Below are 232,348 nucleotides of genomic sequence, written 5' to 3'. Positions count from 1 at the left end.
AGTAGGAGATGGATGGATGACATAAGATAATATGGTGGGGTCACATGGAAGAGAACAGCTCAGGACAGAGTTCATTGGAAAATTGGTGAAGAGGCCTTCCTTCTGCAGTGGAGCGAAATAGGCTAGATAATAAGTGGGTTTTGTCTACACTAAGTGATAACTTATTAGCAGCAAACCAGTCAGAAAATGTATTTAATTCAGTAGAGACAACATTCTATGTGCGTTTTCCAACTTGAAGAAAATAGAGGTATCATCGCCTGCGGCAAACAAAATAGTAGTAGCAATTTATGACAATTGGTAAATGTCATTGACATGTATAATTAATAACAGTGGTCCTAATATTGAGCCCTGCGGAACACCACAACTGGTGTCAGCGTGTTCGGATTTGGGGCTGATATATGATATATATTGTTAACTATTTGATACCGTATATAGCTGCTTAACCAGTCAAGAGTTGTTTCTCTTACGCCTATTTATTATTCTGTTATTTTCTGGAATAAATTCTGTTATATATTCTGTTATATATTCCGGAATATACTCTGTCATATTCTGTATATTCTGTAAAGAAGTATTTTGGTTAACATTTTAGAAGCAAATATTTTATGATTTAAGCCAAAAAATACTCTGTACCAAATTTCTCCAGTTGAACATTTCCACCAAAAGAATGGGTTTGCCTTTCTTGCAAAATTTTAGACAAAATTTGCAAAATGATTTTCCTATTCCATAATGCGTAGATGCTTCGCACTGTTTAATTTACCAAAATAAAACGTAATAACTCTGTTTAGTTTCTGAAAATGTTCCACTCTCAAAGCAGGCTGAGTGAGAGAATGAGTACAGGTCTGCATAAAATTGTGTTAATGCAGTCTTTGAGCCTGAGAAATTGTTAATTTGGCTTTTACGCATACTGTCAAGTTACAGCAAATATACGTAATTCATCATTTTGTCTGTGTTTTGTGCGAATATTGCCTATAAAATGTCGTTATTCCATGTACATTGTCAGATTTAAAAGCACAAATGTGCACTCTGTGCAAGTATTACACGTGCGTAATACGCTCTCATTGACAGTTATACAATGCCATTAATACGCATTCACACCAGTAGAATCACTGAGGCCGAGTGGCACGGACTTAGGTCTGCACTGAACAATAGATACATTACAGGTTAGTATAGAGTATACAGTTAATTTACGAGTGACGCACCTTTCAATATATGGGGGTCCTCAAGAGAGGAGGAGAGAGGGATATTGTGACTTCCGTGCATGTAGGGCACTAGGAAAGCGGAAGTTGAAATCGATGTCGCCCTTCCAAAATACATGGACAGTTATACAATGCCTTTAATACGCATTCACACCAGTAGAATCACTGTGGCCGAGTGGCCGGACTTAGGTCTGCAATTAACAATGGATACATAACAGGTTAGTATAGAGTGAATTATCGAGTGATGCACCTTTCAATATATATATATAGGTCCTCAAGTGAGAAGGAGGGGCAGTGGGACTTGTCAGGCGCATATTGGAGAGAGAGGGAGGCACTGAGTGGTAAACAGGCCTAATTTTCAACCCTACACATAAATAAAATTAGTTTTTATCACAGTATTGGGTGTAGATCTTTAATTATAGAACTAATTTCAAAGCCTGAATGATGACTCAGAAGGCTCTGTTTCAGGTCAAAAATTATGTGGGAGGAAACCCAAGTACAGAGGGAGGAAATCCAGACCATCCTACAAAAGAGTCGGGTCCAACGATCCAGAACCACACCTTTGGACCCGCGCCTGTATTGACGAACAGTGATGCAGAAAAACAAAAAAGTCTTGACAGAAGAATACCATATTTTGACTTCCGTACATTAAGAGCACTAGGAGCGCAGAACTTGAAAAAAACGATGGCGCCCTACCAAAATACAAAGTTGCCCCAAATGCAAAGCAAGTAAGCTGGTAGTAGTAACTAGCAATCAAATCGTAGTAGATGGGAGCGATTAAATACCATCGGACTTTCGACTTGCTAACAGCAATATATGTATGTATAAGAGTGTTACATTCAGCAACATGGGAGTGCTTAGACAAATACATGATATTTCACATTCTGACACGACATTATGGACGAAATAAATTGAATAATTTGCAGAGACGTTCACACTGACAAACCTTTCTGTATCTTCAAAGTTTAGTTAAAAGTAATTTGTTTTGTTCCTACAAAGTGAATGAAGGATACTTAGTCAATGGCGTACGCAAAGGGTGTGGCCTTGGTTTTAGGCTGCTTCTAGAGACATATAGTCTAGATATGCCTCCGAATGCACCAGTTGACCTCTTAATTTTAATTTCCGGGTGGGAAAGGGGAGGGGGGACATACTCTAACATAAAAATTCATGTCACTACCTAAATCAGTCGGGAGAATGTTCGAGTTGTTATTATTTATTAACACAATCTTGCGTTAAGAGCTACTTGTATCGACCTAAGTTTATACTTCAGAATGCACCACTTGATGTTTAAAACTTAATTTATTTCTTCGATCCTGACATATTTGATCATTTTTTAATCCACAATAACTAGGGATAGTTTGGAGCATGAAAGCCTTTGGGCAAAGCACTTTTTGGAATCTTCTAGTAATGTTTAATAATTCTAAATATAAGGTCGATACTCATAAAATTAAACTTCAAATTTACAAAGAAAATTCAAGTTATAGTTTCAAAAATGAGGAGACATAAGAGTAAGCTCCTGTCTTTCATTTTCTGGAAGATTCCTCTTTTGTTTCTTTTTTATGTATCTAGACTATATCGTACGATATTTAGTTCATGCATTTAAGGTATTTGTTTAATACATGAAAAAAATTCTTTATTAAATATTACCCTGCGATGCACAGTAAAACTTATACAGTCAAGGAGTAGACATGATTCATAATAAACCTTAATAACTCCTTTTACCAACCCAATAAGGAGTTCAGCTTAATTTGACAATGGTGTTTGTAGGACAGAAGTAAATATGTCCCTCATTCTTTACTACCAGTAAATTAAAGGGAATACTGCGGTTGAATTTCAACTGTTTTTTGTTGTGTTATGTATGTATTTTAGATCCTCTTGCAAGCAGGAACTCGCAAAGAAGCCTCATTGGCTTATCAAAGCCGCAAGCTGACCGAAGCCAGTCTCTTACATTCATATTTAACGTCCATGATTATGAATTGTCAACAACTCTGTAACTGGACGACTAACATTAGTCTTGGGTGGCTTGAACCGGGGACCTTATGATACGAAGACACCGGCGTTAACCACTGAACTAACACTCCCATTATGTTGGAGTATGGTTGGGGATGGGGTCGGGTTTTATAGGGTTGTATGGGAATGGGGTTGTATGGGTATGGGGTATGGGTTTGGGATATGATCGGGTAAGGGAGGGGACAGGGTAGGATGCGGCAGGGGTCGGGTTATTTCTTTCTAAATTACATTCTACTGTTAACAGGACTATTACAACATATTTTCTGCTCATTGTGCCTCCCGGGGGTCAAATTGGGATTATAACGTTGCCACATCAGCGACCTCTATTAAGATTGTTGACATTGTGTGGCCTTGATAAGACTTTTATGTTCATGAAATGAAAAAAGGTATCAATATCAATTTACAACGAGTATTTAGATGTCCCTGATCATATGTGCAGACTTGGCAATATACTCTATTTTTTGCTCATCAGTTTGGGGCCGTTGCCACCATTTTGTCCTCTCAAACATTAATGTGCAACTATGACGCATGGGAACAATATATTTGTGTAAGGATGTCGTGGAAGAAATACAAAGAAGCGGTGTTTTATATTTTACCACTCTTGTTTGGTGGCGCCATGCATTTCAACATGCAACTACATAGTTCAAGATCAAATCAAAGTAAAAGCATAATAAAGAGAGCAGTGGCTATGAATAGTCAGCGGACTTTATGCTCACCTGTAAATTAATGAAAATAAGCAATATTAAGAAAAATAAAATAACTATTAACTACCTGCACGTATCAGAGACAATGCTATCATCACCTAAAACCAATTAAAAGGAACATACAATGAGCACCATTATGACATTAACAATTCAACGACCAGTGGTGTTAATCCATTGTAGTACAATATTTACAGTACAAGTAGTTAAGACCATTACGTCATTGGCACGTGTACCAATTACAACAACTTAAAAATATATATATATTGACCACATACTACTTTGACTACCCAACATATGCAAGTTGTGATGTACAATATTGCTTCAAGTTGCAAGCTCTAAAAGAGTAATGCATCGCTGAAAAACACATGGGGCAATTACTGTACTCACTTGAACTTGGAGATGGTTAATAGTTTCAGCTATAAACATACTATCCCTTTAAGACGTAGTCATCAATCATAAAGTTAACATGTATCTCTTAACAACATATGAAACAAGACTGCTGCTAAAATGCATCCTATTAAGAAGCAAGAGAATATTAACTAAAAGTACACATGAGTGCGACTTCAAAACAATCTCCCAGAATGTTATTTTCCTCACGTGGAGACACGTTTCTACAGTGAAACTGCTACAAAATTATTTTTAAACCATTATACCCACTTAAGTCATGGTATACATCTGTACCTAAGGGAACCCCATAAATACTATGAAGATTAATCACCAATAAAAGAAAGTTATCTGTGTTGCATTTAACGCTAGCTTAAGTCAACTCCCACGCAACCCAAGAATAGTAAGATAGTAGAACCTCGTCTTACCCAACGGACCCGGAAAAAGTCCGCAATCATCACGAAGTTATGAAGTTACAAGGCTCAACTAAGAACATTCAAACTTTAAAAAAGTTGATAGTTAACTCTTATCCTCATATCATATCTTTTTTAGTTTACAACATCTGATCTTCAGATTTACAAAGTTCAACAAATATTCATACAATTTTGTTCTTGAACCATTGTTCTGTGTGGACAGTGTGGAAATGAGTCCTTGCTGCACTGTGTATGGAAAGCTGAGGCTCCTTCACATTTGTTAATTTGTATTATCAAACCAATTTACAGTTTCCATTCAGTCTCCATGATGTTGCAACGAATTCGACAACCTTTGAATCACTTTTTCCCATGGTCTAGACGTCTGTCATCAATTACTTAAAACTTTACGCTAATATCAATAGCAGAAATCTCTTTAATTACGGAGGGCGTTTGTCGTTTATAATTGGTTTCATTAATGAAAACGTGTGCCAGGAATACAATATGTTGCATCAATTGTACTTTGTTAAGCCAGTACAGCCTAGATTTGGCTTCTTTTTTATATTTGGCGGGATGTGACACACTACTTTAACAAAAAAAATATGGTTGGTTGACTTGTTTGGCTTTCACCTTTAATAAGGTGTATTTTTACGACCTTCCATATATTGATCACTATCACCAAGTGCGATGGACATCAAACATAAACCCAAGGAGAAGTAGGTACTTTTGATAATTTCACCTTTTATGACCATCAATAACCTTTGACCTACTGATGTTAATAACAATTTTACCCCATAGTACATGTTACCACTTCACCAAGTTGGAGAAAAAATCAGCAAAGTATCTGTGACGGAATCGTAACCTAGGAACCATTACTTACGAACCAGCAGTCAAACGCATTACCATGACAACAGCCCAACTAGTAAAAAAATTACCTGTACATCGGAGATGCAACTATATCTCCCTTTTTCGCAGCTGCAGAACATTTTAGAGTTACCACTCAGTCCCCCCGCCCCCTCCCCCTCCCACCTACACCACCCATGAAAAACAAAGTTGACGTGCTGCTGAGAAGAAAAATACATTGTTTGTGAGAAAAATAAAAGCCAATCATATTTACGCTGAAAATTTCGCCAAGGATTGTTCGGATTAAAAGAGAAGAAAGAATCAAAAGTAAAATTGTTTTTAATGATGATTAAAGCTTATCAAAATTTCTTATATGTTGATTTGCTTTTACATGTATGTAACTGATTTTGGTTCTGAAGTTTTATATTGTATGTTCGATCAATTTTGTACAGATGGATAAAATAACTTCCAATAAACTTATACAGTTACCAACAGAATACCGTTAGACTGTATGTTGACATGTTCCTTCAAAGGACTAATATACAGGAAATAGAAATGTATATGAAAACTAAAATTAGCCTAAGCATTTATCTCATATGTTTAAATTTGCTGGAAAATTGATAGCTGGTCATTACATTAGAACTAATATCTGTGAAATCTTCCATTGTAATATGTTATTTTAATAATCGGTGTATTATTATGTGCATATCAATTACTATATGGAACGGTTAATATTTGAGTATCAAGTACTACCGATAAGATGTACCTTAGGTACAGTCAGAGGTGGATATAACTACATAGAGGTGTTCTTTTCAATATATAGCTTAAAATAAGGTATGCGTGTATCAAGTATTATGTATAGTTTTAAGTATATATCAAAAATTATGTACCTGTATAGAAGAACAGGCTTAGTGACAGGTGCATGTACAGCGATACGATTTGACAATAATTAGTTTTAATTTGTTTTGGTGGTTGTATCAAGTACTGCGGATATGATATATCGGTTTAGGTACAGTCAACGTTTAATCGTTACTTCTGTTAAACATAAAACTCAACTCTATAAAAACAATTAAAAGCAAATGCATTTTCGCTGATCGCAAAGCTCATCCTTCCAATATAAAAAAATAACCTTAGAAATGTTATTAGACATGCAAACAAAATCTTTAAGCTACATCAACGCAAATGTACACAACTCTTTTATCTCTTGCAAAAGGTGTTCTCCTATCTGAACTTAAGATCGCAAAAATTACTCATGTTCTTAAATCTGGCAATGAGCAGCTGATTACACAAAATTCTTAGTTATACTTGATGGAGTGCGTATTAACGCATCTGATCATGCTAAATTTCTAGGATTGTATATTGATGCAAAATTCAACTGGCAAAACATATGTTTATCATCAGCAAAAATGTTGCATATGCAAATAGTACAATTAATAGCTTGAAACTATTCTTACCTAAAGTCACTTTACTCACAATTTATAATGCACCTGTACATTCATTTAAAGTACAACATCATCGTGTAGGGTAATGCTCACATGTCAACTCTTGGTAGCTTATACAAGATCCAGAAATTGACTGTTAGAAACATTTGTATCGCTTCATTTATCTAACATTCTGTGCGCTTTTCAAACACCTTGCTTACCTGCTTAGCCTAATTGAGCTCTATAATTATAAATTGGTAATTTTCTCCTCAGTTTTATTTCATTCATACAACACTCGAACTTAACATATGTTACAAACTCCTATGTCCAAAACTTAATTTGTATCATTCTGAGGCTAGATGTTCTGGTGTCGCCCTCTGGAATTCTCTAAGTGAAATTTTTAGTAATAGCTAATAAATTTCATCTGATGAAAGACAGGTGAAACATATTCTAGTCAACGAATAATTTTCGTATAGTTCTGTCTTATAGTGAGCATTGTACTAATATGTCCTTTCACAGTTCTGTCAAACCCCTATGTGTGTGCTTTTCTATTTGTTTCTCTTGATTTTTTCTTTTCTTGATATAAAATTTAATTTTCTAGTTTCACTTTGTAAGGGACCAGACTCGAAAAGTTATCTTACTTCTAGTCCCGCTCCCTCATTGCTATAACTATGTATTAACAAATGCACATCATCGTGATTTAACGGCAGAAACAAACTAAACGAAACGGTGTTTATGACAATACAAGGATGTCATGTTCAATAATTACGGCAGTTTATTTACCTTTTAGGTGGGTATCAAGTACTTTGGCTATGATGTACTGGTTAAGTCCAACAGGCGCAGTCATTATTTGTAAACTATCAAATCGTTTTCTGAAATAGTGGTATTCAGGAAAAATAGAAGTTTTAGAAGATAATGCAGGGATCGACCATATTCACATGGTTGCCAGAAAGAGTAGCCAACATATAAATGTTTCTTTATTGGAATCATAAATCGACTGACTGGAGTTGAAAGTGAACTCAATTCGGCACATTCTTCATTCATTACACATTGCTATATCTCGCTAAGTACACATTAGTCTATGCCATGGGCTACATTAAAGAGGGGCCCACCTCCACACATGGGCTATTCCCGAAAACAACTGAAGATCAATGACTCAGACCTGACTTGATTATCATAAATTTCAACCAGCTGCTGAACTATATATATTGACAAAGAATAATAAAATAAATTCAAACATTGCAATAAAACCTTATGAAGTAATATTTCTCTCTGAACAAATTTCTGCATTTGAATCTACTGCACCCTGAAGTTCTAAGGTTGCCTCAAATAATCACTTGAAATTATTTTCTATAGCTACGTCACTTCTAGGTCGAACGTGTGGAAAGATGCCACCGTTGTTGATACAAGAAGTTTTTCCATCCCGTTCTCTTCTATCGTTGACACACAGTCAGCGTTATGATCAAATTTTCTTTTTGTGAGTAACTTTCGACCATCCTGACTGTATTGTACAAGATTGCAGCCCGCCATTAACGCATGCATCATCAACACCACCGCCAAATGTGAAAGAACCATCGAATGATGTGGGTTGTCGTATTTCCATAGCATGTATATGAACTCATTATTGTCTGTGCAGACACTGATAGGTCTACAATGTAACCCATCAAGATCTGGTTTGGTGAATTCATACATCAGCTTACTCTGTGATTCCTCCATGGTGACTGCATATGATCTACCACGCGAGTTGTCACAGACCAGGAGACTACCTCTATGTACAGAGATATCATGCGGTGTATCAATTACATCTGGTAGGGTAAACATGTGACTGTAAATCAACTGATCAGTAAATACATACACATCTCTGCTGTCAGTACCAACAATAATATGATTCTTCACAGGATCAGTAGTTACACAACTCACGTACTGTTTAGATGGCCAATTTGTAATGACGTCACGAATATTCTTCCTGCTAAATGCACCATCACGTACATCGTAAATACCGATTTCATTTCGCTTACGAGACGCTGTTATAACTTTGAACTCAGATAACATACCGCAGATGATCACGTTCCTATCACTCTTGATCTGATCTTGTCGTTGTATTTCCGCTTTTCTGTTGAACACAGAGATGTGTAAATACCCTTCAGATTCCTTATAAATTATGACAATCTTGAGATCTCCTCTGCTGGTAAAGCCAGTGAAATATCTACCTTGAACTTTGATTCCTGCAACATCAACCACGGACTCTTCATGCTGAGCAATCGTGACAATGTCTCTAATAACCTTTGTGATATCACTGATAACGAAATCAGATAAAGAGTTCAACTCTGGAATTCCTGTTTTCATTTCTATCATCAGAGTATCACAGGCTGTTCTAATATCAGGAATACACTGAGCGTCTGTCCAATTGTCTTTAGAAGCAAGAATAGATGATGCCGTTGCTGTGAGGTTCTCGTATCGTTTAATAATCTGTTCGCAATATTCTCTCATTTGTTTTAGTTCATCTTTATTTTGATTTACACGCAGGTCTTTTGCTGTTGTCAAATTCTTGAAGTTAGCATCTAGGCTTCCAAGTTTTCTAAAGAGCTCGCCCTCAGTTTCATCACATTTGTTAACAAACTCTTCAGATTCGTTGTCATATTTTTGATTCGTTGTCTCCAAGAGTTTATCATATTTCTTTCTTACTTGGCTCAACTCCTCTTCCAAATTTAAAGTGACCTGACGGTGGTTTTCTATTCTTTTGCTTCCGATGTCCTCTAAACCTCTTTTTCGTTCCTTAGTACATTCCGCAAGTTTATCTTTAATCTTATTTGCTTGTTGCTTGTGCTGATATATCAATCTTTCTGTTTTTTTTCACGGCATTTTCATGCAGCTTCTGTGTAGTAGTTTGTATTTTTGTTGGGAGGCCATATAGTTTACCTTTGTATTTGGTTAATTCAGCAAGTTCTTGTTTCAGTAGTTGTCTTTCACGTTCTGCTATTTCAGTGACATCATGCAGGTCATGACCTTTGTGCTTATTATATGTACAAGCTATGCACACTGGTACATTTCCGCAAGAACTGCAGCATAACTGTGCTTCTTTTTTGTCATGGATATGGCATCTGGGATCTTCCGTTAGTGATGTTAATTTATCCATTGTCATATTCTTTGCTTCTATATTATCAAACCTCAGAATGTGGGTTTTGTGATATGTAAACATTTTACTGCTGACGTGAACCTTGTAACATTGCTCACACAAGTAATCTGTGCACTTAAAACAAAAAGCTGAAACTTCTGTATTCTTCAAGCAGCTTACACATTTCTTTAAATCTGTATTTTCATAAGACTTTTGCAATTGTATAAACTCAATAATGCTCTTCATATGGAAGTCAGTCTTGAAATCGTCAACCCCCTTTTCTGGTATCACGTATTCCTGTTTACACAATGGACACTTAATCTTTCCATCATAGCTTGCATGTATAACTGTCTTCAAGCAATTTCTACAATATCGATGCAGACACGGTAATTGTTTCGGTTCTTTATATTGATCCAAGCAAACAGAACACAGGAAGAAGTTCTCTGCCAGATCCATGAGAGGAGTTGCGGACGCCATTTGTCTTGATGACCAGATTTCTGCAATTTATAAAATGAAAATAAAACATAACAGTTAGCAAACTGCTAATTCACTAAAGAGCCTGTGTAAGAGAATGTGTAAACGTGAGTTGGTCTGACGTTTCGATCGATCCTAGCAGGATCTTCTTCAAAGGCTAAATTACAAGTAACAGTAACAGAAGGGACAAAACACACGCACATAATACAGACAGGTTAATAAGCATGGTGAACATAAAATATAGCTGTAAGGGGATTAGTAGACATGTAGGGATAGAGAGAAGAAAGAAAGAAACCAAGATGGGAAGCGGAGAGGTAGGAGATAAACTACAGGGGAACAAATAGAGGATTAACGGAAGAGGGTTGGGAATAAACTAGAGAAGGACAAATACAAAAAGGTGTCGAGAAGAAAAAGTGGAAGAGTGCTACGAGAAAAGGGGTGATAGGGGAAGGGGCAAGGGGTGAAGGAACAGAACAAAAGTATGTCGTGTCCTCCATGAATGTTGAGCCCATGAGGTTGAATGGTGCGAAGGCGTTGCATCCACAGTCTCTCTCTGCTGATTCGTACTAGCTCAGGGCGGTTACCTAAGGATTCAATCCCCTGTAGGGACATGTGGTATGAGTTGGAAGGTTAAAGTGGAACAGCATATATGTTAAAAATAGACAGAAATTTACACCTGTTGTGGTAATATTCATGTGATAGAAATTTCAATCACTTACAATAAAATGTTTCAATAGTTTGAGAAAGAGTAAACCAAGAAATGGAAATAGTATTTTTAATGTGCTGAACTTGTGGTGAAATGTGAAAATTTGCACAAATACCTTTTCTTGCCTGTATTGGATGCTACCCCTCACAGGCAATACCCTCTGATATTTAAGACTTGGCTCAAAGCGAATACACATCAACGACTAAGTGATGTTTATAAACAAAATTGGCTAGGCGAGGTCAACAATTACTCCCAATGCAATATTCTACAGAATGTACGAAGATGAACCTGAATTTGAAAATTATTTGACTAACTTATTTTTCCACCACGGAGAAAACTTACGTAAATTCCGCTGTGTGAAAAGTAAACTCCCTATCGTACATGGAAAGTTAACATACATTGATTTTCATGAAAGATTGTGTGAGTTATGTTTCATAGATGGCATCCAGTTACAGAATGTATGCGAAGCTTAACATAAATAAATGTGCACAGCCTTACTGGAAAGCCTTTTTAATCTGAATAATTTCGGAAGGCGAATGACCAACAATTGACGGAGAATGGAGCGAGGTCAGAATGTGTGGTCTAGAGTGGGGTATCTTCACCTGTTTTATGTGTTATTTCTTTGTGGAATATATATAGCTATAAAACCTGGTTTCAGATTCAGAAATCAGAAATCAGATTTTTGACATAAAAAAGGAAAGGCATTCTCAGAAAACAATAGTAGTGATACACTGCGTCAATATCTACTGTGTGCAATAATATCAATAGTTACATGATAAGGAGTCTGAGGGTCCATTAGCAACGGTTTTGGGAGGTGATAGGTGATGGTGGGGGTGCGGGGTGACATAGTAGGTTCTCATAGCATTATGTTTCCATTCAGAGTTCTGTATTCATAAATCGGCGAAATGATGGTTACTCTAGACGTATTGTAAATTATTGTATTTTTAGTTAAAAGGAGGGAGGGTCGATGTTTCATTTTTCTTGTATCCTTCTCGGAAACATCGATATCGTTATACTCATTCAATACTAACTACCTCCTTACAAAATCCACCACATATGGCTCTTCAATAAACTGCTCGTAGCCAGTGATCGCAATATTAAACGTTTCATACTATAAGGTCATCTTACCAGCTATCATGTATGCAAACATCTATATACATTACCTTGTTAATGTATATCATGCGTATGTGAACGGAAGTCATTACGTAACTGTCATTTCTGGTACAACCGACCATTTCAAATTTCTAGAATATACCATACCAGAAGATGATAGAAAAATGGGTTAATATTATTCATTGATAAGAATAAACAAAACCAGAAAAGAGAATGAAGGAATTCTGTTTCAATACAGCGAAGAATTATTGCATTTTCTTCGACTTCAGTTACAAGTGGATAATATTAAACAAATTGGTATGATCGTGTGTAAAGTACCCTTCTAGTCTCAGAACAATTACTCCAACAATACCCACATAATACAGTTATAGGCCTACATTAGTTTTACTGACGATAGAAAGGGGTGGTTCCTCTTTGCGTTATTAGAGTGTAACTTACTATTGGTTCGTTATGTTTATACTAACTGCTCTTCGGGTCACCTGAAGCTGCTGTCGTCTTACTAGTTGTAGTAATCGTCAGTATGCCAAGTATAATTTAAACTTTTATGGTATATATCCCCTCGAATACTAGCAGAAACAGATTCAATATGCATTTCACGTTGAAAGAAAAATGGCGTTCACCGTGGCAAATCTGTCACACGATCGATGGATTTATCAACTTAATATAGTTAGACTTTGACACTGTAAAGTACACGAAGTTACGCGTTGTGTAAATAAAATGTTTTCAAACGCAAGACAGTTGCACTTCAGTTACTTGGACTTAATCACGATGTTATTACTTTTACAGCTGTAATATCTGAAACACCATCATACTTTTCATCGCTCAGGTTGTTTGCATTAAACAACAACTAAACTTGCGGCACAATTTATCCGCGTAATAAATTAAAGGGGCGGTTCCTCTGTTCGTAATGAGTGTGTAACTTACTATTCGTTCTTTATGTTCATACAAACTGCTCTTCTGGTCACTTGAAGCTGATCTCGTCGTATTAATCATAGTAAACGTCAGAATATATCAAGTTACTACCAACTTTCTTGTTATGTTTACCCTATAATACTAGCAGAAACAGTTTTGATATGCATTCTACGTTGACAGGAAAATGGGGTGTACAGTGACAGACCTATAGCTCGTTGTCACGCGAAATATTTATCAATACATTTAGTTTGTCTTTGACCCTGTTAACTACACGAAGTTACACGTAGTATTAACAAACCAATTTTTCAAACACAAGTCAGCTGTAAGTTAAATCATCACGATGAGCGTGTTATTACTTTCCCCCTATGATATCTTAAATCTCATCATAATTTCCATCTGCCAAAGATTGTTTGCATTAAGCAAAAACTAAACTTGCCGCTATATTTATCAGCGTTAAAACTGAATTCCATTCAATCTTAAACATTTATAGTTCGAATTTCTATTATTTATATTTACACTTCTTTCCCCAATCCAACTTTGTGATTCTTTTCTTGATGTTAATCAAAAAAAAAATCCTACATCGAAATTCATAATGAAGAATAATGATTAGGCAAGGCAATTGTTTCTGTCATTATCCCACTACAGCGCCGTCACTTACAACTGCCATATCCAAGAAAGGCTTTCTGTGGATACTTCCTCAAAAGTGATACTATTATCCATATCAATGGATGCAATTAACTGCCTTTATCTGTCTAGATTTGCTTTAGAAAATGGCATAATAAAACCATATTTTGAAATTTCCCAAATGTGATAAGTAGTAATTTAAATGCGTTGAAAGTAAGCAGAAGATACAAAAAGATGATCATAACATATCCATCAGTTGGTACCGTTTCTCAAATTAATACATCTATTTATGTTCCCGTTTTTGTAGGAACCTCACATTAAACAAAAATGAATTATTGCGACATTATCAGTTATGATCAATCAAAGACATCCTTTCTCTGTGACACATTACTATATATGACAGACCTCCTTTTATCGTAGTGTGGGAGGCAATCGTGTTGAAAATACAAAGCAATGAAAGAAACTCGTAGGTCTTAACATCTCCACTCATCATATTAACAACAGCTATTCCATTTTCTTCGAACAAAGGATGTTAATGTGGAATCAACATGATCATGCATTCCGCTTTTTGGAGGAAGAAGAGATATTGTTCCATTCATTCTTCACCAACTCATTGAAGCCATTTTACCCTTATTTCAATAATACAATTGCACTGAAAAAAACTACTTCACTAACGTCATTATTGAACAATATAGACACTCATTTTACCTAGTTACCAAACACACCATAGCATATATTGGTTACATCATTAACGGCATACGCCAATTGATAGTTAAGGTTTCTATTGGGAAGCTAGATTAATCAGACTTTACCATAACAGCAATGAATAATTACTTGTATTAAACTGACGATGAACATTTAATGCGTCTATGCGTGTGTTCCTTAGTATTGTGGAATGCACCCATCCAGACAAACTCGATTATTTAACTCGAATACAGGTGCAATCATCTGACGCAAATCACGCATTCTGTTTAGTTTCAAAGACCGTTTCGATCAGGATCATATATTTGTTTCTATTTACTAAAATAAGTGAAAAACTAAGTATCCTCTGACAAAATATTAACTTAGATTAGCAAATTTTATTTATGGTTTGTTACAACCATTTACGATTGAAATTAAATAGGTTCATTTGCTATGTTACTGACATGAGATATAATATCTCAATCTGTATTAAAAAACATAGATATATATATATATTTATATCGTATATGTTTCTTCAGACAGATGTTACATTAAGGGTAATAAAGAAGATGACCGTGCATTAGAAGACTTACAACATTGACAAGTGCTTCACAAATACAGACACAAAGCAGAACGTGTCAATGAAGGCAGGAGTTTAAAGCTAAATATAATCAGATAAACTTACATCAGGTGTGGTGTCATTTTTAAATAAATGTCGAAATGACTTATTGAATTATGTGATAAAGATAAATATATCTTGTACTAAACTATCGTTTAAAGTAGATTAGGGTAACTTTACGAACAAAGGCAAAGACATAAGATATGACTCAGCTTATCCTTGATAAAAAGAAAACTGTATAAGAAAATATTTCTGAAACAACCACAACCAGAACCACAAAGTTAGAATATATATATGTTCTGACGTTCCAAATGTTGTTTATGATCAATTTGTACAGTTAGATAGAATAAAATTCAATAAAAAGGGAACAACGTATAAGAGTGCCTGTACATCGATGCTCTTTTTCAATATTGAGATTTTATTGGGTTTGATGTCCTTTGTATCCAGTACTGTTGCTACGATATATCGGTTTAGGTACAGTCAACGGTGTTTATGCTAATACAACGATGTCATTTTTAATACTTACGGTAGTTTTAATTAACTTTTACGAGGGTATCAAGTACTTTGGCTAAATTGTACCATTTTAGTCCAACAAGTACAGTCAGCGGTGATCGAAAATATCCACATGGATGCCAGAAAGAATTAATAGAATATAAATATTTCTTAATCGGAATTGATAAATTGACAGACTAGAATTTATAGGGAACTCAATTTGGTTCACTCATATCTCATTGTTTTAGTAGATTCCTGTTATTTATGTCTAAGTGAATTGCCTATTCTCGTTTAGCACCTATAGCCTCTACCAAGGGCTACATTCAAGGGGCCCCACCTTTTCACACGGAATATGTTCAGAAACAAGTTGGACATTAAAACCAGTGACTTTCACCTGTGAGCTATGATAATTCTTACCAGGAAGATATTACTTGGACATCACAACTCCCAACCATCTGTTGAAATACATTTACATAGTGCAATTCCTACTATGGTTATTTTTAGAGATCATCTGTCTGTCAGGAAATGAAAACAAACATAATAATACAAGGAAAGAAATCAAACATTGCGATAATCATAATACTAATCTGGCAGTTATTTTACGAAATGTTTGAGAAAAGGCCGCAAAGGCTTATGGATTACAACTTTCACGTCGGATGGCTTCCAAATCAACATTTTAACTCAAATTTGGAATATTTTTAAATTTAGAGAGTCATTTCAGATGGGAAAACCGTAGATTGCTCTTTGATGGAAAATCCACCTTACCATGACTTGGCCGTGGATGCAACCCCCAAACCTCTCAATTGCTAAGCCTCATTGCTTCAAATGCCACCTCCTTTGTCCACTCGGCTACATCACTTGTATTTGGAAAGAAAATTAAAGTCATATATCTCGATGAATACATTTCTGTCTATTTAGGTTGATTGAACCCTGAAGTTCTAAGGTAATTTCTTAATAATGTGTTGAAATAATTTTAAAAATCTACGTCACTTCTAGGTCGAACGTGTACAATTCTCCCAATCTCGTTGTTGATATTAGAAGTTTTTCCATCCCGTTCTCTTCTAATGTTGACACGCGGTTAACGTTAGCATATACTATTCTTGTTGTGAGTAATTGTCGGCCATCCTGACTGTATTGTACCAGAATACATCCCCACTGATATGAGGTGGCTATATTCCATAGCATGTATATGAACTCATTCTTGTCTGTGCAGACACTGATGGGTCTCCAGTCCAATCCCTCAAGATCTGGTTTGGTGAATTCATACATCAGCTCACTCTGTGATTCCTCCATGGTGACTGCAAATGATCTACCACGCGAGTTGTCACAGACCAGGAGACTCCCTCTATGTACAGTGACATCATACGATGTATCGATTACATCTGGTAGTGTCATTTTGTGACTGTAATTTAACTGATCAGTAAATACATACACATCTCTGCTGTCAGTACCAACAATAATATGATTCTTCACAGGATCCGTAGTCACACAATTTACGTACCGACCAAATGGCAACCTAGTAATGATGTCACAGCTATTCTTCCTGATATTTGCAACATCACGAACATCATTAATACTGATTCCATCAGGCCACCAAACTGTTATAAATTTGAACTCAGATAACAGACGACAGTAACGCCAATGTTGACTAGTCCTGACCTTATCAATCTGTAGTTGTATTTCACCTTTACTGTTGAACACAGTGATGTGTGAATACCCTGCCTGTTGAGTTATGACAATCTTGGAAACTCCTCTGCTTATAATATCAATGATACACCTATCTTTAAGTTTGACCACTGGATCTGTTTGCTTAGCAATCGTGACGTTGTCAATAACAACCTTTCTTACATCGCTGATAACAAAATCAGATAAAGATTCTAACTGTGGATATTCTTTTTTCATTTCTACCATTAGAGATCTACAGGCTGCTCTAATATCAGGAATACACTGAGCGTCTGTCCAATCGTCTTTAGAAGCAAAAATAAAGGTCGTCGTTGCTGTGAAGTTCTCGTACCGTTTAATAACCTGCTCGCAATATTCTCTCATTTGTTTTAGTTCATTTTCATTTTGATTTACAAGCTGGTCTTTTGCTGTTGTCAAATTCTTTAAGTTAGCATCTAGGCTTCCAAGTTTTCTAAAGAGCTCGCCCTCAGTTTCATCACATTTGTCTATAAACTCTTTAGATTCGTTGTCATATATTTGATTCGTTGTTTTCCTGATTTTATCATATTTCTTTCTCACTTGGCTTAACTCCTCTTCAAAATCAAGAGTTGTCCGACGGTCGTTTTCTGTTCTTCTGCATCCGATGTCATCTATACCCCTTTTTCGTTCTTTAGTACATTCCGCAAGTTTATCTTTTATCTTGTGTGCCTGCTGCTTGTGCTGATTTATCAATGTTTCTTTCTTTTTCATTGCATTTTCATTCAGCTTCTGTTTAGTAGTTTGTATTTTCGTTGGTAAGCCGTATAGTTGGCCTTTGTAATTGGTTAATACAGCAAGTTCTTGTTTCAGTAATGTTCTTTCACGATCTGCTACTTCAGTTACGTCATGAAGGTCATGACCTTTGTGCTTGTTATATGTACAACTACAAGCCAAACACACTGGTACATTTTTGCAAGAACTGCAGCATAATTGTGCTTCTTTTTTTGCATGGATATGACACCTGGGGTCTTCCGTAAGTGACGTCAATTTATCCAGTGTCATATTTTTTGATATTATATTATCCAAGCTCAGAATGTGGGTTTTGTGATCTGTAAACATTTTTTTGCTGACGTGATCCTTGTAACATTGCTCACACAAGTAATCTCTGCACTTAATACAATAAGCTGAAACTTCTGTATTCTTCCAACAGCTTACACATTTCTTTAAATCTTTACTTTCAAAAGAGTTTTGCAATTGTATGAACTCGAGCGCACCCTTTATGCTAAAGTCAGTCTTGAAATCGTCAACTCCATTTTCTGGTATGACGTATTCCTGATTACACAATGGACAATTAAGCGTCCCACCATAGCTTGCTTGAATGACTGTCTTCAAGCAATTTCTACAATATCGATGAAGACATGGTAACTGTTTCGGTTCTTTAAGTTGATCCAAGCAAACAGAACACAGGAAGAAGTTCTCTGCCAGATCCCTAAGAGGAGTTGACGACGCCATTTGTCTTGATGACGAGATTCTGCAATTTACAAAATAATATATCAATTTATAAATATTGCTGTAGTCGTCGCGAGCATGAGTAAGACTAAAACAATAATTAAATTAGATGTTAAGTGCAGTTCTCTAGGTATATCATTATGCAGTTATTCAATTACCGGGATGGGAGGCGGGGTGGGATTGAGTATTGTCAAGGGTAAACTTTTGTTCAAAGACATTTATTAGTATTAGTTTTACTGGATAGACGTCTATAATTCTTTGCAAAAAGTAATGCAAATACTGGGGGGGGGGAGGTCGGAAGTGGTGTTATAATTGCAAAGTGTAACACTTTTTTCCAAAGTGTTGTGGTGGACATGAAAAGCTGATCAATGTCGGAGTCAGCGGCAGTAGCATGAGTGATACTGACCACTCCCTTCCCTTTACAGAAAAATACCGAACGAAGTGAGGATTGTAAAGATATTGGCCAAGTACAAGTAGCTATGATATATTTAATACTTCGTAGACGACTTGTTCTATACCAGCATTTGATCTACGGTACTCATAACGTTTTCTTTTTAAACCATATTAGCAAAGAACAACATTTCTCTGAACATGTTAAATTCAAAAACTTGATTGTCGTCATTAATATAAATACAACATCTCATTTTGAGCCAACAAAATAAAGATATATGAGATACTTGAGTGCACTGACCCACATTTACTGCTATGCTTTGTGAATGCTCGATATCCTTATTTAATACAAGGCCATATCTTAGTTAATACTCACGTGTCTCTTCCCTCCCCTCGGTCAACCTTCTTTCGGAAATATTCTTCCAATTGCTTAAATGTTATAACACTCGCAAGAATTTAAGTTTAGATATCTCTATTTAATGCAAGTATTGTACATTTCAATACAGCCTGTATTGACGTATTATAATCCCTGTGGTCAGGAATCTAAGGAAGTTGCAACATGAAGGGGAATTCCTGAAAATGGTGGCAATAATCCATCGGGGTAGGCTCGATATCGTTCACTGTCGTTGCACATATTTAGTACTAAGGTTTGACCACATAATCTGATGTGTTTTCATATGTTAATTACAATTCTTGATGTTGGATGGTTCGGTAAGTGTTATCTGAAGAGTGAACAGCAGTTTAGACGGACTCATTGCCCTGCGTTGTTGGGACTTTTCCGACGCAGCGACTTTTTTCAGTAAAGAGCTAATCAAAATCCTTATTGTGCGTCATGTGATATGTCGGCTGATACAGAAACTGCTTGGCTCGGCGTGATGTACATGCAAATACCGTGTGTATGTTACGTTTGTACCTGTTTACAATTCGTCTGCATAACGTACTGCATAACAAGAGAACAATGGCTAACATGTGATAACACTGGCACGAATTTAAGTTTAGATATCTCTAATTAATTGTAGAGATCTTTAATTAAGTTCAGATATCTATAATTGGATTTAATTTCAAAATGGTTTTCCTTAAGAATGCTAATGTGGTATACACAAATGTAGTTACAATGTATGATAGCAACATTTTGCGTCGACACCCCTAACCGATATCGTTCTACAAACGCCACTGTGCTAAAGAGGAAGATCTTCATATATCAATGAAGCACCATCATTTGTTTCATAACAATAACCGCGTGTTAACAGTATGATCCATTCATTGTAAAGTATAAACTAGTCAACGCACAGTTTCTGTGTATAACAACTTATCAATTAAATCCGTATATAGCGCATAATACTAACAGCATATTTTCCGCTAACTGCAAACTGAGTTTACGCACCATAAAATCTTTATGCTACCGTTTTGTCCACAATATCCTCGTACTACAGTTACAACTAAGTCATCTATGTATTACAGAAAGATATCGTGTTTTTTTCTTATTATCTGGTAAACAAAGGCCATTTTTCTCTTTGTTAGAGACTATCACCTACCGATAGTTCTTTTTGTTCATAATAATTGCACACCCCCCCCCTTCCAAATGTAAAATCCCCTGACTGATTTACATGCATCAAATGATGTGTTGTGAGTCATATTTAGATTATAAAGAGGTCCATATTTAGCTGTAAACATAAAGTTTTGCTCAATCAAATACGGTTGAACACCCTAGCCATGCGCCTAGCTACGTAATTTGGAGTTTATGAATAACTTCGATTTCAGCATACATTATATGTATGTATGAGTAGTATGTATTTTAGATCCTCCTGCAAGCAGGAACTCGCGAAGAAGCCTCATTGGCTTGTCAAAGCCTCAAGCTGACCGAAGTCAGTCTCTTAGATTCGTATTTAACGTCTATGATTATGAATTGTCAATTGTCAACAACTCTGTAACCGGAAGACATACAATATTATACCCCTACTATAACTTACACCCCTATTTTATCTAGTTTCTACACGAAAGATGCTTGTAATAAAGAAAAATGTCATTCCCGTTTTTAGAAAATCTAAAGACACAATGTTTGCATTGCGTTAGTATTTTACCAATATTTACTCAAAGTGTATTAAATTGATCACACTTCTTGCTATTGATGCCGCTAAAAGAGACCGTTTTATTAACGATTAATAGGCTGAATGAACTCCATGTATTATTCAGCATTTAATACTCAAAGGTATATAATAATATTTTACACTTACTTTTATCTTTACAAAAGGATAATCTTTGTGTTGATGCAAATCTTGCTTCGATTTTGTTTATCACGTATACATTGTACACAAATCACACAGCAGACAGGCTATACCCGTCAAATGAAGGCTCACTGCCCCATGTAAGTACAGTATGACTGCAGTTTCGTTTCATTGTCAATTTAGTGACTGTTAATTGTGTTTTCCCTCGTAAAACATTTGATTATATTCAACCCTCAATATGTCTTTAACCATATAGATGTGATGTTGAATTACATCATGATTGAAAATATTTTTAGTATGGCAGCTGCAGGCAGTACAAACATAAACCCTAGTCTAGTCAATTCCTCAACGCGCTACAATATAGAATACGACCGTTACAATGGAACCCAATGTAGAGACTCCTAATGAAGAACTACCAATCCGATCATTGCATATATCGAACGATTTCTGTTTCATGGCAAATGACCAATGGCAGACATTAACAAATATATTGGGGTGAATGTTCACTTACCTAATTCTATCGTAAAAATCTCACACAAAGGTTGATGTCATAAATAATGTGCTTCAAAAAAGATAATAACAACTGCAACCAGGGGCGGGATTTGAGTTGTGAAAGTGGGGGGGCAAACCTGCCAGCAAGACTATCTAAGCGGAGCGCCACCATTGGTTGGCGCGGAGCGTACAAGAAATTTTTGGGCTTTACAAACCCTCCAGATGGCCGGAAATGGCACTTCCCGAGTGCTCTAAGCTGCATGTACCCATCCTTGAAATATGGATCTCATGTCTGCAATTGTATCTAGATAGTTAATTATCGTTTAAAAATTTGAAGAGGATTGATAGTAGAACATATGGTCAGATGGTGATGTACAACTTTTGTTATACGTCACTATCTAAGCGGAGCGCCATCATCAGTTGGCAAGGATCGTCGAAATTTTTGATGAAAGGAACCCTTAGATCGGTAAAATTAACACCCATATAGGCTTTAAATTGCATCTAAACAATTAATGAACGTGTGTAAAGTTAGGGAGGACAGATAGAAGAACTTATATGGTGATGCACAACTGAGGCTTATACGTCACTATTTAGACGGTGCACCACCATCAGTTGGCGCGGCGTGTCGAAATTTAAGCAAAAAGGAAATCCTAGATCAGCAAATATGACACCTCTGGTAACAATAAATCGCATCTCGACAGTTCTTTCCCCCTAAAATTATTAGTATATTGTGCATTGGACCGATCAAGAATATGTTCAGCACCCACTTCGAAATTCTCCCCGCGGTCCCCACTTCTTGGAGAACTTGGCAAATATTAGGGGCTGAACATACCTTTACCCCCACACTTTTTTTATGGGGGATAAGCCCCTCAAGTCTACCGGTTCCGTCGCCACTGAAGTCGAGGCGGGGTGACTGTTTGGATTTTACAATGTGACTAGGTGTATCATGGAGCAATATATTTACGGGTCATTTCATAGTACTGGCTGAGATTTGAAAATGAAATTATTACCTGGCAGTACCAGCATTATGTTTGAACTATTGCCATATTATCAGGCAACATAGAAATTCATAATAAATACTTGAATGTTACTTACTGTTCATGAAGGGCTAGACCACTGGGGGTGGGGTGGGGTGTGTCATGTGTCAGTGTATTGAACTTAATTATTGATATACCCAATATGCAATTCTGGCTTTTGTAAATCGTTTCTCTGGATTTAGTTATTCAACGCATTCAGTAGAGCAGCAACGTTGAAAATCAATTCCTGAAGCTAGCACTGTAGCACATGCCGCGGATTCATCACATGCAGAATTGAATCGCTAGTGTGTTAGCTCCAGGATTCGTGCAGGAACCTGTGCTGCGAACCATGTGCTAGCTCCAGCTCCAGTTATACATGCTACATGTTACGATGTTAAACACAAATTCGACTAAGATTCGAAACAAATAGGCCTATTTGATAGGGAATAATTTCGATTAGGGTTGTGCACATTTGTCTACAAAAACGACAAAAAAAGTAAATTAAGGTTTGGGAAAAAGTGGGGGGGCAAATGCCCCCTCTTGCCCCCCCGTAATCCCGCCCATGACTGCAACAAATCACAGTTTACAATAATTTTTCTTGTACGAATTACCGGTATACATTAACATGCGGCTATACTCAGTACTGTACTCTGTCCATATGCAAGTATAGTACAATTCAATACGGCCTGTATTGACGTATTAGAAATAGTAATCACTGAGGTCAGGGGTCTAAGGAATTTGCAACATAGAAGGGAATTCCTGAAAAAGGCGACAATAATCCATCGGGGTAGGCTCGATATCGTTCACTGTCGTTGCACATATTTAGTACTAAGGTTTGACCATATATTCTGATGTGTTTTCATACGCTAATTACAATTCTCGATGTTGGATTGTTCGGGAAGTGTTATTTTAAGAGTAAACAACAGTTTAAGACGGACTCATTTAGTCCGCTTTGCTGTGTTAGGACTTTTCCGACGCAGCGATTTTTTTCAGTAAAGAGCTAATCAAAATCCTCATTGTGTGTCATGTGATATGTCAGCTGATACAGAAAATGCTTGACTCGGCGTGATGTACATACAAAGACTGTGTGTATGTAACGTTTGTACCTGTTTAACATTCGCATGCATAACGTACTGCATAACAAGAGAACGATGGCTGAAAGTCTAACGAAATTTACAGACAACAGTTGGCAAGCCGACGTCAAATGTGCCGAGATATGGAGCAGTATTGAGGTTGGCAAATTTCAATCAATCGCCCGAGAAAATCAATCAATCTGGTCAACATCGCTGGAATTTGGTTATGATACTTGAAAGTTAACTTTTGGGATACCATCGTTCCTGTAACCAACATTCACCAACAGATCGACTATATGCCTAGAAGGTGCTTCCATGATTCAATACACGAACTGTGAAGGTAATTCTATGCCTGTTACTTATACTCATTTTAGAGCATTACTGTGATAAGAAAGTATACATAACTTCCTCAAGTGATACGAATTCCAACTATGGAAATTTAGGATAAGGCTCTTCAATACCATACTACTACTAGTTTGCCTAAGACTAGAAGTGATTTATGTAGCACCCATGAAGGATAGATCGACATCTACTTTATACTGGTATCTGTTATGTTATGATACCATTTATTTCATGTTTTATTTGTCATGAAACAAAGAAATGAAATCAACACCAGTGTAGGATCGATGGTCAGACTAACGTTAGGCCTATCAATATGCAATGTCGGCATAAAAGTCTAGGCCTATGATCTAGCCTCGAGTCTTGGATTAATATTTCTTTCAAACAGGGCCTAACTAAGCCCAGAGCATGTCTCTATGGCTGCTGGTAGAAATGGCACACACACAAACAAATAAAGCGTGTAATGTAACTTATACACAGGCCACTAAGTATATAGGCCTAGGCAATGCTACAGTATTTTGTATTTTGTACACCTAAAAAAGTGAGTTGGCATTTGTAGGTTTCCAGCTATTTAGCGTCAGTATGGCACTCGATTTAGTAGCACCTAGTCTCATTACAACTCTTTAAAAATTTGGAATCAAATATTTTATATCAAAGCATCTTGCTTGGTTTATTTTAATTTGATGAAAGTATGGTGAGGCCTTCTTTTAGTATGGAAAATCATGTCAAGTAGGGTTGCATGTGTTATGTGTGGGTTTGTAACTATATCATACTAAGCACATGGCCCCAGGCCTACACTGAAATAAATGGAATATCAGATGGCTTATTAGTCAGTTGAGTTCCAGTGTAGACAATTAATGTGAACCACAGTGTGATCGACAGGACAATTCAAAATACTGCATCAACCAAACACATTTGGTTTCGATTTGTTGCAGATGAAAGTGCAGGCCTATCGGCGCCAAAGAGTAGGATATTTGCGGTGCTTCCTATCGAGAGAATTCACTAGCACAACAAAAACTTGTGGAAATCAGGACTCAAGTGTTCGAAAGGAAGAAGATCTGGTAGCGGGCAGACAGAACAGCTGTCCCAATGTATGACACGTTATGCTGAAAAACGGCTCAAAGAAGCTGCTGAACAGAGATGTGATGAAAGGATGAAAATGCTATTACCCAAGACATTATGTTTACACATCATAGAGGAAGACTACTTCTTCCTAAGCAAGTGGTTTTTGGTGTTGGTCATGTTGACAGTGGCGAGGAAGTCATATAACTCAGAAAGGATTGTTTGTGTAACCAAAGCATAACCTGGTTATTTTTTTTTCTTGTTTATGTTTATCATTTTCTTAATCTTCTACCTTTTTTATTCATTTGATCTTTTCCTTTCCTTTTCTTATTTTGTTTTATTCATCTGACAATGAATAACTTACTTTGGTAGACTGAGGAGTTCCTACAGGGCAACAGTTTGTGGTCAAATGGCCCTGTGTGACCTTTGTCTTTTTTAAACAAATTAATTGTTTTGTGTGGTCCTTGTGTTCTAGGAATACATGTGCTGGCTCCAAGCCTCTATCATTTTTTTTAAAACTTTGGGGGAAATGTAAAGCTTAATAGCTATTTTGTTTTGGAAGGAATATTCTTGGTGATGGATGTGTATCTTCAAATTTGTTTAAGGACACTGATGAGACCCATTTATAAGTTTAGATTCGAGGTTAAGTAATGTGTCTGGTAATTATTTAGTAACGCAATTGACAGCTGATAGGTCAATGGACCCCAGATACCACGGAGTTAAGAGCAAGCTGGTCTAGAGCCGTCCAAAGAGCCAACCTACCCCAGAGACGTCCCCCAACAGAGTGAACCTGCCCTGGAAGTAACCCAAGGAAGCAATTATATTTCGCGACTTTTTATTTGGTTGACCCGCGCCGCGATTGTGTTCTTATTTCGTTAGGACTTTTAAGCATTTTATTTTCCAATTTCAGTGGATATCTTGTTAGACGCAGCAGCTCTGATAAGATTTGTAAGTTACCCATTTATATCATTTACATTTTTCTTTTAGTTTAAGTGACCCCACTGTTTTTAATACAATACTCATGTGCATGGTAATCCTACTATTTTTCCTTAATATGTTTATCTTTGTGTGAGCGTTACGCTTTTTCAAGTTGTCCTCACAATCTCAGAGTTATCCGACCCTACTCTCATGGGAAGGTGCTACTTGTTATTTTCCCTAGCCTAAAAAGATATATTTGATGCCTGGTCACTGCGTTTTTGACCAGCTACATTGCGTTAAAGGTGAGTCTCGAGGCAGACTTCCGGAGACGGACAGTGTTTAAATATGCATTTATTCAAATTATGTTTATTCACAACATAAATTTGTTGTTTTCTTCGTAAAATACGCTGCTTTAAGAATCCAGTTACTCTTAAAATATTCTTCGGACATTCCTCTATTACTTCAGCCAACATCCTGGTTCTTAATAAAGTGTTTAATTATGTTATCATCTTGCGCTGACAAAGAACTGCTCTGTTTTAATTGTCGTATAAGAGTGGCGTTACTTGTTTATTGTTTACTCGTACAATAACCTCTCTTAGCACCCAACAACTGATAAGATATTATTTTGATATCCATCTTTTACTTACAACCAACACATGGTGTTTCTACATAAGTGCAAAAACATTTAAATTATGTCGTTTCCATGTTGCTATTACAAGGAACTCCTGAGGTTTAATTGTCGTCAACCTATAACAGTGACTTGATATGTTCATTGTTTTCTCGTAAACTATTACCTCTTTTTACCGACATTTCTTCAAGTGTTCGTATAACATTTTTTTTACAACATCAAACCAACTAAATTTGGTTCTAAATAGGTTTAGTAACATTTAAAAACTATTATCATGTTGCTGTGAATAGTCATTGCTGATTTTCAATTTAGCCTACACTTCGTAGTGAGGTTGTTTGTTGTTTACAGGTAAGATAACATCTCTCCAAGCATCCAACAACTCCTAAGATAATCCCAGGACATCCCTCTATAACTGTCAAAAACATCTAGGTTATAATAAGTTTAAGAGCATGTAAATGCCATTTTCATGTTGCTGTGATAAGGAACTGCTTTGTTGTAATTGTTGTTCACCCTACAGGAATGCCTTCATTTGTTTGTTGTTTACTCGAAAAATAACACCTCTCCAATCCTCCAACATCGCGAAAAATGTTCCCAGGACATCCCTCTACAACTTCCCACCAACAAACCTTGGTACTAAATATGTGCAACGAAACTCATTTTTAAGCACTTTTTGAAGCCTGCCCCTATGGACTACAATTCGAAAATACAAAAGGGCGTGACGCGGATCAACAATTTCTGGTTTCGATGATGATTGTAACCTTTGCATTCATAATGGCGCATATGTAGGTGTGTGTGTGAGTGCGTTTGCGACGCCCAGCTTGTAAACACGATATCTCAAGAAGAGAAGATCAGACCAATTTCATAGTTGGTGTGTAAAAGTACCACTTTAAGTACAAGAAGCCTGTTGTTTTTGGTGGAGGTCAAAGGTCATTTGGGGTCATCAGAGGTCAAATCGTGAAACCCTTGGAAACATGTACATCCTCACTATACATTAGGTCAGATTTATGATGAAAACTGCTCACATGTTACATCATCGAAACCACAATGCATGTTTGCATTCTGCTTCATAGTTTGTGTATGTATTTGTATTTTCACGTAAATATTTGCAAGGTATAGGGAAGTCTGCTGAAAAGCCTATACTTGCTTAACAACACAGAATACTCCAAGAGAGAAGAGAGAAAAAAAGTGAAAATATTGATAATAATATGTATATGTTTCAGTTACCACTAATTCATAGTTAATAAGAAATCATAATTTCTTTGATAAGGCATTTTCTAAGTATGGAGCTTGGTTTCTTAGTTTTCAAAGCATTTGGTAGTGAGTTCCATGTTTAGATTGCACAGTTTATTATGCTAAGCATAATAGTGCGTGCATAATATTAGTTATAATGTGCGTTGCTAGCCGTTCTTGCATTATGATTATGGAACTCTCGGTTGCTATTTATAAAATTTCGGAAACCTTTTTGGTAATAAACCATTCCAAACCTTGTATGCAAATGTCGCAAAATTAACTTTTATGATATCATCTAATCTCAATAAATCGAGTTTCTTACAAAAAATGGGCTAGTAAGTAGTATGTTCACGCGATGCTGCGTGAGATATATGATGTATTGCACACTTTTGTAGTGGCTTAAAGGTGAACTATTTGTACCAGACCAAATAATCAGGCAGTATCATAAATGCAGTGCTATTTAAGTTCGATAAAGCATTCTGAGTATATTCTGGGGAGGAAATATTTTAGCTATGCTAAAATTCCAATACCTCTTACGACGCTGGAACAACCTTTTGTAATATGGTCACTCCATGAAAGTATATACTACCAATAGTAATCCCTAGAAATTTAGTAGTTGATGCTTCCTTAAGTTTTTACCGTCCATTAAGATGTCATTATTTCAATTATGTGTCCTTTCTTCCATTAAATAGTATATAGTTTGTTTTGTCTAAAGTAAATGATAACTTGTTAGCAGCAAACTAGTTAGAAAATGTATTCAATTCAGTAGAGACAGTATATCATGTATTCTATGTGCGTTTTTGAACTCGAAGAATATACAGGTATCATCGGCAATCAAAATAGTAGTAGCAATTTATGACACTTGGTAAATGTCATTGACATATATCATGAATAACAGTGGTCCTAATATTGAGCCCTGCGGAACACCACAACGGGTTTCAGTGTGTTCGGATTTGGGGTTGATATATTATGTATATTGATATCTATTGTTACGTTGGAATGCGAGAGGTCTCGATACTTAATTTTTAACGAGACACAAGCCTGGGTTCGTTTCCGTAAGGAACACAGACAAATTAACGAGTCTAGAGAATTCGAATGAGAACGTAAACTATATTGAACAATGGAGTCTGAACCAACAACAACAAACGGTAATTACAAATATATAGAAAATTACTCACAAACTTAACAAGATAGGATACACTTCAAAACACGCTGGTCTCTTCCAACGGCGATATCCCTCAGCGGCCACGACCTTGATGACGACGATTCTCGGTCCGTTGTACCGCGAAATTCACTGGTCCTCGACGAAGTTTCTCGCGATCCCAGAAACAGCAGTCACCTTCTTTCCGGCGATGCTCCAAATAGAAGACGGACTTCCAGCCACATTGAAGCACAAGTCGAACTCCCGGCGACTAAATATTACCCGAGTCAGTCCAAAATCAGCTTTATAGCCACCAGCTCCTGGCGTAACGAACTTCCTCAACGGAGACAGAAATTCTTCACCTTCTCCGAAATAAAGACTGGCACACTGTACTTTCACAGCAAAGTCCTCTTCAAACTTCTGAATGGAAGTGTAGAATCAATCTTGTTATCGATATCTCAATCCCTCAGAAACTACTGGTAGTTGAGCACTGACGATATATAGTGGAATGGTATAATATGTGTCGTCGCTTGTATTCGTTCAGAAACTGAGAAACTCTCCGATCTGGGCGGGTTTATATACGATTCGCCATGTCAAGAATCCTCCAGATCTTTCTCGATGCACTTGACCCAGTTTCTCTATTCTTGGAAGTCCTTTGCATATCTCGCGAACATTCCAGAGAATCCACGAAGATTGCACAGCTTACACGCGATTTCACGTAAACCGACGTTAACCCGAGACCAGCGAGTCATCATGAGGAATATACCAGAACAATCGTGTATTATAACATTCTGACACGGTAAACCGACCTAATTTCTCAAATACTGATTTATCACGTAGGCAATTTCAATACTTTCTATATTATAACATTAGGTTCCTCACTAGCAGTGACTAGCGTTAGGCTACAATGGGCCCTCGTAACACTATTGGGTATATAGCTGCTTAACCAATCAAGAGTTGTTTCTCTTACTCATATTTACCGATTGTCTGGAAATTTTCAAGTATCGTCTACGTGTTAAAGGTTCAGTTCAGTTTGAAAAGGTTATATTCTGTTATATTCTGTTGTATTCTATTATATTCTGAAAAGAAGTATTTTTGGTTAACATTTTAGAAGGAAACATTTTATGATTTAAGCCAAAAATTACTGTGTACCAAATTTCTCCAGTTGAACATTTGCACCAAAAGAATGGGTTTGCCTTTTTTGCATAATTTTAGACAAAATTTGCAAAATTACTTTCCTGTTCCGTAATGCGTAGATGCTTCGCACTGTTTAATTTACCAAAATAAAACGTAATAACTCTGTTTAGTTTCTGAAAATGTTCCACTCTCAAAGCAGGCGGAGTGAGAGAATGAGTACAGGTCTGCAAAAATTGTGTTAATGCAGTCTTTGGGCCTAAGAAATTATCAAATTGGCTTTACGTATACTGTCAAGTTACAGCAAATATACGTAATTCATCATTTTATTTGTGTTTTGTGCGAATATTGCCTATAAAATGTGGTAATTCCATGTACATTTTCAGATTTAAAAGCACAAATGTGCACTCTGTACAAGTATTACACGTGCGTAATACGCTCTCATTGACAGTTATACAATGCCATTAATACGCATTCACACCAGTAGAATCACTGAGGCCGAGTGGCACAGACTTAGGTCTGCACTGAACAATGGATACATTACAGGTTAGTATAGAGTATACAGTTAATTTACGAGTGACGCACCTTTCAATATATTGGGGTCCTTAAGAGAGGAGGAGAGAGGGATATTGTGACTTCCATGCATGAAGAGCACTAGGAAAGCGGAACTTGAAATCGATGTCGCCCTACCAAAATACATTGACAGTTATACAATGCCATTAATACGCATTCACACCAGTAGAATCACTGTGGCCGAGTGGCACGGACTTAGGTTTGCACTTAACAATGGATACATTACAGGTTAGACTAAAAGTATGATGGGGTAAGGGAGGGGACAGGGTAGGATGCGGCAGTGGTCGGGTTATTTCTTTCTAAATTTGAATGTTTATACTTTATCAACTGTACAGTTGGATGGAATACCATTCCAAAAAAGTAAACATTTACAAACAAAACAACCTTAGAGTGTATATTGATATATTCCTTTAAAGTAATTATATACAGAATTGTATATGAAAAATAAATTTAACCTTATCATTTATCTCACATTATTTAATTTGATAGATAGTCAGGTACAGCTAGAGGTGCGTGTACAACGCGATTCTTTTTCAATATTTAATTTGTAATTCTTCATTCATTGTTTTAGTAAATTCCTGTCATAAATACCTCAGTTAGTTGCTATATCTCGTTAAGAACATATTAGCCTATGCAATGGTCTACATTCAAGAGGGGCTCACCTCCACAAATGGAATATTCTCTGAAACGGTTGCCGGACAAATACCCCCCCGGACAAATACCCCCAGACATATACCCCCGGACTCATACCCCCGGGACAAGTACCCCCGGACAATCACCCCCCGGACAAAAACCCCCGAGGACGAATACCTCCGAGGACAACTACCCCCGGGACAAATACCCCCCGGACATACACCACCGAGGACAAATACCCCCGAGGATAAGTACCCCCCAGACAGCTACCCCCGGGACAACTACCCCCGGACATACATCAACGAGGACAAATGCCCCGAGGACAATTAACCCCACCCCCAGCAATTACCTCCGGGAAAACTCTACCCGCACAAATACACCAGCACAGATTCCTCACCCAGGTTACTACCCGAACTAAACCAGAATATGCCCCAGCCCACCCCCCCCCCCCCACCCCGCGAGCCCGTTAACCAAGCGGACCTTTAGCTGGTGAACTACGTAGTACGAAAGCCCATTAGGGCTATGAAAGACAATTTTCTTAATCTGGTATATCAGATTATTTTTCTGATATATCAGATTATTATTCTGATATGAAACGTTATTATTACTAGGGAAAATTAAATTGATTTCTTAGATTATCATCATTCTTTTTGCAAACAGAATGTCCAGAGAATAGGTTTTTTCAAATGGTACTGACGTCGTGGTCTCAAGCCTCTTTCTTTACTTATGTTTCATACAATCGTACATACTATTATGAAACCTTACAGGCAATTCTGTTGGTGTAACGGGCTACACCGTAACCGGGTTTGACTATGATAGCCCAGCGGTCCATGAAACAATGCATGGGGGGTATGGATTATGATCATGCACACCAAACTAGAGGGGTGGACCGTGGTTGTGCTTGCCCCGCCCCTCCCTTCTGCTCCTCCCATCCTAAAATGGCGTGCACTTACAGGAAAAAATAGCTTAGAATAAGCAAAACAAGAGGAGCGTGGAGGCCGAGTAGCTAATGCTTTTGTTTTATATATAATCCTGTTATGTTGTGTCCTTGGGCAAGGCACTTTTATCTCGACTGCCCCTATCCATTCAGGTGTATAAATTGGTACCTGTGAGGTAACTAAGCTGTGTGCGCTGGATTCTCAGCAGCCAGCCTGATGACCAGGGATTCAAAGCGCTATGAGATGGCTGTGCCACATAAAGCGCTATACAAAAACTAACATAACATAACAAATCATCAAGTAAAATTACTCAGAAGAAAACTTGAAAATGGTAAGCCGCAATAAGCCTGAATTGTTCGGAGATTAATAATACAGAATAGTGTCACTATAACAAATAGTAAATTAATAGTTACCAGGCGCGTATCCAGGGGGCGTTGGGGGCGCGCGCCCCCCGGGTAAGGAAAAGAGGAGAGAAAAAAAAGAAGAAAAAAGGGAAAAAGAGGGAGAAAAAAGAAAAGGAGGAGAGGAAGGAAGGGAAAAGAAAAAGAAGAAAGAGAGAAAAAGGAGAAAAGGAGGAAGTAGAAGATAAACGCCAAGACCTCGGGAAGAGAAAGAGGAACAGTCATAATTACAGCGCTGATCCCTATTATATACACAGGGTAGCCAGTGACAGATCGAAGATTACACAGGGGACGTGGGCCTCACCCTACCCCTTACACCGACAACTCCATTTTTAGCTCATACCAGCATGCTGGTGTGAGCTATTGTTACAGTGCGGCGTCTATCACTCTATCACTCTATCCGTCATTAATTGGTAAAACCGCTCCCACTCACGCAGTATTTAATGGAATTTCATGAAACTTGGACACAAGGACCATTGGGTATAGGGCCATCAGAGATGGTCCGAAATTGGGGTCAATGGTCACCTGTGGGCCGTAATGGGCCATTTTGTGGAAATACGCAAAATGCTTCTTCTCCTACATATTCCATGGAACAATGTTGAGGGTTTGTCACGATAGTACTATGGAAGTTTTACCTTCAGGGTGTTCATGAATTTGAGATCAAAGATCAACTAGGGGTTTTTTTGTGGCCCGGGCCGCCGCCCTATATTTCAAATTGCTTCTGTTCGTACAGTGTATGGCCAGTTATAATGAAACTTGGTCACAACGTTCCTCGGGATGAGGGTTATGAGGGGTGCTCGGAAAATTGAGGTCAAATGTCATTTAGGGGGTCATCAGGGGTCATTCTTTGTAATATTTTCAAAAATCTCAATCTCCTCAAGTTTTTGATGGATCATATACAAAGTTGAACTGATGATTGTTGGATTGTGTATGAATAAGATGATGCCTAATAATTGTTGGTCAAAAGTTAATTATTTACAATGAATCCCAATTGTTTAAAAAAATCTGAGCCTTCACCTTTTGCCAAAGCTCCTTTAATTTGTCTCCCAGTCTCTGCAGTGTTTGTTTACATTTGTGGTTAAGCTCTGTAGAGGCTGTTAGTGGAATTAAAGCAGGACTGGGAGTTGTTATTAACTGTTGAACTGTAAGCATGAGAGCCCTATAGCCAATTAGCACTTGCCGATTCTTAGAAGTCTTTGAGCCTGAAGTATGTAGGCAGCCAGCCAAAATTTTGGCAAGGAGTGCTTCAGTATGGAACGCGAAAAAGGCAACCATATTTCGTTGTCTAAACTAAGTTTGTTGCAGTCTAAACTAAAGTTGTTGCTGCTGTTTTACCACGTTGTTGCTCAAACTCACGTTGTTATTTTAACTTCCGTTGTCTAAACATACGTCATAGTCTAAACTTACGTTGTTGCTATCGGCGCTGTTCAAAATTGCTCAACCGTGTAATGTAAACCAGAATGCAAAATGCATTGAGGTTTCGATGACTTCAGTACACTAGAAAGGTGTTAGTATAAGCAGAACTAGCTGTTACTATAGAAATGGCCCGAACCACCATTTTGATACATGAAATAAACACAGGTCAGTCTATTGTACGTGGCTATACACACCTGCACCAAAAACAATAGGGGTCTTGGAGGTCCAAGTCCATTTGGAGTCACCAAACGCAAACTTGTGGAAACCTTGTTTTATAAGCTACCGTATCTCCCACAGCCAGCCTATCAGATAACATGTGCGTTAGTACAACTCATACGAATAGGAGGCTGCACGGTAAACAACTTTTAAAATGTTATAATGTTATACTTATAGGCTATGCATATACGCTGTGAATGTCGGAAATCAAGTACAACGTCGAGTGTCTAGACAAAGTACCAGCATAAAAATACTGCATTTTTAAACTGATTTCATTGAGCCCCTCCAACAATGTGTAGAGATAATCTGGGAATGTCGGTAATCAAGTAAAACGAGTGTCGAGACAAAATGCCAGCATAAAATACTGTACTTAAAATTGAATTATTGAACCATTACATGATGTCTGGATATGTTGTGAATGTCGGCAATCAAGTAAAACGAATGACAGTAATATTACTAAAAACAAATGTTTTCGTCCCGATCGAACACCAATTGCGTTTATTATATGACCTATACTTTTACTAGTGTTTATAGTTGAGAAGATGCGATCTTATCACTGCCTGTACTTTGTGAATTCTCTACACAATATATATATATATATGGCGGATGCCATCCAGTGCCCTAGCTGCGCTGTTTTACAAGGGCGGCCGTCCGACCTTCATTTCGCCTGCCCTGCCACTCTTTCCTCCTCTCCAACTCCGTATATAGTACCTCGATGCTTTGACCTGCAGCGATTTCACCAGCTACCCCAACTCTTCAAATATCCCCGAAAATATAGTGTGCATATCTCGCTAAATTCCACGCAATTTGTATTAGGCCTGTTCAAACTTCGGAGTTTCAATTGCACATGCGCATATCCTGAAAATTTGTGGAGAAAAGATCATATCACCTTACCTACAACACATAGCCTTAGTCAAAACTCGAGTGTATCTTGGATGATTCGTTTCTTGCATAACATGTTAGCGGGTTTTTTGGTCTAAAATTCTTAACAATGCTGAGCGAGGTTTGTGTATATTCCATTTACAACACAATCCCTTTAGTAAATCGAAACTCCGAACTGGATTGGTGTTACGAATGAACTTGCTTGGCGGGTTTAGTAAACTAGTTCTGTGAGTCATATTGCCTACGTACTTCAATACTGTGCCCCTCTTGTTACTCACGAAGCGCAGACTACATCCAACCATAGAGCAACTGATCCAACATTTACCCTGGATGCTTTTCAGTATTTGGAAACAACCAACTCCACGAAAATTATAGTATTTAAATAACATTTTTACGCAATGTCGAAACTTCAATGACTACTTTTGACGATGTATGACTGCAGTAGTTTATGCACACGAATTAGTGTTGCACCAGAATCATGACTTGAAGCACGTGGTCAAAGGGACCGCAAAACTTTACGCAAGTTTGCAACGAAGAAATTACGGTGGTATAAATGCACATTTTACATTATCAACTCTCAATATGGAGAGAACAAAACATACTGTGAGATTTAAAGTCCTTTTCAGTATCAGAGATGTTGTGGTAGCTTCCCGCAAAATTCATAGATTGTCTCAACTCATAACTTTCTGTGATAAAACAATTATTCAAATATGACATTAACAATATAAATGTAAATAACGTCCTCGGAGTTGTATTAACTATCATGTAAATATCGTTAACAACGTGATTTTGTTCGACAAATCAGGTTGTTAAGGATATTTACATGGCTGTTGCTACAAATCCGGCATGACATTAACGATTACCCCCCCCCCCCCCCTTTTCGCGTTACATAGTTAAACCATCATACTTTGCGTTCATTGAGCACTGAAGATGCAAGCATGTTTGCAGACAATGGGTAAGGGACTATTAACCAAACAAATCTCGGGAAATTTGAGAAAACATCATTGGCTGTATTTAGCATGAAAATCTCTGTAATAGATATGTTGTTAGCACTGCACGGAAGCAACTTGCGGTTGATTGTTATAATTTTTTTGAAAAGAAAGAATGATGTTCGTTCACAATGTGTTCACAACGGAACTTTAGATAGCAACGAAAGTGTAGACATCAACGTGAGTTTAGACATCAACCGTAAGTTAACTTAGCAACGAAAGTTTTAGACATCAACGTGAGTTTAGACATCAACCGTAAGGTTTATAAATCAACGTGAGTTTAGACATTAAGGCGCGTTTAGTCGTCAACGTGACTTTAGACATCAACGTAAGTTTAGACATCAACGAACAACAGCAACATGGTAAACTAGCAGCAACAGCTTTAGTTTAGACAGCAACAAACTTAGTTTTGGCAACGAAACAAACTTAGTTTAGGCAACGAAATACGGTTGCCCTTTTCGCGTTCCATACTTCAGGTCTGCTCAGGTAGAGGGGAGAAAGTTTAATAGGGTAGGTCAGTGGTATTGTTTGAGAGAGTGGGTAAAACAGGATTTAAAGGGGAAAATAGGAATTATAGCCAGTGGTGTGGCCAGTATTCTGCTAACGGAGGGGCGGGGTATCCCTCATGGGCCCAAAATTGGTGGAATCTGAAAATGGCCTGAAATTTGGTGGGCCATAAAGTTTTGTGGGCCCTACATTTTTAAGTTCGAAAAGGTATGAGCTTCTGCACCATTGGTGCTCTAGTTGACGTTTCCATTTTTCCTCTCTCACTAATGTATCTATATATATACTATATATGGTCTAGCGTAACGCGTGTGTGTGTATGGACGCCTTGAACAATTGTTCAATTGTGCAATGGAACCAACTATGGCTGGTCTTGAACTCGACCGAGTCGTCTGGGAACATGACGCATTTCGGGAAGGGGCGACAGCCCACCCCCCCCCCCGAGCAAATTTTCTCTATGATATCGCTAGTAATTTAAAAATAGACAATGCTTAGATGCAACTTACAAGGACTGGGAAGTGTCATTTCCAGCGATCTGGGAGGCTTTTTCGGCCAAAATTTTCTTGTACGCTTCGCGCCAACTCATGGTGGCGCTTCGCTTAGATAGTTTGCCTACAGGCTTCGCCCTTCCGTTGGCAAATTACTCGCTACACGCCTGTTCGAATTTGTAAAGCAAAGAGCAGACATCACATAATATCAGTGAGCATGAAAATGCATGTTCAAAAATGAACAGCCTCAAAACTGTCTATGTGTGTAGTCAAAGGCGTAGGAGCCCAATTGGATTTGGGGGCTGTAACGACTTGCACGAAAAATATAACCAAAATTTTCGCGCGTTCAACATGTTAATGTCAATAGGCGGAGTGTATAGCCTAGTGGTTAACGCCGGCGTCTCCCAGTCATGAGATCCCCGGTTCGATTCCCCGCCGACAGCAAGGTGTGTCGTCTGGCAAGGGTGTTGTTCAATAACAACTTCCCGACATGGACGTTAAATGGATGTGTGCCGAGAGATTGGCTTCGGTCAGCGTGCGAGTCTATAAGCCTCCATGGCTCCTTTTGCGAGTTCCTGCTTGCGGGAAGATCACATACACATACATACATACATACATACATACATACATACATACATACATACATACATACATACATACATACATACATACATACATACATACATACATACATACATACATACATACATACATACATACATACATACATACATACATACATACATACATACATACATACATACATACATACATACATACATACATACATACATACATACATACATACATACATACATACATACATACATACATACATACATACATACATACATACATACATACATACATACATACATACATACATACATACATACATACATACATACATACATACATACATACATACATACATACATACATACATACATACATACATACATACATACACACATACACACATACACACATACATACATACATACATACACACACACATACACACATACATACATACATACATACATACATACATACATACATACATACATACATACATACATACATACATACATACATACATACATACATACATACATACATACATACATACATACATACATACATACATACATACATACACACATACATACACGCATACATACACGCATACATGCATGCATACATGCATACACACACGCACGCACGCACGCACGCACGCACGCACGCACGCACGCACGCACGCACGCACGCACGCACGCACGCACGCACGCACGCACAACGCACGCACGCACGCACGCACGCACGCACGCACGCACGCACGCACGCACGCACGCACGCACGCACGCACGCACGCACGCACGCACGCACGCACGCACGCACGCACGCACGCACGCACGCACGCACAACGCACGCACGCACGCACGCACGCACGCACGCACGCACGCACGCACGCACGCACGCACGCACGCACGCACGCACGCACGCACGCACGCACACATACATACATACATACATACATACATACATACATACACACATACACACATACATACATACATACATACATACATACATACATACATACATACATACATACATACATACATACATACATACATACATACATACATACATACCGTACGGTCCGTGAAAGTTGCGCAGTCATCCGCAGGATGCTAATGTAAACAACGAAATGTCTTATGTAGATGGAGAACTCTCTCATAACTCTCTTTTACAGTAGTAATGGCCAGTTAGTCTGCCAGGCTTAGAACTTTATTTTAATTACCAAGGAGATAATTTTTAAACTATTCATTTATTCTCAGCATATTGCCCGAATTTTCAGGGGAACAAGTTTGGTTGGGGGGGGGGGGGGGAGGGGCTGCAGCCCCGCCTCCTACGCCTATGTGTGTAGTGTTCGGTTTCGAAATATCTGATATCGGAAATATCTGCTATTTTTCATTTCCTTCAACGAAGTTTTATAATTGCCGTTATAAGAGGTTTTAATATTTGTACACCAATAAATTAACTGTGTCTGAATTTTCGAAAACTTCCTGACCAACATTCTTCATCATACTTCCCGCTACTCGTAGCAATTTTGACCGGTCTGTTAGGGGTTGAAGGAGGTTTTTCTATATTGGTTGTCCATACATTGAATTTTGTGCAACATTATGTATATGTTTTGAAGTGATTTTCTTCACGATAAATGTGAATTTTCAAATTCTGAACAAATAATGGGCTTTAAACTTTGAAAAGTGGGGCTTTCGGATATTGTGGGCCGTGACGTAGAATCACCTACAAAAGCAATAATCCACAGGACATGCAATGAGGTCGAACATGATGTGTGACTGGCTACAATCTTCAAAAAGGTTATGGATGGAAAAAAAATATATTGGGAAATACTTGGTTCTCAGGCAAAAGTGTACATCTGGTTGGTCATTTTCAAGCCCGAGAAGTGCCATTTCCGGTGATCTAGGGGGTATCAAAACCTGAAATTTTCTTGTACGCTCCGCGCCAACCGATGTTGGCGCTCCGCTTAGATAATAATTCGCGCCCCCGGGTTAGAACATCCTGGATACGCCCCTGGTTACTACCAGCAGTGAGCAATTCCCAACCCAACCCCCGGGCCTCGGTCCATTGTCAAACCCTATCCAGGAGTTTCTATATGAAAAGTTCGAACCTTTTTAAAAGTCGGGAGGAGGTTATAAGGGCCAGGGCACACGACGACCTAGTGGTGCCAGTTTAACCGTCACCCTGACCCAATTGTAAATATGCTCTCGGAGTTGCCCGAGGGACCAGTGTATATGTTGAGGCCCGCGGGAAACTAAACTCGAAAAAAGACGGGCGTATCCGTCGCTGTATCCGTCTCCTAAAGTTAACGGAATATGTCCATGGGTATATTCGTCCGGGGGTATTTATCCGGGGGGTAATTGTCTAGGGGGGTAATTGTCTAGGGGGTATTCGTCCGAGGGGGTAGTTGTCCGGGTGGGTACTTGTCCTGGGGGTTTTTGTCCTCGGGGGTAATTGTCCGGGGGGTCTTGTCCGGGTGGTAGTTGCCCTGGGGGGTAGTTGTCCGGGATGGTATTTGTCCGGGGGTATCTGTCCGGGTGGTAATCGTCCGGGGGTTATTGTCTGGGGGTAATCGTCCGGGGGGTATTTGTCCGGTCACGGACTGGATATGATCTACCACGCGAATTGTCACAGACCAGGAGACTACCTCTATGGACAGTGATATCATGCGCTGCACCGATTACATCTGATAATGTAAACATGTGACTGGGATTCATTTGATCAGTCAATACATAAACATCTCTGCTGTTAGTACCTACTATAATATGACTCGTCACAGGATCTGTAGTTACACAGGTCACGTACTGATCAGATGGCCACCTAGTAATGACGTCACAAATGTTCTTCCTGCTAAATGCACCATCACGTACATCGTAAATACCGATGTCATACCAACCATCCCATGTAACAGCTTTGGATTCAGAAAACATGCCGCAGATGGGTATGTCCATATCAATGTCGATCTGATCCTGTCGTTGTATTTCACCGTTACTGTTCAACACAGTAATGTATGAGTAACCTTCAGTTGCCTTATAAGTGATGACAATCTTGACATCTCCTCTGGTCATGATATCAGTGATGCGTACACCGTTAACTTTGATTCCTGCAACATCAACCACGGACTCTTTATGCTGAGCAATCCTGACGTTATCTCTAATTACCTTCGTTATATCACTGATATAGAATCAGATAAAAGTTCTACCTCTGGGAATTCTTTTTTTATTTCTTTTACGAGGTGTTCACATGCTACTCTAATATCAGGAATACACTGAGCGTTGGTCCAATCGTCTTTAGAAGCAAGAATAGATGAGGTCGTTGCTGTGAGGTTCTCGTATCTTTTAATAATCTGTTCGCGAAATTCTCTTAATTATTTTAGTTGATCTTTATTTTGCCCTACAAGCAGGTCTTTTGCTGTTGTCAAACTCCTCAAATTAACATCTAGGCTGCGAAGTTTTGTTAAGAGTGCGCCCTCGGTTTCATTACATTTGTTAATAAAATCTTCAGATTCGTTGTCATATTCTTGATTTGCTGTTTTCCCTGATTTTATCATATTTCTTTCTCACTTGTACCAATTCTTTTTCCAAATTAAGAGTGATCTGACGGTCGTTATCTCTTTTTCTGTTTTCGATGGCCTCTAAACCCCTCTTTCGTTCCGTAGTACAATCCACAAGTTTTTCTTTAATCTTGTGTGTCTGTCGCTGGTACTGGATTATCAATCTCCCTGTCTTTTTCATGGCATTTTCATTCAGCCTCTGTTGAGTAATTTGTAGTTTCGTTGGCAATTCGTATAGTTTACCCTTGTATTTGGTTAGTTCAGCAAGTTCTTGGTTCAGTAATTTTCTTTCACGTTCTGCTCTTTCAGTTACATCATGCAGGTCATGACCTTTGTATATATCAAAATGCATTTAAACTTGCAGATATAGTGTTATCGCGTCAAAGAGACATTGTGGTGGGAGCGTAAAAGTGAAAAATGCAGGAGTCAGTAGCAGTACCCTGGGTGGTCCTGCCTACCTTCCCACCCCACCCCCTCCCGCAACAGAAATACCGAACGAAACGAGGATCTTAAAGAAATCGTAAAAAGTAAAAAAATAATTACCCAAGGTGTATTTAATACTTGGTAGGCGACTTATATTTATGCCAGCGTGTGATCTACTTATCATAAGGTTTTCTTCTCTAGCCATATTAACCAGAGAACGACATTTCTCTAAACATGCTAAATTTGATTCATTGAAGATACATAGTGTGTATACCTTCTCACTCTTATTGCTATGCTTATGCGAATGTTCGATATTGTTATTATATACTGGGGCAATAGCCATCTGGAGAATGGGGACACATGTTTCTTCCCCTCTCCTCGGTCAAACATACAGAACTTGGGATTTTTTTCCAAATTGTTTACATGTTATAACACACGCACGTTTGGAATATTAGATATCTCTAATTATTTGTAGATATCTGTAATCAAATTCAGATTTCTGAAATTATATATTTATTGTTAAAATGGGTATCCATACGCACGTAAAGTAGTATCCACAAGTGTAGTAACAATAATGGAATGATAGCATAAGTTTGCGTCTAAATCCTCTTACCGTTATACCTCTTGATAGACACGCCAATGTGCCTAAGAGGCAGGTCTTCTTATATCCATGAAACACCATCATTTGGCATGACAATATCATCGTTGTGCAGTTACAACTATACTACACAATATATTGCCATTTCTGACTATCAGGAAAGAGAGCCGTTTCTAGTTGCCAGAGTCTTTAGCCTACCGTTCGTTTTTATATAGTCATGCTAACTGCAACCCCCCCCCCCACCCCTTGCTGCACCTATGTGGAAGGACCAAGCGCGAATGAAGGATAAAGGGAAGGGATGTGGTACTTGGGTCATTAAAACAGACTCTCATATGTAGGGCTGCTGGGGTTCCTTCCCCAGCAAAATAAACCAATATACGTAAAATGATTTGTTTGAGTCATGTTTAGATATATAAAGAGGTCCTTATTAAGCTGTAAACATAAAGTTTTGCTCAATAAAATACGGTTGAACACCCTAGCCATGAGCTTAGCTGCGTAATTTGAAGTATAATAACTTCGATCTGAGCATACATTATATATATGTATGAATTGTATGTATTTTAGATCCTCCTGCAAGCAGGAAATCGCGTCATTGGCTATCAAAGACGCAAGCTGACCGAAATCAGTCTCTTAGATTCATATTGAACGTCTTTGATTATGAATTGTCAATTGTCAACAACTCTGTTACCGGAGGACATACAATATGAAACCCCTGTTATAAAAATGTCATTCCCGTTTTTAGAAAATCTAAAGACACAATGTAGTATTTTATCAATATTTACTCAAAATGTATTAAATTGATCACACTTCTTGCTATAAATGCCGCTAAAAGAAACCGTTTTATATAGGCTAGATGAACTCCATTTGTACTTTTCAATTACTTCCATCTTTACAACATTATCTTGTTTGCTTCGATTTTGTTATCACATATACATTGCACTGCAGTCTCGTTTCATTGTCTCCCGTGAACATTTTGGTGACTTTTAATTGTGTTTTCCCTCGTAAAACATTTGATTATATTCAACCCTCAATATGTCCTTAACCAGATAGATGTGATGTCAGTGGCGGCGGAACCGGAGGGGGGCTTGGGGGGGGGGGGGGGCTCAGCCCCCCAATGAAAAAGTTGAGGGGGCAAATGCATGATAAGCCCCCCCCCCCCAATATTTACCAAGGCTCCGAAACGTGCATCTGCCCATATACTTGTCGATCTGTCCGATGCACACGTATACTATATAGGTGTAATAATTTTAGTAAATGCTGGGGGACCCTCGGCCCGTCCCCTGGCTATACACCACATTGTCACCCCAACCGCGTCTTCACGCCCCGTGAAAAGTGGAAGCAGTGAGTGTGAGTACCGGTAAGCGCAACACAACTTCGTATTAGGCACTACTCACTTTACACTACGAGTCCACGCAAGGTGTGGAACATGGATCTATGTTTAAACGCAATCAATTATTAAACGAACAAAAACACAATATTAGCATTTCACCTGTACTGTGGTGCTTGGTTCATAGAAATTTGTTGGCAACTGCACATGGTTTTGGAATTACCCATTTGTTGACATTAAGAAATGCTTTCTGTTTTTTTCTTATAATATTTATTTAATTATTGCATTTAATTGCAAGTAGTAATTTACTACACTGAAAAACGTCTTTGCGAGTACACTACGAGTATAATAGCTACTCTCTTGAAAAACCACCGAATATACAAATTACAATGTTTTTACAGATTTTTAAGTGCAATCTGAGAAATTGCAGGCTTGAGACCCATATTTTAGGGCTAGGTATTCGCAGCATGAAACACTCGGAAAGTGCTGTTTCCGGCCATCTGTGGGTTTCGCGCCAACTGATGGTGGCGCTCCGCTTAGATAGTCTCCACACATTAGCTCCCCCCTCCCCCCCCCTCCAATAATTTTCCCGTTCCGCCGCGCCTGTGTGATGTTGAATTAGCCTAGAACACTTCAATTTTTGTTCCAATTATGCTTTGAAATGAAACTATGCCCGCTTATGATCAACTCAAGAAAGGTTCTTAAATTCAGATTTGTACTTATGCTGAAGTTTCAAATTTCAGTAGTTATACCAGATTCATTCTCTTGAAATCTATAAGAAATCAATGATTTTCAATTCATCAAATTGCGGGAAACTGTTCTGTACCATCATGATTGAAATGTTATTAGTATGACAGCTGATGGCAGTACAAACAGAAACTCCAGTCTAGCCAATTCCGCGCTACATTATGGAATACGTCCGTTACAATGGAACACAATGTACAGATTCCCAATGAGGATCTACTTGCTAGCAATTGCATATATCGAACGATTTCTGTTCCATGGCAAATGACAAACGGCAGACATTGACAAATATATTGGAGTCAATGTTCACTTACCTATTCTATCGTCAAGATCTCACACAAAGGTTGATATCAATAATAGTGTACTTCAAAAAAGATAACAACTGCAACAAAACACAGTTTACAATAATTTTTCTTGTACGAATTACCGGTATCAATTTACATGCGGCTAAACTAAGAACTGTACTCTGTCTATATGCAAGTATAGTACATTTCAATACAGCTTGTATTGACGTATTTTGACGAAGTTGCAACATAGAGGGGAATTCCTGAAAATGGCGGCAATAATCCATCGGGGTAAGCTCGATATCGTTCACTGTCGTTGCACATATTTAGTACTACGGTTTGACCACATACTCTGATGTGTTTTCATATGTTAATTACAATTCTCGATGTTGGATGGTTCGGGAAGTGTTATCTGAAGTGTGAACAGAAATTTAAGACGGAATTATTTAGTCCGCTTTGCGTTGTTAGGACTTTTCCGACGCAGCGTTTTATATTATGTTGTGTTTTCATATGCTAATTACAATTCTCGATGTTGGATGGTTAGGGAAGTGTTTTTTTAGGAGTTAACAGCAGTTTAAGACGGACTAATTTAGTCCGCTTTGATTTTGTTAGAAAGAGCTAATCAAAATCCTTATTGTGTGTCATGTGATATGTCAGCTGATACAGAAACTGCTTGGCTCGGCGTTATGTACATGCAAATACTGTGTATATGCAGGGAACAGCTCCCTGGTTTATGTTACGTTGGTACGTTTTTACAATTCGTCTGCATAACGTTCTGCATAACAATAGAACGATGGCTGAAAGTCTAACGAAATTTGCAGCCAACAGTTGGCAAGCCGACGTCAAATGTATTTGTAAAAGCAGTATTGAGAGTGGCAAATTTCCAAGAGAAAATAAATCAATCTGGTGAATTTGGTTATGATACTTGGAGGTGAACTTTTGGGATGTATGTATATATACATATATAAAAATCAAAGTGGAACACCACCAACGTACAAGAAAATTTCTGGTTTTGATAGCCCCCCCCCCCCCCCCAGATGACCGGAAATGACACTTCTCGGGCTTGAAAATGACCAACCAGATGAACAATTTTGTCTGAGATCCAAGTTTTCCCCAATATTTTTTATTTCATTCATAACCTTTTTCAATATTTTCACCAGTCACACATCATGTTCGACCTCATCGCATCTCCTATGGACCATTGCTTTTGTAGGTAATTCTACGTGACGGCCCACAATACCCGCCAGCCCCACTTTTCAAGGTTTTAAGCCCATTATTTGTCAGAATTTGAAAAATAATTCACTTCAAAACATACCCATAATGTTGCACAAAATTTCATCCATGGACAATTAATATAGAAAAAAACCTTCAACCTTAAATTAACAGACTTGTCAAAATTGCACGAGTAGAGGGAAGTATGATGAAGAATGTTGGTCAGGGAATTTTCGAAAATTCAGACACAGTTAATTTATTGGTGTACAAATATGAAAACCTCTTATAACAGCTACTATAAAACTTCGATATCATAAAAAATACAAAAATATGCTCGAGGGAAGGCGTTTCCCCCTTCGCCCCCCCCCCTTGGCTACGCACCTCCACTCATACACAAGAAATGTACAGACATTATGATATTAATCATGAGTGACTACATGCTATACGGTCACAGGTCACAGAAACGACCACGAAGAGTCATTTACCTTGTGCAGCATGTGTTGGATGAAGTTTTAGCCACCGCCAAATACGTTTTGGATAAATAATCTCAGGCATTATTTTCTATTTATAGCCACAAAAAAAAAATATGCCACCAAATATTGGGGGATATTAGATACTAAATCCCCACATAAAATATTTGGGGATATGTCCCCCCCCCCCCCCCGATCGTCGCCCATGATTCCTGTAATCAAGATTCACCAACAGATCGACTATATGCCTAGAAGTTGCTTCCATGATTCAATACACAAACAATGAAGGTAATTCTAGGCATGTTACTAATACTCATTTTAGAGCATCACTATATATGACAAGAAAGTATACATAACTTTCTCAAGTGAAAGGAATGCCAACTATGACAATTTAGGACAAGGCTCTTCAATACCATGATACTACTAGTTTGCCTAAGACTAGAAGTAATTTACGTAGCACCCATGAAAGATAGATCGATAGCTACTTTATACTGGTATCTGTTATGTTATGATACCATTTATTTCATGTTTTATTTGTCATAAAACAAAGAAATGAAATCAACACCAGTGTAGGATCGATGGGCAGACTGACGTTAGGCCTATCAATGTGCAATGTCGGCATAAAAGCTTAGGCCTATGGTCTAGCCTCAAGTCTTGGAGTAATTTTCTTTCAAAATATGGCCTAACTAAGCCCAAAGCATGTCTCTATGGCTGATGATAGTACTGGCGAATACACAAACAAATGTAGCGTGTAATGTAGCTTATATATTGGCCTCTAAGTATATAGGCCATATGCAATGCTACAGTATTGCCTAGTCTCAGATCCCTTCTTGTATTTTGTACACCTAGCAAAGCGAGTTAGCTTTTGTATATTTCCAGCTATTTAGCGTCAGTATGGCACTCGATTTAGTAGCACCTAGTCTTATTACAACTCTTTAAAAATTTGGAATAAAATATTTTATATCAAAGCATCTTGCTTGTTTTATTTTATTTTATGTTGATACATGTATGGTGAGGCCTTCTTTAATGATGGAAAATCATGTCAAGTAGGATTGCATGTGTCCTCAAACCTTTGTAGTGTGTGTGTTTGTAACTATGCCATACCAAGCACATGGCTCCAGGCCTACACTGAAATAAATTGAATATCAAATGGCTTATTAGTCAGTTGAGTTCCAGTGTAGACAATTAATGTGAACCATAGTGTGATCGACAGGAAATTTAAAATACTGTATAAACCAAACAAATTTGGTTTCGATTTGTTGCAGATCAAAGTGCAGGCCCATCGGCGCCAAAGAAAAGGATATTTGCGGTGCTTCCTCTCCAGATATTTCACTGGCACAACAAAAACTTGTGGAAAATCAGGGCTCAAGTTTCTGAAAGCCTGAAGATGTGGTAGCGGGCAGACAGAACAGCTGTCTCAGTGTCTGACACGAGATGCTGAAAAACGGCTCAAAGAAGCTGCTGAACAGAGATGTGATGAAAGGATGAAAATGCTATTGCCCAAGACATTCTGTTTACACATCATAGAGGAAGACTACTTCTTCCTATAAGCAATTGGATTTGGGTGTTGGTCATGTTGTCAGTGACGAGGAAGTCATATAACTCAGAAAGGATTGTTTTTGTAACCAAAGCATAACCTGGTTAATGTTTTGTTATTGTTTATGTTCATCATTTTCTTTCTTTTTCCAATTTTATTATTCATTTGATCTTTTCCTTACCATTTCTTATTTTGTTTTATTCACCTGACAATGAGTAACTTACTTTCGTAGACTGAGAAGTTCCCTAAAGTTTCAAGGTGGCCTGTGTGACCTTTGTCTTTTTTAAACAAAGTGATTGTTTTGTGTGGTCCTTGTTTTCTAGGAATACATGTGGTGGCTCCAAGCCTCTATCACTTTTGAGAACTGTGGGAGAAATATACAGCTTAATAGCTATTTTGTTTTGGTAGGAATATTCTTGGTGATGGATGTGTATCTTCAAGTTTGTTTAAGGACACTGATGAGACCCATTTATAAGTTTAGATTCGAGGTTAAGTAATATGATTGGTAATTATTTAGTAACGTATTTGACAGATGATAGGTCAATGGACCCCAGATACCAGGGAGTGAAAGAACAAGCTGGTCTAGAGCCGACCACTGAGCTCACCTACCTCAGAGACGTCGCCCAACAGAGTGAACCTGCCCCGGAAGTAACCCAAAGAAGAAACTATATTTCACGACTTTGTATTTGGTTGACCCGCGCCGCGATTGTGTTATTATTTCGGGAGACTGCAGGAGACGGACAGTGTTTAAAAATGCATTTATTTAAATTACGTTTATCACAACATAAATTTGTTGTTTTCTTCGAAAAATGCGCTGATTTAAAATCAAGCAACTGTAAAATATTCTTCGGACATACCTATATTACTTCAGCCAACACATTCTGGTTCTCAATAATGTGTTTAATTATGGTATCATCTTTCTGTGACAAGGAACTGCTCTGTTTTAATTAGGGTCAAATTATGTAAACCTTTTAAACACGACATCTCAAGAAGAAAGGCTTGGGCCGACCTCTAAGTTATTGTGTAGAAGTACCACATTTAGTTAAAGAAGCATATTGTATTTGGTGGAGGTTAAAGGTCATTTGGGGTCATCAGAGGTCAAATCGTGAAACCCTTGTAAATATGTACACCCTCACTATAAATTACGTCAGATTTATGAAGAGCACTTCTCATGTTACATCATCGAAAACACAATGCATTTTTGCATTCTGGCTCATAGTCTGTTTTTTTTTTATGTATTTGTTTTTATCACGTTAATATTTGCAATGTATAGGGAAGTCTTCTGAAAAGCCTATACTGGTTTAACAACACAGAATAGGCTATGTATATGCTTCAGTTACCACTAATAAATAGTAAATAAGGAATAATAAGTTCTTTGATAAGGCATTTTCTAAGTAAGTATGGAGCTTGATTTCTTACTTTTGAAAGCATTTGATAGTGAGTTCCATGTTTAGATTGCACGGTATATTATGCCGAGCATAACACTGCGTGCATAATATAAGTTATAATGTGCGTTGCTAGCCGTTCTTGCATTATGATTATGGAACTCTCGGTTGCTATTTAAAAAACTGTTTGGTAATAAACCATTCCAAACCTTGTATGTAAATGTCGCAAATTAACTTTTATGATATCATCTAATCTCAATAAATCGAGTTCTTACAAAAAATGGGCTAGTAAGTAGTATGTTCACACGATGCTGTGTGAGATATATGACGTATTGCACACTTTTGTAGTGGCTTAAAGGTAAACTTTTTGGACCAGACCAAATAATCAAGCAGTATCATAAATGCAGTGCTATTTAAGTTTGATAAAGCATTCTTAGTTTATTCTTGGGGAGGAAATATTTTAGCTATGCTAAAATTTCAATACCTCTTACGACGCTGGAGAAACCTTTTGTAATATGGTCACTCCATGAAAGTCTACTATCAATAGTAATCCCTAGAACTTTAGGAGTTGATACTTCCTTAATTTGTTTACTGTCCATTACTACATCATTATTCCAATAATGTGTTCTTCTTTCATTTTATCGTATATAGTGAGTTTTGTCTTATGAGGGGTGTAACAAGAAAGGATAAAGCCAGAAACCAAGACTTTAGAAACAGTACATGCGTTTTGGATAATTTCCAAGTCATAAAGCAAAAGAAGTGGAGATGGGTGGAAAATTTAGCTAGATGTCAGGATAAAAGATGAACACATAAATTGACAGATTGGACACCAAGGGGTTATGTTAGAGGCAGAGGTAGGCAGAGTAGGAGATGGATGGATGGCATAAGAGAATATGGTGGGGTCACATGGAAGAGAACAGCTCAGTACAGAGTTAATTGGGAAATTGGAGAAGACGCCTTCCTTCTGCAGTGGAGTGAAATAGGCTAGATAAGAAGTGAGTTTTGTCTACATTAAGTGATAACTTATTAGCAGCAAACCAGTCAGAAAATGCATTTAATTCAGTAGAGACAACATTCTATGTGCGTTTTTCAACTTGAAGAAAATAGAGGTATCATCGGCAAACAAAATAGTAGTAGCAATTTATGACACTTGGTAAATGTCATTGACATGTATAATTAATACCAGTGGTCCTAATATTGAGCCCTGCGGAACACCACAACTGGTGTCAGCGTGTTCGGATTTCATTTCATTTCATTCCATTTATTTGTTTTTGCTCAATATACGGTACATTGTATGTCATACAAACGTTTACAGATATGAAATTGAGTATAAAGAGAAAGGAAGTGATCTAAAAACCTGGAAGGCTTATCGAGTAGAGCCACTCCCTAAAGAAGGAAAATAATTAAGTTATCAGTGTTAACGATGTAAACAAACAAAGATTTCTAAAAAGTATTATGGATCAATAATCACTTATGTAAACCTCGCTTAATTGACGTTTAAATGAACGTGGTGACTGAGAATCATTTTGGGGCTGATATATGATATATATTGTTAAATATTTGATACCGTATATAGCTGCTTAACCAGTCAAGAGTTGTTTCTCTTACGCCTATTTACCGATTGTATGGAAATGTTCACGTATCGTCTACGTGTTAAAGGTTCACTTCAGTTTGAAAAGGTTATATTCTTTTATATTTTGGTATATTCTGTTATATTCTGGAATATATTCTGTTATATATTCTGTTATATATTCTGTTATATTCTGGAATATATTCTGTTATATATTCTGTTGTATATTCTGGAATATATTCTGTTATATTCTGTAAAGAAGTATTTTTGGTTAACATTTTAGAAGGAAACATTTTATGATTTAAGCCAAAAATTACTGTGTACCAAATTTCTCCAGTTGAACATTTGCACCAAAAGAATGGGTTTGCCTTTTTTGCAAAATTTTAGACAAAATTTGCAAAATGATTTTCCTATTCCATAATGCGTAGATGCTTCGCACTGTTTAATTTACTAAAATAAAACGTAATAACTCTGTTTAGTTTCTGAAAATGTTCCACTCTCAAAGCAGGCTGAGTGAGAGAATTAGTACAGGTCTGCATAAAATTGTGTTAATGCAGTCTTTGAGCCTGAGAAATTGTTAATTTGGCTTTTACGCATACTGTCAAGTTACAGCAAATATACGTAATTCATCATTTTTTCTGTGTTTTGTGCGAATATTGCCAATAAAATGTGGTTATTCCATGTACATTGTCAGATTTAAAAGCACAAATGTGCACTCTGTGCAAGTATTATACGTGCGTAATACGCTCTCATTGACAGTTATACAATGCCATTAATACGCATTCACACCAGTAGAATCACTGAGGCCGAGTGGCACGGACTTAGGTCTGCACTGAACAATGGATACATTACAGGTTAGTATAGAGTATACAATTAATTTACAAGTGACGCACCTTTCAATATATTGGGGTCCTCAAGAGAGGAGGAGAGAGGGATATTGTGACTTCCATGCATGTAGGGCACTAGGAAAGCGGAAGTTGAAATCGATGTCGCCCTTCCAAAATACATGGACAGTTATACAATGCCTTTAATACGCATTCACACCAGTAGAATCACTGTGGCCGAGTGGCCGGACTTAGGTCTGCAATTAACAATGGATACATAACAGGTTAGTATAGAGTGAATTATCGAGCGATGCACGTTTCAATATATATATAGGTCCTCAAGTGAGAAGGAGGGGCAGTGGGACTTGTCAGGCGCATATTGGGGAGAGAGGGAGGCACTGAGTGGTAAACAGGCCGTAATTTTCAACCCTACACATAAATAAAATTAGTTTTTATCACAGTATTGGGTGTAGATCTTTAATTATAGAACTAATTTCAAAGCCTGAATGATGACTCAGAAGGCTCTGTTTCACGTCAAAAATTATGTGGGATTAAACCCCAGTACAGAGGGAGGAAATCCAGACCATCCTACAAAAGAGTCGGGTCCAACGATCCAGAACCACACCTTTGGACCCGCGCCTGTATTAACGAACAGTGATGCAGAAAAACAAAAAGGTCTTGACAGAAGAATGCCATATTTTGACTTCCGTACATGAAGAGCACTAGAAGCGCAGAACTTGAAAAAACGATGGCGCCCTACCAAAATACAAAGTTGCCCCAAATGCAAAGCAAGTAAGCTGGTAGTAGTAACTAACAATCAAATCGTAGTAGATGGGAGCGATTAAATACCATCGGACTTTCGACTTGCTAACAGCAATATATGTATGTATAAGAGTGTTACATTCAGCAACATGGGAGTGCTTAGACAAATACATGGTATTTCACATTCTGACATGACATTATGGACGAAATAAATTGAATAATTTGCAGAGACGTTCACACTGACAAACCTTTCTGTATCTTCAAAGTTTAGTTAAAAGTAATTTGTTTTGTTCATACAAAGTGAATGAAGGATACTTAGTCAATGGCGTACGCAAAGGGTGTGGCCTTGCTTTTAGGCTGCTTCTAGAGACATTTAGTCTAGATGTGCCTCCGAATGCACCAGTTGACCTCTTAATTTTAATTTCCGGGTGGGAGAGGGGAGGAGGGACATACTCCAACATAAAAATTCATGTCACTACCTAAATCAGTCGGGGGAATGTTCGAGTTTGTTGTTATTTATTAACACAATCTTGCGTTAAGAGCTACTTGTATCGACCTAAGTTTATACTTCAGAATGCACCACTTGATGTTTAAAACTTAATTTATTTCTTCGATCCTGACATATTTGATCATTTTTTAATCCACAATAACTAGGGATAGTTTGGAGCATGAAAGCCTTTGAGCAAAGCACTTTTTGGAATCTTCTAGTAATGTTTAATAATTCTTAATATAAGGTCGATACTCATAAAATTAAACTTCAAATTTAGAAAGGAAATTCAAGTTATAGTTTCAAAAATGAGGAGACATAAGAGTAAGCTCCTGTTTCCCATTTTTTTCTCTTTTTTTTTCCCTCTTTTTTATGTATCTAGACTATATCGTACGATATTTAGTTCATGCATTTAAGGTATTTGTTTAATACATGAAAAAAAATCTTTATTAAGTATTACCCTGCGATGCACAGTTAAACTTATACAGTCAAGGAGTAGAAATGATTCATAATAAACCTTAATAACTCCTTTTACCAACCCAATAAGGAGTTCAGCTTAATTTGACAATGGTGTTTGTAGGACAGAAGTAAATATGTCCCTCATTCTTTACTACCAGTAAATTGAAGGGAATACTGCGGTTGCATTTCAACTGTTTTTTGTTGTGTTATGTATGTATTTTAGATCCTCTTGCAAGCAGGAACTCGCGAAGAAGCCTCATTGGCTTATCAAGGCCGCAAGCGGACCGAAGCCAGTCTCTTACATTCATATTTAACGTCCATGATTATGAATTGTCAACAACTCTGTAACTGGACGACTAACATTAGCCTTGGGTGACTTGAACCGGGGACCTTATGATACGAAGGCACCGGCGTTAACCACTGAACTAACACTCCCATATTGTTGGGGTATGGTTGGGGTTGGGGATGGGGTCGGGTTTTATAGGGTTGTATGGGAATGGGGTTGTATGGGTATGGGGTATGGGTTTGGGATATGATCGGGTAAGGGAGGGGACAGGGTAGGATGCGGCAGTGGTCGGGTTATTTCTTTCTAAATTACATTCTACTGTTAACAGGACTATTACAACATATTTTCTGCTCATTGTGCCTCCCGGGGGTCAAATTGGGATTATAACGTTGCCACATCAGCGACCTCTATTTAGATTGTTGACATTGCGTGGCCTTCATAAGACTTGTATGTTAATGAAATGAAAAAAAGGTATCAATATCAATTTACAACGAGTATTTAGATGTACCTGATCATATGTGCAGACTTGGCAATATACTCTATTTTTTACTCATCAGTTTGGGGACGTTGCCACCATTTTGTCCTCTCAAACATTAATGTGCAACTATGACGCATGGGAACAATATATTTGTGTAAGGATGTCGTGGAAGAAATACAAAGAAGCGGTGTTTTATATTTTACCACTCTTGTTTCGTGGCGCCATGCATTTCAACATGCAACTACATAGTTCAAGATCAAATCAAAATAAAAGCATAATAAAGAGAGCAGTGGCTATGAATAGTCAGCGGACTTTATGCTCACCTGTAAATTAATGAAAATAAGCAATATTAAGAAAACTAAAATAACTATAAACTACCTGCACGTATGTGGTGTTAATCCATTGTAGTACAATATTTACAGTACAAGTAGTTAAGACCATTACGTCATTGGCACGTGTACCAATTACAACAACTTAAAAACAATATATATTGACCACATACTACTTTGACTACCCAACATTTACAAGTTGTGATGTACAATATTGCTTCAAGTTGCAAGCTCTAAAAGAGTAATGCATCACTGAAAAACACATGGGGCAATTACTGTACTCACTTGAACTTGGAGAAGGTTAATAGTTTCAGCTATAAACATACTATCCCTTTAAGACGTAGTCATCAATCATAAAGTTAACATGTATCTCTTAACAACATATGAAACAAGACTGCTGCTAAAATGCATCCTATTAAGAAGCAAGAGAATATTAACTCAAAGTACACATGAGTGCGACTTCAAAACAATCTCCCAGAATGTTATTTTCCTCACGTGAATACACGTTTCTACAGTGAAACTCCTACAAAATTATCTTTAAACCATTATACCCACTTAAGTCATGGTATACATCTGTACTTAAGGAAACCCCATAAATACTATGAAGATTAATCACCAATAAAAGAAAGTTATCTGTGTTGCATTTAATGCTAGCTTAAGTCAACTCCCACACAACCCAAGAATAGTAAGATAGTAGAACCTCGTCTTACCCAACGGACCTGGAAAAAGTCCGCAATCATCACAAAGTTATGAAGTTACAAGGCTCAACTAAGAACATTCCAACTTTAAAAATTTGATAGTTAACTCTTATCCTCATATCATATCTTTTTTAGTTTACAACATCTGATCTTCAGATTTACAAAGTTCAACAAATATTCATACAATTTTGTTCTTGAACCATTGTTCTGTGTGGACAGTGGGGAAATGAGTCCTTGCTGCACTGTGTATGGAAAGCTGAGGCTCCTTCACATTTGTTAATTTGTATTATCAAACCAATTTACAGTTTCCATTCAGTCTCCATGATGTTGCAACGAATTCGACAACCTTTGAGTCACTTTTTCCCATGGTCTAGACGTCTGTCATCAATTACTTAAAACTTTACGCTAATATCAATAGCAGAAATCTCTTTAATTACGGAGGGCGTTTATCGTTTATAATTGGTTTCATTAATGAAAACGTGTGCCAGGAATACAATAAGTTGCATCAATTGTACTTTGTTAAGACAGTACAGCCTAGATTTGGCTTCTTTTTTATATTTGGCGGGATGTGACACACTACTTTAACAAAAAAAATATGGTTTGTTGACTTGTTTGGCTTTCACCTTTAATAAGGTGTATTTTTTACGACCTTCCATATATTGATCACTATCACCAAGTGCGATGGACATCAAACATAAACCCAAGGAGAAGTAGGTATTTTTATGATTTCACCTTTTATGACCATCAATGACCTTTGACCTACTGATGTTAATAACAATTTTACCCCATAGTACATGTTACCACTTCACCAAGTTGGAGAAAAAATCAGCAAAGTATCTGTGACGGAATCGTAACCTAGGAACCATTACTAACAAACCAACAGTCAAACGCATTACCATGACAACAGCCCAACTATTAAAAAAATTACCTGTACATCGAAGATGCAACTATATCTCCCTTTTTCGCAGCTGCAGAACATTTTAGAGTTACCACTCAGTCCCCCCGCCCACTCCCCCTCCCACCTACACCACCCATGAAAAACAAAGTTGACGTGCTGCTGAGAAGAAAAATACATTGTTTGTGAGAAATATAAAAGCCAATCATATTTACGCTGAAAATTTCGCCAAGGATTGTTCGGATTAAAAGAGAAGAAAGAATCAAAAGTAAAATTGTTTTTAATGATGATTAAAACTTATCAACATTTCTTATATGTTCATTTGCTTTTACATGTATGTAACTGATTTTGGTTCTGAAGTTTTATATTGTATGTTCGATCAATTTTGTACAGATGGATAAAATAACTTTCAATAAACTTATACAGTTACCAACAGAATACCGTTAGACTGTATGTTAACATGTTCCTTCAAAGGACTAATAAACAGGAAATAGAAATGTATATGAAAACTAAAATTAGCCTAAGCATTTATCTAATATGTTTAAATTTGCTGGAAAATTGATAGCTGGTCATTACATTAGAACTAATATCTGTGAAATCTTCCATTGTAATATGTTATTTTAATAATCGGTGTATTATTATGTGCATATCAATTACTATATGGAACGGTTAATATTTGAGTATCAAGTACTACCGATAAGATGTACCTTAGGTACAGTCAGAGGTGGATATAACTACATAGAGGTGTTCTTTTCAATATATAGCTTAAAATAAGGTATGTGTGTATCAAGTATTATGTATAGTTTTAAGTATATATCAAAAACTATGTACCTGTATAGAAGAACAGGCTTAGTCACAGGTGCATGTATAGCGATACTATTTGACAATAATTAGTTTTAATTTGTTTGGTGGTTGTATCGAATACTGCGGATATGATATATCGGTTTAGGTACAGTCAACGTTTAATCGGTACTTCTGTTAAACATAAAACTCAACTCTATAAAAACAGTTATAAGCAAATGCATTTTCGTCATCGCAAAGCTCATCCTTCCAATATACAAAAATAACCTTAGAAATGTTATTAGACATGCAAACAAAATCTTTAAGCTACATCAACGCAAATGTACACAACTCTTTTATCTCTTGCAAAAGGTGTTCTCCTATCTGAACTTAAGATCGCAAAAATTACTCATGTTTTTAAATCTGGCATAGAGCAGCTGATTACACAAAATTCTTAGTTATACTTGACGGAGTGCGTATTAACGCATCTGATCATGCTAAATTTCTAGGATTGTATATTGATGCAAAACTCAACTGGCAAAACATGTGTTTATCATCAGCAAAAATGTTGCATATGCAAATAGTATAATTAATAGCTTGAAACTATTCTTACCTAAAGACACTTTACTGACAATTTATAATGCACCTGTACATTCATTTAAAGTACAACATCATCGTGTAGGGTAATGCTCACATGTCAACTCTTGGTAGCTTATACAAGATCCAGAAATTGACATTTGTAATGCTTCATTCATCTAACGTTCTGTGCGCTTTTCAAACACCTTGCTTACCTGCTTAGCCTAATTGAGCTCTATAATTATAAATTGGTAATTTTCTCCTCAGTTTTATTTCATTCATACAACACTCGAACTTAACATATGTTACAAACTCCTATGTCCAAAACTTAATTTGTATCATTCTGAGGCTAGATGTTCTGGTGTCGCCCTCTGGCATTCTCTAAGTGAAATTTTTAGTAATAGCTAATCAATTTCATCTGATGAAAGACAGGTGAAACATATTCTAGTCAGCGAATAATTTTCGTATAGTTCTGCCTTATAGTGAGCATTGTACTAATATGTCCTTTCACAGTTCTGTCAAACCCCTATGTGTGTGCTTTTCTATTTGTTTCTCTTGATGTTTTCTTTTCTTGATATAAAATTTAATTTTCTAGTTTCACTTTGTAAGGGACCAGACTCGAAAAGTTATCTTACTTCTGGTCCCGCTGCCTCATTGCTATAAATATGTTTAAACAAAAGCACATCATTGTGATTTAATGGTAGAAAAAAAACTCAACAAAACGGTGTTCATGGCAATACAAGGATGTCATGTTCAATAATTACGGTAGTTTAATTACCTTTTAGGTGGGTATCAATTACTTTGGCTATGATGAACTGGTTAAGTCCAATAGGCGCAGTCATTATTTGTAAACTATCAAATCGTTTTCTGAAATAGTGGTATTCAGGGAAGTTTAAGAAGATTATGCAGTGATCGACCATAATCACACGGTTGCCAGAAAGAGTAGCCAACATACAAATGTTTCTTTATTGGAATCATAAATCGGCTGACTGGAGTTTAAATTGAATTCAATTCGGCACATTCTTCATTCATTACTCATTGCTATATCTCGCTAAGTACATATTAGTCTATGCCATGGGCTACATTAAAGAGGGGCCCACCTCCACACATGGGCTATTCCCGAAAACAACTGAAGATCAATGACTCAGAACTAACTTGATTATCATAAATTTCAACCAGCTGCTTAACTATATATATTGACAAAGAATAATATAATAAATTCAAACATTGCAATAGAACCTTAAGAAGTCATATTTCTCGCTGAACAAATTTCTGTATTTTAATCTAGTTCACCCTGAAGTTCTAACGTTGCCTCAAATAATGACTTGAAATTATTTCCTATAACTACGCCTCTTCTAGGTCGAACGTTTTGAAAGATGCCACCGTTGTTGATATTAGAAGTTTTTCCATTCCGTTCTCTTCTATCGTTGACACACAGTCAGCGTTATGATCTAAGTCTCTTTTTGTGAGTAACTTTCGACCATCCTGACTGTATTGTACCAGAATACAGCTCACCCCCATTGCCAGGATCATCCACAAATTCTGCCGCTGTGAACGTACATTCGAATGATGTGATTTGTCTTCTTTCCATAGCATGTATATGAACTCATTATTGTCTGTGCAGACACTGATAGGTCTACAATGTAACCCATAGCTCTCTGGTTTGGTGAATTCATGCATCAGCTTACTCTGTGATTCCTCCATGGTGACTGCATATGCTCTACCACGCGAGTTGTCACAGACCAGGAGACTATCTCTATGCACAGTTATATCATAAGATGCATCGATTACATTTGGTAGTGTAATCATGTGACTGTAATTCAACTGATCAGTAAATACATACACATGTCTTCTGTCTGTTCCTACTATAATATGATTCTTCACAGGATCAGTAGTTACACAAGTCACGCACTGATCAGATGGCCACCTAGTCATGACGTCACGAATGTTCTTCCTACTAAATGCACCATCACGTACATCGTAAATACCGATGTCATACCAATAATTCCATGTTACAGCTTTGAAATCAGATAGCATACCACAGATGGGCATGCCAGTTTCAATCTTGATCTGATCATGTCGTTGTATTTCACCTTTCCTGTTGAGCACAGTAATATGTGAGTACCCTTCATATGCCTTATGAGTTATGATTATCTTGACATCTCCTCTGCTTGTAAAATAAGTGACAAACTCACCTTTAACTTTGATTCCTGCAACTTCAACCACTGGCTCTTCATGTAGAGCAATCGTGACGTCCTTAATAACCTTCGTTATATCACTTATAACTAGATCAGATAAAGATTCTAACTCTTGGAATTTTTTTTTTATATCTTCTATCAGAGGTTCACATGCTACTCTAATATCAGGAATACACTGAGCGTTTGTCCAATCGTCTTTAGAAGCAAGAATAGATGTGGTCGTTGCTGTGAAGTTCTCATACCGTTTAATGATCTGTTCACAATTTTCTATTAATTGTTTAAATTCATTTTCATTTTGATTAACAAGCAGGTCTTTTGCTGTTGTCAAATTCTTTAAGTTAGCATCTAGGCTGCCAAGTTTTCTAAAGAGTGCGCCCTCAGTTATATCACATTTGTTTATAAAATCTTTCGATTCCCTGTCATATTTTTGATTCGCTGTTGTCCTAATTTTATCATATTTCTTCCTCACTTGTCTCAACTCCTCTTCCAAATAAACAGTTATCTGACAGTCGTTTTCCCTTCTCCTGCATTCGATGCTCTCCAAACCAATTTTACGTTCCTTAGTAAATTCCGCAAGTTGATCTTTGATCTTGTGTGTCTGCTGCTTGTGCTGATTTATCAATGTTTCCTTCTTTTTCATGGCTTTTTCATTCAGCTTCTTCTTAGTAATTTGTATTTTCGTTGGTAAGCCGTATAGTTTACCTTTGTATTTATTTAGTTCAGCAAGTTCTTTTTTCAGTAATTGTCTTTCACGTTCTGCTATTTCAGTGACGTCATGCAGGTCATGACCTTTGTGTTTACTATATGTACAAGCCAAACACACTGGGACATTTCCGCAAGAATTGCAGCATAACTGTGCTTCATTTCTTTCATGAATATGGCACCTAGGGTCTTCCGTAAGTGACGTTAATTTATCGAGTGTCATGTTCTTTCCTTCTATGTTATCTAATCTCAAAATGTGGGTTTTGTGATCTGTAAACATTCTACTGCTAACGTGAACCTTGTAACATTGCTCACACAAGTAACCTTTGCACTTAAAACAATAAGCTGAAACTTCTGTATCCTTCAAACAGCTTACACATTGCTTTAAATCTTTATTTTCAAAAGACTTTTGCAATTGTATGAACTCAATAACACTCTTCACGTGGAAGTCAGTCTTGAAATCGTCAACTCCATTTTCTGGTATGACGTGTTCCTGTTTACACAATGGACACTTAAGCATTCCATCATGGCTTCCTTGAATGACTGTCTTCAAGCAATTTCTACAATATCGATGAAGACACGGTAACTGTTTCGGTTCTTGAAATTGATCCAAACAAACGGAACACAGGAAAAAGTTCTCTGCCAGATCCGTGAGGAGAGTTGACGAAGCCATTGAGCTGATTGACGAGATTCTGCAATTTATAAAATAGACAAAAATTAAAAACTATTTGAGTAATATTCAAATGATAGTAATTTCAATTATTTCCATAAAAATGTTTTAATAATTCAAGAAAGAGTAACCCAGGGAACAAAATAGTTTTTTATTAGGTGAACTTGCTGTAAATGTAGTAAAATTGTCCAGCTTTGCACGAACACCTTTTCTTGCTTGTAATGGATAAAAATGGGGTGGGGTAGGAGGGGGGCTTGGAAGGGGAGCTTAGGGAGGGGGATGGATGGCATCTAGTTTTAGAATGCTTAAGAAAGCCTTAAAAAATTAACATTTGTACAACTTTAATGGATAGACTTCTTAATCTGAATAATTTCCAAAGACGAATGACCAACAATTGTCGGAGTACGGATCGAGTTCAGACTGTGTGGTCTGGAGAGCGGTCTCTTCCTTTTTTTTTATATATTTTACTTACTCGTGAAGTATATATAGCAATACAATTTAGTGCACTGCATCATAGTTTGAACATAAAACAAAAAGGAAACAGTCACAGTAAACCATAGAAGCTATACACTGCGAGACTATCAGTTGTGTGTAAGAATGTCAGTTGTTACAACATAAAGAGTGTGAGGGTTCAATAGCAACGGTTTTGGGAGGTGATGGGTGGGGTGTGGGGGGACATAGTAGGTTCTGATAGAATTATGTTTCCATTCAGACTTCTGTATTCACCAATCGACGAGATGATGCGTTCATTAAAAGACGGTTTCATTCATACTTAGTAAAGATTCCTAAATCCTATTGGTCCATTCAGGTCAGCTGACCGTGGTTAATCCTGTGAGTAACGCACGGTAAAATTACCGGCGGATGAATACAATTGTTACCATGTTACCATGTTTTGTCTTCTGCTTTGATGAGCTATCGAAATACATCAAAAACACAAAATGGCTAATATAACGTTTGATTTGAACTTCGATTTGCGCACTTTAGACGAGGTAGACACTCAGGAAAACAATGGAAGATTTGCAAACCTGGTTGAGAAAGACTTAATTCACAGAAATGATCTTGTTCAAAAGTCTTGCAAGATGCCATCAGAGGTAAAGGACGCGAAAACATGGATCCGCACTCGAGTCTAGGCCAAAGTGTAGGCTGCACAGCTGTTGCCTCCAACAATGACATTAACGTTACTGCTGCTGTTAGGGCTGAAACGTCTGACATGTCCAAACTGTTTTCCAAATGTTCTTTCCAAAGTCCTGTGAATGTTTACTTCCAAAATTCATAGTTATATCCGTATTAAAACACCAAACAGTTGTGGATGCTTTGAGTTTAAATATATCCAGTATCTGTCCGTAATTAAATGTTCGCAAGGCCGTTATGCTGATCATAGTGTTATAAATTTAAAGTTAAACGACCGCAGTGCCAAGCACTGTGTAGTGTGTACGTTCAAGTGAGTGTACGTGTTCAATACAAGGCCTACTATGTTATCGTATGACTGTATACCATACGTACCTGTTTGTTCCTAGAATGGTTGCTATGGGAACCAGAAGCTGTAGGGTATTGATATGATGAAGCCAACTAGTAATTGTTTGTAGTTCCTTATGTTTGGCAATATTGCGGCCATAAAACTATTTTTGAAAGGTCTCAATAATATTAGTTAAAATGTTATTATGGTTCATCTTTTATGAATGACAGCCTTTCAAAGACGTTTCCTTTATAATTATTCACTATCATTCAGTATTACTTTATAATTGCACATGTACATTATTGTTATGCTGGTTGTTAATCGTTAATTCGACTTACGGGGCATCACTTTAATAAATCTTCGGTTATATGTAACCAAAAATGTTTTGTTTTATGATTTTTCCCCCACACAAATGGTAGTGTATGAATGAACGGGGTTAATCAACGGTCTAGCGTGCGTTACTCACATGATTAATGCACTCCGGGTGTTAATGCTATCGCTGGATGCACTCGGGCTCCGCCCTCGTGCATCGCTTGCATTATCCCCCGATCGTGCATTAATCCTGTGAGTAACGCACGCTAGACCGTTGATTAACCCCTTATTTATTTATATTTGGAAGTAGACACGGTAGATGTTGTTTTACGTGTGTCCTCGGATTCATCAATATCCTGACAAAATCTACAAAATATTGCCGTCACCGGTGAAACCTTATACTCATAAATGTAAATTTTTCAACACTACAAGTTCATCTTACTGTGACGTGGGAAATTCAAATAATAAATTCCCACTCGGGTTCTGTTAACACTTATGAAAAAAGATGAAATGTAACAGTATGCTTATAAATAACGAAAATTTTCTATTGTACACTACAATTCACATAAGCTGCTTTGCTACATTAACTGTCTTTTACATAACAAAATCTGAACGTTTACTGGTGCCCTTCTTTTACTCAACAGAAAATGTTTCTTTTAACTAACGAAGTCGGTTTTTTTCTCCACGACACTTACCAGCTGTCATGTATGCATACATCTTTATACATCAATGCATAAATATCAGTGTATAATATTAAACAAAGTTGTAAGACAGTGTCCAAAGTATCCTTCTAATCCCAGAACAGCTACTCGAACAATACCCACATAATAAAGTAATAAGCCTACATTAGTTTTCCTGACGATAGAAACGGGCGGTTCCTGTCTGCGTTATTAGAGCGTAACTTACTGTTAGTTCGTTATGTTCATACCAACTGCTCCTCTGGTGACTTGAAGCTGTTGTCGTCTTACGATTTGGAGTAAACGTCAGTATGTCAAGTTTAATTTAAACTTTTTTGGTCTATTTTTCCTCTAATACTAGCAGAAACAGATTCCTTACGCATTCCACGTTGAAAGGAAAATGGCGTGCACTGTGGCAGATCTGTCACATGACCGATGGATTTATAAGATTTACATAGTTAGACTTTGACACTGTAAAGTACACGAAGTTAAACGTGTAAATAAAATGTTTTCAAACGTAAGACAGTTGCACTTCAGTTACTTGGACTTCATCACGATAAGCGTGTTCTTACTTTACCGCTATGATATCTGAAACACAATCATACTTTTCATCTGCTCAGATTGTTTGCATTAAACAACAACTAAACTTGCGGCTCAAATTATCCGCGTAATAAATGAATTCCATCCTTTACATATAGAGTTCGAATTTATAATGATGATCTTTCGCATCTTCTCCCGCTCTGACGATAGAAAGGGGCGGTGCCTCTCTGCGTAATTAGAGCGTAACTTACCATTGGTTCCTTATGTTCATACAAACTGCTCTTCTGGTCACTCGAAGCTGCTGTCGTCTTACTAATCGTAGTACACGTCAGATTATATCAAGTTACTTTCAACTTTCTTGGTATTTTTACCCTACAATACTAGCAGAAACAGTTTTGATATGCATTCTACGTTGACAGGAAAATGGGATGTACAGTGACAGACCTATAGCTCAATGTCACGCGACATATTTGTCAATACATTTTAGTTAGTTTTTTACCCCGTTAACTACACGAAGTTACACGTAGTATTAACAAACCAATTTTTCAAACACAAGTCAGTTGTAAGTTAGGAATCATCACGATGAGCGTGTTATTACTTTCCTCCTATGATATCTTAAATCTCAACAACCAAACTTGCCGCTATATTTATCAGCGTTGTAACTGAATTTCATTCATTCTTAAAAATTTAAAGTTCGAATTTATATCATTTATATTTACACTTCTTTTCCCACTGCAACTTTGTGATTCTTTACTTGATGTTAGTAAAAAACAATTCTACATCGAAATCATAATGAAGAATATTGATTAGGCAAGGCAATTGTTTCTGTCATTATCCCACTATAGCGCCATCACTTACAACTGCCATATCCAAGAAAGGCTTTCTGTGGATACTTCCTCAAAAGTGATATTATTATCCCTATCAATGGATGCAATTAACTGCCTTGATCTGTCTTGATTTGCTTAAGAAAATGGCATAATAAAATCATATTTTAAAATTTCCCAAATGTGATAAGTAGTCATTTGAATGAGTTGAAAGTAAGCAGAAGATACAAAAAGATGGTCATAACATATCCATCAGTTGGTATCGTTTCTAAATTAATATATCCATTTATGTTCCCGTTTTTGTAGGAACCTCACATTAAACAAAAATGAATTATTGCGATATTATCAGTTATGATCAATCAAAGACATCCTTTCTCTGTGACACAGTACTATATATGACAGACCTCCTTTTATCGTAGTGTGGGAGGCAATCGTGTTGAAAACACAAAGCAATGAAAGAAACTCGTAGGTCGTAACTTCTCCACTCATCATATTAACAACAGCTATTCCATTTTCTTCGAACAAATGATGTTAATGTGGAATAAACATGATCATGCATTCCGCTTTTTGGAGGAAGAAGAGATATTGTTCCATTCATTCTTCACCAACTCATTGAAGCCATTTTACCCTTAATTCAATAATACAATTTCACTGAAAAAAACTACTTCACAAACGTCATTGTTGAACAATATAGACACTCATTTTACCGAATTACCAAACACACCATAGCATATACTGGATACATCATTAACGGCATACGCCAATTGTTAGTTAAGGTTTCTATTTGGGAAGCTGGATTAAGCAGACTTTACCATAACAGCAGAGACTAATTACTTGTATTAAACTGACGTTGAACATTTAATGCGTCTATGCGTGTGTTTCTTAGTGTTGTGGAATGTACCCGTCCAGACAAACCCGATTATTTAGCACGAATACAGGTGCAATCGTCTGACGCAAATCACGCATTCTGTTTAGTTTCAAAGACCGTTCCGATCAAGATCATATATTTGTTTCTATTTACTAAAATAAGTGAAAAACTAAGTATCCTCTGACAAAATATTAACTTAAATTAGCAAATTTTATTTATGGTTTGTTACACCCACTTACGATTGAAATTAAATAGGTTCATATGCTATGTTACTGACATGAGATATAATATCTCAATCTGTATTAAAAAACATATATATATATATATCATACATGTTTCTAGAAACAGACGTTAAATATTAAGAGTAATAAAGAGAATGACTGTGTGTTAGAAGACTAACAACCTTAAATAATGCTTCACAAATACAGACACATAGCAGAACTTGTCAATGAAGGCAGAAGTGTAAAGCTAAATATAATGAGATATCCTAACATCAGTTTTGATGTCATGTTATGAATAAATGTCGAATGACTAATTGAATTATGTAATAAAGATAAATATATTTATATATATATATATATATATATCTATATGTATATATATACATATATATATTTATATATATAAATATATATATATATATATATATATATATATATATATATATATATATATTGAATGTGTAGCAAGTGGTATGACAGATATATAGTAAATCAATAAAGAATAACACACCAGAAAAATTCCACTTCACGACCGGTTTCGTCCTTTTGGGACTCATCAGGCGGAGGTAGGAATCGAACCCCGGATCTTCGTGTCACGAACCTAAGCCCGTACCACTCGACCACAGTGATTCTACTGTAAGTTGTGTTAAAGCGTATAAATTGGCTTTGAATAACTGTCATTAAGGGCGTATTACCCAAGTATTAAGATTGTACAGGGTTCGATTCCTACCTTCGCCTGATGAGTCCCAAAAGGACGAAACCGGTCGTGAAGTGGAATTTTTCTGGTGTGTTATTCTTTATTGATTTACTATATATATATATATATATATATATATATATATATATCAGATACCCCCCCCCCCCCCAACTGGACACCGTCAAAGGAGGGAACACCGAAGAATGGCAAAAAAATCACCAACAGAACGGATGCAAAAGGAGACACATCGACAGAGGAACAATACACCAACAACCCTATAATCCCCGGTAATCCCTACGAAGAGCCTATATATTCATGGAGCATAACTTGAAGCTATCAGGTGTCTGATGATCGCTCAACACATGAAACTCTGAGTTATAACTACTAGTGTTCCACTAGTCTCAACTAGTCTACATAAATATACATATATATATATATATATATATATATATATATATATAATATATATATATAATATATATATATATATATATAAATATATATATAATATATATATATATTTATATATATATATATATAGATATATATAAATAGATGTATATATATATAAATAGATATATATATAAATAGATATATATATAAATAGATATATATATATATGTATATATATATATATATTTATATATATATATATATATATATATATATATATATATATATATATATATATATATATGTATATATATATATAGGAATAACGGGAAAACTGTTAAACAACTATGCTGCATTTAGAGAAAGGCTGGATCTAGAGTGAGATACAATCATTGAATTAGGTAAGTGATTGGAAGTAAAACAGCCAATGTTTGGTTTTTGCAGAGCTTTCGAGCAAAACTAGCTCTTCTTCAGTGCATGATCACCGAAAGTGACAAGGAGTAGCAGGTATTGAAACTATTTTATAGAAAAGATTATTATCGGATTATTTTAATCCGCGTCGGATTATTTTAATCCGATTCTGTCGTAATTGCAAAGGAATTGTTTTGGTTTTTCTGGGATGGCAAATCTTTTCTGATGTTCAAACCGAATGGTGCCGTGGTCTTTAGGTTTAGTTCCCAGAAATTTTCTTTTCCTTTCTTAGATTTATCTGTAAAGAATCGTTCTGGTCAATGGCAATAACACGGGCTAGAGTACACTCTAGCCTCTGCCTTGGGCTACTTTCAAGGGGGCCCATCTTCAGACACAGAATATTCTCGGAAACATGTTGGACGTTAAAATCAGTGATAATTCTTACCAGGAAGATATTACTTGGATATCACTTCTCCCAACTGCTGAAATAACATTCATACTTTTGTTCTTTTTGGAGATTATCTGTCTGTCAGGAAATGAAAACAAACACAATAAAACAAGTAAAGAAATCAAACATTGCGATAATGATAATAATAATAATAATAATAATCGGGCACTAATTTTACGAAATGTTTAAGTAAATCCCGCAAAGGCTTATTGATAACAACTTTCACGTCTGGAGGCTTCCAAATCAACATTTTAACTCAAATTTGGAATCCTTTTCAATCTAGAGAGTCATTTCAGATGGGGAAACCGTAGATTGCTCTTTGATGAAAATCCACCTTACCATTATCCGGCCGGAAATGCAACCACGAACCTCTCAATCGCCTAGCCTCATTGCTTTAAATGTCATCTCCTTTATCCACTCGACCACAGCACTTGTATTTGGATAGAAAATTAAAGTCTTATTTCTCGATGAACTTGAACTTAAAATAATTTCCTTAATCTACGACACTACTAGGTTGTACGTGTACAACTCTTCACATCTCCTTGTTGCTAAACTGTTCCCTTCATATGTTGACACGCGGTAAACGTTATCATCTAATATTCTTGTTGTGAGTAACTGTCGGCCATCCTGACTGTATTGTACCAGAATACATCTCCGCCGATGTAAGATGTCTGCTTTCCATATCATGTAAATGAACTCATTATTGTCTGTGCAGACACTGATAGGTCTCCAGTGCAATCCATCAAGACCTGGTTTGGTGAATTCATACATCAGCTTACTCTGTGATTCCACCATGGTGACTGCATATGCTCTACCACACGCCTTGTCACAGACAAGGAGACTACCTCTATGTGCAGAGATATCATGCGAATCATCGATTACATCTGGTAGTGTAATGTTGTGACTGTAATTCAACTGATCAGTAAATACATACACATCTCTTTTGTTAGTACCGACAATAATATGATTCTTCACAGAATCAGTAGTGACACAACTCACGAACTGATCATGTGGCCACTTGATAATGACGTTACGAATATTCTTCCTGCTCTTTGCCCCATCACGTACATCATAAATACAGATTTCATCAGGCCAACAAAATGTTATAAATTTGAACTCAGAAAGCAGACGACAATAACGCCAATGTTGTATAGTCATGACCTTATCAATGTGTAGTTGTATTTCACTTTTTCTGTTGCACACAGTGATGTGTGAATACCCAGCCTTTTCAGTAATGAAAATCCTGGTATCTCCTCTGCTTATAACACCAATGATAGAGTTAATTTTAACTTTGGCCACTGCTTGTGCAATCGTGACGTTGTCAATAATAACCTTTGTTACATCACTGAGAACAAAATCAGATAAAGATTCTAACTCTTGATATTCCTTTTTCATTTCTTCTATCAGAGATTCAAAGGCTGCTCTAATATCAGGAATACACTGAGCGTCTGTCCAATCATCTTTAGTAGCAAGAATAGATGATGTCGTTGCTGTGAGGTTCTCGTATCGTTTAGTAATCTGTTCGCAATATTCTCTTATTTGTTTTAGTTCATTTTCATTTTGATTTACAAGCTGGTCTTTTGCTGTTGTCAAATTCTTGAAGTTAGCATCTAGGCTTCCAAGTTTTCTAAAGAGCTCGCCCTCAGTTTTATCACATTTGTTTATAAACTCTTCAGATTCGTTGTCATATTTTTGATTCGTTGTTTTCCTGAGTTTATCATATTTCTTTCTCACTTGGCTCAACTCCTCTTCCAAATTAAGAGTTATCCGAATGTCGTTTTCTATTCTTTTGCTTCCGATGTCCTCTAAACCTCTTTTTCGTTCCTTAGTACATTCCGCAAGTTTATCTTTAATCTTGTGTGTCTGCTGCTTGTGCTGATTTATCAATCTTTCTGTTTTTTTCACGACATTTTCATTCAGCTTCTGTGTAGTAGCTTTTATTTTCGTTGGTAGGCCATATAGTTTACTTTTGTATTTGGTTAGTTCAGCAAGTTCTTGTTTTAGTAGTTTTCTTTCACTTTCTGCTATTTCAGTAACGTCATGCAGGTCATGACCTTTGTGCTTAATATATGTACAAGCTATGCACACTGGTACATTTCCGCAAGAACTGCAGCATAATTGTGCTTCCTTCTTTGCATGGATATGGCACCTGGGATCTTCCGTTAGTGATGTTAATTTATCCAGTGTCATATTCTTTCCTTCTATATTATCCAATCTCAGAATGTGGCTTTTGTGATCTGTAAACATTTTACTGGTTACATGAACTTTGTAACATTGGTCACACAAGTAATCTCTGCACTTAAAACAATAAGCTGAAACTTCAGTATTCTTGAAACAGCTTACACACTTCTTGAAATCTTTATTTTCAATACACTTTCGCAAATGTATGAACTCAATCATACTCTTCATATGGAAGTCTGTCTTGAAATCGTCAACACCATTTTCTGGTATCACGTATTCCTGTTTACACAATGGACACTTAAGCGTCCCATCATAACTGGCTTGAATGACTGTCTCCAAGCAATTTCTACAATATCGATGCAGACACGGTAACTGTTTCGGTTCTTTAAATTGATCCAAGCAAACAGAGCACAGGAAGAAGTTGTCTGCCAGATCCGTGAGAGGAGTTGACGAAGCCATTTGTCTTGATGACGAGATTCTGCAATTTACAAAATAATATAGAAATTAACAAATACTGCTGCAGTCGTCGAGAGCATGAGTAAGACTAAAACATTAATTAAATTAGATGTTAAGTGCAGTTCTCTAGGTATATCATTATGCAGTTATTCAATTACCGGGATGGGAGGCGGGGTGGGATTGAGTATTGTCAAGGGTAAACTTTTGTTCAAAGACTTTGATTAGTATTAGTTTAAGTGGATGGTTGCCGGACAAATACCCCCCGGACAAATACCCCCCGGACATATACCCCCGGACTCATACCCCCGGGACAAGTACCCCCGGACGATCACCCCCCGGACAAAAACCCCCGAGGACGAATACCTCCGAGGACAATTACCCCCGGACAAATATCCCCCGGACATACACCACCGAGGACAAATACCCCCGAGGATAAGTACCCCCAGACAACTACCCCCGGGACAACTACCCCGGACATACATCGAGGACAAATACCCCCGAGGACAATTAACCCCACCCCCAGCAATTACCTCCGGGGAAACTCTACCCGCACAAATACACCAGCACAGATTCCTCACCCAGGTTACTACCCGAACTAAACCAGAATACGCCCCAGCCCCCCCCCCCCCACGAGCCCGTTAACCAAGCGGACCTTTAGCTGGTGAACTACGTAGTACGAAAGCCCATTAGGGCCATGAAAGACAATTTTCTTAATCTGGTATATCAGATTATTTTTCTGATATATCAGATTATTATTCTGATATGAAACGTTATTATAACTAGGGAAAATTAAATTGATTTCTTAGATTATCATCATTCTTTTTGCAAACAGAATGACCAGAGAATAGGTTTTTTCAAATGGTAGTGACGTCGTGGTCTCAAGCCTCTTTCTTTACTTATGTTTTATACAATCGTACATACTATTATGAAACCTTACAGGCAATTCTGTTGGTGTAACGGGCTACACCGTAACCGGGTTTGACTATGATAGCCCAGCGGTCCATGAAACAATGCATGGGGGTACGGATGATGATCATGCACACTAAACTAGAGGGGTGGACCGTGGTTGTGCTTGCCCCGCCCCTCCCTTCTGCTCCTCCCATCCTAAAATGGCGTGCACTTACAGGAAAAAATAGCTTAGAATAAGCAAAACAAGAAGAGCGTGGAGGCCGAGTGGCTAATGCTTTTGTTTTATATATAATCCTGTTATGTTGTGTCCTTGGGCAAGGCACTTTTATCTCGACTGCCCCTATCCATTCAGGTGTATAAATGGGTACCTGTGAGGTAACTAATCTGTGTGCGCTGGATTCTCAGCAGCCAGCCTGATGACCAGGGATTCAAAGTGCTATGAGATGGCTGTGCCATATAAAGCGCTATACAAAAACTAACATAGCATAACAAATCATCAAGTAAAATTGCTCAGAAGAAAACTTGAAAATGGTAAGCCGCAATAAGCCTGAATTGTTCGGAGATTAATAATACAGAATAGTGTCACTATAACAAATAGTAAATTAATAGTTACCAGGCGCGTATCCAGGGGGGGCGTTGGGGGCGCGCCCCCCCGGGTAAGGAAAAGAGGAGAGAAAAAAAGAGAAGAAAAAAGGGAAAAAGAGGGAGAAAAAAGAAAAGGAGGAGAGGAAGGAAGGGAAAAGAAAAAGAAGAAAGAGAGAAAAAGGAGAAAAGGAGGAAGTAGAAGATAAACGCCAAGACCTCGGGAAGAGAAAGAGGAACAGTCATAATTACAGCACTGATCCCTATTATATACACATGGTAGCCAGTGACAGATCGAAGATTACAGAGGGGACGTGCGCCTCACCCTACCCCTTACACCGACAACTCCATTTTTAGCTCATACCAGCATGCTGGTGTGAGCTATTGATACAGTGCGGCGTCTATCACTCTATCACTCTATCCGTCAACAATTGGTAAAACCGCTCCCACTCACGCAGTATTTAATGGAATTTCATGAAACTTGGACACAAGGACATTGGGTATAGGGCCATCAGAGATGGTCCGAAATTGGGGTCAATGGTCACCTGTGGGCCGTAATGGGCCATTTTGTGGAAATACACAAAATGCTTCTTCTCCTACAGATTCTATGGTACAATGTTGAGGGTTTGTCACGATAGTACTATGGAAGTTTTACCTTCAGGGTGTTCATGAATTTGAGATCAAAGATCAACTAGGGATCTTTTGTGGCCCGGGCCGCCGCCCTATATTTTCAAATTGCTCCTGTTCGTACAGTGTATGGCCAGTTATGATGAAACTTGGTCACAACGTTCCTCGGGATGAGGGTTATGAGGGGTGTTCGGAAAATTGAGGTCAAATGTCATTTAGGGGGTCATCAGGGGTCATTCTTTGTAATATTTTCAAATATCTCAATCTCCTCAAGATTTTGATGGATCATATTCAAAGTTGAACTGATGATTGTTGGATTGTAAATGAATAAGATGATGCCTAATAATTTTTGGTCAAAAGTTAATTAATTACAATGAATCCCCATTGTTTAAAAAAATCTGAGCCTTCACCTTTTGCCAAAGCTCCTTTAATTTGTCTCCCAGTCTCTGCAGTGTTTGTTTACATTTGTGGTTAAGCTCTGCAGAGGCTGTTAGTGGAATTAAAGCAGGACTGGGAGTTGTTATTAACTGTTGAACTGTAAGCATGAGAGCCCTATAGCCAATCAGCACTTGCGGATTCTTAGAAGTCTTTGAGCCTGAGGTATGTAGGCAGCCAGCCAAAATTTTGGCAAGGAGTGCTTCAGTATGGAACGCGAAAAGGGCAACCATATTTCGTTGTCTAAACTAAGTTTGTTGCAGTCTAAACTAAAGTTGTTGCTGCTGTTTTACCACGTTGTTGCTCAAACTCACGTTGTTATTTTAACTTCCGTTGTCTAAACATACGTCATTGTCTAAACTTACGTTGTTGCTATCGGCGCTGTTCAAAATTGCTCAACCGCGTAATGTAAACCAGAATGCAAAATGCATTGAGGTATCGATGACTTCAGTACACTAGAAAGGTGTTAGTATAAGCAGAACTAGCTGTTACTATAGAAATGGCCCGAACCACCATTTTGATACGTTAAATAAACACAAGTCAGTCTATTGTACGTGGCTATACACACCTGCACCAAAAACAATAGGGGTCTTGGAGGTCCAAGTCCATTTGGAGTCACCAAACGCAAACTTGTGGAAACCTTGTTTTATAAGCTACCGTATCTCCCACAGCCAGCCTATCAGATAACATGTGCGTTAGTACAACTCATACGAATAGGAGGCTGCACGGTAAACAACTTTTAAAATGTTTTAATGTTATACTTATAGGCTATGCATATACGCTGTGAATGTCGGAAATCAAGTACAACGTCGAGTGTCTAGACAAAGTACCAGCATAAAAATACTGCATTTTTAAACTAATTTCATTGAGCCCCTCCAACAATGTGTAGAGATAATCTGGGAATGTCGGTAATCAAGTAAAAGGAGTGTCGAGACAAAATGCCAGCATAAAATACTGTACTTAAAATTGAATTATTGAACCATTACATGATGTCTGGATATATGTCTGGAAAACGAATGACAGTAATATTACTAAAGACAAATGTTTTCGTCCCGATCGAACACCAATTGCGTTTATTATATGACCTATACTTTTACTAGTGTTTATAGTTGAGAAGATGCGATATTATCACTGCCTGTACTTTGTGAATTCTCTACACAATATATATATATATATGGCGGATGCCATCCAGTGCCCTAGCTTCGCTGTTTTACAAGGGCGGCCGTCCGACCTTCATTTCGCCTGCCCTGCCACTCTTTCCTCCTCTCCAACTCCGTATATAGTACCTCGATGCTTTGACCTGCAGCGATTTCACCAGCTACCCCAACTCTTCAAATATCCCCGCAAATGTAGTGTGCATATCTCGCTAAATTCCACGCAATTTGTATTAGGCCTGTTCAAACTTCGGAGTTTCAACTGAAAATCCTGAAAATTTGTGGAGAAAAGATCATATCACCTTACCTACAACCAGGGACGTAGCTAAGGCCTGATGATTGGGGGGGGGGGGGGGTGTAGTGTCTGAAATTCCAACTGGATGGGTTTTGGAGCAAGAAAATTCCGACTGCTGCCTTGTACCCACCCCCCCCCCCGTACTACTCGTCAACATTAACATGTCGAACGCGCGCATAGCGCGCGGAAATTTTTTTTCGATACATTTGTACACAGGCCCTCACTTCACAAACTTATTAATCACTTTGGCTAAGCAAGTTAGCAACTGAGTAAAGTTATCTGCTTCTAGGCTACATAGACTACTAACTACAAAAGCTATGTTAATGTAACAAAGGGGAAATTGTTTTTCCAACAAATTATATTCGACGACATAGTGAATTACCAAAATATACAGTGCTTTTTACTGGCACGCTTAATATTGTTTTCTTGGGGGGGGGGGGCTATTTATCACTCACATGAAAAACTTTCAATTGTTTACTTCATTCCAACTGAGCATTCAGAATGAGGTGAACAATTAAACATTTTGCAGAAAAATGTCCAATTGACGAGATAGGCTATGATAAGTAATTGTCAATTAAACATTTTCAGAAATTTTTTCAATTGCTCAGTTAAAGCAACTGAGCAATCCAACATTTTTCTGATTTTGATAAGATTTTATCTTGTTATCTAAACAATTTACTGAAAAATATCAACTTATGGGGCAAAGTTTTTCTTATTGATGGCACTTTTAAGCTTCCGTAGATAAACATTGCGCGTATACCATACAATGTATATCCTGAACTTACTTGAAGCTAGCGAACAGGGTCAACCAAACCAATAGCAAAATTAATACATGAATTAACCGAATTGAAGCTGGCGAACTTTGTACAGTAGTTCTATTAGAAATTTTTTTTTAGAGTATTCAAAATCATACGAAGTTTTGTATGGTGGAGTATAAGGATCGCGAGATACAATTTCTCAATGTGACAAGGAAAACGTGGTAAATATCACTGATCAAAGGTCAATTTTGACCGAAAATTTTAGGTCAATCACAAATTACAAGAATATGTGAAAATGAGAGTGCGACAGTCGGAAAATTAGAGTGCGACAGTTGGAAAAATTAGAGTGCGACAGTCGGAAATTCCGACTGTGGCACTGAAATTTTCCAACTATCGTCAGTTTTACCAAGATTGGGGGGATAAGACACCCCCACATCCCCCCCCCCCCCTCTAGCGACGTCCTTGCCTACAACACATTTACCCTGGATGCTTTTCAGTATTTAGAAACAACCAACTCCACGAAAATGATAGTATTTAAATAACATTTTTACGCAATGTCGAAACTTCAACGACTACTTTTGACGATGTATGACTGCAGTAGTTTATGCACACGAATTAGTGTTGCACCAGAATCATGACTTGAAGCACGTGGTCAAAGGGACCGCAAAACTTTACGCAAGTTTGCAACGAAGAAATAACTGTGGTATAAATGCACATTTTACATTATCAACTCTCAATATGGAGAGAACAAAACATACTGTGAGATTTAAAGTCCTTTTCAGTATCAGAGATGTTGTGGTAGCTTCCCACAAAATTCATAGATTTTCTCAACTCATAACTTTCTGTGATAAAACAATTATTCAAATATGACATTAACAATATAAATGTAAATAACGTCCTCGGAGTTGTATCAACTATCATGTAAATATCGTTAACAACGTGATTTTGTTCGACAAATCAGGTTGTTAAGGATATTTACATGGCTGTTGCTACAAATCCGGCATGACATTAACGATACCCCCCCCCCCCCTTTTCGCGTTACGTAGTTAAACCATCATACTTTGCGTTCATTGAGCACTGAAGAAATCTCGGGAAATTTGAGAAAACATCATTGGCTGTATTTAGCATGAAAATCTCTGTAATAGATATGTTGTTAGCACTGCACGGAAGCAACTTGCGGTTGATTGTTATAATTGTTTTGAAAAGAAAGAATTATGTTCGTTCACAATGTGTTCACAACGGAACTTTAGATAGCAACGAAAGTGTAGACATCAACGTGAGTTTAGACATCAACCGTAAGTTAACTTAGCAACGAAAGTTTTAGACATCAACGTGAGTTTAGACATCAACCGTAAGGTTTATAAATCAACGTGAGTTTAGACATTAAGGCGCGTTTAGTCGTCAACGTGACTTTAGACATCAACGTAAGTTTAGACATCAACGAACAACAGCAACATGGTAAACTAGCAGCAACAGCTTTAGATTAGACAGCAACAAACTTAGTTGAGGCAACGAAACAAACTTAGTTTAGGCAACGAAATACGGTTGCCCTTTTCGCGTTCCATACTTCAGGTCTGCTCAGGTAGAGGGGAGAAAGTTTAATAGGGTAGGTCAGTGGTATTGTTTGAGAGAGTGGGTAAAACAGGATTTAAAGGGGGAAAATAGGAATTATAGCCAGTGGTGTGGCCAGTATTCTGCTAACGGAGGGGGGGGGGGGTATCCCTCATGGGCCCAAAATTGGTGGAATCTGAAAATGGCATGAAATTTGGTGGGCCATAAAGTTTTGTGGGCCCTACATTTTTAAGCTCGAAAAGGTATGAGCTTCTGCACCATTGGTGCTCTAGTTGACGTTTCCATTTTTCCTCTCTCACTAATGTATCTATATATATATATATATATATATACTATATATGGTCTAGCATAACGCGTGTGTGTGTCTGGACGCCTTGAACAATTGTTCAATTGTGCAATGGAACAAACTGTGGCTGGTCTTGAACTCGACCGAGTCGTCGGGGAACATGACGCATTTCGGGAAGGGGCGACCGCCCCCCCCCCCCCCACCCGAGCAAATTTTCTCTATGATATCGCTAGTAATTTAAAAATAGACAATGCTTAGATGCAACTTACAAGGCCTGGGAAGTGTCATTTCCAGCGATCTGGGAGGCTTTTTCGGCCAAAATTTTCTTGTACGCTTCGCGCCAACTCATGGTGGCGCTTCGCTTAGATAGTTTGCCTACAGGCTTCGCCCTTCCGTTGGCAAATTACTCGCTACACGCCTTTTCGAATTTGTAAAGCAAAGAGCAGACATCACATAATATCAGTGAGCATGAAAATGCATGTTCAAAAATGAACAGCCTCAAAACTGTCTATGTGTGTAGTCAAAGGCGTAGGAGCCCAATTGGATTTGGGGGCTGTATAACGACTTGCCCGAAAAAATATAACCAAAATTTCAACATGTTAATGTCAATAGGCGGAGTGTATAGCCTAGTGGTTAAGGCCGGCGTCTCCCAGTCATGAGATCCCCGGTTCGATTTCCCGCCGACAGCAAGGTGTGTCGTCTGGCAAGGGTGTTGTTCAATAACAACTTCCCGACGTGGACGTCAAATGGATGTGTGCCGAGAGATTGGCTCCGGTCAGCTTGCGAGTCTATAAGCTTCCATGGCTTCTTTCGCGAGTTCCTGCTTGCGGGAAGATCACATATACATACATATATACATACATACATACATACATACATACACACATACATACATACATACATACATACATACATACATACATACATACATACATACATACATACATACATACATACATACATACATACATACATACATACATACATACATACATACATACATACATACATACATACATACATACATACATACATACATACATACATACATACATACATACATACATACATACATACATACATACATACATACATACATACATACATACATACATACATACATACATACATACATACATACATACATACATACATACATACATACATACATACGCACACACGCACGCACGCACGCACGCACGCACGCACGCACGCACGCACGCACGCACGCACGCACACATGCACACACCCACACACCCACACATGCACACATGCACACATGCACACATGCACACATGCATACATGCATACATGCATACATGCATACATGCATACATGCATACATGCATACATGCATACATGCATACATGCATACATGCATACATGCATACATGCATACATGCATACACGCATACACGCATACACGCATACACGCATACACGCATACACGCATACACGCATACACGCATACACGCATACACGCATACACGCATACACGCATACACGCATACACGCATACAATACACGCATACATACACACATACACACATACATACATACAATATCATATAAGCAAGCATAGGTCATTACATTGCATGGTATCGTATACCGTACGGTCCGTGAAAGTTGCGCAGTCATCCGCAGGATGCTAATGTAAACAACGAAATGTCTTATGTAGATGGAGAAAAAGCATACAGGTCCAATTATGTCAAAACTCTCTTTTACAGTAGTAATGGCGAATTAGTCTGCCAAGCTTAGAACTTTATTTAAATTACCAAGGAGATAATTTTTAAACTATTCATTTATTCTCAGCATATTGCCCGAATTTTCAGGGGAACAACTTTGGTGGGGGGGGGGGGGGCTGCAGCCCCGCCTCCTACGCCTTTGTGTGTAGTGTTCGGTTTCGAAATATCTGATATCGGAAATATCTGGTATTTTTCATTTCCTTCAACGAAGTTTTATAATTGCCGTTATAAGAGGTTGTAATATTTGTACACCATTAAATTAACTGTGTCTGAATTTTCGAAAACTTCCTGACCAACATTCTTCATCATACTTCCCTCTACTCGTAGCAATTTTGACCGGTCTGTTAGGGGTTGAAGGAGGTTTTTCTATATTGGTTGTCCATAGATTGAATTTTGTGCAACATTGTGTATATGTTTTGAAGTGATTGTCTTCACGAGAAATGTGAATTTTCAAATTCTGAACAAATAATGGGCTTTAAACTTTGAAAAGTGGGGTTTTCGGATATTTTGGGCCGTGACGTAGAATCACCTACAAAAGCAATGATCAACAGGACATGCAATGAGGTCGAACATGATGTGTGACTGGTTACAATCTTCAAAAAGGTTATGGATGGAAAAAAAAAGTATTGGGAAATACTTGGTTCTCAGGCAAAAGTGTACATCTGGTTGGTCATTTTCAAGCCCGAGAAGTGCCATTTCCGGTGATCTAGGGGGTATCAAAACCTGAAATTTTCTTGTACGCTCCGCGCCAACCGATGGTGGCGCTCCGCTTAGATAGTAATTCACGCCCCCGGGTTAGAAAATCCTGGATACGCCCCTGGTTACTACCAGCATTGAGCAATTCCCAAACAAACCCCCGGGCCTCGGTCCATTGTCGAACCCAATCCAGAAGTTTTGGGGGGCTTATATATGAAAAGCTCGAATCTTTTTAAAAGTCGGGAGGAGGTTATAAGGGCCAGGGCACACGACGACCTAGTGGTGCCAGTTTAACCGTCACCCTGACCCAATTGTAAATATGCTCTCGGAGTTGCCCGAAGGACCAGTGTACACTGTTAAAAAAATTTCTGTAAATTAACAGAAAACGATTGGAAAACAAGTTTCCAATCGTTTCCTGTTATTTTTACAGACATTCTGTAAAAAGTAATTAACTGGAAAATAATGTTTTCTTTTTACATAGTTTTCCAGTTAAAATTTTTACAAGAATAATCTGTTAAATAGAATAACATAAAAATTCTGTTTTATTTAGCATTTTTCTCATGTATATTTAACTGAATTCTTCTGATAAAATTACAATTTATTCCTGTTTGTTTACAGACAGTTTTATTGTGTTTTACTACCAAATTTTGTCTTTTTACAAGTTTTCGATGTTAATTTACCAAATCGTCTGATAAAATTACAATTTTTGTCTGTTTTTTTACAGACGGTTTTACTTCTAAATTCTGTCTTTTTACAAGTTTTCGATGTTAATTTACCAAATTGTCTGATAAAATTACAATTTTTGTCTGTTTTTTTACAGACGGTTTTACTTCTAAATTCTGTCTTTTTACAAGTTTTTGATGTTAATCGTTCAGTCAATTTGCTTAAATCTTCTGATAAAATTCAAATTTATGTTTTTTTTTACAGACGCTTTTAACGTGTTTGTCTACTAAATCTGTCCTTTAACAATTTTTTTTATGTGAATTATTAATGGTTTATCAATTCCATAAAAAAGAAACATAAGTGTGAAAATTTGATATTGACAATTAAAATAAATTGATGGGTTTTATCCGTCTTAGTTTACGGCAAAGTTTCTACAAAAAGTAAGTACATACTTAAGGAATACGCCAAAAATATACGGTAGAAGTACGTTGAAATGCTCATGTTTATTTTCACCCTTTATTTACACAACTTCTTCATTCATCTTGGAGTGAGGTCTTCCCCAAAAACATGCACATACAAAGGTGCTTTTAACCTATCACTTTTCACCACTTTACTAAAACTAAAAGCTTCTTAAGTAGATCCTAGAAACACAAAAACTCAATTATAAAACAACAAGTAGAGAACTTAAACTTCAACACTGAAACAATAATTCTACTTTTCAAGATTTGAGAAAAGACTGGTGACTGATATCACAAACTTCAGGCCAAGGCAATTACAAACCAGTTACAAAAGTCTGTATAGGAACAATAAGAGATACAGGTTTTGCAACTGTTCTCAAGAGGTGGTAAGATCACCTTACACCAAAAGCAACACATTGAAAGCTACTTCATTTGTTGCTATCTTTGGTTAGGGCCAATTAAGTTGCCCAAAAAAACCACAAACTATGTGACCCTTAATTTTACAAACTGACTGCAATTATAAACTTTCTAAATGGCATATACTGCAAAAAGCTCTTCACCGAATATTAAGCTAAAGTAAGATTTTTCATACAATAATATCCTTGTAATGTATTTATAATCATATACTATATTATGTCAGCCTCCTCACAGTATTAAAAATTCTCCATAGAGTTGGTCAAGGCATGTGCCTTATGACCAACTATTCAACAACAACTATATGATCATCTTCTGTATATCACTTTCAAACATTATTTTTCAACCCATGAAGTGGAAGACCCCAGTTTGGGACGACAAACACCCTGAAACTATCCCAAAGTGGTCATTTCAAATGGAATACAATCATTAGCCAAAACCTTATTACATGGTAGGCTTAAGGGTTAATTGACGTTATAAGCTTCAAACTTTCTAATTATTATTACACAACTTTCAAACATTTTCATATAAAGCTGAGCCATGATATCATGAACATGCAATCATTTATGCAATGCAAATGTCAAAATGGAAACTAAAAACACAGAACTTAGTAAATCAACAAGGAAGTAACTTAAAGTCCAAAACTGAAACAGTAAACCTCTTTTTCAATGTTGAAAAAATTGGTGCATGCCAATATAAACTTCAGGCCCTGTCAATTCCAAACCAGATGTCTATGAATACCAAGACTAAAATATAAATTCCAGCCAGAAATGGATATTCTCACAAGTACATTAATAATTATTTGATGGAGTATTTCACTGGGGTAGGGGATGTAGAAAGGGAAAACTTGGTCTTAATGCATAGGCAGTGCAATTCCTATAGACCCTACACTACACACAGTAATAGACAAGCATACGTTAGTATAGTTTTGTGGCACTACACACTGTAATCACACTTTTTTTTAAATGAAGTAGTTTAAATAATATCACATAGTATAAACTCACCACTGAAAACGAAAAAACGTTAGTATAGTTTTGTGGCACTACACACTGTAATCACACTTTTTTTTAAATGAAGTAGTTTAAATAATATCACATAGTATAAACTCACCACTGAAAACGAAAAATGGCAAACATTTCACCATTTAAGGAATGGTTCAATGTGCATGAGCACTGGTATTAAAATGAACCCATTGTCCTTGTAAACATTTATACTTATTAGAAAGTTTCCTTTTGTGGCTACTGCCTTAATGCATGCTATGATCAGGAAATCCACTGGATGAAATTTTTCTTCAATTGAATAGCACTCTAGGAAGAGGATAGAAGGGGGCACAAATTTGCAGTCAATTCTTTGGGCAATTTGAAATGTAAGGTCATAGAAGGTGTCACATTTACTATCAAAAGTGAACTTTTAGCAGGCAGGTGTAACAATATAGTGTTAGTAATAGAACTTCATATTAATCAATACTTTATATGTCTGAATAACATGCCAACATGAATGAATAGAATTCCATAAACAAACTCTACAGTCTCATCTCCTGCTTGCTTCAAGTCCACCTTAGGTAGAAAATGTGATGCAAAGCCCATGAAAATGCATAGATTTCAGTTCTCTTTAATTATCTAAAACAAAATTTCATCTGAAACCATTCTGCTTTAGAGGCACAGAATATGGAGATTGGGGTGCAGATTATTTCATGTCTGTGTACTCAGTACTGATCGTAGTACATAAAAACATCATCCACCTGAACGTTCCTTACATATAAGCTGAATGTCTATATACATGAAGGAAACACTAAGAGTGGCTAAAGGCGACATTGAGGTTCCAGCCAGAAGTAACCATCTTAACTTGATTTTAAATGAGTTGAATAAAAACAAAAAAACAAACGTTTCTAAATGGTTCCTGTAGTAACTAAACTCGAAATAAGTCCACTGATCACCATACTACACTGTTTGATTTTTTTATTACTTTGTTGACTCATCCTTGATATGTCCCAAAAGAGACAACACTTTGGGATTTATGGCTGAGGATTTCCTACTTTTTCCTGATGTGGGTGGGTTGATTCCAACAAAGCACCTGCCAAAAAAAAAAAGAGTTGATTTTTGTTACTTTTGGTGGGAATTAATATTTTCATCATTGACCTTGACACTTGACCAGTAGAAAACCATGTCTTTAAAACATGATACTTCTGAAAATTTGTTGCACATTAATTATTCACTTCACTGTTTCAGGTATAAATTAAATGGCTTCTCACACTGCTTTCATATTAGTTTATATTTATAATTATGAAAGTCATAATGATTGTGGTCAAAACATTTTCAAGCATATTTCCTAATTCACAATTCTTTTATAACTTTTTTTAGAGAACAGTTGTTGTTTATAACAGTCAATTCCACAAGAAGACTGTCCATGAAATCAATTTGGAATGTACAGTTTGAAGGATTAAAGCCTGGGTCCCATCTATACAATTCTACAAGCAGTAAATTTTAAACAAAGTCTGACGATGAAACACAAGAATCAACTTCAAAATCGACAAAATGCAGGTGGATTGTAGTTGAAAGGAAATAGGACACTGATCTTCTTGGAGCAACGATCAGGATCGACTTTTTCAACTGTGCATTTTGTTGCAAGTTTAATCCCAATGTTGATGGGACTAAGGCTCTACAAATGTCACTGCATAAATATTCTACGATCTTCAAATTAATGATGCTGTTACTATTTAACACTAAACACCTACTGCAGCAGTTCATCTAAACTGAGGTAAATAATTGTTAAGTTAGACTATGACCAAATTTCAAGTAACAGTACCTTCAATGGTATTCTAAGTTGGGATCATGATCTTCTCTCTAGACTGACAAATTATGACTTACTTGTGTAACTACTCAACTGAATTTTACACTGGTTCAAGTCTTTCGCAAGTGTTGGTAGAAAACACACTATACAAGGAAAACACTACCATGAGTTACAACTCCAATCCCAGCTATAACCACTACTGTACAAATATTCATTCATATTCCATTAACACTTACCTCTGGATGAACTCCAATGTCACACAGCTGTCTGCAGGATACTGAATGTTTAAAACATAGTATGTGGCAAAGAGGTAGGCAAGGGCACTCTGAAAATCAGCAATAAGATGATTGACAACTACCTTGTCAACTGCGATCATATACTTCCGCCCGGCCAACAGTGTGGTTCCTGTGATATCAATATTCAAACAAAGATAAAAATGTCAATCCGAGTTTCACTTTGTCATTATTTTCCGAAATTGAATTTTTTTTAGTGCTGTTACGGACTAAGAATATGTTTCCATTCTTTTACTGAAGGATTATCATGTAACATTCTCAAGAGTAGTAACTTTTTTAGGGACCTTAAAAAAGGTATGTCCATTAAACACTTAACCTAGAAACTGCAATGACAAGATCAAAAGTGAATTGCAAGCAGAACCCACTGATTTTTCACTGAATGATGCAAAGCCTAAATCAGTGGACAACCCCTCCCCCACATTGGAAGAAAAAAATTCTCTGCCCTGCCTCTGTAAGAATAGGTATCACACCAAACAAGATCATTGGTCATCTATCTATTGCCTTGCATCTTGGATTCTATGCAAACCTTATGCATAACTTGAAAGGCCAAATGCAATTACCCCATTCTGACTACAAACCCTCTATACTAATTCATAAATATGTACACGTCATTCTTTTAATCTCAAAACAATGTTTCTGTTACATTTTTACCTTTACTACTGGACATTAACATTCTGAACCAACCTGAATGAGAGATTTGAAGGATTTAGCTGATGCTTCCAAGTAAGAGTTGGATGATTGCTTATGCCATTACACCAAACTGAGTCTAAATTACTGCCGCCAGACTAATCCCTAAATTTTGACAATGGTTTGTGGCATATTTAGAGCCACTTCCCATCATAGCCAGAAGATGTAACTTCAATAAATGAATCTTCTCTTTCATCTAAATATCACATTATACTAAATCTTGGCAAACTGCTTCTCAGTATCTAACAAGTATCTACCACACTGAAAGCTAGTACATTTATTCCCATGTCACATTTAGAACACTTTTGATAAGTATATACCTCTATTGCACAATTTGGAAAGGAAGACTTTGCATTTGAATTAAGAAACAGGAATTCCTACTTTAGTCTGAGCCTAGCAAGGGATCAATGGTAGGAAAAGACAGGCTTGGTAAAACAATCAGTAGTATTCAAAAAAAATGTTGAGCAGGATCCAAGGGATACTTTAAATCTGATGTGCTTAAATATTGTTGATGAAAATAACAAAGCTCTGTAAACAGAAACACCCGAAATGTACATTCAAGAAGCTTACCCGAAACAACACTACAGGGTGATGGAGAGTTCAAGCCAGAAACAGCCTCCTGATCACTGCTTGTCTCCTGGGAAAGTAAAATATGTGCAACTTGTATTTTAAAACCTGAAACTTATACAAAGTTGTCTGGTGGCAGAAATTGGATAACAATTTGATCTGGGCCCCATTCTACAAAGAGTAACCCACAATCTTAGATTTGATTCAGTCTGTGTTTAACTTTAAATCACACTCAAGACAAAGAAAAACTCTGTATGGAACAGGGCCCTAGTTAGGATATTATATAGCAGTTATATGTATATATATATATATATATATATAGCAGTTAATTGTCACCTTAGTGTAGGTCAAAGTTCACTTCAGTAGCCATCATGATGGCAGTCTACATGACTACTCATTACTAAATAATGTTTAATTATTGGCCATATACAGCACACATTTTGACCAAGTCTGTATAAACACACTTAAAAGAACACATGTGGCATTACACCTCGAGTACACACATTGCTTTTGGCATGATCTAAGAACATATTCTGCACCTGTGGCATAGTCAGGTTGTTGTCATGGGGCTGATTTGCAACTCTATGTAAGGTGTCCTGAAAGGCTGATCAACATAACACTACAGAGACTATAACAATGTGACACTGAAATTTTACTTAAAATCCCCACTTTGCCATCCCTTGCTTAAAATGAGGCTTTCAACTAATCTATGGTTAGTTCAACTTTACCAGGGTGAAATTGCACTTTTTACTGTAGTCTTCAACCTTATCTTGCTATAATATTTGCCAAGTAATTTACCAGCATGACAACCTTTGCAAATAAATGAAATAGAAAAAATATATCAGTTCACTTTATAGAAATACTCACCTTTGATAGGTACAACAGGGTATCTACTTTCTCCCCAAAGTAGCAAGTAAGTAGCCAGATTAATCCAGGCATCTCAGGAGTAAGATCGTTTGTTTCTGCTCTGGCAACTTCTATGGCATCAAAAACATCTTTTAAAGCTGGCTTTTTGGTAGCAACTTTCCTCAAATAGTGCATAACAGACTGACCTTTGGTATCTAAAGATTTAGAAAGAGTAGGCATCAGTTCAATACCAACCAATTCATGAAAGTGGCTCATCATACCAATGCTTTCCAGGAGAAATGGGTATTCTTCTATTATCCCTATGAGGGTTATGCTGTTTGTATTGATCATTGTGCGGATAGTGAAATACAACAGTTTCATGTTCATCTGAATGATGTCTTCATCCCACTTATCTTCATTTTCATACATTTCCTTTAGTTCAAGGGTTCTCCTCTTTTGAGATGTTTCGTCTTCCCTCTCTGGCAACCCTTTTGGTTGCCAGTTCTGACAACCATAAGAGTCTCGTTTTTTTGCTCGCTTAGGCTTCTGTTCTGAAGACTCATCATCTGATGTGCTGGTCAATGAAGACGTTCCTGGCAGATATGTTTCAGTCCGCCTCAGGTTGTTGATTCTGTTTTCCATTTGCTTAAGTACAGATTCAAAGCCATCTCCAATAACTTCACCGCCTATGTCATCTCTAAAGCTTGCTGGGTAAGAATCAACAATTGTTTTTGAAATAATGGCAAGATTCTTACGGCCCGGATTGCGATTTTTCTTCATGATGTCATCACATATTATTCGTATCATTTCCCTTCTGTCTCTTGGTGATGGCCTTGTACATTTCTTTAATGAATCACTTAAGTTCTTAGGCATTTTGTTCCACTGGACTGTAAAAGTTTCCACCCAGTGCTTCTTTAGTGAGGTAGGAGTTCCTGGACTTGAGCTGGATGACTCTGAAGAAGCAACTGATCCGACTAGTTGAAAATCTTCCATTCCCAACTCCAGTTGGTGATTTAGTTCACTTGGGGTAGTATCTGGCGAAAAAAAAGGAAAAACTGAACATCAGGGCCTTGTTTCACAAAGAGTTATGCTCAGTCAAGTTTGATATGTAGAACATAAGTTAGCAATAAATCAAACTAAGACTGAGGGTAACTCTTCATGAAATGGGGCGAGGACTACCTCTAAAACTAACAGAAATGTTTTCAATGAATAAAAACATTAAATTTCCAAGAAATATGTAAGAACTAGTGTAGTCTCTTGTTGCCACATGTGTACATAACCAGTCTTACAATGATATGAAAGCATTAGCTACAAGCCAACAAACTTGCATTTCCTCATTTCTCTAAACAACTGCAATTGAAATTGATACAGAATACAAGTAGTGTACAGTATGCCATTGGCACAACGAAAACACTGTCTATCTGAAAACAAGGATGAGAATGTGTGGACATAAAAGCACTGGAATGTTTATTAATTACAAAGTTAGAGTCTTGTACATATTTACACTGCAAAGTTTCAACTGTCCATGAATGATTACCTCAACTATAAAGCAGATAAACTTGCAAGATTACATGTAGGCTGTTCAAGCATGATCTAGTCACAAACTCTTCATTTCAGAACTGTAATGACTTTTGGTAGTGATTTTTTTGTCCTTTTGGTAAACATGATAGTTTCCAGGTCACATATTGCCTCCTCACTCTGCAAGTACTGTGCTGTGCACACTAAATTGGCCTACTAAAAGAAATGTACAAAATACTGGGGTCTGGACGATACAGTACCTTCAACCCTTGTAGACCAAGCTTTCAAAAGCTTTCTCCGCTGAATTGGTTTCAAATTTTGGAGATCCTCTTCTGTAACATACTTTAAATCTGCAACACTTTCAACTCCTGCTCTTATGAGCAGTTCTAGCACCTCCTTAATCTTGTAGGTGGGCAGTAGTGGAAAGACATCACTCACAGCACTCTCAATTGGACCAAGAAGAACAGTATCATCTGAAGATGTATCTGACAGTTCCATTTTGAATCAACACAAACCACTCTGCCAACAGCAAGAAACATATAGCTGACTGATTTTGTTAATGTGAACGTCTGTCACTATTGAGTTGACACCTCAAACTGACAAATACTAACTATACTATTTTTACACAATGGCTCAAGCAATAAATAATGACCACTGCATTGACCATTCCTTTACTATAGCTCAGATTACTTTGTTTTCCTGCACTATCAAGAATGTAGATCTTTGTTCAAGGAAAGATAACTACTCAGTACATTATAAAGCCTGAATAAATATGTATTAAATAGCAAATGCAGTCCCAAAATTTGAATTTGGTGGACTATGATAGGCCAAGTGAGGAGTGAGTGTTCACTCACATGAAAACAGAACTAAATGAATAAATTGTTGAATTGAGGCTAGGTGCAACATTTCATCCAAATGCTCTAAAATTTCTCAGAGAAGCACCAGCATTGATATTTGATAGGTTTATATGATGTTTGAAGCATTGTTGGGGAAACTGCATATATGCCTTACATGCAATAAACATACACAACTTAGAACGATATATGCTGAATGTACGGTATTGGACCCTGTGTAAACATGTGACATATTGAACACATGAGGCAAGGTAAATGCATGCACATACATCCATACCATGGCCAAGTACCATCATCATTGTTGAGAAAGTCATGAGTGGAAACAATTATGCTTCAGTGGAAGCAGGAGTCTTCCTTGAACTGGATAAGCTGACAATGGATAATAGTCACAAAGTTCTGAAACCTTCAGACAGTCTATATCATTTGATGGTTGCAGCAAGTACACACCTAGTTCCTCAAGAAGGGTAGCATTATGCAGTTTAACAACAAGAAATGCATCATTGTTACATAAAAGAGTCAACAGAATACAGCCAAATTGCAAGACTGAATCTGTACATTTGCATGCCACAAACAAACCTGCACTGTACTGAGTACCATAGACCTTTAATTTGTTACTCACTGTGGCTGAATCAACCTGTAACTCTTTTGACAGCAGGGAAGCCCTAATTTCAGGACTAAAAATCTCAGGATTTAGTTGCTCACCTTTTTCAATGAAATTTTTTTCAGGAAACATACTCCCTGCACTATTATATGCCTGCAGCTGCTGATGTCTTTCTGACAGCGTATGTGTTACATTAACAAAGTTATGGCAATTCCTAGCACACCGTTTGAAGTAAGAGTGTTTGCTTTCAAACCTCAGTGTCCACACTCTGATTAAAGGGCCAAACTTAACTGTCAACTCTGGATAATGACAAAGAAAGTGATGTTTTGGTCTAAGCTTCACATCAGGAAAGATTTGTTTTCTTTCCTCATGGTACTCTTCTATTAACACCTTCAGATAAACAATTTCATCCCATGATATTTGAGGAGCACAAACAAGCTGAACAATCTCTCTTAAACGCAGAAATTGTTTCCAAACATTGTCAGATTTATCCAAAATTTGCTGGCCCACCAAAATTGGGAGAAGTTTAAGCAAACACCAGTTCTCAACTGCATTTCCACCAAGTCTGCTTTTATTTGAATTTATCTGAGCAGGCTTGTTATTGATGTCACTACCAGTGAACTTAAACAGTTCTAACTTTCTGTTTAAGTCTTGGTACGTAAACCAATGTCTCTGATTAACCCAGTAATCGATATAGAGTTTCAAATCATAATCCACTACCCCTTCAAAAAGGTCATGGCCCAAGCAAGGTGGCAGGCCAGGATTACAGACATGGAAGTAATTTAAATTATTGAAGAGGGAGTTAAATTTAATACCCTCAAAGCTATCTTCACCAGACTGTTGGAGATGTTCTACACATCTGTCATATTCGGTGGGACTTCTGCACTTTCCCAGAGCATATGGCTCACCTGACTGAAATTCAGCTGAACTCAGTAAGCAATACCTACAATAATGTTTAGATGAAAAGCTTTCAACAAATCCGCCAATAGTGTGTGAGCCTAAATTATCTCCTAGTATGCATGCCAATGAACCTTTCCGAATTTGCCCACCTTTGACCTGTACACCAGTTTCTTCTAGTAATTTCAAGTCTCTTAATAGCCTTTTAAATACTTTTTCTTGTCCATACTTCTTGAAATCAACCTCTCTACAAAGAAGTGCAAGTTGCAATGACTCTACCTGGGACCTATACTGAGGAGGAATGTTTCCCAGAGTGAAATACACAGCCAATATTTTATGTTTCTTTTTGGCAGATCCAAGTGGATTCACTACTTCAAAGGCATCTTGGAATAAAATAACCGACAATGCATTTTCCTCACTTCCAAAAAGTGTATTTTCTTTGAAAATTTTCCCATCTGTTATATCTGTAAACACTGGTAGCTGCATGTTGTGGGCTCTCCTGTCTGATTTTATTGGAATCAAGTCATTATCAATGAGAACTTTAATTGTCTGCAAGATGGGAACATAATGACAGTAATGCATTTTTCCTGAAATATCCCTCCCAAGGGGAACAGCTTCTGGGGAAACAAAATTCAGTGACTTAAAGTACTCTTTTCTACTATGTTTTGAGCGCAGTTCTCCCTTCTTACTGTCCAAAGCAACATCCCACTCATTTCCCAAGTTAAGGTCATCTAATAATGAATGAATACGGTCATTACAAATGTTTTCGGCCCTTAATTTTGCTGTAAGCCTAACTTTAAGAGATTCTAGGCAAATGTCATGTATGTTTCTTAGTTCCTCTACAATAATTTGTACGGTTGATTCTGGGACTAATTGTTTCCCTTGCAGCTTAAGTAGAAATAATGCAAAACTTTTCAAAAATTCCCCTTTTGACTGATCAGAATTACTCTCAACTTCTATGACATTGTCATGTTCAGTTTCCCCAAATTCCATATCCAAACTTTCTTCTGCAGTAGTGGGCTTATTAGCATTGCCAGTTTCTACATCATAATTATTTGCTGTTTCTGAAATTACAGCATCAAATCTGAAACTTTTGCGAGCATTTTTCACACGTTTTGCACACCAATTTCTGTGGCAACGAGACAAATGAACACAAAATGTTGCCTTTTTGTGGTACCTTCTCTTGCATGAAACATACGGGCATTCAACTGTCTGACCATTATTCATGTGACTTTTGAGATGACTTAAAAATGCATGCAAATCAGAGCATTCTTTCTTACAGTATGCAATAGCACACTTCAGTGGTACATTAACAGAATGAAATCTGTTTGACTGCTCTACATGTCTCTGGTTACGATGCTCCCTTGTTATATGAACTTTCAGTGCTGTAAAAGTTGAAAATATGTATCTGCATCCTTGAAAACAGCACCGAAATTGAGAATTGGCTTGATTTCTATGGCGCCGTCCATGAGCCACATACTCACTCACTGAACGTGTTGTTACCTTGCAAATGTTGCAAAGTCCAACAAACATTTTTAGTCTCACGACGTACAGAACTATGAGAATACGAGTAGGAAAACCCTGCCAATTTGGAAAAGTTTGAATAACCTACTTATAAACCCACACCAATTTCATTTGCACTAACTTCGGTTGTTAAAGCTACAGTGAATTTACACAATTTTTATATGTTTGAAGTTGAACATGTACTGAGTACAGCTACAGTACAAGATATAGGAAAGCTCTTGCCTACTTGCTTCTTTTTGTACACATGATTTTGTCTAGATGCATAATCAATGCAAATGGTTGTGTCAAAATGATTGACAGACTGTGGTACTGGTAGTGTGGACAGGCTCAGTCCAACTCATACTGGTTCTCACACAGTAAAACTACTGTAGCATTACTGTTAGGCCCTAGCTTTGTTGGGTATCATAGGTTTTCAAAGCTAATGAGTAATGTTGGCTTAAACTTAATCAACAATTCGGTTAAAAGTAGCCTATTAATATTAATAGCCTAGGCTACAGCCGCACAGGCAATAGCAAAAACCTAAGTTTTTAAATTGTATATGGGCCAAGCCTATAGGCCTAGGCTATTATTTTATTTCATCAATATCGCTCCGGACTAAGACCACCGTTAGCCACTGATGCCTAACGTTATGCTAGGCCCTTCGCTATTAGGCCTAGCCTATAACTATAAAGCTCAGTTATCGCATCCGTTATACAAAAACATTTAACAGATTTTCCGAAACGGCAAGAAAAAACCTTCTAAGAATTTGTTATTGATGAATAGTCAATGTTTCTACCAACTTATTTGCTAACAAAACTTGAATGAACTTCCACTACACCCACCTCAGTCGAATATTGCAGAATTCTCCTGCGTCATCAGTGAAAAGGCAGCTGGTGTTGTGTACTGCATGCTGGACGCAAGTAGTAGTAGTGTGTACGTACGTACGTGGTCGGAGTTCGGTGCGCTGTTGTATTGTACGTATAACTGAAAAAGTTTCTTGTGCACTGATACGTCAGGCCGTGGACTGTTATTTTGGCGGGAAACGTTAATATGCATATGTTACACTCGTGAACCCAGGTGGAAACCGTGACCTTAGGTCACCGAGCCATTGCGAAACCACTGGACTGCATTAGGTGTGCCATACGCGCTGTACGTTGTTTTTCACGCCAATGCAACCTTTAACAACATCAATCTGTCTCACCCACATGCTCGCTGTATCACGAAATCGATCGGCATTTACTCAAATTTAAATTATTTGAAATAAAAATGCCCAAATTAAATAGAATGTTTTTCGTCTTTTTAGTGCGCATTCAATGCCAATTGAAGACAGTTAATAATGATCACAATTTTTTTAAACCCCAGAGCTTCCGTGCATGGGCATCGCCCAAAGGTCCCGAAAACACATTGACTAACCTAGGGCCCGAAGCGGGTCCCTGGACCACACACCCGAGATGAGCGCATCCCATATATTGTTCAGTCAGATTGTGCTTGAAGAAACATACGATGAATTGGTCTATAAAAGGACCCTATAGTGTTGCTAATTGAAATACTAAATATTTGTTTTTCTGCAAAAATGAAAAGTTTCTGTTTAAAAACATTTTTTTGTCGTAGTAAATACAAATTGATGGTAAAAAAAAACAGTGCGATCATGTTATTGCAATAAAACAGATATAAGTTGTAAATAACAGGATTTTTCAACTGTTACTTTAATTTACAGTTACTTCTGTAAAAATATTAATGATTGCAGTCAAATTTTGTTAAAAAATAGAAAATAATTGTTTTCTAAATAAACAGAAAATATAGGTTATATTACATTTTGTTTTTGTAGCAATACAAACTGTTTGTAAAAATACAGTAATTTTTGGTTAATGGGAAAAAACCGGAAATTTATGTTAAAAAAGTCTGTAAACTGACAGATATTTTTAACAGTGTATATGTTGAGCCCCGCGGGAAACTAAACTCGAAAAAAAGACGGGCGTATCCGTCGCTGTATCCGTCTCCTAAAGTTAACGGCATATGTCCAGGGGTATATTCGTCCGGGGGTATTTATCCGGGGGGTAATTGTCTAGGGGGGTAATTGTCTAGGGGGTATGCGTCCGAGGGGGTACTTGCCCGGGTGGGTACTTGTCCGGGGGGTTTTGTCCTCGGGGGTAATTGTCCGGGGGGGTTCTGTCCGGGTGGTAGTTGTCCTGGGGGTAGTTGTCCGGGATGGTATTTGTCCGGGGGGTATCTCTCCTGGTGGTAATCGTCCGGGGGGTTATTGTCTGGGGGGTATTTGTCCGGTCACGGACTGCATATGATCTACCACGCGAATTGTCACAGACCAGGAGACTACCTCTATGTACAGTGATATCATGCGCTGCACCGATTACATCTGGTAATGTAAACATGTGACTGGGATTCATTTGATCAGTCAATACATAAACATCTCTGCTGTTAGTACCTACTATAATATGACTCGTCACAGGATCTGTAGTTACACAGGTCACGTACTGATCAGATGGCCACCTAGTAATGACGTCACAAATGTTCTTCCTGCTAAATGCACCATCACGTACATCGTAAATACCGATGTCATACCAACCATCCCATGTAACAGCTTTGGATTCAGAAAACATTAAGCAGATGGGTATGTCCATATCAATGTCGATCTGATCATGTCGTTGTATTTCACCGTTACTGTTCAACACAGTAATGTATGAGTAACCTTCAGTTGCCTTATAAGTGATGACAATCTTGACATCTCCTCTGGTCATAATATCAGTGATGCGTACACCGTTAACTTTGATTCCTGCAACATCAACCACTGACTCTTTATGCTGAGCAATCTTGACGTTATCTCTAATTACCTTCGTTATATCACTGATATCGAAATCAGATAAAAGTTCTACCTCTGGGAATTCTTTTTTCAATTCTTTTACAAGGTGTTCACATGCTACTCTAATATCAGGAATACAGTGAGCGTTTGTCCAATCGTCTTTAGAAGCAAGAATAGATGAGGTCGTTGTTGTGAGGTTCTCGTATCTTTTAATAATCTGTTCGTAAAATTCTCTTAATTGTTTTAGTTCATCTTTATTTTGCCCTACAAGCAGGTCTTTTGCTGTTGTCAAACTCCTCAAATTAACATATAGGCTGCGAAGTTTTGTTAAGAGTGCGCCCTCGGTTTCATCACATTTGTTAATAAAATCTTCAGATTTGTTGTCATATTCTTGATTTGCTGTTTTCCTGATTTTATCATATTTCTTTCTCACTTGTACCAATTCTGAGTGATCTGACGGTCGTTATCTCTTTTTCTGTTTTCGATGGCCTCTAAACCCCTCTTTCGTTCCGTAGTACAATCTGCAAGTTTATCTTTAATCTTGTGTGTCTGTCGCTGGTACTGGATTATCAATCTTCCTGTCTTTTTCATGGCATTTTCATTCAGCCTCTGTTGAGTAATTTGTAGTTTCGTTGGCAATTCGTATAGTTTACCCTTGTATTTGGTTAGTTCAGCAAGTTCTTGGTTCAGTAATTTTCTTTCACGTTCTGCTATTTCAGTTACATCATGCAGGTCATGACCTTTGTATATATCAAAATGCATTTAAACTTGCAGATATAGTGTTATCGCGCCAAAGAGACATTGTGGTGGGAGTGTAAAAGTGAAAAATGCAAGAGTCAGTAGCAGTACCCTGGGTGGTCCTGCCTACCTTCCCACCCCACCACCCCCCCCCCCTCCCGCAACAGAAATACCGAACGAAACGAGGATCTTAAAGAAATCGTAAAAAGTAAAAAATAATTACCCAAGGTGTATTCAATACTTGGTAGGCTACTTATATTTATACCAGCGTGTGATCTACTTATCATAAGGTTTTCTTCTCTAGCCATATTAACCAGAGAACGACATTTCTCTGAACATGCTAAATTTGGTTCATTGAATGACACTATTAGTCAACGCTCCGCACATCACGAAAACTTGATTGTCGTCATTAATATAAACACAACATCTCCATTTGGGTCAATTACTAAAGATATATGAGGTATATGTGTGTCTACCTTCCCACTCGTACTGCTATGCTCATGCGAATGTTCGATATTGTTATTATATACAGGGCAATAGCCATCTGGAGAATGAGGACACATGTTTCCTCCCCTCTCCTCGGTCAAACATACAGTACTTCGGATTTTTTTTCCGAATTGTTTACATGTTATAACACACGCACGTTTGGAATATTAGATATCTCTTATTATTTGTAGATATCTAATATTAAATTCAGATTTCTGAAATTAAATATTTATTGTTAAAATGGGTCTCCATACGCACGTAAAGTAGTATCCACAAGTGTAGTAACAATAATGGAATGATAGCATAAGTTTGCGTCTAAATCCTCTTACCGTTATACCTCTTGATAGACACGCCAATGTGCCTAAGAGGCAGGTCTTCTTATATCCATGAAACACCATCATTTGTCATGACAATATCATCGTTGTGCAGTTACAAATATACTATACAATATATTGCCATTTCTGACTATCAAAAAAGAGAGCAGTTTCTTCTAGTTGCCAGAGTCTTTAGCCTACCGTTCGTTTTTATATAGTCATGCTAACTGCAACCCCCCCTCCCCACCCCTTGCTGCACCTATGTGGAAGGACCAAGCGCGAATGAAGGATAAAGGGAAGGGATGTGGTACTTGGGTCATTAAAACAGACTCTCATATGTAGGGCTGCTGGGGTTCCTTCCCCAGCAAAATCAACCAATATGCATCAAGTGATGTGCTGTGAGTCATATTTAGATTATAAAGAGGTCCATATTAAGCTGTAAACATAAAGTTTTGCTCAATAAAATACGGTTGAACACCCTAGCCATGCGCCTAGCTGCGTAATTTGAAGTATAATAACTTCGATTTCAGCATAAATTATATGTATGTATGAATTGTATGTATTTTAGATCCTCCTGCAAGCAGGAAATCACGTCATTGGCTTATCAAAGACGCAAGCTGACCGAAATCAGTCTCTTAGATTCATATTTAACGTTTATGATTTAGAATGGTCAATTGTCAACAACTCTGTTATCGGAAGACATACAATATAATACCTCTATTATAAAAATTGTCATTCCCGTTTTTAGAAAATCTAAAGACACAATGTTTGCATTGGGTTAGTATTTTATCAATATTTACTCAAAATGTATTAAATTGATCACACTTCTTGCTATAAATGCCGCTAAAAGAAACCGTTTTATATAGGCTAGATGAACTCCATTTATACTTTTCACTTACTTCCATCTTTACAACATTATCTTGTTTGTTTCGATTTTGTTATCACATATACATTGCACTGCAGTCTCGTTTCATTGTCTCCCGTGTACATTTTGGTGACTTTTAATTGTTTTCCCTCGTAAAACATTTGATTATATTCAACCGTCGATATGTCCATAACCAGATAGATATGATGTCAGTGGCGGCGGAACCGGGGGGGGGGGGCTTGGGGGGCCCCAATGAAAAAGTTGAGAGGCAAATGCATGATAAGCCCCACCCCCCCCCCCCCCCAATATTTACTAAGGCTCCGAAACGTGCACCTGCCCATACACTTGTCGATCTGTCCGATGCACACGTATACTATATAGATGTAATAATTTTAGTAAATGCTGGGGGACCCTCGGCCCGTCCCCTGGCTATAGACCACATTGTCACCCCAACCGCGTCTTCACGCCCCGTGAAAAGTGGAAGCAGTGAGTGTGAGTACCGGAAAGCGCAACACAACTTCGTCTTAGGCACTACTCACTTTACACTACGAGTACACGCAAGGTGTGGAACATGGATCTATGTTTAAACGCAATCAATTATTAAACGAACAAAAAAACAATATTAGCATTTCACCTGTACTGTGGTGCTTGGTTCATAGAAATTTGTTGGCAACTGCACATGGTTTTGGAATTACCCATTTGTTGACATTAAGAAATGCTTTCTGTTTTTTTCTTATAATATTTATTTAATTATTGCATTTAATTGCAAGTAGTAATTTACTACACTGAAAAACGTCTTTGCGAGTACACTACTAGTATAATAGCTACTCTCTTAAAAAACCACCGAATATACAAATTACAATGTTTTTACAGATTTTTACGTGCAGTCTGAGAAATTGCAGACTTGAAACCCATATTTTAGGGCTAGGTATTCGCAGCATGAAACACTCGGAAAGTGCCGTTTCCGGCCATCTGTGGGTTTCAAAAACCCAAACATTTTTGTACGCTTCGCGCCAACCGATGGTGGCGCTCCGCTTAGATAGTCTCCACACATTAGCCCCCCCCCCCCCCCAATAATTTTCCCGTTCCGCCGCGCCTGCGTGATGTTGAATTAGCCTAGAACACTTCAATTTTTGTTCCAATTATGCTTTGAAATGAAACTATGCCCGCTTATGATCAACTCAAGAAAGGTACTTAAATTCAGATTTGTACTTATGCTGAAGTTTCAAATTTCAGTAGTTATACCAGATTCATTCTGTTGAAATCTATAAGAAATCAATGATTTTCAATTCATCAAATTGCGGAAAACTGTTCATCATGATCGAAATGTTATTAGTATGACAGCTGCTGGCAGTACAAACAGAAACCCCAGTCTAGCCAATTCCGCGCTACATTATGGAATACGGCCGTTACAATGGAACACAATGTACAGATTCCCAATGAGGATCTACTTGCTAGCAATTGCATATATCGAACGATTTCTGTTCCATGGCAAATGACAAACGGCAGACATTGACAAATATATTGGAGTGAATGTTCACTTACCTATTCTATCGTCAAGATCTAACACAAAGGTTGATATCAATAACAGTGTGCTTCAAAAAAGATAACAACTGCAGCAAAACACAGTTTACAATAATTTTTCTTGTACGGATTACCGGTATCAATTTACATGCGGCTAAACTAAGAACTGTACTCTGTCTATATGCAAGTATAGTACATTTCAATACAGCTTGTATTGACGTATTTTGACGAAGTTGCAACATAGAGGGGAATTCCTGAAAATGGCGGCAATAATCCATCGGGGTAAGCTCGATATCGTTCACTGTCGTTGCACATATTTAGTACTACGGTTTGACCACATAATCTGATGTGTTTTCATATGTTAATTACAATTCTCGATGTTGGATGGTTCGGGAAGTGTTATCTGAAGTGTGAACAGAAATTTAAGACGGAATTATTTAGTCCGCTTTGCGTTGTTAGGACTTTTCCGACGCAGCGTTTTATATTATGTTGTGTTTTCATATGCTAATTACAATTCTCGATGTTGGATGGTTAGGGAAGTGTTTTTTTTAGGAGTTAACAGCAGTTTAAGACGGACTAATTTAGTCCGCTTTGATTTTGTTAGAAAGAGCTAATCAAAATCCTTATTGTGTGTCATGTGATATGTCAGCTGATACAGAAACTGCTTGGCTCGGCGTTATGTACATGCAAATACTGTGTATATGCAGAGAACAGCTCCCTGGTTTATGTTACGTTGGTACGTTTTTACAATTCGTCTGCATAACAATAGAACGATGGCTGAAAGTCTAACGAAATTTGCAGCCAACAGTTGGCAAGCCGACGTCAAATGTATTTGTAAAAGCAGTATTGAGAGTGGCAAATTTCCAAGAGAAAATAAATCAATCTGGTGAATTTGGTTATGATACTTGGAGGTGAACTTTTGGGATGTATGTATATATACATATATAACAATCAAAGTGGAACACCACCAACGTACAAGAAAATTTCTGGTTTTGATAGCCCCCCCCCCCCCCAGATGACCGGAAATGACACTTCTCGGGCTTGAAAATGACCAACCAGATGAACAATTTTGTCTGAGATCCAAGTTTTCCCCAATATTTTTTATTTCATTCATAACCTTTTTCAATATTTTCACCAGTCACACATCATGTTCGACCTCATCGCATCTCCTATGGACCATTGCTTTTGTAGGTAATTCTACGTGACGGCCCACAATACCCGCCAGCCCCACTTTTCAAGGTTTTAAGCCCATTATTTGTCAGAATTTGAAAAATAATTCACTTCAAAACATACCCATAATGTTGCACAAAATTTCATCCATGGACAATTAATATAGAAAAAAACCTTCAACCTTAAATTAACAGACTTGTCAAAATTGCACGAGTAGAGGGAAGTATGATGAAGAATGTTGGTCAGGGAATTTTCGAAAATTCAGACACAGTTAATTTATTGGTGTACAAATATGAAAACCTCTTATAACAGCTACTATAAAACTTCGATATCATAAAAAATACAAAAATATGCTCGAGGGATGGCGTTTCCCCCTTCGCCCCCCCCCCTTGGCTACGCACCTACACTCATACACAAGAAATGTACAGACATTATGATATTAATCATGAGTGACTACATGCTATACGGTCACAGGTCACAGAAACGACCACGAAGAGTCATTTACCTTGTGCAGCATGTGTTGGATGAAGTTTTAGCCACCGCCAAATACGTTTTGGATAAATAATCTCAGGCATTATTTTCTATTTATAGCCACACAAAAAAAATATGCCACCAAATATTGGGGGATATTAGATACTAAATCCCCCACATAAAATATTTGGGGATATGTCCCCCCCAACCCCCCCATCGTCGCCCATGATTCCTGTAATCAAGATTCACCAACAGATCGACTATATGCCTAGAAGTTGCTTCCATGATTCAATACACAAACGATGAAGGTAATTCTAGGCATGTTACTAATACTCATTTTAGAGCATCACTATATATGACAAGAAAGTATACAAAACTTTCTCAAGTGAAAGGAATGCAAACTATGACAATTTAGGACAAGGCTCTTCAATACCATGCTACTACTAGTTTGCCTAAGACTAGAAGTAATTTACGTAGCACCCATGAAAGATAGATCGATAGCTACTTTATACTGGTATCTGTTATGTTATGATACCATTTATTTCATGTTTTATTTGTCATAAAACAAAGAAATGAAATCAACACCAGTGTAGGATCGATGGGCAGACTGACGTTAGGCCTATCAATGTGCAATGTCGGCATAAAAGCTTAGGCCTATGGTCTAGCCTCAAGTCTTGGAGTAATTTTTTTTCAAAATATGGCCTAACTAAGCCCAAAGCATGTCTCTATGGCTGCTGATAGTACTGGCGAATATACAAACAAATGTAGCGTGTAATGTAGCTTATATAGGCCTCTAAGTATATAGGCCATATGCAATGCTACAGTATTGCCTAGTCTCAGATCCCTTCTTGTATTTTGTACACCTAGCAAAGCGAGTTAGCTTTTGTATATTTCCAGCTATTTAGCGTCAGTATGGCACTCGATTTAGTAGCACCTAGTCTTATTACAACTCTTTAAAAATTTGGAATAAAATATTTTATATCAAAGCATCTTGCTTGTTTCATTTTATTTTATGTTGATGCATGTATGGTGAGGCCTTCTTTTATGATGGAAAATCATGTCAAGTAGGATTGCATGTGTCCTCAAACCTTTGTAGTGTGTGTGTTTGTAACTATGCCATACCAAGCACATGGCTCCAGGCCTACACTGAAATAAATCAGATGGCTTATTAGTCAGTTGAGTTCAAGTGTAGACAATTAATGTGAACCATAGTGTGATCGACAGGAAAATTTAAAATACTGTATCAACCAAACAAATTTGGTTTCGATTTGTTGCAGATGAAAGTGCAGGCCCATCGGCGCCAAAGAAAAGGATATTTGCGGTGCTTCCTCTCCGGATATTTCACTAGCACAACAAAAACTTGTGGAAAATCAGGGCTCAAGTTTCTGAAAGCCTGAAGATGTGGTAGCGGGCAGACAAAACAGCTGTCTCAGTGTCTGACACGGGATGCTGAAAAACAGCTCAAAGAAGCTGCTGAACAGAGATGTGATGAAAGGATGAAAATGCTATTGCCCAAGACATTCTGTTTACACATCATAGAGGAAGACTACTTCTTCCTATAAGCAATTGGATTTGGGTGTTGGTCATTTTGTCAGTGACGAGGAAGTCATATAACTCAGAAAGGATTGTTTTTGTAACCAAAGCATAACCTGGTTAATGTTTTGTTGTTGTTTATGTTTATCATTTTCTTTCATTTTACAATTTGTTTATTCATTTGATCTTTTCCTTACCATTTTTTTATTTATTCACTTGACAATGAATAACTTACTTTCGTAGACTGAGGAGTTCCCTAAAGTTTCAAGGTGGCCCTGTGTGACCCTGTCTTTTTTAAACAAAGTAATTATTTTGTGTGGTCCCTGTTTTCTAGGAGCACATGTGCTGGCTCCAAGCCTCTATCACTTTTGAGAACTGTAGTGGAAAAATACAGCTTAATATCTATTTTGTTTTGGTAGGAATATTCCTGGTGATGGATGTGTATCTTCAAATTTGTTTAATGACACTGATGAGACCAATTTATAAGTTTAGATACGAGGTTAAGTTGTGTGTCTGGTAATTATTTTGTAAATTATTTTATAACGTAATTGACAGCTGATAGGTCAATGGACCCCGGATACCAGGGAGTGAAGAGCAAGCTGGTCTAGAGCCGTCCATTGAGCTCACCTACTCCAGAGACGTCCCTCAACAGAGTGAACCTGCCCGGATGTAACCCAAAGAAGCAATTATAGTTCACGACTTTGTATCTGGTTGACCCGCGCCGCGATTGTGTTATTATTTCTTTAGGACTTTTAAGCATTTTATTTTTCAATAAGTTCAGTGGATTTCTTGTTTGACGTAACAGTTCTAGTGAGATCTGTAAGTTACCCACTGATATCATTAACATATTTCTTTTAGTTTTAAGTAATCCCATTGTTTTTAACACAAGTCTCATGTGCATGGTAATCCTACATTTTTTACTTAATATGTTTATTTTTGTGTGAGCGCTACGCCTTTTCAAGTTGTCCCCACAAATTCAGAGTGATCCGACCCTACTCTCATGGGAAGGGTGCTACTTGTAATTTTCCCAAACCTAAAAAGGAAATATATTTGCCTGGTCACTGCGTTTTTGACTAGTTACATTTGCGTTAAAGGTGTGTCTTGATGCATACTTCAGGAGACGGACAGTGTTTGAAAATGCATTTATTTATATTATGTTTATCGCAACATAAATTTGTTGTATCTTCGAAAAATTCGCTGCTTAAGAATCCAGCAACTGTAAAATATTCTTCGGACATACCTATATTACTTCAGCCAACACATCCTGGTTCTTAATAATGTGTTTAATTATGTTATCATCTTTCTGTGCCTATGAACTGCTCTGTTTTGATTGTCGTACAGTACAACGTATAAGAGTCAAGTTATTTGTTTATTGTTTACTCCATGGCGTATGTGTGTGTGTATGTGTGAGTGCGTTTGTGACGCCCAGCTTGTAAACACGATATATCAAGAAGAGAAGATCAGGCCAATTTCATATTTAGTGTGTAAAAGTACCACATTAAGTACAAGAAGCCTATTGTTTTTGGTGGAGGTCAAAGTCATTTGGGATCACCAGGGGTCAAATTATATAAACCTTGTAAATACGATATCTCATGAAGAGAAGATCAGACCAAATTCATGTTTGATATGTAGAAGTACCACATTCAGTAGTATATTGTTTTTGGTGGAGGTCGAAGGTCATTTGGGGTCACCAGGGGTCAAATTGTGAAAACATCGGTCACACGATATCTCAAGAAGGGAATCTTCGGCAGACCTCATATTTGTGGTGTAGGAGTACCACATTGTATAAAAGAAACCTATTGTTTTGGGGGAGGGCAAGGGTCATTTGGGGTCACCCGGGGTCAAATTATGTAAACCTTTTAAACACGACATCTCAAGAAGAAAAACTTGGGCCGACCTCTAATTTAGTGTGTAGAAGTACCACATTTAGTTAAAGAAGCATATTGTATTTGGTGGAGTTAAAGGTCATTTGGGGTCATCAGAGGTCAAATCGTGAAACCCTTGTAAATATGTACACCCTCACTATACATTACATCAGATTTATGAAGAAACTTCTCATGTTACATCATCGAAAATACAATGCATTTTTGCATTCTGGTTCATAGTCTGTTTGTTTGTTTGTTTATGTATTTTTTCACGTAAATATTTGCAATGTATAGGGAAGTCTTCTGAAAAGCCTATACTGGTTTAACAACACAGAATAGGCTACTCCCAGTGAGAGGAAAGAAAAAAGGTGAAAATAATGATAATAATATGTATATGTTTCAGTTACCACTAATTAATAGTTAATAAGGAATCATAAGTTCTTTGATAAGGCATTTTCTAAGTATGGAGCTTGGTTTCTTAGTTTTCAAAGCATTTGGTAGTGAGTTCCATGTTTAGATTGCACAGTTTATTATGCTAAGCATAATAGTGCGTGCATAATATTAGTTATAATGTGCGTTGCTAGCCGTTCTTGCATTATGATTATGGAACTCTCGGTTGCTATTTATAAAATTTCGGAAACCTTTTTGGTAATAAACCATTCCAAACCTTGTTTGCAAATGTCGCAAAATTAACTTTTATGATATCATCTAATCTCAATAAATCGAGTTCTCACAAAAAATGGGCTAGTAAGTAGTATGTTCACACGATGCTGTGTGAGATATATGACGTATTGCACACTTTTGTAGTGGCTTAAAGGTGAACTGTTTGTACCAGACCAAATAATCAAGCAGCATCATAAATGCAGTGCTATTTAAGTTTGATAAAGCATTCTGAGTATATTCTGGGGGAGGAAATGTTTTAGCGCTGCTAAAATGCTAACACATCTTGCGACGCTGGAGCAACATTTTGTAATATGGTCACTCCATGAAAATTTGCTATCAATATTAATCCCTAGAAATTTAATAGTTGATACTTCCTTAATTTGTTTACCGTCCATTAATACATCATTATTCCAATAATATGTTCTTCTTCCGTTTTATCGTATATAGTGAGTTTTGTCTTATGAGGGGTGTAACAAGAAAGGATTGAGCCAGAAACCAGGACTTGAGAAACAGTACATGCGTTTTGGATATTATCCAAGTCATAAAGCAAAAGAAGTGGAGATGGGCAGGGCATTTAGCTAGGTGTCAGGATAAGAGATGGACACATAAATTGACAGATTGGACACCAAGGGGTTATGTTAGAGGCAGAGGTAGGCAGAGTAGGAGATGGATGGATGACATAAGATAATATGGTGGGGTCACATGGAAGAGAACAGCTCAGGACAGAGTTAATTGGAAAATTGGTGAAGAGGCCTTCCTTCTGAAGTGGAGCGAAATAGGCTTGATAAGAAGTGGGTTTTGTCTACATTAAGTGATAACTTATTAGCAGCAAACCAGTCAGAAAATGTATTTAATTCAGTAGAGACAACATTCTATGTGCGTATTCCAACTTGAAGAAAATATAGGTATCATCGGCAAACAAAATAGTAGTAGCAATTTATGACACTTGGTAAATGTTATTGACATGTATAATTAATAATAGTGGTCCACCACAACGGGTTTCAGCGTGTTCGGATTTGGGGCTGATATATGACATATATTGTTATCTATTTGATACCGTATATAGCTGCTTAACCAGTCAAGAGTTGTTTCTCTTACGCCTATTTACCGATTAAATGGAAATGTTCACGTATCGTCTACGGGGAAAGGTTCACTTCAGTTTGAAAAGGTTATACTCTGTAAGATATTCTGTTATATTTTGGTATATATTCTGTTATATTCTGGAATATATTCTGTTATATATTCTGTTATATTTTCTGGAATATATTCTGTTTATTCTGTAAAGAAGTATTTTTGGTTTACATTTTATAAGGAAACATTTTATGATTTAAGCCAAAACTTATTGTGTACCAAATTTCTCCAGTTGAACATTTGCACCAAAAGAATGGGTTTGCCTTCTTTGCAAAATTTTAGACAAAATTTGCAAAATGATTTTCCTGTTCCATAATGCGTAGATGCTTCGCACTGTTTAATTTACCAAAATAAAACGTAATAACTCTGTTTAGTTTCTGAAAATGTTCCACTCTCAAAGCAGGCTGAGTGAGAGAATGCGTACAGGTCTGCATAAAATTGTGTTAATGCAGTCTTTGAGCCTGAGAAATTGTTAATTTGGCTTTTATGCATACTGTCAAGTTACAGCAAATATACGTAATTCATCATTTTGTCTGTGTTTTGTGCGAATATTTTCTATAAAATGTGGTAATTCTATGTACATTGACAGATTTGAAAGCACAAATGTGTTCTCTGTACAAGTATTACACGTGCGTAATACGCTCTCATTGACAGTTATACAATGCCATTAATACGCATTCACACCAGTAGAATCACTGAGGCCGAGTGGCACGGACTTAGGTCTGCACTGAACAATGGATACATTACAGGTCAGTTTAGAGTATAGAGTTAATTTACGAGTGACGCACCTTTCAACATATTGGGGTCCTCAAGAGAGGAGGAGAGAGGGATATTGTGACTTCCGTGCATGAAGGGCACTAGGAAAGCGGAACTTGAAGTCGATGTCGCCCTACTAAAATACATTGACAGTAATGCAATGCCATTAACACGCATTCACACCAGTAAAATCACTGTGGCCGAGTGGCACGGACTTAGGTCTGCACTTAACAATGGATACATAACAGGTTAGTATAGAGGGAATTATCGAATGATGCACCTTTCAATATATATATATATATAGGTCCTCAATTGAGAAGGAGGGGCAGTGGGACTTGTCAGGCGCATATTGGGGAGAGAGGGAGGCACTGGGTGGTAAACAGGCCCTAATTTTCAACCCTACACATAAATAAATCTAGGTATTATCACAGTATTGCGTGTAGACCTATAATTATAGAACTAATTTTACAGCCTGAATGATGACTCAGAAGGCTCTATTTCACGTCAAAAATAATGTGGGAGGAAACCCCAGTTCAGAGGGAGGAAATCCAGACCACCCTACAAAGGAGTCGGTTCCAACGATCCAGATCTACACCATTGGACCCGCGCCTGTATTGACGAACAGTAATGTAGAAAACAAAAAGGTCTTGGCAGAAGAATGCAATATTGTGACTTCCGTGCATGAAGAGCACTAGGAAAGCAGAACTAGCTTGAAATTGATGGCGCCCTACCAAAATACAAAGTTTCCCAAATGCAAAGCAAGTAAGCAGGTAGTAGTAACTAGCGATCAAATCGTAGTAGATGGGTGCGATTAAATACCATAGGACTTTCGACTTGCTATCAGCAATATATATGTATAAGAGTGTTACATTCAGCAACATGGTGTGCTTTGACAAATACATGATATTTCACATTCTGACATGATATTATGGACGAAATAAATTGAATAATTTGCAGAGACGTTCACACTGACAAACCTTTCTGTATCTTCAAAGTTTAGTTAAAAGTAATTTGTTTTGTTCCTACAAAGTGACTGAAGGATACTTAGTCAATGGCGTACGTAAAGAGTGTGGCCTTGCTTTTAGGCTGCTTCTATAGACATATAGTCTAGATATGCCTCCGAATGCACCAGTTGACCTCTTAATTTTAATTTTCTTTCCGGGTGGGGGAGGGGGGACATACTCCAACATAAAAATTCATGTCACTACCTAAATCAGTCGGGGAAATGTTCGAGTTTGTTATTATTTATTAACACAATCTTGCGTTAAGAGCTACTTGTATCGACCTAAGTTTATACTTCAGAATGCACCACTTGGTGTTTAAAACTTAATTTATTTCTTCGATTCTGATAATATTTGATCATTTTTTAATCCACAATAACTAGGAATAGTTTGGAGCATGAAAGCCTTTGGTCAAAGCACTTTTTGGAATCTTCTAGTAATGTTTAATAATTCTAAAATATAAGGTCAATACTCATAAAATTAAACTTCAAATTTACAAAGAAAATTCAAGTTATAGTTTCAATTATGAGGAGACATAAGAGTAAGCTCCTGTTTCCCATTTTCTGGAAGATTTTACTTTTTTTTTCCTTTTTATGTATCTAGACTATATCGTACGATATTTAGTTCATGCATTTAGGCCATCAGCTGAAGGTCGAAATTCGCTTGTTTCGTTCCAGCAACTACGGGTCTAAAATTTCTCTACAGCATTGAATACATAAATTAACTAAGATTAATGATCCAAAAGTTCTCCATGTACTTTCCTGCAGTTTTTTTGCAATTCCGCTCGAAAGATCGAACTATATTTTTTATTGCGTATGTTAAGAAACCTGCCGTTTTACGTTCAAAAGTTGTGCGCCAGTGAGATATCTGTACCATGTGATATGAATTGTCCAATGAGCCATGAGTTCTGTGTGCAATCTTTGTAGAAAACAACAAACATGGCGGCTCCCACGGGCGCTAGTCAGTCTCCGACACACGGAAATCTACAGTGCTCAGTGCACATTGAATCTGTAATATTTGAAGCAGTCAAGGCATTGACGAATAAACGATGGACTAAAGTTACTTCCTGCGCTAAAGATTGGCTTAATCTCAGCGGCGGAGACAGTGATATCGCCGTACTACTGATTACTCCATGGCCTACTACGATCAAGCGTGTGTTCAACAGCATAGTATGATGGGGTTCCACGATAAGTGTTACAGGCGGTTCATTGATAGCAAGCACATTGCTGCAAGAAAACGGACAGTTCCAGAGGAGACCCCATATGATTTTAAACGAAGAATTGACGGAAAAGATCGAGGAAACCAAGCAGAAGCTCTGGTGTATTGCCTGTTCAATTTATTATATGTGGGAAAAGAAACAATACATTACTCGGCGTTGCAAACGGGTGCAGGACAAGCTGCAGCAGGCAGAGACTTTCGATGGAGGTAAGCCAAAGCATACTACACGACTCTACTAGTACTTCTGTGGCATAGTTGAAGTGTTAAGAGAAGTTGCATAATGCAAGATCAGTAGCTCTTGAGGGATAGAATCCAAGTCAAAGGGCACAGTGTTGGACCTGAACATAATATAATTAGTGACATGGTCATCTGATTTGTTTTGTTATAAGGTGGTAGGAACGGAAATTTGTTTCAAATTCTCCATCTGGGGCACTAGCCTAAGTGTTAAATACAGGCTTCATAGTTTTCTTACTGTGGCCCTTTATTTGAATGATAGAGATATTATATTAGTTAGAAAAATAAGTGTAACAAAGGTGCAATAAGGTTAGGTTTGCAAGGTCTTATGGTCAGCCTGTCTAGCTTTACCAAAATGAACAAGTATCTGTTTCCTTTATTATTAGTAACAGATATAATCTACCATTGTATAATTTAAACCATAACATTAAGAGATAATGTACTGTACTGTCAAAAAAAGCCTGTTTTAATTCTTTTTTGCATGACACTGGTTTGCAAAATTTGAATGTGTCTTTGTCCATAGAAGATGAGCAGATCACATGGTATATAAATAAAATTGCCTTAGTTCTTATTTGTTCAAACTTACATTTTGATCAACAGAAAATGCAAAACAATTTGCTTTTTTTATTTCATTTTATTAAAGTATTGCTTCGACAAGCAGCAGAGCGGAAAAAAGATGAGCCCAGATTTTATGAATATTAGAGGAAAAGACCGTGTTGCCATTGAAGTGAGGTACCACTCTCTATGTTGAAGAAACTAGATACAATTATTGACAAGGAAGACATACAGATCTTGAAAGGTAAAGTACTCTCTTCAATGTGTGGTTCATTGAGTGTTCAGGGGTGGATCTAGGACTTTTGGAATATGGGGGTCCTCCCCCAAGGAAAATTAAAAAATTCTCTAAACGCTTTGAGATGCAATATCAGGTTAATCTTTCCATTGAAATTATTAAAGTAATTTGCAACATATTTCTAGCTGAATTGTAATTATATTGGTACCCCATCATAAAATGTGAGACTCAAAAATATCCAATTTCATGGTACAAGGTGTTCTGTTCATCTCCTCCTCAGAGCAGAGTTTACCACCAACAAAAGATGCTCTGATCCAGCATGTTAAGCGCTGCACCAACCAGGCTGCTATTCACAGTAGGGCATTGCAGCAAAGGATTGATGCACTCTTACCAGAGGGACATGGATGGAAACTTGAAAATGATGACCTTATAATCACTTAGATGACGAAGCCACCTGACCCAGATGTTTTGCTTCAGTGTGTCAGCAGTAGCTGTAGAGTCGGCAAATGTCTTAAAGGAAGATGTTCCTGAATGAATGCACAACTACCGTGTACAGACCTATGTAAATATAGAAATTGCAGCAACTTCCAAGAAGATGTTGAGATTGTTGATGCAGGGAAAGATGATTTGGAGGATGAACTGTGATGGTGTTAAATCTTGATATCTTAGTCTGAAATTTTAAACAAGTTTGAAGTTTGTGAAGAGGGTTAACTTTTTCAAAGTCATGTTGTCATTATTTTGTTCCCCAGAGTTTAAAGGAACCAGAAAAAAAGGTCTTATTCATATATTCATTTTAGCTATTAGTAGTTTTACGTAGATTACCCTACCTACCAGACACCTTATGATAAATATCCACATTTTCTTCAAATCACACTTTTTTTGCTGAGAGGGGAGGGGGGAGGAGGGTGTTATGGGCATGCTTTACCTCTTGCATATTCACAACTACATTTACTGATGACGATGACGCAAATACCGCGTCCTGAAACCAGTCAGAGGTTTATATACTGTTGTTGGGGAACCATCGCCCCTGACCCTGTTCCAATATCACGGTTCTTTATTGTTTTGCCGTAACATTTCGTTACCTGTTTTATTCATATTGTTAACACGTTTTGTGCATCTGTTCAAGTTTTGACCCAAGGATATTCAAGTCTTTAGTGACTTTTATTTCATCTAATTATCTTCACCTCTACTACGGAATGGACTTTCCCTTTTCCATACCATATCTGACTTCCATGCAGTGAATTGAAGTGGATCCTGTTATAACTAGTACAACTGTCCTTGGATGAACTTTTAATCACTTAGTAATTCCTCGCCGCGCCTTTTGATGAAGAACCTGTATCTTGAATCATCGCAAAGGCCCAGCTCTACTACACCATTGAGTGTATCGACCCAGTCTTAATAGATACATTATTTCTTTATATCTGGGGCTTAAGTTAACTGTCTTCGTTATTCACTTATTTGTACCATTCACCTTTAGTATTCATATTATTTGTAGAATATAGAAATATTATTATTCAAAATACCATTCGAAACCTTGTCGATCTTTTCTTTTATACGTTAACTCCCTTGGAAACACTTTTTGCAGGAATACGAATTATAAACATGTCGTTTCCGTAACATGGAGAAAGTACCTAGTTTTGCAGAAGACTGTAGAAAGAGTACTAAGGTAACGGATATATACCGACTAACTTTATTTCACATCTACGATATGCCATGATGTCTTAGTGTGCCAACTTATATATTGATTTATACAAAAGAAATAACTCACTGGTCTTGGGGCATTGGCACATCTCACTGTAACTAGGGATTTAGCTACATGTAAAGTAGAGGGGGAGGGGTTCACATGTGTAAAACAGTTTGGATGGGGAGTGTAACAATTATGGAGAGGAACTTTTCATTATATGTGTATATTTACGCATACATGCACAGACGAAATGCATTCATAACATAGGGGGAAAATCTAAAAATATTTGATTTATTACAAAGCATTATATCTGAGTTTATTAAAAGTGGTACATTTTTATAATTAAAACTTAAGTTATAATGTGCAAAAATTGTATTTCCATATTTCAAAGTTGAAAATGTGATTTTTTACCATTTTGGCGAAAATGGAGGGGGGGGGAGGGCACAACTTGTAATGCCTGAAAACAACCCTCACTGACCCTTAGACCAGAATCCTATTCCACCATTCTTGTAACCCTGACCCAACTATTATACAAAAAAGATATATCAGTCGTAATTAAACATATAAGAAAAGAGTGGTATGTATGCACCACTGTACCAAATCTAACGTTAGCACATGTGTTCCTAATACATAGCATCGTAGCACGTAATGTCTACATAACATACCCAATTTCAAGGGTGCGTTACAAAAATACTGCAGGAAATTTTTTGGAGAACTTTTGATATAATGTTTGTGATGCATTAAACTACCCAAAAATGCATTAAAAGTCTAGACCCGGTGTTGCTGGAACGAAACTGATTTTACAGCCACATTTTGAGCTTCAGCTGATGGCCTAATTTAAGGTATTTGTTGAAACATGAAAAAAAATTCTTTATTAAGTATTACCCTTATACAGTCAAGGAGTAGAAATGATTCATAATAAATCTAAATAACTCCTTTAAGGAGTTCAGCTTAATTTGACAATGGTGTTTTTGAAGACAGAAGTAAATATGTCCCTCATTCTTTACTACCAGTAAATTAAAGGGAATACTGCGGTTGCATTTCAACTATTTTTTGTTGTTGGTGTCATGTATGTATTTTAGATCCTCTTGCAAGCAGGAACTCGCGAAGAAGCCTCATTGGCTTATCAAAGCCGCAAGCTGACCGAAGCCAGTCTCTTACATTCATATGGTTAAAGGTGGGATCGCTCGTAATTTCCTCGTTAATTCTGTCCTACACACCAACCGATTCAAAAATAATATCAATACTACCCTCTACCGGTTCGTCGCTGTTGTCTCGTAATTTCTCAGCAATCCCGTATTTACGGCTAGTAAGCAATAAACGGGTTCGGTTACTTGAACGGTGGCCTTGGCGAAATTCCTGCATAGTTTCTTGTCTGTGGCAGTGTCAGTACAGGGAGTTGTTATGGAAAAACTCCCTGGTCAGTAGTATGCGGTAAATTATTACGTCGCGTTTCCGTGTGTGTTGTGTGATACAAAACTCTGTGGTTAGTTTTACGTGCATAACTTTTCACAACGATTGGGCTGTAGTAGCTGTACAGTATATGTGTAATAGTTTGACCAGGGAGCTGCTACTCTAGCGGTTCCCTGCTTTTACTCTTTTAGGCCCACATGGTGAACAGTCGAAGTCCGAACTGTTCGGATGCCCTGGTTTCGTAGTTGAATCACTGATTTGGAAAGCTCTGCATGCTTTATGCTGTATCGAATATCAGAAGTTTAGCCTATAGAAGTACAGTACTATTTTACTTTAAAAAACCAGTGTATTCCAAACCTTTACAGATGCGCCAGTCTTGTACTAACCTGAGTAAAGTATTTGAAATATTGCAACCTCAGTTGCGAGCCGACATTCTTTCACAGCTCAAGAAACTAATAGTGATGTTTATGTCTGATACATTGACTCGTGTCACAAAAAGGACAGACGCGAATGAGTGAAAAAATTGCCAAAAGTGATTACATTGGGTATCAAACGTATGGTCAAGTCCGTCATATGTGAACAATTGGTATTTCAGCCAATTTAGGTATTAATTACACATAGACACAGTCACAACTTACATTGTATTTTATACATAAAGTTTAGTTATATATCAGGAGGATTTTGTCATAAACCATATATAGATAAATATGTATATTTAATTATTTTTGGACTCCTGACAACGGGCCCTTTAGGCGATCACAGAACACTTGCCCTAGCTGCACCCCATCCTCCTAACCGGTGCACGTAAACCCTGTCCTTGCACCCCTTTGACCCGAATTAAAAATAAGGAAATTTGAACGGAAAAGGGAACGAAAATACGTTGCCATAACGGGCGGCTCCACCCTCTTTAGAAAGGATTGGCAAAAAGGGAATAAGTACATGAACAATAAATTAAAAGTTATTTCCATTGAAAAGTGACTCGCTGAACATCGGCAGTCAAAGCAAACAACTTTTTTTTCTAAATCACGTCAGTTTATTGCTTTCCAGCGTACTGTACTCCAGTATTGATTATCCTGCCTCTTGTTCCGAACGGCTCCCAAAGAAATGCCAAAAAGTCGGCAACGGGGTTGGGGGTGGGTTACCCAGCCCCACCATGGGGCACCTCATCACGACTGACTCGAATTACAACTCGAAACTATAACTCAAATTGCATTGAATTTTAAAAAGAAAAAGAAAAAAAAAGCTGTCTGCATGGCTCATACTTATCTATACTATTGTGTGACCATATAGGCGTACAGGCTCTAGTCAACCAGGAGGGACACTGGGGGGGGGAGCTTTTTTTTCTTGCCACAGAAAATTAAACATTGCCCGGAAGTTCCTAGTACGATTAATTCATTTCAAACTTCGACTACAATGAAGGACAAAGAGAACCATATAGGCCTATGCCTGACTATAAGATCATTGAACCATCACGAACAACTCCGAATAATCTTCCATTTGCCGATTCATGACACTGGGAAGTAAGGGGTGGGGGGTGGGGCATTTCATTTGATCCGCAAGTATAGTGAACGGTCACCACAACAAAGGTGTATAGCTTGGGACTAGCATGGGGAGACTTGTCAACCTTGTGAACATTTTTTAGGGGGGTAAGATGTAAGGGGGGGAGTCGGCAAACTAAAACATACAGGGTAAACAGAGGGAAGGAAAGAGGTCAAAAAAGAAAGAGTGAAAGACAGATGAAGGGATGGAGGAAGAAAGTAAAGAAAATGTGGAGATGGAGGTTAGGGGTAGAGATAGATATGATATGAAATACAGAGAAAAGAAAACCAAGAGCAGAAAATGGAGATCACTGGGATACTGTCAAATACACAAGAAGAATATACAATCTCAATACTGGAATTAAATAATGCACCACATAAATACAGCTTATGACATCAAGAAATCAAAGGTGAAGGATATAATGTTTCAAGGATGCTGGAAAATAAGACACAACAGAAGATGATCATGGTTTCTGATCTATTAGGCTTCTTCTCCCTACTGCTACAAGGATGTAAGAGACCACAGGGACTCACACAACTCTTTAAGTTGTGATGACCTCTGACCCTTACTATGCCTAACTGTTATGTTGCCAGGAAATAAATACACCAGTGCATGAGAGGAGGTGAGAGACAGGACTGATTGATCGTGTCTATAGGGGTGTTTAATATACATGTGATTCAAGAAGATAGATGTAAAATGTAGCATCGTTTGAACACTTCAAAGGGGACCCCTTCCCCACCCCCACCCCACGTTCAAATCATATCCCCTCCTGCCTCCTGGCAACGGATATGAACACCAGTATAAATAAACCGATACAGATATTTATACCCGCTGTTTGTCTAGGCCTATATACAATAATACAAAGCTGGCCATTCTCTGGTTGTTACTCCTTGATTGAATTTCCCCAACCTTGCCCACCTTGACTTAGAGGGTGGCCAAGCTTCTGATTCACAGTCATAGCTACTATCGAACAAAATGGACGAAAGCAATTTATCTCAATCTGGTGATACAGATGTATCAATAGCTGCTAATCCAACGTGAATGTCGCACAACCTGTCAATAAAAGTCTGGGAAAAGTGCTTGCACCTGCCATATGTATGATCTCTTTTGTTCAGGATCATGTAAATGTGGCAATGTGTATTTGTATGGTCTGAGGTTTCTCTCCCATGCTGCTCCATATCTAATCCTACTGGTGACATTGGACAGAACATGGCAGATGGCTTCTTGAGAGGTGTTGAAGTAACTGGATCAGAAGTATCTGTAAAGATTACATAAAACATTTGTTACTAGATTGCAAGTATCCTGCTACAGCTACTATGGCTGTGACTAAAAATATACTTTTGTTTAGAACTTATCACACTTTTGCAGCACTGGAAACTGATATTTCAATTTAAATGGTGTCATTGAGTTTAGAGGACATTGAAGTAGAAGATATTGAAGTTACAAGTATGTTGGTGAAACCAAGACCACCCTCAATAAGCAGTTCTAGAGTAGTCACAGGTCAATACAATGAAAATGGAGACTCCAGTAGGGGAACACTTTCAGTTCCCCACTCATACCATTAAAGTAAGACATTTCCCAACAGGTAACTAAATTCGTAGACTAACCATCTCAGACATAGTACACCACAGCAGAGATAGAGAGAGTGGACGGAATGCCTTAGCACCATTCAACTGAATGGGCTCAATATACAAGAAGGACATGACTAACTTACATAGGCGTAGGGGGCGGGGGCTGGGGGGCTGCAGCCCCCCAACCAAAATTTTTGGTGAAAATTCGGGCAATATGCTGAGAATTTTTCGGGCACCTACTAAAAAGGGATAATTTTCAGTGTGTTTTTCACATTTTTTGGTGAAAATTCGTTCAAAATGCTGAAAATTTTTCGGGCACCTACTGAAAGAAGAATAATTTGCAATGTGTTTTCCACTTTTTTCGGTGAAAATTCCGGCAATATGCTGAGAATTTTTCGGGCACCTACTTAAAAAAAGAATAATTTGCAATGTGTTTTTCACTTTTTTTGGTGAAAATTCAGCAATAAGTTGAGAATTTTTCAGGCACCTACTGCAAGAAGAATATTTTGCAATGTGTTTTTCAATGTTTAAACTTACATTGTTATGATCATTTTTGTTTAACAGATTCCCCAATAATTTTAACCAATATGGAAGGCTAATACAGTAAGACGCAAAATGATTGTATGTTATTGGCATGTGATGTAATAACCGATGAATGCCTATATGATATGCACAACAACATGTTGATCGCGCGTGGAGCACGCGAAAATTTCGGTCATATTTTTCGGGCAAGTCGTTTAAGCCCCCCACAAATCAAATGAGGCTCCTATGCCTATGCTAACTTAATCCTGCTCCATCTCTGTATTCTGCCATAGTTCATTCCCCCTCTCTCCTTCTTAATCCTCGCTTTGTACTCCAAAGTTTATCTAAATACCTCTGCTTTCCCTGACTCCTTTTGTTCAATACACCATTAACTTCTTTCTTTGTGTTCACCATGTCCTCTCTGTTCCAGGCTCTATTGTGTCTCTTGAATTACCTGTTACTAGTCAGTTTGCCTCTAAAGAAGATCCTCATAATATCAGGCCCACTTACTTTTATATAAATTCTCATACACATGTACGCTTTTTAGTGGATGAGCAATATGCTACCATTTTTTTTCTTTTCTTAAGGAATTTAATGAGAATGAAATTGTATTATTTTTCTGATCACATCAGATCAGATATAAGATTAGCACTGCTCTTCCAGTCTGTTATTCATGCAAGGATAAACATATAAATTTACCTTCTCCTTTCTGAGTGTCAACTGAGCTTTCTGTGGTGACAGCTGCTGAGAATGCCTCTGTTTGACTTTCGGCATCCTTCTGGAAAGATGCATTTGACACCTGTTCAATGAAACAAAAAAATTGTCCGTAAATCATATAACTGAAATAGTAATTTTACTGTACACCCCAAGCTTAATTGTATGCGTAATGAATCTGGTAATGACCAAATCATTACAAACAAACATGTTTTTATCATACCCAAGAAAAAATATGAAAGAGAAAAGTAACAAACAAACACTTTGGCAGATTTCAATAATAACATATTGTTAACCCACAATGATTTAAACCCAAATAAGGATGATATATTCTTCCATACTCTTCTTCAACATATCCTAAAACCGTGGTACCTTTCAAGAAAATTGTGAGGATAATTTTGTGTTGCCCAACTGCTTGCTCAACAACCTGAGCTCACATGTCAATGTACAATTTACTATGTAAACTTCCTGTCTAAGTGAACTGATTGGTTTCATATCATTAAAAGATGTCCAGTCTTTTGATCAAAGTTTGATGTACACTCACTATTTACCTACTGTGTAAACTTCCTGTTTATGTGAGCAGTTGGTTTCATGAGTGAGAATTGAGATGCTAGCTTACTCCATGACATAAGCCCACCATTGTGAAAAATTCCTGTTTACATGCATAGCTAGTTCTCAGACTACCATTAACGCTAGATTACTCTCCACAAGAGATAGTTACGGTCACCAAATTTAATAGATCATAATTTTTGAACACTAAACATCAGATCATTTAGGGCTCTTAAAATGCAATCTGGATTTGGTTGCTAGGCGGGCCGTATCCTAGCAACCAAAAAGTTTTCCAATTTTTTTTTGCCCAATTTCATCCTTTGAGACATATTGCAAGACACCATATCAATTTCAGGCAATTCTGAGAGGGTGGGCATGGAGGCCACTGTTGATTTGGCATGGATGGACCCATATATAAAAATATGATAACTTATCACAACATTATAGCATTAGGCCTACACAAAAAACTGGTACTTTCTTACCTCCAGGCATGGCAATATAAAGGTTTATATAGGTGTAGCTATATGTACTAATATGTTCCCTCAATTTGTGAGGCTAATTTACCTTAGTTCTTGCATAGCAGTTGGGTTCCTTCAAAATCCCAAACGCAGAAATGTACACATGATTGAGTCAGTAGATAACATATACACCCCGTTGCCCAAATGAACCATTAAAACTTGATTGCGTATATGCTGGCTGTGGCTGACCTTAGAAGTATAGTTGCATATGTAGCAGTGTGAAAACATGTGAATCAGTTAGGAGTGATTCTAAAGTATTTATGTAGATGCATTATTTTTATAGGAAAAACTGCAGGTCCATGTGGTTGTACTTGTACAGCACAGTAGGCCTTCCTCGCTGGTGCATATTACAAAATTAGGGGATGCAGTTACTTTGAACACTAAATTCAGATACTTATTACTATACTGTAGGCCTTAGTTCTATATATGCCTAGTTAATTATGACTGGGCAAAGATGAGGCTTCAAACTTCTTTCTTTTTTTTCAAATGCTCATTCACAAGAATATCTTCTTCAAACAAGGACAGCTGATAAAAATTTAGAACCTGGAGGGGGTGGGGATGAACAGATCACCTAGGCCTAGTGGTTAGAAAATATATTTCCATCAATTTGTTGAGGCAAAAAAAGTTTAATTTTTGGTGATGAGAAGGCCCAGCTTTCCATTGCATAAATATCAGTCAGTCTTCTTTAGAAAGGATACTTTCATTTTTAACTGTATACAGTATCTTCATGACAAGCATTCACAAACAGTGATGATGCTGACTCAGTAATACAACTTACTGCTATTTTGGGCTAGGATAAGTATGGTAAGGTTAGCATACGCTAGGCCCATTGGAAAAATAATGAATGATAGGCCTAGTTACATAGCCTAGGCATATCAAATCATGTATGTTACAAATACAATAGCATACTAGACACTGCGAAGTTCGAACACCTAAGCCTTAAAATACCCCAAAACTCCTAGCCTATATCTTCATTTTATTGACAAATATATACGTACATACTTGCACATAGGTCATTTTGGAGAGGAAATAACTGTAGCTTCGTAGTTTTTAGTGATATTGGCTTTTGCTTGTAGGTTATCATGGTGAAATCGTGTATTTCTTAGGGGAGTCCGAACTTCGCAAGTTCGCAGTATTCTGTACTTCGCAATACTGATAGGCTATACATGTAACCTAGGACAACTACTGTACCCTATACAGTTTTAGCCTAGCTTAGCAAATCATTACCTTTTTGTGTGATCCTGAAGCAAATGTCCTGCGAAATATACGTTGCTCACAAAAGTCAAATCATGGACATGTTTGTGGAGTTCTTTCTCCATTTGCCAGCTTACATAGGAACGTAGAAGATAGATCTTCGTGGCATCTCTTCGTCGCTGTTGTTCCTTTGCACTGCTGTTTTTGTCAGGTCCATGCAACAAAGGCCTTCCTCCACTTAAACCTAGCCTACGCTCGTTCCAGGATAAGGTCGTTTTATTTCGCCCGATTCTCCTTGCCCTGATCCCTTTTCCATGATTGTCACAATACTCTAATCGAATGTATTTGGACGAAAATCGTACAGTATTCTTTACTCAAAAGGCACACAAACAACAAACTATCGAGGACGAAAGTCCTATGCGGTAAACAGTACAGTAAACTGAAATGCTGTGTTATAACATTATGTGTGCATGGGTACGGGCTTGTTGCGCATACGCTTGCCTGTGCTATTCACTGATCTAAATTTGCCACCGAGGTCACGTGATTAATAGGGGTCCCATTAAACCTCGCTGAAACCTCGATAATGCCAGCGCCCTCAAAAAAAAGTCTACGAGCGATATCGCCTTTAACGTCCATGATTATGAATTGTCAACAACTCTGTAACTGGACGACAAACATTAGTCTTGGGTGACTTGAACCGGGGACCTTATGATTCGAAGGCACCGGCTTTAACCACTGAACTAACACTCCCATAATGTTGGGGTATTGTTGGGGTTGGGGATGGGATCGGGTTGTATGGGGTTGTATGGGAATGGGGTTGTAAGGGTATGGGGTATGGGTTTGGGGTATGATGGGGTAAGAGAGGGGACAGGGTAGGATGCGGCAGTGGTCGGGTTATTTCTTTCTAAATTACATTATACTGTTAACAGGATTATTACAACATATTTTCTGCTTAGTGTGCCTCCCTGGGGTCAAATTGGGATTATAACGTTGCCACATGAGCGAACTCTATTTAGATTGTTGACATTGTGTGACCTTGATAAGACTTGTATGTTCATGAAATGAAAGAAAGGTATCAATATAAATTTACAACGAGTATTTAGATGTCCCTGATCATATGTGCAGACTTGGCAATATACTCTATTTTTTACTCATCAGTATGGGGAAGTGGCCACCATTCCGTCCTCTAAAACATTAATGTGCAACTATGACGCATGGGAACATTATATTTGTGTAAGGATGTCGTGGAAGATATACAAAGAAGCAGTGTTTCATATATTACCTCTCTTGTTTGGTGGCGCAGGCATTTAAACATGCAACTACATAGTTCAAGATCAAATCAAAATAAAAGCATAATCAAGAGAGCAGTGGCAATAAATTGTCACCGGACAATTTGCTCACATGTTAATTAATGAAAATAAACAATACTAAGACAAATAAAATAACTATACACTATCTACACATCTCAGAGACAATGTTATCATCACCTAAAACCAATTCCAAAAGGAAACATACAATGGGCATCATTATGACATATTAACAATTCAACGCCCAATGGTGTTAATCCATTGTAGAACAATATTTAAAGTACAAGTATTTTGCGACCATTACGCCATTGGCACGTCTACCTATAACAACAACTTAATACTAAACAAAATCATATTGACTATATACTGCTTTAACTACCCAACATATGCAATTTGTGATGTACTATATTGCTTCAAGTTGCAAGCTCTAAAAGAGTAATGCATCACTGAAAAAAAAAACACATGGTGCAATTACTGTAGTCACTTGAAATTGGTTAAAGAGAAGGTTAATAGTTTCAGCTATAAACATACTATCCCTTTAAGACTTAATCACCAATAATAAAGTTAACATATATTTCTTTGCAGCATATATAACAAGACTGCTGGTAAAATGCATCCTTTTAAGAAGCAAGAGAATATTAACTCAAAGTACACATGAGTGCGACTTCACAACAATGAAGTATAACAAAGTTAGGGCTACGTTCTAATACTTGTCCTCAGTCCACTACTTATAGAACCCTCAATATATAGAACTAGAATGAGACTTACTACGTTACATGAGAGCCGCCATTTTGAAGGAAAACGAGAGCGCTCTCTTAGAATCATTTCCCTCACGTGGATACTAGTTTCCACAGTGAAACTGTAGAAATAGTTACAAAATTCATTTAAGAACATTCAAACTTTAAAAAAGTTGATAGTTAACTCTAATCCTCATATCATATCATTCTTAGTTTACAACATCTGATCTTCAGATTTAAAAAGTTCAACAAATATTCATACGATTTTGTGCTTGAACCATTGTTCTGTGTGGACAGTGTGGAAATGAGTCCTTGCTGCACTGTGTATGGAAAGCTGAGGCCCCTTCACATTTGTTAATATGTATTATCAAACCAATTTACAGTTTCCATTCAGTCTCCATGATGTTGAAACAAATGACAAACTTTGAGTCAATTTTACCCATGGTCTAGACGTCTGTCATCAATTACGTTAAACTTTACGCTAATATCAATAGCAGAAACCTCTTAATTACGGAGGAGTTTTGTCGTTTAATTGGTTTCATTAATGAAAACGTGAGCCAGGAATACAATATGTTGCATCAATTGTACTTTGTAAAGACGGTACAGCCTAGATTTGGCTTCTTTTTTATATTCGGTGGGATGTGACACACTACTTTAACAAAACATATGGTTTGTTGACTTGTTTGGCTTTCACCTTTAATAAGGTAAAACTTTGACGACCTTTCATATATTGATCACTATCACCAAGTGCGATGGACATCAAACATAAACCCAAGGAGAAGTAGGTATTTTTATGATTTCACCTTTTATGACCACAAATGACCTTTGACTTACTGATGTTAATAACAATTTTACCCCATAATACATGTTACCACTTCACCAAGTTGGAGTAAAATCAGCAAAGTATCTGTAACGGAATCGTAACCTAGGAACCATTACTAACGGAGTAACAGTCAAACGCATTACCATGACAACAGCCCAACTAGTAAAGAAATTACCTGTACATCGGAGATGCAACTATAACTCCCTTTTTAGCAGCTGCAGAACATTTTAGAGTTACCACTCAGTCCCCCTCCCCCCTCCCACCTACACCACCCATGAAACCCAAAGTTGACGTGCTGCTGAGAAGAAAAAGACATTGTTTGTGAGAAAAATAAAGGCCAGTCATATTTACGCTGAAAATTTCGCCAAGGATTGTTCGGATTAAAAGAGAAGAAAGAATCAAAAGTAAAAATGTTTTTAATGATGATTAAAACTTATCACAATTTCTTATATGTTGATTTCCTTTTACATGTATGTAACTGATTTTGGTTCTGAAGATTTATATTGTATGTTCGATCAATTTTGTACAGATAGATAGAATAACATTCAATAAACTTATACAGTTACCAACAGAATACCGTTAGACTGTATGTTAACATGTTCCTTCAAAGGACTAATATACAGGAAATAGAAATGTATATGAAAACTAAAATTAGCCTAAGCATTTATCTCATATGTTTAAATTTGCTGGAAAATTGATAGCTGGTCATTACATTAGAACTAATATCTGTGAAATCTTCCATTGTAATATGTTATTTTAATAATCGGTGTATTATTATGTGCATATCAATTACTATATGGAACGGTTAATATTTGAGTATCAAGTACTACCGATAAGATGTACCTTAGGTACAGTCAGAGGTGGATATAACTACATAGAGGTGTTCTTTTCAATATATAGCTTAAAATAAGGTATGTGTGTATCAAGTATTATGTATAGTTTTAAGTATATATCAAAAATTATGTACCTGTATAGAAGAACAGGCTTAGTCACAGGTGCATGTACAGCGATACTATTTGACAATAATTAGTTTTAATTTGTTTTGGTGGTTGTATCGAATACTGCGGATATGATATATCGGTTTAGGTACAGTCAACGTTTAATCGGTACTTCTGTTAAACATAAAACTCAACTCTATAAAAACAATTATAAGCAAATGCATTTTCGTGATCGCAAAGCTCATCCTTCCAATATACAAAAATAACCTTAGAAATGTTATTAGACATGCAAACAAAATCTTTAAGCTACATCAACGCAAATGAACACAACTCTTTTATCTCTTGCAAAAGATGTTCTCCTATCTGAACTTAAGATCGCAAAAATTACTCATGTTCTTAAATCTGGCAATGAGCAGCTGATTACACAAAAGTCTTAGTTATACTTGATGGAGTGCGTATTACCGCATCTGATTATGCTAAATTTCTAGGATTGTATATTGATGCAAAATTCAACTGGCAAAACATATGTTTATCATCAGCAAAAATGTTGCATATGCAAATAGTACAATTAATAGCTTGAAACTATTCTTACCTAAAGTCACTTTACTGACAATTTATAATGCACTTGGTTTGCCTCATTTAAACTACAACATCATCGTGTAGGGTAATTCTCACATGTAAACACTTTGTAGCTTATACAAGATCCAGCAATTGACTGTTAGAAACATTTGTAATGCTTCATTTATCTAACATTCTGTGCGCTTTTCAAACACCTTGCTTACCTGCTTAGCCTAATTGAGCTCTATAATTATAAATTGGTAATTTTCTCCTCAGTTTTATTTCATTCATACAACACTCGAACTTAACATATGTTACAAACTCCTATGTCCAAAACTTAATTTGTATCATTCTGAGGCTAGATGTTCTGGTGTCGCCCTCTGGAATTCTCTAAGTGAAATTGTTAAGTAATAGCTAATCAATTTCATCTGATGAAAGACAGGTGAAACATATTCTAGTCAACGAATAATTTTCTTATAGTTCTGCCTTATAATGAGCATTGTATTAATGTGTCCTTTCACAGTTCTGTCAAAGCCCTATGTGTGTGCTTTTCTATTTGTGTCTTGATGTTTTCTTTTCTTGATATAAACTTTAATTTTCTAGTTTCACTTTGTAAGGGACGAGACTCGAAAAGTTATCTAACTTCTGGTCCCGCTGCCTCATTGCTATAACTATGTATTAACAAATGCACATCATTGTAATTTAATGGCAAAAACAACTAAACGAAACAGTGGTTACGACAATACAAGGATGTCATGTTCAATAATTACGGTAGTTTAATTACCTTTTAAGTGGGTATCAAGTGCTTTGGCTACGATGTACTGGTTAAGTCCAACATGCGCAGTCATTACTTGTATACTATCAAATCGTTTTCTGAAAAAGTGGTATTCACGGAAAATAGAAGTTTTAGAAGATTATGCAGTGATCGACCATATTCACATGGTTGCCAGAAAGAGTAGCTTACATATAAATGTTTTTTATTGGAATCATAAATCGACTGACTGGAATTTAAAGTAAATTCACTTCGGCACATTCTTCATTCATCACTTATTGCAATATCTCGCTAAGTACATATTAGCCTATGCCATGGGCTACATTGAAGAGGGGCCCACCTCCACACATGGGCTATTCCCGAGAACAAATGAAGATCAATGACTCAGACCTGACTTGATTATCATAAATTTTAACCAGCTGCTGAACTTTATTGACAAAGAATAATTAATACTCATGTTATATTTGGAGACTATCTGTCTGATAGGAAATGAAATAATCAAGAAATAAAATAATACAAACATTGCAAGAAAACCTTAAGAAGTCATATTTCTCGCTGAACAAATTTCTGCATTTAGGTCTAGTGCACCCTGAAGTTCTAAGGTTGCTTTAAATATGACTATTTTGAAATTATTTCCTACATGTACGTCACTTCTAGGTCGAACGTGTGGAAAGATGCCACAGTTGTTGATATTAAAAGTTTTTCCATCCCGTTCTCTTCTATCGTTGACATACGATCCATGTTATGATCTAATCTTTTTGTGAGTAACTTTCGACCATCCTGACTGTATTGTAAAAGATTGCAGCTCGCCCTCGACGCCTGGATTATCGACATCTCCCAGAAAATTGAACCAGCAAACGAATGACGTGACTTGTCGTCTTTCCATAGCATGTAAATGAACTCATTTTTGTCTGTGCAGACACTGATAGGTCTACAGTCTAATCCATAAAGATCTGGTTTGGTGAATTCATACATCAGCTTACTCTGTGATTCCTCCATGGTGACTGCATATGATCTACCAAGCGAGTTGTCACAGATCAGGAGACTACCTCTATGTACAGTGATATCATACGCTGCACGGATTTTATCTGGTAATGTAATCCTGTGTCTGTAAATCAACTGATCAGTAAATACATACACATTTCTGCTGTCAGTACCAACAATAATATGATTCTTCACAGGATCAGTGGTTACACAACTCACGTTCTGTTTAGATGGCCAACTTGTAATGACGTCACGAATATTCTTCCTGCTAAATGCACCATCACGTACATCGTAAATACCGATTTCATTTCGCTGACGAGACGCTGTTATAACTTTGAACTCAGATAACATACCGCAGATGATCACGTCCCCATCACTCTTGATCTGATCTTGTCGTTGTACTTCACCTTTACTGTTGAACACAGTGATGGTGAAATACCCTTCAGATACCTTATGAAGTATGACAATCTTGAGATCTCCTCTGCTTGTAATACTAGTGAAATATCTACCTTTAACTTTGATTCCTGCAACATCAACCACTGACTCTTGATGCTGAGCAATCGTGACAATGCCTCTAATAACCTCTGTGATATCACTGATAACGAAATCAGATAAAGAGTTCAACTCTGGAAATTCGTTTTTCATTTCTACCATCAGAGTATCACATGCTACTCTAATATCAGGAATACACTGAGCGTGTGTCCAATAATCTTTAGTAGCAAGAATAGATGATGTCGTTGCTGTGAGGTTCTCGTATCGTTTAATAATCTGTTCGCAATATTCTCTTGTTTTAGTTCATTTTCATTTTGATTTACAAGCTGGTCTTTTGCTGTTGTCAAATTCTTTAAGTTAGCATCTAGGCTTCCAAGTTTTCTAAAGAGCTCGCCCTCAGTTTCATCACATTTGTTTATAAACTCTTCAGATTCGTTGTCATATTTTTGATTCGTTGTTTCCCTGAGATTATCATATTTCTTTCTCACTTGGCTCAACTCCTCTTCCAAATTAAAAGTGATCTGACGGTGGTTTTCTATTCTTTTGCTTCCGATGTCCTCTAAACCTCTTTTTCGTTCCTTAGTACATTCCGCAAGTTTATATTTAATCTTGTGTGCTTGTTGCTTGTGCTGATATATCAATCTTTCTGTTTTTTTCACGGCATTTTCATTCAGCTTCTGTGTAGTAGTTTGTATTTTTGTTGGGAGGCCATATAGTTTACCTTTGTATTTGGTTAATGCAGCAAGTTCTTGTTTCAGTAGTTGTCTTTCACGTTCTGCTATTTCAGTGACATCATGCAGGTCATGACCTTTGTGCTTATTATATGTACAAGCTATGCACACTGGTACATTTCCGCAAGAACTGCAGCATAATTGTGCTTCTTTTTTGTCATGGATATGGCACCTGGGATCTTCCGTTAGTGATGTTAATTTATCCAGTGTCATATTCTTTGCTTCTATATTATCCAATCTCAGAATGTGGGTTTTGTGATCTGTAAACATTTTACTGACGACGTGAACCTTGTAACATTGCTCACACAAGTAATCTCTGCACTTAAAACAAAAAGCTGAAACTTCTGTATTCTTGAAGCAGCTAACACATTTCTTTAAATCTGCATTTTCAAAAGACTTTTGCAATTGTATAAACTCAATAATACTCTTCATATGGAAGTCAGTCTTGAAATCGTCAACACCATTTTCTGGTATTACGTACTGCTCTTTACACAATGGACACTTAAGCTTTCCATCATAGCTTGCTTCAGTGACTGTCTTCAAGCAATTTCTACAATATCGGTGGAGACACGGTAACTGTTTCGGTTCTTTATATTGATCCAAGCAAACCGAACACAAGAAGAAGTTCTCTGCCAGATCCGTGAGAGGAGTCGACGAAGCCATTGAGCTTGATTGACGAGATTCTGATACTGCAATTTATAAAATTAAAGTAAAATAAAGCAGTTAGCAAACTGCTTATCCACTAAAGAGCCTATGTAAAAGAAAGTGTAAAAGTAAGTTGGCCTGACGTTTGGATCCTAACTTTTTCAAAGGCTAGATGACAAGTAACAGTAACAGAAGGGGAAAACACACGCACAGAATACAAACAGGTTAATAAGCATGGTGAACATAAAATATAGATGTAAGGGGATTAGTAGACAAGGGATGGTGAGAAGAATGAAAGAAACCAACAGGGGAAGAGGAGAGGTAGGAGATAAACTGTAGAGCGACAAAGAGGGGATTAAAGGAAGCGGGTAGGGAATAAACTATATAAGGACAAAGACAGAAAGGTGTGGAGAAGAAAAAGTGGAAAGTTACGAGGAAAAGTGTGACAGAGGGATAATGAGGGGAGATGGAGGTGGAGGGGGGACCGTGAGAAAAAGTATGTCATGTCCTTCCTGAATGTTGAGCCCATGAGGTTGAATGGTGAATGGCGAAGGCGTTGCATCCACAGTCTCTCTCTGCTGATTCGTTCTAGCTCAGGGCGGCTACCTAAGGATTCAGTCCCGTGTAGGGAAGGGTGGAAAGGTTAAAGTGTTCTTAAATCGGGGTCTCAGTCTTCATGGTGTTGACTGTGGACATGTGACCATAGAACCGCTTTTTGAGGGTGGTTTTATTTTCACCAACATACTGGATGCCGAAAATTCTTCAATAGATCAGATAAATGACATTAGTGGTTTTGCAAGTGATGTGGCCCTTATTTTTGTGTGTGAGTTGTAGACTGTCGCTAGTGATGGTGATGGAATTCGATTCAACAATGTGGTGGCTGCAGACGATGCATCTCGAAGTATGATCACATTTAAAAGTACCATGCTGAATTGGTTTAGGGTTAGAATTTAGAGGTGCAACATCATATATTATAAAATGGACATAAATTTGCACATATTGTGGTAATATTCATGTGATAGAAATTTCAATAACTTACATTACCATGTTTCAATAGTTTGAGAAAGAGTAATCCCAATAAAGGAAATAGCATATTTTATTTGGTGAATTTGTAGTAAAATTGTCGATCTTTGCACAAACACATTTTCTTGCTTGTATTGGACGTTACCCCTCAAATGCAATACCCTGTAATATTTAAGACTTGGCTCAAAGCAAATATAGATCAACGACTAATTGATGTTTGTAAACAAGACTGGTAAGGCGAATTTAACAGTAACTCTCATTGCAAAGTTTCAATAATGTACAAAGAGAAACTTGAGTTACTTGAATAACTTAAATTTCCACCACGGAGTAAACTTATTTAAAATCCGCTGTACAAATAGTAAACACCCTATCGTAAAAGGGAAGTTCACAAACATTGATTTTCATGAAAGATTGTGTGAGTTATGTTACATAGATTGCATCTAGTTGCAGAATGTATGCGGAGCCTTAAAAAGAAATGTGCACAACTTTACTGGATATCGATGTTTCAAATCTGAATAAACAGTAGTTAGCACAGTAGGTTCTGGTAGCATTATATTTCCATTCAGAGATCTGTATTAAACAATCGGCGAAATGATGCTTACACTAAACGTATTGTGAAGTACTGTATTTGTAGTTCAAATAATAATAATAATTAACAGTTCTTATATAGCGCAACTTACTTAACCCTGTTCATTGGTAACTTGTCACACCTACACACCAAATTGTGCACAATTCAAACAATCTCTCCTGGGGTACCGCAGTGCACCACAACCACGTGTCCCCTGGGTCACTTCCCATAGGATGCAGCCACAAACCGGTGCACGCAACTACATTTACAAGTCACCTCGCAATACCCCATTTATACATCTGGGTTGAGAAAGGCAATGGAGATAAAGTGCCTTGCCCAAGGACAAAACGCTATGATCTGGCCAGGACTCGAACCTGTAATCCTAAGATTACAAGTCCACTGCCTTAACCACTTGACCACAACGCCCTCCGTTCAAAGGAGGGAGGGTCGATGTTTCATTTTTCGTGTATCCTTCTCGGAAACATCGATATCGTTATACTCATTCAATACTAACTACCTCCTTACAAAATCCACCACATATGGCTCTTGAATAAACTGCTCGTAGCCAGTGATCGCAATATTAAACGTTTCATACTATAAGGTCATCTTACCAGCTCTCATATATGCATACATCTATATACATTACCTGGTTAATGTATATCATGTGTATATGAACGGAAGTCATTACGTAACTGTCATTTCTGGTACAACCGACCATTTCAAATTTCTAGAATATACCATACCAGAAGATGATAGAAAAATGGGTTAATATTATTCATTGATAAGAATAAACAAAACCAGAAAAGAGAATGAAGGAAAGCTGTTTCAATACAGCGAAGAATTATTGCATTTTCTTCGACTTCAGTTACAAGTGGATAATATTAAACAAATTGGTATGATCGTGTGTAAAGTACCCTTCTAGTCTCAGAACAGTTACTCCAACAATACCCACATAATACAGTTATAGGCCTACATTAGTTTTACTGACGATAGAAAGGGGTGGTTCCTCTTTGAGTTATTAGAGTGTAACTTACTATTGGTTCGTTATGTTTATACTAACTGCTCTTCTGGTCACCTGAAGCTGCTGTCGTCTTACTAGTTGTAGTAAACGTCAGTATGCCAAGTATAATTTAAACTTTTATGGTATATATCCCCTCGAATACTAGCAGAAACAGATTCAATATGCATTTCACGTTGAAAGAAAAATGGCGTTCACCGTGGCAGATCTGTCACACGATCGATGGATTTATCAACTTAATATAGTTAGACTTTGACACTGTAAAGTACACGAAGTTACGCGTTGTGTAAATAAAATGTTTTCAAACGCAAGACAGTTGCACTTCAGTTACTTGGACTTAATCACGATGGTATTACTTTTTCAGCTGTTATATCTGAAACACCATCATACTTTTCATCGCTCAGATTGTTTGCATTAAACAACAACTAAACTTGCGGCACAATTTATCCGCTTAATAAATTAAAGGGGCGGTTCCTCTGTTCGTAATGAGTGTGGAACTTACTATTGGTTCTTTATGTTCATACAAATTGCTCTTCTGGTCACTTGAAGCTGATCTCGTCTTATTAATAATAGTAAACGTCAGAATATATCAAGTTACTACCAACTTTCTTGTTATGTTTACCCTATAATACTAGCAGAAACAGTTTTGATATGCATTCTACGTTGACAGGAAAATGGGGTGTACAGTGACAGACCTATAGCTCGTTGTCACGCGAAATATTTATCAATACATTTAGTTTGTCTTTGACCCTGTTAACTACACGAAGTTACACGTAGTATTAACAAACCAATTTTTCAAACACAAGTCAGCTGTAAGTTAAATCATCACGATGAGCGTGTTATTACTTTCCCCCTATGATATCTTAAATCTCATCATAATTTCCATCTGCCAAAGATTGTTTGCATTAAGCAAAAACTAAACTTGCCGCTATATTTATCAGCGTTAAAACTGAATTCCATTCAATCTTAAACATTTATAGGTTGAATTTCTATTATTTATATTTACACTTCTTTCCCCACTCCAACTTTGTGATTCTTTTCTTGATGTTAATCAAAAAAAGAATCCTACATCGAAATTCATAATGAAGAATAATGATTAGGCAAGGCAATTGTTTCTGTCATTATCCCACTACAGCGCCGTCACTTACAACTGCCATATCCAAGAAAGGCTTTCTGTGGATACTTCCTCAAAAGTGATACTATTATCCATATCAATGGATGCAATTAAATGCCTTTATCTGTCTAGATTTGCTTTAGAAAATGGCATAATAAAACCATATTTTGAAATTTCCCAAATGTGATAAGTAGTAATTTAAATGCGTTGAAAGTAAGCAGAAGATACAAAAAGATGATCATAACATATCCATCAGTTGGTACCGTTTCTCAAATTAATACATCTATTTATGTTCCCGTTTTTGTAGGAACCTCACATTAAACAAAAATGAATTATTGCGATATTATCAGTTACGATCAATCAAAGACATCCTTTCTCTGTGACACATTACTATATATGACAGACCTCCTTTTATCGTAGTGTGGGAGGCAGTCGTGTTGCAAATACAAAGTTATGATGAAATGTGTAGGTCATAATATCTCCACTTCTCATATTAACAACAGCTATTCCATTTCCTCGAATAAAGGATGCTAATGTGAAATAAACATGATCATGCATTCCGCTCTTTGGAGGAAGAAGAGATATTGTTCCATTCATTCTTCATCAACTCATTGAAGCCATTTTACTCATATTTCAATAATACAATTGCACTGAAAAAACTACTTCACAAACGTCATTGTTGAACAATATAGACACTCATTTTACCTAATTACCAAACACACCATAGCATATATTGGATACATCATTAACGGCATACGCCAATTGTAAGTTAAGGTTTCTATTGGGAAGCTAGATTAATCACACTTTACCATAACAGCAATGACTAATTACTTGTATTAAACTGACGTTGAACATTTAATGCGTCTATGCGTGTGTTTCTTAGTATTGTGGAATTTACCCATCCAGACAAACCCGATTATTTAGCACGAATACAGGTGCAATCGTCTGACGCAAATCACGCATTCTGTTTAGTTTCAAAGACCGTTTCGATCAAGATCATATATTTGTTTCTATTTACTAAAATAAGTGAAAAACTAAGTATCCTCTGACAAAATATTAACTTAGATTAGCAAATTTTATTTATGGTTTGTTACACCCATTTACGATTGAAATTAAATAGGTTCATATGCTATGTTACTGACATGAGATTTAATATCTCAATCTGTATTAAAAAAAAAAAATATATATATATATATAATATATATATATATATATATATATATATATATATATATATATATATATATATATGTATATGTATATATATATATATATATGATAAATTTATGATAAATTATTAAGTTGATGTAAATACTTATATGTAAATACTATATATATATATATATATATATATATTTATATATATATATTGTAACGCTTTCCGCTTCGATGGTATGGTGCAGTACCCAGTCGGCAAGTGAGGAAGGGGGTTGTACAGAGAGAGACTCGAGGACACCGTTGAAACGAAGTACACTAACAGTGCATTAAGAGTTTAAAAAGTATAATTAGATAAACAATGTACCTGCCGTACATCTTTCGTTAAGTAATAACCAAATAATATATACAGAAAGTGATACAATAAAACCTAAACAAAAAAATAAGGGTGGCGTACATTAACTAGCCCTGTCAAGGCAAACTAATCCCTTATATATAGACTGTAGAGCAGCACTGCTAACTAGGCGCTGCGCCAAAGACAACGCAGGTACAACGCAGACTAAATATCGGTACTGCGTCAAGGGCGACGCAGCGTAAGGACAACCATGGAGCCATCTGTTTATAGCTCCATAGGACAACGCAGCGCAGCTAACGATGAGGTTCGTCAGCCCGCGAACCCTACGCTGCGACGACCTTGCGCAGGCACAAGCAGTTACGCAGCGCAGCTGCAGAGTGCATTACTCGATCCTCTGCACAAGCCAAAAATAATCTAAGTCCTTAAAACAACGTACAAATTCGGCATAGATTCTGCCTGGCAACTTACTCTAAATATACCCTTACGTAATGCCTAAGAACGCTCCTTGCACGGCATTATAAGCGACCCCGTAACTGTGTTGAAGCCTATACACGATTAACTAGCCAATAAAGAAATAGCCAGGAAGATTGACAACCGCCATAACCCAATTCAGCCGGTCAACGCTCTCTACAGCGCTATACGAATGTGAGCTAACCCCGCCCGCTGTCCGCTGTATGCACCCCTAAAAATTCCCCGTATACTAAGAACGAAGGAGGCCTTGTCCACCGGACTGTTTACATAAAGCCCCGGCAGGAAGAACCAACTCTCACAGCCAGCAATAAAATGATACTCAAGTTACACATACTAGAGACCTCCTAGCTTAAACATTACGTAAGAAACATTTTAATACGGTAAAACAGGCAAGATAGAAAATACGTACACACGAGAAAATTAGGTTGTTTTCTCGTATATATATATATATATATATATATATATATATATATATATATATATATATATATCACTGTGTGAATGTACCTAATGTTGCTAATCATCTTTTGATGCCTTTTTGTATGTCATTCAATGTAATATAAAGATGGAAAATATATACAGATCGTGTCCAAATAAAAGAGAATCAGCAGCGGTTGGATTATTTCTTTCTAAACTAAATTCTGCTCCAAAAAGCTCTAGTACAACAAATGTTCTGCTTAATTGAACCACACTAAAGTCAAATTAGGAGTATACCTATGCCACATCAGAGCCCTTTATTTAAAAATCTTGACATTATGTGGCCTTGGTAAGACTTTTATTTTCATAAAATGAAATAAATGAATTTCAGCAACAAAGAGAGACGCATAACCATGACATCAGCTCAATTAGTTAAAAAGGACCTGTTGGATCTGAAAGGAGATGCAAATACATCTCTCTTTTTCGCTACAGCAGACATATTACGATAACCCCCCCCCCCCCCCCCCGACACACCAACCCCGAAACTGACGCAATGCAGAGAAGAAAGACGATATTTGTGAGAAAAATAAATGTCAGACATATTTACGACTTACAAGTCGCCAAGATTTGTTCAGATTGATAGAGAAGAAAGAATCACAAACAAAATTGTATTTGAAAGATGATTAAAAATGATGATTAAAACGATTTCTTATATGTTAATTTTGTTTTTTAAATATGTGTAACAGATTTTGGTTCGGATATTTGAATGTTTATACTTTATCAACTGTACAGTTGGATGAAATAAAATTCCAAAAAAGTAAAAGTTTACAAACAAAACAACCTAAGAGTGTATATTGATATATTCCTTTAAAGTAATAATATACAGAAGTACATATGCAAAATAAATTTAACCTAAACAATTATCTCACATTATTTAATTTGATAGACAGTCAGGTACATTTAGAGGTGCATGTACAATGATACACTTTTTCAATAATTAATTTTTAATTAGTCTTTCATTGTTTTAGTGTATTCCTGTCATATATACCTCGGTGAGTTACTATATCTCGTTAAGTACATATTTGCCTTTGCCATGGTCTACATTCAAGAGGGGCGCACCTCCACAAATGGAATATTCTCGGAAGCAACTTTATATCAGTGATTCCCACCAAGGAGCTGCCTTAATCAGATGAAATATTTTACCAGGAAGATAAGAATGGATATCTTGTATTCTTTATGTATTTTTTGACCTTTTTATTTGTAAAGCGCCCTGAGACTTCTGTTACGGGCGCTTAATAAGAACTGTTTATTATTATTATTATTATTATATCACTATTCCGATCAGCTGTTGAAATATATCAACAAAGTGTAAGTCATGCTGATGCTGTTTATAGAGATTATCTGTCCGATCTAAATAATCAAGTTATTAAATATATCAAACATTGTTATATAAACCTAAGAAGTAATATTTCTCGATGAATAAATGTCAGTATATTAAGGCTGAGAGCACCCTGAAGTTCTAAGGTTGCTTATATTAATGACTTGAAAAATTTCCTATTTTTACATCACTACAAGGTCGAACGTGTAGAAAGATCCCATCGATGTGGTCATCAAGAGTTTTTCTATCCCGTTCTCTTCAAATGTTGACACACGGTTAACATCAACATCTACTGTTCTTGTTGTGAGTAACTGTCGACCACCCTGACTGTATTGCACCAGAATACATCTCGGCCGATGTAAGATGCCTGCTTTCCATAGCATGTAGATGAACTCATCCTTGTCTGTGCATACAGTGAAAGCTTTCCAGTCCAATCCATCAAGATCTGGTTTGGTGAATTCATACATCAGTTTACTATGTGATTCCTACATGCTGACTGCATATGCTGCTCTCTCAGTATAGATGCCACATACCAGGAGACTACCTCTATGAACAGTTATATCATACGTTTCATCGATAACATCTGGTAGTGTAATCATGTGGCTGTAATTCATTTGATCAGTATATACATACACATATCTTCTGTCAGTACCAACAATAATGTGATTCTTTACAGGATCTGTAGTTACACAACTCACGTACTGATCAGATGGCCACATAGTATTGACGTCACGAATGTTCTTCTTGGTAAATGTACCATCACGTACATCGTAAATACCGATTTCATAAGTACAAAGAACTTCAATGATAACTTTGAACTCAGACAACAAACCGCAGATGACCACGCCCTTATCACTCTTGATCTGATCCTGTCGTTGTAATTCACCATTTCTGTTGAACACAGTGATGTGTAAATACCCTCCAGATGCCTTGTGCATTATGAAAATCTTGACATCTCCTCTGCTTAAAATATCAGTGGAATATTTACCTTTAACTTTGATTCCTGCAACATCAACCACTGACTTTTTATGCTGAGCAATCTTGACGTTATCTCTAATAACCTTCGTTATATCACTGATATCGAAATCAAATAAAGATTCTACCTCTGGGAATTCTTTTTTTCATTTCTTTTATGAGGTGTTCACATGCTACTCTAATATCAGGAATACACTGAGCGTTTGTCCAATCGTCTTTAGAAGCAAGAATAGATGAAGACGTTGCTGTGAGGTTCTCGTATCTTTTAATAATCTGTTCGCAACATTCTCTTAATTGCTTTAGTTAAACTTTATTTTGCCCTACAAGCAGGTCTTTTGCTGTTGTCAAATTCCTCAAGTTAACATCTAGGCTGCGAAGTTTGGTTAAGAGCTCGCTCTTAACCTTATCACATTTGTTTATAAACTCTTCAGATTCGTTGTCATATTTTTGATTCGTTGTTTTCCTGAGTTTATCATATTTCTTTCTCACTTGGCTCAACTCCTCTTCCAAATTAAGAGTTATCCGACGAACGTTTTCGCTTCTTCTGCTTTCGATGTCCTCTAAAACCCTTTTTCGTTCCTTAGTACATTCCGCAAATTGATATTTAATCTTGTGTGTCTGTTGCTGGTGCTGATTTCTTAGTCTTTCTGTCCTTTCCATGGCATTTTTATTCAGCTTCTGTTGAGAAATTTGTATTTTCGTTGGCAATTCGTATAGTTTACCCTTGTATTTGGTTAGTTCAACAAGTTCTTGTTTCAGTAGTTTTCTTTCACGTTCTGCTATTCGGTTACGTCATGCATGCAGGTCATGACCTTTATGCTTATTATATGTAAAAGCCAAGCACACAGGTACATTTCTGCAAGAACTGCAGCATAATTGCGCTTCTTTTTTGTCATGGATATGACACCTGGGATCTTCCGTTAGTGATGTTAATTTATCCAGTGTCATATTCTTTGCTTCCATATTATCCAATCTCAGAATGTGGGTTTTGTGATCTGTAAACATTTTACTGCTGACGTGAACCTTGTAACATTGTTCACACAAGTAATCTCTGCACTTAAAACAATACGCTGAAACTTCTGTATTCTTCAAACAGCTTACACATTGCTTTATATCCTTATTTTCAAAAGACTTTTGCAATTGTATGAACTCAAGCATACTATTCATATGGAAGTCGGTCTTGAAATCGTCAACCCCATTTTCTGGTATCACGTATTCTTGTTTACACAATGGACACTTAAGCTTTCCATCATAGCTTCCTTGAATGACTGTCTTCAAGCAATTTCTACAATATCGATGAAGACACGGTAACTGTTTCGGTCTTTTATATTGATCCAAGCAAACAGAACACATGAAGAAGTTCTCTGCCAGATCCGTGAGAGGAGTTGACGAAGCCATTTGTCTTGATGACGAGCCCTGCAATTTACAAAATAATATAGAAATTGACACATACTGCTGTAGTTGTCGCGAGCATTAGGAATACTAAAGCATTAATTAAACTAGATGTTTAGTGGAATTCTCTAGCTATATCATAATGCAGTTATTCAAATACCGCGATGGGGGGCGGGGTGGGAGTGAGTGATGTCAAGGGTAAACTTTTTGTTCAAAGACATCTATTAGTATTAGTTTTACTGGATAGACTTCTATAATTCTTTGCAAAAAGTAATGCAAATACCGGGGGGGGGGGGGGTCGGTGTTGGTGTTATAATTGAAAAGTGTAACCTTTTTTTTCCAAAGTGTTTTGGTGGGAATGAAAAGCTGATCAATGTCGGAGTCAGTAGCATGAGTGATACTGATCACTCTCTTCCCTTTACAGAAAAATACCGAACGAAGTGAGGATTGTAAAGAAATTGGCCAAGTACAAAATAAGTAGCCATGATATATATAATACTTCGTAGACGACTTGTTCTATACCAGCATTTGATCTACGGTACTAATAACGTTTTCTTCTTAAACCATATTAGCAAAGAACAACATTTCTCTGAACATGTTAAATGCACATCATGCAAACTTGATTTTCGTCATTAATATAAACACAACATCTCAATTTGAGCCAAAAAATAAAGATATATGAGATACTTGTGTTCACTGACCCACATTTACTGCTATGCTATTGTGAATGCTCGATATCCTTATTTAATACAAGGCCATATCCATTTAGTTAATAGTTAATACTCACGTGTCCCTTCCCTTCCCTCGGTCAAACTTCTTTCGGAAATGGTCTTCCAGTTGCTTAAATGTTATAACACTAGCACGAATTTAAGTTCAGATATCTCTAATTAATTGTAGGGATCTTTAATAAAATTCATATATCTGAAATTGTGGATTTAATTTCAAAATGATTTTCCTTAAGAATGCAAATGTGGTATACACAAATGTAGTTACAATGGAATGATAGCAACATTTTTCGTCTACACCCGTAGCCGATATCGTTAAAGAAACGCCACTTTGCTAAAGAGGAAGGTCTTCATATATCCATGGAGCACCATCATTTGTTTCATAACAATTACATTGTACACAAACCCAACAGCAGACAGGCTATACCCGTCAAATGAAGGCTCACTGCCCCATGTTCGAACAGTATGACTGCAGTTTCGTTTCAATGTCAATTTAGTGACTGTTAATTGTGCTTTCCCTCGTAAAACATTTGATTATATTCAACCCTCAATATGTCTTTAGCCAGATAAATGTGATGTTGAATTAGCCTAGAACACTTCAAATTTTGTTTTAATTATGTTTTGAAATGAGACTTTGCTCGTTTATGATCAACTCAAGAAAGGTATTAAAATTCAGATTTTTACTTAAACTGAAGTTTCAAATTTCAGTAGTTATACCAGATTCATTCTCTTGAAAATCTGTAAGAAATCAATGATTTTGAATTCATCAAATTGCGGAAAACTGTTCTGCACCATCATGATTGAAATGTTATTAGTATGGCAGCTGCAGGCAGTACAAACAGAAACCCCAGTCTAGCCAATTCGGCGCTACATTATGGAATACGGCCGTTACAATGGAAACAATATACAGATTCCCAATGAGGATCTACTTGCTAGCAATTGCATATATCGAACGATTTATGTTTCATTGCAAATGACCAATGGCAGAAATGAACAAATATATTGGAGTGAATGTTTACTTACCTAATTCTATTGTAAAGATCTCACACAAAGGTTGATGTCAAAAATAATGTGCTTCACAAAAGATAATAACAACAACTGCTACAAAACACAGTTTACAATAATTTTTCTTGCACGAATTACCGGTATCCATTTACATGGGGCCATACTCAGTACTGTACTCTGTCTATATGCACGTATAGTAAAATTCAATGCAGCCTGTATTGACGTACTATAGAAAGTAATCACTGAGGTCAGGGGTCTAATGAAGTTGCAACATAGAGGGGAATTCCTGAAAAAGGCGGCAGTAATCCACCGTGGAAGGCTCGATATCGTTCACTGTCGTTGCTCATATTTAGTACTAAGGTTTGACCACATATTCTGATGTGTTTTCATATTTTAATTACAATTCTCGTTGTTGGATGGTTAGGGAAGTGTTTTTTTTTTAGGATTTAGCAGCAGTTTAAGACGGACTCATTTAGTCCGCTTTGATTTTTTTCAGTAAGAGCTAATCAAAATCCTTATCGTGTGTCATGTGATATGTCAGCTGATACAGAAACTGCTTGGTTCGGCGTTATGCACATGCAAATAATGTGTATATGCAGGGAACAGCTTCCTGTTTTATGTTACGTTTGTACGTTTTTACAATTCGTCTGCATAACGTACTGCATAACAAGAGAACGATGGCTGAAAGTCTAACAAAATTTGCAGCCGAACAAAGCGAGTTGGCATTTGTATATTTCCAGCTATTTAGCCTCAGTATGGCACTCGATTTAGTAGCACCTAGTCTTATTACAACTCTTTAAAAATTTGGAATAAAATATTTTATATCAAAGCATCTTGCTTGTTTTATGTTATTTTATGTTGATGCAAGTATGGTGAGGTTTTCTTTTAGGATGGAAAATCATGTCAAGTAGGATTGCATGTGTCCTCAAACCTTTGTAGTGTGTGTGTTTGTAACTATGCCATACCAAGCACATGGCTCCAGGCCTACACTGAAATAAATGGAATATCAGATGGCTTATTAGTCAGTTGAGTTCAAGTGTAGACAATTAATGTGAACCATAGTGTGATCGACAGAGAAATTTAAAATACTGCATCAACCAAACAAATTTGGTTTCGATTTGTTGCAGATGAAAGTGCAGGCCCATCGGCGCCAAAGAAAAGAATATTTGCGGTGCTTCCTCTCCAGATATTTCACTGCCACAACAAAAACTTGTAGAAAATCAGGGATCAAGTTTTTGAAAGAAAGAAGATTTAGTAGCGGGCAGACAGAAGAGCTGTCTCAGTGTCTGACACGAGATTCTGAAAAACGGCTCAAAGTAGCTGCTGAACAGAGATGTGATGAAAGGATGAAAATGCTATTGCCCAAGACATTCTGTTTACACATCATAGAGGAAGACTACTTCTTCCTTAGCAAGTTGCTTTGGGTGTTGGTCATGTTGTCAGTGACGAAGAAGTCATATAACTCAGAAAAGATTGTTTTTGTAACCAAATCATTTCCTGCTTAATGTTTTGTTGTTGGTTATGTTTATCATTTTCTTTCATTTTCCAATTGTTTTTTTTATTTGATCTTTTCCTTACCATTTTTTATTTTGTTTTATTCACCTGACAATAAATAACTTCCTGTGGTAGACCGATGAGTTCCCTAAAGTTTCAAGGTGGCCCTGTTTGACCTTTGTCTTTTTTATAAAAAGTATTTGTTTGGCGTGGTCCTTGTTTTCTAGGAGTACATGTGCTGGCTCCAAGCCTCTTTCACTTTTGAGAACTGTGGGGGAAATATACAGCTAAATATTTATTTTGTTTTGATAGGAATATTCTTGGTGATGGATGTGTATCTTCAAATTTGTTTAAGGACACTGATGAGACCCATTTATAAGTTTAGATTCGAGGTTTTGTAATGTGTCTAGTAATTATTTAGTAACGTATATGATAGCTGATAGGTCAATGGACCCCAGATACCAGGGAGTGAAGAGCAAGCTGGTCTAGAGCCGTCCAAAGAGCCAACCTACCAGAGAGACGTCCCCCAACAGAGTGAACCTGTCCCGTAAGTAACCAAAGGAAGCAATTATATTTCGCGACTTTCTATTTGGTTGACCCGCGCCGCGATTGTGTTATTACTTCGTTAGTGTTCAGTGGATATCTTGTTAGACGCAACACGTCTGATAAGATCTGTAAGTTACCCATTTATATCAATTACATTTGTCTTTTACTTTAAGTGACCCCTTTGTTTTTAACACAATACTCATGTGCATGGTAAACCTACTATTTTTCCTTAATATGTTTATCTTTGTGTGAGCGTTACGCCTTTTCAAGTTGTCCTCACAATCTCAGAGTAGGACATTTTATTACACCATCAAACCAACAAGTTTTGATACTAAATAGGTTTAGTAACATTTAAAAACTATTATCATGTTGCAGTGAATAGTCGTTGCTGATATTCAATTTAGCCTACACTTCGTAGTGAGGTTATTTGTTGTTTGGACGTAAGCATACAACAACTCCTAAGATAATCCGAGGACATCCCTCTAAAACTGTCAACAAAAACATATAGGTTATAATAAGCTCAAGAACATTTAAATGCCATGTTCATGTTGCTGTGACAAGGAACTGCTTTGTTGTAATTGTCGTACACCATATAGGAGTGCCGTCATTTGTTGGTTGTTTGCTCGAAAAATAACACCTCTCCAACATCGCGAAAAATGTTTCCAGGACATCCCTCTACAACTTCCCACCAACAAAGCTTGGTACTAAATATGTGCGACGAAACTTTTTTTAAGCACTTTTTGAAGCCTGCCCCGATGGACTACAATTCGCAAATACAAAATGGCGTGACGCGGATCAACGATTTTTGGTTTCGATGTGATCGTAACCTTTGCATTCATGATGGCGCATGTGTGTGTGCGTGTGCGTGTGTGTGCGTTTGTGACGCCCAGCTTGTAAACACGATATTTCAAGAAGAGAAGATCAGACCAATTTCATAGTTGGTGTGTAAAAGTACCACATTAAGTACAAGAAACCTATTGTTTTTGGTGGAGGTCAAAAGTCATTTGGGGTCACCAGGGATAAAATTGTTGAAACCTTGTTAATACGATATCTCAAGAAGAGAAGATCAGACCGATTTCATATTTGGTGTGTAAAAGTACCACATTCAGTACAAGAAGTAAATTGTTTTTGGTGGAGGTTTTCAGGCAGACTCATATTAGTGGTGTAGGAGTACCACATTGTGTAAAAAAAGCTATTGTTTTGGTGGAGGGCAAGGGTCATTTGGGGTCACTCGGGGTCAAATTGTGTAAACCTTTAAACACGACATCTCAAGAAGAAAAGCTTGGGCCGACCTTTAATTTAGTGTGTAGAAGTACCACATTGAGTTAGAGAAGCCTTTTGTTTTTGGTGAAGGTCAAAGGTCATTTGGGGTCATCAGAGGTCAAATCGAGAAACCCTTGTAAGCATGTACACCCTCACTATACATTACGTCAGATTTATGAAGAAAACTGCTCATGTTACATCATCGAAACCACAATGCATGTTAGCATTCTGGTTCATAGTCTGTTTGTTTGTGTATGTATTTGTTTTTTCACGTCAATATTTGAAATGTATAGGGAAGTATAGGGAAAAGCCTATACTGGCTTAACAACACAGAATACTCCAAGAGAGAAGAGAGACAAAATGTGAAAATAATGATAATGTATATGTATATATAATATGTATATGTTTCAGTTATCACTAATTCATAGCTAGTAAGAAATCATAATTTCTTTGATAAGGCCTTTTCTAAGTATGGAGCTTGGTTTCTCAGTTTTAAAAGCATTTGGCAATGAGTTCCATGTTATATTGCACAGTTTATTATGCTAAGCATAACAGTGCGTGCATATAAAGTGCGTTGCTAGCCTTTCTTGCATTCTGATTATAGAACTCTCGGTTGCTATTTATAAAATGTCGGAAACTGTTTGGTAATAAACCATTCCAAGCCTTGTATGTAAATGTCGCAAAACTAACTTTCATGATATCATCTGCTTTCAATAAATCGAGTTTTTTACAATAATGGGCTAGTAGGTTCACGTGGTGCTGCGTGAGATATATGACGTATTGCACACTTTTGTAGTGGCTAAAGGTGAACTGCTTGTACCAGACCAAATAATCAAGCAGTATCATAAATGCGGTGCTATTAAAGTTTGATAAAGCCCATTGAATATATTCTCGGGGAGGAAATGTTTCAGCTATGATCAAATTCTTATACCAGTTGCGACGCTGGAGCAACCTTTTGTAAAATGGTCACTCCATGAAAGTCTACTATCAATATTAATCTAAATAGAAATTTAGTAGTTCACTTCCTTAATTTTTTTACCGTCCATTAACATATCATTTTCCCAATTAAGAGTTCTTCTTCCATTAAATAGTATATAGTGAACTTTTTTCTACATGAGGTGATACCTTATAAATTGCAAACCAGTCTGAAAATGTATTTAATTCAGTAGAGACAGTATACTGTATTCTATGTGCGTTTTCGAACTCGAAGAAAATATAGGTATCATCGGCAAACAAAGTAGTAGTAGCAATTTATGACACTTGGTAAATGTCATTGACATGTATGATGAGTAACAGTGGTCCTAATATTGAGTACTGCGGAACACCACAACGGGTTTGAGCGTGTTCGGACTTGGGATTGATATATGATATATAGCTGCTTAACCAGTCAAGAGTTACGCCTATTTACGGACATTTTCACGACTCGTCTTCGTGTTAAAGGTTCACATGAGTTTGAAAAGGTTTTATTCTGTTATATATTCCGTAATATTCTGCGAAGAAGTATTTCTGGTTAACATTTTAGCAGGTAACATTTATGAGTTAAGCCAAAAATGACTGTATACCAAATTTCTCCAGTTGAACATTTGCACTAAAAGAATGGGTTTGCCTTCTTTGCATAATTTTAGACAAAATTTGCAAATAAATTTCCTGTTCCGTAATGCGTAGATGCTTCGCACTGTTTAACTTACCAAAATAGAACGTAATAACACTGTTTTGTTTCTGCATGAAAATGTCCACTCCCAACGCAGGCTGATTGAGAGAATGAGTAGAGGTCTGCGCAAATGTGTTAATGCCGTCTTTGAGCCTGAAAAATTATAAAATTGGCCTTACGCATACATACGTAATTTAAAATTTTATTTGTGTTTTGTGAGAATTTTGCCTTCACAAAATGTGGTAATTCCATCTACATTGTCAGATTCAAAAGCACAAAGGTGCACTCTGTACAAGTATAACACGTGCGTAATACGCTCTCAGTGACAGTTATACAATGCCATTAATACGCATTCACACCAGTAGAATCATTCTGGCCAAGAGGCACGGACTTAGGTCTGCACTGAACAATGGATACATTACAGGTTAGTATAGAGTAAAGAGTTAATTTACGAGTGACGTACCTTTCAATATAAGGGTGTCTTCAAGAGAGGAGGAGAGAGGGATATTGTGACTTCCGTGCATGAAGAGCACTAGGAAAGCGGAACTTGAAATCGACGGCCCTACCAAAAATACAAACTTGCCCAAATGCAAGGAAGTAAGCAGGTAGTAGTAACTAACGATCAAATAGTAGTAGATGGGAGCAATTAAATAACATAGGAATTCCGACTTGCTATCAGCAATATATATGTATAAGAGTGTCACATTCAGCAACATGGTGTGCTTTGACAAATCCATGTTATTTCACATTTTATGTTATTTCACATGACATTATAGACGAAATAATTTGAAGAGACGTTCATTCTGACAAACCATTCTGTCTCTTCAAAGTTTAGTTAAAAGTCATTGGTGTTGTTCCTACTGAGTAGCTGAAGGATACTTAGTCAATTGCGTACGCAATTGTACAACATTAAGTCAATATTTACGATATTTGTTCAATACATGAAAAATTTGAGTAGGCAAATCATTGTTGAAAATAGCTGACTAATCTTCAGATAGTTAGTCAGTTACCACGAAACGGGTGTATATTCTTTTATTTGTGAGCATAAGTAGAGTTAATGTTTAGTTACTGTTTGACTCTATACATATAATATATATATTTATATACCTCTGGACATTCAATCAGCGTCCATAGCCTAGTTTGTTAGGGTGTCCGCATATAAGCGGGAGGCCCGGGTTCGAATCTCGGTGGAGGCTAGAAGTTTTTTCACTGATCTAAATTGTCGAACTCATTACTTTTTCAATTATATATATATATATTCATTTGCCTTTGTCGTTTACCTCCATTTCATTAACAAAAGTCTGTTTAACGTATCTCTTTCGAGATCCGGCTGAATCACAAATGACTTCTAGTTGGTTTGAATCATGTTTGATCTCTAGAGTAAGGCAAATATGTCACCAAAATCAGAACTAGTATTGTTCGATACAAGTGACAAACGCCTATAGTAGAATTGCGACCACCCTTACCGGTTTCGAACCTCTAGACATACAATCACCGTCCATATCCTGGTAAGGGTGTCCGCCTATAAAGCGGGAGGCCCGGGTTCGAATCCCGGCTGGAGGTTTTAAACTGTTCTAAATTTTCCAACTCATTACGTTCCAATATAAATTCAAGTTTGCTTTAGAAGTAGTTCGGCTGGATGTAGAGAAAGTTCAGGTAGAGCGACGAGAATCCATTAGAGAGTAGTAGGTCGGAGTTCCGACAAAGTATAGAGTTAAATACATATATTGTGTTTAATATGGGCACATTAATCAAAGCCAAGGAACCATCAGAGGTGTGGCGACAACCTCTTAACGGAACGAACGGAGAAAACGGAGAGGGCGCTCAATCGGGCGTCTGCGGCTTTTATACCCGGAGTGTAAAGGAATGTTCCAGTAAGCTATGAATATTCATGAAGTATGCAGAAACACTTTGTTGGCGAGTTCCAATTATGTAGAATGCGTGAGCGCATCTGGGATCGTATAACAATTGGAAGACTCGAAGACTTGAATGGTAACTTATGTTACGTAATAGGGTAGATGAATAAGTGGGTTACATAACAATATATATAGGAATAACGGAAAACTGTTAAACAACCATGCTGCATTTAAAGAAAGGCTGGATCTCGAGTGAGATACAATTATTAAATTAGGTAAGTGATTGGAAGTGAAACAGCCAATGTTTGTTTTTTGCAGATATATACATATGTATATATATATATATATATATATATATATATATATATATATATATATATATATATACTGTCTATGTTAGTACCTAATGTTGCTCATCATCTCTTGCTGCCTTTTTGTATGTCACTCGATGTAATATAAAGATAGCATTTAGATAAAATCGTTACCAAATAAAAGAGAATGGTAATTATCCCCCTATAAGAAGTTACGCTTAATTTGACCATGGTAATTATGACGACACAAAGTGAATATGTCCCTTATTGAAAGTAAATGTAAGGTAATACCGCAGTTGCACTTCGACTGCTTTTTTATGATGGGTAAGGGATGGAGAGGGGTTGGATAATTTTTAATCTACATTCTGCTCCAAATAGGTCTAGTACAACATATTTTCTGCTTAATAGTGCCGCACTTAAGTCAAATTGAGAGTATAACTTTGCCACATCAAAGCCCTCTATTAAATTCTTGGCATTGTGTGGCCTTGATAAGACTTTTATGTTCATAAAATGAAAGACTTTTATTACCACAACAGACAGACTGACGCATTACCACGACGGTAGCTCAAGTTTGCTGCTGCAGACATTTTACGGTAAGGACTCCCCCCCCCCCCGCCCAAACCAACCCCAAAGGTGACGTAATGCAGAGAAGAAAAATACGATATTTGTGAGTAAATAAATGTCAGTCATATTTAAAATTTACAACTCGCCAAGATATGTTCAGATTAATAGAGAAGAAAGAATCACAAAAAAAAAATTGAATGATGATTAAAACGTTTAACAATTTCTTATGTGTTAATTATTTTTAAATATGTGTAACAAGTTTTGAATGTTTATGCTTGATCAATTTGATCAGAGGGATAGAAAAACATTCAAAAAGTTAAAAGTTACAAACATAACAGCTAAAGACTTTATATTGATATATTCCTTGAAAAGAATAATATACAGACGTGTATATGAAAAATAAATTTAACCTAAACATTTATCGCACATTATTTAAACAGGAACCGTCAGAGGTGCATGTAAAACGATACTTTTCAGAAATTAGTTTTTATTGGGTTCTGTGTATTTACTAAGTACTGTGAATATGATATATCGGTTTAGGTACAGTCAAAGTGTTTTTGGCAATACAACGATGCTATTTTCAATATTAAGTATAAACTTTGAGACAGACTAAATTTGACTATGATATGGCGGTTAAGTACTACAGGCGCAGTCAGTATTGTATACTATCAAATCGTTATCTTAAATAGTGGTATTTACGAAAAAGAGAAGTCTAAGAAGATTATGCAGTGATCGACCATATTCACATGGATGCCAGAAAGAGAAGTCGGAATATTTCCTTATAGGATTTGATAGTAAATATTATCCTCTGCCATGGGCTAAATTTAGAGGAGCCCACCTCCACACATTGAATATTCTCGGGAACAACTCTAGATCAGTGACTCTCACAAGGGAGCTGCCCAAACCAGATAAAATATCTTACCAGAAAGATGAGACTTGGATATCACTACATCCGACCAGCTGCTGAAATATAGTAACAAAGTAGAATTCATACTGATGCTGTTTCTGGAGGTTATTTGTCTGATAAGAAAAGAAATCATTTAGAAATAAAATAAACCAAACATTTTAATAAAAATTAAAGAGGTCATAATTCTCGATTAACACATTTCTGTGTTTAGATTGATTGCGCCCTGACGTTTTAAAGTTGCTTCTAATAATATTGGCTTGAAATCATTTCTTACGTCTACGTCACTACTAGGTCGTACGTGTACAACTCTCCCCATCTCTTTGTTGTTATCAGAAGTTTTTCCGGCCCGTTCTCTTCTAATGTTGACACGCGGTAAGCGTTACCTGCTACTTTTCTTGTTGTGAGTAATTGTCGGCCATTCTGACTGTATTGTACCAGAATACATCTCCGCTGATATGAGATCGCTGCATTCCACAGCATGTAGATGAAACCAGTATTGTCTGTGCAGACACTGGTAGGTCTCCAGTCCAATCCATCAAGATCTGGTTTGGTGAATTCATACATCAGCTTACTCTGTGATTCCTCCATGGTGACTGCATATGATCTACCACGCGAGTTGTCACAGACCAGGAGACTACCTCTATGTACAGTGATATCATCAGATGCATCGATTACAGCTGGTAGTGTAATCATGTGGCTGTAATTCATTTGATCAGTAAATACATACACATTTCTTCTGTTAGTACCAACAATAATATGATTCTTCACAGGATCAGTAGTTACACAACTTACGCACTGATCGGATGGCCAACTTGTAATGACGTCACGAATGTTCTTCCTGCTAAATGCACCATCACGTACATCGTAAATACCGATGTCATACCAATAATTCCATGTTACAGCTTTCAACTCAGATAGCAGACCGCAGGTGAGTCTGCCAGTTTCACTCTTGATCTGATCCTGTCGTTGTATTTTACCTTTACTGTTGAACACAGTGATGTGTAAATACCCGTCATATGCCTTATGAATTATGAAAATCTTGACATCGCCTCTGCTTAAAATATCAGTGAAATATCCAACATTAACTTTGATTCCTGCCACATCAACCACTGACTCGTCATGCTGAGCAAGCGTGACGTCTCTAATAACCTTCGTTATATCACTGATAACGAAATCAGATAAAAAGTCCAACTCTGGAAATCCTTTTTCCATTTCTACCATCAGAGGATCACAGGCTGCTCTAATATCAGGAATACACTGAGCGTCTGTCCAATCGTCTTTAGAAGCAAGAATAGATGAGGTCGTTGTTGTGAGGTTCTCGTATCGTTTAATAATCTGTTCGCAATATTCTCTTATTTGTTTTAGTTCACCTTCATTTTGATTTACAAGCAGGTCTTTTGCTGTTGTCAAATTCTTTAAGTTAGCATCTAGGCTTCCAAGTTTTCTAAAAAGCTCGCCCTCAGTTTTATCACATTTGTTTATAAACTCTTCAGATTCGTTGTCATATTCTTGATTTGCTGTTTTCCTGATTTTATCATATTTCTCTCTCACTTGTCCCAATTCCTTTTCCAAATTAAGAGTTATCCGACGGTCGTTATCTCTTATTCTGCATCTGATATCCTCTAAACCTCTTTTTCGTTCCCTAGTACATTCCGAAAGTTTATCTTTAATCTTGTGTGCCTGTTGCTTGTGCTGATATATCAATCTTTCTGTTTTTTGCACGGCATTTTCATTCAGATTCTGTGTAGTAGTTTGTATTTTCGTTGGTAGGCCATATAGTTTACCTTTGTATTTAGTTAAATCAGCAAGTTCTTGTCTGAGTAGTTTTCTTTCACGTTCTGCTATTTCAGTGACGTCATGCAGGTCATGACCTTTGTGCTTATTATATGTACAAGCTATGCAAACTGGTAAATTTCCGCAAGAACTGCAGCATAATTGTGCTTCTTTTTTTCCATGGATATTGCACCTGGGATCTTCCGTTAGTGATGTTAATTTATCCAGTGTCATATTCTTTGCTTCTATATTATCCAATCTCAGAATGTGGGTTTTGTGATCTATAAACATTTTACTGGTGACGTGAACTTTGTAACATTGCTCACACAAGTAATCTCTGCACTTAAAACAAAAAGCTGAAACTTCTGTATTCTTCAAACAGCTTACACATTTCTTTAAATCTTTATTTCCAAAAGACTTTTGCAGTTGTATAAACTCAAGCATACTCTTCATATGGAAGTCAGTCTTGAAATCGTCAACTCCATTTTCTGGTATGACGTGTTCCTGTTTACACAATGGACACTTAAGCTTTCCATCATAGCTTGCTTGAATGACTGTCTTCAAGCAATTTCTACAATATCGATGAAGACACGGTAACTGTTTCGGCTCTTTAAATTGATCCAAGCAAACAGAACAAAGGAAGAAGTTCTCTGCCAGATCCGTAAGGAGAGTTGACGAAGCCATTTAGCTGGTGGACGAGATTCTGCGATTTATAAATAAAAAGAATTAAAACCCCTCAGGGTGTATTCGTGTGATAGTAATTCCAATCACTTCCATACAAAATTCAAATAATTTAAGAAAGAGTATCCCAGTGAACAAAGTAGTAATTTATTTGGTGAACTTGCTGTAAATGTAGTAAAATTGTCCAGCTTTGCACAAACACCTTTTCTTGCTTGCAATGGAAAACAATGGGGTGGAGGAGGAGGGGGATGGGAAGGGGAGTTTGGGTAGGGGGTTGGATGATATCTAGTAGTAGAAGGCTTGAGAACCTTAAAAATAAAATTTGCACAATTTTAATGGATTGACTTCTCAATCTGAATAATTTCCAAAGACGAATGACCCACTATTTTCTTAGTAGGGAGCGTGTTCAGACTGCGTGGTCTAGAGTGCGGTCTCTTCCCATTTGTTATTTTTTACTTACTCGTGGAATATATATATATAGCTATACAATTAAGTGCACTGCATCATATTTTGAACATATAAAAGGAAAAACAGTCACAGTAAACCATAGAAACTATACACTGCGTCACTATTGGTTGTGTGTAAGAATGCCAGGTGTTACAACATAAGGAGTCTGAGGGTTCAATTGCAACTGTTTTGGGAGGTGAAGAGTGGGGGGGGGGGTGACATAGTAGGTTCTGATAGCATTATGTTTCCATTCAGACTTCTGTACTTAACAATCGACGAGATGATGCGTACATTAAAAGAAGGTTTTATTTGTATTTGTAGGTACACATGGTAAATGTTGTTTTACGTATGTCCTCGGATTCATCAATATTACAAAATCCACAACATATGGCCGTCACCGGTGTACCTTATACTCCTAAATGTTAATCTTTCAACACTACAAGGATATCTTACCAGCTCTCGTGTATACATACATCTATATACATCAATGCATACATATCAGTAAATAATGTTAAACAAAGTCGAATGACAGTGTCCAAAGAATCCTTCTAGCTCCAGAACAGTTACTCGAACAATACCAGCATAATAAAGTAATAGGCCTACATTATTTTTCCTGACGATAGAAATGGGCGGTTCCTCTCTGCGTAATTAGAGCGTAACTTACTGTTAGTTCGTTATGTTCATACAAACTGCTCCTCTGGTCACTTGAAGCTGTTGTCGTCTTACGATTGGTCGTGAACGTCAGTATGTCAAGTTTAATTTAAACTTTTGGGTTCTATTTTTTCCTCTGATTCTAGCAGAAACAGATTCAATACGCATTCCACGTTGAAAGGAAAATGGCGCATACAGTGGCAGCCTGTCACATGACTGATGGATTTATCAATTTAATATAGTTAGACTTTGACACTGTGAAGTAAACGACGTTGCACGTTGTGTAAATAAAGTGTTTCCAAACGCAAGTCAGTTGCAACTCAGTCACTTGGACTTATTACTTTACCGCTATGAAACACCATCATACTTTTCATCTGCTCAGATTGTTTGCATTAAACAACAACTAAACTTGCGGCACAATTTATCCACGTAATATATTAATTCCATCCTTTACATCTAAAGCTCGAATTTATAATAATTATCTTCCGCATCTTCTCCCACTCTGACGATAGAAATGGGCGGTTCCTCTCTGCGTAATTAGAGCGTAACTTACTATTGGTTCTTTATGTTCATACACACTGCTCTTCTGGTCACTTGAAGCTGCTGTCGTCTTAACAATCTTAGTAAACGTCGGAATATCAAGTTTACTACCAAATTTCTTGGTATGTTTACCCTCTAATACTGGCAGAAACAGTTTCGATATGCATTCTACGTTGACAGGAAATGGGGTGTACAGTAACAGACCTATAGCTCGTTGTCACGCGATATATTTATAAATAAATTTAGTTAGTCTTTGACCCTGTTAAATACACATAGTGTAAATAAACCATTCTTTAAACACAAGTCAGTTGTAACTTTTGTCAGTTGGAACTCATCGCGATGAGCATGTTATTACTTTACCCATATCATATCTTAAATCTCATCATAATTTCCATCTGCCGAAGATTGTTTGCATTGAGCAAACTAAACTAACTCAACTTGCCGCTATATTTATCAGCGTAATAGGTGAATTCCATTCAATCTTAAACATTTAAAGTTCGAATTTATATTATTTATATTTACACTTCTTCCCCATTCCAACTTTGTTATTCTTTTCGTGATTTTAATCACAAAATCCTACCTACATCGAAATTCATAAGAAGAATAATGATAAGCAAGGCAATTGTTTCTGTCATTATCCCACTATAGCGCCATCACTTACAACTGCCATATCCAAGAAAGGCTTTCTGTGGATACTTCCTCAAAAGTGATACTATTATCCATATCAATGGATGCAATTAAATGCCTTTATCTGTCTAGATTTGCTTTAGAAAATGGCATTATAAAACCATATTTTGAAATTTCCCAAATGTGATAAGTACTAATTTAAATGCGTTGAAAGTAAGCAGAAGATACAAAAGATGATCATAACATATCCATCAGTTGGTACCGTTTCTCAAATTAATACATCTATTTATGTTCCCGTTTTTGTAGGAACCTCACATTAAACAAAAATGAATTATTGCGATATTATCAGTTACGATCAATCAAAGACATCCTTTCTCTGTGACACATTACTATATATGACAGACCTCCTTTTATCGTAGTGTGGGAGGCAATCGTGTTGAAAATACAAAGCAATGAAAGAAACTCGTAGGTCTTAACATCGCCACTCATCATATTAACAACAGCTATTCCAATTTCTTCGAACAAAGGATGTTAATGTGGAATCAACATGATCATGCATTCCGCTTTTTGGAGGAAGAAGAGATATTGTTCCATTCATTCTTCACCAACTCATTGAAGCCATTTTACCCTTATTTCAATAATACAATTGCACTGAAAAAAACTACTTCACAAACGTCATTGTTAAACAATATAGACACTCATTTTACCTAATTACCAAACACACCATAGCATATATTGGTTACATCATTAACGGCATACGCCAATTGTTAGTTAAGGTTTCTATTGAGAAGCTAGATTAATCAGACTTTACCATAACAGCAATGAATAATTACTTGTATTAAACTGACGTTGAACATTTAATGCGTCTATGCGTGTGTTCCTTAGTATTGTGGAATGTACCCATCCAGACAAACTCGATTATTTAACTCGAATACAGGTGCAATCATCTGACGCAAATCACGCATTCTGTTTAGTTTCAAAGACCGTTTTGATCAGGATCATATATTTGTTTCTATTTACTAAAATAAGTGAAAAACTAAGTATCCTCTGACAAAATATTAACTTAGATTAGCAAATTTTATTTATGGTTTGTTACAACGATTGAAATTAAATAGGTTCATATGCTATGTTACTGACATGAGATATAATATCTCAATCTGTATTAAAAAAATATATATATATATTTATATCGTATATGTTTCTTCAGACAGATGTTACATTAAGGGTAATAAAGAGGATGACCGTGTATTAGAAGACCAACAACATTGGCAAGTGCTTCACAAATACAGACACAAAGCAGAACGTGTTAATGAAGGCAGGAGTTTAAAGCTAAATATAATCAGATAAACTTACATCAGGTGTGGTGTCATTTTTAAATAAATGTGGAAATGACTTATTGAATTATGTGATAAAGATAAATATATCTTGTACTAAACTATCGTTTAAAGTAGATTAGGGTAACTTTACGAACAAAGGCAAAGAAATAAGATATGACTCAGCTTAACCTTGATAAAAAGAAAACTGTATAAGAAAATATTTCTGAAACAACCACAACAAGAACCACAAAGTTAGAATATATATATGTTCTGACGTTCCAAATGTTGTTTATGATCAATTTTTACAGTTAGATAGAATAAAATTCAATAAAAACGGAACAACGTATAAGAGTGCCTGTACATCGATGCTCTTTTTCAATATTGAGATTTTATTGGGTTTAATGTCCTTTGTATCCAGAACTGTTGCTACGATATATCGGTTTAGGTACAGTCAACGTTGTTTATGCTAATACAACGATGTCATTTTTAATACTTACGGTAGTTTTAATTAACTTTTACGTGGGTATCAAGTACTTTGGCTAAATTTTACCATTTTAGTCCAACAAGTACAGTCAGCGGTGATCGAAAATATCCACATGGATGCCAGAAAGAATTAATAGAATATAAATATTTCTTAATCGAAATTGATAAATTGACAGATTAGAATTTACAGGGAACTCAATTTGGTTCACTCATATCTCATTGTTTTAGTATATTCCTGTTATTTATGTCTAAGTGAATTGCCTATTCTCGTTTAGCACCTATAGCCTCTACCAAGGGCTACATTCAAGGGGCCCCACCTTTACACACGGAATATGTTCAGAAACAAGTTGGACATTAAAACCAGTGACTCTCACCTGTGAGCTATGATAATTCTTACCAGGAAGATATTACTTGGACTTCACAACTCCCAACTATCTGTTGAAATACATTAACATAGTACAATTCATACTATGGTTCTTTTTAGAGATCATCTGTCTGTCAGGAAATGAAAACAAACATAATAATACAAGGAAAGAAATCAAACATTGCGATAATGATAATCATAATACTAATCTGGCAGTTATTTTACGAAATGTTTGAGAAAAGGCCGCAAAGGCTTATGGATTACAACTTTCACGTCGGATGGCTTCCAAATCAACATTTTAACTCAAATTTGGAATATTTTTAAATTTAGAGAGTCATTTCCGATGGAAAAACCCTAGATTGCTCTTGGATAGGAAATCCACCTTACCATGACTTGGCCGTGGATGCAACCCCAAACCTCTCAATTGCTAAGCCTCATTGCTTCAAATGCCACCTCCTTTGTCCACTCGGCTACATCACTTGTATTTGGAAAGAAAGTTAAAGTCATATATCTCGATGAATACATTTCTGTATATTTAGGTTGAGTGCAACCTGAGGTTCTAAGGTAACTTCTAATAATGAGTTGAAATAATTTGAAAAATCTACGTCACTACTAGGTCGAACGTGTACAACTCTCCCCATCTCGTTGTTGATATTAGAAGTTTTTCCATCCCGTTCTCTTCTAATGTTGACACGCGGTTAACGTTAGCATATACTTTTCTTGTTGTGAGTAACTGTCGGCCATCCTGACTGTATTGTACTAGAATACATCCCCACTGATAGGAGGTGGCTATATTCCATAGCATGTATATGAACTCATTCTTGTCTGTGCAGACACTGATGGGTCTCCAGTCCAATCCATCAAGATCTGGTTTGGTGAATTCATACATCAGCTCACTCTGTGATTCCTCCATGGTGACTGCAAATGATCTACCACGCGAGTTGTCACAGACCAGGAGACTCCCTCTATGTACAGTGACATCAAACGATGTATCGATTACATCTGGTAGTGTCATTTTGTGACTGTAATTCAACTGATCAGTAAATACATACACATCTCTGCTGTCAGTACCAACAATAATATGATTCTTCACAGGATCCGTAGTCACACAATTTACGTACAGACCAAATGGCAACCTAGTAATGATGTCACAGCTATTCTTCCTGATATTTGCAACATCACGAACATCATTAATACTGATTTCATCAGGCCACCAAACTGTTATAAATTTGAACTCAGATAACAGACGACAGTAACGCCAATGTTGACTAGTCCTGACCTTATCAATCTATAGTTGTATTTCACCTTTACTGTTGAACACAGTGATGTGTGAATACCCTGCCTGTTGAGTTATGACAATCTTGGAAACTCCTCTGCTTATAATATCAATGATACATCTATCTTTAAGTTTGACCACTGGCTCTGTTTGCTTAGCAATCGTGACGTTGTCAATAACAACCTTTCTTACATCGCTGATAACAAAATCAGATAAAGATTCTAACTGTGGATATTCTTTTTTCATTTCTACCATTAGAGATCTACAGGCTGCTCTAATATCAGGAATACACTGAGCGTCTGTCCAATCGTCTTTAGAAGCAAAAATAAAGGTAGTCGTTGCTGTGAAGTTCTCGTACCGTTTAATAACCTGCTCGCAATATTCTCTCATTTGTTTTAGTTCATCTTCATTTTGATTTACATGCAGGTCTTTTGCTATTGTCAAATTCTTGAAGTTAGCATCTAGGCTGCAAAGTTTTTTAAAGAGTTCGCCCTCAGTTTCATTACATTTGTCTATAAACTCTTTAGATTCGTTGTCATATATTTGATTCGTTGTTTTCCTGATTTTATCATATTTCTTTCTCACTTGGCTCAACTCCTCTTCAAAATCAAGAGTTATCCGACGGTCGTTTTCTGTTCTTCTGCATCCGATGTCATCTATACCCCTTTTTCGTTCTTTAGTACATTCCGCAAGTTTATCTTTAATCTTGTGTGCCTGCTGCTTGTGCTGATTTTTCAATGTTTCTTTCTTTTTCATTGCATTTTCATTCAGCTTCTGCTTAGTAGTTTGTATTTTCGTTGGTAAGCCGTATAATTGGCCTTTGTAATTGGTTAATTCAGCAAGTTCTTGTTTCAGTAATGTTCTTTCACGATCTGCTATTTCAGTTACGTCATGAAGGTCATGACCTTTGTGCTTGTTATATATACAACTACAAGCCAAACACACTGGTACATTTTTGCAAGAACTGCAGCATAATTGTGCTTTTTTTTTTGCATGGATATGACACCTGGGGTCTTCCGTAAGTGACGTCAATTTATCCAGTGTCATATTTTTTAATATTATATTATCCAAGCTCAGAATGTGGGTTTTGTGATCTGTAAACATTTTTTTGCTGACGTGATCCTTGTAACATTGCTCACACAAGTAATCTCTGCACTTAATACAAAAAGCTGAAACTTTTGTATTCTTCAAACACCTTACACATTTCTTTAAATCTTTACTTTCAAAAGAGTTTTGAAATTGTATGAACTCGAGCGCACCCTTTATGCTAAAGTCAGTCTTGAAATCGTCAACTCCATTTTCTGGTATGACGTATTCCTGATTACACAATGGACAATTTAGCGTCACACCGTAGCTTGCTTGAATGACTGTCTTCAAGCAATTTCTACAATATCGATGAAGACATGGTAACTGTTTCGGTTCTTTAAGTTGATCCAAGCAAACAGAGCACATGAAAAAGTTCTCTGCCAGATCCGTGAGAGGAGTTGACGAAGCCATTTGTCTTGATGACGAGATTCTGCAATTTACAAAATAATAAAATAGAAATTGACACATACTGCTGTAGACGTCCTGTTATTGTAAGTCCATTCAAATGTGTTTAAATGAATGTATCACGATCATGAGGAAAAATTAATTAAAAAACATTAATGAAATTAGTTTTCAGTGAGGTTTCTCTATCCATATATTTCCTACAGTCATGTTGAGGTAGATAGCGTGAACTGCTAAAATTTTGGAAAGTCCAAAGTCTTTTAATTGTAAAATATTACTAGATTGACTTCCATACATTTTGGAAAAAGCTATACGTTTCTTCCTTTATACAGATCTCTCTGTTCCACATGCACGATATAGGGATAGTTACATTATCCACCAAACTACACTTAAACTTTTATAACCATTGTTATTGCTTCGAAGAAGAATTTCCAACAGAAAATTTCGGAACGAAGTAGCCAAAAAATAAAATAAGGAGCCATGATACATTTAATAATTGGTAAGTGTATTTTGTTTATACCTAGGTATTATCTGCTATTCGTAGACTTTTCAAATAATAAATATGTATGAGTTACTTCCCACTCGAACTGTTTTGCTTTTGTGAATGTTTGATATTGTTTTAATATACAGGGCCATTTGGAGAATGGGGCACCTGCTTCCTTTCCTCCCAGGGTCAAGCATACTTCGGAAAATTTCCTACAACTTGATTGCATGTTATAATACTCGCGCGCAAGGAATTTTATATATCTCCAATTAATTGTAGGTATCTGCAATTAATTTCAGATATCTGAAATTGTGGATTCAATGTTAAAATGGTTTTCCATGCGCACGAAAAAGTGGTATACACAATTGTAGTTACAATATTGGAATGATATCATCATTTTACGTCTAAACCTCTTACCGATATCCCTCTAGCCACGCCATTGTGCTGAAGAGGAAGGTCTTCATATATCCATGAAGCACCATCATTGCATTTATGAATATATCCGCATGTTAACAACATTGTCTAGGTATTATACAATATAAAAAAGCAACTTAGTATCAAGAATATATATGGGTCAATTCAGATTTTCAGTAGTTACCAGATTCGTTCGGTTGATAGTCTATAAGGTGGTCAATTCATCAAATTGCGGAAAACTGTTTCTTACCACCATCATGGAAGTATTTAGTGAACTCAATAATAACAGTTAAGTCAATGAACATTTAAAAATGTGGCTTTTAAAACTATATATAACTTTGCATTATTTCTAAGAAATGCGATCACTTGAATAGCTAAATAAAAGCGTTATCGTTTAAGTAACGTTGATAGAGTAACTTACCTAATCTATGTGTGGATTAGTATATAGTGTCGGCACCTATATGACAAAACTACTGTTTGGACACGTGTATGTACTCAAAACTTTTCATTTTGCATTAATCCACGGTATGATCCGCTGTGTGAGCAAAGAGTGCCGAAGCAACGCCCCTTCTCCTACTGTCATCTTTAGACTAGGTCTTTGTCAAAATTTAACAATGTTTTGTTAGCCAATAGAAAATAGCGAAGAAATTCGGAGCTAGAATGGAATTCGAACCATTGAACTCTGGATTACACGCCCAGCTATACCAAATGAGCTATCCAGTCATTGTACTTGATGGCGATCCCTATATGGCCATTTCGTTGCTAGGGGCAGAGGCCGCAATACTTTGCATGCCGTATAACCAGGCATCACACCCCAGTTTCCTTCGATACAAACCAGAAAGAGGCCTGAAGTGGATTTCATGGTAAATTCGGATAGAGTGAATAAGTCAAGAGAGAGTATGTCCGTTACAATGGAACCCAATGTAGATACTCCAATGTGGATCTACGTAGTCGATCAATGCATATATCGAATGATTATTGTTTCAACGCAAATGGCAAATGGCAGACATTAAAACATATAGAAGAGTGAATGATCACTTACCTAAATATATCGTAAAGATCTCACACAAAGGTATTGCCTCGGAGTTGTTTTCAATAAATAATGTGCTTCAAAACAAAATAGTAACAACTGCACCAATACACAATTTGAAATCATATTTCTTATACCACTTACCGGTATCACGTTTACATTAGGCTATACTGTACTCTGTGTATATGCAAGTATAATATATTTCAATTCAAGGATGTTTGTGTTTCACAACAGACAGTCAGAAAAACCAATATACATAACTTAACATAACAATGTGGATGAATAAGGTGTAAGCTTTAACAGATTAGAACACTCCCGACCAAAACACGTGGGGAATTTCATGAACGTGTCAATCAAACAATCAATCACATCCAACGATTTTTAATAATCAAGTTTTTTGATGGTATGGAAAATTTCCACTTATCTTAGACGTGTTAAATGTTTATTTCAGCCTGACAAGGTTGTATCCTGTGAAGACTTGATATTGGTTAACATGTTAGAAGAGCACATATGTGATTTAATCACAAAATGACTGTGTACCAAATTTCACCTGCACTTGGACATTTGCACCAAAGGAATGGTTCGCCTTCTGTGTATAATTTCAGATAAAACTTGCAAAAACTATTACCTAGTCCCGTAATTCGTAGATGCTTCGCACCGTTTAACAAATTAAAATTAAACATCATTCTGCCTCTTTTTTTTTTTGAAAACTGTCGACTCTCAAAGCAGGCTGATTGAGCGAATGAATAAAAAGTCTGCACAAATTTGTTAATACTGTCAAGTTACAGCAATTATACCTAATTCAAATTTGTCTCTGTTTTGTGAGAATATTGCGTTTAAAAAGTTGTAATTATGTGTATATTGCCAGATTCAAAAGCAAACAGGTGCACTAAGGACAATTATAACAGGTGTACAGTTATACAAAGCCATTAACACCAATAGAATCACTGCGGTCGAGTGGTACGGAATTAATTCTGTGACACGAATGCCTTAAGTGGGATTTCAACCTTCTTTACCGGTTTCATACCTCTGGGCATACGATAAGCGTCCAAAGCCTTGTTAAATAGGATGTCTGCATATCACGCGGGATGCCCGGGCTCGAATCCTGGCTGGACTTTTACCACCTACCTGTTCACCTTCTTACTGTTTCGCCTACTTACAATGCTGTGACGTAGTGCATAAATAATATTCGCAACAGTTGCTTACCAAAATTTAAATAAATTCTAGACCAACAGAAACAAAACTCATCTACCACCACAATGGCCTTAGCTACATCACTTAAGGACTTGAAATAACTTCTTGTCGTGCTCTGTATGCTTGGATCAATTTAACGAACCAAAAGTACAGTTCTTCATCAATATTGCAAGGAATGCTTTAAAACAGTCATTCCAACCAGTGATGGTAAAAACACGTAATTGTATGTGATGTAAAAAGGATTGCATCGTACCAGAAAGTGGAGCTTTGAAGATTTCTGAACTGATTTTCATTTGAATTGTATTCTTGAGTTTGTACAATTGCAAAAACTTATGCAAAAATGAAGACATTTGTGAGCTACACAAAGAATTAACACAATTTCAACGTTTTGTTTTACATGTAGAGAATTTTTGTCTGATCTTTGTCACAATGCCCCCGCCACAACCTTATGTTGTATTTCTTATAGAAATGTATCAATTTGCTTTATTTGTAGACACGGTAATCACAAAGAACATGGTTATCATAGACAACAGATAACAAAGCGAAGAAATTGACAAATAATTTTTTTAAGTAAGAAGAAGAAATGAGCCAAGTAAGAGAGAATATGATCGTGTCAAAGACACAGCTAAAAGAACATTTGACGACGAAACTGAAGAGTTTATTGAAAAATAAGATAAAGAACACATAAAAGACACCTGCTTCTTCCCCTCCCACGGTCAAACATACTTCGAAAAATGTCTTACCACTTGCTAATATGTTGTAACACACGCGGGTATGGAATTTGAGATATCTATGATTTATTGAAGATATCTGCAATTAAATTCAAATATCTGAAATTGTGGATTCAATGTTAACATGGTTTTCCATACGCACGCAAAAGTGGTATGCACAATTGTAGTTACAATAATAAAATGATGTCATCATTTTGCGTCTAAACCTCTTACCGATATCCCTCTGGCCACGCCACTGTGCTGAAGAGGAAGATCTTCATATATCCATGAAGCACCATCATTGCTTTCATGAAATATCCGCATGTTAACAACATTGTCCAGATATGATACAATATAAACTTTAGTGCAAAGTTTCTGTGAGCAACTTAGTATCAAGAATATATATGCGTTAAATCAGATTTTCATTAGTTACGAGATTCGTTATGTTTATAGTCTATAAGATGTTCAATTCATCAAATTGCGAGAAAAAAAGTGTTTTGTACCACCATGATGGAAGTATTTATTTAACTCAATAATAACAGTTAAATCAATGAACATTTAAAAATATGGCTTTTAAAACTATATGAAAATCGTTTTGCATTATTTCTAAGATATGCAATCACTTGAATAGCTCAAAACAGAGTTATTGTTTAAGTAATCTTGATAGAGTAACGTACCTAATCTACGTGTGATTTAGTACAAAAAAAAATAATTGGACACGTGTATGTGTTCACTCATAACTGTTTATTTTCTATTAATCTACGGTATGATCAGCCACGCTCCTCTAATACCGTCATCTTTAGTATAGGTCTTTGTCAAAATTGAACAATGTTTATTTAAGACCATGAAATATAACGAAGACCTTCAGAGGTAGAACAGAATTAGAACCAGTGACCTCTGGACTACAAGCCCAGCTATACCAAATGAGCTATCCAGCCCAAGAAGTTGATGGCGATCCCTATATGGTCATTTTGTTGCTAAGAGCAGAACCGTATAACCACGGATCACATCCAGTTTCATTCTATACAACCCAGAAAGAGGCTTGGAGGGGAATTCATGATAAATTTGGATAAACTGGATAGCCCAAGACGTCCTATACAATGGAACAATGTACATAATCCAATGCGGATCTACGTAGTCGATTTCTGTTTCATGGCATATGTTAAATGGCCAATGGCAGACATTACAAACTACAGCATAGTGAATGTTCACTTACATAATTCTATCATAAAGATTTCTGACAAAGGTATTGCCTCAGAGTTGTTTCCAATTGTAATGTGCTTCAAAACAAAATAGCAATAACTGCACCAAAACACAACTTAAGTACCATCATACTCCTGGTACAGCTTATCACGTTATGACTTATCTGTTATCACGTTTACATGAGGCTATATTGCACTCAGTGTATATGCAAGTATAATACATATATCAATTCAAGTTATATGTTTAAAACAGACATGACGAAAAACAATATACATAACTTAACATAACAAAGTGAATATATCATGTGTAAAGTTTAACATATTAGAACACTCCCGATCAAACTATACGTGACGGAATTTCATGAATGTTTCATTCAATGAATCAAATTCAACGATTTTTCATAGTCTATTCCATCGATGGTGTGGAAAGTTTCACGTACCTTCAACGTGTGAAATGTTAATTCAGCTTCAAATGGTTACATTCTGTAGAGAAGTGATATTGGAGAACATTTTGGAAGAGCACATAATTTAAACACAAACTGACTGTGTACCAAATTTACAAGTTGAACATTTGCACCTAAACAATGGGTTTGCCTTCTTTTTATAATTTTAGACAAAATGAGTAAATATTTATGACCTTGGTCCGTTATGTGTAGATGCTTCGCACTGTTTAATGTATCAAAATGTAAAACCATTCTGCCTATTTTCTTAAAAAATGACTCCCAAAGCACGCTGATTGAGCGCTAATGGAGGAGCCTTAATGTGACATAAGCCAAGCTATCTACGTAGGCGTTTTTCAGATGTGTTATATTTATATGTTTGAGACACAACAGTAGGCCTAGCTGTTTATTGACGATACTGCGACATGTTTAATTTCTTCATCACCTTCTTTTGGTTGAACAAAGTTGAAATTTCAGACTGCACAGAAACATAATTTTCCAATGTGCAATTACGTAGCACCATGTATCTGCCTACGTACCTAACCTTTCTTCCTAGAAAGTGTTGATGTTGTAGATGTGAACTATGGATATTTGATCAGCAGTCATAGTGGCGAGTGCATTTTGCGCTGTGGAGAGTAGATTTTTAGTCTCGGTCGGCAAATAGCGAGAACTTTTAAAATATTCCAGTGTCGAAGCCTTCAAACTTTTAAAACGTGAATTTCCATATAGAAATCATGGATACTTTTCATACATGGTACATGGATTTGCCATATTGAGTACAAAAATCCTGTTGCTTGTGAGGTCAAATCTCCTTTGAGGTCACCAAAGGTCAAACTCTGAAATTCCTTTTGCATGATATCTAACGATGGGATTCGTGGATACTTCTCAGACATGGTGTGTGGATGCATCATAATGAGTAAAAGAACCCTGTTGTTTTTGGTGGAGGTGTGTATTGCCACGTACAATAGACTGACCTATGTTTACCATGCCATATTGTAATTGTACATCAAAATGGTGGTTTCGGCCATTGATATTGTGAAAGCTATTTCTGGTTAACAAGCAGAAAACTAGTGCAATAAAGTTGTGGAAACCTCAATGCATTTTGCAATTCTGGCTTTCTCTTTCTATATTACCTATACCTCGTTTACAATGTTGTATTCCGAAACATAAAAGTAAAACCATAACTATAAGTAGAGATTGACATATTTGACATTTTTGTCTCACTTAATTCAGGCGAAGGATAAAACAAGGAAGGTAAAATAAATGACTGAAAGAGAGCAATATCAAGTTAGAAATGTTACTTTTCCTCTAAATTTCCTCTGACTTTAGTTTGACTGAAAATTCCAGGGTTAGAAACATGCCACCATCCATGCTCCAGTCTTATCTAAGTTGAAGTATTTCCGACGTGTACCTACTACTAGTCCGTATATGTATGCAGTTTTTTGGTCTTGAAGCTGACATGTAATAAACATGGAGAACTGTGTTTTGAATTCTGTTGATTATATAACAACAAGGGGTAGGGAGGGTTGCTGGTTTACCAAGCGGGTTACGAAGCTTCGATGTAGGGGTTACGAAGCGGTTGAAATTCATTGATTTTGAATAGCTTTCGTATGATATAGAAGTCTAAATCCGGGTAGTTTAGGAATGTTTTACATTTCTTCAAGTCATTTTGCCGCTCCTAAGTTGAGCTGTATAGTTGTCACATATAACTTGCAACACAAGTGACTAGTCACATTGCAACAGTGTGAAAATTAAATGGTATCCATGAGTTAGTGAAAGGTAAATGGAACAGGATCTCTCCTTTATATATATATATATATATATATATACATACATATATAAATATATATATATACATATATATATATATATATATATATATATATAAATAGTAGTGGTCCATACTTATAATATAAAAGATAAACAAGCGGATATTTTTAACAACGACATACTGCTATATTTCGGAGTGGTCACTACTCCATCGTCAGGCAAAAGTACAAGATCAATTAAATACAAGGGCTAATATACATACAAGGACGACAATAGTGATAAGCATGAGTGATTTTTAAACTAGGAAAAAATTTAGAAACTTTTAAACTTAGAACAACCAGCAATTTTTTTTAGTGAATATTTTTAACTTAGGGATGAACAGAACAACCAGCAATAAAAAGTAAATAGAGATTAGAATAGCTCCAGCCCGTAGCTCGCTACATTTCTATTTAGGTCAGCATTTAAGTCATAAAAGACATAGGCATTTAAGTCTAAAGACAAAGATAAAGTCATCGGTGAATATATATACGTTGAGATGTTCTTTGCAATACATAGTTTAAATTAGTTATGTGTGTATCAAGTACCGAGGATTGGTTAATGTGTGTACACTCTATATAGTTTTATGTGTATATCAAAAAATATGTACATTTATAGTCATACAGGTACAGTCAGAGGTGCATGTGTAACGATACCCTGTATCAATCATTAGTTGTGATCGGTTTTTGTGAGCGTATCAAGTACTGTGGATATGATATATAGATCGGTTTAGTTACAGTCTACGGTGTCTATGACAATAAAACGATGTCATTTTCAATAATAAGTTTGAATTACTTTTATGTGGTTATGATGTTCTGATCTAGTCCAACAGGCACAGTCAGCACTGTATATTATCATTCGTCTTCTAAACTTATGGTATTTACAGAAAAAAGAAATATTAGAAGATTATGCAGTGATCGACCATATTTACATGGACTCGCCAGGAAGAGTGGCCAGAATATAAATATTTCAATATTGGATTTGATAAATCGACTGACTGGAATTTATAGTGAATTCAGTTCGGCATATTCTTCATTCATTCCTCATTGTTTTAGTGTATCCCTGTTATTAATACTTTGAAAAAAATACTATATCCCGTTTAGTGCGCTCTAGCATCTTCCATGGGTTACGTTCAATGGGGGCCCACCTTCACACACTTTATATTCTCGGAATCAACTTGGACGTTAACATTAGTGACTCTAAACTGTGAGCTAAGATATTCCCACCAGGCAGATATCATTTAGATATCACTTCTCCCAACTAGTTGCTGAAATACATTAACAAAGTATAATTCATACTGCTATTTGTAGAGATTATAAGTCTGTCAGGATTTTTTTTTAGGTTGAGCGCACCTTGAAGTTCTAAGGTCGCTTCCAATAATGACTTCCAATAATAATTTCCTACATCTACGTCACTAATAGGTCGTACGTGTACAACTCTCCCCAAATCATATTTGATATTAGAAGTTTTTCCGTTCCGTTCTCTGCAAATGTTGACAAGCGGTAAAAGTTACCTTCTACTCTTCTTGTTGTGAGTAACTGTCGGCCATCCTGACTGTATTGTACCAGTATACATCCCCGATGACACGACATGGCTGCGTTCCATAACATGTAGATGAACTCATTCGTGTCTGTGCACACACTGGTAGGTCTCCAGTCCCATCCAAAAAAATCAGGTTTGGTGAATTCATACATCAGCATACTCTGTGATTCCTCCACGGTGACTGCACATGCTTTATCACTTCTGTTGCAACAGACAAGGAGATTACCTCTTTGTACAGTGATATCCAAAGCCCCATGGATTACATCTCGTAGGGTTAACATGTGACTATAATTCAACTGAACAGTAAATACATACACATGTCTTCTATTAGTACCGACAATAATATGATTCTTAACAGGATCAGTAGTTACACAACTCACACACTGATCAGATGGCCAACTTGTAATGCCGTTACGAACGTTCTTCTTGCTATATGCACCATCACGTACATCGTAAATACCGATTTCATAACAACCATCCCATGTTACAGCTTTGGACTCAGATAACAGACCGCGGACGGGTTTGTTTACATGAATGTTCATCTGATCCTGTCGTTGTATTTCACTTTTCCTGTTGGACACAGTGATGTGTGAGCTCAATTTAGATGCATTGCGAGTTGTGACAATATTGCCATCTCCTCTGCTTGCAATATCAAGAATATACCAACCTTTAGCTTCGAAACATGCATCATTAACCACTAACTCTTTATGCTGAGCAATCGTGACGTTGTCTTTAATAACCTTCGTTATATCACTGATAAAGAAATCAGATAAGTATTCTACCTCTGGATATTCTTTTTTCATGTCTTCTATTAGAGGTTCACAGGCTGCTCTAATATCAGGGATACACTGAGCGTGTTTTCAATCGTCCTTAGAAGTAAGAATATATGAGGTCGTTGCTGTAACGTCCTTTTACCGTTTAATAACCTGTTCGCAATATTCTTTTATTTGCTTTAGTTCAACTTTATTTCGATTTACAAGCAGGTCTTTTGCTGTTGTCAAATTCTTTAAGTTAACATCTAGGCTGCGAAGTTTTCCTACAAGTGCACCCTCAGTTTCATCACATTTGTTTATAAACTCTTCAGATTCGTTGCCATATTTTTGATTTGCTGTTTTCCTGATTTTATCATATTTCTCTCTCACTTGTCCCAATTCTTTTTTTCAAATTAAGAGTGATCTGACGGTCGTTATCTCTTTTTCTGCTTCCGATGTCCTCTAAACCTCTTTTTCGTTTCTTAGTACATTCCGCAAATTGATCTTTAATCTTGTGTGTCTGTTGCTGGTGCTGATTTCTTAGTCTTTCTGTCTTTTTCATGGCATTTTCATTCAGCTTCTGTCTTGTAATTTGTATTTTCGTTGACAATTCATATAGTTTATCTTTGTATTTATTTAGTTCAACAAATTCTTGTTTCAGTAACTCTCTTTCACGTTCTGCTATTTCAGTTACGTCATGCAGGTCATGCCTTTGTGCTTTGTGCTTATTATATGTTCAAGCCAAACACACAGGCACATATCTGCAAGAGCTGCAGCATAATTGCGCTTCTTTTTTTGTCATGGATATGGCACCTGGGATCTTCCGTTAGTGATGTTAATTTATCCAGTGTCATATTCTTTACTTCTATATTACCCAATCTCAGAATGTGGGTTTTGTGATCTGTAAACATTCTACTGCTAACGCGGACCTTGTAACATTGTTCACACAAGTAATCTCTGCACTTTAAGCAATAAGCTGAAACTTTAGTACTTTTGAAACAGCTTATACATTGCTTCAAATCTTTATTTTCAAAAGACTTTTGCAATTGCATGAACTCAAGCATACTATTCATATGGAAGTCGGTCTTGAAATCGTCAACACCATTTTCTGGTATCACGTATTCCTGTTTACACAATGGACACTTAAGCTTTCCAGCATAGCTTCCTTGAATAAGTGTCTTCAAGCAATTTCTACAATATCGGTGAAGACATGGTAACTGCTTCGGTTCTTGAAATTGATCCAAGCAAACAGAACACTTGAAGAAATTCTCTGCCAGATCCGTGAGAGGAGTTGACGAAGCCATTTGTCTTGATGACGAGATTCTGCTATTTACAAAATAATATATCAACTTACTAATACTGCTGTAATCGTCGCGTGCATGAGGAATACTAAAGCAATAATCAAACTAGATGTTAAGTGAAATTCTCGAGCTATCATAAGGCAGTTATGCAAATACCGCGATGGGAGGCGGGCTGGGAGTGATGGATGTCAAAGGTAAACTTTGTTCACAGACTTTTATTTGAATAAAGTTTAGTGGATAGACTTAATTATATAAATCTTGAAAATCAGCGCTCTCAGTTCCAAAAGTCCGATATTAGAATAGTTACGATAAACATCAAACAGGCAATTAAACTTGCAGATCTAGTCTTATCGCGCTAAAGAGGAATTTTGGTGGAAATGTAAAACTGAAAAATGCAGCAGTCAGTAGCAGTACCCTGGGGGGTCCTGCCCACCTTCCCAACCAATTCCCCCCCCCCCTTCCTCCCTCAACATAAATACCGAGCGAAACTAGGATGGTAAAGAAGTCTCAAAAAGTAAAACATAATTAACCAAGGTATATATAATACTTGATAGGCGGCTTATGTTTATACCAGCGTGTGATCTACTAATCATAATGTTTTCTTCTCTAGCCATATTAACCAGAGAACGACACTTCTCTGAACATGCTAAATTTGATTCATTGAATGACACATGTTATAACACACGCACGTTTGGAATATTAGATATCTCTAATTATTTGTAGATATCTGTAATTAAATTGAAATGATAGATTTATTGTTAAAATGGGTGCCCATACGCACGCAAAGTAGTATCCACAAGTGTAGTAACAATAATGGAATGATAGCATAAGTTGCCTCTAAATCCTCTTACCGCTATACCTCTTGATAGACACGCCAATGTGCTTAAGATGTAAGTCTTCTTATATCCATGAAACACCATCATTTTTCATGAAAATATCATCGTTGTGCAGTTACAACTATACTATACAATACATTGCCATTTCTGATTATCAGGAAAGAAAGAGCCGTTTCCTCTAGTTGCCAGTATTTAGCCTACCGTTCGTTTTTATATATTCATGCTAACTGCAACCCCCCCCCCCTCTTGCTGCACCTATGTGAAAGGACCAACGGCAAATGAAGGATAAAGGAAGGGATGTGGTAGTTGTGTCATTAAAACAGGCTCTCATATGTTGGGCTGCTGGGGTTCCTTCCCCAGCAAAATAAACCAATATACGTATAATGATGTGTTTTAGTCGAGGTTCTTATAAAGCTGTAAACATTCAGTTTTGCTCCATAAAATACGGTTGAACATCCTAGCCATGCGCCTAGCTGCGTAATTAGAAGTATAATAACTTCGATTTCAGCATACATTATATGTATGTATGAATAGTATGTATTTTAGATCCTCCTGCAAGCAGGAAATCGCGTCATTGGCTATCAAAGACGCAAGCTGACCGAAATCAGTCTCTTAGATTCATATTTAACGTCTATGATTATGAATTGTCAATTGTCAACAACTCTGTTACCGGAGAACATACAATATAAAACCCTTATTATAAAAGTGTCATTCCCGTTTTTAGAAAATCTACAGACACAATGTTTGCATTGGGTTAGTATTTTACCAATATTTACTCAAAATGTATTAAATTGATCACACTTCTTGCTATAAATGCCGCTAAAAGAAACCGTTTTATATAGGCTAGATGAACTCCATTTGTACTTTTCACTTCCATCTTTACAACAATATCTTGTTTGCTTCGATTTTGTTATCACATATACATTGTACACAAACCCCACAGCAGACTGGCTATACCCGTCAAATGAAGGCTCACTGTCCCATGTACGTACAGTATAACTGCAGTCTCGTTTCATCGTCTCCCGTGAACATTTTGGTGACTTTTAATTGTGTTTTCCATCGTAAAACATTTGATTATATTCAACCATCAATATGTCCTTAACCAGATAGATGAGATGTTGAATTAGCCTAGAACACTTCAAATTTTGTTCCAATTATGCTTTGAAATGAAACTATGCCCGCTTATGATCAACTCAAGAAAGGTACTTAAATTCAGATTTGTACTTATACTGAAGTTTCAAATTTCAGTAGTTATACCAGATTCATTCTCTTGAAATCTATAAGAAATCAATAATTTTCAATTCATCAAATTGCGGAAAACTGTTCTGTACCATCATGATTGAAATGTTATTAGTATGGTAGCTGCATGCAGTACAAACAGATACCCAATCTAGACAATTCCGGGCTACATTATGGAATACGGCCGTTACAATGAAACATAATGTACAGATTCCCAATGAGGATCTACTTGCTAGCAATTGCATATATCGAACGATTTCTTTTTAATGGCAAATGACAAACGGCAGACATTAACAAATATATTGGAGTGAATGTTCACTTACCTATTCTATCGTCAAGATCTCACACAAAGGTTGATATCAATAATAGTGTGCTTCAAGAAAGATAACAACTGCAACAAAACACAGTTTACAATAATTTTTCTTGTACGAATTACCGGTATCAATTTACATGCGGCTAAACTAAGTACTGTACTGTCTATATGCAAATATAGTATATTTCAATACAGCTTGTATTGACGTATTTTGACGAAGTTGCAACATAGAGGGGAATTCCTGAAAATGGCGGCAATAATCCATCGGGGTAAGCTCGATATCGTTCACTCTAGTTGCACATATTTAGTACTACTGTTTGACCACATAATCTGATGTGTTTTCATATGTTAATTACAATTCTGGATGTTGGATGGTTCGGGAAGTGTTATCTGAAGTGTGAACAGAAATTTAGGACGGACTTATTTAGTCCGCTTTGCGTTGTTAGGACTTTTCCGACGCAGCGTTTTATATTATGTTGTGCTTTCATATGCTAATTACAGTTCTCGATGTTGGATGGTTAGGGAAGTGTTTTTTTTTTTTTTAGGAGTTAACAGCAGTTTAACACGGACTAATTTAGTCCGCTTTGATTTTTTTAGTAAGAGCTAATCAAAATCCTTATTGTGTGTCATGTGATATGTCAGCTGATACAGAAACTGCTTGGCTCGGCGTTATGTACATGCAAATACTGTGTATATGCAGGGAACAGCTCCCTGGTTTACGTAATAAACGACAATTTAGGACAAGGCTCTTCAATACCATGCTACTACTAGTTTGCCTAAGACTAGAAGTGATTTACGTATCACCCATGAAGGATAGATCGACAGCTACTTTATACTGGTATCTGTTATGTTATGATACCATTTATTTCATGGTTTTTGTTGTTGTCATGAAACAAAGAAATGAAATCAACACCAGTGTAGGATCGATGGGCAGACTAACGTTAGGCCTATCAATGTGCAACGTCGGCATAAAAGCCTAGGCCTTTGGTCTAGCCTCGAGTCTTGGAGTAATTTTTTTTTTAAACATGGCCTAACTAAGGCCAAAGCATGTGTCTATGGCTGCTGGTAGTACTGGCGAACACACAAACAAATGTAGCGTGTAATGTAGCTTATATTTAGGCCTCTAAGTATATAGGCCATATGTAATGCTACAATATTGCCTAGTCTCAGATCCCTTCGTGTATTTTGTACACCTAACAAAGCGAGTTGGCATTTGTATATTTCCAGCTATTTAGCGTCAGTATGGCACTCGATTTAGTAGCACCTAGTCTTGTTACAACTCTTTAAAAATTTGGAATTAAATATTTTATATCAAAGCATCTTGCTTGTTTTATTTTATTTTATGTTGATGCAAGTATGGTAAGGCCTTCTTTTAGGATGGAAAATCATGTAAAGTAGGATTGCATGTGTCCTCAAACCTTTGTAGTGTGTGTGTTTGTAACTATGCCATACCAAGAACATGGCTCCAGGCTTACACTGAAATAAATGGAATATGAAATGGCATATTAGTCAGTTGAGTTCCAGTGTAGACAATTAATGTGAACCATAGTGTGATCGACAGGAAATTTAAAATACTGTATAAACCAAACAAATTTGGTTTCGATTTGTTGCAGATCAAAGTGCAGGCCCATCAGCGCCAAAGAAAAGGATATTTGCGGTGCTTCCTCTCCAGATATTTCACTGGCACAACAAAAACTTGTGGAAAATCAGGGCTCAAGTTTCTGAAAGCCTGAAGATGTGGTAGCGAGCAGACAGAACAGCTGTCTCAGTGTCTGACACGAGATGCTGAAAAACGGCTCAAAGAAGCTGCTGAACAGAGATGTGATGAAAGGATGAAAATGCTATTGCCCAAGACATTCTGTTTACACATCATAGAGGAAGACTACTTCTTTCTATATGCAATTGGATTTGGGTGTTGGTCATGTTGTCGGTGACGAGGAAGTCATATAACTCAGAAAGGATTGTTTTTGTAACCAAAGCATAGCCTGGTTAATGTTTTGTTGTTGTTTATGTTCATCATTTTCTTTCATTTTCCAATTTTTTTACTCATTTGATCTTTTTCTTACCATTTCTTATTTTGTTTTATTCACTTGACAATGAGTAACTTACTTTCGTAGACTAAGGAGTTCCCTAAAGTTTCAAGGTGGCCTGTGTGACCTTTGTGTTTTTCAAACAGAGTAGTTGTTTTGTGTGGTCCTTGTTTTCTAGGAATACATGTGGTGGCTCCAAGCCTCTATCACTTTTGAGAACTGTGGGAGAGATAGACAGTTTAATAGCTATTTTGTTTTGGTAGGAATATTCTTGGGGATGGATTTGTATCTTCAAGTTTGTTTAAGGACATTGATGAGACCCATTTATAAGTTTAGATTCGAGGTTAAGTAATATATCTGGTAATTATTTAGTAACGTAATTGACAGCTGATAGGTCAATGGACCCCAGATACCAGGGAGTGAAAGAACAAGCTAGTCTAGAGCCGTCCATTGAGCTAACCTACCCAAGAGACGTCCCCAACAGAGTGAACCTGCCCCGGAAGTAACCCAAAGAAGCAACTATATTTCACGACTTTGTATTTGGTTGACCCGCGCCGCGATTGTGTTATTATTTCGGGAGACTGCAGGAGACGGACAGTGTTTAAAAATGCATTTATTTAAATTACGTTTATCACAACATAAATTTGTTGTTTTCTTCGAAAAATGCGCTGATTTAGAATCAAGCAACTGTAAAATATTCTTCGGACATACCTATATTACTTCAGCCAACACATTCTGGTTCTTAATAATGTGTTTAATTATGGTATCATCTTGCTGTGACAAGGAACTGCTCTGTTTTAATTGTCGTACAGTACAACGTATAAGAGTGAAGTTATTTGTTTATTGTTTACTCCATGGCGTATGTGTGTGTGTATGTGTGAGTGCGTTTGTGACGCCCAGCTTGTAAACACGATAACTCAAGAAAAGAAGATCAGACCAATTTCATATTTAGTGTGTAAAAGTACCACATTAAGTACAAGAAGCCTATTGTTTTTGGTGGAGGTCAATGTCATTTGGGATCACCAGGGGTCAAATTATATAAACCTTGTAAATACGATATCTCAAGAAGAGAAGATCAGACCAAATTCATATTTGATATGTAGAAGTACCACATTCAGTACAAGTAGTATATTGTTTTCGGTGGAGGTCGAAGGTCATTTGGGGTCACCAGGGGTCAAATTGTAAAAACCTTGGTCACACGATATCTCAAGAAGGGAATCATCGGCAGACCTCATATTTGTGGTGTAGGAGTACCACATTGTATAAAAGAAATCTGTTGTTTTTGGTGGAGGGCAAGGGTATTTGGAGTCACCCGGGGTCAAATTATGTAAACCTTTTAAACACGACATCTCAAGAAGAAAGGCTTGGGCCGACCTCTAATTTAGTGTGTAGAAGTACCACATTTAGTTAAAGAAGCATATTGTATTTGGTGGAGGTTAAAGGTCATTTGGGGTCATCAGAGGTCAAATCGTGAAACCCTTGTAAATATGTACACCCTCACTATACATTACGTCAGATTTATGAAGAAAACTTCTCATGTTACATCATCGAAAACACAATGCATTTTTGCATTCTGGTTCATAGTCTGTTTGTTTGTTTATGTATTTGTTTTTTCACGTAAATATTTGCAATGTATAGGGAAGTCTTCTGAAAAGCCTATACTGGTTTAACAACACAGAATAGGCTACTCCCAGTGAGAAGAAAGAAAAAAGGTGAAAATAATGATAATAATATGTATTTGTTTCAGTTACCACTAATTTATAGTTAATAAGGAATCATAAGTTCATTGATAAGGCATTTTCTAAGTATGGAGCTTGATTTCTTAGTTTTGAAAGCATTTGATAGTGAGTTCCATGTTTAGATTGTACGGTATATTATGCTAAGCATAACACTGCGTGCATATTATAATGTGCGTTGCTAGCCGTTCTTGCATTATGATTATGGAACTCTCGGTTGCTATTTAAAAAAACTGTTTGGTAATAAACCATTCCAAACCTTGTTTGTAAATGTCGCAAAATTAACTTTTGTGATATCATCTAATCTCAATAAATCGAGTTCTTACAAAAAATGGGCTAGTAAGTAGTATGTTCACACGATGCTGTGTGAGATATATGACGTATTGCACACTTTTGTAGTGGCTTAAAGGTGAACTTTTTTGTACCAGACCAAATAATCAAGCAGCATCATAAATGCAGTGCTATTTAAGTTTGATAAAGCATTCTGAGTATATTCTGGGGGAAGAAATGTTTTAGTGCTGCTAAAATGCTAACACATCTTGCGACGCTGGAGCAACATTTTGTAATATGGTCACTCCATGAAAATTTGCTATCAATATTAATCCCTAGAAATTTAATAGTTAATACTTCCTTAATTTGTTTACCGTCCATTAATACATCATTATTCCAATAATATGTTCTTCTTCCATGTTATCGTATATAGTGAGTTTTGTCTTATGAGGGGTGTAACAAGAAAGGATTGAGCCAGAAACCAGGACTTGAGAAATAGTACATGCGTTTTGGATATTATCCAAGTCATAAAGCAAAAGAAGTGGAGATGGGCAGGGCATTTAGCTAGGTGTCAGGATAAGAGATGGACACATAAATTGACAGATTGGACACCAAGGGGTTATGTTAGAGGCAGAGGTAGGCAGAGTAGGAGATGGATGGATGACATAAGATAATATGGTGGGGTCACATGGAAGAGAACAGCTCAGGACAGAGTTCATTTGAAAATTGGTGAAGAGGCCTTCCTTCTGCAGTGGAGCGAAATAGGCTAGATAATAAGTGGGTTTTGTCTACACTAAGTGATAACTTATTAGCAGCAAACCAGTCAGAAAATGTATTTAATTCAGTAGAGACAACATTCTATGTGCGTTTTTCAACTTGAAGAAAATAGAGGTATCATCGCCTGCGGCAAACAAAATAGTAGTAGCAATTTATGACAATTGGTAAATGTCATTGACATGTATAATTAATAACAGTGGTCCTAATATTGAGCCCTGCGGAACACCACAACTGGTGTCAGCGTGTTCGGATTTGGGGCTGATATATGATATATATTGTTAACTATTTGATACCGTATATAGCTGCTTAACCAGTCAAGAGTTGTTTCTCTTACATGTATTTACCGATTGTATGGAAATGTTCACGTATCGTCTACGTGTTAAAGGCTCACTTCAGTTTGAAAAGGTTATATTCTGTAAGATATTCTGTTATATTTTGGTATATTCTGTTATATTCTGGAATATATTATGTTATATATTCTGTTATACATTCTGTTATATATTCTGGAATATACTCTGTCATATTCTGTATATTCTGTAAAGAAGTATTTTGGTTAACATTATAGAAGGAAATATTTTATGATTTAAGCCATAAATTACTGTGTACCAAATTTCTCTAGTTGAACATTTGCACCAACAGAATGGGTTTGCCTTTTTTGCAAAATTTTAGACAAAATTTGCAAAATGATTTTCCTATTCCATAATGCGTAGATGCTTCGCACTGTTTTATTTACCAAAATAAAACGTAATAACTCTGTTTAGTTTCTGAAAATGTTCCACTCTCAAAGCAGGCGGAGTGAGAGAATTAGTACAGGTCTGCATAAAATTGTGCTAATGCAGTCTTTGAGCCTGAGAAATTGTTAATTTGGCTCTTATGCATACTGTCAAGTTACAGCAAATATACGTAATTCATCATTTTATTTGTGTTTTGTGCGAATATTGCCTATAAAATGTGGTTATTCCATGTACATTGTTTAAAAGCACAAATGTGCACTCTGTACAAGTATTACACGTGCGTAATGCGCTCTCATTGACAGTTATACAATGCCATTAATACGCATTCACACCAGTAGAATCACTGAGGCCGAGTGGCACGGACTTAGGTCTGCACTGAACAATGGATACATAACAGGTTAGTATAGAGTGAATTATCGAGTGATGCACCTTTCAATATATATATAGGTCCTCAAGTGAGAAGGAGGGGCAGTGGGACTTGTCAGGCGCATATTGGGGAGAGAGGGAGGCACTGAGTGGTAAACAGGCCGTAATTTTCAACCCTACACATAAATAAAATTAGTTTTTATCACAGTATTGGGTGTAGATCTTTAATTATAGAACTAATTTCAAAGCCTGAATGATGACTCAGAAGGCTCTGTTTCAGGTCAAAAATTATGTGGGAGGAAACCCAAGTACAGAGGGAGGAAATCCAGACCATCCTACAAAAGAGTCGGAGCCAACGATCCAGAACCACACCTTTGGACCCGCGCCTGTATTGACGAACAGTGATGCAGAAAAACAAAAAAGTCTTGACAGAAGAATACCATATTTTGACTTCCGTACATTAAGAGCACTAGGAGGGCAGAACTTGAAAAAAACGATGGCGCCCTACCAAAATACAAAGTTGCCCCAAATGCAAAGCAAGTAAGCTGGTAGTAGTAACTAGCAATCAAATCGTAGTAGATGGGAGCGATTAAATACCATCGGACTTTCAACTTGCTAACAGCAATATATGTATGTATAAGAGTGTTACATTCAGCAACATGGGAGTGCTTAGACAAATACATGATATTTCACATTCTGACATGACATTATGGACGAAATAAATTGAATAATTTGCAGAGACGTTCACACTGACAAACCTTTCTGTATCTTCAAAGTTTAGTTAAAAGTAATTTGTTTTGTTCCTACAAAGTGAATGAAGGATAGTTAGTCAATGGCGTACGCAAAGGGTGTGGCCTTGGTTTTAGGCTGCTTCTAGAGACATATAGTCTAGATATGCCTCCGAATGCACCAGTTGACCTCTTAATTTTAATTTCCGGGTGGGAAAGGGGAGGGGGGACATTCTCTAACAAAAAAATTCATGTCACTACCTAAATCAGTCGGGGGAATGTTCGAGTTGTTATTATTTATTAACACAATCTTGCGTTAAGAGCTACTTGTATCGACCTAAGTTTATACTTCAGAATGCACCACTTGATGTTTAAAACTTAATTTATTTCTTTGATCCTGACATATTTGATCATTTTTTAATCCACAATAACTAGGGATAGTTTGGAGCATGAAAGCCTTTGGGCGAAGCACTTTTTGGAATCTTCTAGTAATGTTTAATAATTCTAAATATAAGGTCGATACTCATAAAATTAAACTTCAAATTTACAAAGAAAATTCAAGTTATAGTTTCAAAAATGCGGAGACATAAGAGTAAGCTCCTGCTTTTCATTTTCTGGAAGATTCCTCTTTTTTTTCTTTTTTTTTGTATCTAGACTATATCGTACGATATTTAGTTCATGCATTTAAGGTATTTGTTTAATACATGAAAAAAATTCTTTATTAAGTATTACCCTGCGATGCACAGTAAAACTTATACAGTCAAGTAGTAGAAATGATTCATAATAAACCTTAATAACTCCTTTTACCAACCCAATAAGGAGTTCAACTTAATTTGACAATGGTGTTTGTAGGACAGAAGTAAATATGTCCCTCATTCTTTACTACCAGTAAATTAAAGGGAATACTGCGGCTGCATTTCAACTGTTTTTTGTTGTGTTATGTATGTATTTTAGATCCTCTTGCAAGCAGGAACTCGCAAAGAAGCCTCATTGGCTTATCAAAGCCGCAAGCTGACCGAAGCCAGTCTCTTACATTCATATTTAACGTCCATGATTATGAATTGTCAACAACTCTGTAACTGGACGACTAACATTAGTCTTGGGTGACTTGAACCGGGGACCTTATGATACGAAGGCACCGGCGTTAACCACTGAACTAACACTCCCATTATGTTGGAGTATGGTTGGGGATGGGGTCGGGTTTTATAGGGTTGTATGGGAATGGGGTTGTATGGGTATGGGGTATGGGGTATGGGTTTGGGATATGATCGGGTAAGGGAGGGGACAGGGTAGGATGCGGAAGTGGTCGGGTTATTTCTTTCTAAATTACATTCTACTGTTAACATGACTATTACAACATATTTTCTGCTCATTGTGCCTCCCGGGGGTCAAATTGGGATTATAACGTTGCCACATCAGCGACCTCTATTTAGATTGTTGACATTGTGTGGCCTTGATAAGACTTTTATGTTCATGAAATGAAAAAAGGTATCAATATCAATTTACAACGAGTATTTAGATGTCCCTGATCATATGTGCAGACTTGGCAATATACTCTATTTTTTACTCATCAGTTTGGGGAAGTGGCCACCATTTTGTCCTCTCAAACATTAATGTGCAACTATGACGCATGGGAACATTATATTTGTGTAAGGATGTCGTGGAAAAAATACAAAGAAGCAGTGTTTTATATATTACCTCTCTTGTTTGGTAGCGCAAGGCATTTAACATGCAACTACAGAGATCAAGATCAAATCAAAGTAAAATCATATTAAAGAGAGCAGTGGCTATAAATTGTCACCGGACTTTTTGTTCACCTGTAAATAAATTAAAGTAAACAATAATAATACAAATAAAAAACTATACACTGTACACATCTAAACATCCCAGAAATAGTTCAATAATCACCTAAAACCAATTCTAAAAGGAAACATACAATGGGCATCATTATGACATATTAACAATTCAACGACCAGTGTTGTTAATTCATTGTAGAACAATATTTAAAGTACAAGTAGTTGCGACCATTGCGTCATCAAAATAATATTGACCACATACTACTTTGACTACCCAACATATACAGGTTGTGATGTACTATATTGCTTCAAGTTCAAACCTCCAAAGGTGAAATGCATGACTGACGAAATGCATGGTGCAATTACTGCAGTCAATTGAAATTGGTTAAAGAGAAGGTTAATAGTTTCAGCTATAAACATGCTATCCCTTTAAGACTAAATCACCAATCATAAAGTTATCATGTATCTCCTTACAGCATATAAAACAAGACTGCCGGTAAAATGCATCCTTTTAAGAAGGAAGAGAATACTAACTCAAAGTAGACATAAGTGTGACTTCAAAACAATGAAGTATTACAAAGGTAGGGCTACATTATAAAACAAGTCCACAGTCCACTACTTATAGAACCCCTCCATATATGCAACTGGAATGAGTCTAATTACAGTTCATGAGATCCGCCATTTTGAAGTAAAGTGAGGGCGATCTCCCAGAATGCTATTTTCCTCACGTGGATACATGTTTCTACAGTGAAACTGCAAAAAATTCTTTAAACCATTATACCCTCTTAAGTTATAGTATACTTCTTTACTTAAACAACCCCCATAAATTACTATGAAGATTAATTAAATGTGCTATTTATATCCCGTAGTACATGTACATGTGCTGCATTTTACGCTAGCCTAAGTCAACTCCCATACAACCCAAGAATGGTAAGATTGTAGAACCTGGCCTTAGCCAACGGGCCTGGAAATAGTCCGCAATCATCATGAAGTTACAGAGTTCATTAAAGAAAATCCAAACTTAACAAAAGTTGATAGTTAACTCATATCCACGTATTATAATTACAGACGTTTACAGCAGCTGATAATCAGATTCGCAAAGTTCAACAAATATTCAAACGATTTTGTGTTTCTCGCAATTAGTTAGAAAATAGGGAGTGGCACACTAACTGTGCTATACATTAATATGTGTTATCCCTTAACAAATTGCATCATTGTTCTGTGTGGACAGTGCGGAAATGAGTCACTACTGCACTGTACATGGAACGTCAAGGTCCTTCACATTTGGAAAATAATATGTATCATCAAACAAATATACAGTTTTCGTGTATTCACCATGATTTTGTAACGATAAACAACTTTTAAATAACTTTTCCTACTTTTACCCACGGCCTATCAAAAGCAGGAACCTCTTAATTACCGTGGCGTTTTGTCGTTTCATTGGTTTCATTAATGAAACTTGAGCCAGGAAGACAACGTGTTGCATTAATTGTACTGTATCAAGACAGTACAGCCTAGATTTGGATTTGTTTTCTTTTGGTGAGATGTGGCATACTAGCTGACTAGAGGAACCTCACATGACACTGACCTACGGATCAACAATATAATCTTATAATCACGGTCACTAAGTTACAACCACACCATATAAAATATGTTGACCTCTTTTGACCAAGTTAAGATTAAGTACAACGATAATAACCCATCCCTTGAGATTAGCATGACCAATGGTTGATGAAAAGCTAATCGACACATTTTATGGATTAGCTTTTTGTGTCACTTTCACCTAATTCAGATCATTTAGGCCGCAAATGATATATTCAACCTGAAAGTTAAGTGTAAGTTTCATGACCAATCACTTTTTGTTCAATATGACCAAGTTTGACCAAAATTAGAAACATAAACTCAAAGACGGGTAGGCTTTTAAAAAATATGGTTTGCTTTGACTTATTTGGCTTTTCACCTTTGATAAGGTAAACCTTTGACGACCAGTCATATATTGATCACTATCACCAAGTGTAATGCACATCAAAAATAACCCTTAGGAGTAGTAGTTTTTTTTAATTTTATGATTTCACCATTTATGACCACAAATGACCTTTGACCTCCAGATGTTAATGAAACCTGTACCCCTCGTAATTGTTACAACTTCACCAAGTCTGGTATAAAAGATCAGCAAAGGATCTAATCAACAACCCAAAAGCTGACGTGCTGTTGAGTAGAAAAAGACGATGTTTGTGAGAAAACTAATGTCAGTGATATTTACGCTTAAATATTCGCCAAGGATTGTTCGAATTAAAACAGAAGATTTGATAAAACAAACAAATCTTTTGAATAATGTAACTAATTTTGGTTCTGAAATATTATTTTTGATGTTTGATCAATTTTTGCAGTTGGATAGAATAACATTCAATAAACGTTTAAAGATACCAACAGTACAACCTAAGACTGTATGTTAACATATTCCTTCAAAGGAATAACATACAGTAAATTGAAATGTGTATGAAACCTAAAATTAGCCTAAGCAATTATCTGTTTACTTTTTTTCAATTTGATGGAAAAATTGATAGCTGTTAATCACCGTTGACCTAATATATGTAAGGTGTTCCTTAGTAATAAGTTACTTCAATAATTAGTGAAGAAGTATGTGCATATATAGTAATATATATATATATGGATAGTATAAAGTACTACGGACATGATGCACTCGTTTTTATTAGGTTCAGCCAGCGAAGCAGTGGTGTGACTACGTAGCGATGTGCTTTTCAATATTTTTAAATACTATATGGATCGCTATTTGTAAGTATCAAGTACTACGGATACGATGTACTTTTCTTTTCAACAGGTACAGTTAGCAGTGGATATAACTACGTAGAGATGTTCTTTTCAATACTTTAAGTTAGTTATGTGTGTATTAAGTACTGATGATTGGCTTATGTGTATATTAGAACTATGTACCGGTATAGTCTAACATGTACACTCAGAGATACATGTACAACGATACTCTTTATCAGTTTTTTAATTAGTTTAAATTGGTTTCTGTGTGTGTATCAAGTACTGTGGATGTGATATATCAGTTTAGGTGCAGTCAATGGTGCTGATGCCAATACAACGGAATGTGCTCGGAAACAACTTGGAAGTTAAAAAATGACTTTCAAATGTGAGATATGTAATTCTCACCAGGAAAATACTACTAGGGTATCACTTCTTCCAACCAGATGCTGAAATACATTTACTAATATGATTAATACTTATGTATTTTTAGATATAATCTGCCTGTCGGGAAATACAACCACAAGTAACAACACAAATAAACTAAGGCAAAAAATTGCGATAGAAAATTAAAGTCATATTCCTTGATGAATAAATTTCTGCATTTAAGCTGAGAGCACCCTGAAGTTCTAAGGTGGCTTCTAATAATGACTTGAAATAATTTGCAAAAATCTACGTCACTACTAGATCGTACGTGTAAAACTCTCCCTCTTTCCATGTTGCTATTAGAAGTTTTTCCATACCGTTCTCTTCTAATGTTGATACATAGCGAACGCTATCATATAATAATCTTGTTGTGAGTAATTTTCGGCCATCCTGACTGTATTGTACCAAAATACATTTCTGCTTACATAAGGTGGCTGCTCTCCATATCATGTAAATGAACTCATTTTTGTCAGTGCAGACACAGGTAGGTCTCCAGTCCAATCCATTAAGATCTGGTTTGGTGAATTTTAAAATCAGCTTACTCTGTGATTCCTTCATAGTGACTGCATATGCTGTACAACACGAACTGTCACAGACCAGGAAACTCCCTCTATGTACAGCGATGTCACAAGGTGCATCGATTACATCTGGTAGTGTAATCATGTGACTGAAATTCATTTGAGCAGTCAATACATAAACATTTCTGCTGCAAGTACCAACAATAATATGATTCTTCACAGGATCAGTAGTTACACAACTCATGTACTGATCAGATGACCGACTATTGATGACGTTACGAACGTTTTTCTTCCTATATGAACCATCACGTACATCATATATACCGATTTCACTCCGCAAATTCCATGTTACAGCTTTGATCCCAAATACAAAACCGCAGATGGCTAAGCACTCATCAATCTTGAACCGACCCTTTCTTTGTACTTCTCCTTTTCTGTTGAACACATTGATGTATAAATACCCTTTAGATGGCTTATGAATTATGACAATATTGACATCTCCTCTGCTTCCAATACCAGAGAAATACCCATTATTAACTTTGATTCCTGCAACCTCAACCACTGACTGTTTATGCTGAGCAATCGTGACGTTGTCAATAACAACCTTTGTTATATCACTGATATCGAAATCAGATGAAGAGTTTAACTCTGGATATTCTTTTTTCATTTCTTGTATCAGAGGTTCAAAGGCTGCTCTAATATCAGGGATACACTGGGCGTCTGTCCAATCGTCTTTAGAAGCAAGAATAGATGAAGACGTTGCTGTGAAGTTCTCGTACCGTTTAATAATCTGTTCGCAAAATTCTCTTATTTGTTTTAGTTCATCTTCATTTTGCTCTACAAGCAGGTTTTTTGCTGTTGTCAAATTCTTGAAGTTAGCATCTAGGCTTTCAAGTTTTCTAAAGAGCTCGCCCTCAGTTTTATCACATTTGTTTATAAACTCTTCAGATTCTTTGTCATATTTTTGATTCGTTGTTTTCCTGAGTTTGTCATATTTCTCTCTCACTTTGCTCAACTCCTCTTCAAAATCAAGAGTTATCAAATGATCGTTATCCTTTTTTCTGCTTTCGATGTCCTCTAAACCCCTCTTTCGTTTCTTAGTACATTCTGCAAGTTGATCGTTAATCTTGTGTGTCTGCTGCTGGTGCTGATATATCAATCTAACTGTTTTTTTCACGGCATTTTCATGCAGATTCTGTGTAGTAGTTTGTAATTTCGTTGGTAGGCCATATAGTTTACTTTTGTATTTGTTTAATTCAGCAAGTTCTTGTTTCAGTAGTTTTCTTTCACGTTTTGCTATTGCAGTGACGTCATGCAGGTCATGACCTTTGTGCTTATTATATGTGCAAGTTATGCACACTGGTACATTTCCGCAAGAACTGCAGCATAATTGTGCTTCTTTTTTGTCATGGATATGGCACCTGGGATCTTCCGTTAGTGATGTTAATTTATCCAGTGTCATATTCTTTGCTTCTATATTATCTAACCTCAGAATGTGGGTTTTGTGATCTGTAAACATTTTACTAATGGCGTGAACCTTGTAACATTGTTCACACAAGTTATCTCTGCACTTAAAACAATAAGCTGAAACTCTGTTATTCTTCAAACAGCTTACACATTTCTTTAATTCTTTATCTTCAAAAGACTTTTGCAACTGTATGAACTCAAGCACACTCTTCATATGGAAGTTGGTCTTGAAATCGTCAACCCCTTTCTCTGGTATCACGTATTCCTGTTCACACAATGGACACTTAAGCATTCCATCATTGCTTGCTTGAATGAGTGTCTTCAAGCAATTTCTACAATATCGGTGAAGACATGGTAACTGTTTCGGTTCTTTAAATTGATCCAAGCAAACAGAACACATGAAGAAGTTCTCTGCCAGATCCGTGAGAGGAGTTGACGAAGCCATTGGTCTCGATGACGAGATTCTGCAATTTACAATATAATATAGAAATTTTCAAATACTGCTGTAGTCGTCGCGAGCATTAGGAATACTAAAGCATTAATTAAACTATATGTTTGGTGAAATTCTCTAGCTATATCATAATGCAGTTATGCAAATACCGCGATGGGAGGCGGGGTGGGAGTGAGTGATGTCGAAGGTGAACGCTCGTTCACAGACATTTATTTGAATAAAGTTTAGTGGATAGACTTCTTTAGATCTTTGAAAATTCTATTTTTTCTGTGCTTATATCAGCGCTCTCAGTTCCAAAGTCCGATATAAGAAAATTTACCAAAAAAATATCAAACATGCAATTAAACTTACTTAAAACTTGCAGATCTAGTTTTATCACGCCAAAGAGGAAGTTTGTGGGATTGTAAAACTGAAAAATGCAGGAGTCCATGGCAGTACCCTGGGTGGTCCTGCCTACCTTCCCCACCCATGCCTCCTCTCTCAACAGAAATACCGAACCAAACTAGGATGGAATAGAAATTGTAAAAATTTAAAAAAAAATACCCAAGGTATATTCAATACTTGCTAGGCGACTTATGTTTATACCAACGTATGATCTACTTATCATAAGGTTTTCTCCTCTAGCCATATTAACCAGAGAACGACATTTCTCTGAACATGCTAAATATGATTCATTGAATGACATTATTAGTCAAAGCTCCGCACATCACGAACTTGATTGTCGTCATTAATATAAACACAACATCTCCATTCGGGGTCAAATTGTTTACATGTTATAACACACGCACGTTTGAAATTTTAGATACCTCTAATTAATTGTAGATATCTGCAATTAAATTCAGATTTCTGAAATTATGTATTTAAGGTTATAATGGGTCTCCATTCGCACGCAAAAGTGGTTTACACAGATGTAGTAACAATAATGGAATGATAGCATCATTTTTCGTCTAACACCCCTTACCGATATACTTCTAGACACGCCACTGTGCTGAACAGGCAGGTCTTCATATATCTATGAAGCACTATCATTTGTCATGAAAATATCATCGTTGTACAGTTACAACTATACAATATATTGCCATTTCTGACTATCAAAAAAAGTGCCGTTTCTTCTAGTTGTCAGTGTCTATCGCCTACCGTTAGTTATTTATGTTCATGCTCACGGCAACCCCCCCCCCGTCTAGGGGCTGCATCTATGTAGAAGGACCAAGGCGAATGAAGGATAAAGGAACGCATGTGGTCCTTGGGTCATTGAAACACTATCATATCTAGGGCTACGGGGTTTTCCCCAGCAAAATAAAATTAATATATGGCAAATGATATTTAGACTATAGATATGTCTGTTTTTCGATGTAAACATAAAGGCTTCCTCAATCAAATACTGTTGAACACCCTAGCCATGCGACCACCCCTTTGCGCTCGTCACTGTGTAAGTCGGAGTTTATCATTAACTTCGATTTTAACATCATAGGCAGTTTATTTATATCATATCCCTACTATATATCCTTACACCCTTTTATATCTAGTTTCTACCCGAAAAGATGATTGTAATAAAGATAAATGTGATTATCGTGTTTAGAAAATATTAAAACACATTTTTGTTTGAAGTTGGATTAGCCTATTACCTTCATTTACTCCATATTAATCAAATTGATCACATTTCTAGCTACTTATGCCGCTTGGAGAGAACGTTTTATGAATGATTTATATGCTAAATGAATTCCATTTTCACTTACTTCATCTTTCAAACTTATTAAGACTTTGTGTTGATGCAAATTTTGCTTCGATTTTGTTTATCTCGTCGTCAAACGGAGGATCACTGTCCCATGTAGGTACAGTATGACTGTAGATTCGTTTCATCGTCTCCAGTTGAAAATTTAGTGACTGTAAGTTGTGTTTTATCTCGTAAAACATTTGATTTTGTTCAACCCTCAATATGTCTTTACCAGATAGATGTGATGTTGAGTTAGCCTAGAACACTTCACATTTGTTGTTTCAATTATGTTTCGAAATGAAACCTTGCTCACTTATGATCAACTTAAGAAAGATCTTTAGTTATTGCAGTAGGCATGCGAGCTACAATATTGGGATATATTGCCCGCTCCATCATCTACATGGTTGGCTGGTGAATGCCAGCTGAACATACACTCTTCAAAGCAACCTAAATTCACAGGTTGGCTACGTAGACAAAATTCAGACCCAGATTCACAAAGAATTGTGGCGGCTAACAGTTAATTCTGTAAAGAAAATAGATCCCCTTGAGTAGCATACTTCTTCAAACCAATATGTCAAATTCACTACTTTGTTTCGTTATTCTCGAATCAAACAAGACAGGTAACATTTGAACGAATTTGAGGTAAAAACATCCTGCAAAAAGTTGCAAGCAACAAATGTTAACCGTATTTAACCGCAACGACTTCGCGTTATCTGAACTATGACAGCTTTTGCAACATAGGCACATGTAACGTTACTGAAGTGCGCTTGCCCGTAATGACACTTTATACTACCCAGTGATAGTTATTTTCCACAGGTAGCTGCTTCGTACGTATACGGTAAGCCGTGAATGGCATAATATTCTGGCAGGGCCAGGAAATTGACCAAGCAGTTTTTAATAGACCGGAGAGTGTAACATGTGTGCATTTGTTAGGTTAATAGTGTATCAGGTCTTCGGTGTAAACCACCGTATGTTATACATTTTCGCCAACTGGCAGCGAGAATACAGTAACGTTAACATGTTGCTCGATTTGACAAATCAGTGCCCAGGACTCAGTTTATTCTCTGTCACGTCCTAAACAGGCGTGATTCGTGATGGCAGCTTGGTTGTCCGGTTAATCTGTGATGGTTTTATTCATCATTTCTTTGTTTATATTACAGGTACATGCTAGCTAGAGTACTGTTTATGAACATCACACAATATAGCCTAGCTTTGGTCTATGTTAAAGGACCAAACGCCGAACTGGCTCCCTCGTGACCGAAATAACTTGTATGTATGTATGTATGTATGTATGTATGTATATGTGATCTTCCCGCAAGCAGGAACTCGCGAAAGAAGCCATGGAGGCTTATAGACTCGCAAGCTGACCGAAGCCAATCTCTCGGCACACATCCATTTAACGTCCATGTCGGGAAGTTGTTATTGAACAACACCCTTGCCAGACGACACACCTTGCTGTCGGCGGGGAATCGAACCGGGGATCTCATGACTGGGAGACGCCGGCGTTAACCACTAGGCTGTACACTCCGCTTCAAAGTACACTCCACTTCACTCCAGTACACTCCAGTACACTCCAGTACACTCCACTTCAAAGAGGGGTGCAGTAACTAAGACCCTCCATTGAATATCAACAAATAACTAACTTTCACCTTCACCGTGCACTACAATGACACGTGTTTGTATACAAATACAGTTGTTCTAGTTCTGATTTGGACTTATACTGAAGTTCCAATTTTCAGTAGTTACCAGATTCATTCTGTTTACAGTCTGGCTGTTAGAAGTCAATGATTTTCAATTCATCAAATTGCGGAAAACTGTTCTGCACCATCATGATTGATATATTTTAGTATGAAGCTGCATGCATTACAAACATAAACCATAATCTAGTTCATTCCGTAACGCGCTAAAATATAGAATACAGCCGTTACGATGGAACCCAATAAAGAGACTCTCAATGAGGAAATACTTACTAGCCATTGCATATATTGAACGATTTCTGTTTCATAGCAAATGGACAATGGTAGACATAAAAAGACATAACATATATTGGAGTGAATGCTCACTTACCTAATTCTATCGTAAAAATATCACCCAAAGGTTGATGTCAAAAATGTTGTGCTTCAAAGCAATATAACAACAACTGCACATAACACAGTTTACAACCATTTTTCTTGTATGAATTACCGGTATCTCGTTTACATGACGTGTTGTTAAACTGTACCCTGTCTATTTGCAAGTATAATACAACTCGAAACGGTCCTTTTGTGATGTATTACAAAGTAATCATTGAGGTCACGATAAAAAGAAGTTGTCAACAAAGTGGGGAATTCCTGAAAAAAAAAGGTGACAATATGCAAATGCAGGTGGGCGTGTCACGGATCAACGATTTTTCATAGTCTATAAACGTAGGCGTGCTAAATGTTTATAATGCTTATAAGGGTATAAGCTACAAAATATTTTGCAAAGATGAATTATTGGTTAACATTTTAGAAGGAAACATTTTATGATTTAAACACCAAAAGACTGTGTACCAAAGTTGCACAATTATTACCTTGTTCCGTAATACGTAGATGCTGCGCACTGTTTAGTTTACCGAAATATAACAATATAATTCTGCTTAGTCTCTGAAAACTTTCGACTTCCCAAAGAAGACTGAGTGAGAAAATGAATAAAAACCAGCTGCCCAAATTTCGTCAGTCGGGGGGGGGGGTTCAGTTGGGGGACTTTTGCATTTCTGCTGGGGACGAATAGAACCACTACTACGTATGTACCTTCCAACCCACCTTCCTTTGTAACCTCAAACTATTTAGTAACAAAACCTTGCTTTAAGGCTACTTCTACAGACATATAGTCTAGATATGCCTCAGAATGCACCAGTTGACGTGTAAAGTTTAATTTTCTTTCCGAAGGGTGGGGGATCATGTCACTATCTAAATCAGTCTGGGAAATTATCGAGTTGTTTTCATAAGCACAAACTTACATTAAGAGCTACTTGTATCTACCTGAATTTATGCCCCAGAATGCACTATTTGACGTTTTCAACTGATTCTATGTATTCCACCAATGTTCAGACCTACACCCAAAACAGTTGGGGACATTTTTAATCTCCCGGCCAAATTCCCCAGCTTTGAAATCCTTTGCACACCAAACTACTTAGCGAACCTCAACTTGTTTTCTTGAGGCTATCAAATATTAACCTAGCTGTTAAGTTTACCATGACAGATTATAATATTGTCCACGTTTTGAAAGATCTTTCTTGAGATGGTGTAGATGTTACATAAGACACCTCTATTAGCGCCTTGCCCTGTTTCACTGAGTCCATCTTCAACAGCAATCAGTGACGTGCATATTTCAGCCCAGAGTTTGAACAATGTCAGCCCAGAGTATGGAATGTTTACCTACAGCTTCTTTAAATTTGGCTTGTACTGAGATGTCCCATATAATCACTAAAACATTTCATCATGGTGCGGTTGGGGGGGGGGGGGTGGAGAAATGCTACATATATGAAGAAGAATACATCTCAGTTTTCGTAGCTGTTGTATCAATCAGAAAATTGAATATGTTGATACTGATTACACACCAATCACCCGTATCACTCCCAAACTATGCTACAAACTCAAAACTCAGGTATTGCTTCGGGTGATCAGTAATAATACAGGTCCTCTATTCTAACACTGTTGTTAGTCTAAGAACAAATTTTAATCTGGTGCACCTCCATCTCAAACCTAGTCCCTCCTCTCTTCTCGTCTAATTATTGGAAACTCAGATATACTCTTGAAGCCAGCATATGTATTCCTAGTAAACAAGGACCACACATAAATATAACTTCGATAAGAAAATAGCAGGTCACACAGGGCAACCTGACCACAAACTGTTGCCATGAATTAGTTAGCAATAAAAGTGAAAATTGAGGGAACTTCTCAATCAAACGTTAATATATTCATTATCATTATAAGAATTAAAGCAATAAAACCTTAACCAGGTTTTGCTCTGGTTACACTAGGAATAATTTGGAGGACGAGAGCCTCTGAAACTTCTTATTATGATTAAGCATGCTACTCAACTTAAACTTAAAATTTACAAAGAAAAATCAAGTTTTAGATTCCATTTTTATGTATGTAGGCTATATTGTACAATCCTCAAATTCATACATTTAAGGTATTTGCAGAATACATGATACATTAAGTAATCATATCTTTGTTGAGGATAGCTGACGGATCTTCAGCTAGTTAATCAGTTACCATGATGAATCGGGTGTTATTATTAATTAGAGCATATGTAGTGTTAATGTGTAGCATAGTACATATATATATTTGTATATATATATATATTGTAACGCTTTCCGCTTCGGTGGTATGGTGCAGTACCCAGTCGGCAAGTGAGGAAGGGGGTTGTACAGAGAGAGACTCGAGGGCACCGTTGAAAAGAAGTACACTAACAGTGCATGAAGAGTTTAAAAAGTATAATTAGATAAACAATGTACCTGCCGTACATCTTTCGTTAAGTCATAACCAAATAATATATACAGAAAGTGATACAATAAAACCTAAACACAATAACAAGGGTGGCGTACATTAACTAGCCCTGTCAAGGCAAACTAATCCCTTATATGTAAACTGCCTAGCAGCACTGCTAACTAGGCGCTACGTCGAAGACAACGCAGGCACAACGCAGGCTAAATATCGGTACTGCGTCAAGGGCGACGCAGCTTAAGGACAACGCAGCGCAGCTAACGATGAGGTTCGTCAGCCCGCGAACCCTACGCTGCGACGACCTTGCGCAGGCAGCGTAATTTTTTTCCTAGGAGGGTTAGGGGTAATTATCATATATAGGCGTTTCCAAGCCCTCGCGCATGCGTGTTACTCGTAAAAAGTTTATGACTAGTAGTAGCAGGGAAATATTATAACAACTCCCTAGGGAGATGTTATAGCAACTCCCTGGTAGTAATACATACAGTTTGTTCGACGCGATTCACGTTTTGCACATGTATACATATATATGCGTTCATGCAGCGATGGAGACCTGTTCGACTGACAATCCTTGCGCCAATCTTCAGCTGGAATCTTGCCCTAGATTAGAGGTAAAGTTACTCGATACAATTGTATATAATAAAGTAATCCTCTCACCCAGATTTTAGACACATTGTACGGATTTCAGCCGTCGTCATCAATGTGCGCGACGGACATTAATGTAATGGTTTGGTTAATGTTAATCTGCTAGCCTACATTAAGCCTACATGTATATCTAGCTTCATGGTAAACTTTAAATGTTACGGTAAACTTTAATGTTACGGTAAACTTTAAAATTCTGTACATGATACTAGTAGTAGGCCTACATACAAACTTAAGCCTGCTTTTATGAACTATATCAGTATTCGGTACTTTATCTGCTTTGCCACATTTTTAATTGTACAAGTGAAAAATAATTAGGCCTATGAGATGATATTGAGGGTAAGGTTGGGTGTATTTCAATGATTTTATTACTCTTTTTAATTTTTATTTGGCACAGCCCATCCTTCCCAAACTGGGATATGAATACAAGGTTTGTTCTTATAAAGAACATGGCACAAGTGGGATGGACTGTACTCTACGACTATGTCTCACAGAAAAGGCAGATGTTCTCAAGTGGTTGAAGGATCTGGAGGATGTAACTGAGACAACTTGGAGAACAAGCAAAACCTATCCAGTCAGTCAACACAAGCAAAAGAATGTCTTTCGGGTAAGTCCAAATGAAATGCACTGATTCTTTTTTTTATCTTCTTATTGGACAAATAAGTGGACAATTTTTATCGAATCCTTTTCAATATCAACTAGTGTCTTAGGTGAATCAAAGGCCTACACTGGAAAGGCCTACACTGGTTTAGTTTGGCAGAAATATGACACTGAAGAGAAAGATTGTTTTTGTTTCAAGCATTGTCATGCCCAATACTTCAAAAAGCATGTCAGCGTAACATATGGTATGAAAGACTGAAATCTGTTGCCTATTAGTTGAGGATCAGTAAAGAATAAGTTTAAATTTCTTACATTCAGTTACAAAGGGGGAAAGCTTATCTTTCGTGTAATACAAAAATACATTTGTAAACATTACCATTGTGTCCTACCATTCATAGTGAATGTGGTGTTTAAATTTCCTAATTGAATTGCAATCAGAACAAAACAAAACAAAAGTCTATAAAAAGAAGTTAATTGGGTCATTGAGGAACTTGATGGAATAGACACCAGTGAAAAAACCCATAAATATGTCTTTACTTCTGGGGCAGGAAGTGTTATGCAGCTCACTTGTGTATCCCTGCTTTATGTAGCTTGTCTGTTAGCAATGATTCACAGTATAATATGCATATATATTGTCTACTTAAAGAAGGCCTATGAATAAAATGTAGAATGAACATGATTGCATATCATCTTGATGAGGCCCTTATTCTTTGCATTTATTCTTCTGTAATATTAGGTTGACTTGCACTGTCATCACAACACTCGGCCAAAATCATCAACAGCAGACCTGAGAAAAGGGTCCAAAAAAACTAGATGCCCCAGCTACTATGTATGTAAAAATAAAGAATGCATCAACTGACAGCCGTGGGAGAAACAGGTAAAATACATTTTAGGAATGTTTCATTGATTCAGTGAGCAGTAGGTCATAATAATGTAAAGCAATTTGATTCATAGTTAAACATGCTATATACCTGTTATGATTGAATATTGTGTTTGGCAACTGAAACATCATGGCATGTATGTTGTCATCTTGCATTCATGTATATGTCCTAAGATACATGTACTTAAACCGAAAAAGAAACCCTGATAAATTTTGAGCTACTCTTGCTCAAATAACAACTGCATTTGCAGGGGCAGATCCAGGATTTTTAGAAAGGGGTGGGGGAGGGTAGGGGTACTTCCCTCTCCCCAAACCCCTTTTTTCTGGTATTTTAACAAGGGTTGACACTATTAAAAAAGAACTGTATGATATGCTATTTTTTGTAAAAAAAAATGTATAATTGGCAAAAAGGCGTGTTTTTTTTGGGGGGCGGAACCCCTCAACCACCCCCCTGGCTCTGATTTGTAAGTTGAGAAATTTATAAGGAATCCAGTTATACTCTTTATTTAGCCCAAAACAGTGACAATGTGTACAAAATCATGCATTTTCTTGTTTATATGCAGGTCAAAAGATGTTCACATTGGAGAAGGGTATCCCACCGTCATCAGTTTAAAGTGGACCCACAATCATGAAACATCAAGTGCTGATGCCCTTCGGGAAAGAGATGTCAATAGTGAAACCAGACAGAAGCTACTAGATCTCTTTAAATCAGGCCATTCACCCTCATCAGCCTTAGATACCATCAAATATGATCTTCAAGTGAGCTGCACCAATGAAGAATACACTAGACTCTCTGCTGACAGGTCATGTTGCCCTGACTTGCAGTACTGTTACAGGTGAGACTCAAGTCATGTTTGTATATAAATATTAAACCTAGGACATACAAATGAAGAAAAAAAAGTTCTATAAAATGCATGTACAATTAGTGGTTAATCTCAGCACAAATACAGAAGTTTAGTAATATTTATGGAAAAAATCGGAAGATGTACATGCAGGACTGGATGGCTAATTTTACTACATTTCAGTTGTTTCAATGTTGGAAACAATAACGACTGACTTCAAAAAAAGTTGTATAAAAAAGTTCTTTACAGGTTCAAACAGGTGGTCAATGTATAATATAAGAAAATAAATGCATAATACCAAATAGTGTGAATGGATTAAATAAGAGTTTTTTATTTTTTTTATTGGTTGAGCTAGACACAAAATACCAGTAGGAACTTTAAAGGAGTGCCATTGTTCATTGTTTCCCCAAATTTTCTAAATTCAAATCCCTATATGCATATCAGCACACATCCTCAATCACTACATTTTTTTTTTAACTTTTGGGTTGACAATTAACAGTGATTTTATATTTTCGAATTAATATCAATTGCAAAAAAATAAATATATCGTTGATGTACAGTTTAAAGGGTTTTTTTCTTTTGTTTGTTTGTTTTGTTTATTTTTTTGCTTTATTTTTTTTTTTTGCTTTTGCAGGGTATTTTACCACAAGTTCAAAACACACTATGGAGACACTGGAGGAGAGAAGATGATGCTTTTTCTGGATAACAAGGTACAAGATTTCAATGAGAAGAACAACGATGAATGCGTCAAAATTGACACCACGTCAGATGGCTAAACAATCATTGCTATCTGTACACCACTTATGAAGAGGGTCCATTCCATGTGGAAGTTCAGTAAGGAAATGGTCTTTGTGGACTCCTCAGGCAACATGGATCGCCAGAACTGTAGAGTGTTCTTAATGTTGACTCACAGCCCCTCTGGTGCACTACCTCTTGGCGTTGCTATCACCACATCAGAGTCTGAGGCAAAATTGACATCTGCCTTCAAACTCTTGGAGTCGGTTTTTCCAGAGAATTCCTTCTTCAATTCAAAGAATGGTCCGGATGTGCTCATGACGGATGACTCTACCTCCCTTCGCTTAGCTCTACACAATGTTTACCCTGAAAGCGTGTTGTTGCTCTGCACTTTCCACCTACTGCAAGCTATGTGGAGATGGCTGTGGGATAGCAAACACAAAGTGGAAAAAAAACATAGACCGCTCCTTCTCAATAGCTTCAAGACCCTGGTCTATGCAGAGACAGAGGCCGACCTGCAACACAAGCTAGAATGTGTAACATTAGATCCAGTTGCACAGAAGTACTGCAGCTTCATCACTCATGTCCAGGAGACATATGAACGCAGAGTGTCGTGGTCAATGGCACATAGGCAGGATCTCAGAATCAACACCACAGCCTATTGTGAAGCTGCAATGAGAATTCTCAAGGACAAAATATTCTACAGGTTGAAAGCATTCAATGTATGTCAGCTGACAGATTTTATCCTCACCAGGTTTGAAGACTACAACATCAGAAAACTCACCGACATTGCCAACAATCGCCTCAGCAACACCAGTCTCGCATCCCGGTTCTACCCCTCCCCTAAAGACGTCTCACCAGATGCGGTCAGTCGTACAGAAAATGAGGATGAATACACTGTTCAGAGTGCCAAAGAGCAAGTCCTGTATCATCTCAGTTTTGAGATTGGTACTTGCACTTGCCCTGTTGGCAAAACTGGGGCTCCTTGCAAACACCAAGCAGCAGTCATTCTTAAGTACAGTTTGGATTCAACCAACTTCCTCCCTGTTCAGTCAGTTGAGATGAGGAAGCTCTTCCTTACCTTGGCTACTGGTGAGACGGCGATGGATGACAGATGGTTTCAGCCCTTACGGAGTGGCATATTAGTGCCAGGTAACCAGATCCAAGCAGATGGAGGGGAAAGGAATCAGCCAGTGACCAGTGAGGAAGACATCACAGATGCCGGAGAAGCTACATGTAGGCAAGACCCTCAAATTCTAAAGATCCAGTCTCTTAGAGCTCAGGCAATTCTGGCCAATTCATTTGACCAACGCAATTCCCCAGCATCTTCAAGTTCAACCCGGCCAACCCATCTAGAGGATGAGCTGCAGGATACATTCAAGTCAATAAGCGAGGAGCTCAAGAGTGATGATGTCGAGTTTCAGCAAGCAGTCCAGCATTTTATTTCAAATTACAGGAAGCTCACCACGCGTAGTCATCTGATCAGTGCCCTTCGCACATTTGGCAAGTACAGTGGGGCATCTGTGTCATTGAGGCACAGATACAAGGCAGGAGGGATGCAGACATCTTCTAAAATTGGAGTCCAGCCGACATCGGTCGCAAGACGAAAGATGCCGATGGGCGGGAGGAGGCGTCTTACTGTGGGGCGGCCATCAAAAGCTATGTTAACACCAGAGCATGCATATGCCACCCAAAGCAAAGGAAAAAAATAGGCATGGGCTCCCTCAGAAAAGGAGACAACCTGCACCACATAACGTATCATTCTGTGTGTCTCAAAATATGTCACTAGGCAAGTGCCATTCTTCCAAAATGTAAGAAACATATTTTCAGTGTGATTCATTATAAAGAGTCAATGAAATCATGATGGATCTTAGGAACAGTTTTGCCATTTCGACTTCTCTTTATGTACTTAAAGTACATGTAATTAACTTTCCCTTTTTGATTTATTTTAGTGAAAGTGACCTTTTTTAAGCTTTCAATTTGCTCATGCTTTTTAAGACAAACGAGGTTGTTGTTCTGATGTCATTACAGGAAGACGCTGTTCAGATTAGGGGTTTTCTGTTCAAATTGTGAGCCCAAAAATGTGCTAATTGAAAACGTTAGAAAATTGTGCTAATTGGCTATTACCATACATACAAAACAGGGAATCCCTAAGAAAGTATACTAACACAGGAGAATTTCAAAAATCAAAATTAGGAACTGTTCCTGCTGAAATATAACATAGAGGTTTCCAACTGAAATTACATTGCAACTTTGCTCATGAATGTAGAAATTCAAACTAGCATAAAAAAAACCTGCAACAAAATACCCTTGAAAACAAAATGAGGTATCAACACATTCGTTTCCCCTTTTGATTTTTGTTCTACAATTTTATCAAGCTGTATATTTCTTGCGCAACTTGTACGAGAAACAAAAGAGACCTGCATGTAATCTGTTTGGAGCAACAGTCCCAATGTCCTCATGATAGAACAGTTAGGGGTCATTTTTAATGATCATATTTAACTTAGTACATACATTGTAAACATGTTTAAAACAATTTTAAAAAAAGAGTTTGGGATATTAAGCTTGGAACAAAATATGTTTTGTTATATTATGATTAACTACTTTCAAACATTGTCCAATTGAAGTCAACAGTTACTTTGGGCATGGCAGAATCCTACCTCCATGCTTTGGGGAAATTTTATCTTATTTCATACGGGTTTATTATTGATTGCACCATGCTGCCAAGTTGTTGTTTTGCTTTAAATTGTTTCCAGATGAAATACCCAACAATCTTTTGAATTTTGATATGTAGTAACTGTTGAGAGTGTTTGTGTTTTTCTTTGAGGGGAGGGGGGAATGTGAAGCATGCACAGAGTATGTCTTGCTTTATTACATGCCAATTAAGAAATAGCTGCGTTGACTCGACTATTTTAAAGTAATTATTGAACTGAGGTGAAAGTACGATTATGTTGGAATAACTTAAATTTGGTTTTACACATGCAGGTACAACCAGTACATATTCTGCATTTTTGTATTTTTCTCACTTGTTCAAAGCATACCGTGTTGATGCAATGTACAGAGGCATTTTTAAACCATTCATTTCTTAGTAATCGAAATGGATATATTGCTACAATGTACAAACTTTATATAAGAGGATATCAAGGTCAAGTACAACTTGGCGAAAAGTAGCCATCAGTATATACATTTACAGAGAGTGTATTGTTCACAAGAATGGAAGGTTGACCACAGTGACATACCAAAGCTGAAGTATGTGATTTGTCAAATATGGCCCAGTGCATAAGTATGACGTACCCCCTGTGGCATGAGGTATGGTTTTATCAAAAATCATCTGGTTCACATGTACTAAGATCAGTGTGGTGGGGAGTCAAATGGTATGCTTGGAATGTATAGTTGTGAGATAATTTAAAATAATTTCTGTCAAAAAAATCAACAACATTACCAATAAAAAGTCTGTGTGAGTGCAAAAGCGATTTGTCAATTCCCTTTACTTGACATTTTGAGATCAAATTCTTTACTTGTTAGATGGGTTAATTATTGGGGTGATTGGTAAAAAAAAATATGAGGGGGGAGGGGCATAGGGCTTTCCCTCGCCTTTGCCAAGTACATGTAGTCTGTATTTTTACAGTGCTTCAGAAAGTTATGAGTTGAAAACTTTAAACAAGGGCACAGTGGTTAGATTTCACTTTAATTCCCAAGATTTATATTCCTTATCATTTTGAAATATCCATCAAGGTAATAGGATAGTGTTGCATAAGTTTAAGAAGAATATCACTGCTGAAGAAAATGTTGCTAATTTCCTTTTCATATTTTGATTATGCATGACCTTTGTGTTTAGTTTTTACTTTGTAACTTGTTAAATTTGTTGCTTCCTGATATCTTTGTATTTTACTAAGTATTACAAATGTTTGGTTTGCATATTCACAATATTGTGATACGTTATTGGGCTTTGTCAGAGATTGTACTGGTATGATGATAAGGCGACCAACATAAAGTTGATCCATGTTGCCAGTCATAAGTGAGTTTTGTTGTTTTATTTATTTATAAGACCTTTGTGGTGGTCTACATTCGATTAACCATATAGGGTGACGCAACAGCTAGGTGGGTCTTGCTGAGCAAGCCATCTATAGTTGGCCGTGGTGTCACTGGTCTGGGATAACCATTAAGCACCCTTTTAGAGGCTGAATCGGTAGTATGTCTAGTCAAATGCTTTGTTTTATTGCTTAAATTGTGATTTGTGTCAGAACCATTGGCCTGTCTGGTGAAATGGCTTCAACTGCTTCAGCTGGTGTTTTGATGTATCAGTATGTTTGGCCAGTGAAGATTGATTGACCTCAAAATTGTTTTCCCTTTCTCAGATATCATATGGTACGTATTGCGCGCACTTAGCAGTAAATCAATTCAATTCAATTTCAATTCATAAGACTTTATTTTAATCTCTCGCATTAAAGTATGCAATTATGACAATAGACGTGGGTAAATGTATAAGAGAACAAGAGATTGAGGAGTGCCAACAAGAAGCTCTGTAGAGCTTGTTTACGTTGACACCCCTTTACAAATAAAACATAGAAAGAAAGCTTAAGTATACAGAGAAAACAGAACAAAGATGGCAAAGAAAGGAAAATACAAAATCAATGATAGTTTGATATAAGATACTCTTTAAGACGTTTTTTGAAGGTGTTCAGAGTTTTACAACCAGTAATAGTAGTAGGGAGGGAATTCCAAAGTTTTACACCGACATAACGAATACCAAGTTGTGCAGACCTAAGTCTAAAGTAAGGAACAGTCAATTGATTTGGCGCACGGTTGGGATAAGGATCGTTACGTAACTGAAAATAGTTGCGAAAAGTCGACGGAGCACTATCATGTAACCAATTGAAAATAAAAATACCAACATAGTAACGATTTATATCATAGATACTAAGAGCGTTAAGAGTAGTAAACAGGGGTGCTGTATGCTGGAGGTAATCCGCATTACAAGTATAACGAATGGCTCTCTTTTGAAGTAAGTAAAGGGGTTGAATTCTAGAGGCATGGGTACTGCCCCAAATAACATTACAATATGTAAGATAGGGAAGTATGAGTGTATTATACAAAGTGACCAATGTGCTTCTGGGAATGATTTGGCGAAGACTTTTAAGAGCTCCAGCGCCTTTAGACACTTTCATACAAATATTCTGAATATGATTATTCCAAGAAAGATGATTATCTATATAAACCCCAAGAAATTTAGTAGTCTTAGACAGCATAACATCAACACCGCAAAGTCTGATACTATTAATTTTAGGATTTAAGTGCTTTGAAGGTGTACTAAACACAATAGAGGTAGTTTTCTTAACATTTAGTGACAATCTATTTGCACAAAACCAATCATGAATATATGTAAACTCATTCTGTATAGTATCCAATAGAAAATTAATGTCATTACTGGAAAAGAACAGGTTGGTATCATCGGCATAAGAGATTATATGAAATTTGTTGCTGGCTCTATAGAGGTCATTAACATAAATTATAAACAACAATGGACCAAGTATGGACCCTTGAGGAACACCACACTTAATTGGCTTAGAAACAGAATTTATATTATTAATAACAACAAACTGGTGACGATCAGCAAGATAGCTTTTGAACCACTGAAGTACAGTTCCCCGGATTCCATAATGACTAAGTTTTTCAAGTAAAATGTTATGGTCAAGGGTATCAAACGCCTTCGACAGATCCAGAAATATACCAGAAGCATACTGATTATTTTCGAAAGCTTCCATAACTTTACAAGTAAAATGTAAAATAGCATGTGTTGTTGAGCGGCCAGGAAGGAAACCAAATTGATAGTTATACAGTAAATTATGCTTAGCAATAAAGTTATATAACCGTGAGAACATTATTTTTTCGATTACCTTGGAGAAACATGGGAGAACTGAAATGGGTCTATAATTATTCACGGATTCCTTTTCACCGGCCTTAAAGACAGGAACAACTCGAACTATTTTTAAAGATGTGGGGACAACACCAAGCTCAAAAGAGAGATTACAAAGATATGTGAGTGGAATACATAATGAATGGGCAACATGTTTTACAATAATAGCAGAAACACCATCAAAACCAGCAGCGGATGGCTTGAGTGATAGAAGTACTTTAAGGACCTTATCTCTTGTTGCAGGAATAATGAATAAAGAGTCAATAACTGGTGCTTGCAGGTACATTTTGTAGTGAGAATTAACATTAGGAATCTTATGTTGAGTGGCTGGACCAATAGTAGTAAAATAATCATTAAAAATGTTTCCAATATCCATAGGATTAGAAAAACTGACCCCCTGATAATTAATCTGTTCAGGAGTGCGATTAGCTTGTCGACCATGTAAAAGGGTATTTATTGACCGCCACATACTTTTCGCATCCTGGTTGTTATTATTAAACATATTGGTGTAGTAAGACTTTTTGGCCAGCCTGATAACAGACGTAAGACGATTACGAAAACGTTTGTAGTCGTTCAAGTTGTTTGCAGTACGGCTACGGAGATATTTTTTATATAGACGATTCTTTGTACGGCAAGAATTAAGGATGGCAGGAGTCATCCAGTCATTCTTGTCACTAATACCCTTCTTTGTACTAGGAACATACGGAAGACAGTTGTTTAAATGCTTACTAAATATTTTATTAAACTGATCAAATGCAACGTTTACATCATTGCCATAAAAGACATCTTGCCAAGTTTCGTTTTCAATAGCAGACCGAAATAACCGTATAGTTGCTGGATTAACGTGCCTCCTTAAAGTAATTGACGGAATACTAGTTTTAACATTGTCAATGTCAACAATAGTAAAAACAGGGAAATGATCCGAAATGTCGTCACAAATTATGCCCGAGGTAGATGACAGTGATGGACTATTCGTAAAAATTACATCAAGAAGTGTAGCAGAGTGTGACGTTATCCTAGAAGGCAAATTGTGGAGTGGACGAAAAGAGTGAGAGTGTACAAGGTTGATAAACTGATTACCGATGTTTTCCGATGTAATTAAGAGATTACAGTTAAAATCGCCCATTAAGAAACAACTCCTGTCTTCTCGATTCAATGAAATAAATAAAGTAGAGAACATGTCAAGCACAGTTTCGCTAACACCGGAGGGGCAATAAATAACCCCTATGATGATTGGCGAATGAGAAGCCTGTAGTTCTATAAAAGTCGACTCAAATACGCCTTCTACAAATATACTCAAATCTGAACGAGATTTGTATTTAAGAGATGAATTGATATATAGTGCGACCCCTCCACCACGCCCTTGCCTAGAGGCATGTTCCATATTATACACAGGGATGTTGTAGAGAGTATGTAAAGTATTAAGATTACCAAGCCAGGTCTCGGTTATACCGATAACAGAAAAATTATGCCTAACGGATCTTAGTGATAATAATAAATTATTAAAGTTACTATTCAGAGACCTAGCATTCACATGATACAAGGTAAGTTTCTGATCCCATAAATCGTTGGTAATATCTTGAAAGAAATTATAATCATAATACTTGCAGTTAGTAGCTTGAAAACTTTGAACAGAATTGATATCAGGATCAATAGAACTGAGAGGGGAATTAATGTCGTCGCATGCTTGAAAGTGATTTCGAGTATTTTTACAAATGATACAGGCTATGTCCCCATGCAAACTAACAATAGGATTACTAATACAGTCATTATGCCATTTTATAACCCCGGAGCAATTACAGCAATGACCTATGGAACAACGATCACTAGACGTTAAGCTATGCGCACAAATACAACAGAGGTGACTAAATAAATTACAATGCTCCATGCAGTATCAAATGCAAACTATCAAGAAGTAAGAAAAGAAAAAAAAAGAGAAAGAAAGAAGAACAGAACAAAATAAGAAGAGTGAAAAAAAAGTATTATAACGTATAATACCTTGAATGTGGATAAGACGGGTGGTTGGACAAACGAAAACACACGACAAAAGGGAAATCCTTTAAAGTAATTTGTAAAATACCAGTAAAACGTGCAACTACTTGCTACATTTAAGTAACAAACGGCAATGGTATGTACTGTCCCCAAAAATCAAGGTAGCGGCTTCAAATTCAAGATGGCGGCTTCAACTTCACCATTGTGTCCGTACATTACCGAAGTCTTGCCAGGTCCTCTGTATTAGCAATGTGATGTTTATGATCGTTCCCATCAATGACGAATATCTTCCCATCTAGGGTCCAAGACCGATTAACTCTTTCATGTTTGCGGGCACGGGCGAATAGCTCCTGGTTCCTGCGGGTCAAATCCTCATTAATGTATATTCTGGTGCCTTTTAGTGAGGTCCTGGCACGATATATCCTGTCTCTTGTGTTGTATGAGGTCAGTTTGACGATGATAGCCCTGGGTCGGGTGGCGTTTGCTATGTTGTTAGCTCTAGGTCGGGGTGAAATGCGGTGTGAACGGTCGATTTCTCCAGGGGTTAGGGTAACGTTCAGTTTTTCGGTCGCCAGATTAATGACTAACTCGTCAGTCGATTCTCCAGGAGATTCAGGAATCCCCTGTATGCGGAGACAGTTACGCCTTGAATACTGCTCCTGGCGGTCAGCAGAGTCCTGGGTTGCAGTTAAGTCTCGTCTGAGCTGGCATATTTCCTCCCTGGCATCATCAAGTTGTTTTTGCTTTTTGGACAGTTCAAGTTGGAAGGTGTCATGAATTTCTTTACATACCTTCTCTTTCACTGCTTCCGCTATCGCTGGCACTAGTTTGCATATTAGATTGGTGCAAAAGTCATCTGAGTTAATGGCAGCATTCAACTCTTGGCGAATAGAGTCTATAATGTCCACATGAATTAGATCAGTGTTAGGTTGAGGTGTAGGCTCATCGTTAGGCTGGGGTTCGCGAACCTGCCTTCTAGTTGAGGTCGATTTTGCTGCGTTTGTAGCTTTTTTAGGTGGCATCTTGGACGTTGTTTAGTACTAGCAATGAACTCTCACAGAATAATGATAAAGTAATATACTGAATGAATATTTAACTGAGAAATTTGAAGGATTTCCGAGAGGCGAAAAAATGATGTGATCTTTACATGTTGTCTATCTACAGGCCAATCAAATGGTAAGTTGTAAAATGTAAATTTGAATGATTACAGTTTTATGGTTTGATTATTTAACTGTCATTTTGTTTTTCACATTTTGTCTACAGAGTTTTTGTCTAACGTCACTGACAGGCGTTCTAATAAAGTATATTTGCAATCCCATCTTGGTTTCTGTGTGTTTAATTATTGATGGTGGAAAAAAGTGGCTCACATTTTAAAATCATGACTTTAGTGTGGAAAATTTAACACATTTATAGTAGGATAAACTTTAAATTTTTAGACAAGATCCACGGGATTTGTACGTAGGGTTAAAATGAGACTATCTATCCTGCACAATTTCATGAAAATGAGATGTATGTCTTACTTGAAACTTGAAATAAAGATTTTTGATTTCTTAATTGTTACAATGAAGTGCATAAATTTGGACCACTATGATGATTTGTAATGTCCATGGATCTTTAAGCCATTATATTAAATTACCAGCCGATACGCAGACAATAAGTCCACTACATTAGCCATAACACCTCCAAAAATTAATAATTGATTTGACGATTTGATCGCGCTTTAATTTGTATTTCTTTAGCCCGCGTCCCATCACTTATTTTCTTCAATTCTCACTTGGTAATCCTTGGCCAAAAGCAAACTGCATTACGTGTGAAACTGTACAGCGGAGATCTATTGCATTGTACAGCGTACATAGTGCCCACGTACACACAGCCCCCACTCGTGTATTACAACGTTCGATGTGTCTATGAGTAACACGCATGCGCGAGGGTTTGGATACGCCTATATATGATAATTACCCCTAACCCTCCTAGGAAAAAAATTACGCGCGCAGGCACAAGCAGTTACGCAGCGCAGCTACAGAATGCATACAGGCACAAGCAGTTACGCAGCGCAGCTGCAGAGTGCATTACTCGATTCTCTGCACAAGCCAAAAATAATCTAAGTCCCTAAAACAACGTACAAATTCGGCATGGATTCTGCCTAGCAACTTACTCTAAATATACCCTAACGTAATGCCTAAAAAAGCTCCTTGCACGGCATTATAAACGACCCCGTAACTGTGTTGAATCCTATACACGTTTAACTGACTAATAAAGAAATAGCCAGTAAGATTGACAACCGCCATAACCTAATAACAGCCGGTCAACGCTCTCTACAGAGCTATACACGAATGTGAGCTAACCCCGCCCCGCTGTCTATGCACCCCTAAAAATTCCCCGTATACTAAGAACGAAGGAGGCCTTGTCCATCGAACTGTTTACATAAAGCTCCGGCAGGAAGAGCCAACTCTCGCAGCCAGCAATAAAATGATACTCAAGTTACACAAACTAGAGACCTCCTAGCTTTAACATTACGTAAGAAACATTTAAATACGGTGAAACAGGCAAGATAGAAAATACGTACACACGAGAAAATTAGGTTGTTTTCTCGTAACAATATATATATATATATATATCACTGTGTGTATGTACCTAATGTTGCTAATCATCTTTTGATGCCTTTTTGTATGTCATTCAATGTAATATAAAGATGACAAATATATACCGATCGTGTCCAAATAAAAGAGAATCAGCAGCGGTTGGATTATTTCTTTCTAAACTAAATTCTGCTCCAAAAAGGTCTAGTACAACAAATTTTCTGCTTAATTGTGCTACACTAAAGTCAAATTGGGAGTATACCTATGCCACATCAGATCCCTTTATTTAAAAATATTGACATTATGTGGCCTTGATAAGACTTTTATTTTCATAAAATGAAATAAATGAAATTCAACAACACAAAGAGAGACGCATAACCATGTCATCAGCTCAATTAGTTAAAAAGGACCTGTTGGATCTGAAAGGAGATGCAAATGCGTCTCTCTTTTTCGCTACAGCAGACATATTACGATACCCCTCCCCCCCCCCCCGACACACCAACCCCAAAACTGACGAGATGCAGAGAAGAAAGACAATATTTGTGAGAAAAATAAATGTCAGTCATATTTACGATTTACAAGTCGCCAAGGTTTGTTCAGATTGATAGAGAAGAAAGAATCACAAACAAAATTGTTTTGAAAGATGATTAAAAATGATGATTAAAACGATTGCTTATATGTTAATTTTGTTTTTTAAATATGTGTAACAGATTTTGGTTCGGATATTTGAATGTTTATACTTTATCAACTGTACATTTGGATGAAATAAAATTCCAAAAAAGTAAAAATTTACAAACAAAACAACCTAAGAGTGTATATTGATATATTCCTTTAAAGAAATAATATACAGAAGTATATATGCAATATAAATTTAACCTAAACATTTATCTCACATTGTTTTATTTGATAGACAGTCAGGTACAGTCAGGGGTGCATGTACAATGATACACTTTTTCAATAATTAATTTTTAATTAGTCTTTCATTGTTTTAGTGTATTCCTGTCATATATTCCTCGGTGAGTTACTATATCTCGTTAAGTACATATTTGCCGTTGCCATGGTCTACATTCAAGATGGGCGCACCTCCACAAATGGAATATTCTCGGAAGCAACTATATATCAGTGATTCGCACCAAGGAGCTGCCTTAATCAGATGAAATATTTTACCAGGAAGATAAGAATGGATATCACTATTCCGACCAGCTGTTGAAATATATCAACAAAGTGTTAGTCATGCTGATGCTGTTTATAGAGATTATCTGTCCGATCTAAATAATCAAGTTATCAAATATATCAAACATTGTTATATAAACTTAAGAAGTAATATTTCTCGATGAATAAATGTCAGTATATTAAGGCTGAGAGCACCCTGAAGTTCTAAGGTTGCTTATATTAATGACTTGAAAAATTTCCTATTTTTACATCACTACAAGGTCGAACGTGTAGAAAGATCCCATCGATGTGGTCATCAAGAGTTTTTCTATCCCGTTCTCTTCAAATGTTGACACACGGTTAACATCAACATCTACTGTTCTTGTTGTGAGTAACTGTCGACCACCCTGACTGTATTGTACCAGAATACATCTCGGCCGATGTAAGATGCCTGCTTTCCATAGCATGTAGATGAACTCATCCTTGTCTATGCATACAGTGAAAGCTTTCCAGTTCAATCCATCAAGATCTGGTTTGGTGAATTCATACATCAGTTTACTATGTGATTCCTCCATGCTGACTGCATATGCTGCTTTCTCAGTATAGATGCCACATACCAGGAGACTACCTCTATGAACAGTTATATCATACCTTTCATCGATACCATCTGGTAGTGTAATCATGTGGCTGTAATTCATTTGATCAGTATATACATACACATATCTTCTGTCAGTACCAACAATAATGTGATTCTTTACAGGATCTGTAGTTACACAACTCACGTACTGATCAGATGGCCACCTAGTAATGACGTCACGAATGTTCTTCTTGGTAAATGTACCATCACGTACATCGTAAATACCGATTTCATAAGTACAAAGAACGTCAATGATAACTTTGAACTCAGACAACAATCCGCAGATGACCACGCCCTTATCACTCTTGATCTGATCCTGTCGTTGTAATTCACCATTTATGTTGAACATAGTGATGTGTAAATACCCTCCAGATACCTTGTGCATTATGAAAATCTTGACATCTCCTCTGCTTAAAATATCAGTGGCATATTTACCTTTAACTTTGATTCCTGAAACATCAACCACTGACTTTTTATGCTGGGCAATCTTGACGTTATCCCTAATAACCTTCGTTACATCACTGATATCGAAATCAAATAAAGATTCTACCTCTGGGAATTTTTTTTTTCATTTATTTTATAAGGTGTTCACATGCTACTCTAATACCAGGAATACACTGAGCGTTTGTCCAATCGTCTTTAGAAGCAAGAATAGATGAAGACGTTGCTGTGAGGTTCTCGTATCTTTTAATAATCTGTTCGCAACATTCTCTTAATTGCTTTTGTTCAACTTTATTTTGCCCTACAAGCAGGTCTTTTGCTGTTGTCAAATTCCTCAAGTTAACATCTAGGCTGCGAAGTTTGGTTAAGAGCTCGCTCTTAACCTTATCACATTTGTTTATAAACTTTTCAGATTCTTTGTCATATTTTTGATTCGTTGTTTTCCTGAGTTTATCATATTTCTTTCTCACTTGGCTCAACTCCTCTTCCAAATTAAGAGTTATCCGACGGTCGTTTTCGCTTGTTCTGCTTTCGATGTCCTCTAAAACCCTTTTTCGTTCCTTAGTACATTCCGCAAATTGATCTTTAATCTTGTGTGTCTGTTGCTGGTGCTGATTTCTTAGTCTTTCTGTCCTTTTCATGGCATTTTTATTCAGCTTCTGTTGAGAAAGTTGTATTTTCGTTGGCAATTCGTATAGTTTACCCTTGTATTTGGTTAGTTCAACAAGTTCTTGTTTCAGTAGTTTTCTTTCACGGTCTGCTATTTCAGTTACGTCATGCAGGTCATGACCTTTGTGCTTATTATATGTAAAAGCCAAGCACACAGGTACATTTCTGCAAGAACTGCAGCATAATTGCGCTTCTTTTTTGTCATGGATATGACACCTGGGATTTTCCGTTAGTGATGTTAATTTATCCAGTGTCATATTATTTGCTTCTATATTATCCAGACTCAGAATGTGGGTTTTGTGATTTGTAAACATTTTACTGATGGCGTGAACCTCGTTACATTGCTCACACAAGTTATCTCTGCACTTAAAACAATAAGCTGAAACTTCTGTATTCTTCAAACAGCTTATACATTGCTTCAAATCTTTATTTTCAAAAGACTTTTGCAATTGTATAAACTCGAGCATACTATTTATATGGAAGTCGGTCTTGAAATCGTCAACCCCATTTTCTGGTATCACGTATTCATGCATACACAATGGACAATTAAGCTTTCCATCAATGCATGCTTGAATGACTGTCTTCAAGCAATTTCTACAATATCGGTGAAGACATGGTAACTGTTTCGGTTCTTTTAATTGATCCAAGCAAACAGAACACAGGAAGAAGTTCTCTGCCCGATCCGTGAGAGGAGTTGACGAAGCAATTGGTCTTGATGACGAGATTCTGCAATTTACAGAATTATATAGAAATTTATAAATACTGCTGGAGTCGTCGCGAGCATTAGTAAGACTAACTAACATTAATTAAACTAGATGTTTAGTTAAATTCTCTAGCTATATCATTATGCAGTAATGCAAATACCGGGATGGGAGGCGGGGTGGAAGTGAGTGATGTCATGGGTAAACCTTTTGTTCAAAAATTTCTATTTGAATAGGTTTAAGTGGATAAACTTCTATAATTCTTTGAAAATTCTATATTTTTCTTTGCTTATATCAGCGCTCTCAGTTCCAAAAGTCCGATATAAGAATAGTTACAGAACACATCAAACATGCATTTAAACTTGCAGTCAGACAAAGAGGAATTGTGGTGGGAGTGTAAAGGTAAAAAATGTCGGAGTCAGTGGCAGTACCCTGGGCGATCCTGCCAACCCTTCTACCCCCCCCCCCCCTCAACAGAAATACCGAACGAAATAAGGATGTTGAAGTAATCGTAAAATTCGATTAAATATAAACACGGAACAAAACAACGGCATATAAATGTGTAGTAAGACTGAACACTGGAAGCGATTGAGCTAAACGCAAATCTATCTCAAAATATCGTCAACATCACTTACAAGACTGTGATTCTTTGCACGTGAGGTTGACATCGGACACTCAAATATTCCGATCAGTGTAAAGAGTAAGTTTCAAACTATAATTTAACCTTCAAGTCGGGAAAGACCTGAGTTTCGTGAGATTGTTGTTTTCGTCTGTATATCGTCTCTATGCGGGTCGTGTTTCACAATCTCGGTGGAATTTAACGAGCGCCGAATGTTACAAAATAAGTGCGTACTGAGTACGATGTAAGGCCTGGGCAGACACCCGACACACGCCTCGCCAAAATGCGAAAGCCTTTTTATATTAAAATATACATATGATTGGATAAGTTCAAATCCATGTAAGTCTTATCAACTAATCATAAAAAAAAACACTGAAAGATGATTGAACGAATACAAGTAACAAGAGGAGTCCATCTCTAAATGGGAGAAACTGCTTTCTCGACCGGTATCAGTGCAGAAATTGGTCTCAAGAAATTTCGTTTGGTACCTCCTGTGCACACCAGGACATCCGCCTTTAGCACTTTTCCATCTTCACTCTTGTGAGTCCTGACAATTTTGGCAAGCGGCCACGAACCACGGTATTCGTCCTTCTCCTTAAGTAGTACTACATCGCCTGGAGATACATCATGTTGAGGTTGCACCCATTTCTGACGTGGTTGGAGGCTTTGGAGGTATTCTTTCCTTCAACGATCCCAGAACTGGTCTGCAAGGTATTGGGCTCGTCTCCATCTCTTGCGCCCGTAGAGGTTTTTGCGGGTAAACTCATCGTCAATCGGTTGTAGTGAGGTTGTCTTCTGAGTAAGTAACATACTTTGTGTAAGAGAGGCAGGATCGTCAGCATAAGATGAAATAGATCTAATAGGTCCTGAGTTGACAACGGCAGCCGCCTCTGCCATGAATGTCACCAGAACCTCGTGTGTTAGCTGATGTTTCCCTAGTTGATAAAACATAGAGTCCAGTTGCGTTCTAGCAATACACTCACTCTCACTGTTCCCAGAACTAAACTGAAAACCTATGGCGACCGTGCCTTTCCATCAGCCGGGCCCAAGCTCTGGAATGGTCTGCCCTTATCTGTGCGGAGTTCTCCCACTCTCAGTCAGTTCAAGTCTTGTTTGAAGACTCATTTTTTCAAGTTGACGTTCTATTAGGGTTGTACAGCGCTTTATAAGTTCATTTATTATTATTATTATTATTATTATTATTATTATTATTATTATTATTATTATTATTATAATTATTATTATTATTATTATTATTATCATCATTATTATTATTATTATTATTATTATTATTAATTTTAGTGTAAACATATTCGTCGTTATATCATGTCATTTTCAGTTAACTTTAGACGTTCGTCACACATTCGTCACTATGCTAGAAGTAAATGTTGAAGTTTCGTCCTGTCACAGACTAGTATTCGTCACCGTTGTGTAGTAGCCATAGGGTACACCGTGAATGTTCACTGTCACATGAGGAGAGGAGGGGAGTAGGTGGAATCACCTTACGTAAGAAGAAAATAATCGAAGGGGTGGTATATTGGTCTTATTGATTTTAAAAAGAACGTCCACGGTTTACTATAATGAATAAAATAGACAAGGAATTTTCTTGGGTCATACGCAGGTATCAACTTACGTGTTTTAGTATGTTTTTTTTGAGTGACATGGATGGAGTCGGATATGATGAAGGGAGGTGGTATAGAGGGCAAGGAGAGCCGGCTGCTGAAAGGGGTGGCATATTGGTCTTATTAATTTTTAAAAGAACGACCACGTTTTGTAGCAATATATAAAATAGACAAGGAATTTGTATGGGTTATGGGCTGATGTAAGTGTTTTAGTATGTTTTTCTTGGGTGACATGGATGGTGTCGGATAGAGGGATGTTGAGGTAGGGAGGGCAAGGAGAGCCGGTTGCTGAAAGGGTGATATATTGGTCTTATTTATGTTAAAAGAACCCCCACCATTTTCTAAAATGTATGAAATAGACAAGTGATATTATGAAATGTGAACACATGCAGTTGCAAAAATAATAGTTCCAGTGGGCGGCGTAATCTGTTAAGTCGAAACTCTTATGAAGCACACCGACTACGGAAATTGTGGGCAATTCTTCATTTTCAAGTGAGTGTATTACGTGAAATGTCTCTGAAAATAGTTTCTAAGTATCCTTCAAAAGTTTTTGAAGCTTTTCCACTATACTATCCCCTTAAACGGAATGTGAAATTGTTCTTAAACTCTCAGGTACATTCATAATATCCAACCCAACCTCGTGTGAATCCTCAGATTTAAAGAAGGAAATAACTGTGCCATTGTTCAATTGTTTTCAAGTTGTACTGTAGTATGTTGTTCCTTCCCTTTATTTCCTTCCAGTATACATATAAAAATATTCTTACAATCACAGGCACATTCATAATATCCAACCCAACCTCGTGTGAATCCTCAGATTTAAAGAAGGAAACAACTGTGCCATTGTTCAAGTGTTTCCAAGTTGTACTATAGTATGTTGTTCCTTCTTTTTATTTCCTTCCAGTATACATATAAAAATTTTCTTACGATCACAGGCACATTCATAATGTCTAACCCAACCTCGTGTGAATCCTCAGATTTAAAGAAGGAAACAACTGTGCCATTGTTTAAGTGTTTCCAAGTTGTACTATAGTATGTTGTTCCCTCGTTTTATTTCCTTCCCGTATACATATAAAATTTATAGAGAGGTGTCATATATTACCTCAACAAGAAGAATAACTAATATGAAAGGTGATTTTTTTTAAGATGATAGGATATCATATCAAATTCCAGTACACATACAAACGTTAATACATAAAACGATATAACAAACAGACTAACAACAAACAGTCCAAGAATAACTAATATAAAAGGGGGAAAATGTTAAGATGATAGGATATCATATAAAAACGTGTTCTCTTCTCTTTTTATTTCCTTCCAGTATACATATAAAATTTATAGAGAGGAGTCATATATTACCTCAACTGTTCCTTCTCTTTTTATTTCCTTCCAGTACGGTATAGATATAAAATTTATAGAGAGGAGTCATATATTACCTCAACAAGAAGAATAACTAATATGAAAGGTGATTTTTTTGAAGATGATAGGATATCAACAAACAACAAACAGTCCAAGAATAACTAATATAAAAAGGGAAAATGTTAAGATGATAGGATATCATATAAAATACATCTACACATACTAAAGTAAATACATAAAACGATATAACAAACAGACTACAACAAACATTCTAAGTGCTCGGATGGAATGTATAAAGCAGCACGGTAAATAAATGAGTTTCTGTTAACTTACGTTCGGTATTTTGTGGAGATTTCGTAGATATCTGCTCGATTTGTGCAGGAGACTTGTTAGCACAGTATACAAAGGGTGATTCTGATCACTGTAAATCCTATTAGCCATTCTTATTAGCCACTCAGTTCTTGCAGCAGCATTTACTTTTTCTAAAAGTATTTTGCAATCTAAATTAAATATAGCTGATATGTATTTAAGAAACGCCATTCTTCTTTCTTTGCTTTCTTGCAATATAAAATGGTACCAGACAGGCACTGTATAGATCACATGTGCCAGGTTGTATAATAGTATTGAAAACATTTCCTTTAGCATTTTGGTTAAAGAAAGACACAACGTATAAGCCGCACTAGATACTATATAATATACTCTTTTAAATACCTTGATGTTTTGCCAGAAAAGGTCAAACTGTTGTCGCTGTATCCTCCCAGTACTCAGTTTTAGAGGTTCTAGCCATCTCCGATCCCGCAATGATAATAATACGTTGCGATCTTGATAGAATGAGACCTTCATGTTTTATTTTCAAAAACAAACTCCTTTATTTTTGGGGGTTACACAATAAAGCCATGCAGTCACATGTTGGAACTATGTCATTTACAGAACACCGATATTTTCATTGGTCAGTTTCAACAGAGCTCTTAGGAAGTGTGCATGATACAGCAGTATCATCTGCATATTTTGTAGCAGAAATGTGTGAATTTGACCTAACTTCATAAGTTTATATAGTACATAATATAGTTGATAATGGACCCCCTCCCTAAGGCACACCAACCATTATTTCCGATACTTCCGATAACACTTTATCCAACCTAACTTGTCTGGACCATCCTTGAAGACATTGTGTCAGCCAATGAATAAGCCATATTTCTTTGATAAATCGTAAAAGATCCTTCATTAATTGATTTGGCAAGACAGTATTTAACGCACTAGAAAAGTAAAAAAAGACCCTTTGTTATAATTCTTCCTTACAATCTTAATGAGACACAATATCATGGATTAATCAAACGTTTGATATCTGCAATACATGGATTCTTCGAGTGGCTTGATACTTCCGTTCTGGAACCGCAAGTGCCTTCTCCTTTCCAATCGAGCAACCTGATGGGTTAACAGTCCCAATGTATGGAAACCAGGGCTGAAGGTGTATCAGCCTGTTTGGTGATTTTCATTTGGTTTGTATGTCCATATTCTGACTTCGTTTATTTTTCCAAAAGGTCTGGTATAACTTCCCTGTGATCCTGAACTTCGAAGCCTGTGAAAGAAAACATCCAAGGTTCTGTCAAATCTAAAGGTTGCTATACAGATTTTCTAGTACTTCGGTCTTAACGCACCCCCCCCTCAACCTTGGTAGCAAAGTAACTACTTCAAGTATAAAATATTCTAGTACCTTCAACTATATAACTAGGTATTACTAAGCCAGATAAAGGTAGCTATAAGCTAGGCTAGAGTAATGCTCGTGATGAGCAAATTCGCCAACAGCTAAGACAAACCGTACTTCTTCAGGGAGATGTTACATTTTTAATGTTTTTTATATATATGAAATTGAAGACTAAAGGAAGTCTTAAGTGGAAATGAGCTGGTGTTTGCATGTTTTAATTTGTCATAATACTGGTATTTGTTTATTGAACTGTTTACATTCACATTGAAAGGAGACAGGAAACAAAATAATTAAATTACATCTCCCCCCCCCCCTGCCATCCCAAGTGGCACTATGACATTACACTTTGTCAAAAAATAGCTCCCTGCCACGACTTTTAAAAAACAATTTACTCCCGTACCGTGCAAGATAATGGACTTAGATATTTTAGGGATAAGTTCATCACAAGGATCTTGGTGATATAACTTCATTATGATGGTTTGGTTTTCCTTCCCTTTAATCCGTAGGTATGGTTAGGCTAACATTACGAATGGCCTAAATTAATTAACGTTGGTCTAGGTATTGTAGTCTATGCTTTCGCAATGAAAATTTGAGTGATTTATTCATCATTTGTATACGAGTTACACCCATTGTCATCAATGTCCGTCAGTGACTTACACCGCATGTTTCCTCATTTACACACAGCTCTAATTAAATGTACCCACACTGTTACACTGATTCAGTAGAGATAAATAGCGTTACTCCAGTCTACCGTCTATAGCTACTCGCGCAACAGATACAAGTATCGAATGTAATGCAATCATAACACTAGGCAACTGTTCAGGTATATTATTGCTGACCCACTGGTCATTCTGTTTTCACGAGTTATGCTATCGTGTATGAAATGCTGCATGAATCAATTAAAAGACGAGGTGGAAATAATAAAGATATTACCTTTCCATAATCCCGGGTGTTTTCAAATGGCAGTTAGCCGACATGGTTGTTATGTTCGGCTTGTTCCAAAGGGTAATACTCGTCGTTACGCAAAATCGAGTGGGCCTTAGGTGGACATTCGTCAAAAACAGTCAGAAATAACTAAAAACACTAGACAGTTTTAGAACTTCTTACCCGGCTCAACCGATTCTTCACCCTCGAAATAGGTAAGAATAATATTTAACTCAATTTCGCCAAAAGTGCACATTCGCCACTAGGCGAAAACGGGACGATATATACAGTTGTATCGGATTACTCTTTGCTGTATGGTAATGTTAGGTGATGTGGCTTCATTTTGTTGTTCTAAGACGATCGTTTGCATCAAAGTGTTTAGGCCTATATACAAATATACAACTGAAAGTGTTAATTCATGAATATTTCCTTTTTATCATCATATTGGTACTTAAATATTGAATTGATCGGAATCTGTTTTCAACCAGTTTTTATCATATTAAATAACAAAGGAAGTCATATAATGCTTTGAGAAGCCCAGTCTTAATGTTTATCAATAAAGGAAGACCGAAGGCCTACAATTCAAGTTTTATTCGACTATGGATGTTTTAACTATAGATTTACATACATTTGATCAGTAGATTAGATAAGTCGTTTGCTTTTCGTGCTCAGGCTCTATCTTCAGGCATCTTTCTTTTCTTTCTTTTTAAAGTCTCAAAGTAATAATGATAAAAATGATTATCACATACCTTTCGAAAAGTAACAAAAACGGTCAAAAGAATTAAAATCTTAGAAACAATAAATGCCATTTCTGTGAAAAAGGACCAAACAAAAGGTTTCATTTTTACATTTGAACAAAACTTGAGGTTTTCTTAACCGAATATCAAGACTGTGGGCTTGTTTTAGTACATCAAGAGTATGATAGTATGATGAATGAAAAGCTAAATAAAATGTGACAAGTATGAAATCCGATTAGATCGACTAAAAAGAAATAGATAATTAATCGAGTTTAAGAAGAATAAGAGATATACATAACCAGACAGCAAAACTGCAGAGTGGTTTCGATGATGCTACATGAATAATTTTATATGAATGTTACCCACTAGGCTGTAGGGTATAGCCAGGATGAACATACTTCAATCTAAGTAGTACAGTAGAAAGCATTGAAATTTATGACCCACAATATTCACATTGGCAGCTGATGACCGAGATGGAAACTTTCTGTATTCGACATGCATATTGATCTCTACTCTCTACTAAATGTGGTACACCACAAGCCGTACATGAAACAGACGCCGGGCGATTTTTACCACCTGGTCCCAAAGGTTTTTGCGTCTGGTTTGCCTCTAAAACATCTAAGTAGGCGACAGTTAATTTTGGTAAACGGCGCCTGGTCATTTCCCCCAACGTTACTACATCCAAACCTGATGTTTTTATTTGGCACTGAATCGCAACAATTGCGAAAATACGACGGAAGACTACGATTATCATCGAAACCAAAAATTATACGATGATGTGAAAAGTCTGGACAAGAAATGTTTAACTTACTTTGGTCTTAGATTGTCTTCGAAAGGACACGTTTTGCTGAAACTTGATTGAAATTACAATGTGTCTCCAACACAGACAAAAAGGTTGTTAATTCGTTTCCGTATATATATTGTTGTAACGTGAAACGATAGTTGAAGTTACAGCCAAGTTTACAACCTAGCAGTGATCAACGTTGGTCTCAAATGTTGATAACACATATGAAGAGGACCATATATCCATCAATGTGTCATGAGAGGAAAGCGAACCTTGTACTTATAAAGCCAATAAATATTAACCATATTTGTCTTGCTTAACCTCAAGATTCTTTTAAGGGAAATGAAGTAAAGGCGGGCAAATTCCGACACCTCAAAACAGTGTAGTCTTAATTTTCTGAAGATTATTATAGGTGCTATTTTCACTTATTATGAAAACAAATTGTTTATATTAGAGAGATGACATAATCATAAGAAATGAGTTTGGCAAATATTCTTTGCTAATTTTGGCAGTTCATAATCAGTTTGCGGGATCTGATATCTTCCATAAAATCTGTAATGGGATTTTCATAGAGTGAATACTGGTAAAACAATGATGGTAATATTTTGGTAAATCATCATAGTATAATATATACCCTCCATGATTATACAGGATTACCTATATTAAAACCAGAGTCGTATCAAATTCAATCAAAACCTTGTGATCTACTTGATAGTTTTATATATGAGCATGTAACGTCACACTGCAAAAAAATATACTTTAAGTTTCAGCGACGCAAACCACTGTACAATTTCACAGATAATAAGATAATATTGGTACGCACAATTAAGTGAATCATGCACACTAAATGAGAAGCTCATATCAGCTTTCATATTTAGCGTTGTTTATTAGATTTTCATACATTGAACCCTGTTAACCTTACATGACATTTAACACATACACACACACACACACAGACAGGCTTTCTACTCATTAAATTTGATCTACATATCCTATATTCTAAATGATCCACAGGCAGTGCGTTTGACTTTCCTGTAAAATAAAAGGCAAACTTTGGTAATATTACTCATATATGTCCTATACAACGTCATTTACAGAAACACCAACGCATTTAAGTTGGTCTGTTAATATATATACCACGTTCTGAAGGTACCTCAATGTTGTCAGTAGCTCAAAAGGTTCCAGCGACAGGTTGGGAGCGGGAACAATTACGTCACCGGGCGAAATATCCATAGTACAACAATCATGGGGTGTGGCCCCATCTCGGACCACCTCCCCTTCTCCTCGGGTCTGTAGTAATATATATATATATATATATATATATTTCTATATCTATATCTATATATATATATATATAAATATATGGATATATATATATATATATTTATATATATATACATATATATATATATATATATATTTATATCTGAAAATCCTTTGCATGATATCTAACGGGATTCGTGGATACTTCGCAGAAATGGTGTGTGGATGCATCATATTGAGCAAAAGACCCCTATTGTGTTGGTGGAGGTGTGTATTGTCACGTCCAGTAGACTGACCTGTGTTTACCATGCCATATCGTAATTGTGCATCAAAATGATGGTTCGGGCCATTTATATTGTGACAGCTATTTCTGGTTAACAAGCCGAAAACTAGTGCAATGAAGTTAAGAAACCTTAATGTATTTTGCAATTTCTGGCTTTCTCTTTCTATATTACCCTCATTTACGATGTTGTATTCCAAACAATAAAATGAAAACCATAATTATAAGTAGATTTTGACATATTTGACATTCTTGTCTCACTGAATTCAGGCGAAGGATAAAACAAGGAAGGTAAAATAAATGACTGAAGGAGAGCAATATCAAGTTAGAAATGTTACTTTTCCTCTAAATTTCCTCTGATTTTAGTTTGACTGAAAATTCGAGGGTTGGGAACATGCCACCATCCATGCTCCAGTCTTATCTAAGTTGAAGTATTTTCGACGTCTACCTACTACTAGACCGTATATGTATGCAGTTTTGTGGTCTTGAAGCTGACATGTAATAAACACGGAGAACTGTGTTTCGGATTCTGTTGATTGTATAACAACAAGGGGGAGGGATGGTTGCTGGTTTACCAAGCGGGTTACGATGCTTCGTTGAAGGGGTTACGAAGCAGTTGAAATTCATTGATTATGAATAGCTTTCGTATGATATAGAAGTCTATATCCTGGTAGTTTAGGAATGTTCCACATTTTCTCAAGTCATTTTGCCGCTCCTAGTTGAGCTGTATAGTTGTCACATATAACTTGCAACACAATTGACCAGTCACATTGCAACAGTTGGAGTGCTGGGCTTGACTAGAGTCCCTGATATTAGGTGCAGCATCTTTACCTAGTTTCATTTCATCGTACAAAGGATATTAGCTTGGAATAAATCTGGACATAATGTTGCACTCCTTTCTTTGAAAAAGGAGATATCCTGTTCCATTTATCCTTCACTAACTCATTGATAACATTTAATTTTCAATTTAATAATACCATTTAACTGACAAAATATGGTAGGCGACAATCGTCTCAGCCATGGAATATATACAGTACTTCCGTTGTTGCATAATTCACGGCCAAAAGCAGTGTTACTAGGATCTGGCCATTGGCAACTCGGTGTGTAGCCTACCCTAATTTGTAGGCCTTCTTGTACTCTTTTGTACATAGCGAAACCCAATTTAGGGCCTAGATTCCTTGAAAAGACTCTAGTTTATAAGTTGCCCAGACTCAAAAGATGTTATGACTTTTTTTATTTCCATTTCGGTACATTTCTTCCGTTGGAGCTCCTGTTTAACAACATAGATAAGTCACTGGCCGTAAAGCGACGCGACGCTGTATTGTCAACTGTACTTTACCTAGGCTATGATGCGATAGGCCTACGCTGTATTAAAAGGAAAACAGCAGTATCAAACTGTCACTGCCATATACGCCCCGGCCTATATGTTCCGTTAGTTATAGACACTTGAAGCACAGTAATAAGGCGTCTAGATATACTTGCAGGTTTGACTACGGTTAAATTACGAGCGACGCCACTTTCAATATACGGGTGTCCGCAACTAGGAGAGGGGCAATGGGACTTGTCATGCGCATAATGGTGAGAGGGGAAGGCGGTGTTAAGTATACTGGCCCTAATTTTTGAAAACCAAACATAACTAAAAGTAGCTCTTAGAACGCACAGTATTGCGTGTAGACCTATAATAATACAACTAATTTAAAAGCCTGAATGATGACTCAGAATACATCATTTCATGTCTAAAATTCTGAGGGAGGAACCCCAGTTCAGAGGGAGGAAATCCAGACCCCTACGTGGGTGTCGGAAACCCAAAACCACACCCTTGGATCAGTGCCTGCATTGACGAACAGAACTGTAGAAAAACAAACAAGTCTTGACAGAAGTTATATCCGAAGATTGCCCTATTATGACTCCTTTGCATGAAGAGCACTAGGAATGCGGAATTTGAAATCGATGGCGCCCTGACAAAATACAAGTTGTCTTATTTTCCAAGCAAGTAAGCAAGTTACTACTAGCATGGCGCTATAAACAGTTTATAGCTTCATGCTACTAGTAACTGGCGATTAAATAGTGGTAGCTGGGAGCGACTAAATATCATTTAGGACTTCCAACCTCCTATCAGCAAAATATGTATAAGAGTGCTACATTCTGCAACATGGCGTGCTTTGACAAATTGCATGATATTTTACATTCTGTCATGATATTATTGACGCAATAAGTTTGAAGAGATGTTCAGAATAACAACATTTCTGAGCTTAAAAGGTTATTTTGAAGAATTTGATTTGGTTCCTAAAGAGCGGCTAAAGCATACTAAGTCAGTAGTGTGCGCAATGGGGGTGGGTGGTTGGGTGGGATGGCATGGCCCCACCTCCGATCGACAGTCGGTGGGAACGGTTCAGTTGGGGATTTGTAGAATACATGATATATTGAGTAGGCATAGCATTGTTGCGGAAAGCTGACTGATCTTTAGATTGTTAGTTAGTTACCATGATGAAACGGGTGTATATTCTTGTACGTGTAAGAATAAGAAGTGTTATGTCTGTACCCAATGTTGCTCATCATCTCTTGATACCTTTGTATGTCATTCAATGTATAATATAAAGATGGCATATAGATACAAATCGTTCCAAATCACAGAAAATGGACAGGGGTTGGATTATTTCTTTCTAAATAAATACTCTAAATAGGTCTAGTACAATATATTTTCTGCTTAACTGTGTCTCCCTGAAGTCAAACTGAGAGTCTATCAGCACCCTATATTTAAATTCTTGACATTGTGTGGCGTTGATAAGACTTTTATGTTCATAAAATAAAATACATTTATTACAACAACAGACAGACAGACGCATTGTAATGACAACAGCTAAACTATATTAAAAAGTACCTGTATATCTGAAAGGAGATGCACCTATATCTCCTTTTTTGCTACCGCAGACATTTTACGGAAGTTTAACATTTTATGCTTGATCATACTGTACAGTTGAAAAGGATAACATTCAATGAATGTATAAAGTTACAAACAGAACAACGTAAGAGTGTATGTTAATATACCTCTGCAAAGGAATTATATACACAAAATAGAAGCGTATATATGGAAACTAAACAAAGCCTAAAAATTTATCTCATATTTTTTAATTTGATGAAAAATTGATAGATGTTAAGTATATTTGATCTAATATCTGTAAGGTCTTTCTTAGTAGTAAGTTATTTTGATAAATAGTGTAGTATTATGTGTTTATCAATACCTATATCGATCTGTTTATACGTGAGTATCTAGAACTACGGATATGATGTACTTTTAATTTTAAAATGGTACAGTCATCGGTGGATATAACTACGTTGAGATGTTCTTTACAATACATAGTTTAAATTAGTTATGTGTGTATCAAGTACAGAGGATTGGTTTATGTGTGTACACTGTATAGTTTTATGTGTATATCAAGAACTATGTACCGCTATAGTATAACAGGTACAGTCAGAGGTGCATGTGTAACGATACTATATCAATCATTAGTTGTGAACGGTTTTTGTGAGTGTATCAATTACTGTGGATGTGATAGATCGGTTTAGAAACAGTCAACGGTGACTATGACAATAAAACGATGTCATTTTCAATAATAAGTTGGAATAACTTTTATGTGGTTATGATGTACCGATCTAGTCCAACAGGCACAGTCAGCGCTGTATATGATCAATCGTCTTCTAAACTAATCGTCTTCTAAACTAAAGTTTTAGAAGATTATGCAATGATCAACCATATTTCCATGGATGCCAGGAAGAGTGGCCAGAATATAGATATTCCAATATTGGATTTGATAATTCGACTGACTGGAATTTATAGTGAATTCAGTTCGGCACATTCTTCATTCATTCCTCATTGTTTTAGTGTATCCCTGTTTTTAATACCTTGATAAATTACTATATCTCGTTTAGTGCACTCTAGCATCTTCCATGGGTTACTTTCAAGGGGGCCCCACCTTCACTCACTTTATATTCTCGGAATCAAATTGGACGTTAAAATCAGTGACTCTCACCTATGAGCTATGAAATTCTCACCAGGAAGACATTATTTGGATATCACTATACCTAACAAGCTGCTGAAATACATTAACAAAGTATAATATCATACTGCTATTTTTGAAGGTTATCTGTCTGGCAGGAAATAATTAGGTTGAGAGCATCCTGAGTTTTAAGATTGCTTCTAATGATAACTTGAAATAATTTCCTATATCTACGTCACTATACTAGGTCGTACGTGTACAACTCTTCGGATATCGGTGTTGCTACTAGAAGTTTTTCCATCCCGTTCTCTTCAAATGTTGACAAGCGGTCAAAGATATCACCTACTCTTCTTGTTGTGATTAACTGTCGGCCATCCTGACTGTATTGTACCAGAATACATGCCAGCCCATACACTTCCTTCCATAGCATGTAGATGAACTCATTATTGTCTGTGCAGACACTGATAGCACCCCAGGACAAACCATCACGATCTGGTTTGGTGAATTCATACATCAGCTTACTTTGTGATTCCTCCATGGTGACTGCATATGCTCTACGACACGGGGTGTTACAGATCAGGAAACTACCTCTGTGTACAGTGATATCACCCGCTCTATCGATTACATCTGGTAGTGTAATCCTGCGAATGTAATTCAACTGATCAGTGAATACATACACATCTCTGCTGCCAGTACCGACAATAATATGATTCTTCACAGGATCAGTAGTTACACAACTCACGTACTGATCAGATGACAACCTATCAATGATGACACGAATGTTCTTCTTGGTAAATGCACCATCACGTGCATCGTAAATACCGATTTCATAAGGCCGAAGAACTGTTATAACTTTGAACTCAGATAACAGACCGCAGATGATCACGCCACTATTACTCTTGATCTGATCCTGTCGTTGTATTTCACCTTTTCTGTTGAGCACAGTGATGTGTAAATACCCTTCAGATGCCTTATGAATTATGAGAATCTTGACATCTCCTCTGCCTAAAATATCAGTTAAATATCCACCTTTAACTTTGATTCCTGCAACATCAACCACGGACTCTTTATGCTGAGCAATCGTGACGTTGTCTTTAATAGCATTCGTTATATCACTGATAAAAAAAACAGATAAAGAGTCTAACTCTGTGAATTCTTTTTTCATTTCTTCCATCAGAGGTTCACATGCTGCTCTCATATCAGGAATACACTGAGCGTTTGTCCAATCGTCTTTAGAAGCAAGAATAGATGAGGTCGTTGCTGTTAGGTTCTCGTATCTTTTAATAATCTGTTCGCAATATTCTCTTAATTGTTTTAGTTCATGTTCATTTTGCCCTACAAGCAGGTCTTTTGCTGTTGTCAAATTCTCCAAGTTAACATCTAGGCTGCCAAGTCTTCTTAATAGTGCGCCCTCGATTTCATCACATTTGTTTATAAAGTCTTCAGATTCTTTGTCATATTCTTGATTCGCTGTTTTCCTGATTGTATCGTATTTCTTTCTCACTTGTCTCAACTCCATTTCCAAATTAACATTTATCCGAAGGTCGTTACGACTTTTTCTTCTTCCGATGTCCTCTAAACCCCTCTTCCGTTCCTTGGTACGTTGCGCAAGGTGATCTTTAATCTTGTGTGTCTGCTGCTGGTGCTGATTTATCAATCTTTCTTTCTTCTTCGTGGCATTTTCGTTCAGCTTCTGTTGAGTTATTTGTATTTTCGTTGGCAATTCGTATAGTTTACTTTTGTATTTATTTAGTTCAGCCAGTTCTTGTTGCAGTAATTTTCGTTCACGTTCTGCTATTTCAGTTACGTCATGCAGGTCATGACCTTTGTGCTTATTATATGTACAAGCCAAACACACAGGTACATTTCTGCAAGAACTGCAGCATAATTGCGCTTCTTTTTTGTCATGGATATGGCACCTGGGACCTTCCGTTAGTGATGTTAATTTATCCAGTGTCATATTCTTTGCTTCTATATTATCCAAGCTCAGAATGTGGGTTTTGTGATCTGTAAACATTTTACTGGTTACGTGAACCTTGTTACATTGCTCACACAAGTAACCTTTGCACTTAAAACAATAAGCTGAAACTTCTGTATTCTTCAAACAGCTTACACATTGCTTTAAATCTTTATTTTCAAATGACTTTTGCAATTGTATGAACTCAAGCATACTATTCATATGGAAGTCGGTCTTGAAATCGTCAACCCCATTTTCTGCTATGACGTATTCCTGTTTACACAATGGACACTTAAGCATTCCATCATAGCTTGCTTGAATGACTGTCTTCAAGCATTTTCTACAATATCGATGAAGACACGGTAACTGTTTCGGTTCTTTAAATTGATCCAAGCAAACAGAACATAGGAAGAAGTTTTCTGCCACATCCGTCAGAGGAGTTGACGACGCCATTGGTCTTGATGACGAGATTCTGCAATTTACAAAATTATATAGAAATTCATTAGAGTATTATTTTATAGAAATTATTTTATAGAAATTTATTTTATATAGAAATTTATGCAAATACTGCGATGGGAGGCGGGGTGGGAGTGAGTGATGTCAAGGGTAAACTTTTGTTCAAAGACATTTATTTGAATACATTTTAGTTGATAGACTTCTATAAATCTTTGAAAGGTCTAATCTTTCTTTGCTTGTATCAGCGCTCTCAGTTCCAAAAGTCCGATATTAGAATAGTTACAGAATACATCAAACATGCATTTAAACTTGCAGATATAGTCTTATCGCGCCAAAGAGGAATTGTGGTTGGGAGTGTACAGCTGCAAAATGACGGGGTCAGTGGCAGTAGGCTGAGTGATCCTGCCCACCCCCCCCCCTCCACCCCCAACAGAAATACCGAACGAAAGGAGAATGGTAAAGAAATCGTGAAAATTAAAACATAGTTACCCAAGATATAATTAATACTTGGTAGGCGACTTATGTTTACATGACATTATTCTGTACTTTGTGTATATGCAAGTAAAATACAACTCGAAACGGCCCATTTGTGATGTATTACAAAGTAATCATTGGGGTCACGATCTAATGAAGTTGTCAACATAGAGGGGAATCCTGGGGAAAAAAAGTGACAATATGCAAATACAGGTAGGCGTGTCACGGATCAACGATTTGTTATAGTCTATTTACAGATTGTATGGAACGTCTCACGTATCGTCGACTTGTTAAATTTTCATTTCAGTTAAGAAAAGATTATATTCTGTAAAGAAGTATTATTGGAAAACATTTTGGAAGGGAACATTTTATGATTTAAACACAAAATGAGTGTGTTCCAGATTTCTCCAGTTGAACATTTGCACCAAAGGAATGGGTTCGCCTTCTTTGCATAATTTCAGACAAAATTTGCAAAATTATTTCCTTTTCCGGTAATGCGTAAATGCTTCACACTGTTTAATTTACTAAAATATAACATTATACTTCATACAAACATAAACCCTAGTCCACTCAATACCATAAAGCGCTACAATATCGTTACAATGGAACCCAATGTAGAGACTCCCAATTAGCAAATACTTACTAGCCATTGCATATATCGAACGATTTCTGTTTCATGGCAAATGGCCAATGTCAGACATTACAATTATATTGGAGTGAATGCTCACTTACCTAATTCTATGGTAAAGATCGCACACAAAGGTTGATGTCAAATGATATGTAGACTATAGATATGTCTGTATTTTGATGTAAGCATAAAGGCTTCCTCAATCACATACTGTTGAACACCCTAACCATGCGTCCACTCCTTTGCACATGTCACTGGGTAAGATGGAATTTATCATTAACTTCGATGTCACAGTTATAAGCAGGTTATTTCAATCATACCCCTACTATACCTTACACCCTTTCATATCTTGTTTCTACCCGAAAAGATGCTTGTAATAAAGACAAATGTGATTACCGTTTATATAAAATCTTAAAACAATTTTTTTTCAAATGGATTATCGTTTTACCAATAGTTACTCAATATTATTCAAATTGATCACACTTCTAGCTATTTATGCCGCTTAGAGGGAACGTTTTATGAACCATGTATAAGCTAAATGAAGGGCATTTGATGCTCATAGTTATATGATAATTCTTTTCACTTAATTTAATCTTTCCAAATTTATTAGTCTTTGTGTTGATGAAAATCTTGCTTCGATTTTGTATATCACGTATATATTGTAAACAAACCCACAGCATGCTGGCTATATCCGTCGAACGTAGGATCACTGTCCTATGTAAGTACAGTATGACCGCAGTTTCGTTTCATCTGGGGCGTCGGAAGCTATTTGGGATTGTTACGGCAGATCAGAGTGTTGCCATCTGTCATAATTATCGGGGGAACGTTTGGTAGGTCAAACTACGCTACGCGCCACCATGGTTGGCGCCTAGCGTAAATGAGAAAATGTTGAATAATATGCCTCCCATATTGCAGGAAATGGCACTTCCCAAGCTTGAAAACAAGACCCCTGCCATCCCGATTAATCTTCTGAAACACATTTTGGAAATATGTCTCATTTTGGTTCTATATTTTTTGCCATTCGTCTTTTCTTAGTCCTACTTTTTTTTTCTTTTTTTTTGGCGCTGTGAATATTGGTCCGACGCCTCTGTTCATCGCCTCCAGTTCAAAATTTAGTGACTGTTAATTTTCTTTCCGTCGTAAAACATTTGATTCTATTCAATCCTCAATATGCCTTTAACCAGATAGGTGTGATGTTTCATTAGCCTAGAACACTTCAAAATTTGTGTTCCAATTAGATTTTTGAAATGAAACATTGCGCACTTATGATCAACTCATGAAACATCTTTAATTATTGTAGTGCGCGTCCGCGGTTCAATACTGGGACAACTAGACCTCTCCATCATCTACATGGCTGGCTGGCTGGTCAATGCCAGCTGAACATACACTCTTCAAAACAATCTAAGTTGACAGGTTGATTACGCAGACAAAATCTTGACCCATATGTACAAAGAATCGAAGCGGCGAACAGTTAATTCTGCCCACATAAAGAAAATAGGTCCACTTGAGTAGCATACTTCTTCAAAGCAATATGTCAAATTCTCTACTTTGGTTCGTTATTCTCGAATCAAACAAGACAGGTAACATTTGAACGCATTTGAGGTAAAAACATCCTGCAAAAAAGTTGCAAGCAACAAATATTAACCATATTTAACCGCAACGACTTCGCGTTATCTGTACTAAATCAGCTTTTGCAACATAGGCACTTCTAACGTTACTATAGTGCGCTTGCCCCTAATTACATAGCTTTATACTACACAGTGATAGTTAGTTTCCACAGGTAGCTACTTCGTACTGTACGTATCAGGGGCGTATCCAGGATTTTCTAATCCGGGGGGCGCGAATTACTATCTAAGCGGACCGCCATTTTCCTGCTCACTGATATGATGTGATATCTGCTGTTTGCTTTAAAAATTCGAATAATTAAAATGAGACTGAAATAAGTAACTATTATCTGTTTATTGTGCAATGCTCCACCAGTGGCGTAACGATGAGCCTGGGGGGCTCCTGACCCAAAGGGGTACCCTATCAGGAGGTCCAAGCAAGGGCATCCGCAGAAATGTTTACAAGGGAGGAGGGATCCGTAGGTCATAAAGGTGTAAAACAATACTTGATACTATCTAAGCGGAGCAACACCATCGGTTGGCGCGGAGCGTACGACGATTTTCTTGGCCAAAAAATACTCCTAGATCGTCGGAAAAGACACTTCCCGTTCAAGTTGCATTTACACATCGGTTATTTTGAGATCTCATGTCTTAGGATTTTGACTTTCAATAATTTCAGTAATGCATTATGGGTCCGTATGAAATGAACATAACTAAAGAACTGTTGGTTTGGGGAAATCATTGAAATGTCAAATGCTTAACTTTTTTCCAGGGGGAGTGGGCAAGTGCCCCCCCCTACTCTATGGAGTATAATGGAGGCTACTGTACAAATAGTGTAATCAAACCTTAGCATAGGCCTAATTTCGGCTGAAACTTTGTCTCCATCTAAATCTAATTTCCTGTGCTTTTTACTTACCAGATACCCCGAAGGCATCTTGTTTCTTACCCCACATTCTTTTCATTTCGAAAGACGCACAGTTTCAAGTTAATTACACACTGAAGGCTTCGATTCTCTATCTGCCTTTAGTTTAGGGAAGATCTTGGAATTTACATCCCTAGATATTGCTAGATATCCATAGAGTACAGCACCCTTGGGATTTCTTGGATTTTTCGGGGCCTGATCTTGGGAAATTGCAAAATCGGAAGTGGTCACACTCCCTGTAGGTGTGTGGTGTGTTGCCGGATTTTGTCAAGGTCTTGGTACTACGGGCGAAGGTCATTAAATAAGTTTCTTAACTCATCGGGAATCGATTAGAGGGGTGAGGTGTAGGGTTGTGGGGGCTCGTTTTCATGCAGATGGGAACAATCTAAAGAAGTGATGGGTATGTCATGTTCCCCGACGACTCGGTCGAGTTTGAGACCAGCCACAGTTGGTTTCATAGCACAATTGTACAATTTAAGGCGTTCATACACACACGCTTTATGATTGACAATATGTAGAATATATAGTATATATATATAGTATATATATGTATGTATGAATATATATATATATATATATATATATATATATATATATATCTACATTAATGAGAGAGGAAAAATGGAAACGTCAAAAATGGAGTTGTCGGTATATAATAGTGATCAGCGCTGTAATTATGACTGTTCCTCTTCTCTTCCCGGTGTTTTGGCGTTTATCTTCTACTCCCTCCTTTTCCCCCTTTTTCTCTCTTTCTTCTTTCCCCTTCCTTCCTCTCCTTCCTTTCCTTCCTCCTCTTTTTCCCCTCTTTTTTCCCTTTTTCTTCTCTTTTTTTTCTCTCCTCTTTTTCTTACCCGGGGGCGCGCGCCCCCAACGCCCCCCCCTGGATACGCGCCTGCGTATACGGTTGGCCGTGTATGGCATAATATTCTGGCAGGGCCAGGAAATTGACCAAGCAGTTTTTAATGGACCGGAGAGTGTGACATGTGCGCATTCGTTAGGTTAATAGGGTACAAGGTCTTCGGTGTAAACCACCGCATGTTATACATTTTCACCAACTGGCAGCGAGAATACAGTTACGTTAAAATATTGCTCGATTTGACCAATCAGTGTCCAGGACTCAGTTTATTCTCTGTCACGTCCGAAACAGGCGTGATTTGTGATGGCAGCTTGGTTGTCCGGTTAATCTGTGATGGTTTTAGTCATCATTTTTTCGTTTATACTGCAGGCGCATTCTAGCTAGAGTACTGTTTATAAACAATACACAATATATATCTAGCTTTGGTCTACGTTAAAGGATCAAACGCCGAACTGGCTTCCTCGTGACCAAAATAACTTCAAAGAGGGGTGCAGTAACTAAGACCCTACATTGAATATCAACAAATAACTAACTTTCACCTTCACCGTGAACTACAATAACACGTGTTTGTACACAAATACAGTTGTTCTAGTTTTGACTTGGACTGAAGTTTCAATTTTCAGTAGTTACCAGATTCACTCTGTTGACAGTCTGTTAGTAGTCAATGATTTTCAATTCATCAAATTGCGGAAAACTGTTCTGCACCATCATGATTGATATATTTTAGTATGAAAGTGCAGGCATTACAAACATAAAAGAGTTAATTCCATAACGCGCTACAATATAGAATACAGCCGTTACAATGGAACCCAATGTAAAGACTCCCAATGAGGAAGTACTTACTAGCCATTGCATATATCGAATGATTTCTATTTCATGGCAAATGGAAAATGGTAGACATAAAAAAGACATAACATATATTGCAGTGAATGCTCACTTACCTAATTCTATCGTTAAGATCTCACCCAAAGGTTGATGTCAAAAATACTGTGCTTTAAAACAATATAACAACAACTGCACATAACACAGTTTACAACCATTTGTCTTCTATGAATTATCGGTATCTCACGTGTCGTTATACTGTACTCCGTGTATATGCAAGTATAATACTACTCGAAACGGCCCAATTGTGATGTATTACAACGTAATCTTTGAGGTCACGATCAAAAGAAGTTGTTAACAAAGTGGGGAATTCCTGAAAAAAGGTGACAATATGCAAATACAGGTGGGCATGTCACGGATCAACGATTCTGCATAATCTATATACCGATTGTATGACACGTTTCACGTGTCGTAGACGTGCTAAATATTTATTTCAGTTTGAGAAGGGTATATGCTATGAAAGTATTTCGTATATTCTGCAAAAAAGAAATATTGGTTAACATTTTAGAAGGAAACTTTTTTATGATTTAAACACAAAATGACTGTGTACCAAAGTTGCAGAGTTATTACCATGTTCCGTAATACGTAGATGCTGCGCACTGTTTAATTTACCGAAATATATCATTATAATTCTGCTTAGTTTCTGAATACTTTCGACTTCCCAAAGAAGGCTGAGTGAGAAAATGAATAACAACCAGCTGCACTAAAGTTTAATTTTCTTTCCGAAGGGTGGGGGATCATGTCATTATCTAAATCAGTCGGGAAAGTTTTCGAGTTGTTTTCATTAGCACAGACTTACATTAAGAGCTACTTGTATGTACCTGAATTTATGCCCCAGAATGCACTATTTGAGAATTTAAACTAATTCTATGTATTCTACCAATGTTCAGACCTATACCAGAAACAGTTGGGGAACATTTTTATTCAACCGGCCAAATTCCTTAGCTTTGAAATTCTGTGCACACCAAACTACTAAGCGAACCTCAACTTGTTTTCTTGAGGCTATCAAATATTAACCCTAGCTGTTAAGTTTATTTATGACAGATTATAATATTGTCTCATTTTGAAAGATTATCCTTGAGATGGTGTAGATGTTACATAAGACACCTCTATAAGCGCATAACCATGACATCAGCTCAATTAGTTAAAAAGGACCCGTCGGATCTGAAAGGAGATGCAAATAGAGAAGAAAGAATCACAAACAAAATGATGATTAAAACAATTTCTTATATGTTAATTTTGTTTTTTTTAAATATGTGCAACAGATTTTGGTTCGGAAGTTTGAATGTTTATACTTTATCAACTGTACAGTTGGATGGAATAACATTCCCAAAATAGTAAACATTTACCAAAAAAAAACAACCTAAGAGTGTTTATTGATATATTCCTTTAAAGTAATAATATACAGAAGTGTATATGAAAAATAAATTTAACCTAAACATTTATCTCACAATATTTAATTTGATAGACAGTCAGGAACAGCCAGAGGTGCATGTACAACGATACTCTTTTTCAATATTTAATTTTTAATTAGTCTTTCATTGTTTTAGTGTATTCCTGTCATAAATTCCTCGTTGAGTTACTATATCTCGTTCAGTACATATTTGCCATTGTCATGGTCTACATTCGAGAGGAGCGCTTCTCCGCCACATGGAATATTCTCGGAAACAACTTTATATCAGTGAATCCCACCAAGGAGCTACCCTAAACAGATGAAATATTTTACCAGGAAGACAAGACTTGGATATCACTATTCCGAACAGCTGTTGAAATATATTAACAAAGTATTAGTCATGCTGATGCTGTTTATAGAGATTATCTGTTCGATCTAAATAATCAAAATATTAAATATATCACACATTGTAATATAAACTTAAGAAGTAGTATTTCTCGATCAATTAATGTCAATATATGTAGGCTGAGAGCACCCTGAAGTTCTAAGGTTGCTTATATTAATGACTTAAAAAAATCCCTACATCTACGTCACTACTAGGTCGAACGTGTAAAAAGATCCCATCGATGTGGTCATCAAGAGTTTTCTATCCCGTTCTCTTCAAATGTTGACACACGGTCAACGTCATTATCTACTGTTCTTGTCAATAACTGTCCGCCATCTTGGCCGTATTGTACCAGAATACATCTCTGATGTAAGATGCCTGCTTTCCATAGCATATAGATGAGCTCATTCTTGTCTGTGCAGACTCTGAGAGGTTTCCAGTCCAATCCATCAAGATCTGGTTTGGTAAATTCATACATCAGTTTACTCTGTGATTCCTCCATGGTGACTGCATATGCTGCTCTCTCAGTATAGTTGCCACATACCAGGAGACTACCTCTATGAACAGTTATATCATACGTTTCATCGATAACATCTGGTAGTGTAATCATGTGGCTGTAATTCATTTGATCAGTAAATACATACACATCTCTGCTGTCAGTACCAACAATAATATGATTCTTTACAGGATCCGTAGTTACACAAATCACGCCGTGAGCGGATGGCCAACTAGTAATGAACTTAAGACAGTCCTTTTTGATATATGTGCCATCACGTACATCATATATACCGATTTCACACCAAAGATTCCATGTTACAGCTTTGAACCCATACAATAGACCGCATATTGGAATGCCCTTATCCATCTCAATCTGATCCTGTCGTTGTATTTCACCTTTTCTGTTGAACACAGTGATATGTGAGTACCCTTCAGTTGGCTTATGAATTATGACAATCTTGACATTTCCTCTGCTTTTAATATCATTGAACATCCACCTTTAACTTTGTTCCTGCAACATCAACCACGGACTCTTGATGCTGAGCAATCGTAACATTGTCTTTAATAGCCTTCTTTATACCACTGATATCG

At 37.0% G+C, this 232,348-nt stretch overlaps 10 protein-coding genes and 2 long non-coding RNA genes across 25 annotated transcripts; 2 read left to right on the top strand and 10 right to left on the bottom strand.

The window, feature by feature from the left end:
• Positions 1-3,789: 3,789 nt before the first annotated feature.
• Positions 3,790-10,560, bottom strand: LOC139984569 (uncharacterized). Its single transcript, XM_071998509.1, has 2 exons — positions 10,507-10,560; positions 3,790-9,794 (listed from the first exon to the last, which is right to left on the bottom strand). Exons 1-2 carry the CDS (start codon positions 10,558-10,560, stop codon positions 8,325-8,327), a joined length of 1,524 nt encoding a protein of 507 aa, XP_071854610.1. The 3' UTR covers positions 3,790-8,324.
• Positions 10,561-16,682: 6,122 nt separating this feature from the next.
• On the bottom strand, positions 16,683-170,536 carry LOC139984816 (uncharacterized). 6 transcript variants are annotated; one of them, XM_071998904.1, is made up of 3 exons: positions 170,387-170,536; positions 124,440-124,528; positions 16,683-18,876 (listed from the first exon to the last, which is right to left on the bottom strand). In XM_071998904.1, the coding sequence occupies exon 3, from the start codon at positions 18,855-18,857 to the stop codon at positions 16,686-16,688; it is 2,172 nt and encodes a 723-aa protein (XP_071855005.1). In that variant the 5' UTR covers positions 18,858-18,876; positions 124,440-124,528; positions 170,387-170,536; the 3' UTR covers positions 16,683-16,685. The 6 variants fall into 6 exon arrangements, with proteins under 6 accessions (XP_071855005.1, XP_071854999.1, XP_071855002.1 ...); XM_071998898.1 differs by lacking the exon at positions 170,387-170,536 and adding an exon at positions 129,905-131,073 and having other exon boundaries at positions 124,440-127,323; XM_071998901.1 differs by lacking the exon at positions 170,387-170,536 and adding an exon at positions 129,905-131,073.
• LOC139984810 (uncharacterized) lies at positions 54,730-66,458 on the bottom strand. 5 transcript variants are annotated; one of them, XM_071998882.1, is made up of 3 exons: positions 64,052-66,458; positions 62,403-62,714; positions 54,730-61,399 (listed from the first exon to the last, which is right to left on the bottom strand). In XM_071998882.1, the coding sequence occupies exon 3, from the start codon at positions 61,378-61,380 to the stop codon at positions 59,152-59,154; it is 2,229 nt and encodes a 742-aa protein (XP_071854983.1). In that variant the 5' UTR covers positions 61,381-61,399; positions 62,403-62,714; positions 64,052-66,458; the 3' UTR covers positions 54,730-59,151. The 5 variants fall into 5 exon arrangements, with proteins under 5 accessions (XP_071854983.1, XP_071854984.1, XP_071854986.1 ...); XM_071998883.1 differs by having other exon boundaries at positions 62,403-62,637; XM_071998885.1 differs by having other exon boundaries at positions 62,403-62,624.
• Positions 68,723-99,288, bottom strand: LOC139984450 (uncharacterized). Its single transcript, XM_071998364.1, has 2 exons — positions 98,778-99,288; positions 68,723-70,883 (listed from the first exon to the last, which is right to left on the bottom strand). Exon 2 carries the CDS (start codon positions 70,862-70,864, stop codon positions 68,723-68,725), a length of 2,142 nt encoding a protein of 713 aa, XP_071854465.1. The 5' UTR covers positions 70,865-70,883; positions 98,778-99,288.
• LOC139984821 (uncharacterized) lies at positions 81,072-93,565 on the bottom strand. The gene is made up of 6 exons (XM_071998915.1): positions 92,854-93,565; positions 88,417-88,675; positions 86,660-87,672; positions 85,796-85,862; positions 84,482-84,650; positions 81,072-83,528 (listed from the first exon to the last, which is right to left on the bottom strand). The coding sequence occupies exons 2-6, from the start codon at positions 88,652-88,654 to the stop codon at positions 83,417-83,419; spliced, it is 1,599 nt and encodes a 532-aa protein (XP_071855016.1). The 5' UTR covers positions 88,655-88,675; positions 92,854-93,565; the 3' UTR covers positions 81,072-83,416.
• LOC139985246 (uncharacterized) lies at positions 108,015-111,615 on the top strand. 2 transcript variants are annotated; one of them, XR_011799367.1, is made up of 3 exons: positions 108,015-108,771; positions 109,442-109,597; positions 109,874-111,615. It is a non-coding gene; the product is annotated as an uncharacterized lncRNA (long non-coding RNA). The 2 variants fall into 2 exon arrangements; XR_011799366.1 differs by having other exon boundaries at positions 109,869-111,615.
• Positions 115,089-119,919, bottom strand: LOC139954847 (uncharacterized). The gene is made up of 3 exons (XR_011788213.1): positions 119,326-119,919; positions 117,017-117,116; positions 115,089-115,482 (listed from the first exon to the last, which is right to left on the bottom strand). It is a non-coding gene; the product is annotated as an uncharacterized lncRNA (long non-coding RNA).
• Positions 146,810-151,742, bottom strand: LOC139984898 (uncharacterized). Of its 3 annotated transcripts, none has more exons than XM_071999021.1 (3): positions 151,033-151,742; positions 148,260-149,943; positions 146,810-147,580 (listed from the first exon to the last, which is right to left on the bottom strand). In XM_071999021.1, exons 2-3 carry the CDS (start codon positions 149,922-149,924, stop codon positions 147,479-147,481), a joined length of 1,767 nt encoding a protein of 588 aa, XP_071855122.1. In that variant the 5' UTR covers positions 149,925-149,943; positions 151,033-151,742; the 3' UTR covers positions 146,810-147,478. The 3 variants fall into 3 exon arrangements, with proteins under 3 accessions (XP_071855122.1, XP_071855121.1, XP_071855120.1); XM_071999020.1 differs by having other exon boundaries at positions 146,811-147,580; positions 147,742-149,943; XM_071999019.1 differs by having other exon boundaries at positions 146,812-149,943.
• On the bottom strand, positions 152,446-158,037 carry LOC139984566 (uncharacterized). The gene is made up of 2 exons (XM_071998508.1): positions 158,015-158,037; positions 152,446-157,141 (listed from the first exon to the last, which is right to left on the bottom strand). The coding sequence occupies exons 1-2, from the start codon at positions 158,035-158,037 to the stop codon at positions 155,638-155,640; spliced, it is 1,527 nt and encodes a 508-aa protein (XP_071854609.1). The 3' UTR covers positions 152,446-155,637.
• An 8,176-nt stretch (positions 170,537-178,712) lies between the features above and the next one.
• LOC139984814 (uncharacterized) lies at positions 178,713-212,859 on the bottom strand. 2 transcript variants are annotated; one of them, XM_071998895.1, is made up of 2 exons: positions 212,723-212,859; positions 178,713-184,457 (listed from the first exon to the last, which is right to left on the bottom strand). In XM_071998895.1, the coding sequence occupies exon 2, from the start codon at positions 184,436-184,438 to the stop codon at positions 182,255-182,257; it is 2,184 nt and encodes a 727-aa protein (XP_071854996.1). In that variant the 5' UTR covers positions 184,439-184,457; positions 212,723-212,859; the 3' UTR covers positions 178,713-182,254. The 2 variants fall into 2 exon arrangements, with proteins under 2 accessions (XP_071854996.1, XP_071854995.1); XM_071998894.1 differs by lacking the exon at positions 212,723-212,859 and adding an exon at positions 188,226-188,486.
• On the top strand, positions 190,973-198,080 carry LOC139984908 (uncharacterized). The gene is given in 4 exon segments (XM_071999034.1): positions 190,973-191,876; positions 192,606-192,746; positions 193,313-193,585; positions 194,226-198,080. Coding segments are annotated over 3 exon segments (2,136 nt in total). The 5' UTR covers positions 190,973-191,876; positions 192,606-192,696; the 3' UTR covers positions 196,039-198,080.
• A 9,081-nt stretch (positions 212,860-221,940) lies between the features above and the next one.
• On the bottom strand, positions 221,941-229,642 carry LOC139984555 (uncharacterized). The gene is made up of 2 exons (XM_071998492.1): positions 229,541-229,642; positions 221,941-224,131 (listed from the first exon to the last, which is right to left on the bottom strand). The coding sequence occupies exon 2, from the start codon at positions 224,110-224,112 to the stop codon at positions 221,941-221,943; it is 2,172 nt and encodes a 723-aa protein (XP_071854593.1). The 5' UTR covers positions 224,113-224,131; positions 229,541-229,642.
• Between the last annotated feature and the right edge of the window lie 2,706 nt (positions 229,643-232,348).

This window comes from Apostichopus japonicus, chromosome 17, assembly GCF_037975245.1.
Source record: "Apostichopus japonicus isolate 1M-3 chromosome 17, ASM3797524v1, whole genome shotgun sequence".
Taxonomy (NCBI): Eukaryota; Metazoa; Echinodermata; class Holothuroidea; order Aspidochirotida; family Stichopodidae; genus Apostichopus; species Apostichopus japonicus.
This window is presented reverse-complemented; position numbering and strand designations above follow the sequence as displayed.

Bases quoted from the DNA above. Each gene is read 5' to 3' on its own strand.
- LOC139984816 (XM_071998904.1), bottom strand. From the start codon at position 18,857: ATGGCGTCGTCAACTCCTCTTAGGGATCTGGCAGAGAACTTCTTCCTG.
- LOC139984450 (XM_071998364.1), bottom strand. From the start codon at position 70,864: ATGGCTTCGTCAACTCCTCTCACGGATCTGGCAGACAACTTCTTCCTG.
- LOC139984898 (XM_071999020.1), bottom strand. From the start codon at position 149,924: ATGGCTTCGTCAACTCTCCTTACGGATCTGGCAGAGAACTTCTTCCTT.
- LOC139984821 (XM_071998915.1), bottom strand. From the start codon at position 88,654: ATGGAACTGTCAGATACATCTTCAGATGATACTGTTCTTCTTGGTCCA. The intron at 87,673-88,416 runs GTACTGTATCGT...TTTTTTCGCCAG, and splicing joins TTGGTCTACAAGGGTTGAAG to ATACTACCCCAAGTGAACTA. The intron at 85,863-86,659 runs GTGAGTATTTCT...TTACTTTCCCAG, and splicing joins CCCTGTTGTACCTATCAAAG to GAGACAAGCAGTGATCAGGA.
- LOC139984814 (XM_071998895.1), bottom strand. From the start codon at position 184,438: ATGGCTTCGTCAACTCCTCTCACGGATCTGGCAGAGAACTTCTTCATG.
- LOC139984555 (XM_071998492.1), bottom strand. From the start codon at position 224,112: ATGGCGTCGTCAACTCCTCTGACGGATGTGGCAGAAAACTTCTTCCTA.
- LOC139984566 (XM_071998508.1), bottom strand. From the start codon at position 158,037: ATGGCGTGGCTAGAGGGATATCG. The intron at 157,142-158,014 runs GTAAGAGGTTTA...TGTAAATTGCAG, and splicing joins GCGTGGCTAGAGGGATATCG to AATCTCGTCATCAAGACAAA.
- LOC139984810 (XM_071998881.1), bottom strand. From the start codon at position 61,380: ATGGCTTCGTCAACTCTCCTCACGGATCTGGCAGAGAACTTTTTCCTG.
- LOC139984569 (XM_071998509.1), bottom strand. From the start codon at position 10,560: ATGGCGTCCGCAACTCCTCTCATGGATCTGGCAGAGAACTTCTTCCTG. The intron at 9,795-10,506 runs GTTTGCTTGGAT...TTGATATATCAG, and splicing joins AGAACTTCTTCCTGTGTTCT to CACAAGCAACAAGCAAATAA.